The 237,270-nt window shown below is 36.9% G+C and overlaps 5 protein-coding genes and 1 long non-coding RNA gene across 23 annotated transcripts; 4 read left to right on the forward strand and 2 right to left on the reverse strand.

Annotated features, from left to right (window-relative positions):
- Nucleotides 1–295: 295 nt before the first annotated feature.
- On the reverse strand, nucleotides 296–1,734 carry LOC131438737 (protein farnesyltransferase/geranylgeranyltransferase type-1 subunit alpha). Its single transcript, XM_058608962.1, has 3 exons — nucleotides 1,412–1,734; nucleotides 1,004–1,358; nucleotides 296–896 (listed from the first exon to the last, which is right to left on the reverse strand). The coding sequence occupies exons 1-3, from the start codon at nucleotides 1,551–1,553 to the stop codon at nucleotides 395–397; spliced, it is 999 nt and encodes a 332-aa protein (XP_058464945.1). The 5' UTR covers nucleotides 1,554–1,734; the 3' UTR covers nucleotides 296–394.
- A 5,124-nt stretch (nucleotides 1,735–6,858) lies between these two features.
- On the forward strand, nucleotides 6,859–37,352 carry LOC131438736 (cholinephosphotransferase 1). Of its 10 annotated transcripts, XM_058608961.1 has the most exons (9): nucleotides 6,859–7,483; nucleotides 8,571–8,970; nucleotides 12,307–12,435; nucleotides 22,646–22,777; nucleotides 23,340–23,474; nucleotides 27,214–27,372; nucleotides 27,447–27,611; nucleotides 27,674–27,791; nucleotides 36,845–37,352. In XM_058608961.1, the coding sequence occupies exons 1-9, from the start codon at nucleotides 7,272–7,274 to the stop codon at nucleotides 37,018–37,020; spliced, it is 1,626 nt and encodes a 541-aa protein (XP_058464944.1). In that variant the 5' UTR covers nucleotides 6,859–7,271; the 3' UTR covers nucleotides 37,021–37,352. The 10 variants fall into 10 exon arrangements, with proteins under 10 accessions (XP_058464944.1, XP_058464935.1, XP_058464941.1 ...); XM_058608952.1 differs by lacking the exons at nucleotides 12,307–12,435; nucleotides 23,340–23,474; XM_058608958.1 differs by lacking the exons at nucleotides 12,307–12,435; nucleotides 22,646–22,777 and having other exon boundaries at nucleotides 27,674–27,903; nucleotides 36,845–36,983.
- A 26,494-nt stretch (nucleotides 37,353–63,846) lies between these two features.
- LOC131438929 (uncharacterized) lies at nucleotides 63,847–65,802 on the forward strand. Its single transcript, XM_058609329.1, has 2 exons — nucleotides 63,847–64,367; nucleotides 64,428–65,802. The coding sequence occupies exons 1-2, from the start codon at nucleotides 64,015–64,017 to the stop codon at nucleotides 65,800–65,802; spliced, it is 1,728 nt and encodes a 575-aa protein (XP_058465312.1). The 5' UTR covers nucleotides 63,847–64,014.
- A 20,025-nt stretch (nucleotides 65,803–85,827) lies between these two features.
- On the forward strand, nucleotides 85,828–224,000 carry LOC131434988 (cAMP-dependent protein kinase catalytic subunit PRKX). 5 transcript variants are annotated; one of them, XM_058602385.1, is made up of 9 exons: nucleotides 85,855–86,167; nucleotides 86,229–86,397; nucleotides 103,266–104,022; nucleotides 111,253–111,584; nucleotides 216,768–216,936; nucleotides 218,841–219,196; nucleotides 219,334–219,515; nucleotides 219,589–219,666; nucleotides 222,906–224,000. In XM_058602385.1, the coding sequence occupies exons 3-9, from the start codon at nucleotides 103,754–103,756 to the stop codon at nucleotides 223,029–223,031; spliced, it is 1,512 nt and encodes a 503-aa protein (XP_058458368.1). In that variant the 5' UTR covers nucleotides 85,855–86,167; nucleotides 86,229–86,397; nucleotides 103,266–103,753; the 3' UTR covers nucleotides 223,032–224,000. The 5 variants fall into 5 exon arrangements, with proteins under 5 accessions (XP_058458371.1, XP_058458368.1, XP_058458370.1 ...); XM_058602387.1 differs by having other exon boundaries at nucleotides 85,862–85,944; XM_058602386.1 differs by having other exon boundaries at nucleotides 85,923–85,944; nucleotides 86,097–86,397.
- Nucleotides 181,967–211,652, forward strand: LOC131434987 (uncharacterized). 5 transcript variants are annotated; one of them, XR_009230417.1, is made up of 2 exons: nucleotides 181,967–182,088; nucleotides 183,490–183,945. XR_009230417.1 is itself a non-coding variant. In XM_058602382.1 (2 exons), the coding sequence occupies exon 2, from the start codon at nucleotides 207,226–207,228 to the stop codon at nucleotides 211,498–211,500; it is 4,275 nt and encodes a 1,424-aa protein (XP_058458365.1). In that variant the 5' UTR covers nucleotides 181,990–182,088; nucleotides 207,145–207,225; the 3' UTR covers nucleotides 211,501–211,652. The 5 variants fall into 5 exon arrangements, 2 of the variants coding, with proteins under 2 accessions (XP_058458365.1, XP_058458366.1); XR_009230418.1 differs by having other exon boundaries at nucleotides 181,967–182,078; XR_009230419.1 differs by lacking the exon at nucleotides 183,490–183,945 and adding an exon at nucleotides 190,561–190,888 and having other exon boundaries at nucleotides 181,980–182,088.
- Nucleotides 224,001–224,019: 19 nt separating the features above from the next.
- LOC131434989 (uncharacterized) lies at nucleotides 224,020–224,714 on the reverse strand. Its single transcript, XR_009230420.1, has 3 exons — nucleotides 224,515–224,714; nucleotides 224,302–224,455; nucleotides 224,020–224,242 (listed from the first exon to the last, which is right to left on the reverse strand). It is a non-coding gene; the product is annotated as an uncharacterized LOC131434989 (long non-coding RNA).
- Nucleotides 224,715–237,270: the final 12,556 nt, after the last annotated feature.

Raw genomic sequence — 237,270 nt, forward strand, 5'->3', positions numbered from 1 at the left:
TTGTGTTCGAGTCAGATGATTAATATTTAATCGGGTACTGCTCGCGGTTGGATTTAAGAATTTATCTACACCATCATTTATGCTGCATAGCACTGCGTGTGGCTCCGATTTTCATCTATCGAGTAGTCGAACTATTTTTTTAATATCAGAAACTATTAGGACCACATTGAGGTTGTTAATTTTGTTTAAAATAATTCCTGTCAAATTTAATTGAAAGTAAGAAATCAGTAGAACTTTAGTCCTCAAATATACAATTATGGATGATTCGGCGTGTAAAAAACTACTACATTTGTCATTGGTGGCAGGCATATCATGGCTTTTAATTTGAAATAACTTTTACCGGCAATATAGAATTATATAGACTGTGCTGTTAAATACATCTTCGAAAAATCACTTACGATCCATTCTGATTGATTTGGCCTTCTATCTTTCTTGTAAAATCATCTGCAATATATCGCCAGTATTTGTAGCGGATGGTATCGTGATGGGTAGCCATTGATTCGCACAAATCATGCACCTTCGTTTGGTACAGCTCCGGGTCCTGACCAGCATTTTTGGCCTCGAAATATTTCTCCTCGTACAGATCGATTAAAAACGCTAATAGGTACGGCGTTCGTACTCCCGAGTTGTACAACTCTTCACAAAAATCTACAACCTCAGGATACTGTGCCAATTTTCCGTCACCCTGCTGAAGCAAACCTCGCAAAAAATTCCATGGGCTCTCATTGTTCTTGATCAGTCGAATGCGATTCATGACATAATTGATCTCGCGTTCCAAAATATCACCATTAAATCCAGTGTGTTTAAGCACAAAAAACCGCTCATTCCAGGCCGAGTTGTTGCGCATATCTTCCGAGATAAGACGATCGACGTACTGCAGCTCGTCTTCAAACAGGCTATAGTAAATAGAAGATAATAAACATTAGACAACTCCATTTACGATGTCACGATCTAGCAGAATATGTCGCAAGTGAGTAATCATTTACGTTATACGAATACTAACTTGTAAGTTTTAATGGCCCACTGACGATGTTGCCAAGCATGATAGTTCTTTGCATCCATATTCAAAATGCTTTCTGTTAGCTCCAGCTCCCGGGATGGATTATTCATCCACTCGACGATCACTCGTCGGTGATGCCATACCTGATAGTTTTTAGGATTATCTTCAATGACCCTTTCAATGTAGTCGAGCTCGTCGTGCAAATTGGAGCTAAGAGCTTGGAGAATATCTCGACGATACTGCCAAACCGTGTAGTTTGCAGCGTTGAGTTTCGCAGCATCCTGCGTCAGCTTCAGTGCACGAACAGACTTCTCCTGCTTTGACATGACGGCTCTCAAATAACTGAACACGTCGTTGACTAAGAAAAATTTGACCCATAAACTCATGACATAATATTCAACGATTACTTACATTTTTCGCTATACTGAATCATGACCACCGGATTGTCTCCATCGTCTTGCTTTAGTGGTACTACATCACTCCATTCAGGGCGGTTTGCATAAAGGACCCAATCCTCGGCGAAGTCCTCGTCTGAACTGTTACAATCCGTCATGGCAGGGTACTCGATGCAAACTGAGGAACCTGCTTCCAGTCGACACTCCTTTTTGATTGTAAGTAGGTACTATTATCTTAATTACCGACGAAATCTGAAAACCATCAGGATCGTAAAATTGGAAAAGAAAAACTCGCCGAAATACCAAAACGAATAAAAACAACAAAGGGAAAGGAACCGTCAATCAAATGCAGCGTTGCCAGGTCATTTTTCCAATATTCTGTGCACAACACTTCCCACATTATCAGATCCGAATGGATTCCGAATCGGCGAGAAATTTTCATTTGGAATTTCATGTGGAAATTATAATGGATTCCAAATCAATTCCAACTCCAGTGCAACAACCGATTCCGTATTAATTTCGCCTACAACCGGTTGATACAGGAAATCTGCCGGAATTTAGTGAGAAGATGCGGACTGAATTGTCAATTCGTCTTTTTTCTTTCCCGATTTTGCACGTTTTCGTGCTGATTTTCAATTTATTTTTAAATAAAAACATTATATAACTGAATATACAAATTTAAATCTTCAAGTTTTTTGGATATACAGAACTAGTAAATAACAAGTTCTTCTTAGAATCCCAGCAGTTGAAGTTCGCTGGAAATTAACAAAACGGCCTACCTTAGTCAGCATCATCCATTCTCCTAGCTGGAGTGTAGTGAAATGACTTAAGTCGCCTATATTTTACACTAACACATTCATAAAATGAGCGAATATTCAATGACATTTAAAATGTCACTGTCAATCGGGTTAATCGAGCAGCCAACTCAGGCGATAATTCTAGCACTGAACCGATCGACGACGGAAAAATCAAGCAGTCGAGTAAGAATTCATTGCTCATTCCGTCATTTCGATAATGTGGGTTTATTCGGACAACTGTGTTTCACTTGAAATCTATGTGGAAAACAATGTGACATTCGTATGAGAGTCATATAGCATCTAGAGGTAACGATATATCTTGTAGTTTTTATGTGCATTTCAGATAAATGTAGCACGATTTCCACTAAATATCAACAGTTTTTACACTAATACTATGAGTTAGGTGTACATTTCCATAAATTTCATGTGTTCTACATAAAGTGATAGTTCAAATCCTTTGCACGTGATGCTAGCGTGCAAATTATTTTCAGTGTACTCGGCGCAAAAATCTCAGCTCGACCTCTAAGAAAAAACGTTCAACGGTGGTCCTTCGTTGGTCCAATACGTTGGATCATTAGTCCAATGAACGTCCAATCAATCGTTCAACTGCAGGCCAACACGGGACCTTCGTTTGCCGATTTTGAAACAGACCGTTGAACCGAATGCCATTTTTTTCGTTCAACAAATCCGGCAGACAGAGGTCCATTGTTGAGTCATTTTTAATATCAGGAGTTGGAGTCCCGTCGGACTAGTTTTGCTGGAGGATTTTCGAAGTTTTTTCACTTATTTTTTCAAACTAAAACTACATACCAGTACAATACTTCTACTTCACTTAGAATAACAACAAATTTTCTTTCTATATGAAAGTATCACCTAATTTTCACACTATTGTTGCAAGAGACATAACAACAACAAACCGATCCAGCAAACTGAACGAATATTTCGTGCAGTATGTCGTTCAACAAGCGCTCAACGACCAACAAAATAGAACCGCTTGCTCAGAGGGGAGACACAATCACAATTCGCCCGAAGGATTCGCACAACGGGCAATCTTACTGGGTATTTATATAGGCGATCTAACGTTGTGTTCCAAAGCTAGAGGCGTACGCGTGCGAGGATGACGATTGCAATTTTAGCTGTCAAAATACAAGGGAAAATAAATTTTCACTTGTAAAATCATTTATAGCTTATTTGCAACGTCATTTGTTCAAGTGAAAAGTTAAGTTAATTTTAATATGAGAAAAATCATTTACTATCTCTGTTTTTGACAGTACCAAAGATTCTGCTTTAAACAATGATAATTTTCAGTTACGATTTTAGCGTGCGATAAAATGTAATGTTGATAATTTTGAAATGATTTTAATCGTCTCGTACATCATGAAATATTACTTGAAAGACCGTACATATGCGCAAACCTAACCGAATATGCGATATTATGATGAGAAATAGTTTTTTACCGCACGTTGGATTTATTCTACTAGCGTTCAAAATAACCTCAACCGAACCGAACTAATTCCGGATCTCGATATTGGTCAACATATTATTACACCAAACAAAAGTAAATAATTTTCCTTACATTTTAAAGTAAACAGTTCTTAAGACAGATCCTAAAACTACAAAATAATTGAAATTATGTGAGATCTCCATAGCAGCCTGTGTAAAATTCAATCGTCATCCTAACAAAGATATACTCAAGATTACGAAGTCCCATATAAATCAAAGAAAAAAACTTGTTCGGTAATCGTGAACCCGAGAACTCATTAATAGTATACTTTTAGTAGCCCCTTATTAAAAGAGTCGATAAACATAACAAAGCGTCACAAAAATACCATGGTTACGCAACAAAACCAAAAGAAAATAAACAATATTTTGAAAGTTTTGCGTAAAAATTTTTGGGTCTGAATGCTACTAAAGCAGATTAAACCAAATAGGCTAGTGTAATAAATTCATATATTAGGCTAGTGTAATAAATTCAAATACAAAGAACCGCAGAAAGTGTTGTGAGATTGTTCGATATTATGCATATTTGAACACAATTTGTTACTAATATGAAAACGAACATCATCTCAGTTACGACGCATAGAGCGACTGGGCGTTAGTTGTTTCGGTTCAACAAATCATTGAACTGCGACTGACGGTGAACCGATTTCATCGAGGGTCATATTTAAATGGTGTATGAAAAAATCATAAACTATCCATGAGTTTATCTTTTAGCCTAAGAAACTGAAAAGTAGTGTTTAAGCAGAATTTCACAAAGAATCTGTAAACGCAACTCAAATTATGGAAATTTAGCCAGAATAACCGAAATATGAAAAAATTTACATGAACTTTTCCGCATTTTTTATTGCTTGCGCGTTGCTGTTTCGTATTGAGGTGGTGTGAGAAATCGAGAGCCAAATAATGACGCGAATTTATACAGTATTGCGTTTTGTGTTAACATGAAAACGAGTTGAATACAACAAAATGGGTCCAATCCATGTAAGAAATCGTTTGTTTTCTAAGTGACTGTCATTTATAATACTAATAATGTCCAACTCTGTTGAGCTCAATGCATTGATGTTGCTGAAGCACTAATGTTTGGTTGTGTAATATCATAGAATAGGTATTATTTTAGATTGTCGCAATTTTTATAGCAAAACTAAAACTTCAACCTTGACAGCCTACTGAATGAAATTAATATAAGCCAAGTATTATCGTTCATCGTTCATCACCATTCTGGTGATCGACTGCCTCATCGCTGCCAGACATACATCTCAAACGATACAATCGTATCCACCAGGATTTTTCCACATCGACATTTTTTTAACATTTTTAGCGAAAGTGAAAAGATGAAAACGCTAACTAAGGCTGCAGACAGAGTGAGCGCGAGAAGCTGAGCTGGTGACTGACATTAGTTGGTCAAAAGCGGGAAACATACTTGCAGCATATCAAAGGGAGTACAAGCGAGAAATCTGCTCAGCTTTCACTCTGACAGGATCCCTTTGATTTACTGTAAGTACATTTCCCGCTTTGGTCAGCGCCAAGTTCGGTTCAGCTTCCGGCCTCCACTCTGTCTGCAGCCTAAGATACAGGCGACTATGTTTTATCAAATTGGATTTGACAGCCGTCACTGAATCAATTTTGGTAACCGTCTAGTGGCCATGACTGCACACGTAGCCAAAAGGCCGTAGAAGAGTGAGACAATGAGTGATTTCTTCTAAAAAATAGGTAAAAATAATTTCGGTGTAAAACAGAGATGCCAGGTAAAAAATTCAAATATCTTCAGACAGCGTTGCAAAAGTCTGCATATCCGAAAACGAATCTGCAGTTAGCAAGTATGTCTTGCTGGCAGCAACTTCTTTATGAAGTATGATACGCTAAACTGACTTGGCGAGCAAAAACAAAAAAAGGTCGCGACAATTTGAAAAGTCTGTAAATTTTGACGAAAATGCAAAAAACTCGATTTTCAAAAGTCTACACAACAAAAAAAGTCTGCAGCACTATGTTCGAAATCTGCAGATTTACAGCAGCGTTGCCAGGTTGCCAGATTTGTCTGGCAAATGCCAGATTTTCCTCGTTTCGCCAGACACTCGAACTAACCAGATCTTTTGCCAGATTTTCCAATTTTTTCCAGACTTTTCATTTTTTCCTAGAAATGTCAGATCTTACTCTAGATCTTTACGGTTTTGGCCTCTATACGATAGGTGGGGAGACCTTTTTTTTTTTTTGCTCACTGAAAATGAAGCTCGGCAAAAATTTCCTTGTATATAGTAGACCCAGACAAATCCAGATAAATTTTTGAGTTTTGGCAGATTTTTGAAAAAATAACCTGGCAACTCTGATTTACAGACAAATTTTCAGATCTGGCATCTCTGGTGTAAAACAGCTGTTTAACTCATGGCAGAGAGGCCAGTTAAATTGTTCGATTTTGCATACTAGAAATCCTCCGATGCAAGTGTTAAATTTTATAAGTATGACAAGAAAAAACAAACAAGAAGAGACCACTGTATATAAAAGTTTCAAAAACCTGTAAAAAGTCTGCAAAATTGAAGTCTGCTGGCAAAAAAATCGTCAAATTTACATGCAAATCTACAACCTGGCACCTGACGCTCATTATTTCGCTATTATGCGGCGATTCCGTCGAATTCAATATAAATCTTTTGTGCTGATGTTGGATGATGAACATTGAAACACATTTATATTATAATTTGAAACCAATTTGAACTGATATTCAAGGAAGTCATGGCATTATGAAACTTTGTCAGAAGGAATGTGTTATGAGTACTTGACGTTGTATATAGGGCGTTTGAAATTCCATGTTAAATTATGAAGTCAACTAGATAAGTATATGTTCAATTGTTGTGAGTTCAATTGATGTTATTAAAATAAAAACTATAATGTTTCGTCGTTGAACATTTTTGTGACCGTGGCAATCACTTACGAAGATACAAATAATTAATGATGATTGAATCTACCATTCTATTACCACAATCTATTAGAATAACACCATTCTATTTTAGAAATTTCATTTTATTACTGAAAACAGATAAATAAAGGTTTTTTATACAAAGGAATACACATTATCTATGAAAATATTTGGCAGCTCTGTAACTGACAGAGTGTCATGCGTCATTTTCAGTTCAGTGGAAAGTTGTAAAAATCATCATCAATAGAATCGCCTGATGTTCTGTCAAATCGGTTTCATGATTGCGCGATCCTCCAACCGAGCGAGTTTGTTGTAGAGGAAAAGAAAATTTGAACGTGGAAAACGCTTTACTTGCTCTTCATTTGTCGCCAGTGTTTTGTGTATAAATTTACGAACTCGAAAAAGGTTGTTATAATCTGTTTACGGGACAGGTTCCCTAGTTCTAACTAGTACTTCATTGAGAGTGTTTTCTCATTCCGAAAACGTGATTTTGTCTGAAGTGAAACTCTAGTGTCTGTGAGACGTTGAGCACAGAAAGTGGCTGAATCGGCTCACCCGAAGCTAGTTTGTGGTGAGGCATTGCATGCTATTAGATGTATTAGGCAAGTAATTAGTAACCAGGAAGTTCATTGTTCGAAACCGGAAGTAGAAACGCGTCAAAAGCTTAGAGTGAAATGCATTTCTACAAAAACAAATTGCTGCAAGCGGGGCAGCTGAAGAAGCTCGGCGATCACAAGTATTCCTGCACCAATGTGAGCATGTTGGACCCATTCCTTCAGCCGTGGTGGTGCTGGCTGGTCGGGAAAGTTCCACTCTGGTTGGCCCCAAACCTAATCACAACAGTCGGACTGATTGTTAATATCATTACCACACTTATTCTCATCTAGTAAGTTTTGTATAAATTATTTTTTTCTGTTTGATTAGATTTAACCAATATTTCCTACCAATACGTAATTGGCTTGTGAGGCTGTTGGAATTTGTTTGCGAAACCTGTCTGCTTAGAGAGATATTTCCAAGCTTGCAGATTGATGCAATTATGTAACTCGCGAAAGTAGTCCGTTTCTTGTGTGTACTCTTCTTTCGACGCATTGAGGCGTAATGTTACTTGCGGTGCTGGCTTTTGTTTGCATTAAGCAGCCCTTAAGCTGCCCTTACACGTGACAATATTATTGTCAATCCAAAGTATTGTCAATACCGTCAATCCAATTGACTTGGTAACTTGAGTCCGCATTTTTCGAAATAATTAAGCGTTTGAAGCTTCAAATATTGCAACTGAACATTGTAACATTGAGAGAAGAGTCCATTACACGAGACAATATTATTGTCAATACAAGGAGTATTGACAATACTTTTGATCGTGTAAAGGAAACTTCATTGGATTGACGAAAATATTGTCAAAAAATCAAAACTGCTCATCAATCCGACAATACTTTCTCTCCAGAGAAGAAACTATCAAATATGTGCAATGAACTCTCCTCTCAATGTTTCAATGTTCAGTTGCAATATTTGAAGCTTCAAACGCTTGATTTGTTCGAAAAATGCGGACTCAAGTTACCAAGTCAATTGGATTGACGGTATTGACAATACTTTGGATTGACAATAATATTGTCTCGTGTAAGGGCAGCTTTACACTTCACGACCATCTGTCTCTGTATCGAGTTGCCTGCGTAGTGGTCATTTGCTATGACTTGCAACTTGTTTTGGTGTCTCTCGTTTTATCATTTTGATTATAAGCTAATTTAGCCGTCATTGACTTGAATAGAAGCGAGATTTTTTTGTGTGTATTACAATTTTCTAATGATCCACCAGATGTTTGTTAAGCTAATATAATTAGTTTGATAGTTTGTCACTTCTGTTAATCACAACAGAGAGCTTTTTCTCATGAATCAATTTTGCTGTGATGGTACTTTTTTTTACTTAAACAATAGTTTGGTGCTTTAAATAAAAACTGTTGTTTTCTTGTTTGATTCCAGCTTCAGTCCAAATGCCCGCGAGGAACCTCCACGATGGGCCTGCGCTCTTTGTGCACTCGGTCTGTTCTTCTATCAGAGCCTGGATGCTATCGATGGGAAGCAGGCCCGACGGACCAACTCGTCAACGCCGCTGGGTGAACTGTTTGATCATGGGTGCGACTCGATATCGACCGTGTTTGTGGCTCTTTCTGCGTGCATATCCGTCCAGCTCGGTTACTATCCCCGGTGGATGTTCTTTCAGTGCTTCTGTGCGATGACATTATTTTATTGTGCCCACTGGCAGACATACGTTTCTGGTACGCTCCGATTTGGAAAGATAGACGTGACCGAGGCGCAGTGTACTATCATCGGGATTCATCTAATATCGGCAGTTTTTGGGCCGTCAATCTGGATGACGAAAGTAAGTCATTGTGAACTGATATCCATAGCAAACTTATTTGTCCTTGTAAAACAGAAATGTGTCTGTGGGAAACTGCTCTTCAACATGTAAACTCGAGTTCTCGATGGCCGGTGCTCTAATCGCACGACACCTGTATGATTTCAAACAAGAACAAGAACATTTGTTATAAATAAGATTACTAGTATGACTCAGTTTTGATCACTTGCGAAGTGTTCAAACACACGCGTCACGGAAGTGACAGTGAGTCGATAACCGTCTCACCATAATTATAAAACACGTTTCAACGCTTCGCAATCATTCTGACTGGACTCTGACCGCATTTAAGGCTCAAACAAAATAAACAAATGTCATCAAGCAACCGTTTCTTAGTGGTGGTGTAACGACAATTGATTGCAAGTATTCGTTCGGTTTAGTGGTCAGGAATTTCATTATTGATACGAAGCTATAAATTCTACTAGATATCAAACAGAAGTGGAAATGGTTATGCTTTGATAATTAACCAACGAATGCATGCGGTATCGTTTTACTAACTTGAGCCTTTCTTGGCCTTGCTCACGCAAAGATTAAATAAAACAGTGACATTGTTCTCAAGCAATGTTTACTTAAAATTATACTAACAAATTCTCTTCAGCAGAATTGTTACTGCAAATGGAATTGCAATCCCGTCGAATGCTTGTGCAGAAAACGGTTAAGGTATTTCTCGATGGTTATCCTTGGAAAATCCATTACACTTTTTCTGTGGAAATCCATGTATAGGACTATATATGCTGGACGTTAAATAATTCAAATGACAGTGGTTCAATATACTGTTCTTTAACTTCATAATGAACAATGAATTCATTAAAAAATACTCACACACACAAATTTTCAGTTTGACAGGTGACCTAATCCCATATATGATGTAATTCATTAAGACTTAATTTTTCAAATGACGGAAAATTCCATTTGTAATGACTTAATGCTGGATGAGCCTGAATTTTACTGGTTCCGAATGTTATTTCTATTCGGCTAGCAAGAGCAACTGCTTGAATTTATGTGTAAGAAAAGCTGATGCGTGCTTCCATGGCTCAATCGATTAATGGACGTACTTTGCGATACAATGATTCTCGGATCAAGTCACCGCTCTCACTGTCAGTAGTTTTCTTTTATTCCATTGAATTCATTACATGTTCTTGAACGTATATTTACGTGAAATGCGACGCTCCATTACAAGGTATTTTCGAAGTGTGTAAGGTTTTCGCGTCAATTAGTCAAACAACAACATCATTTTTCCGAATACTCACCCTACAATCAACGAGTCGCGAAGATAGACCAGAGAATCAATGTGCAAAGAGTGCAATACTTCTGTTACCGTGAAGCGAAAATAAGCAGTCAGTGTATCAGTACTCATATATCATTTGTGCCAAAACATCCTACTTTTTTTACACATTGCATGTGACCGAATTGAACTGGTAGCTTGTGGGTAATATAAATTGCTACTAATATTCACTACCTGTTAGTCGGACTTAGATAAAATTCAGCAAATCATTTATGGGATTATCAATGGTTTATTTGGTTACAGTCTCATGGTCTGCAAACTAGAGAAAATCACTAGCCAGTATAAAAAGGTAGCTTAAGAACAAAGTATTCCTGTAATTGACGTTGACATACTGAGCACCCTATCTCCGGAACCAGGGGTTTGATCTGAATGGAAATTGGGATATTCTTACGGCATCTTAAGGGATATTCTTACGGCATCTTAAGAATCTCCGAGAAAAGTGAATGACATTATTTTCACATTTTTAACGCATTATTTCCACATTTTTAGTGTATATCACCCTGTAAATTCCGGAACTTTCTTTGGAACCATGAGACCTTTAATTTGAATCTAAGTTTGTGAAACTCGGTTCAACCATCTTCGAGAAAATTAGAATTAATTTCACATTTTTGGTGCATATCATCATGCAATTCCGGAACCAGAATTTGGATCTAAATGATATTCAGGTACTTTGTATGGGTCCATAAGACCTTTCATTTGAATCTAAGTTTGAGAAAATCGGTTTAGCCATCTCTGAGAAAAGTGAGCTACATTTTTTCCACATTTTTCATGCATTATTTTCATTCTTTTGGTGTATATCATCCTGTAATTCCGGAAGCGGAAGTCGGATCCAAATGATATTCAGGAACTTTATATGGGACTATGAGACCTTACATTTGAATCTAAGTTTGTGAAACTCGGTTCAACCACCTTTGAGCAAATTAAATGATATAATTTCACATTTTTGGTGCATATCATCTTGTAATTCTTGAACCAGAATTTGGATCTAAATGCTATTCAGGAACTAAGTATGGGACCATAAGATTTTTCATTTGAATCTAAGTTTGAGAAAATCGGCTTAGCCATCTCTGAGAAATTTTCATATTTTCACATCTTTAATGAATTATTTTCACATTTTTGGTGCATTTCACCCTGTAATTCCTGATGCAGAAGTCGGATCCGAATACCGTGAGACCATTCATTTGAATCTAAATTTGTTGAAAATAAAGCGATCTCCGATGTAGGTGGAATATGACATTCGGCCCTCCGGTCCTCGGTTCAAAAGCCGGTTGTTGCAGTGATTGTATTGCCTTTCTATATGAGAAATGCAAAACTCAATTGTTTTATTACTGATAATTAAAGGGTTGAAGAGCAGTTTGTCATTTTATTTTTGTTTCTAGCAATTGCTAAACGATGGGGTCTCTTTTCGAATAGCACATCTCTGTACCTGCGACAAAAAACTTATTTATAATTCTAACATTTAGGGAACATATTCTAGCAGGGTAAGAGTCAAATCAATTCGATTGCAATCTGTAATTTCTTTGCGCATTGTGATTATAATAATGTACTGCAAAACCGCCGGAATCAGAGTAGTCACTGGGAACGACGACGACGTGACGATCGTCGATGTGGCGTGATTTGCTCGCACTAACTATGATTTACTCATTCTTGTATACTGATACCGACGCACACGATGACACACACCACATGTGAGAAATAATCTACTTTACGCTAGTGAGTGGGCAGGTCAAGGCTCTTCCTATTAAGTGACTATCAGTTGAAAAAATTTGCACAATTTGTACCGCAGCTTTACCGAACGATTATGACGTTTCAGAAGTTGAGTCAATAACCTTGCTTGACTTTAGAGTAGTGATACTGTTACTGAGGTACATAACCGAATGAATGAGTTTCAGCTAACATTCGACGCAGCCTCTCAACGCTTGCCTCTATACTATAATCGCTTGAAATCAGCCACTATCGAATCAAAACCCCCATCACTTGTCATCATATAGTTGTCCCTCTCGCCCGTTTCTATACAGATGTTCGGAAACTTTGAACTGTGGAACTTAATGTCTTTGATGACGATCATCTGCGGCACCTGGTCGTTGATGTACTTCTTCGCAGTAATAAGAGCCGGCGGAGTTGGGAAAAATGGATCCACCGTGGCTGTAAGTTTGAGTCCTCTGTCTCTAATTCTATCATTCTCTGTTCAATCCCATCACCTCCTACCAGGTGTCCTATCAGTGCTTCGGATAGAGGCATCCTAGTTTTTCCTTTCTATCCTGTTCGCGTATCAGTGTCTCCGGAACCCCGCAATGGATCTTCATTGATGTAACCGTAACGATTGTTTATTTTAAAAACCTGACCAATATGAAACTAACTAAACCATTCCGAATGATTCCATCTTTTCCGATCGTGATTGTGTGACTAATGATTATTGTTGAACTGCATGGAAATGTGAATGTTACGTGTTAAGTTAGTTTCAGGACTGAATGCACTAACGGAAATAGTTACAAGTGTTTTGCAAGAAACGATGACAGAGTGAAGCCCTTGATTGGGTAGTGGTAGGCAAATTATTTGAAGTTTGTGAAGTCACTGGTCTTACATGCCAGTTGTCGTATGTTCGAGCCCAGACCTGGAAGGATTTTAAATGTCAGTAGAATCGTAGCACGCTAAGAGCTAGTGTTGGCTGCGAAGTCTGTCGAAACAGAAGGTCAAATTCCACAAAAGTAATGTAATACCGAGGTTTGCCAAATTTGAAGCTGAAGTGAATGATTTATCGATATTTCTGAGTGGCTCCACCTAAAATTACGATGATTTTTTTAAATAAATTTAATTTTCATATTTTTTTAGTTGGCTCAAATTTTGCAAAAATATTCTTTATTACCAAAAGTACTATATGCATCATCAGTTTGCCATTTTAACTCCAGCCTCATTTTCGAGAATGCTTAAGAAAAAAAACCTTGAAAAAGTTTTATAAGCTGTTACAGTTTTTTCGACTGATTTAGTGTCTTGTCCAGTGGCGTCTCGTGACAAAATTGACTAGTTGTGCACTGTGCTTATGTGGCATGATAGCAGATGTTCTTGTTGTTGTTAGTTATAAGTGAAAACTATAGATTCGCTTGTGTTTTTCAATACAATGAGATAACGATATACATTCGGATGGAATTGTTTATTAAACAAACAAATCTCAGAGCTGAGCTGAGTCTTTTTGTCTCCTCTTGAATATGTGCAGTAACTCATGTGCACGGAAAAGACACTAACACAGCGACAACAGATACTTGAAATTATATGTTTGATGTATATGAGATGCGTGTAAATACACGCAATTTCGATGCGATCCAACCTGCTTTTATCAAATAAATAAAGATTCCAAAAAAAATAGTTCAATTTGGATGGATAAGGACGCAGTTCATTCCTTCAATTCGACCGGTTGTGCAGTGCATGAAGTGCACATGAGGACGAGACGCCACTGGTCTTGTTTTATATAACTAAATTTTACCAAATGATACCAATCTGCGAGATACAGCAAATTCAAACTAACGATTACTGTAAATTTATAACATTCGGTTGTTTTCGAATGTTTCCGGAGTCTTGCTAGCTTACAAGCAATTTTTTTTGAAAGTGTAGATAACTTTTTACTGCTATGATTGTAGTAACTCAGTAATATAGTAATTTTATATAGAAGTGGGCTATTTAAAATAACATACATTGTAAGAAATTTCAACAGTTTTTGTATTTTTCGAGAAGAATCTTCTCAGAAAATATAGTGGGTCTTAGAAAAATATTATAACTTTACGTAATATTCAAATCACGAATTAATACCAATCATCTAGCGAAATGTTTACGAGTCGAGCTCAGATAAAGAAATATGACATTTAGAGAAAATTCGGGGCCGCTCGTTTTTTCCATTTCAAATGGCACGAATGGCAATTTTTGAAATATTTGTTAAAATTACTTTTTTATCTTTCTTTCACAAAACAAAATGTCAATGGTTGATGTCACACAGCATTTTTTTTTTGCTTTTGATTTTGATCTTTTAACCGTTAAAACGATAGCAAATTAAGTAATCGATATATACGAACAGCACAACATCAAATTTGATCTCACACTCTACTCGGGTTTCCAATGCATATTTGGAATGGTCAATTACGGGACAAAATCCAGTTACCATTTTGAACTATAGTGCAATAAATTTCATCAGTTGTCAGTTACAACATATAAAAAAATCAAAAATTTCAGAACAAAATAAAATCTTAACATTTTTTCCCAGTGTCTACTTTTTCCATTCACTCCCAACCTGAAACATTCCAGAAAACACTACATCAATCAAACAAACTGCTTATAAGAGATAAGTTTTAGAAAATTTTCAAGGATTTGTACTTTTATCAAAAGTAAGGCTAGAGTCAATGTGACCGGATGATGATGCAAATTGTCTTTTTTTGGTAATGAGGAAAGCGTATGCATAATTTGAATCTTTTAAGAAAAATAAAAAATAAATCGACCTTTAATTTCATACGGAACTTCTCTTCTTCGAAATGGGTTTACTTTATTTTCATCAAAATAATGATTTCGGCGAATCGGATTTTGTTGAAATGATTTTCCATAAAAAAGTTTACTCGACAAAACAGGTTTCATGGCAAATTGTTGCTGAGAGATGCCAAAAGAGATTTTATAAAACGAGAAAATGATTTCGGTGAAACAGTTGTAAAATTAAATTAAAGTAACGGACAATGAATTAAGTACCATAGTCAATTTCCTGGTTCTTCCGAAAGATGGCATTCTATGTTCATTGTTGCTGTTGATAAAACAGCAATGTATTCTCATTTCGTTGTATTGATTTTCAGAATTTCGTTAATGGTTTTCAAAAAAGTTCTTTCAATCAGTTTTTATCGTGCATTAAAGATGTCGTCGTATGAACGAAATTTTGAATATTTGCGTGACGCATTACTTTTCATGTTTAATGAAGAACAAATGATGTCCTATAGCCATCGTGCACTCTTCAGTAGGTAACAATTTTTTTTATAAATACGTTAATTTCATAGGGCAATACACATTAGTTTTTTCTTCGCCGTAGCATCCATCATATCAAACCTAATATATTTCGAATACAGTCATAACTATTAAAACATATTGCTATTAGTTTCATTAAATATCATATTATTATTCCGTGATTCATTAGTTAATCTACTCAAAAATACTGCTTTTATCAAATGATTAGCTGCTATAAAATACATTAAAGAAAAAAATAACATTTGTTTCTGTATATACTGTTCATGATCTTATAACTATTTCAGGTTTGTTTGTATCAGTACATCATTTTTTTTTTCAAATCATGATAGCTAGCTGTTGGTTGAGCTCATGGAAGAGAAGGGAAAAATAAAATTTATATTTACACTCCAATGGTCTTAATGAAATGATAAAGTTTCATGTAAAGAAGGTCACGATAAGCAAGAATGCCGCAAACTGGGACATTGGATAGTCTACGCAATGAATTTATTAGTTGGAACCTGACATCACGATACTCCACGCATGTCCAAACGACATGAACAATATTCCGATAACCTTCGCCACAAGCACAATGATTAGTCTCGGAGAGTCCAATTTGAAGGAGATGTGCATCTAACGTGTAGTGATTGGACATGAGTCTGGACATCACACGAATGAAATTCCTACTCACATCCAGCCCCCTGAACCATGCCTTTGTCGATATTTTAGGAATAATTGAGTGCATCCACTGACCCAGATCATCTTTTTCCCAAGAAGCTGGCCAGCTGTCAAGTGTTCTTTGGTGACACGTGCTATAGAATTCGTTGAAAGCAATCGGTCTCTCATAAATTTCACCCTTAATAGCACCACATTTGGCTAACATATCGGCTCTTTCATTGCCTGAAATGGAACAATGAGCTGGGATCCAGACTATAGTGATTTGATAATAATTATTTATCGAGCATAGGTGTTCCGGGATTCCACGTACTTCGCGCATGGATGTGTCGAAAAATAAAGTTGAGTCAGGGACATTTAGGAGGCTGACACGGATAGGAATATATCTTGAAGGGTTGATTTCCTGTGACATATGATTAAAACATAATGTCATAAATCTTGTTTGAGATTGAAACTCGAAGGATTTCGAAGTTATTAATTAGAGTTGCACTATTCCATGTATTCTGCCAGCTGGCTAGAGTTTTTTGACGACAACCACTGAAAAATTAATTGAAGCAGATTGGTTTTTCATAGATATCACCTTCTAGGGCGCCCATCTTGGTTACTGAGTCCGGTCTCTCATTGCCCCGTATGACGCAATGTGAGGGGACCCAAGCCAAAGTCATCTGGTATGACTTTTCAGATAAAGCACTCAGTTGTTCTCGTATTTCCCTCAGGAAATATAATTAGTGCTTTCCAGGCTTCACTGAACGGAAGACCTGGATGAAGCTGAGACTGTCCGATACAATGATCTGTGGGCAGAGTGTCAAAGGTATACTGAATTCCAACTAGCTCTGTTCTTAATGTAAACAAAGCATTAAACACAATTTTTCTACGCGTAGGGGTATATATGTTGCGTGGAATTGCTAATGCTATTTGGTGACATCATTTGTCGTATGAATATAAATTTTTGATAAACAATCAACTCTGAAGAAAGGTTTGTGCGAAAATTTTGCGAACATTCATTGGGAGTTTCTTCTTAAGGATCAAGAGTAAACCAAGTTTACTTGTGTTAGTAATTTGTATATTACGTACATTTCATTTGGTACGTATGTCACAGATCTATGTATTCATATATGCAGTGCAACCAGTTTATCAAAGTGGCCTGAACGATTGAGTTTCAAACAATCTTTTTTAACAATAATTTATTCTCAAATGAATGTTTATCCCGATTTGTTGATGAAATATCAGTTTTGATCAATTTTTCATCAACGTTTGATGGTAAATTGCTTACATTTTATGAATGTAGATTTGAATTTTCTAATAAAAAAGTTAGCCACACTGCATCAATGCATTTGTGTTAGATTGCGCTATACAAAATAAAAATATTTTCTGTTACAAAAGCTTCCAGGAAAATAAATGGTTTTACGACAACATTTCATATCCATTGCCTTTCGCGTTTTAAATTACATTCCTATTTTGCGGGTTTACTTATAGAAGGTACGTAAATACGCAACAATTTCTGCAAGAGAAAATCCATATAGGAATGTGTTTGTTGCTAATCAAATGTGTTAGTGAAAGTAAGCTAAAACTGAAATTTTTATTCTCGAGCAGTTTTCAGAAAAACGGAAGAGTTTTAGACTAAGATTTTCACTTTTCTTGAATTGCAATTTTAAGCAGAGTGAACTGATTTCAACCATATGGTAGATTTATTGATTAAAATCGGAAAAGAAGCGCAGGAATTTGTTTTCAGGCACACATTGTTGACATTACTCATACGCTTGTAAAGTCTCTTGCTCCTTAAAATATTGTTATTTTTCACTCACTTCAACATTTCAACAGGTTTACATAACTCTGTGTATGAAACACCTATGGATTTTTGTTAACTGATAAACTTATCACCTGATCGCTAGATAAATCCTGTGGAAAACTCATATTTGTGGTTTTGAAACTTTCCAAAAATCCACGATATAAAGTTTGGCGGCGTGTTTTTATATTGGCAGTGATGCCATAAGTAATTTAAAAAATAACCTTCAAATGCGCTAAAAATGATTTAATTTTTTCTTTCTCGGACATTGATATAGTTAAATTTACGGATCTAAACTACTTTCGTTATCATTTGCACCTATTTTTTCTAAATAACAATAAAATTTCCATTATTTTTATTTCAAACATTGTTTGCCGTTCAAGTTATCTTTAACGCTGTTCTTTTGTTTATAAAAAAAAAGAATGGAAAAAAATAATGGTAATTGCAATCTTTTCAAAATGCCTTGTCCATTCAAGACATGGAAAGCAGCGCTAATTAGCGAAAATCAAAAGAAAAACAGATAGGATACGTTGTCTTTCCCTGTCAGACCTTGCTGCCATTTTCCCTGTCGGACCTTGCTTCCATTCGTTTGGATTTAACCTTTTTTCGTCTTCGACTCCTCAGTGGATTAGATGTTCGTATTGAACTATTCATGCAACTTATCAGTTCAACATAACGTTAAAAGCGTTTCATAACGTTAAAACCGGGGCGAAACAAACAAATAGTAATCCTTGGATATACTAGACAAAACATCAAAGAATTTTTATTAATCAGTTGTTTTTAGAACCAATGAATCGATCTTAAGAAGCTGTTTACGTTCATTTGGGGACTAATAAATTTTTGTTTATTCCAAAAACCTTATGTTTCAGGGGACGGGTATAGCGTGATAGGATAGTCGATGCGTTTCACGTAGCCCACCTGGGTTCAATTCCCAACCCCGCACATAGAGTTAGAAAGTTGTTCTGGTCCGAAGAGGCGAATGACCTTGAGGTTAAAACCTCTATAAATGAAACAAGCAAAAACACCTTATGTTTCGTCTTCGGCTCTTCATTTCATAACAGTTTATGTTGAACTGTTATGCCCCTCAGTAATTCTTGCGAGAAATTGATGTGATGATGATGTTTATTTCAGAAACTTATTCGAACTATCTGCACTAATTCCTCTGCACATTTCTTACGTTGTCAACGCTTGTAATTGTTTCCCTTTGCGCATACTAAACCGAAAGTGCTCAGTTGGTGCTGCTACTGCATGATTATTCTTGCTATACTACTTATGTTCTGTGATGGTTTGGCATGAGATGTTTGGCATGTTAATTGAATGAAGGTTTGTCGTGATTGATATGGCAATAATTTGTTGTAGAATAGAAAGACTCAAAAAAAACTGAAATATTGGAGGATCCCTAATCTCAGGCCATGACGGACTTGCGGGATAGCACTATTTGGGAATCCTTAGAGGTGAATTTTTTAAAGGATTAAATACACCGTTTCTTATTTTCTACTATCGAAAATGGTTAAATATTTGACTACATCACTAGATTCTTATTCTTGTTTAGCTTCAGATTTGGGTTTCGTGTCACACCCAAAAATGTTTTTAGACATAGAATTGTATGCGACTGAGATCGGTGAATATTTAAATGAAATGTTCAATTTACAAAAGACTCCTAACTGACGATGAAGTTCATTGAGAATAAATGGCATAATTCATCACAAGTAAATTTTATGTCTTCTACAATTTTCATAGAAAATTTTAAACTAGTTATGGAAAATAACATTCAATGTGAATTTGGTTAGTGTTTTTTTTTCAAAGAAGAAACTATAACTGAAACAATTTACAAGCGTTTACCAAATTTCAAATTATTAGATAGCAAAATAAACACCAACAGACGAATTATGCATGCTAACATTGTCAGAAAAGCCATCTTGCATACTTCGATTTTTCAAAATTGATCTAGACTGTTTTTCGAAAATGGCCAAACTATAAATAACCAATTTTTTCCGATAGCTGCAGTCGAAAAATGACAGATGCTACAAAATAGTGCTGTTCACAAAATTAGTCAAATTTTCGAATAAAATAAAAGTAATTCCAAAAATTACCAGCAGAAAATGCGGCAAAATGACGATCGACTAGTTCCGATTTAGATAAAACTCTGTACACATCTTCAGTATGACAAACCATTTGTTTTGCATGGGTGGAGAGATCAATTTGACACGGGAGAGGTTTAAAAAATTGGTATGTATTTTGGCATGAAAATTATCGTTAAATATTTCAGAAACTGTTATTAGTAGAAATATGGCGTCGAAGAGGAAGTTCTTAGAAATCGATTGAGCACTTTTAGAAAAATATACACTGAAATAAAAGGCGTACACCTTTTCAAGAACCGATAAAAAAAAATCAAATGAGGAAAACCGTTTCTTCCAATTTTTGTTTTATAATTTTATATTAAACCTGTTATAGAAACCAACACATTGGACCGTATGAATAAAACGTAGCATGCTTGAATTTCGGTAGTAAATGCTACATGTGGATCACGTTCCTGTCAAAACATGTTACAAACTGTAGTATTTACTATAAGTTTTCGGTAGTTAGCTCTAGAGGTTGCTACTCGTGTGTTTGCTGATAAAGTTAAGTACAGAAATTGAAAAAGTGGCATTTTTACAGATGTAAGTACGTTTCTTGCTTTGTGCATGCTTATGCCAACTTTTCCGGCTCTGTGTCGATACGGTATGCAGTAAATGCTTAAATTCGGAAGTAGCATTAACTACATGTTCGAACTTGTTTTTTATTCATACCAAACCGCGTTATACTCTGTGGACTTTGTTTTTGAGAAGATACTACAAACAACAGACTTTACTACCTTTTATTCATACGGCCCATTGGCAATAATGCAATTATTGTCTTCTGAACGTTAAACTAGTTATATATGAAATATAAATGAACTAGTTATATACAAAACATAAACATGTTTTATTTCTACTTTTTCATTCTCACTGTTCTGCACTTCTGCTACACCATATTTTTACAATCAAAAGCTTCCGAACTACAGTAATATAAAAAAATGGATTCAACAAAACATTCGTCCCTTTTAATAGTCACTTGAGTCGGGTTAGTCTCTTCATTCGGAAAAACTAAACAGTTTGTCACATTGAAGATGTGTGCAAAATTTCATTTTATTCGGAGTATGTGAAGTTTAATGACCTGCTACACATTTCTGGAATTATTCAATATTGAAAAATATCCCAATCGAGACTTTTGATTCTAAAAAATGAAAAAAACGCCATTTAAGATTTGGGTGGAATTTTATCCCAACATTAATATTTCCTACCAACCGTGCATACAATGGAAGATGGGCACTCAAAAAAAAGTCTCTTAACAATAAATTTTTCATGTTCAAACTGAATTTAGTCCAGAAAGTTCCATAAAAATCTGAGAGGGTGCTGCCAACATCTGTTCGAGTTGGCACAAGATTCGTCAATATAATGCTACAGTTTTAGAGCAATAAATTTCCACTGCACAAAGAGCACAAATACACGTGAATTACTGTACAGGTTCAAGAAGAGAAGGAATTACTTAGCCCAGGTCGTCCGCTCAGCTCTGAGATTTTTTGTTCTCTCTGTCACATTTGGCTCTTTAAATCTGTATTTTTCAGAAGAAAAATCAGTAAATCTGTATTGGGGGTAACAAATCTGTATATGACAACGATTAGAAATACAAGAAATTGAAGCACAATGAAATGAAAATGTCATTAGAACCCGAATTTAAAGTAATCAAATTTTTCTTCGTCTGACTCTTATAATGTTATAGTTGAAAATACGTTGGAAGTGATTTTTGCGTTTGAGAATGGTATGATGATTTGATGGAAACCATTAAAAATCCAATCTGAAAATGACAGCTTTTCTTTGTTTAATCGGCATTTTTTTCTTTTCACTTCCACTTATCTTAGAAATGTTAGGAAACAAACACTGTAATAATTGCAAGAAGAAATGAACGTAGGAAAACCTTCATTAGCGTATAGGACCATGCGTAGTATTTACCGTCCTAAAAATTCTCTTATGTAATTTTTATCGTCGTTTTGATTTAATATTTTTATTTCATTGTATTGAAAAACGCAAACGAAAATACATTTCTTAATCTTCAGTTTTTACTTGCAATGAACTATTATATACGCAATGCACAGCCCCTAAATTTAGTCACGAGACGCCACTGAATTTGCTCTTAGTGACCTTTCCCTCAGAAATAACCGTCCTTGGAGTATTTAGACATGACACTTCTTAGTAGAATCTAATTCGAATTGATTGATTTCTAAATTACTAATAAATTTATCTATAATTACAAAGGTTTAATACTATGGAATATTATTCTGACGCTGGTAGCTGTGGATTTTAGATTCACATCTCCCCTGTATATCAAGTTAGGAAACTCGGAAGTAATTAATCGATGTGAGGCATAATTTTGTCTTCATCGAACCATATGTTTTCGAATATTGTTTATTTTTGTCGCTTTCAAGGCTAAGCTTTTTAGTGTATGTATTATGTCCCCGGAATCGCCCCGAAGTTGTGTATCTATCGAAAAATCTTACCACTGATGTCAAACCTATGGATGTGCTTTTAATCTTTTCGTAATTCAAGTCTGTCTCGAATGTTAGAGCGCAGGTATTTCTTCGTGATGCATTGTGCGGTAATTTATTTTCCTTAGCGTATCCTGTAGTATTTTCATCATTACGAGTACTCAGGGGATATTTTGCAGACTCGCCGAAGCCATTCACTTATTCGATTTCAAACGCTGTACTCTATCTGTATCTTATTTTACGATTGGCATATATTTTCATGTACGGACAAATCAAAAACAATTGACGTTGATGATGATGATGATGATGATTATGATGATAATGATGATGATGATGGTGGTCACTATTCTACCCGACATTACAGATTCCTTTGATTGGCGGCTCGTGGAACTATACGGTGTGCACGATCTTCACACTCGGTTATCTGCAAGTATTCGTCACCTTTTGTCGGACGTTTCGTGACGGTGGCATCGGTAAAAATGGCTCGACAGTTGCTGTAGGAATTATTTGATTGGTGTAAACCTTCTTTTTTTTTACCAAACTGCCATCTCCCCTATTGCCGTATTGTTTTTTAAAGAATTAATTTCTGAAAGGGGGAGGCGCATAGTTACCCTGTACCGACTAATCATGGTATCCATTCAACCAGAACACGACACACGCTGTTATAATTTATCTAACTACCGGCCAATTTGCTGATCTGCCTTGCTATGAATAAAACGACTAACAGACGCGGGATTTCAGGGTGAAAGCAGCAGTTGTCCCAATCTAGTCCTTTGTGGACTAGATATTTCACTGTTTTTAAGCACTGAATTCAACGAAAACAAAAAATAATCACGGCGCATCGGAAAATGATTTGGGGGTTATGTTCCATTTCTAAGTTATATCAGCAACCTTGATTTTGGTGTTAATGCATTATTTTTATCCTCCACATCTCTAACCACGGTGTCATCTATATCAACTGCCACCACAATCAATACATTCACCGATAATGCCACTACTACTACAATTGCTTTTACTACTACTGCTATCACTACCACAACTACTATTACAACAAACAGCTTCCGATTATGGGTGGAGTCGACATTAGGATTGTGCCTCTTTACTTTGCCGTGTTTGTGTATGGGCTGTTAGCCTACGAAAACGCATCCGTGATCTTCACGGGTGGTGTCGGAAAAAATGGATCAACAGTAGCCGTAAGGATCCCCGTGGCGAATGTACTGCGAGTCACGGAATTAGTGTTGCTTTGTGTATGTGTGTGCGTATGTGCTTGTGCGCGTGTTGCTTTAATTGGGTAGTTGTACTGGTAACATGTGTCTAGTTTTGTTCACTAATCCTTAGTAGTTATCATGTACCGAGTGCCGGTAAGTTTATGAATTGCAAGAATGTCGTATCGCACCATGATCACTTCCAAATAAAACCTTCTTTTAGCAGATCTTGTTGCTGGTCAGTCGTACAGGCGGCGATTTTACATAAGAGATACTGTTGTTCGCTCTGATTGAATTATCGACTCACTCTGCTTGTATTCGGCAAAGGACGGGAGCCGCGCTCAATTGAATTGAACTTGATCAAATAATTAGCGAAAAGGGCGTGTGAACTTATCGGTGTTTATTGTACATATATCAAATTTATCTGAAAACAAATTGAACTGCGGTTTTCATAAGATGTCTGCATCACAGATCAAAGGCATGGTTTTATTCATCAATAATCAGTTCGCCGAATGGGTAATGCTGGTCCGAATGAGCATGCTGGTCTGTTCCGAAGCCGGTCACGACCGAATGCAGATCTACTTGGGTTGTTAGATCGTTAAATGTTCTCTGAATTCCTTTAAGCATCACATGACGCGGTAGTTGATTAACAAATGTAATAATGGTATCATGTGTTAATCACTCTGGGTAGCCGGCTACTGAGAATAATTGAAAAGTTTATGGTATTATGTGTTAGTATCTACACTCAAGTATTTTGTATACGGAGGATACGTATTTGCATAAAAAATCACATAAAACGGCATAGCCTTGAAATTTTGTATAAAAAACCGCTTTACTGTCAACATTTGCATGAAAAAATCGCTCTACTTAGAAAAACTGCAAATCCAAGAAAAAAAGTTCTCCCTAGATTTTTCAAACATTTATGACAAGTCGAGATTTGATTTCATCTCAAAAAAAATTAAAGTAGGACTACGTCTTTGTTTTCTCTATAATGGTGCTAATGCAACATACGGGAAATAAAATCGTACAAACAGTGGTTAGGTTTTGAACATCTACTGCTCAACCAATTTGAAACAGATTTTCGATATCATTACATCTTCTGCTTTTAAATATTCCTACGCATCGATTTGAGTAAATAAAACAATATATTTTAGATAATTGGTGGTCAAAACTTAAAATAACGAACAATGTCTTATTTTCCCAGTTTTCCAAGCCATGGTTTCCTCAACACAGACAATAGTTTCGTTTATTTAAGTTTCGGTTTTCAGAGAAATTTCACTCAATGTGTGCATTCGTATTTAAGAAAGTCTGTCTCACAAAACAAGAATCAGTATCGAATCGCCTCGCACTCTGTGCGATTCGTTAATACCGCAAAGGCGTTGTCTTTACTTTACTGGTCCATTATGAGCTTCGATGTAAGGAAGAATACGCTTCAGACACTTCTACTTGTACATTGTGGATCCCGAAAACCTGGGTTATTGCAACTGCAAATACCTAACCAGCTTTATTGCAAATTGATCGATAAAACCGAATTTAAACGCCGCAGACGGTATAGATGAGCTAAAATGTCAACAACATCCAAATGTGGGTATCTAAATGTACAGTCCTCAAATTACACCAAGTACAACATTTTTGAAACAAAATGAATTCTGTCGAAATATTCAGCACTGAAATAGGAAACATTCCCTCTGTTGCTCTGTGTCCGAACCATACTTTATTTGGCCTTCCAGACGTTTTTGTAAATATTTTGTGGTAAGTTCCCAAAAGCTTTAAGTTTTCTACCTTATGGTAGAAATAGGTATACAGTCTGTTACATAAGACCGTGGTCAAGATTACTCGCGATCGGTAAAGCGGAATGGTGTGATCTTTCTTAGCACAGAGGACAGTAGTGTCCTTGATGCAATGCGAGAATGAATCAGCTGACTATTATTTACAATTCGATTTCAGCATTTTTCCAAAATGAGTACCGCGTACGCTACGCGCTTCGAAGCAGTTTTTTTTGCGCTCGCACACGAAAGGTCCCAAAATGACCTAAGCTGCCTCGGCGAAATATATGAACAAGTCGAAACAGTTTGTGAGTAAGTGTGTGAATCATTTTAAAGAGGTGAAAAATGTCGACAACTGAATCCGACATTACCTTAACGCGAGGGTTCTTCAAAATTGACCAAAATTGTTTAAATATATCGTACGGAACTGTTCGCAGGCATTTGATCGCAAATAATTGTAACATGTGCAAAAACGTCTTGAATTAGCAAGGGAGCAAAATGCTGTCGTGACCTTGGATTGGCCCTATCAGTCGCCCGATGCCAATCCAATTGGAAAAGGTTGCGGTCAAATGAAGATGAAAAAACCGACCACACAATTTAAAACAGCTTGTTCACCGAATTCACAAATTTGGAAATCGTTTCCAGAAGAATACGCGCAAAATCTCGCTCAAAGTATGCCTCGAAGGTGTCAAGCCATTATTAACGCTGAAGGGGATTGGACTTGCTATTAATATATTTGCATTCAAGTTTTTGATCTAATAAAACAATACTCAAAAGTAATTTCATGTTGAGTCTTTTCATTTGATCACAATAGTGACCACGCTTTTATGTAACAGACTGTACCATTTGAAAATTTCTAAATCCAGGATGAGCTTTGGAAAAATGATATCAATGAATTATTTACATAACTATCATACGAAAAGTCTAAAAATTTCTTGTGGTGAAATTATTGAACTTAGTGAATTATGTTCGGTTAAAAATTAAAAGGTGTCTTTTGACACCTCCTGGTAGAAATAGAGTTGATTCTGATCTATGTCATAAAGTTATAAACTTTATTCTTATGTTCCAAGCATTCGATCATCAACATGTCCACACTTAAGATTCAAATGAGATGACAGTCGCACATGACATGTGACATGATACTTAATGTTTATGCGCTAAACTTCCAAAACAAGAATGAAGTGTACTTGATTTCTTAGTTCGCCCGGAAACATAAAAATTTTTTAGAGAAACACTTGTAAAAAAGTGTTGATTTTTTGCAGTGTAGGAGTATCAAGAAGTATCGTTTTTGTTCGTGAATATGCTAAATTGATAAATTTTTTGGCTCGTGTTCCGAGTTTATTACTAATTAGAATGAGTCGGTTACTGTAATTTTCAGGAGTGATTCTTTACGTATACATTGATGGTTACTGTTGTTAATTCGAACGATACCCGCGCATACATTCTTGCAAAAAAAAAAATGGGAACAGATTGGACAAATACTCACAACTAACCTTATTCTAATTTGTGTGCTTAATTGTTGTGTTTGGAATATTTGTGGTGATATCGCTTGTAAAGTAGTAGTCACGCTCGTGTTCCATGGGAAAAACACTTAACACCTAACTGAACAACACCTCGAAACACGGATAGTGTCCAATTTTCCTACTTTCATTATTATTTCATTGAATTTATTATTTATCCTCACCCGTAGTTTGTTTACCTTATCTCTCATTTTCATCTTGTATTAAACTCAGAACATTACAATCGTTTCATGAGTCTGTATTGACAAAAACGAATGCTTATCGGTTCGTGTAGTGGAAAATGGTGAACATTTTGTGATAGTTTTGAAACGAATAAGCGTTCGTTTTCTACGATCAGCTACGATCATCCACCTTAAGGTAATTTTGAAAAATTCTGTTATTAACCTCCTTGTTCTATATGCAACTGTTTCAATATCACCGAACCACCGAACGACTCCATAGGGAACCAGCGTGCTATCGCCCATCATACCGTTCCTGTTTGTGGTCGTGCCAGCGTACGTGATTTCGCAGAAGTCTATCGATCACATCTACGAAAACCACCCGTCTCTGTACATCATGGCATTCGGAATGATCACGGCCAAGGTGACCAACCGGTTAGTGGTAAGTTAATTCGAATGTTAATTCATTTTTCACAAACAAACTAAAATTATAATCGATATCTGACTTTGTTGCAGGTCGCTCACATGACCAAGAGTGAGATGGAGTACCTGGACTGGGGTTTGATTGGACCACTGTGTCTCTTTCTGAACCAGTACTTTAACAGTTTTCTACAAGAATACTACCTACTGTGGTTCGCGATGCTGTGGTGTTCCATCGATCTGGTACGGTACTGTGGACAGGTAAGTCGGTCGATTCGCAGTATTCGTAGCACTTCCGGGCTAAAATCATGTTTTTCTGGTAGGTGTGCCTGGAAATTTGCAACTACTTGAAGATCGATCTGTTTAGGATCCCGTACCCGCCGAGACCGCTAATGACGTCACAAGGTACGAATCCACCACACCATCAACATCACCACGAAGGTAAAAACGGTACACATAATACCCACCAACAGCAGCCACAGTCCCAGGCGGCAAATAGAAAGCATCAGACGCGCGCTAGCAGTAGGAAGCATAACTCCCATCAGTAACCAGGGTAGACCCGGTCTGTTTAAATTTAGTTTTCATTTGCATACAGCATCGTATCTTTAGCAGCTCACACCGTGCGAACGCGTCGTCCGTTGACGGAGTTTTGGCGTTGGTCAAAATGCGATTGTGTAATGTGAGGTGAACCGAAAAACATTTTTTGTAGATGGGGCATCATCTTTGTATAGAGCAAGTAGGAAGTCAGTCATACTAGTAGTCTATAACGAAAACCGAACATTAGGAAAGTATTTCCTAAGACTTTTGATGAAAACGAAATACGTATTTTCATCAGGTCAGTTATTTTTTCGACGAGTTTTATGCAGCCGTCAACGGTATTCAGAGATTAGCAGTCAGATGAACAAGATGGTAATACTGTAGAGTGTGATCTTCACGGTGCTGAAAATTTAAAGAGTTTAAGGGGCTTTCCGGGTGATGTAGTATAAGATTTTGGTTTGGTCGTCGTTGCTTTCAATTGCACACCATGACAAATGTTCGAAAAAATCCGCTTTGGGGTTTATGTGCGAAACATTCATCAATGAACTTTCTTGAATGAATTGATGGATAAAGTGAAAAGATTTGGATTGTGTTCCATTCATTCAGAATAATCAAAATGAAGGATTCCCTTAGTTTTGTTTTTATTATTTTAAACTCACGAATTCATGCCGATTGTGGAGGTATGCCAAACGACCAAAATAAAACAAACTATACTGGATCACTTTGGAGAAGAATCGCTAAACCATCGTGTTGACAAGTGACGATCAAACTCAATAAAACAAAAGTTTCCGTGCTAGCCAGTATACTTTAGCAACAGTTCGATTGTTCGGGCGTAATCAGTGTCGATATAGGAAATACTAGAATAGCTAAGTAACAGAACAGAATGTGTTGTGTGATTCGATGGAATTGTTTCAGGCATTCAAATTTGTAAACTCTTCGTCTGTAGCCAAAGTCTATGCCATTCGGAGTAAGGAGTAATTTTTAGTAATTTGTCTATGTTAAAATCAAAACGATTCTTTCAGTCTGGAGAGCGGCGTGTTTGGGTGTGGTTAGCGGGAACAGCAGAACAATTATTCCTGCTTTGTTTAATACGTTGGTATCGTTTCTAGTAGTGCGGACTGTCACTAAGGACTAACCCAAAGGTTGACTAAAACTAAATGGTACGCACAAAAATACCTTCAATTCATGATTCAATAAGTTTAAGAAGTCTATTAACGGTTGCTTCACAGTAAATTTATAAAAACTTAAAGTTACATCATTAGATGTCCAAACGAAAATCTCGAACCAAGTAGAAACGAACACGGAATCAGCATATCACTTCTATTTTACCCACATTTACTGGATGTCCCTGACTGCCCTACCGTTTCGCCGGGGTAACTGCTTTGAAATTGCGTAGTATTTTTCGATTGATCGCAATTCTGAGCAAATCAGAATAATTCATTAGCATAGGGACGGAATCGACCTTGTTAACAGTATTTCAGTACCACCTTGGAATAGTGGCAGCAGATTAAATCGAGCAAAAACGATGACTTTGCAGCTTACTGGTGCATCGCGATGTAAAACTTTTGACTGGGAAGCAACATAAAATCGAGTTTCACGTATGTTCCGTCATCGATCTTTGATCCTTGTGTTAAAACACGGTCGTACAAAAGCTTTACACGCTGATTTGGTCACGGAATTAGGTGAATAGCTTATACCTGGCCAAAATGTTTTGCATTATTTGAAAGTCAGGCCATATTTCGAATCGGAAAGCCGGAGTTGTACCAGTTGTGCTCTTTATAAAAATGTATGCGAACCATAGTCAAAGTTTTTCGATTCCAACACTACACAGTCCTCTATCCAGCCATGAATATGATTCGTAATTCAGTATGGTTTCCAAATGGAGTCTGAATTAGATGCTCGGATCCGTAGTTGCATATGATTTGGAAAATTGAGAATTCATACTGAATTCCATTGAGAATTCATACTGAATTCTGAAACAAATTTCAGTCAAATTCTAGGCTGTGTAGTAGCGTGCCAGCGGTGCGCGAGAAGCGTACTAATTTACCTTAGTCGGCCTTATGTGCCGAAATGAAAAGGCTTAGTGTTAAAATAAATATGTTCAATCAACTCAAATGTGCTGGGAAATGAGAAGTGCGATTCCAAACCAAACAATGAGAAATTTCAGATACATTTTTTACTCATAGTAATGGATTAAATTTAAAGGCCCAATTTCACGCTTTTAATTGATAACTCATTAAAAACGTAATTTTCGAGGTACAGTATCTTCAGCAAAGTTGCTCAGAATGATAGACGCCATCTTTTGAAAAATTTTATTTGAGTGAGATAAAAATATCATTTTTGCTCAGGGCCAACATAGGGGCTAAGTAACTTCGTTGTTCAGAAAGTCATTTCAAACAAATTTGCAAAGGTACTATTCCCGTAACTTGAGTGTAATTCATGATCTAATGTATTTTCTGAAAAGGGTGTCCTAAAATCAGTTTTTGTGAGAAAACATATATATTTTAAATTTATATGAGTTTTTCATATCGTACAAAGTTTTTCATCATTAAAAACTGCACAATTTTCTCAAACATACTATGTTGCTATCATTTCAGTTTAATGAAATAGAGCCATTTACATGTTTTTTTTACAAAATTTCAACTAGTTTATCATCAAAAGGCACAGAATGGTGCAGATTTATTATAATTATGAAATTTATCTGACAATAAAATGGTCTTAATGAATATGTATCAGTCAAGTCATAAAATTGTAGAACGTAGTACTTCCTGCGAAAATTTGTGAGTTGGTTCACCAAAATCGAAAAGATGTTCAACAGTTCCAAACGTCCTCAAACAAGATGTTATCGGTTCGTAATACTTGAACGTCGTTCGATGAAATCTCGGCTGCAGTAAACTGGTGGAGCGCTGCGATCGTTGTGAAGCACGGAAATCAAGTAGAGACAGAATCTTCGAAGAGTCGATATCACCGTTAATCAGTTTTGCCACGAAAACAGCTTGCTGAATTTTTCTGCGTCGTTCCAATGAGTCCGCGATCGGGATACGGTGGGAGCTCAAGCGGATTCCTCCAAGGAAGGTTTCTTAGAGCAAGACGAACAAATCTTTTCTGTACGCGTTCCAAACCAGCTGATACGGATTCCAAATTAGGCTAGCATTTTCCTGTATAGGACGAACCAAGGAGCAATATAACGCTTTCAAGCAATGCGGATCATTGAAGTCCCGCCCGATCTTCGCAATAAAACCCAATTGCCGTGTTGCCTTTGAAATTGTAGATGAACGATGTAGATTGAAAGTAAGCTTAGCATCTAACAGAACACCAAGATCATTAACATGATCAACTCTCTGGAGCCTTTGTCCATCAGTTTCATAGTCGAATCGAATTGAATTCAGTATTCGGTGGAACGTTATGACCTGGCATTTCGCAATGCTGACAATAAGCCAGTTTGTATGACACCAGGCGACGAATGTATCAAGAAGATTTTCAAGCCGGATCCAGTCATCGATAGAACGAACTTCAAGATACAATTTCAAATCATCGGCATATACTAATCTGCAGCGAAACAGCATCATTGAAGAACAGCAAAAACAAAAGTGGACCCATATTACTGCCTTGAGGTACTCCAGATAGATTTGAAAACATAGATGATACACAGGAGCCTAGCTTTATTCGCAAAACTCTACCACATAAGTAAGAGCAAAGCCATTTAATAAACTTTTGTGTTGCACCCAGCCGCGAAATCTTGCATAAAAGTATTCGGTGGTCAATTCGGTTGAAAGCTGCTTTCAGGTCAGTGTATACTGCATCAACTTGTACTATCTTGTTCAAACTCGGAATACAAGTGGAAGTGAAATCTAAGAGATTCGTGCTGACCGAACGACCTGACATAAATCAATGCTGATCAGAGGAGATGAAATTTTTTTTACGAAAAGTACCTCGGTGCTCACAATTATTTCAAATATCTTAGATGCAGCAGATAAATTCGTTATGCTTCTGTAATTCCTTACGTCAATACGATCGCCGCTCTTGTATACAGGAAACATAAAAGACTGCTTCCAAGTCACCGGAAAAATTCCTTGCTCAAATGATTTAAATATAGTGCACAAAGGATCAGCTAAAACAGAAGCACAATGACTATACACCACAGAAGGAATACCATCTGGTCCGGGCGAAAACGATCGTTTTAACTTTTTCAACAACATAACAATCATAACGGGAATAACCAAAAATGTGTCAATGTGCGCTATATTCTCAGGAACATCCACCGCGGCGGTCTCCGCTTCGATACCGGAGGCAGTATTTTCAGCAAACACAAGCAAAGAATTTTGCAAACAGATCACATGAGTCCAATGTTGACATGGATTTAACACCATCAAGACAAACTTTGAAGGAATCGATGAGAACTTGCGTTTCGAGTTTACAAAAGTCCAGAAATATTTAGGATTCCGACGAAGATCAGACTACTTACATAATAAACAACCTCCAAAGAGTTTTCATACTGTGGTTGAATTACTCGTCTGTGATCGTCGGCAGGCGAGATATGTTCTTTTAAAATATCCTTGCCCTTAACATTTGCAATGATAAGGTTCATTGTATGTCAGATCAAATTTCAGTATATATTCGTTACCATGGCATCAATCATTCTAAGCAACTTTGCTGAAGATACTGTACCTCAAAAACCACGTTTTATATGAGTTATCAATTAAGAGCGTGAAATTGGTCTTTTGAACCACTGTGCATTGGTGTTCAGTATTAGGATATTAGGTGTGAGCGTTTTTCCCCCCCAAATTTGAGGCTTTATTATCAAAAAAGATTTTTTTTTTTTCCATAAATACGTTTATTTCTTAAGGCAGTTTACATAAGTTTTTCTTCGCCGTAGCATCACTTTTACATAATATTCTTATCCTAATTTAATTCTAACAAAGTCACAACGTTTTGAATTTATTAAAACATATTCTCTTATAGCTTAAATATCATCTTAAGTAACTCGTCATTAATTATGAAATCTACTCGGAAATATTATTTGAACCAAACGATTAACTTCTATAAATTATAAAATAAGCTGTTATTTTCAGACATTTTGTTGATAATTTCATAAACTGTTTCGAGTTTGTTTGTATCATTACATAATTTTTATTCTAATTTAGCTATTGGTTGAACTCATGGACGCAGCTGGGATCAGAACTAAGTCTTAAAAGGGGCCTTTATTAAATTGAAACTCCAATTTTCTTTATGAAATGATAAATAAGTTTCATGTATGAAAGGTCACGACAAGCAAGAATGTCTCGAACTGGGATATTGGATAGTTTACCTTGGGTACGCAAAGAATTTATTAGTTGAGATCTGACATCACGATACTCCACGCATGTGCAAACGACATGATCAATATCCCGATAACCTTCTCCGCAAGCACAATGATTAGTCTCGGAGAGCCCAATTCGAAGGAGATGTGCATCTAACGTGTAGTGATTGGACATGAGTCTGGACATCACACGAATGAAATCCCTACTCACATCCAGTCCCCTGAACCATGCCTTTGTCGATATTTTCGGAATAATTGAGTGCATCCACCGACCCAGATCATCTCTATCCCAAGATGCTTGCCAGCTGGCAAGTGTTCGTTGGCGAGACGAACTATAGAATTCGTTGAAAGCAAAAAAAAAAAAAAAAGATTATATGGTTGATATACAAAATACTGGTCGTTGCTGGTTTCTTGTCCAGTTTTCAGGTAACATCCGGATTCCGTGATATAAAAGTTTCTCATCTTTCGAGTCGATTCAAATAACAATTGTAATATTTGTCTATTTCATAAACTTCGCAGTCCTCGTTAGATTTCCTTGTATTAGTCCCATTTTTATTACGGTGTTCGATCCAAACGCATCAATTGCAATCGGTAAGCATCCTCTCTGATGATTTCAACTGGCTAAAGCAGCTCATAGTATATCACACCTAGCTTGATAAACCTAATGCAGATGATGACTTTGGCAGCGTCGTGAATGTTCTGTGATGAGACATTGTAAAATAAACGCAAATCTTCCCAAAAACGACGAGAGCCCGATTCAAAAGCCGACGTTTTCCAGCTAGAATGAGTTTATGATGCAAACTACAGCCTCTCATTATAACCGAGCAGGTTTCTAAGGGAGCCAAACGAACTGACAAATTTTAAAATGAAAAAGTAGAGTTATGTATTGGGGCCAAATACCAAACTTTATAACAAATTCTTGAGTGGAGAGGAAGTTTTTGTAGCGGTTTATAATATGCAATGCTTTGTAGATGAAATTAGCAACCGATCGGTTCTTTCGTCTTACTTCCGTTAATTACTAGCAAACGATTCGCCCTTCTGCTTCGACTGTTACAATGCATTCAAGTGCTGAAGAAAAAGTTTCATATTATACGTAATCCGAAAAAAAGATTACATGAGCAGTCTTGGGAAAATCTTTTCAGTTAGTTATCTTTGAACATATTTACTGAATAAATTCGTAACTGAACCGGAACAGAGAAAAATAACTGCGATATTTTCGATGCACGTAAGGTGGTCAATATGAACAATAATATTTTTTCTACATTCCAAACAGTGATTTTTGCGACGAAAGGCTGCTTTAATTCCAGCTGGCTATTTAGATTAAACCCAATAAAACGCTATTCAACATGAAATTAACTTATAGAAGCAACAGGAGCGCAGCATTGTCAGCAAGTTACGAACACACAGTAGTGTTTGAATGGCGCGTTTGAATTGGCATAGCGGTAGTCTGCGCTCCTGTTACTTCAGCGTACGTTATTCAAGCTAAATTGGCTAATATTTTTTAATCAGCTGCATAACATGATTTGTGATTGTTGTTTTTATTATCATTTTAACAATTATTAAGGTAGTGTCGAATAAATTTTAAATACATCACCACTATTGATTCATTTATCAACCACCTTACGCGCACTGAACATTTTCAGAAAGCTCTAATTTTTGTTCATTGCGAATATATTCATCACGTTTTCTGCAAAGGGTTTACAATGGCTATGAAAATTCAGTTCACAAAAATCTTCTGTTCGAGAAACATTTTAGATATATTAAATTTTCCTAAATAACATCGAGCATAATGTTCGCTAGTGAACTTTTCACAACTGATTTTTTGTAGTATTGCGCGTTTTATACTCGATTGGACTCCTGCGAGTAGTGTTGGGAAAAAATCAAAATTTCCCATGCAGTTTCAGTGAGAATCGAGTTGTCAAAAAATCAATACTGAACTTTTCTGCAGTGAGTTTTCTGATCGATGATTTTTTTCTTCGTAAAATCACTTGTGAAAAATTTCAGTCGCGATTATCGAAATTTTGATTTTTTCCCAACACTACTTGCAGGAGTCCAATCGAGTATAACACGCGCAATACTTATCATTTTATTTCTAGTTCTAATAAGGCCAAAAAAATTTGTATGTTTCAACTTCTGAATTGTTTCGCAGTTTTATTCAAATTTGACTACTCGATAAAATATAACTATCGAAATGTTTGATTTTATTGAAAAGCATAAAACATTCGCAAAATGGATCACATTGTTTAATATGCTTCAAGAGCTCGTCAGCGTCAGTCGAGTAGATGATGAAATACCCATTAGGGATATTCCGATTATTTTACTTTCTACATGTCAATGAAAGTAAATGGGAGTCTGCTAACCAATTGTTGCGCCGCTGGTAGTATCAAGCTAATATTTGAACAGCTCATTATTTTGCTACACACGCTCGAGTTCAAACGTCTGTATCTAGCACCACACTCCAACACCCACTTCTGTTATATAGAAAGTTTTGATTTTTAATAGCCTAAGGCACTCAATCACCGCTTATTCTTACGTTCGCTATACTTGTTGTGTTTGTTAAAGTAATATTTAATTTGATTATTATTCGAGGTCATCAATTGCTTTCTCAGCTGGTGTTTGTTTTGTAAATCTAAGAAAAATAAAAAAAAAGAATACCGAAATTTCAGACAGACACACTGTTTGATAAAGTTTTATTTATCAATGAACTCTAGAATCAATAGATCTACTGTCTAACTGTTAAGCAGCGCTAAAAGATAACATTTGGGGTGATTCGGTAAAATAATACAACACAATGTTCGTTATACTATCCCCCTCGTTGATTTTTTATTTAATGTCAAGGTTTCTTTTTATTGAAAATCATCGATGTTTTTGACAAACCCCTTCATCTTGTTCCCAATAACCAATCATCGTGTCCAACCTAAGGTTTTAAGGTTTTCCTAAAGATAAATGAAATTTTTCTTTGTTGGTGATGACGGTAGAAATTAGTAGGCTCACTGTTGCAGCAGTATGTTATTTGTTACGATAAATAGAGTGATGTTCAAAATGAGATCGACATAAACAGCGTTTCATTGATTTTGTTACGATTACGAAAAGTTTGCGCAAAGCGTAGATCAATGGGATGAAAGTACTGATCATTGCTTTGCACAAACTTTTATGCAGATAATCCGATTCCCATGTGACTTAACACACGACAGCATTAACCTGCTTCACTAAATCAGCAATGTGCAAAGGTTAGTAATTTTGATTTGCTGCTCTTTAGGCAACTATTTTCGCAAAAAGGGTTTACTTGAGTTTTTGTTGATATCAGAAATATTTAGAATTTTGTTCAAGTGTTTCCTAAATTGTGATTGTGTTAAATTTTTTCCTTTGTCCTTTAATCGTGCGTACCATTGTGTTATATGTTTGTCGGCACCACCATCACTCGCTTTTTGCTCTTCAAGATTCAGTGCACTTTGTTCGGACGTCTTATGACTAAATCCAAAAGATAACTTCTCTGTAATTAAATATCATATACTCAAAGATTATTTCGCTTCATAGTAGATGTAGATGTTTGTTCACAAAATTTGACGGTAAGTCGAATCTAACACCTTCCTTTTTTCTATTACTTCCATCGGTTTCTGTGCACATTTCGACAACTTCGCAACCATTACCCTCTCAGATGTGGACGAACACCGGTCACCGAAGATTAACAACAACGATGGTACTAAACTTGCTCAAGTCAGTCCCACCGGCAACCTGAACGTGAGACCCCCGTTTGGACGGACACAGTCTGAAAGCAGTAGTGGGTCACCTCGGATCACACCAAGCTCATCACCCAGAAAGCGTGAACAGTAGAGTTAACACCAAACCGGAAGAACACTAGAAATGCGTTAATCAGACTACTGAAACGAATGTAGAATTTAGTCACTTAGTTCGTGCTGGTCGGAAACGTTGATAAATTTTTAGAGAGCCTTCGCGCTTGCCTTGAGTTGAAATTATCTTCGGTATAAGAAAAGTTTGTATGGGAAGTGTGTGGTAATATAACAGAGCTGAGCTCGTGAATAGCTGGTGCTCGTATTTTAAAAGTGTTGGTTATTCAGGTGAAGAACAAACAATTGTTTGAATAGCTTAAATTTCGATACAGTAAGAATATTTATTTATTGAATAAATCTGCCTAACGATGTCAATTACTTTTACTAATCCCAATGATTACAGAAAATCCAGAATACAATCACAAACGTCTGAAGCTTAAACAAATTCGGATATGGGTGTCTTTGGGATTCACGGAAATTTGATGAGTGTTGCTCGATTAGTTTTCAGATATTGACTCAGACTTCATACTTTTGTTGTGCTACGTGAAATCTGATATAAGTATCGTATAGTTGAGTGTTTCAAATGATATGCGTGCTCTGAACACTATGTCATTCGAGCAGTGCTGGAAACGATCCCTTCACGTGACAGTTTAAAATGAAAGCCTTATTACCGTACTTCACTCACATATAACTTCACTTGATTTTTCCTATTACCAGTATAACGCACTTCACTATGCGATCACTGTAGTGGAAAAAACTCATTTTTTCAACAAAATGTTGGTTGCGTTGATGTTCATAATGACATCACGTTCATCCAAGTAATTACTTTTGTCTCTGAAGCGACTTAGGTAATAAGGACCTACATTCACTTCACTCGATTTTCACCGTGAAGTGATAACGATAATAAGGGTAACTATCACTTCACTTGGTTTTCACCGTGTAGTGATACCGGTAATAAGGGCCAGTATTGAACCATCAAAAACGACATGGCCAGAGATGTCAGATCTGCAGATTTGTCTGTAAATAGTGCTGCAGACATTTTTTGTTGTGCAGACTTTTGAAAATCGAATTTTTCGCAGACTTTCGTCAAAATTTACATTTGTCGCGACCTTTTTTTTGCTCGCCAAGTCAGTTTAGCGTATCATACTTTATAGAGAAATTGCCAGTAAGACATACTTGCTAACTGCAGATTTTTTTTCGGATATACAGACTTTTGCAACCCTGTTTGAAGATATTTGAAATTTTTACCTGGCATCTCTGGGCATGGCACACACATATTCCAGAAAATATCCATCTACGTTACAGTTTATTCATTAAGAAATTTTCATAAAAAGGATTATGTTTATCATAAAGCTGATTTTAAATCATTCCGAAATAAATTTGACATAGGTTTGATGCTTCATTTTGCTTAAAACAACTTATGAAAAATGGTCTACTAGACTGGAATATACACCCCTATTCTGTATTTCGATCGAATCGGATTTTGTTGAACGAATGTAAAAAATTGCATTCTCTAATTCGATCGAGTGATGCTTTTGCATGAAAACTCAAATCGATCGAGCTACAGAATGCCAAATTTCGAATTCGATCGAAACAATCCGATTCGAACGGTTTTATTAGGATTTTGAGGAGTTTAAAGTTGTTATGCTATATTTATGAAGTAACACTGAAAACAACTACAAGTATTTCTTAAATTGAATATGTTACTTGGTACGTGTTATGCTTTTGAAAGACGCGATTCGCTGTTCTGTATTCATTCTCAAAATGAAACTCTTTCTAAACAATTTAAAAACAAGTTATCTTTCCATCCACTGGCATTCAACCCGATGATACAAGACAAAGTAATAAGAAGATTTAGAGTTTCCAGAAGTGAATATAGGGGACCAATGTTATAAATGGAGTTTCGATAGGTCATCAATAAATATGGTGATTACACAATTCGGTACTAACATGTGATTAGGGCATATCGTGCGATAGGCCCTTTTGAAAGTTACGAAAAATAATGCTCATTACTCAAATTTTAAACATGGAATTCAAGCATATTGTGCAAAATTTCGTAGATTGGGCTTTTATCTACGAGATTAACGCCGTCTTTCAACTTGTTCATTAAATATCTCGCCTTCAAAAGCATGGATCAAAAATCTATCCTGACAATGTCTAGATAATTTAATGCGATTAGTGCATAAAACATATATGTTGTCGCGATAAAAGTGGAGGGAAAGTTATTTTTGTAAAGGTAAGTCGATTTCTATGGCGGCACCGTTTTTTTTGCTCTAGTATCCTGGTAACGTAACGAAACATGAGAGAGGAATAAAATCGGCTCAAAAAGACTGCCAAACAAACGGTAGCTTTCTTGGATTTTATGTGATGTAGTCAAACTTGTAACCGAAAATATCAAAACTTTCTTGGCTACCCGGCCACATCGAGAGTCATTTTACACATTTGCGAGAGAGCATGGAGAGAAATGGAATACGCATAGCGAGCCACGTGGTTTAACGCGACCTAGTGGCCTCAGCCCTAATACCGTGCGTGACTTGATTTCGAGGGACTGGCATTTGACTCATCTTGGGATTCAGGCATGCCTGGCCATTAATCCCACTACATGAAGGAAAGTCAACAATAAAAATGGGCTCTGGTCGAGTGGTGTATGGATAGTTAGACTATACGATCGTGACGGGCAACGAATCATGCATATGAACCCGAACAGAAACGCCAGAAGACTGCAACGCAATGCCAACGAAAGTTGATAGGTACAATCATTTGTTTGTCAGAAGTTCTCTACAAAAACAAGGAAAATGAATATCAAAGGAAAATACTTCTTCATCACGACGATGCGAGCTCTAACACATCGTATCAACAAATGACTTTTCGAACTTGCAAAACACCGAATTAACGTTCAAAATACCGAATGTTATTCGACCCCAATGATTTTTATTCTATTTTGCTACACAGATTCTGTGTCAAAGATTGTGTGTCACAGATTTTATCAAAATTCACAAACTTCTGAAATTTTCATAAATATTTATTCAAAATGGCAGATTTTCAAAAGCTTTTCACAGACTATGATCGAAAATATGCAACACAAATGGAACACGGATTTTTAGAGTTGAAACGCAAATTTTAATACGGCAACTCTTGTCACAATTATCATAATTGAATTTATAATTGTTTCAAGTGATAAAACTTTCAAAAAACTGTTTTTTTTGTCATGATTAAGGTGGTATTTGCCCACAAAGTAATATTTTTACTCAAAGCAATATTGTAAATTATGATGTATAATATCACGTAAGTGGAAATGCAAAAAAAAACGTTTATTTAAAACGAAATTGTTTTTTATACTTGACGCAATACACTCACTATGTTTTTTTTTAAATTGGGTGGTATCAACTCAATTTTTGCAAAACCAGTGATACTTCCATCAGACGTCGAAACAATCAATTCGATAGGATTCTACCCAATTTTGGATAAAACACCATTTTGTACAACTGAGTAGTCACAAGTAAGCAGGCTGTGTTTTAAGGTAATACTATTTTGCTTGATCTATATTTACTCAGATTTTGAAGCAAACTTTCAACACGAATCTAAGTTCTGAGTATGTGTACAAGAAATTTATCACGACTGTAATGCGTTTAATTCAGCGTTGAAAAAATATTTTCGCTATTAGAACCAAACAAATAAAACTGAAGCGAATCTGAGCTAGCGGTGATTTCAATGTCTATATAAAGTGTGACTGTTAGATATTTTATATCGAAGCAAAATGAAGACATTTCTACCTTTACTTGTAATTGTATTTACCATCTGTGTTAATGATGCTAATGTAAGTTATTTTTCAATGATCGGTACTTGTTTAGTACATAAAATAAAAAGTCCAATATATGAACTGAAATACGATTTATTTTGTTTGCAGATTCTACAAAAAAGATATACGTATCCAGCTGAACTCGAGGTAAATAATACGACTCCAATTCATCATATTTTTATTTATATTTCGAATATTGTGGTTTTAACTTCATGGTCATTTGTCTTTCGGATCAGAAAAACATCCTGACCCTATGTGCGGCTATGTGGAAGGCGATGGTTTTACCCATCATGCCTCACTGAATTTAACTTTTTTTTATCCTCCGTCAAAAAGGTTTCATATTGCTTCCACCCTACTGGGACAATTGTCATTTTGCATACAACTGACTTGAATCCGAAATTTTTGTTTCTTCGGTTCTATGTTTTCGATTATAATAGTTCACAGTGACTCCCGATGATAGTTTCGCGGCATCGTAACACTGACACTCCAGGACGAGAAAAATCTTTCTTCCTCGAACAAGAAATACACAAATTTGCGTCGCACTTGTGCAAACCCACATGCTCACACGTTGAGAGCTTCACTGGAACAATAGTGCTCGAATATTGAAAATACAACGAACGTCAACGATCGTCGTTCGCTTTCCTTCTCCTTTGTTCGATAATCGCTCTGGAATTCGGACTTAACGGCTATCCGCATTATGCCGATCCGACAGATCCGAGCTCTCCGGCATTTACGTTTTCTCTGCTTCGTCTATGGCTGAGCTGCACATGCACACAGCTGCATGTGCAGCTCAGCCATAGCCGAAGCAGAGAAAAAGTAAACGCCGGAGAGCTCGGATCGGCCTAATGCGGACAGCCTTTTACTCGTATATTCGGGAGCGAACGAAGTCGATTATGCATTGCTGCTGGCATTATTAGGTTTTTTACAGTCACTGCTAACATCAATCGGATGAACACATTTTGACAGTTCAGCAGTACTGTTTGTAAGCAGAAATTTCTTTTGTTTGTTTATTGACAAATTATATCAGACTATTTCCGGTCCGTATCGCCTAAATAAAGTTTTGAAACATTTGTTCACGATTGAATACGGTACGTTTTTGATATTTATTAAATAAAAGTGACTAGTTGCAAAGTGTAAAGATGATTGTTTTAGATGTGCTCTTCGATTTTTGTTTAAGCTTGTTTGTAAACAGTACCGCTGAACTGTCAAGGATGAATACTTGTTCATTCGTGTCGTCACGATAAAAAAACCTAAATACAGTTGTTATTCGTATAAAACAAACCCCCAAATGAGCGATATTCGTCGGAACTCAATTCGCGATGATCTTTGGTGCAGTCTTTGAAACAAGCAAATTAAGACGTTTTCCTCTGTATTAGTATCATAGTCTTATGTGTGTGATGAACCATATCTCAGCACTCTCCCAGTGCTGCTACCCAACGAGATATGATGAATTCATTAGATGAAGATCGCTTCGCGAAAAATGGAATCCAACGATCATTGCAGTGACGCTACGAGGAGTAAAGTAAATGAACAAATGACAAACGAATGTATAAAACGAACATGCACGATGTATACCAGAAGCGAAGAATGTTTTTAGTAGATTCGGGTTCTCAGCTCTTATTGATTATTCATTTTCAACCTTCTGCCTTTTGTCCGGTGAATAGTTCAATGTTTTTCGAGACGGATGTCAGCAATATAAGAAAATTGGCACTGAATGAATTCTCGGTTGATTTTTCATTAGGGCGTATAAGCAAGTGACAGTTTCTCTTTAATCACTCTCTCTTTCGATTATTGTGATGTGACTAAAAAGATTTTCTTTGATATCACTATTCTGTTTGAATGTCGAAAGTTTCGGGTATCATATCATGCAAAGAGTTGAGTGATATACGTGCAAACCGCTTGGTAATTAATAGAAGAAAAAGTAAACAAAGAGAAACTATCACTTACTTATACGCTCTTTTGAAAAATTAACCGAGAATTAGTAACACAAGAATATGTGAATATCGTATTTAATGCATGCGTTTCCTGATGAAAACAAACCAATCTCATTTGCATTTGTGGTTGTAAGTGAGCTGTCAGAGAGCCTAATACGACCATTTGAAAAATCAACCGAGAATTGGCATAATATGTTGAATGTGATGCCGTGCGATCTCGTTGCTGCACTGAATATTGATAACACTCCAACTTGACAGGGTCTGTGTGATCGTAGCTTAACATCACGATGGTAAATAGACAGATGGTGAGATTTTTCTATGTGTGAGTGCGGTTGTCATGAAATTTACAAAATCCAAAAAAAAATTCATGATGTTAAAAGTCTTGCATGAAACGTCGATGTCGAAAGTCTTGCATGAAACGTCGAGATTTAGTGTCTTCTCGATTTTTTTTGAATCGACTTTTTGGAACTCGATCTAAAAATTTTTCTAAGTCGATTTTTTCAAAAAATTTTTGTTTGAGATGACACTAAATCTCATGTAAAATTTCAAACTTTCACCTTCGCACTCCTTACCCAAATTTAGCCCAAATTTTGCATGGGGACTTTTTTCGGGGTACTTACACTTTTGAGCACTACCGCTTTACGGTATCAGAGGTGATCCCAAAATATTGGCGCCCTAAAAACAACGTGTTTTGTCGGTTATGTTACTTATACTATCATATCTCCGGAACCAGAAGTCGCAGTCATTCGATCTTCGAACTTGATCAATGGCCCAATAGTACTACCAAACGAGCTTAAGCTGGTTAAAATCGGTTCAGCCTTCTCCGAGAAACTTGCGCGGTAAAAAAACAACGCATTTCGTCGGTTATGTCACTTATACCATCATATCTCCGGAACCAGAAGTCACAGCCATTTGATCATTTAAACGAGCCTAAGTTTGTTAAAATCGGTTCAGCCATCTGAGAAAATTGAGCGTTAAACGTGTCTTCATACACACAGACATTTTCCGATCTCGACGAGCAGAGTCGATTGGTATATAACACTATGGGTCTCCGAGGCTCCGTTCGATAGTCGGTTTTTCCAGCAATTGTAATACCTTTTTATAGAGAAAGGCAAAAGGAAAAGGTGAATTATTTGAAACATGTAAGCCAGATTTTGTTCCGTCATAAGACTTAAAAAATAATTTCAATTTTTATTTTGTTCGCGATCATCGATTGTGTTTTTTTCAATTCCTTTTCTTGTGTAATTTCAGTCCCCAGAGTACAGTTTTATCGATGATGATTTTTCTAATTTGGTGAAGGTAAGTTGTGATTATTAAAAAATATTGTTGGATTATTCATATTCAGTAGCTGATATTTCATTTGATATGTTTAAAAACAGTATCTGTTCAGCAACTAATTCGGAGCGAGTTAAAATCAGTAATTTTTTATTTCTACTTCTAAATAGATCCTTTATTATTATTTCGTGCATTTTCATAATTTTTTCTATGATTTTTCAGTTTGCTGCATGATATTTATTTGTCAATTATATTTACTATATTGTGCCGTTTGAGTGTTGAACTAATGTATTTGGATTAATTGTTTTTGAGTTTATATAGCTAACAGTATTTTTTATATCTTTGCAGCGTGAAACTGCTTGGGAAGCATATAAGGTATGTTTTATTATTTATTCTTCATGTTTTGTCTTCGACCCAATAACTATTTTAGCCAATAACTCCGGAACCGGAAGTCGGATCCAAATAATATTCAGGAATTTTGTATGGGACCACAAGACTTTTCATTTGAATCAAAGTTTGTGAAAATCGGTTCAGCCATCTCCGAGAAAAGTTCGTGCAATTATTTTTTAATTAAAATTTGAGTCAAATAAAACTCTTTTTGAATCAAATTTAGTGTGCCAATGTATATGTATTAGATTCAAATATATTGAAATATGGATTCAAATTTCAAAAGTTTATTTAAACAAATCAAAAATTTATATTATTCAAATGCCTTTTACACTACATTAAAAGTATTTGAATCAAATAGGTTGTTGGACAGATTCAAATAAAAAATATGTTGACTCTTGCATTAAACTGGAGCAAATATACTGAGTCTTAGCTTCAAATTCATGGGTGTTGATTTAAATTGTTCGTCCTTGAATCAAATGCCAGATATTATTGATTCTAAAACATTTTCATTGGATCAAACATTGAAACTAGTTGATTTCGTGATATTTAACACAACTTTTGCTTGTTACATCATTCAAACGGAAAATGTACGGAAGTAATAACTTTTGAAGCAGCTGACGAATTTCAACTATCTGCACTATTGAAATCGTTATAATTGTGCGATACTATAGTGAGTGCTTTCATAGGATAGGTAGGCTATGAATTATGTATGTAAAGCGAAATTACATTCGTATCCATTCCAGAGAACGGTTCCACAGCAGAGCTTTTGGAAATTATTGAACGAAAGGAAGGAGAGGAGTCAATACCGCCACCGTACTTCCTTAAACCGTAATTTAATTAACAATATTTAACGAAGAATTCTTTTTAAATAACAATTTATTGAATTTAAAAAAAAACCATCATTGAATCTATACACAGTCGCACGGAAGCCTGATTTTAGAAACAAAACTAATTTGCTTGGAATCAAATAACAATTGTATTTGATTCCAAGTGAAATGAAATTCAGATGGAAATGAAAAATATCTGAATTCAAAGCACAATATATTTGAATTTAATGTTTCTTCTATTTATTTTCAATATTAATTGGCTTTGATGTAAATATCAAATGTATTTGGATCAAAGAAAAATAAAAATAAGCGCTGATTCAAAATAAAATATCTTTGAATTCAAAGTGTAATATATTAAAATTTAAAATAAATTTTTCTGCGTGCATGAAGACATCATCCGCAATTCTGAGATTTTTGTGTAGGGAAAATTCTAAACCTACTTATTGTATTGTGTAATAATACGATTTATAATTTTCTATAGAACTATGAGGGCAATTTAACGTATTCAGTAGTTTTTTAGCACAGTCGTTTCTAATAAATATTATTTTTACTACTATTTCACAGGCAAGAGTGATTGCATTACGCCAACAACGGGTAAGATCTATGTTTTACTCCTAATTCATTTTTACTTCTAATTCTGCAATCGTTTATTTTTCTTATTGCAGACAAATCAAGGATTAGGAAACGTTGAGCCTGGATCAGGCGATTTCAGTAAGTTAAAAACTATCAAAATATGCTGGGATTGAGCTATTAAAATGGTTGTTGATTATTTAAATTAAAATACGACATTGTACTATGCTCGGCATAAAAAAGCAGTAGCGAATAAATTTTTTAATTGACAACTAAATGAGAATGTTATCTATAAACCTTTTTTCAACTATCTGAACGCTTACCCAGTTAAATCGTGTGGAATTTGATTCGGAATTCAGTATAATATCTAAATGGACTCCGAATCAGATGCTACAACCGATTCCGAACAGATCCGAGTCGGAATCGGTTGTTGCATCTGATTCGGAGTCCATTTAGATATTATACTAAATTCAGAATCAAATTTCGATCATTGGATATGCTATTTGCATATGATAAAGGCGATGCTCAATTGCTTGAATTTTATTTGACGAGGAAATAAATTTCATCATTATCACATAATAGTGTTTTACAGATGATAAGTTTCTATTTTTTATGCAAACAGTTATTTAATTTTTATTCTTTTGCATGAAATTATTTTCCATTTAGTAAAGAAAATTGGAATATTCGTAAAACAATTTGTTCACACAAAAATAACGTTGGATAATTGAGGAAGATCGTTGGTAATTTTTAGAGCTTTCGTTGGTTTAAAAGCATTAAAAAACTTTAGTTTGAAAGTATTTATGAATCTGCATTGAGTGTGAACTGCTATTCTTTTAAATTGGGAGCATGTTTTTGTTATACCGTTTTCGTTTATTGATCAGAGCAGCCCGAGAGCTGACCCAGAGTCGCCAAAACAACTTTTGATGAGTTTGTTTTAGCAACCTGGTGTCGATCTAGATCGGACTCCAATCGCGTAGTTCCGATCTGAAAATTTTCTCGGGTCGCACCACGCATCCATGCAAGTTTGTTTATTTTTTCTTTTTTGTATGAGTTGTTGTCTAGGGCGCGTAACACGTGTTCGTTTTATTCGGATTCAGAGTTGCCCGCGAGTTGGTTCTCAAACGAAAACGGTATTAGAATGATGGTGTGCTGATAATAATACAAAAGCTATCTGCATTTGATGCAAATAGTAGAAGCATTTGAAATAACAGGCCTTTCTATCAAAATAAATACAAAATACTAATAATAAATGGTAAACATCTTTGCAGTATACATGCGCTACACATTGCAAACCATTTCAGTAATTTTCCGAGACGCGATATCACCACCCGCTTGTGAGGAATTCTGGCAACTGTCTGGCAGAATTCCGGCAAAAGTGGCTGGCAGACATAGCCAGCCGTCTGGGGGGAAATCTATCCGCCGCGTGCAAGTGGGCATGTTCACATCAAAACTAGAGTGCCTAGAATCAGAGGGACGACAGCTGTTCGTTTGGAATGACAGCTTCCAATTCCAAACGAGCTAACGACCTGTCAATTACAATGTTCAGTTAACGACGCTGCCAACATTTCGGATTGAATGCTTTGAATTGTTACCAACATTACGAATGAGAAAATGTCACTCTGGTTATCACTGAAGAAAAACGCCAGCCGTATTTTGAATGAAACTGTAATTGACCTCAATCCTCCAGCCAATTAATGTTTCTTGTGGCTCTAATGCTATTTAATTTTAATACAACAGACAGCGAAGGGGTTAAAAAAACTGTCCAATATTCTGGCAGAGATGCAAGGTGAAATTTTGGGCGTCTACAGTAATAGCAAAAGTCATTTAGTTGGACGGTTGTTTATAAAAACTTTGAAAATCTGCAAAAAAAATTCCGCTTAATTGCAAAGTCTGCTAACAAACGAAATTGCAAATTTACATACCAATCTGCTAACCTGGCATCTGTGCTTCTGACGCTCATTATTTAACTATTCTGCGACGATTCCGTCGCATTCTAGATCCAGCTAAAAATCACTATGAATAACTGAGAATTTACTTCTTATATGTGTGATTACCATTCATATATTATATGGCTGTCAGTTACGTTTGAAATGTTAGTGAACTGTGTGTCAATCGTCATGAAGCAGACTGAATGTATGTTACCCATTGTCATTTTAATCACTGAGAAGAGTTTATTCCTAATAATGAATTATTGAACAGTTCGAATAATTTTATGATGAGCGAAAAGTGAGTTTTGTACACATTTCTTCCGATTTTCTTCTATCATTTATATGATTCGCATAAATATATGTAATAGTATTACAATTGTATGTAAATCTTTCCATGCATGTATTATTTTCATTTTGCTGTGTTTCATACAATCGAACACAGAAGAATTTCTTCTTCCAAAATTTGAAAGAAACTTTGATGATTCGCAATGTTGAAGGAAAAATAACATTGCATGATTTTATTATTAATTATCAGTACGTTTCCTCCAAATGTTAAAATATTTTGGGATAACTTGTCAGAAGACGATTTATTAATTTTAGTTGTTTGACATAAAGCCGCCATAACTAAGTTCAGTTTTTTGCAATGACTGAGCGGAAACATATATTGGAGAAGCCAAATGAAAGAAAAGCTAAAAGGAAAGATGAATTTTTGGAAAAAGATACGCTCAGAGACAGGACTCGAACCTGCGTTCTTATGCATTCCGTGCATACGCGCTACCATTCCGCCACTCTCCTACTCAATGCTTGATCGGAGAAATAGGTATAAAGCGAGAGAACTAGTGTTTGATGGACAGAGAAGATGTTTGGATAGAAAGTATCGGTCGGGTGACGGCCAGGATGTAGACCATGTTCGATGTACGTTCTACTATGTCTGTCTGGCGTTTTAGAGTGACTAAAACAAGATTCAGAGTGGCGAAATGGTAGCGCGTATGCACGGAATGCATAAGAACGCAGGTTCGAGTCATGTCTCTGAGCGTATCTTTTTCCAAAAATTCATCTTTTCTGTTAGTTTTTCTTTCATTTGGCTTCTCCAATATATGTTTCCGCTCAGTCATTGCAAAAAATTGTCAGAAGAGCCAATGATAGAATGTAAACAAAGCGAGTTTTTCAACCGAAGTTATACGTGTAAGGTTTTTATTTGATACGTATTGTATGATTGGAAATATTGGAAAACCTGGTGGCAGAGTACTTTGGTGAGTATTCAGTGAAGTGAGAGTCTGTAGTAGACTTAGAATTCGCGTAATGAAAGGACAATTTCTACTTTAAAAATTATTGTATATTGCTCCTTGATTTAATGAATTCAAAATTTTTCTGAATCCGTATATCGCATCAATGATATTTTATTTGTATCTAGTATCTTAAACAATCAATTCGATAAGAGGACATTCGTCGACCCCTATGTTTAATAGAAAATCGAACCAAAGAACTAAATTAAAATTAATAACGACGCTTTTATAAAGAAAAAAATCTCAGATTTGACCAGTAGATCCAGTGGCGTATCTAGGAGGGCGAAGGGGACACTCACCCCGGGCGCAACGTTTTTAGGGGAGCGGCAAATCAATTCTTGAGATCTTTTTTTTTGTTTCTCGCCCAAGTCATTTTTCCGGAAATGGAATTCAGTTTAATTTGCTCACTAAACCAACGATGGGGACGTTCAAATCTTGTTTTGTCTCGGGAGCCAAATTTCCTTGGTACGCCACTAAGTAGATCCTAGTAGAATGAAAAATGGTCAAAATTTGACAAGGTTTTCATTCTACCATGGATCTACTGCATACTCTTGGAATAAGGTAAACCATCAACGGATGAAATCTGAGTTTTTTTCTTCTTGAAAGCGTCTTTTTTCAGGATTGCTATGGAGATGAAAACCAACAAAGTTCTGAAACTATATTCCAATGCAGAACTTAATCATCTGCATACTTTGCTGCAGATTTTTAGTGTACAAGACAATCATGTTCTTACTATCTATCAATTTGATTGTAAATGAAAATGTTATTTTAAATAATCGTGAAAATTTATTTTAAAAACATTACTTCTACAGACAATAAATAACAAAAAAAATTGAAACACTGGAGGTTTTAACTTTATCCATCTTATTAACTTTTCTTAGTTTGCTTAGTTGAATTTATTGTGAAATCGTTTAAAAAAGTTATAACGTTATTTAAAAAAGTTATATAGTTATTTTTCATAAGTAAAATAATTTGCATTTGAATGGAAACGGAAAAGTCGTGTATCTCACAGCAAACGATATCTAATAGAAAAGTGATATTTTCAACATTAAAGTTTTCTTACATTTTCTTATATTAATAAACCATTGTAATTTTTATTTGACCAATTAATTCCACCACGGAAACAATTAATTCTTAGTCGGAACTATTGGGTTCAATACAATGTATTGTAATTTGATGACAAAATATATTTTCCACTGTGCAATATGTTTTTCTTATGTTTGTTTCTGCTGATAAATGATAAATATATTCAAAATGTAAACTTGATTGTTTTCGCAAAGTTGCTGAGGGGAATATTAAGCTTTTAATTGTTACAATACTTTACAACCTCATCGTAAAAAGTGTGTGTACAATTCTTTGAATACACTGATGACAATTAGCACGCTAACTCAACCGTCTCCAGCGTACTTTTACTTATGTTCTATGGAAAAGTTTCAATGAATATGTAACAATAATTCTCGAGAAAAAACTGTCGAAATTACAACGGTTAGAAGCAAAGCCGCCCCGATGAATCGGGTGATAGTGCTGATCGGTTTGTAATATATTAATTGTAATTATAATAACACGTATGCGAAAAAAACCAAATTAAAATTTGAACAAATGTATTTTCAGTTTAGTTAAATGAATGATTTTTACCTTTAGTGTTATTTTGTATCTTCTTCTTTCAATGTTATTTTTATGTATAAAATACTAGTTAATTCAATGAAAATATCTGTTCAAAATCTAAATCCATTAAACAAAAACAAATTGCAGATTCAACCAATTCTATTCATTAAATTCACTGGTTTATGATTTTGTTACTATTTCAATAAAATAAATCGAAATTGTCCAGACTTAATTATTCGAACAATATTTTATAGTTTTATTAGGCATCCTGCGGTTCCATACGGACTCCGTAATACAAAAACTCAATGAGAATCTTCTTAATATCATCCGACGATTGGTGTAGATTAAATAAATTCGGTTTATGGCATGCGATTATATATACGAACATCATACACACTACAAAATTACTAGTATTTCTTATATGGCTACTGTGATGACTAGTTTTGAAACGAGAATCATCTACATTTTGAAATATTTCAATTTACAGTGTATGCTGACTTATTAAAACCATCTGAAAACCAAGGGGAAGCAAAAACCGTTCAGTTTGTGGCTTGTAATTTCTTTCAGTGTATAGGCACTCTAATCACACGATGTAAAATCTCGGTTGATTTTCCAGAAGGCCGTAACAGCAAGTGACAGTTTCTCTTTGTTCACTCTCTCTTTTGATTATTGTGATGTGATCTAAAAAGATTTTCTTGGATTTCACAGTTCTGTTTGGAAGTCGAACGTTTCGAGCATCATTCTATGCAAAGAATTAAGTGATAAACGTGTAAACCGCTTGGTAATTAATATAAGAGAAAGTAAACAAAGAGAAACTGTCACTTGCTGTTACGGCCTTCTGGAAAATCAACCGAGAAATATCCTGATGATCACGGTTTTCTATGTGTTAGTGCGGTTGTCATTTTATTTCAGAATAACAGAGAGACGTGAAGAACAAAAAACATAAACAAGTGACGTTGCGGGAGTTGGTTTCATGAAAATATTTAGAGTTGATTATTTTTTTTTTTCATAAATACGTTTATTTCTTAAGGCAGTTTACATAAGTTTTTCTTCGCCGTAGCATCACTTTTACATAATATTCTTATCCTAATTTAATTCTAACATAGTCACAACGTTTTGCATTTATTAAAACATATTCTCTTATTACTTAAATATCATCTTAGGTAATTCGTCATTAATTATGAAATCTACTCGGAAATATTATTTGAACCAAACGATTAACTTCTATAAATTATAAAATAAGCTGTTATTTTCAGACATTTTGTTAATAATTTCATAAACTGTTTCGAGTTTGTTTGTATCATTACATTATTTTTATTCTAATTTAGCTATTGATTGAACTCATGGACGCAGCTGGGATCAGAACTAAGTCTTGAAAGGGGCCTTTATTAAATTGAAACTCCAGTTTTCTTTATGAAATGATAAATAAGTTTCATGTATGAAAGGTCACGACAAGCAAGAATGTCTCGAACTGGGATATTGGATAGTCTACCTTGGGTACGCAAAGAATTTATTAGTTGAGATCTGACATCACGATACTCCACGCATGTCCAAACGACATGATCAATATCTCGATAACCTTCGCCACAAGCACAATGATTAGTCTCGGAGAGCCCAATTCGAAGGAGATGTGAATCTAACATGTAGTGATTGGACATGAGTCTGGACATCACACGAATGAAATCTCTACTCACATCCAGTCCCCTGAACCATGCCTTTGTCGATATTTTCGGAATAATTGAGTGCATCCACCGACCCAGATCATCTTTATCCCAAGAAGCTTGCCAGCTGGCAAGTGTTCTTTGGCGAGACGAGCTATAGAATTCGTTGAAAGCAATTGGTCTCTCATAAATTTCACCCTCAATAGCACCACGTTTGGCTAAAATATCGGCTCTTTCATTGCCAGGAATGGAGCAATGAGCCGGGACCCAGACTATAGTGATTAGATAATTATTGTTCGATATGTCGTTCAGGCACTGTTTTATTTTGCCCAGGAAAAACGGTTCAGTCTTGCCAGTCATGTTCGAGCGAATGGCTTCAATTGCACTCAGACTATCTGTGAAGAGGAAATAATGGTTTGGAATTAATGTGACGATTACACTCAAACTATAATGAACTGCTGCTAGCTCTGCTATATAAACAGATGCAGGTTCTTGAAGCCTAAATGAGGCCGAAACATTATTGTTGAACATACCAAACCCTGTCGCTTCTTCAATTCGCGATCCGTCCGTGTAAAACATTTTCTCAGAGTCAATATGCCTGAACTTACTTGAAAATATTTTTGGGATTTCCGTCGAACGTAGATGATCCGGGATTCCACGCACTTCGCGCTGCATGGATGTATCGAAAAATAAAGTTGAGTCAGGGACATTTAGGAGGCTGACACGGATAGGAATATATCTTGAAGGGTTGATTTCCTGTGACATATGGTTAAAATATACTGTCATGAATTTTGTTTGAGATCGAAGCTCGACTAGTCGTTCGAAATTATTAATTACCATGGGATTCAGCACCTCACATCTTATTAGCAGGCGTGATGAAAGCTCCCAAAATCGATCTTTTAATGGAAGAACTCCCGCCAGAACTTCAAGACTCATTGTATGTGTCGAGTGCATGCACCCTAAAGCAATTCGCAAACAACGATACTGAATTCGCTCCAGTTTGATAATATGAGAGTTTGCAGCGGAACGAAAGCAAACGCATCCATATTCCATCACTGAAAGTATCGTTGTCTGATACAATTTTATTAGATCTTCCGGATGAGCACCCCACCAAGATCCTGTTATTGTTCGAAGAAAATTTACTCTTTGTTGGCATTTTGTTATCAGAAACCTAATGTGTCCTCCCCACGTGCATTTGGAATCGAACCACACCCCGAGGTATTTAAAAGTTAAAACCTGTTGGATCATTCTTCCCATCATATGGAGCTGAAGCTGCGCGGGATCATGCTTTCTTGAAAAGACGACTAACTCTGTTTTCTCCGCAGAGAATTCGATACCAAGATGAACAGCCCAATCGGACAAGTTATCTAAGGTATCTTGCAATGGTTTATGCAGATCAATAGCTTTGGGTCCAGTAACTGAAACCACGCCATCATCTGCCAATTGTCTTAGTGTACATGGGGTTACTAGACAGCTGTCAATGTCATTCAAGTAAAAATTATAGAGGAGCGGACTGAGGCATGAGCCTTGCGGGAGACCCATGTAACTATTTCTGAGTGTTGCCAAATCGCCATGTGAAAAATGCATGTGTTTCTCTGACAAAAGGTTGTGCAAATAATTATTTATAACCGCTGGGAGTCCATTTTGGTGAAGCTTGTCTGAAAGAACATCAATGGAAACTGAATCAAATGCTCCTTTAATGTCTAAAAATACAGATGCCATTTGTTGCTTTTGAGCGAAGGCAATTTGGATGTCAGACGAAAGTAATGCAAGGCAATCATTCGTCCCTTTATTTCTACGGAAGCCAAACTGAGTATCTGACAACAAACCGTTCGTCTCGACCCAAGTGTCGAGACGTCGTAGAATAATTTTTTCGAACAATTTTCTGATGCAGGACAACATCGCAATGGGTCTATATGAGTTGTGATTGGAAGCTGGTTTCCCCGGTTTTTGAATGGCGATAACTTTCACTTGTCTCCAGTCAGGTGGAACAATATTTTGCTCAAGAAACTTGTTGAACAATTCCAACAAACGTCTTTTTGCGAGGTCGGGCAGATTCTTCACCAAGTTGAATTTAATTCTGTCCAACCCAGGAGCGTTATTGTTACAAGACAAGAGTGCTATAGAAAATTCCATCATTGAAAATGGGTTATTAATAAAACCATTATTTGGAGGAGATTCCCTTATAATGCTCTGCGTAGGAACAGAATCTGGGCAAACTTTCCTAGCAAAGTCAAATATCCATCGGTTCGAGTATTCATCACTCTCATTGCCCACGTTACGATTCCTCATTCGTCTGGCCGTATTCCAAAGAGTGCTCATTGAGGTATCTCTTGACAAACCTTCGACAAAATGTCTCCAATAGCTACATTTTTTGGCTCGAAGTATGCTCTTGTACTTGGTTTCTAAAACCATAAGTTTTTCAAAATTCTGAGGAGTTCCTCCTCCCCGTTTTAGAAACGTCTTGCAAGCATTTTGTTTTGCGAGTTTAGCCTCTGAGCACTCTTTGTCCCACCAGGGGTTGGGAGGCCTTCTGTTAGTCGTTGGCCCAGGAAAGCGTTTAGTTTGGGATTGTTCTGCTGCCTCCAGAATCGAACAAATGAGGAAGTCATATTCTTCAAGTGGAGGGAGCTCTTCCATTGAATTCAAAATACTAGAGATACTACTTTGGTATTTAATCCAGTCGATATTTTTTGTCAAATCATATGGAATACTAGCGGAAGTAGCAATGCAATTGCTACTGCTAATTGAGATGATGATTGGTAAATGATCGCTACCGTGTAAATCAGGCAGTATTTTCCAGGTGCAATCTAGTCGAATTGATGTTGAGCAAAGAGATAGATCTAATGCACTTGGGCGTGCCGGAGGTCTTGGGATCCGTGTCATGCTACCCATATTTAATACCGTCATGCTAAAATTGTCACAAATGTTTTGTATTAAAGATGATCTGCTATCATTGTAAACGGAACCCCACATAATACCGTGCGAATTTAAATCCCCCAGAATCAATCGTGGTGCAGGAAGGGCTTCAACCATTTCATTAAGCTGTTGCTGTCCAACTTGTGCTTTTGGAGGAATATAAACCGAAGCTATGCAAATATCTTTGCTTTTAATGTTTATTTGGCAAGCAACAACTTCTATACTAGAAGTTGAAGGGATGTTTAATCTATAAAAGGAATAGCATTTCTTAATTCCCAAAAGCACTCCACCATACGGAGAGTCTCTATCGAGACGTATAATGTTAAAATCATTAAAATTAAAAGCTATGTTTGAAGTAAGCCATGTTTCGCATAAAGCAAATACATCACATTTTTGACTATGCAATAATATTTTAAATGAATCAAGTTTTGGCATGATGCTTCGACAATTCCACTGCAGGACAGTGATTGTATCATTTGCGACGGGTGATAAATTATCCATCAAAAGATACAAAACATGAGACAATTGGCCATTGAGCTGATAACTGCTTCAAAAAGGTTCTAGCTATTGGAAGGAATGCCATTATGAGGGTCTTTAAGGGTTCAGATATATTGAATGCTGAGAAAATCCATTCAACAATTTCCGAAAACTTCAGTAATCCTGTTGGTGGCTGTGAAATGGAGCCCACTGGATTATTATCTTTTTCTGTACTAGATCCTGGATTGGTTTGTGAATTTGACAAACCAGGAGGCACAGTCTTTGGTTTTGACTTTTTTTGTTTAACACGGGGATCTTTTTTTGAAGATGAAATTTTAGGTGTCTGGAGGAAGACTTCTTTCTCTTAACTGACCCTTGGGTAGTGATAAACGAATTACCTTCACTATTTTCGTCAGAGTCAGAGTCCTCTGGTTCCTCTAGATTTGAAAACCCGTTTTCGGTTTCCAAAGGGGGGACATCAATGACCGTTTTAAGCATTTCTGCATATGTGCGCTTAGACCGTGCTTTTAAAGAAAGCTTAATTTTGTCTTTGTGCACTTTAAATGCAGTGCATACTGAAATATCATCATGAGGACTATTCCCACAATAAATACATTTTTCAATTTCCTTGTTGCAATCATTATCTTTATGAGGCCCTTCACACTTAATACATTTTGGTTTATTACTACAGTAAGTAGCTGTGTGGCCGAATTTTTTGCAGTTCGTACAATTCATTACATTTGGAACAAAAAGCCGAACAGGGAGGCGAATTTTATCGACATGGGACGGCAACGCAGACCCGGCAAATGTCACTCGAAACGAGTCTGATGGGCGATAAACTTTTTTTTCCTCTTCATGAACTACTGAGTACAGTTGTTTGCACTCCAGTATTTTCACACCCTCAAGCATAGAGTTCTTGAAACGACCAACACCATGCTTGAGTAAATCATCTACCGAAAGACTCGCTTCGGTAACAACACCGTCAATTTCGACATCTTTGGAGGGTATGTAAACTTTATACTCTTTATTGAAATGTTCCGAAGAGACAATATCATTCGCGTGTTTCAAATTATTTGCCACAACACGAATTTTATCGTTATTTACTTCTATGATCTCTTTGATTGAAGAGTATCGTGATGTCAAACCTTTATTAATTTGAAAAATGTTTAATGGCTTTGATATACGTCTAAAAAAGACTATCCAAGGCCCAGAAGAGCTCTCCTGATATTTTTTCGTTCGTGGGGGTATCGGATTCATGCTAGGATTTACGTCCATGGATTCATCCATTACATTAAAATTTTTAACTAAACTTTAAATAAAATTTGAAACCAACACTACACAGTACTCAATCAAAAGGAAAAGAAAAAACTTCTACCTTGAAATTGTTGTCTATCTCCGTTGCACTGCCGTGTAGATCCTCGTTGCTCTAGATGTTCTTGTTGGATGTATCTGGACGTTGATACAATGCTGAAGCTCACTGTAGCGATAGAATATGATGTGGTGCTACTGCTACCTGACATCCAGCACCACTCGAATTCCGATTTGCTTTCGTCTTCGCCAGCTGTAACCAGCGCAGGTCACCGGTGTATACCTGCGTGTTGTATGGCAGTGGAAAGACCGAGTTGTCTTGTCTCCTTCTTCCTAGTGCTCCGCACCGATATGCTTCTGCACCGAAGTGTCTTCGCACCGGTGTGCCTTTGCACTCTCCTGCTTCTATGTGCCTTTGCACTCTTCCTCTTCGATGTGCCTTTGCACTCTCCTGCTCAGCACTTGTGGCTGTATATTGCGGCCTGGGTAGAGTTTGGGAAACGCCCTTTGTTGTTTCCTTCACCAGCTTGGCCCAGCACTAGGGCTCTCTTATGCAGCACGACTATACGTTTTAACGGCTGCTGCCAACAGGTCTCTACCTGTTGTTCAACCGTTGTCGTATTTAACGCGTGTAAACCAACCAGCGTTATTAAACTGTACGCTTCTATACACAACCTTCTCGGTTGAACGGCTATTACTGAATGAGAGAGTTGATTCTGTTTGCGAAAATATTGACAGTAAAATACGGTGTTTTGTTCCGGGATGTTTCATATTACTAATATTTTCAGAAATAGCATCAAAAGATTGGTAAAAAAATTTTTTTTTTCAATCTTGAATAAAATAAGAAACTTTCTTAGGGTATAAACTAACATAACCTTTTCAAATTGTAAACAGTTATGTCAAGTTGATAAGAATTTTTTCTTTTTTTTTTGCATCGTTGCACTAAATGATTAAACACAATTTACCCTAACAGATCGGCTGAAAAGCTCGTATCGTTTCTATGAGAGGGCGCCACTAAAATTAAACCCATACCATTTTCAGTTAGTACCAACCTTCAAAAGATACGTGTATAAATTTGACAGCTGTCTGATTATTAGTTTGTGAGATATTGCATTTTGAGTGAAGCTACTTTTGTTATTGTGAAAAAATGGAAAAAAAAGGAATTTCGTGTGTTGATGAAACACTACTTTTTGATGAAAAAAAGTGCCGCCGATACCAAAAAATGGCTTGATGAGTGTTATCCAGACTCTGCACCGGGCGAAGCAACAATTCGTAAGTGGTTTGCAAAATTTCGTACTGGTCATATGAGCACCGAAGACGATGAACGCAGTGGACGTCCAAAAGAGGCTGTTACCGATGAAAATGTGAAAAAAATCCATAAAATGATTTTCAATGACCGTAAAGTGAAGTTGATCGAGATAGCTGACACCCTAAAGATATCAAAGGAACATGTTGGACATATTATTCACGAATATTTGAATATGAGAAAGCTTTGTGCAAAATGGGTGCCGTGTGAGCTCACAATCACGACACACAAGTCGTGTCACAAGTCGATGAAAACCATGCTGAAATTGAACGAATTGGGCTTCGAATTGCTCCCTCATCCACCGTATTCTCCAGATTTGGCCCCCAGTGACTTTTCCTGTTCTCAGACCTCAAGAGAATGCTCGCTGGTAAAAAATTTAGAAGCAATGAAGAGGTAATCGCTGAAACTGAGGCCTATTTTGAGGCAAAGGACAAATCGTACTACAAAGATGGTATCGAAAAGTTGGAAGATCGCTATAATCGCTGTATCGCCTCTGATGGCAATTATGTTGAATAATAAAAACGAATTTTGGCAAAAAAATGTGTGTTTCTATTAAACGATACGAACTTTTCAGCCGAACTGTTATAGTTCTGAAACCGGAAATCGGACAATGATGAAATTAAACAGCAACCTATAAGACTGTAGGAACCTTTATTTCAGCCTGTTTGTGAAAATCGATCAAATCATCTCTGTGAAAATTAAGTGAGTCTCGTTTTAAACTTTTTGACTACTACTTCTGGTACTTCTGGAACCAGGATCATGGAGCCAGTATAGTAGAAGTCGGTTCTTTTAGTAAGTATCTAATATAGCCTACAAATTGAATCAGTTTTAAGCCAAATCTAGAAGAATTTTACCCTTCGTCGCTCTAAATGACGGTGTGAAATTCAATAGCAACCTACAGGGCTTCGAGATTTTTTTATGAGTGACATTATTTGACACACACCCACATAAATTGCTCAGCTCGATGAGCTGTGTCGAATTATATAGAACACTTAGCCCTTCGGGTCAATTGCCACTGGTAAATTTTTCAAGTGATTGTATAAACTTTCTTTATGAGAAAGGCAATAAGTGCACTTTTATTGAAAAGCATCTTTATCATGATCTTGTAATAACATTAACAAGTAAGTACATAATTAGAAAGGATTAGAAATTAACATATTTTTCACCTGAAAAATATAAATTTTAATGTGGCAACCCTGCACGCTATACGAAATTGAACAAAGCACACTGTGAATGGAGCAAAGCCGCACGTACCGTCGCGTACCAGTTTTGCATCGTCATTTTTTCTATTATAGAGGTTTTAACATTGTTGTCATTCACCTCTTCGGGTTAGAAAACTTTTCTGACCCTATGTGCGGGGTTGGGAATCGAACCCAGGTGGGCAGCGTGAAAGCAGACCCTGTCAGCTTGTAGCGAAATTAATCTTCAGTTCAGCAACGCCATCGCACTACATCACATTTAACATATCATGTCAATTGTATGGGTGCGCGACATTTCTCTTCCCTACTTCTATGTATGAGATACGATGCGGACTCGCCTGAGGGCGCCATGTTCACAAAAAAGGATGTTGCCAATGATTTGTTCGTGAAATGTGAGAGCTGGATATCTTGTTAATATGATGTCTTTGATGGAAGTTACTTTGGTAATTACACTGCTAAAAATCGACACGTTGGACCGACCCGCTTGTGAGGAGTTTTGGCAACCGTCAGAAGGCTGACTGCTTTCCGGCTGCTGTCAAAATTGTCCAGGCGAAATTGCGTCATTATTTCGCCGTACGTGTCATGTTTATTCTCTCTCTTTCTCGTTCTTTTTTTTATTCGACTTTCATTCGTCAATCCCGCATGTACATACAAAAAGCGAATCATGCGACGAGGTAAATGAGATTGAAATATGAGTATGTTTGGAAGTGAGAAAGCAATGTTATTGACAATAACGTTTTATATAATTAGTATATATGCAGTGCAATAACTTATTGCCTTTCACATGTACTTTGTATTGAAAAAAATAAAACCAAGATGCTAAAAATGTAGAACCGATTCGAATCGGTTCTGCCAATCTTGTATGGCAAGAATCCGACAGAAACAAACCGTTAATAACCGCTAGGCGAAACTATCTGCCAGAAACGGTTGTCTGGCAGAATTCCGGCAAAAATGACTGGCAGACATAGCCATCCGTCTGGGGGGGAATCTGCCCGCCGCGTACACTCAGAAAAATAAGATGGTAACTGCTACCATATGGGAGGTTAGTTTAACCATACGAGTATAGTGGTTTTCAGCACACAATAAAATCAGATGATGTTAACAATATGCAAGCTCATTTTTACTATGAATGGTTTTGGCTCTAGAATAGTAGTATTGAACTGTATATCGTATGAATAACTACTACAGTTGGAATGTTCAGCATAACCGTGATAGCATCTTATTTTTAGATTGTACTTATTGTTTTAACTAGTGCTATGGTATTTTTGATACTTCACTTCTGGTTCGTTCGAAACACAGAATTATGGTTAATTTGACAATGGTGAAGATCATTCGAACATGCGAAAATGTTCAAAAGTTATATTAATTGAAATTTTAATGCAAGAATAAAAAGAGTACATTAAAACCTGCTTTATTTTCCTTATACATTTTTACACTGATTTAACATTATATAAAGAATTATTCAAAAAATTTTAAGAATTTATTTATACAATCAGAAAAATATTATGGTAACAGTTACTATATAGAGGGCCAACTTGACCATGTGGGTATAGTGGTTTTCAACCGACTATTAAATCAGATGATTTCAACAATAATCAAGTTCATGTTTACTATAAATGGTATCGGCTCTAGAATAACAAATACGATTGAGATGGTCAGCTTAACCATGACCGAATCTTATTTACATTGTAGCTTTTGCTATAACCAGATCCATGATATTTTCGATATTTCACTTCTAGTTATTTCGAAACTAAAAGCAATGGTTGATTCAACAATTTTGAATGCGGGAATCGAATGATATTCGTCGTTTTTTACATCAATCACTTGATGTTGTTTCTACAGCGACCGATAATAAAGAATGAACCGTATACGAGACGTCAATTTCACTGGTAAACATAGCCATTGCCAGCAAAATTGTTGAAAAATTTAAAAAAAGGCTACAAACTTTACTCACCTGCAAGATCTACCAAACTACACAATATATGTCACAATATAAAATATTGTTTTCAAATCAATCACTGATGTGTTATCCACGTACTAAATTTTCTGCTACACTGAGAAAAATATCATAGTAACTGCAACCTTTTTTTCATAGTTATTTCAACTATACGCTTAAATAGTATCGACGACCTTGATATCAAATTACTCACTATTTGTGTTGTATGAAGTACTAGATAACAAAGACTACAACTTGACAAAACTATTTCTATTTATGACTTATCTGGCATGGTCATTTTGACAATGGTTGTCAATTCTAATATGAGAACAAATAGTTAAAATTACAATTACAAGTAAGGTGAATTTGCTCTCGAACATGATAAATTTAAAAAGCGAAATAGTTATTGCTACTATGTGTGTATGTTTTTCTTTCCAATATTCGAATGTTACCATGAATACAGTTGGCTAGACAATTGGAATGTTTGAGAAAACTATTCGTATTGTTCACATCAACATAGTTTTTGTAATAAGCACATTAATGTATAGTGCTGACTATACACATTGTAAATAAATGCATTCATTTTTTTTATTGTCACGTAAAGTTTCAGTATAGCAAAAAAAAATCGTTCGTGGACAACATAACAGTGGATGATTAGCGAAATTATTTGGTATTGCGACTGTTTATCACAGATGAGTAAAGTATTTTGTATCCCTACTCGTTTCATCGCTGAATTTGAACTTTCATCGGCAGGAATTTATTTTTCAGTGAAGTCACGTCATTAATGAATATTTCATACTAGATTATTATCTGATGCGTGGGAACAACAACTAACGCATTATGGAAGAAACGGCGAACTTCATCCACTTTCCGGATGAAAATTGCTTGAATCCGATGAACGGCGAGATGGACCAAACCTGGTCTTAGCCGAGAAAAGCTGAAAACAAAAAAAAAGAATTCGATGAAAAATATAGGAAAATATCGCTAGGCAATTTTGCAGATGTCGAGCATCTTGACTCGACAAGACTTTTGGAACCGGAGAGCTTAAGTAAACAAACAGTAGTGGACACAGCAGCTATGCGGTAGGTAAAATAAACGAAAGCGATTCATACCATAACTTGATTACCACTGATCGATGTGACTGTGTAAAATTTGAAAAATAAAAAACATTATGACAAAACTTTTTCTGTTATTCTTGTTCTGAAATAGAAATTCATACAACTTTTCTGTATGTTTGAAATAACTAGAAGTTAAATGCCAAAACTTTCATGGCTCTGGTTACAACAAGAGAACAATGTGAAACTAAGATGCGGTCATGGTTACGCTAATCATCCCAATTGCAATAGTTATTCATACGATATGCTGTTCAATATTACTATTCTAGAGCCAAAATCATGAATAGTAAAAATGAACTTGACTGTTGTTGAAACCATCCGAATTAATAGTCGGTTGAAAACCACTATACTCTCATGGTCGAATTGACCGCCCATATAGTAATTGTAACCATACTATTTTTCTGAGTGTATATTGTAACTTTATGTGACAATAGCAAAGTACACCCGTTTATTGACAATTTGTATAGTCAGCACAAATGAAATACATAGTCGGTTAAAAAACACTATACGATAAAGTGCTTACTACATAAATTATGTTGATATGGACTACATTAGTGTTTTCAAATTTCGTAATTGTCTTTTAAACCATGTTTCTATTTATGGTAACATTATTATACTGTGAACATGTTTACATGATAGCAATAACTATTTCGCTTCTCATATATATCAAGGCTCGAGAGCAATTTCATCTTACTAAAAATTGTGATTTTAACTATTTGTTCTTATGTTTGAGATGACTACCATTGTCAGAATGACCATGCCAGAAAAGTCATAAATACAAATAGTTTAGTCAAGTCGTAGTCTTTGTTGTCTTGTAATTTCTACAATTCAGATGGTGAATATTCATATATCATGATTGTTGCTACTATTTAAGCGTATAGTTGAAATGACAATGAAGAACAGGTTACGCTTACTATGGTTTTTTTCTCAGTGTACAATCGGGTTGAGGTTTAGAGTCAAAGATGCCAGATCTGCAGATTTGTCTGTAAATCTGGAGATTTCGTACATAGTGGTGCAGACATTTTTTGTTGTGCATACTTCTGAATATCGAGAGTTTTTCAGACTTTCGGAAAAATTTACATACTTTTGAAAGACCTTTTTTTTGCTCGTCACGTCAGTTTTGCGTATTATACTTTATAGAGAAACTGCTGCCAGCAAGAGATACTTACTGACTGATGATTTTTTTTCGTCTTTACAGACTTCTTCCACCCAGTCTGCAGATATTTGAATTTTTTACCTGGCATCTCTGTTTAGAGTAGTAATAAATTACTGCATGCATCAGCCGCGATGAATTTAAGCACCCTTCGTTTTGTTTATGATCTCCAGCGCGCAAAACGGTTATTGTTTTTTTTTAAAGAAATGCGAGTTTTGTTAGCACGAGACCAGGCGAACCTCACCACTTGAGCATACGTATAGTAAAGCCAGTTGGATATATTGGATTGTTTTGCGAAAGATACCTACTCAAAAAACGTATACTATTGTTCCTAAGAAAAAGTATTAAAATGAACACCCTACTTCAGAATCTGCTAGAAGGGCTGAAAGATAGTGACTACCAGAAGCACATGGAACGGGTTAATCGAAAACCAATGACTAGTTATACGATGAAATTTCTCAATGAGGCTGTTCATCTCAAGAATGCGGATGTGACCGCGATTCGAAATTATGTACTTAAGAAGGGGCCATTTATTGATGTTCCAGATTTGCCCAAGTGCAATGCGAACGCTGTTAAGGTACGTGCAATTGGTAATCGACACTATCTTAAGAAGGAATATAGGGAAGCCTTGGAGAAATACAATGAAAGTATTTGCTGGGCTAAGACTGGTTCGGAAGAACTGGGAATTGGTTATGCTAATCGGTATTGTATATTGAATCGTATTTTGTATCTTCTGTTACATAGTTCGTTGCCGTATTTCAGATCAGCTGTCTATTTTGAGCAGGAGGAGTATCAGTACGCGCTTGTCAATGTATCACTCGCAAAGAAAAATAACTACCCGCAGCGTCTAATGCCGAAACTGACGACTAGAGAGCTCAATTGCATGGAAAAAATTAAAGGCGGTCATTCGAAGTACACGGTTCCTCCAATTCGAATGTCGATTAATGTTGAGGTAAACCCGAAAATCCCTCATCTCGCCAAAGGGATTCGTATGCAACAGCTTCCTGAGTACGGCAGGAGTATGATAACCGACCGTAGTTTCAAAACTGGCGATGTAATTTTACATGAAACGTCAATGATGACCTCTATCAGTCCTGAGTTGAAGTATCTAAATTGCAACTACTGTTCAATTGAAAATTTTCACAGTTTGATTCCTTGCCCGAATTGCGTCTCAGTCATGTACTGCAATGAGGAATGCTTGGAAAAAGCAAGTAAAAGCTTTCATCGTTATGAGTGCGGCATTAGCGAAAAATTGCACCATATTTCCTACGGCAGCAGTAGAATTTATTTGGGATCAAGAATGTTTTTCTACGGATTGTCATTGTTCGATGATAATATCGAAGAAATGATGAAGTTTTGCCTCAAACACGGTAGAACTGGTGCAGATCCGTTCACATTGGATTATTCTAATCATAACCCTTTGGAAGAGTTCAAGGTGTTTCATCAGGTAAAACTAGCAACTTCAGAATTTCTTTACGAAGATTCGTTTCGATTTTATGCCGCTGTATACTACTCAGTATATCTCAATCATCCAGTCGTAAAATCGAAGTTCACAACTCAACAAACGAGAGTATTCATGCTTCGAACAATTCTAGACTATATGAGAGTAATTGGTTTTCTTATAATCGGGAGCTTGGAAAAATTTACTAACCAACTGTACTCAATTGCATCAGTTTGCAATCATTCTTGCGATCCCAACACAGTGGCGTCCTGCCGTTCTGGTCAACTAAAATTTATTGCTCTGCGACCTATTTCCCAAGGAGAACAAATTTTTATATCATACGGACCGCTGTATGATGACCACAGCGATTTTGAACGTAAACAAATGATGGCCATGTTTCATTTTGATTGCGTCTGTCACATCTGTGATCCAAAAAAGTTCGAATCTTTTATCGCATTGTCTAAACAAAATTTGCCAATACCTCGGAAGCACATGAACGTTCTGCAAAAGGTAGTCGAGGGAGACAATGATGCGGCCAAGATGAACGCAATGAAACAGTTTGTACAGCGATACGCATGTCGCCATCCAGCAGAGGACATCGATAGTGCTCTGTCCATGTATAGGCAACTGTTGAACATCACAGTTATGGTAGAGACGGATGCTCTACTGCGAGCCAAAGCAGTTAAAAACTTGTAATTTTCTTGTTTCATATTGGTTATTGTTTTACATGTTTTAAAACATTTTTGCTCTATTCATATGAATTCAATAAATATGCTTTTAAGTTTTGTTATATTTCGTTTAGTTTATTGTCAAAGTTTGATACAATTTGAATACAAGCTAGTCTCGAAGCAGATTTAGCTTTAGATTTTAGTTGAAAACCCACCCTCCCCCTCGTAGACTAACTTTGAGTTTCGTGAGACTCGTGAATTTCGAGCGTAAGCTGGGTTTCGTATTCTAAGACGAAAAAGAAGACATGCATTGCGAGCATATAAATTCGTGCGTGATTCGCAGGCAGCTTATTCTTGCGACTATTTTCGAGATGGACGGATCGGATCAAACCGAGGACACTGCAAGCAAGCAGCCTCAACGGATGCGGCTAGCCAAGAATGGCTATTCGAAGGGTGCAACGAAGTGCATGAGACTGACTAAGGATAATCTCCGGAGGGTTGCGAGCGAGCAACCTCATCGAGTGCGGCCACTTAAGGATGTCGGCAGTGAGATTATCACAGCGACTACTGTTCCAACCGATCAGCAAACGGCCCCTACAACATCGATTCTCGACATTATCCATAATCAGTTTTTACCTAAGTTTCATCATATTTGGTCAGAACTCATTCGAATAGTTTTTGGGCAACAAGGTTTTGTTTAAGCAACCTGTTTGTACATTGAGAAGAATATTATAGCAACTGCAACCTATTTTTCATGGTCAGTTCAATTATACGCTTAAATAGTAGCAGCGACCATGATGTCAAATTACTCACCATCTGTATTGTATGAAGTACCAGATAAAAAAGACTACAACTTGACTATTTGTATTTATGACTTATCTGGCATGGTCATTCCCCCCCGACCCCACCTTTTGTTTTAGTTGGTAAACGACTGGACAATGCGCAATTCAGGCCCCAATGTGGTTCTTAGCCACTTGTCCAGTAACTCCTATCACTACCTCCCCGCGGTGCCGGCTGGGGTACGAGTAACCATAGGAAAGAACGGGTAATCAACCTCGGTGGGACCTTGGTCGTATGCTGACAGGAAAAAAAGGGGGGGGGGGGGCTTGCCTTTTCTTTACAGAGAGCGAGCCTACCCGAGCATCTGTTCCCCATGTTGGGGCGGCTCGAAACAGTATCTGTTCACCATGTTAGGAGCGGCTGATTTCCGTCCTTGTGCCAGTGTGGGATTCTAAACAGTGCTGACACGATGGCCCTCCGGCGAGACAGGAGGTTAGTGCAGGCCTAACAAACCGCCCGGAAAAAGGAAGTTACGAATAATCAAGGAAGAAATACGACTCGAAATAATCGGCAAAGACTTACGCGACGAACTAAGTACTACGATTGGAAGCTTGGCACATAGAACTGCAAACCGCTTGGCTTCCCAGGATACGACCGAATGCTGTATGATGAGTTTGAAATCCGCGGCTTCGATGTCGTAGCACTGCAGGAACTTTGTTGGTCGGGAGGCAATGTACAGGCCTGTGATCTGGCTGGAGAGCCGGCACGCGGTAACAAACGACAACGGTCAACGATGCGTAAACTTTGCAGCCTCCCGAGGAATGGTAGTTCGAAGCACCTTCTTCCCTCGCAAAGATATCCACAAAGCTACCTGGAACACACGGAAAATCAAATCGACCACGTTCTCATCAACTCTTCTCCGACGTCATCAATGTCCGCACTTACCGCAGTGCCAACATTGATTTTGACCATTACCTTGTCGCGGTTTGTATGCGCTCAAAACTATCGACGGTGCACAACACTCGTCGCACAGGAACGCCGGGATTCAATCTCGAGGTCCGCCGTGAGTAGCACTGTTTCAACCGTACTAGGTACGAGGTTATCGAATCGAGGAAATGACTAGTTTGACGGTAAATGTTCAAGATTGCGAAGCGATGGAACAGCTGTACCACGCAAATGACACACGGAAGTTCTATAAGAAGGTGAACCGCTCACGTAGAGGCTACACATCACAGGCCGAAATGTGCAGAGATACCAGTGGTAACCTTCTCACGAACGAATGTGAGTTGATCGACAGGTGGAAGCAGTACTATGACGAGCATCTGAATGGCGAAGCACAAGATATAGAGAACGGCACAGGTATCAATCTGGGTGCACGCTCAGCCGACGACAGATTCCCAGCATCTGATCTGTCGGAGACAAGTGAGGAGATCGGCAAGCTGAGAAACAACGAAACAAAGCCGCGGGCAAGGACCAGTTACCAGGCGAGCTGCTCAAACATGGAGGAGAGGCACTGGCTAGAGCGCTGCACTGGATGATTTCCATGATTTGGGATGAGGAGATTCTACCGCAGGAATGGATGGATGGAGTGGTATGTCCCGTCTACAAAAAGGGCGATAAGCTAGATTGTTGCAATTATCGCTCAATCACATTGCTGAACGCCACCTACAAAATACTCTTCCAAATCCTTTGCCGTCGTCTATCACCAATAGCTAAGGAATTCGTAGGGCCGTACCAAGCGGGATTTACTGGAGCCCGCGCCGCTACGGATCACATATTCGCGATAAGATAAGTACTCCAGAAGTGTCGTGAATACAACGTACATCACCTACCTACCTATACAACCCACGCATCACCTATTCATTGACTTCAAAGCGGCATACGACACTATCGATCGAGAACAGCTATGGCAGATAATGCACGAATACGGTTTCCTGGATAAACTGACGCGATTGGTCAAAGCAACGATGGATAGAGTGATGTGCTACGTCCGAGTATCTGGGACGCTCTCGAGTCCCTTCGAATCTCGGAGAGGGCTACGGCAAAGTGATGGACTCTCTTGTATCTTGTTCAATATTGCCTTGGAAGGTGTGATTCGAAGAGCGAGGATCGACACGAGTGGCACGATCTTCCGAAAGTGCGTACAACTTTTTGGCTTCGCTGACGATATTGATATTGTGGCACGTAACTTTGAGAAGATGACGGAAACCTACATCGGACTGAAAGTTGAGGCTAGGCGTATCGGACTGGCCACAAATGCGTCAAAAACAAAATACATTAGAGGAAGTGGCTCTAGAGAAGAAATACTACGCTTCCCACCACAAATATTGATATACGGTGACGATACCAAGGTGGTTGAAGAGTTTGTGTATTTGGGCTCACTGGTGACCGCCGATAATGACACCAGCAGAGAAATTCAGAGACAGGGAATCGTGCGTACTTTGGACTCAGAAAAACCCTTTGATTGAGAAAAGTAAGCCACCGCACGAAATTGACCATCTACAAATCGCTCATTAGACCGGTTGTTCTCTATGGCCACGAGACCTGGACTATGCTGGCAGAGGACCAACGCGCCCAGTGTTTTCGAAAGAAAGGTACTGAGGACCATCTATGGCGGAGTGCAGATGGAAGACGGAACGTGGGCCGCGAATTGCAACAGCTGCTAAGAGAACCACCACTGTCGGACGACAGCCCAGTGAAAATGGTTCTTGAATGTAATCCGACTGGTACAAGAAGAAGAGGAAAGCAGCGAACAAGGTGGATCGATCAAGTGAATGGTGATTTCAGAAGCATCCGTGCCTTGAGTGGCTGGCGACGAGCAGACATGGACCAAGTTATGTGGAGACGTATGCTTGATACAGCAAAGGACACCCCAGGACTATAGCTGTTAGGTAAGGTAAGTAACATACAGGTGAATGTACCGGCGAACCCTGAAGCAGTCCTCGACTCGGTAGCTGGAAACATAAAAGAGTTCCGATATGACGTCGAAAACAACATAACCTTCAACGCATGGTTTTTACGATATAGAGATTTGTTCTCGAGAGACGCAGAGAGGTTAGATGAACCTGCAAGAGTGAGGTTATTAATGCGAAAGCTTGGAATTTCGGAACATGAGCGCTATCACAACTTTATTTTGCCGAAAACTGCTAGTGATTTTACTTTCGATGAAACAATCAGCAAGGTCGGAAATTTATTTGGTACAACAGGATCTACAGTCAGTAAGCTCTAGCGTTGTCTAGAGCTTGTTAAAGGTCCCACCGAGGATTACGTTTCGTATGGTTGCCAAATCAATGAAAGTTGCGTTGAATTCGAGTTAAGCAAAATGACGGAAGAGCAGTTTAAATGTTCAGTCTTTGTATGCGGTTTGAAAGACGAGGCTGACACCGAAATCCGTACAAGCTTGCTCACTTGAATCGGTGTCATATCAACCAGCTCCGGAATCGAACACATTCCGCTAATGCATCCGGAACAAGCCTACAGACTACGACACGACAGTTACCATTGAGTATCCTGCTCGATGCCTGGCAATTACCAACAACAACAACAACAACGAGTACCACTCGATCTGAAGTAACACCAGAAACAGCTTTAACCAATGACACTGTCAGAACCCCGTCGTTGTCGTTCCCTGAGACAGTCAACAGCAATTACCAGTATGTCGTCAACCGCTACAAACACATCTACTTCTGAACTGCCGAGTTTTACATCAGATAGTTCAATTTGAACTGTTCTCCACTGATGAGTCTAAGACGAAACGTAAAGAAATTTCAAAAGTATTTGGTTTTGTGACTGTTTATTGCAGATAAGTAAAATAAGTTTTGTATCCTTACTCGTTTCCATCGCTGAAATTGAACTTTCGCAAGCAAGGATTTGTTTTTCAGTGAAGTCACGTCATTAAGAAAATGGACATTTCGTATTAGATTATTATCTGGTGCGGGGGGACAACATCTAGCGCAATGTGAAATAAACGGCGAACTTCATCCACTTTCCGGATTAAAATCGCTTGAATCCGATGGAAAATATAGTAAGATATCGCTGTGCGATTTGGCAGATGTCGAGCATCTTGACTCGACAAGACTCTTGAAATTGGAGGGCTAAAGTGAACAAACAGTAGTGGAAATAGCAGCTATGCGATGGAGGTACAATGAACAGAAGCGATTCATACCTTAACTTGATTACAACCGAACGATGTCGCTGTGTAAAATTTGAAAAATAAAATAAATTATTACAAAACTTGTTCTGTTATTCTTGTTCTGAAACAGAAATTTATACAACTTTTATGTATATTTGAAATAACTAGAAGTAAAATGCCACAACTTTCATGGTCCTGGTTATAACAAGAAGTACAATGTGAAACTAAGATGCGGTCATGATTACGCTAATCATCCCAATTGAAAAAGTTATTCATACAATATGCTGTTCAATATTACTGTTCTGGAGCCAAAATCATGGATAGTAAAAATGAACTTGACTATTGTTGAAGCCATCCGATTTAATAGTCGGTTGAAAACCACTATACTCTCATGGTCGAATTGACCGCTCTATATAATAATTGTAACCACAATATTTTTCTGAATGTAGGTAAGGTACGACTTGAATCCTTCTCACTTACAAGTTCACCGAGCTGAACTTTTTCGTTACATCACGGTCGGAGATCCCAGGATTCTGTTGTATTGTCCTAGCAACCTTCACTTCCGGTTAAAAGTTCCACTGCTACGGTTATGAAGTTTTGTTCGGTCCAACGTTAATTATTCCCGGTAATGTTCGAGCACTGGGTTTACGGGTAGTTTCGGAAATTTCGAAACGTTTGCGATCATTCCTCCTGATCATGTTGGATTTCTAATAACTTTTGACTGTATGCATGAAATCTAACGAAATAATATTACCGTCCGTGCACGGCTGTGAATCGGACCGGATTGGTTTGAATAGACTTTTATCGTTAAGGGCTGAGGCCAGTGTGTTTTAGGGCGTTTTAGAGGGCTATTTTCACGCTTCAAAGTTGGTTTTCTCAGAAACGGTGACGAATATAAAAAAAACCCAACTGACAATCTCTTAGAAAATTAGTTTAGATGATTCTGTGAAAATTTCAGCATGATTCATTGACTTTAGCGGTCGGGAAAGTCTTTTTTCTGAAGGTAGAATTGCATAGCTGGAAACGCCGTCTTTCAACTTGTTCATTGAATATCTCGCCTTCAAAAGCATGGATCAAAAATCTATCCTGACAATGTCTAGATAATTTAATTTAGATGCGATTATGGCATAAAAACATTTATGTTGTCGCGATGAAAATGAAGTGTAAGTTATTTTGTAAATGTAAGTCGATTTCTATGTCGGCACCATTTTTTTCTGCTCTTGTATCCTGGTAACGTAACGAAACATAAGAGAGAAATAAAATCGGCTCAGCAAGGCAGGCAAACAAGCGGTAGCTTTATTGAATTTTATGTGATGTAGTCAAACTTGTAATCGAAAATATCAAAACTTTCTTGGCCACCCGGCCACATCGAGAGTCGTTTTACACATTTGCGAGAGAGCATGGAGATAATTGTAATACGCACAGTGAGTTACGTGGTTTTACGCGTTCTACTGACCTCAGCCAAAGACATCATATTAACAAGATATCCAGCTCTCACATTTCCCGAACAAATCATTGGCAACATCCTTTTTTGCGAGCATGTCGCCCTCAGGTGAGTTCGCATCGAATCTCATACATAGAAGTAGGGGAGAGAAATGTCAAATTCGTGCGCGCCAAAATAGCAGGGCTGCGCACCCATACAATTGACATGATATGTTGAATGTGATGCCGTGCGATGGCGTTGCTGAACTGAAGATTGATGTCGCTCCAAGCTGACAGGGTCTGCCTCAGCCCTTAATGTCAATAATTTTGGTGTTGTTTTCTTAAAGATTCGTTTGCTGGCAAGATGGACCGTGAGCGGTCTTAGCCGTCGTTATAGTTACACTACAAAGAAAAAAAAAAGATTCGTTTGCGATGTGAAACGATATCAGTATTTTGATTTTTCTGAGTAATACACAATGAGTTATATGTTTATATTCATTTATTTATAACCGGTTTGAACCAATTTACAGTCGGGTAATACACAATGAGATGTGTTTATGATTTTTTATTTGAATTTGTAGTATGATTTGAAAGAAAATTATTTTTGAGCAATACTAATAAATTCATTTTATGTACAAAATCTTAGACTTTTAAGTTTACTAAAGTTTCCAATTCCTGGTTCAACGTTCCCCAATCCTTGTTGTTCCTGAAATGAAACAAATGGCTTAAATTTTTTTGGTGTCTTATTGGGACCGCTATAAAATTAGAGCAAAAGATTCAGCCACATTTTTTATCGACTGGAAACATTAGACTTCCAGCGGGTTAAGCCATGTTTAGCAGAAAGTCTCCTCTAAGAATTGAAATCTATGGAACTCACCCGTTGGCGACGTAACTCGATAACCCTAGCCTGCAAGTAGAGAAGTAGTCAATACTATACATTGTTTTTTTATGTATTCATGCTCGAAAACAAGAATGCAAGAAAGTGAATGTTTTAAGTAATTGTAGAACTTCTGGTTGCTTGGGAGTGTAGTGTTCTTAAACTTTAAATCAATAACCAGATCTGAGCCTTGAATCGACATCAGTGGCGTACCGAGGAAATTTGGCGCCCGGGGCGCAATAAGAGATTTGCTGCCCCATCGTTGGTTTAGTTAGTAAAAAAATCAAAGCTGAACTCCATCTCCGGACTTGGGTGACTTGGGCGAGCAAAAAAAGGTCCCAAGGATTACTTTGCCGCCCCCCTAAAATTATTGCGCCCAGGGGGAATGCCCCCTTCACCCCTCCTAGATACGCCACTGATCGACATTAAAATTGAAACGAATAACTTACTCGATAATTTTGCCAAGCAGATTGACGCTGAAAAAGATATATAAAAATACATATTATTGTATGTTCGTTTTAATTTCTCATGGGCATGGGATATTTTGGAAATGGATTTTAGCTACTAGTTATGACGATTGGCTGGTGTTAAACTGATAACCAATGCACAAAATGGCGTCGATTTACGATTTTCCAATTGGTTATCAGGGATGCGAGGGCACACTTAAATTTATTTTCTGGTAGATGCTGTCTTCTGGTAGTACTTTTTCGAATTACCAATTCACCAAGATTATTATTAAATTAAAATAATCGTGACTTTAAAGTTCACCATGAATATCTGACGGTAGTATTTATTATTTTTTGCTATTAAACGAACGATGTAGATATGCAAAAAATAACTAATATAACAATGCACAAGTGGTTCACCCTATCACAATTATACAATCATATGTTAGAAAGCATATCAAAAGGGATTAAATTTACCATGGACTACATTTAAAATAACTACCAAGTAAGGTGACTTAAATACCACAACCATAGTGAAAAACACTATTAGCACAGAGATTTGGATATACACTGGTCTCTTTTTACGCGGATTTCCGAAGTTACGCGGTTTTTTTTTCGGCATCAGAAAAAAAATTTCGATTTGGGAAGTCTCAAAGTTTTTCTGTCTAAAAGTCGATTTTCACAAAAAAAACTCTTTGAGGTTACATCAGATCTGGACGTTTTATGCATTTCTAAGATATTTGGCATCAACAATTTTTTTTTCTTTAGTTTGGAGGTTTTTTTACGCGGATTTTTGAGTAATGATTGGTAATCTTACCTTGACTACTTTCGCATAGCTATCGATATTTGGAATCTGAAAATCAATACAAAATTAGTTAGCAAAATGATCAACTGTTGAAGTATGTGGTAAGTGATTCATTATGGGATAGTATTGAGATCCGAATTTGTTCTCGGTTTAGATGAGCTAATTTTGAATGCTAGAGGAATGAATGAACAGGCGACTATATGCTGTTATTCATTACTATTATGTTTACGTTTGGATTCGATCGTTTGAGCGATATGTTATAATGTACGCAACGAATGATATTATTTAAAAATGATTAACAACACATATAACATATGTACAGGTCCGAACCAAAATTTGTTTGTGTATGTTATAAAATACGTTTGAGGAGTACACTATTGTCTCATATTCGACTGTTCGCTGCAATCCTGCCTATTACAGAAGTACAACGATTCGTACACTTCTCACGCGATTTTCACAAGTGTAAGGTCGCGAATTAGTCTGATATTTGTGCCTAATAGCAGAACTACAAACCAAGATGTTAACATATTTGGAAATTCACTTACAGTGGCTTGAATAACCCAGATGACACAAAAAATAACTAATATCGTGAAAGCTGTCTTCATTTTTATTATTAGCAGACTTCCGAAAAAGCCGCGTTTTATATAAAAGCATATCAATCACAACCGATGTATCAAGACTGTTTATTCTTAGTTCTAATACCATGTCAATTTTTTGCTATGCTAAATTTAACGCATTAAGTTTTGATAAACAAACCTCGAAAGCATTTTTCGTTACTGTACACGCAGAGAAAAATATTGTAAATGTAACTAAATCTGGGTTTCACGTAATGATTTATTTTGTTGAAATAGTGACAAAAGAAAAATTGGTTTAATATAGAAAATATTGTTGCTTGAAACAACAAAACTAGGTATTTGATTTTGCTCAGTGGATTAGTTTGTTTCTATAAATATTTTGTTAATACCAACAAATATTTTACTTGTGCGTTCCTGTCAATTTCTTGACAAACAATTTCATAGTAAATTCAACTTGCAAAATCAGTTTAAAATGAACTAATTTTGGATAAAGGTAATATGTATAGTGTTTTGAATTTATAAACTTTTTTTTTTTTTTTTTTTTTTTCAAATAAAATTTTTATTAGGCTCATTTGCTTTAGCTTAACGTGGCCGATTGTCTTGTTGTTAGGGAGAGAGAAAGGGATGCCGTATTACGGGGCGGCATACTCCCCAGTTAGTAAGGGGACATAGGGAGGGTGGGACCTACACAGTATTGAATTGAAATTTGAATACATCATTGGTTTGTGGCATACATCTTTTAGACACATTTTGCGTTCGATGAATCTTCATGTTTTTCAGCTTGTAGCAATGAAGAGATTATTCTGGATTGGGATGCTTCGTTGGTGTGTTCTGACGTTGATGTGACGTTTTTGGGTAGCTTCCAGCAACTCAGTCAGTTCAAGGCAGGTGCATGCTCCGAAGCATCGTTTACACAGGCCATACTTCCAGCAACGTAAAGAAGAGTGCGGTAGAGCTGTAGACGAGAAAGAGATAGGGAGAGCACTAAATTTGAGCATTGATAGTTTTCAAGAAGTTATAGATGAGAGTCATATAAGGAAGATTTCGAGTTGCCAAGACGTCGCGGACTGGTACGAAGGGTGGTATACCTCGGGCCCGAAGGGAACCTATGAGTTGGGACCTGGCATCACAATACTCGACACATGTCCAAACAACATGTTCGATGTCATGATAACCCTCACCGCAAACGCAGACACCACTCTCAGCGAGCCCCACACGACGGAGATGCGCGCTGAACATATAATGATTAGACATGAGCCTTGACATTACACGAATAAAGTCTCGGCTCACGTCCAACCCCCGGAACCAAGCTTTCGTCGATACCTGTGGGATTATTGAGTGTAACCATCGTCCCAGAGTTCCACTATTCCATGTATTCTGCCAGCTAGCTAGAGTTTTCTGACGACAGCAACTGAAAAATTCATTGAAGCAGATTGGTCTTTCATAGATATCACCTTCTAGTGCGCCCACCTTGGCTAACGAGTCCGCCCTCTCATTGCCCCGTATGGAACAATGTGAGGGGACCCAAACCAAGGTAATCTGGTATGATTTTGCAGATAAAGCACTCAATTGTTCCCGTATTTTCCCCAGGAAATACGGTGAGTGCTTTCCAGGCTTCACTGAACGGAGAGCCTCAATGGAACTGAGACTGTCCGATACAATGAAGTAGTGATCTGTGGGCAGAGTGTCAATGATCTCAAGGGTATACTGAATTGCAGCTAGTTCTGCGACGTAAACTGAAGCTGGATCACTGAGTTTATAGGAAGCGGTGAAATTTACATTGAATATACCGAAGCCAGTGGACCCGTCTAGATATGATCCGTCAGTGTAAAACATTTTATTACAGTCGACTTCTTTAAATTTATTATTAAAAATTTTTGGGATCTCTTGAGGGCGTACAGGATCCGGGATTCCACGAATTTCTTCTTTCATGGATGTGTCGAAGAACACAGTAGAATTAGAAGTATCCACAAAATGAACAAGATTGGGAACAAACGAAGAAGGATTTATATTCTGAGCCATGTAGTCAAAATACAAGGACATAAAACGGGTTTGTGAATTAAGCTCGACGAGCTTTTCAAAGTTTTCTATCACCATCGGATTCAAAATGTCGCATCGGATTAGCAGTCGATATGAGAGATCCCAGAACCTGTTTTTCAACGGTAAGACGCCCGCCAGCACTTCAAGACTCATCGTATGGGTTGATTGCATGCAACCCAAGGCAATACGTAAACAACGATACTGAATTCTTTCCAGTTTAATGAAATGAATATTCGTAGCGGAGCGGAAACAGAAACATCCATATTCCATTACTGACAATATCGTCGTTTTGTACAACCTGATCAGGTCTCCTGGGTGAGAGCCCCACCAAGTTCCGGTTATTGTACGAAGGAAATTGATTCTCTGTAGGCATTTTCGTTTCAAATACCTAATGTGACATCCCCAGGTACCTTTGGAATCGAACCAGACCCCGAGATATTTAAATGTGAAAACCTGAGCTATGGTTTCACCCCCTAGTTGAAGCTGTAATTGCGCAGGTTCTCGCTTCCTTGAAAATACAACCAGCTCAGTTTTCTCCGTAGAGAACTCGATACCCATTTGAAAAGCCCATGTCGACAAGTTGTCGAGGGTATCTTGCAATGGTCCTTGGAGATCGGCAGCTTTGGGTCCTATAATAGACACAACACTGTCGTCGGCAAGTTGTCTTAGCGTGCAAGATGTGTTGATACATTCATCAATGTTATTTACGTAAAAGTTGTATAAAAGGGGGCTTAAGCATGAGCCCTGAGGAAGACCCATGTAACTGAATCGCTTTGTCGTCAAATCACCATGCTCAAAATGCATGTGTTTCTCGGACAATAGATTATATAAAAAGTTGTTCAAAACTGGTGAAAGACCATGCTGATGCAACTTCTCAGATAGAACGTTAATGGAAACTGAATCGAATGCCCCCTTGATGTCGAGGAAAACTGATGCCATTTGTTCTTTACGAGCAAATGCCATTTGAATTTCTGTTGAGAGCAACGCTAGACAATCGTTCGTTCCTTTGCCCCTGCGGAACCCAAATTGTGTACCTGAAAGCAATCCATTTGTTTCGACCCAATTGTCTAGACGGAAGAGAATCATTTTCTCCAACAATTTCCGAATACAGGAAAGCATAGCAATCGGCCGATACGAATTGTGATCGGAGGCTGGTTTTCCAGGTTTTTGAATAGTAATAACTCTCACTTCTCTCCATTCGTGTGGGACAATATTACCCTCGAGGAACTTGTTGAATAAATTCAACAAGCGCCTTTTGGCAGAGTCGGGCAGATTTTTCAACAAGTTGAATTTAATTCTGTCTAACCCCGGGGCTCTATTGTTACACGACAAGAGCGCAAGTGAGAACTCTACCATCGAAAACGGTGTTTCGTTTGTATTCAATGTCGCGACGCGGGATATCTTCTGTTCCGGAACAGAATCAGGACATACTTTCTTAGCGAAATCAAATATCCAGCGGTTAGAATATTCCTCGCTTTCGTTCGCGTGATTTCGATTGCGCATGCGACGGGCCGTATTCCAAAGAGTGCTCATTGCTGTTTCTCTTGTTAATCCGTCAACAAACCTTCGCCAGTAACCGCGTTTCTTAGCTTTAATCAGACTTTTCATTTGAAATTCTAACGCCGCGTATTTCCGATAATTATCTGGAGTTCCGTTCCTTCTAAACGAGATGAAGGCTGAAGCTTTTTTCGTTTTCAGCTCTGAGCACTCTTTGTCCCACCATGGGTTGGGAGAACGCATAATAGTTTGCGCGCTAGGTACTCGTTTCGTCTGAGCTTGAATTGCGGTGTCAAGAATCAAGCCAGCCAAAAATGTATACTCTTCCTCCGGAGGAAGCTCCTGTGATGTTTCCAGTTTCTCAGACATCGAGCTCGCGTAACGTTTCCAATCAATGTTTCGTGTGAAATCGTACGAAACATTGATTGTTTCCGATGGTCTTCCACGGTTGGTGATAGAAACTATGATCGGCAAGTGATCGCTACCGTGAGGATCACAGATTACCTTCCACTTGCAATCTAACTGTAGCGAAGTCGAGCAAAGGGATAAATCCAGCGCACTTGGTTGTGCTGGTGGTCTAGGGTTCCGTGTCATTTCTCCCGTGTTTAGAATTGTCAAATTGAAGTTGTCACACAGATCTTGAATTAACGAAGAACGATTATCATCATATAAGCAGCCCCATCCTGTACCATGCGAGTTAAAGTCCCCTAAAACCAGCCGCGGTGAAGGAAGAAGTTCTATGATGTCTGCAAGCCGACGATGCCCTATCGAGACTCTGGGAGGAATGTAGATAGAAGCTATACATAGATCTTTGCCTTTAATATTAATTTGGCAAGCAACAACTTCAATTCCCGGTGTCGAGGGGAGGTTAATACGATAAAATGAATAGCACTTTTTAATCCCTAAAAGTACCCCTCCATAAGAGTCTTCTCGGTCCAGGCGGATTATGTTAAAATTATGGAAGTCGAGGTTGATGTTAGAAGTAAGCCAAGTTTCACTCAAGGAGAATACATCGCAATTATGAGTATGTATTAAGTGTTTGAAAGAATCAAGTTTTGGGATGATACTTCTGCAATTCCACTGAAGCACAATGATCATATCTTCGATTCTCAGTGGTAAATTATCCATCAAAAGATACGATCGCTGCAAGGAGGGGCCATTGTTCAGTCAACTGTTTTAAAAATGTCCTTACTGTTGGCAGTAGAGCAGTTAGGAAGCTTTTCAGAGGATCAGTAATATTGAAGGCTGTTAATATCCAGTCCACGATATCAGAAAATTTCAATAATCCAGCGTTTGTTGGATTTTCTGGTTGTGCTTTGGGGTCATTCGGGGTTTTTGATGCCCCAGGAAGTGCTGGGTACTCCTTATCATCCCTAAGTTTTTTGAACCCAGGAGGTGTTTGCTTCGGTTTTGAGTCAGCACTTTTTGTTTCCGTTTGGTTCTTTTGTGACGAAGAGGACAGTCTGAGGCCTTTACGAGGAAGCTTGGGAGAAGCCAGATTTTGTCTTTTCCTGCTTCCTTCAACCTGTGTGTAGGAAGGTCCTTCGCCTGGGTCGTCAGAGGTATCCTCTTCAACTGGCAAGATTGCAAACGGGTTCTCAGGGGTCGATGGAGTGGTTCTTTTTAAGATTTCCGCATAAGAACGTTTGGAACGTTCTTTCACGGATCGCTTCAATTTCTCCGCACGCTGTATGTACGTAGGGCACACCGAAAGATCATGAGGATTCTCCCCGCAGTAGCAACACTTTTCCACTGCTCTTCTGCAGAGATCGTCCTCATGGGCCTCTCCGCATTTGCCGCATCGCAGTTTGTTGCAACAATAGGTTGCCGTATGACCTAGCTGTTTGCAGCTTGTACAATGCATTACCCGCGGTACATACAGCCGAACAGGTAGACGAACTCCACTCACTACCAAATAATTTGGAAGTGCAGATCCGGCAAAAGTCACGCGAAATGAGTCCGATTGGTAAAATTTACCATCTATCGATTTGGAGTGCAATTGCTTGCACTCCAAAATTTTCACTGGTTGAAGGTCGGGGTTTTTGAAACGGCCTACCCCGTCCTTCATCAGATCTTCGATTGTCAGACTTTCGTCACGGACCACACCGTCGATCTCCACCACATGAGACGGGACGTACACGCGGTACTCCTTCGTGAACAACTCGTTGGTAGCAATCCCGTTTGCTTGCTTCAGGTCGGACACAACAACGCGTAACTTGTTTGGCGAAACCTTATCTATTGTTTTTATTGCCGAGTAATGTTTTTCCAGGTCCCGAGCAATATTTAAAACTCTGAGAGACTTTAATTTGGGCCGGAAGTATACCACCCACGGACCCCCCGAGCCATCGTCTTGGTAAACTTTTTGGCGAGCAGGCAATATCTTAAAGGGAGATGGAGGCATCGGAGAGGGAAATGGCATCGGAGAGGGAGATGGTATCGGAGGGGGAGATGGTATCGGAGGGGGAGATGGTATAGGAGGGGTAGATGGCATCTCGGAAGCAAACTCAGCCTCTAAATGTTCTTCGTTCATTCGTTCAGCTTCGCCCTCCTCCGAGACACCCCCACTGTCATCAATATTCATATTTAAAGTGCGGGAGTAAAGAAGTCTCCCGCACTTGAAATGAAAAAGAAAGAAATAAAATGAAAAGAAAATATATGAATAGTAAAAGTTGAAAGAAAAAGTTTGAGAAAATACTTAACAGTATGTCACGGTAAGCTGTTAGGTGAGTTGCTCCTTCACTCCTTCGTTGTGCTTCAGCGTGACCTTGACTCAGGATTTGGCTGCTGCGATGCGGGTAGCAAACAATAGAAATAACTGCTGCCCGAGGATAGCACAATAGCGTCTACTGTCGATACCGATACAAAACCGGTGCACAGACAGAACTCACTTGCGGGGATGCTACTTTTTATCACTTTTATTTAATGCCTATACTACAGCCTCTGCTGTGATAGGCACCTTCGTCTTACCGATGTCGATTGTTAAAAAACGCGTGTGCTCACTTCGAACATTCGGTTACGAATGAATTTATAAACTTGGCAGTTGAAATAAATGATAAGATATCAACTTGAAATGATTAGTATTTCAACTTACGTATTTGTTTGTAAAAATTATTCATTTTGTTTTGTTTTTACGAGTAAAATGATTTCTTTCGAAATAATTTGAAGGCTTGTTTTTTTGTATATTTTTCTTCAATTTATATATTTGTAAGGAATTCCAATTATATTTATATTCCATACATTTATAATATTTATCTACATACCACAATCAATCCAATATTACTTTTTATAGTAGTCAATGATTCGGTACCCTTTCCCGGTGCCCTTCCGGTGAAGGTAGAGATAACCTGCATCAAATATATGTTGTTAAGAAAACGTGTTATTGCAGTTTCTAATATTATTAACTATCAATACTTACGCTTGGATTGATGAAAAGATAAAATTTTACTTTTGAAACATGTAAAAAACTTTTCTGTTCATTCACGATTGAAAAAACAACTCTGGTTTATAAGAAATAGGACTGATACGGTTCTTTTGAACAATAAACTTTGTTGTATCATTACACAAATAAGACAACAGATAAAATGAATAAATTTTGTTCTTAACATAAAGATAAAGCAGACTTGAATCAACATAGATATTGCGAATAAAATCAACTCTGCTTTTGTTGATACGCAATACACTGATGAAATATCTCAACAATAAAATCAGCTGGAACAATAATTTTTTTCGTTTGGCAAGACCAAAATATTTATTCACATTGAACAGAGATCTTTGTTGATGTTGAAGGGAGAAAATGGTTTAAAACAATCATATTCTAGCTTGAAATTAACATGAATCAGATTTAAAAATCTACTAACCGATTTGTTATTTTAAACTAGCTCCATTTCTCTGCGTGTAGATTGAGTAAATCGCGCCCAAAGCTCGATTCATACTTGTCCGTGCACGGATACTACACGGAATCCCTCGCGATCGTGAAACAACCAAAATATTAGTTGTTTTTCTGAATTTGATTGGTTAAAATTTGGTACAACTAATCGATTGTTGTTTTTTCTCTAAACTGTCATTTTTGTTTTTCGATCAACAGAAACGTTGAAATAACAAAATGTTTGGTTGAAAAAAAAGTCAAGACACACACCTTTCAATTTCAATAAAGATTTTAGTTACAACAACCGACCTTGTTTTTGATTTAACAGTTATGTGAGTTGAAAAACAAATCGGTTTTAGTTGTTTTAGATATTACGATTAGTTATCTCAACTTGAGCAAAATTATTGATTTTGAATGACAATAAAATATCCCTAATTGATATACGTTCTGATTTTTAAATGAAAATTCGGTATGTTAAGATACACTGAAGTCTTTCTTTATGCGAGTTTACGTACCGCATAACTCTGAAAATTTGCATAAAAAAACGCATAACTCTTAAACTTTGCAAAACAAAAACGCATAACTCTGAAACTTCGCATAAAAAAACCGCAGAAAGGAAGCCGTATAACTCTGAAAATTTGCATAAAAAAGTCGCATAAAGAAACCGCATAAAAAACGACCTTAGTGTATATAAAAAATATGTAATATCTAATATAAATAATATTTTTTTTATTTTGTGTGCCATTGCAGTTTGAACAGATTATATGAATGAGTATTAAACATTTTCAATTTAATCACTTTGTTCATACAATTTTTGTACATGACTTGAAGATAACATTATGCTCATTCATTAAGATGCATTTCACGATGGAGAATCAAGTTGATTTAAGACCAAAATTCAAACGCATACACGGGTTCTAGTTTTGGTTAAACACGTTTTGTTAATTGCAATATCTCCAACGGCTATCAGTTCTGTGCATAGCACTACTTTATATCAATCGTTTTTTCTTTTAACACCAGAGCAGTAAAGATGTAGATAATTTATCATCACATTAATATTCTGACAACTAGTGTTATGATAAACATTAATTTACTATCATTCAAGAGTTACTCTTCACGAGTTCTACAAACGTGTAATAAGCGATTTTCGTTTGCATGAAAATGTTTAAGAAACGCGTTTGAATTTCAACTAAAGTAATGGTTGATTTTCCATTGCGATTTTTGTTTTGCTTTGTGCTGTTTTTGACATTTGACAGCATTAAAAACAACATATGTTTCAACTACTTCAATTTTCAACTAATTATTAGTTAAAACAGCAACTACAAAAAAAATGTGAGATCGTAGTTGCAAATCAAAATTTTAGGTTAACCTATACCAAATTCAAGATGAAATGATTAAAAGACGTCATGATGATTCGATACAATACATAAAGTCAAAGTCTTGGCATTACATTCCTTTTGTGGAATTTGGCCTTTCTGTTTCAACAGACTTCGCAGCCGATTCTTAGTGTACAGAATCATTGCATGACTAGTACTATGGATCCTACTGACACTGACACATACGACATACGATAACTGACTTGTGAGACCAGCGTCCTATGCATTGAACCGCCAACCCGGGACCGATACAATACATATATAAAACAAATATCAGTTTGGAATCAGTCAGGATTGAATGAAATCAGTTCAACTTGCACAACTCCTCTCAAAACACGCCATATCAACTTTAGTAATTTGGAAAGTGTGTTTCAAATGCTGTAGTGAAAGGGATTTACGATCAAACAAGAATGTGTGTGAATCTATCAAACGTATTATTGAAATAACAAATAATGTTCTTTTTTATGTTTAATTCATACAAAGTAAATAAAAAAAATCATTCAACAATTTTACAATGATTTTCGAGATTCCGTTGATTAAAGTTCTCAACAGGTTCTTGACCATCTGAATGTTGTTCGCCGCAATGACAAGATGCTAAACTCCATTAAAACAGAACGAAACAGTTGTGTTACTGGTGGAAATGTGACAGAGTTTTTTCAAGCACCCTTGCAAATGAATTTCGTGGTTTATGGTCCAGGTTGCGATGCAAATGTCGTTCGTCAAGCCACAGGAACAGATGCCTGCCACACGAGATATTCTCTGCGCTTCGACAACTCAATGGATTTGAGAATCTCCTCCACCTTCTGTTTCACAGTTCCATGAAACATTCCTCCATATGTTTAAAAAATAAACCAATCAGTTCATTCTGCTTAAAATTGCAATTCAAGAAAAGCGAGATCCTAGTCTAAAATTCTTCCGTTTTCCTTAAAACTGCTCGAGAAAAATTATTTCAGTTTCAACTTACTTCCACTGACACATTTGATTAGCAACAAACACATTCCTATATGGATTCTCTCTTGCAGAAATCATTGCGATATAAAGATTTACATACCTCCTATAAGTAAACCCGCAAAATAGGAACCTTTAATTTAACACGCGAAAGGCAATTAATATGAAATGTTGCCGTAAAACTATTTATTTTTCCGGAAAACTGCTTTTGCAACAGAAAATATTTAGTTTTGTTTATTTTGTGTAGCGCAATCTAATACAAATGCATTGAAGAAGTGTTGCTAACATTTTTATTTAAAAAGTTGTCTACGGCTAAATTGCTTATGTAGTTGACGCAAATTTTATTGTCCAATATATTTTTCAGTGTGATGATATGATAATTTAAGGTTAACGGCTGAACTTGCATAGAAGAGTTCCTACGGAAAGATCAAACTAACGATTGAATTCATATTTAAAGGTACACAGAAGTTCTCAAAAAGGATTTACCTGACTCAGGTAAGACACACATTACTACTTTATCCTACTTTAATCCATTCTGACCAGTACAACCGATTTTTCCCTAGTCCGGTAACAAGATTTTACATCGACCCACTCGTACGCGGTGGGCTGATTTCTCCCCAGATGCCTTGCTAAGTCTACCAAGATTTTTGGCAGCATTCTGCCAGAGTTTCATCAAAAGTCTGGCAACAATGTAACAAATGTTTCAAAGAGGAAATTTCGCCTTGCTTTTATTAACGGCTCTGTTTCTGTTGGATTATTTCTATACAAATTTGCCAGAACCGTTTTGAATCGGTACAACATTGTTTTTGCTTTTCTGTTTAATTTTTTTTCCATGAAAATATTTATAAAGGTTAATTACACTACTTTTGCACTACCAAACAGTAAATACAAACTTTTATCATTCATCAAAAAAATTAAATCTAGCGGTCATTAAAAAAATAGTACAACCCTGGATGTAAAAACTCTTCTTATTCACCCACGCTGTCCATTGAGAGAAAACTCCATGGCAGCACAAAAGCCCTCTCCGTCCGCTCTCTTCCATTTCACAAGGCGCATGATGTTTTACCGGTCTCTGTATAATTCCTCTCTGTTTACAACTGCGTACAAATGTAAACAAACTTTCCATCAGATACGTACAATACGGTCTCACATAGCGTCGGCAACGGAAGGGCAGCGCTCCGCTCTTGAGCTGATAACTCTCTCCTGAAGCTGGTCCTAGCGTTTTTTTTTTATTGATGACCGCGGTTCACGACTCACGCTCACATCCGTCGTTTGCGATCAGCTGCCGTACTGTTCGCCTGCCGGTCACTTGCTCCGAGCTATTCAGCTTCACTACACAGCACCGCCAGTTGGCAGTTTGGATTGAACGTTCGCGTAGTTCGCTTCTCGTCATACGGATTGCCTTTGGTAAAGTTGAATGCGTTTCTTTGCTTCAGAGGAAATTGTCATTTTTCATGCCAGAGTTTATCGAGAGTGGATTGAAAAAGAAGTAGAAAATTTCGCAAAATTTTCATTTTTTAGTTTGAGTGATCATTATCATTACTTTCGTGATTGATTAGGTGGCAGCCGTGCGAATTGTGGTAGTGATTAGTGAAGTTTCAAGTTTAACGTCGAGGGATCCGGTGTTGCGGTGGGTGTTGAGAGCACCTGACTATGTATATAAAAATTAAAACCTAATTTCGTAAATCTAGGTGATTATACAGGGGAACATTGTGTTTGGGAAACAAGACAAAATCAGTTCGAAGTCAATATTTTTTATTATAGAAAGTGAGTTTTTTGTTTTTATATGGAATTCAGGGACTAAAAGTCACTAAATTACAATTTTTTCTCTTCGCAATCGCATCCAATCTAATCGAGTTGGTGAGTAATTTTTTAGTTTATTATTGTAGTATTTGTAGATTTGTGGTTTTAAGAAAGTCATTCCAAAATTCAGATAACTTGCTGCTGTGAACCATTTCGATAATATTTGGTTAAAATCTGACAGTTGAGTAGTTACTAATTCCATTGTCAGATATAACCCTGGTCGAGTGCATGGTTGTTTTTTACATCTGGATAGTTATTTTCAGAAAACGATAGAAATCTGTCAGCGAAATGCATTATTCATTACTATTTTTGGGATGATACTTCCATAATTCCACTGTATAACAGTGATTGTATCCGTGACCTCGGTGGGTGACTTAACCATCGAAGGACACGATCGCTGAAAGAAGGGGTCATTTTACAGTCAACTGCTTCAAAAATTCGGAATAAAAGCCATTATCAGGCTTTTAAGAGGTTCAAAAATATTGTAAGTAGACATGATTCAGTCCACAATATCAGAGAATTTAACAAACCCAGCATCTGGTGAATTTTTTGACTGATCGGGGGTTTTGAAATCCCAGGTAGTGATGGAAACTCTCAGTTGACAAACAAGCGAAAAGATTTACTGGAGGCGTAGCACTCTTCAACATTTCAGCAAAAGAACGCTTGGAATGTTGCTTAAGTGAACGCCTTATCTTGTCTTTGCGCAGTTTGTACGCGGGGCATGCCGAGAGGTCATGCGGCCCCTCCTTACAGTAGAGACACTTTCCAATGTCTCCACCGCAGGAGTTATCCGCATGACTCCCTCCACACTTGACACAACGAGATTTATTGCAACAATGGGATGCTGTATGTCCCAATTGTTTGCAATTGGTACAGTTCATGACCCACGGCACAAAAAGGCGAACAGGCAAACGAACTCGGTCCAGGAGGACGTAATTAGGAAAAGCCGAGCCAGCGAAAGTCACCCGATACTAGTCTGATGGGATATAGGATACAGGGAGCGCAATTGCTTGCAATCCAGTACCATAACATTATTGAGTAGGGTTTTTTTTTAAACTGCCTGCCCCATGTTCAAGAACGTCCACGCATATTAGACTCAGATCGATGATCAGCTGGAATGTACACGCGATACTCCCGCGTGAAGAGCTCACATTGAACAATTTCGTTAGCCTGTTTTACACTGGCTAACAAGACCTAAAGCTTGTCTGGGTGTACTTTTTCATTTTTTTGTATTGTAGAATATCGCAAGGTTAGGTCTTTCGATAATCTAAGGATGTTCAATTTGGTCCGGATGTAAACCGCGTACGGTCCGGCCGGAAGTGCAAGTCCGTCTGGGTATTTTTTAACGCGAGATTTATTGCCATCAGATGATTCCATTTCGTAATCTGGAGGGAGATCAGGCAAATTTGAACCTTTTGTCATGGCACGGAAAAGTGTCCGTGCGGGTAAAGATTAGAGGACAAATATAGTGGTATTGAACAACAGGGAAAAAGTACTGGTGTGTAATGTCAGAGACATAACTGGATTTCGTGAATACGAATAAAACTGACACTCTTTCTTTATACTTCCGAATATCAATTAGTTGATCGAATGTGTGAATTGTGCAAGTTTTGCCCTTTTACACTACTAGAATTTAAACTACCGTACAGAATATGGATGGAATGGAATATGGATGCGATTGCTTTCATTTTCTCTTCACAGATAGTCTGAGTGCCATTGAAGCCATTCGCTCAAACGCTGCTGGCAAACATGAACCGTTTTTCTTGGGCAAAATAAAACAGTGCCTGAACGACATATTGAATCATAATTATCAAATCACAATAGTTTGGGTCCCGGCTCATCGCTCCATTCCAGGCAATGAAAGAGCCGATATTTTTGCCAAACGTGGTGCTATTGAGGGTGAAATTTATGAGAGACCGATTGCTTTCAACGAATTCTATAGCGCGTTTCGCCAAAGAACACTTGCCAGCCGGCAAGCTTCTTGGTATAAAGATGATCTGGTCGGTGGATACACTCAATTATGCCTAAAATATCGACAAAGGCATGGTTCAGGGGACTGGATGTGTGTAGGGATTTCATTCGTGTGATGTCCAGACTCATGTCCAATCACTACACATTAGATGCACATCTCCTTCGAATTGGACTTTTCGAGACTAATCATTGTGCTTGTGGCGAAGGTCATCGCGATATGATCCAATGTCCCAGTTCGCGACATTCTTGCTTTTCGTGACCATACATACATGAAACTTCTTTATCATTTCATTAAGTCCATTGGAGTTCCAATTTAAATTTTATTTTATGTTTCTTTCTCTTCAATGAGTTCAACCAATATTAAATGAATAGAAGTGATGAACTGATACAAACAAACCTGAAATAGTTTTAAGATCATGTACAAAATAAATGTATTTTATTTAATGTGATTTATAATAGCGTTTAATATGATATTCGGAATGTATTCGGTTTAAAATACTATGTATTGTGGATGCCACGGCGAAGAAAAACTTATGTATATTGCCTATGAAATAAACGTATTTATGGAAAAAAAAGAATATTTTGTCATCTGATGAAAGTTTTTTTTCGAAATTTTTGAACATTTTCTTCATTGTAACGATTATACTATTTGTTATCATTTTAGTTTAGGTGCAATAAAATCCTTTCCATATGTCAAATTCTGAATGTGGTCGCAGTTTTAGTGAAATGTTACTAACTATCGAAATGTCAAATCATAACCAATTCGTTTTATCACGGTAAACGTACAGATACAAATATTTTATGTGAGTTGTACCGAATTTCTAATAAAAAATCTGACATCTCTAAGTCGTCATTGCCGTTTCAACCTTCCGAGTGAACGGACGTGCTTTGTGTTTACTGCGAAAGCGTTGAAAACCAGTGCCGTGTGTGATAAAGTGACCGGACGATCAAAACTAGATTGCTATTGTGTAATAGACAATAGTGCTTTTTCCTGTGAGAGGTTTTATGCACATTATATACTGAAGCAGTGTATTGTTGTGAGCGGACGATCGAAACAGTACCGTTAGCCGGTGATTGTTCGATCGATCAAAACAGGCCCAGCGGTGTACGTGATATCACTGTGCGGATTAAAAAAGAGTGTGCTTTTTCCTCTCGGAGGTTTTTTGCACACCATCGCAGCGGCGATACGCCGATCGACGAGGGCTAGGCCTTGGTGGCCCCCGTTGGATTTAAGTTAAGTATCATTATTTAGTTTTTTTTTTTCCTTCCTGCATTCGACTGTTCTATTTCTCCCCGATTCACTTATTTCTGTGCGGAGGTAGCTCCGCAACATGTCTAGTGTAAATTCTGACCCCCCCGTTCCCGATGATCAAATGGAGACTTCCCTTGACTATAAAAAGTCTCGCATAAAGAGCTATCCGGATGGGCTCGCACTACCGGCCGGTCCTTATGCGGTCTATTTCCGGACCAAATCGAAAGAAAAAAAATTAAATATTTTAAAAATATCGCGGGACCTGTCCTCGCGATACAATACTATAAAAAGTTTTGATAAGATACGTCCAGACAAGCTCAGGGTCCTGTTTACCAGTTCAAAACAGGCTAATGAGCTCGTTCAAAATGATCCTTTTACGCGGGAGTACCGCGTATACGTGCCAGCTCGTGAAGTCGAAATCGACGGTGTGGTCACCGATTCGAGTTTGACTTGCGAGGACGTTCTTAAGTACGGGGCGGGTTGTTTTAAAGACCCCTCACTTAAGAATGTCAAGATACTGGATTGCAAGCGATTGCATTCAGTATCGATCGCCGGGGATGGAACAAAGTCCTATCCCCAATCAGACTCTTATCGTGTGACCTTCGCCGGTTCTGCTTTGCCCAACTACATCCTCTTGGACCGGGTTCGTTTGCCTGTTCGCCTATTCGTACCCCGAGTAATGAACTGTACTAATTGCAAACAACTGGGGCATACAGCTACCCATTGCAGCAATAAGCCACGTTGTGCTAACTGTGGGGAAGCTCATGCGGACGGCTCTTGCGGTAAGGATGCTGAAAAGTGTCTCTACTGTAAGGAGGGTCCGCATGACCTCTCTGATTGTCCCGCTTACAAACTGCGAGGTGATCGAATGAAGCGTTCCCTAAAGGAGCACTCCAAGCGTTCTTTCGCAGAGATGCTTAAAAGTGCCACCCCTCCTAAACAGACAACGAACCCATATGCCTGCTTGTCAACTGACGAGAGCGATTCTGACGACCCTTTGGAAGGTCCATCTTCGGCGGTCCCTCATAGCTGTAGGAAAAGAATAAATAAATCCTCTCATAAGCTACCTAGTAAGGGTTCGAAGGTGTCTTCCGAAGGGCTTCGAAAAGTTACAGCTAACGGGAATCGGGACACAACACCGAAGCAAAAAGCTCCTGGTCTCGAAAAACTCAATTCCGAGATGGAATTCCCACGACTTCCCGGGACTACAAAATCCCCAAGCGTCCCAGAAAATCTACCAGAGAACCAACTAGGTGCTGGACTTATCAAGTTCTCTGATGTTGTGGACTGGATTTTTACAACTTTCAATATTTCAGACCCTCTTAGAAGCATTTTAATTGCTTTCATGCCAACAGTAAAAACATATTTGAAGCAGTTGACTGCAAATTGGCCCCTTCTCTCAGCGATTGTATCCTTCGATGGCTAAATCATCCACCGAGGTCACGGATCTAATCACTGTTTTACAGTGGAATTGCAGAAGTATCATCCCAAAAATAGATTCTTTTAAATTTCTAGTAAATAATCTGAAATGTGACGCATTTGCATTGTGCGAAACTTGGCTAACTTCTGAAATATCCTTAAACTTCCACGATTTTAACATTATTCGCCTGGATCGAGATGTTCCCTATGGAGGAGTACTTTTAGGGATCAAAAAGTGCTATTCTTTTTATCGAATTAACCTCCCCTCGATACCAGGTATTGAAGTTGTCGCATGTCATGTTACAATCAAAGGTAAGGACCTTTGTATTGCTTCCATCTACATTCCCCCTAGAGCCTTGGTTGGGCATCGGCGGCTCAGTAATATCATAGAGCTCCTTCCCGCACCGACGTTGGTTTTAGGAGACTTTAACTCACACGGTACGGGATGGGGCTGTCTTCACGACGATAACAGATCAGCTATGATCCATGATATTTGCGACAACTTCAATATGACAATCTTGAATACGGGAGAAATGACACGGATTCCTGCACCACCAGCAAGACCAAGTGCGCTGGATTTATCCCTTTGCTCGACATCGCTACGGTTGGATTGCACGTGGGAGGTAATTCCTGATCCCCACGGTAGTGATCATCTACCGATCGTAATATCAATCACCAGCGGCTTAAAACCATCGAAGACAATCAATGTTTCGTATGACCTCACACGAAATATTGATTGGAATAGCTATGCGACCTCGATATCTGAGAAACTTGAAAGAACTCTACAACTTCCTCCGGAGGAAGAGTACACGTTTTTGGCTGGCTTGATTCTCGATACTGCGATTCAAGCTCAGACGAAACGTGTACCCGGCGCAAAAACTAACATCCGTCCTCCCAACCCGTGGTGGGACAAAGAGTGCACAAATTTAAACGCGGAGAGAGCCTCCGCGTATAAAAAATTCAGAAAAAATGGAACACCTGATAATTACCGGAATTACGCGGCGTTAGACGTTAAAACTAAGAACTTGATTAGAGCCAAGAAACGCGGTTACTGGCGTCGGTTTATAGACGGCTTAACGAAAGAAACATCTATGAGCACTCTTTGGAACACAGCCCGACGAATGCGCAACCATAACACCACGAATGAAAGCGAGGAATACTCCAACCGCTGGATATTCGATTTCGCTAAAAAAGTATGCCCAGACTCTGTTCCGGAACAGAAGATCACCCGCGCCGCGACACCAAATACAAACGAATCACCGTTTTCGATGGTAGAGCTTTCACTTGCACTTTTGTCATGTAACAATAAAGCCCCGGGATTAGACAGAATAAAATTCAACTTGTTGAAAAATCTGCCTGACCCCGCCAAAAGGCGCTTGCTGAAGTTATTCAACAAGTTCCTCACGGGTAATATTGTCCCACACGACTGGAGACAAGTCAGAGTTATCGCCATCCAAAAACCAGGGAAACCAGCCTCCGATCACAATTCGTATCGGCCGATTGCTATGCTTTACTGTATCCGGAAATTGTTCGAAAAAATGATTCTGTTTCGTCTAGACAATTGGGTCGAAACTAATGGTTTACTTTCAGATACACAATTTGGTTTCCGCAGGGGCAAAGGAACGAACGATTGTCTTGCGTTGCTCTCAACAGAAATTCAAATGGCATTTGCTCGTAAAGAACAAATGGCGTCAGTTTTCCTAGACATTAAGGGGGCTTTTGACTCAGTTTCTATAAATATCCTATCTGAGAAGTTGCATCAGCATGGTCTTTCGCCAGTTTTGAACAACTTTTTACATAATCTATTGTCTGAGAAACACATGTACTTTGCGCATGGTGATTTGTCGACAATACGATTCAGCTACATGGGTCTTCCTCAGGGCTCATGCTTAAGCCCCCTTTTATACAATTTTTACGTAAGTAATATCGATGAATGTATCAACACATCTTGCACGCTAAGACAACTTGCCGACGACAGCGTTGTGTCTATTATAGGACCCAAAGCTGCCGATCTCCAAGGACCATTACAAGATACCCTCGACAACTTATAATCATGGGCTCTTCAAATGGGTATCGAGTTCTCTACGGAGAAAACTGAGCTGGTTGTATTTTCGAGGAAGCGAGAACCAGCACAATTACAGCTTCAACTAGGGGGTGAAACCATAGCTCAGGCCTTCACATTTAAATATCTCGGGGTCTGGTTCGACTCCAAAGGCACCTGGGGATGTCACATTAGGTATCTGAAACAAAAATGCCAGCAGAGAATCAACTTTCTTCGTACAATAACCGGATCATGGTGGGGTGCCCACCCAGGAGACCTGATCAGGTTGTATCAAACAACGATATTGTCCGTGATGGAATACGGATGCTTCTGCTTCCGATCAGTGGCGAACACTCATTTCATCAAGCTGGAAAGAATTCAGTATCGTTGTTTGCGTATTGCCTTGGGTTGCATGCAATCGACTCATACGATGAGCCTCGAAGTGCTGGCAGGCGTTCTTCCACTGAAAAACCGGTTCTGGGATCTCTCATATCGTTTGCTCATTCGATGCGACATTTTGAATCCTCTGGTAATTGAAAACTTCGAAAGGTTAGTTGAGCTTAACTCTCAAACCCGTTTTATGTCCTTGTATTTTGATTACATGGCTCAGAATATTAATCCTTCTTCGTTTGTTTCCAACCGTGCTCATTTCTTGGATACTTCTGATTCTACTGTGTTTTTCGACACATCCATGAGAGAAGAAATTCGTGGAATTCCGGATCACGTGCGCCCTCAAGTGGCCCCAAATATTTTTTATAATAAATTTAGAACAGTCAACTGTGAAAAGGTGTTTTACACTGACGGATCAAACATCAACGAGTCCACAGGCTTCGGCATCTTCAATCAAAACATCACCGCTTCTTACAAACTCAGTGATCCGGCTTCAGTTTACGTCGCAGAATTAGCTGCTATTCAGTACACCCTCGAGATCATTGAAACCATGCCCAAAGACCATTACTTCATTGTCACGGACAGTCTAAGTTCAATAGAAGCTCTCCGGGCAATGAAGCCAGGAAAGTATCCCCCATATTTCCTGGGGAAAATACGGGAACATTTGAGAACTTTATCTGAACGGTCTTATTTAATATCGTTAGTCTGGGTCCCTTCGCATTGTTCCATTCCGGGCAATGAAAAGGCAGACTTATTGGCTAAAGTGGGCGCATTGGAAGGTGATATTTATGAAAGACCAATCTGCTTCAATGAATTTTTCAGTATTTCTCGTCAGAAAACTCTCGAAAGTTGGCAAACTTCATGGACGAATGACGAACTGGGACGATGGCTACACTCCATTATCCCTAAGGTATCGACGAAACCTTGGTTCAAGGGGATGAACATGAGTCGTGATTTCATTCGCGTTATGTCACGGCTCATGTCAAATCACTATACATTCAACGCACATCTCCGGCGTATCGGGATCGTGGAGAACGGGCTCTGCACCTGTGGCGACGGTTATCAGGACATCGAGCATGTCGTGTGGTCGTGCGTAGAGTATCGTGACGCCAGGTCGAAGCTACTGGAATCCCTCAGGGCCCGAGGTAGACCGCCTGAGGTGCCGGTTCGGGATGTGTTGGCGAGTCGGGATAGTTAATATATGCTTCTCATATACCAGTACCTCAAACACATTGATATACAAGTGTAATGTGTTATTCCTCGCTCAGAAAATATAATCTCCACCTACAGGTTCGACACTAACATCCGCCCGATTCTCTCGATCCCCGTCCCTGTTCACCATCTTCATTGGAATTAACAAGATCTTTTTTTTTGTCACTAACTTTTTCGTTCCCCTTTCCCTGTTTTTTCACCATCTCGATGGCAACTAATTAGATCTCTGTCGTTTTCAAACATTTTGTTCCCACACCCCTTTTTTACCCCGTTTCCCACAATATTTACTTCTTTTTTTCATTCTCTTCCGTAACATCACCATCACCGGAAGACCGCTCCAGTCAATGACCAGCATGCGGGCCACCCGCCGGGCCTTCGTAGCCTGGGGGTGTTTCCCGCGGACCCTCACGGACCGAAGAATGCGGCCAACATAGAAAATTACCATCGCCATCTGGAATCATCTCATCCTAAATTCAATTCACCGGCCACTACCGATCGCCAGATACTATATTACATAATGATACTACTCTAGTTTTAAGTTAGACGATAATTAAGATTAGTAAATACCCTTGGCATCTTAGAGCTTAAGCAGTGTGCCTTAATATTATATTATATTATTGAATAAAAAAAAAAAATCTCTAAGTCGAGCACTGTTATTTTGTTAATTTCAACCAACCTAGCTAGAAAATGCGGAAACTTGATATTTTTACTTTATTTTTGATATTGTAATGGGAAATGTTCAGAAACCAAACATACAAATCATCAACTTGAATTTTCACAGCCTCCGAACATTGCCACCACCTCCAACGTGACAATTTGTTACAAAAAGATTATTGTATGATTTATATTTAATGTGTAAAGAATGTGTAAACTATCTGAGCAATTTTAATAGTTAATTTTTGAGGTTTGTATTTAAAAAAATCATTTTCATATAATGGAACTTCCCTGAAATTGAAAGAAGTAGCTGAGCAATCTTTACACATGAGCTAGCGACTCATCAAAACTGTAAACAGTTACCCTCGGATTGTTAATCTCTTGACAGTACGAAACGAGCCTTCATCATTTCCCATTATCATCAATCATACAGTTCCAGGTAAATGACGACACACACACAAACACTCATCATCATTATCATCATCATGATCTTTTACATCGCAATTTAATACATACATATAGTAAACCAATATCCATGGTACCCGTTATTGCCTTGCTTTGTTAACAGGATCAACCCCCGATTTCGCCACTGTGGCGTAGCGTGATTTGAAGGCGCCAACCGAACAAACAACGAATTTCCTCCATAGTAGCAATGGAAAAGCCTCCATCATTTTAACGTACTCGCGCTAATGATCTGTTTTCGGTGTTTGTGTGTCTGTTTGGTAATGTACAATCTTTACTTAAGTGATTAAAAAATATTCCTAGCTCGGCTTTGTCGTGTAGTCTTGGCCCTGCTTGGTTGGATTTTGGTGCCTTTTTGTTTATCGAGTTATATTGATGCGGTAAAATTCATCGTAAATAATCCCATTAGTGGTAATGTGTAAATTTGCTGTACGTGAAATGATAATTTTAAAATGGTCCTTCAATCGCTCACCGATGTACCGAGTACATGAAATGAGTTGATTAATAATAATGAAGTTTATTACAACTAGGCACATCAATCTATCCAACAGAAACAGCAGAACTCACTCTAACTAATGAGCTATCATCATGAGATGACTACTGGAGCTGAGATGAATGACGGTACCGTTACCCTATTAACGAGTCGTCTAAAACCTTTCAATCTTGAAAAAATCGGGGCACTACATGTTGATGCGAACTTAACCTCCTGATTCAGCAGATTCAGACACAATGTACGTCCGATATTCGGAGCTACTGGAAACATGCGTTGAACCGACGATTAAACCTGCAACATCTTTTCTGTGAGTTTTCATTTATTTGACTATTCAATTTCCGTCATTTGGGGGTTTGGTACCTCGTGGGTAGCCAGTTTGTGCAAAGTGCACATGACTTATTTCTAGTTTTTACGTTTCGTCTTCGACTTATCAGTACATCAGCAGATTATGTTGAACTGCTGATGCAAAACCCCCGGTTAAACATAATCCGCTGAGCAGACGTAAAGTTAATGCATTTTGCAAAACACTTGTTTGCGTCGAAGCGCTATGTCTAACCTGACGTGCCGAAAGAACGAAACCAATTTGACGGCATACTGACCGCTAACAGATTTTCGTCATTTGGGGGTTTGGTACCTCGTGGGTAGTCAGTTTGCACAAATTTCCTGAATTTCATCTGGATTCGGCTTCCGGTTCCGGAACTACTTGGTTACGCGTTGAAAAATGTATACCGCCACCGTTTATTGTTTTTAAAACAACGGAGAGTACAGAATGACATGCATTATTTATCACATGTAACATATTATGGCGTATGTTGTTTCGACAGATCTCTCTTAGCACGTGGCAACAAATTTACCACTTGTTCTATTGTTAACTGGGTACCAAAGAAAAAAACGAACAGATAGAATTGCTGGAGGGATGTGGTGTTTCTATATCTTCACATTTTGATAAAAATAAAGTGAATTGAACACTATCCTTTTATAACGTGCGTAAGTTTTAAAATGTCGTTTTGCTGTCAATACATGGAGCCCTATTTTCATTTTAGTATACCTTATGATTAACAAAAACCGGAATTTTCATTTTAAAATTCCCGCGCTTGTCCAATCGGTAAACTTTTATTCTCTCAACGTTGGCAACACTTTTATACACATTCTGTCAAATTTTGACGCATGTCTTATGATTAGTTTTTGTTTGGCGTCTATAAAAGAAGTTGAAAAATTTTCGTGTGGCGATTTTTATAATGGATGAAAATTTAGAACAACGTGCGTGCATCAAATTTTGTGTTGCAAATGGATTTAAGTGTTCCGAAACGTTGAAAATGTTAGAAAAGGCCTTTGGTGAATCGTGTCTAGGTAAAACACAGGCATACGAGTGGTATAAACGCTTCAAAGGTGGTCGTACAAGCTTGGATCATGATGAGATCCCTGGCCGCCCAACAACATCTGTTACTGAAGAAAACATTGAATCGGCGAAGCAAATCGTGTTGCAAAATCGTTCTGTAACGATTAGAGAGATTGCTGTGTTGTTGGGCATCTCATCTGCCGAACACATTTTAACTGATATTTTGGGTTTGAAACGCGTCGCTTCTCGGCTGGTGCCAAAAAAGCTGAACTTCATTCAAAAACAGCGTCGTGTTGATGTGGCCAAAGAGATGATTTCCAACGCAGATAGTGACCCCACATTCATCGAATGCATCATAACTGGTGATGAGGTGTGAATCTATGAATATGACGTCGAAACCGCACAACAATCGACCGGATGGCGCTTCGAAGGCGAGCCGTTGTCCTAAATTTTCATCCATTATAAAAATCGCCACACGAAAATTTTTCAACTTCTTTGTATAGACCCCAAACAAAAACTAATCGTACGATATGCGTCAAAATTTGACAGAATGTGTATAAAAGTGTTGCCAACGTTGAGTGAATAAAAGTTTACCGATTGGACAAGCGCGGGAATTTTAAAATGAAAATTCCGGTTCTTTTTGATCATAAGGTATATCGAACCTAATACACTATTTGGTTGGTTGGACTGCCCTTCTCCAAAACGTCATATTTGTTTACTTGGTTTTAAGTGAGCAACATACTTTACCAGTATCACGCACAGTGAAGTGATCACAATAGTGAAAAAGAAACCAATTTCCCATCCAAATTTTGTTGACGTGATGTTCTTAATAACATCGAGCTTATCCAAGTAATCACTTTTTCCTCTGAAGCGAATACAGTAATAAGGGCCTGCATTCACTCTACTTGATTTTCATTGTGAGGTTATATCGGTGATAAGGACCTTAATAAGAACTGTCAAAGAACGCGAAAGTAGACCAAACAGGTTTAAAGATGACGAACTATAATCATTATTGGACGGAAATGATACATAAATACGACAAAGCTGTTGAATGGTGAAGCTGTTGAATATCACTCGGCGAACGATTTCTGATCATGCGGGAGTCATGGGCAAAATTAAAAAGGTTGGTAAATGGGTTCCACACAGACAAAACGAACGACAAAAGGAAAAATGAAAAACTCGTGTTTTCAACGCCACCTGACGACGGAAAAATGGTTATATTATGCTAATTATAAACGCATCAGATCATGGACAACCTTTCATATCGAGTGCAAGACCGAATCTTTTTGGTGGGATCAAAAGGGAGTAATGGGCTTCGCAAACTCGGCGAAAAAATTAAAAAAAAAAATTTGACCAACGCAACTATCTACAAACGGTTAAAATGGGCACGCGGACACGGTAAAGTGATTCTGCAGCATGACAACGCTCCCCCACATTCAGATAAAGTGGTATAAAAAAAATTCTATGCTTGATTGGGAACTTCTACCGCACTCGGTTTATTCACCAGATCTGACACCTTCTTATTATCACCTCTTTTCGTAGAAGTGACGCGCACAGGCTGAGCAATACTTTTAGGGGAACATTTCTTTTGAGATCGTATTATTGCTAAAGAGACGAAAAATGCTGGAAGAGAGAGTCAATACTTTGAATACAAAATATTTCGCCATCGTTATTTAACACTCGATTATTTTATATGTAAAAGCGACATTTTAAACTTGCGCACCTGGTAAACACGGTGTTAAACTCACAAATCTTGCAGGCTAAGCAAACGCTGTTTGGCAGTTGATAGCGGTTCGTTTAGTAAATGATTATGATAGCTCACGAAGTTCTATGTTTTTTAACTGTGAGATTCGACGTACGATTCGAAATGGTTAGCCTCACTGTTTTTTTTAATATGATTGCTCTAATAGTAGGAAACATCATCCCGGGTCGGTTGAGTAATCGACAAACGCTACTGGCATGCGAATTTGGTTTAATTTCAATCGAATCAATCAATTTCGCTCGACCGGTTCATCGGTGCATAACGGCTTTCGTAGCATATGTTAAACCGGGAGATCATTGCTCGTGATCTCGGGTTCTTCCAGAGTAGTTTGCTTTTGCACACCGTTGAATCAGTATGTTGGTATGTGCAGTACAATTTGAACATGTATTCGGAAACTTTTTTAATTAAATCTCGCTCTTCTTCGCTGATATGTTGTTTGTAGATACATTGCATTTTTTTCTAACTACCTGTTGGTAGGTTTATTGTAACATGGCTTGCACCTGACTCATTCTCACTAACGTTATTTCATTACTGATGTACAAACATTTGCAGAGCTGATTCATCATTTCCCGGCAGCCAGGTGTGCTCAGTGAGGATCTGGACCATGTCTGAAGGAAAAAACATACTTTTTATTTACTTCAGTGATGATTACCACGAGTGGGTTAAGCTATGTCTGACCGCAGTAGTTGGTCTAGACGAAGTATGGTTTTCTTCAAGCTGGGAAATCCGCCGTGACGAAGCATACCATCGTGCGCAGGGGTTGTTTGTTTTTCTCCCGTTCCAATGAAAACCGGATCGATTTTTTTTGCTTGAAAACCAAATTCGATGCTATTGGTAGTTCCATTCCAGTGTGGATTTATGGTAGTTACTCCTGTGAATTCCAATTGGTTGGAGATTTTACTATTTTATATTTTCATTCTCATTTCCAACTCAATCTGTTTTAGTGTAGAGAGCTAAAAATATATACTCGGGATATATGATGGAGCATTCGTGCACGGCAAAGAATGCCGAGTTTAAGGTATCTGCTGATAAAAACGGCATTCAATAGTTAGAGATATTGTGTGAGTTTTGCACACTTGCATCTAATGCAATACACACAAATTGGAAAATGACTACTAAATCAAAACAACGTTTGAAATAGCTGCACGAGTAGTGCACGTACAAATATGCACAAGTTCATGGGTGTTACGACATGGTCGTAAGCAAACCACATTCTTTCTATCTATAATACGCACTAAACTTCTGTTGCTGGATAGTTTTTCTCTTTTTCCGTGGCTTTACCGTTTATGATTAAATGTGTTAGTAAGCCAACATATTTCAAGTATTCTTGTTGTGTGCCGGAGATGGAATTAACATTACTCTGATATGAGCCTTTAGAAAAAATCATGATTTTGTATTTAATTTTATTTCATATGCAATGAGAATGCTTGATAAAAAGAATCAGACATCATTTTATTTCATATGCAATGAGAATGCTTGATAAAAAGAAACAGACATCTTCCAGGTACTCCTGCACATAAATTTTCTAAACGAAGTGCCCGTCGATATTGCCATTTCTGTGTGCGAATAGAATAGGTCGGGTTCACGTTATGAGCGAGCATAATTTTGACTTCTCTAGATTTGATATAATTTTCTCAACTAAAAATAAAGGCCATATTCAATATAGGCTTGATGCTACACTTATCAAAAAAGGGGTTTCAGGTTTTGCAAATGTACAATGAATAAAAAAGATGAAGTGAAGTTGACCAGTTTTTGAACCAGGCTAAAATAGCTAGATAATTCTTGCTTAATGTGGGGAAACTCTAAAACCAGAAAGATTCATCATTATAATTGAAGTGATTATTTATTTTATTGCAACAAATCGTTTCTAATATTATGATATATAACACATCGGTCAATAAGTCCCCGGTCTGACAGAGATATAGATTCTCTTTTGCGAAATTAGCAACAATGGGGGAAATAAAACTTTGATAAGCATTATTTGGGGTATCAAAAGTAAGCGTATTCGCAATTTTTGTTGAGCATTTGAAGATTAAAAGTGGGTGAAACCGGTTTGCGATGGCGTTGTGTGAAGTGTTCTCCTAAGGGTGGGTTTTAAAGGAACAAGACTGATAATTGAACTGCGTAGCGAACATCTGATCTTTAATTTAGTTTTTCAATGAGTGGTATATAAATGCTTGAGAACTTGAAAAAGTACCCATAAAAATTTGAGTTTATTGTGACACATGGTGGTCAAAGATGAAAGGTTTTCAATCAAAATTTTGTGTTTTACTAAAATGATATTTTTCGAATTAATTTGAATTCATTTCACTTAACTGAATTCGTTCTCCTTTTTACCAACAACTTATACGCGAGTATTTTTACAATTTATTTGACTAATTGAATAAAAAAACCATCCCTAACAGCACTCCATCTACCCTACCACGATCTAGAGAACCGCATGTTTGAGCTGCTGGAAGCCAAACTGACGGCTGCATTGGGAAAGGTCATTACAATACGATGCGACTGGTCGAGAAAGTGCAGGATGTGAAGTTCGTGATTAAAAGATGAAACTGACGGCCGTAGCTTATAGTTGAATCACGTTCAAATAAGTTCAAAACAAGCTACCCACGCCTCCCAGTTAGGCTAGTGTTGAATTGCATTCTTTACATGCTTTTTAAAAAAATTGTATTTATAGCTGAACATTCATGTAAAAAATAATTTGAACAATTTATACATGAATGTGGGAGCTCCAAAAAAGGCACTGTCGTGAGGAAATCGATTTTCTTGTGCTTAGAATATTATTGTAAACAAACTCTCTAACATTGGTCGACCTAGATATAAAAAAAATCTGATCAGCGCCAGCAGATGTAATGTTTATAGATCTCGGGCGAATAATCGCGCTTTTCCCCGAGAGGGTTTTGTTTTTCACCGCGAATGGTTCTTCAATTTATATTTCGTAAAAGGTGACTGATTGAAATCAATTCAGTCTTTTTCTTTTTCTATGGTAACCAATCAAGCTGATCTACTGCCCTAGGAGTAACGTTCGCAGCGTCGATTTCTGTGCCCGTGAACGAGAAACTGAGTGTTCTATTATTGATGTCAGTATGTGGGAAGAGGGCCAAACAACTCCCACTTGTTGCTGTGACTGCGCCCGCGAATATCGTCAATGTCGCCGTTTGCGAAGTGATGTCGTTTGATGTTTACATGCTTATTTCTGGTAGCAGATGAATTGAGCAGATTAGATTTGAGCTGTTTGGATGTGTTGACATTCGTAAGAAATCAACGACAGGCAACTGTTCTGGAAAATTAGACCGGATTATTTACGTTACCTGCTTTGGTGTGAAGGGACTTTAACACAACTGTTGGAAAATATTTGCAACGATCCGTTAATAAAAAGTGTTCAAGTTTTATATTTTAATACGAAAAAAACTATCGCGAATGGAGTCCATTTGTTTCTGTTTTGATAATATTCCTTCGCATTATAATATCAGAAATAATAATCAGACACTACAAGTACGACAAAGAAGCAAACATTTCATTATAAGCAATAAATTAATCAGGTTAACATCGTTTATCTCGGATTGTATTTTTTTCGGAAATGTGACTCCACGTGCGATCGTGTTTCGAGTATCGCAGCCACAGCTGATCCATTTGTATTACGCAGCGTGACAATCACACAACGTTCGAAGGGAAGGACAGCATCAAAAGTATATCGAAGCGAAAATAACAATCACCCAGTTTCGTTTCGTTGCCGGTAAGAAGAAAGTGTGAGCATCCGAAACCACTGTGATTCAACAAAATTATCGAATGTAATTAGAGTCTTAATTTAAGTGATTTATTGATTTTCTGCTTCTTTCGTTTGGCTTTTTTTGCCTCCTCACTGAACCTGCGAAACCGATAATTGTATACTGAATTTTCTTCATTCCTCTCTCTTTCTCTCTTTGGCAGCTGTGCTTTTCTCCACATTGCTGGTTACTGGCGTCCGTTGGTGAAGATTACGCGTATTTTTTCTTCTCTACTACACACTCCAACGGCAGTCGGTGGCATCATCAGCAGAGCAACCCAGTCAGTAGTGGTCATCGGTTGAGTAGTTGATGTGCCGAAATTGGTTCGAAGAGGAAGAAAGAAAAACGATTCGAGCGTTAAAAAAAGATTTCCTTCCACTCCGTGCCGTGCCGGACTACTCCTTGTCAGGGCGGGCAGCAGTAGTAGTCATAGTGGTGTTATTGAGTGAGCCGACAGTAGCAAAAGTGGTGGAAAATTGCAAACGAAAGTGACCTCAGCCAAGGGGGAGGGGGGACGAGACGAATATAAGTGGAACAGTGCAAGCCAGGAGCGGGAGCGAAAATTCAGTGAAAAGTGCAAGTATCAATAAATCGCAGAGTGCGACGGTTTCCGATCTAAGCGAAGCCAACTTGGCAGAACGGTGTGGGAAAATGTCTTCCTCGCCCATGCTGACCAGCTACACCCTGCGCATCCGTAGTGACACCAGTCCGGTTACGGCCACGGCGACCATTTCGTCCGGTACCGGTAATTGCACCGGTATGCTCAAGAAGCTGAATCTTAACGATAATTCATCAGCTAGTACCAACTCGGGGGAATATACGGATCCGCTAGAGTCGGATTTCAGTGGTGAGGAAGAAGAAGAAGAAGAAGAAGAAGAGGATGAGGAGGTGGAGGTTAACGACGAGAAGGGAAGGTTCAGGTGAGTTGGTTCATAATCGATTTGGTGTTTGCGCCTATTATGATAGTAGATAGTTTTTTTTATTATATTTGAAATCTCTTACCCCATTCTCGAAATCAGATTTTTTATACGCTTATTGCTGGGCAATATGAAGCTTAATTATAACATCATAGTACAAAACAATTTCAAAAACGATGACATTTTTTATAATAACTATTTATTGGAATATGAGTTAAAATTAAATTAATAAGATTACAATTGGGTGTTCAGCAACAAGTGGTGACTTTTCAGCCCTATTATACCTTATGATCAAAAAAGAACCGGAATTTTCCTTTTCAAATTCCCGCGCTTGTCCAATCGGTAAACTTTTATTCTCTCAACGTTGGCAACACTTTTATACACATTCTGTCAAATTTTGACGCATATCGTACGATTAGTTTTTGTTTGGCGTCTAAACAAAGAAGTTGAAAAATTTTCTTGTGGCGATTTTTATAATAGATGAAAATTTAGAACAACGTGCGTGCATCAAATTTTGTGTTGCAAATGGATTTAAGTGTTCCGAAACGTTGAAAATGTTAGAAAAGGCCTTTGGTGAATCGTGTCTAGGAAAAACACAGGCATACGAGTGGTAGAAACGCTATAAACTAATCGTACGATATGAGTCAAAATTAGACAGAATGTGTATAAAAGTGTTACCAACGTTGAGAGAATAAAAGTTTACCGATTGGACAAGCGCGGGAATTTTAAAATGAAAATTCCGGTTCTTTTTCGATATCTGCTCTTGTAACCTTGACCGAAAATTGAGTTTCCCAATTTTTTCTTGCGTTGGCCATGTTTTGAAAATGCTGTTTCAAACCTTCTCATGTAAATATGCTATTTTTTATTCTTGAGCTTTAGCCCTACGACATACAAAACATCACATTGGATGAAACGTCTTTCAGTCGTTTACACTTAAGCCTATAGCTTGTGAAAATAGGTTCAGCCGTTTTAAAGAAAAGGAAATGAATAAAAAAAGCCTTCCTCATATAGAAAGATATGCAATCATTTGAAAAATGTATGTGTGTTCGTGTGTATGTGTAAAATAATCTCACTCTTTTTTCTCAGGAATGGCTTGACCGATTTTTACAAACTTAAGCTAAAATGAAAGGTCTTATGTCCCATATGTTGCCATTGAATTTCACATGTTGCATATATGAATATGTACATATATACATATATGAAGCGCGTAAATTGAGAGTTAGGTGTATATACCATTTTTAACACACTTTACCCTATAATTCCGGTACCGGAAGTAAAATTAGTAAGATCGATTTGGGAAAATATGACCACTATTTTCGGTGCCTCCGGAACCGGGAACCAGGATAGCTTTTTATTCAAATAGAAGTTTGTGAAAATCGGTCAAACCGTATCTGAGAATCTGAGTGAGTGAGATCCATTTGGGAAAATATGAAACTATCTCCGGTGCCTTCGGAATACGAAACCGGGAACCAGACTAAATCAATTTGTTTGGCTGTTTGCTGATAATGACTATCGAACGGAGTAGTTTTGAAGTCAGTTTAGAAATTTTTTTAAGTTTTCTGTTTCGCCAATTTAAGTGATGGTATAACATTTTTAACACACATTACCCTATAATTCCGTAACCGCAAGTCGGATCCAGATGAAATTCAGAAGTTTTATATAGAAACATAAGGCCATCCATTTGAATCTAAGCTTGAAAGAATCGGTCACGCCATCTCTGAGAAAATCTAGTACGCATACTTTCATTATTTGATCATTTATCCCATAGCTCTGGAACCGGAAGTCAGATTCAAACAAAATTCAGGAATTTTGTATGGGTCCGTAAGACCTTTCATTTGAATCTAAGTTTGTAAAAATTGGTCCAGCCATCGCAAAGAAAAGTTAGTGCAAAAAAACGTTGCATACATACAGACAATTTTCATACTCGACGAACTAAGTCGAATCGTATATGACACTTGGCTCAAAAGTCAGTTTTCACAGTGATTACATAAACTTTCTATCAGGCAAAAAGGGAAAAATTCATCCAGATTTCGCTCAAAAGTGTTCTAATTTGCAGGCTATATTAACACGTTTTCGTTCGGCACGTCAGAAAAGACATTGCACTTGGTTGCAAAACAAAAAGTGTTCTGTAAGTAGCAGAAACTTTACGTCTGCTTAGCGGTTCAAATTGAACTGCCGAGTTTAGCACTAAGCAGTTCAATTTGAACTGCTCTGCACTGATGAGTCAAAGACGAAACGTAAAAATAATGAAAAAGGCTATATTAGTTAATTACTAAACGAACTGACTTCGGTTATACCGGTTCCCAGTTCCGGAAGTACCGGATGTAGTGGTCAGTAACTTCAAAACGGAATTTACTCAATTTTCTCAAAGATTGCTTGGCCAATTTTTACAAATTTAGGATTAATTGAAAAGTCGTGTAGCCCCATAGGTTGCTATTGAATTTCATCCGAATCCGTCTTCCTAAACACGTTCTTTGAACATGGTTTGAGTTGCGATTACTCAAATTCATAAACTGGAACAATATGTCAAAATTTGAGTATGGATTCAAACATACATTAGACTCAGGCCATGGGTTCTCTCGTATTTATTCATACATTAGAGTAAGCATTGAGTTGTCAAACATTTGAGTGAAAAAAATACTTCTTCCAGTGCAGTACGTTTTCATTCTCGGAATATTCTTATCGAATTTAAGAATACATCTTTTTTAATTGCCACTTCTAGATCCAGTTTTTGAAACCATGAATCATCATTTATAGATGTCTTCAATAGAAATTTTGTGGTTTCAATTATAATAAGTGAGAAGTCCAACATAAGGATATCAATATTGTTCAATTTTGACTCCAAACCAGTCAAAGGAAAACGGGTTTGAATCACTTTTTTGTGATTTCGATTTAATATTTTGAGTGCAAGGAATTCAAATTTTGGGTAAAACAAATTTTGAAAAAAGTATTTTTCCTTATTTTGAGTAAAAAATTCTCAAATTTTGACAACTTCGTCCCTTAACTCGAAATTGAGTATATAGATGATAACTCAAGTATAGAGTACGTGCACTTTTTATGAATTTGAGTGGTGTATCACTCAATGTTGAGTTTTGTTCAATGAGGGTGTGTGTAAAGTGTGTTTAAAATTGCACACCGTCATTTAGAGCGACGATGCAAAATCTGGAATTTTTTTTCTAGATCTGACCCAAAACTGATATAATTTGTTGGCTATATTAGTTACATACTAAACGAATCGACTTCGGTTATACCGGTTCCGGAAGTACCGGAAATAGTGGTCAAAAACTCTGAAACGGAACTTATTACATATTACATTTCTGTCTGTTTCAACAGACTCCGAAGTAGGGATGGTACTTGGAAGGCAAAGTATCGATACCTAGGGTATCGGGATACCGAAATTTTGATTATCGATACATGGTATCAAAAGGCAATAAAGTATCGATATCTGTTAGTATCAATTGATACTTGCGCAGCAATCATTTCAAAATATTTGGCGTTATTTAATGATGTACAGAAAGGTGTTTTTACACAACAAAAAAAGAATTGTAACAATCTCAATGTAATTATCAATCGATGTGAAAAATACTGAACATTAAATGCAATAACTTTCTGGTTTCAAGAAATATTGCAGATAAATTACACGTTATTACATCGAAACAACGTATTGAGTTGATTACATAAGCTTGACTGAATACTTAGACGATTCTGATAGTAAATTATGCATCTTTTCGTGTAATATTACAACCAACACATTTGTGATATTACATAAAAATTGCTGCACACTACTACTACTACTACTACTCACCACTGATGTGCTGCGATTCGATGTAATATCACAACAATCTCGGTGTCGTTCTAAAGGTTGATATATTAAACGAAAATATGCATAATTTCATATCAAAATCATATACAGTATCCAGTTAAGATGATGTCATAATGTACTTGTTTTGCTATGCATAAATTTGTTGTGCCACCAGCCACATTTCACTTATTTTCTCAACAATTTTCATGCCATAACCTTTATGTCGATACACGAATACTACACTAAAAGTCAATTCCTAATGCTAATATTGCATCGATATTAGGCGTACTGAAAGAGAGTGCAATGAGTGATAAAATTGAAATGATTGAATCCTTTGAGAGTATGACATATATGTGCGTGTTTTGTTGATGGTTTTCTCTCATTGCACTCTCTTTCAGCGCACCTGTGGGACGAAGCGAGATTAACGAGAACGAATTCCAACGACGGTTAGTTAACGTCATACCAATACATGCGCGAGCTTGGCGCTTCGTCGAAGCAAAACAAAAAAGAATGTTTCACTAGGGACGGGAATGGCGTGATGCCCACTTGCGTTCGGTTCCCAATTCCGCACATAGGGTTAGAAAGTTTTTCTGACCCGAAGAGGTGAATTGCCTTAAGGTTAAAGCCTTTATAATTGAAACAAAAAAATGTTCCGTCGTAGTGGAAATTGATTTTAATCTGTAAGTATCGAGACCAAAAGTATCAATACTAACAGTATCGCTCTGATGCGATATCGATACTAAAAATACCCGATTCTTGAAAGAAAGTATCGATACCTAAAATTATCGACTCGGTATCGGACATCTCTACTTCAAACCGATTCTTAGCGAACAGAACCATTGCTTGGCTGGTGCTACGATCCTACTGACACTAAGAATCCTTCCAGGCCGGGACTCGAACATACGACAACTGGCTTGTAAGACCAGCATTGAACTACCAACCCGGGCCGCACTTGCTATAACTGCTAACAAATTGAAAAGTACAGTTCGGGTTTACATCTCATCCAAGTTAGTCGACAAACAAAATCGCTTACGTTGGAGACAGAAGAAACCAAGTACAGTATTGTTTAGTGAACAATAGACCTCGAAAATGAGTGCACCAAACGAACAAAAGCTACCGCCGACACGAAAGAATACAATTGTTGTTGACTTCAGGCAGTGCAAAATTCGACCTTCGATACGAGAACATGAAGGTTTGTTTAAGGAGCAAATGCAGCTGGACATTAAACGTGTGCATTTACTTCAATGCAATAAGACGAATAATGTTGTTTACATCCAGTTTTATAAAGAGTTGGATGCAATTCAATTCGCAAAAGACAATAACAATGTGCACTATGTGGAACACGAGAACATTAGGTACAACATTCCAGTATATATGGATGATAGTGCTATAGAAGTGCGTGTGCATGATCTTCACTCAAGCGTCACCGATTATTATATTCGCAAAACTATGTCCCAATACCGAGAGATTCTCTCTATCGAAAAAGAAAAGTGGAAGAATTTTTCCCCGGTATTCTAAATGGCGTACGTGTATTACGCATACACTTGAAGAAGCCTATACCTTCTTATGTGATTTTCGGTCAAGATACAAGAATTCCGTGCAAATCACTTGTTACCTATGACAATCAGATGGCCACATGTCAGTATTGTCAAAAAGCTGTTCACTACGATAAGCCATGTGATGAACTGGACAAGGAGACAACTACACCAAAGGACAACAGTGCTTCCGTCACACCAACCCAAAGCAACCCCAGTACACCTGTAACAGTCAGCAACATCAGTGAAGCATCCCCTTCAACGAAACCATCCAACGCATCCCCTATAGAACAAAGTGCATTAGCTGCAGTGAACAACTTACCATCCAACCAACCAGCAACTGCAAACAATATACAACAAGGCTCATCTCCAGCAACTAGCAATGAAACCAACAACAATACCATCGATGTGGCAATGGATGACGAGACGAACCACGAACGAAGTGCCCCTCAATCATCGCAGGAGGGAAATGGAAGCTCCTCTCCCCCTAGAAAACGGGTGACAACGAGATCCAACTCAAAAAAAAAAATTATTTAAAAAATCGGCTCAATCGGCCACGTAAAGCTTGTACGCAAATAGGCCTGAATAAAAAAATATCTTTTAAATAAAAAAAAAAACATTGAAAAGTTGTGTTAGTTTATATCCCAAGAAACATTCTAATTTTATTCAAGATTTAAATAAAATCGTGGCGACAGAATACTCTAGTTATATTTGTTAAAGTATTAGAAACATGAGAAAAGTATCATTACACCACTAGGTGGATTAAAACAGGTTTTGGGCCAGGGTCCTTTAAGCTTTGCTTTAGTTAGAACAGGACGAGTGTTAACAGGGTCGGACAGCACACGAACAAAAACGATGAGGCTTAGCCGCATTAGATATTTTATCATTTACACTCAGTGAACGAAAAATACCGCAAACATTTACCTGGTAGATACACCAAAGCAAATGCTTTGATGCTTAGTAGCTAATGAAGTCAACAAGTTTTTTGTGGAAAATGCATTCTGAGGATTAGGAATCTATCTAAAAAAATAATCATGAGAGTAGTATAGGTAAAGGTAAAAAAACGGGCGTAAACACTATCATCTTTCATATGTTTTTATTTTAGATCAATTTCAATTACGGTATTAGGACAATTCGACGTGAATATTTCAAAAGGGCCTAAAACAATTGATAGATTATATTTGTTTACGTCGTCTTTCGACTATTTCTGTGTTATTATGCAAACGTTCGTTACATATTTGGTACTGTTAGAAACATGGGAATATTATATTTCATTCAACACGAATATTTTGTAAGTACAAATGAAAATTAAGGAGATGTTAACAAAAAAGAAAGTAAACAAAGAGAAACTCTCATTGGTTTAAGTGACCTTATGAAATGTTGACGACGAATTGTACGATTCGACGAAATTGCATTTGGTGAAATAGCGTTCGGCGAAATGACCCTTTTGGCTGAATGTCATTCGACGAAATGACCCTTTCGGCGAAATGACATTCGACGAAAAGACTTTCGGCGAAATGATCCTTGCGACGAAATGTTTTCCAGCGAAATAGCTTTCGGCGAAATGGCTTTCAGCAATATGACCCTGACCCATGTTAGTGAGATGCAGTTCAAATAAACCTATGTGTTATGTAGAAAGGAATGTAACCAATGAGACAGAACAAATCAAAACCCCGATATTCGAATTTGCTTTTAGAGCTTTTGTCTTGGGTATTTGTTCTGTTTGAATAGAACTCAAAAATGAAAAATATTTTGATAGTTTGGTAACATAGTTTTAGTTTTTGATCGCAGCATTCTTTGCATCCTTCATCCATGATTTCAATTCAAGGACTTTTGAGAAAAAAAAATGCATTTGAATAATCAAAAGCTCAAACTATTCTTTTCTCCGTGTTTCAGAGTGATTAAGCCCGAGGAAGACGAAGAAGAGGAAGAGGAAGGAGAAGATGACGACGACGACAACGACGAAATTGAACTAGACGACGGTGACGAGAACGAAGATCGGGAAGACGCCACCAAGGCTAGTAGACGCCGCCGTGGACAGACTAAAGACTGCCGCACAAAAAATGGTCGACACAGGAACGCTTCCTCTGATGATGATGCTCACGATAGTGGTGATAGTGATGATGAGTCTGACGATGCTTCTGATAAGAACAATAATATCGGCGGAATTCGTTGCAAACAACCGAGGGAGTACGATCTGGATGATTTCCAGATACTGAAAACGATAGGTAAGTGATTTTCTAGTGTTTTACTGTATTATATATCAATTTAGCAATTATCTGGCGATCCAACTTTAATGAAATTAACGTAGCTACCAACCAGAATGGCTAGTGTTTATTGAAACCTAATAAAGTACATTTACATCCGATGCAACTGGGAAAACCAAAGTCGTCCCATAAACTATCGACGTTATGCATGAAATATTCCCATTGGTTGCACTATTACTGATCAGTGTACACTACAATTCCTAGAAGCACCACATCTGGTGTAGGCACATGATCCCCACCACTGTCAGATCTTGCACCGATGCCAACGCAAAATTTATGATTGCAATTTTTTTCTGGAAAATATTGCTACTTAATTAGTTTACTTAGGGCACGTCAGAACGCAAGATGTTGTACGATGATTTCTCTTGTCGTGTTGTGAGAGCTAGAAGTTTGACTACTCTCAGATCACCGCCCGCATGGAGGTCGACGCAGAGTGCTGACTCGATTGCAGACTGATCAGCGTCATAATAAACAGATGAAAGGATATACAATAAATGGATTACCAAACCCACCTTCCATGAACACGTGCGGAGTTTCCGCGGAACGTTTTCCGTGCGTTTCGCGTTCTTATTCAATGTGAGAATCAGGGTGGAGAGACTTTCTAGAAGGAAAAAAATAGTTTGGTGTTGTAGTCTTTCGGAAAGTAACGTTCATTAAAAGCTGTACTTGATATCATTTATTCTTGAACCAACTGAGGGTTTTGAAAATTTAGCTGACATTTTAGAAAAGTAACGTTTCATTGTATCACACAGATAAAATTTTTTTGTGAATTTACATTTATTTTCATGCACATATTTGGAGCAGGTAATTACATGGAATGTTACATTACAAAACTAAGCGATTTGTAAATATACAGCCTTGTTCGATGAAAAAGTAAGTGCATTTCAATGTAATTTTACATCAAGCATGGTTTTAAATCAGATTTTCGTTTCAACTGATATCTGTTTAATAGAACGATTGGTTTACATGTCGTGTAAGTTTCATCTTTTCTTTCTGTGCAGCAGGAATACGGTTTTCTGCTTACATCCATGGTCGTCGAATAGTATCTGTTGGAGGGCACCGGGAAAGTCTTAATTTACTGGGGCAATTTGCATCTGTTTTTGCTTTTTCGTTTTCATTCATACTTGGCAGTTTTCTCCTTGCTGCCTGTATGCGGGTAATCTCTGAAGATGAAACTGTGCGTGACCTAGTTTTAGTTCACGGAATCTATATAATCCATGCTTAATCCTCTTAACTATATCACAGACTAATCCACTGAGGTTTGTAGGGCCCAACCTTCATCAGATTGTCGTGCTTCGGTTGGTATCAGCGATACGGGCGGAATCTCCGCTTAGCAAATCACCACTTCATCAGAAGATCTTCTTCTCGTGTAGCTAAAAAAACCGTCCCTCGAACCACCCACCCGATTCGAGACATAAACTTACATAGTCTGTAATGTCTCATCATCATCCTTCCAAAAATACTGTGCACAATTTCTCAATGTTGCCACTGCTGATGATCATGGTTTTTGCCTTGAAGTTGTCGGAGCAATCGCACGGAATCGGACACGACATGTTATATTTTTATCGCCGTTGTTGGTTGTTGCCGCCAACCAAATCAAATATCACACACCGCGTGTTGCTTCACTAATCAAAACATGCTACTGAGCCGATGTGAAGAAACTAGGAACGCGTCCAGTGAGTGTTTTTCCGTCGCATGAAGAACTGAAGGGGACACGTCCTTCCAAGTGAAGTAATAGGTTGTACAGAGTGGATTTGGGTTGGACGATCAACTAGACTCTTTGTTGAACACAGAAGTTGAATTGGTATGCATAGACAAACAGATCTAGTAAACCTTTTGATTAGACTTATATTTTACGTTTCGTCTTAGACTCAGTCTGTTCAGCCTGTTATCAGTTTATGTTGAACCGCTAATGCCACCTAACGGTTCAACGTAAACCGCTAAGCAGACGTAAAGTTAATGCCATTTGCAAAACACCCTACACGTTTTTTTTAACTGATGTTACGGACAACACAACTGCTATATAACACACTGATGAGTCGAAGACGAAAAATAAAAACAAGTGAAACTGCACCTAGCACACACCGTAGAGATTTTTTGCAACTCCGTAATAACCTTTTGATTAGAGTTCGGCGATATGGGCTGTAAACCTTTCCGATTCTATTCCACTGAAAATCTCTCATTTTAAGATCTTATGTTTTGAAGAGGAATAATACGACAAAATATCTCTAAAATCTTAAATGTCTTTTCTCGGAAAATAGGTAACGGAAAATAGGAAAACGTAGTCGACAACTGTGTATTTATTTTTTTTAAAGTTCCATCGAATATAAAGTCTAAATATATGAAAGGCCGGAAGAAGCCCATTTAAAGGACTGCTCTCGACAAAAACCTCACAAAGAAAAACAATCTCCAAAAAATTCATTTTAATTCGGATATTTTCGGAACTCTTAAGGAATAAATAAACACAATTTAGTTATGCTTTTGCGAATTTGTTTTATTCAACCTCCTCACCTAGACAAATCATTGCCTGATCATTGGACTAAACGCTACCCATCAAATATTGTGCAACACTAGCGCCATCTTTCTTACACACTCGAATCCTTCTCGTTTTTGACGACGTTTTCTGTTTTTCGGAGATTGGTTTTCATAATCTTTCAAAATTTTTCGATTCTGCGAAGTTCTGGCGACCTAGTCTCATTCAGTACAAAAACAACATCGTTGTTTCCTTCACCGAATTTGCGTAAAGGAAGAGGCCAGATGTAATAAAATAAAATGTTTTTTTTGGTAAGACCGGAAGACGAATAGCAGATGCTCCTGGAGGCATTCTTATTCATATGGTCGGTTTGTACGGCTTGCTGAAATTTGCCGCACTAATAGAACGATATAGATCGTCGATCTACTTTATCAGGAATTTCTCCGGATCATTCAGGCAAGACTTACCGATGGAGAAGTCCTGGCCGGACATCTGCTTAGCGTCCGCTTCAAGGTATTTCTCATGTTCAATACGATGCATTCTGACTGCCCGACTCTTACTTTAGTTTCCTGGTGCAAGGCTTGGCCACCGTGTTCTGTATATCGGTTCGGTTAGTCACCTTCATTGCCTAGAAGACATGAAGTCCGGTCCGCTTCATTATCTGTTGGACGAATCAGATGGAAGAAATGACCTTCTTGACTACATTCCGAATCGAAATCTTCTTCCTCTTCATTTTTCTTCGGATTGGCGTCACCTCACTTGAAATGACGCCGATTGATGGCACAGCAACTTAGGCTATATTGTCAGTCAATTTTCGTTTATAGTCCAATGAGCTTTCTTTTCACTGGACTACAAGCGAAAATCTCGCTGTGTGGCTACGTCGAGTCACCAAAGTACGGAAAAAACTACAAGGATCAGCCCCATAGCGTTGTTCGAGTCATTGATGTGGAACAAGGCAACCAAAATTTCTAATGATCGACATTTTTAATCAATCGTCACACTTTTGAATCCGCGATTGCACAAGAGTTTGCTTAGATTGATCTTTACTAGGAACACCGAACACGTGAACTCAGAATATAGACTCCGTTTGTTTAGATTTGTATTTGTTTTGTAGCCGACGAAATTACATCAATATCCCAAATGTATGCAATCATATCTTTGTACATACTTGCGATACTTGGATTTCGATTGTTAAGCTTCTCTTCTCCAAGCTTGTGTTCAAGTTTTGTATGCAAGCAGTTATTTTTATAGCGTTAAGTTTCTCTACAATTCTGCGATTTCGGTTGAAGCGATAAACGTTTTCTCATTATCAATCGAGTTCATCTTATATCAATTAGAAATTAATATTAAGCAATCAAAATGTACCCTGGGGTAGTTGTCAATTTCTCAGGCGAAACGACATAACATGGAATTTCATCCGAGCTTGCATGACACAAAATCAAAGCATACCAATTAAATCGTTTATAGCCCTTTTTTTCTTGCTGTCTAGCAACGACCTACCTCTAGCACGCTACGCGTAGTACCAGAGATGCCAGGTAAAAATTTTAAATATCTTCAGACAGGGTTGCAAATGTCTGTATATCCGAATAAAAATCTGCAGTTAGCAAGTATTTCTTGCTGACTTGGCGAAATCTGCAGATTTACAGACAAATCTGCAGATCTGGCATCTCTGCGTAGGACTGAAACGTTAGCTATAATTTCACTTCTATTTATAGATTCGCGTGCTTCCAACAGCTTGGCTTTTCCATCGATTGACCGATGCGATGCTTCCCTTTGATATATCGCTTACTCCTTCAAACTCGTCGTCTGTGGCAGGGAAATTCGGTATTCCGGATACATTCAAATCAAAACTTATAAATATTTCCAATCAAATGATGAAATAATATTAATAATTGATACAAAATATATTGAGCTGTAAGTGTTTGAAACCTGATCACATTTCTACGTGTGTTTTTCCTTGAGTTTCTGATTTGCACCCTATATAGAAATTAAAGATGTTCCACATAAAAAAATCCTTTTTTCACGCGGAATACTCGAATTTTCACCGCACTAATACGATACAACGTGCTCACCCGTTGAGAGATTTACCGGAAATGGAATCGAAATCATAAACTTTCACCCATGCAATGAAAAGTCATACACAAAAGTAGGTGTTGTCAATACTGTCTTTATTCCAGCTGACAATCGATTAAGTTTATTGCACTGTGGGCCAAGAAAAAGAAATAATGGAAAATAATTTGTTTTTAATTATTTTTAGTTGAAATATTGTCAAAGTTTATCTGAGAATTGTTAGAAGCAACAAACAAACGTTTCACTTTAGTTTGAAGTCATTTCAAAATTTCGTAGTGGAAGAATTTAATCGTGTAAATCTTCTGTTGTACTTAACGAAATATCATAATTGTTACTTATGTCGTTTTCGCTTGATGCCAAACATAACCCAGTTTCCACCCTAACTCCTGTCATATCGTTTGTTTGAAGCTAGTTCCGAACCTAGTTTCAACGTTATTGAACTGAAAATCAAACCTCAGTTTCAAACCTGGTTTTCATATCTAGTTTGCTCAAACCTCCATTACTAAGTGCGAACCCAACACAGTTTAGTGAGAAGTATTTGTTTGATGAAACTGGGTCCTGGGTCAGTTCCAGGTTTCTCAAACGAAAACGACATTAAGCTGAGCTTTTGTAGACGAACAAGTTACATTGCTCAGCATATTTCCAACTATGATGGTGTTCACTGGAATATATGTAAACTGTTTGCTTTGGTATAGGTAACGTTGGAACGAGTGCGTGAGAAGCGTGCCTGCTCTTTTCGTATTTACATTAATCCGGTTATGACATTACTAACATACCGTTTCCGCGTTCGGTAATTTGAAATGTTGAACTATCAAACAATTACCGAATAGTTCTGTAAATTGTCCATATCAAAGGTTTTTCGTTGCAGAGGTCCCTATTGTTCTACGTTTTTTCATATATTGTAAAATAGAATGAATTAATGAAATTTTTTTTAGCTTTTCTTAAATCGATAAACTAATAGTAAAAAATACAAGGTGGTTGATTCAGTAAAAAGCATTAGAGTGTTTCGACCATACTGGCTCGTGAGTTAACGGTTGCTACCGAGATAACTCTACTGTCATAAACATGTGACACTGTCATACAAAATGATGCAAAATCTAATCAAAAGTTAATTTTATCGTGCGAATGGTCTGGTTTTGCCTTTCTCACTGTGAAAACATACTTTTGAACCGAGGCCCGGAGTGGCAAATGTCATATGCCATTCGAATCAGTTCGTTGAGTATGCAAAATGTGTAACATTTTTTGTGCACTCACTTTTCTCGGAGATAGCTTAATCGATTTTCACAAACTTAGATTCAAATGAAAGGTTTTTAAAGACCATGGAAAATCCTGACTCTTCATATATTTCAAAATGGAACTAACTCTTCTCTCGGAAATAGCTTGACCGGCTTTAAAAAACTTGGGTTGAAAGGAAACGACTCGTGGTCCTATACGAAAATTCTGAGCTTCACCCGGATCCTACTTCTGGTTTTGGCATTTTAATAAGCAGTTTTCTTCATTTACCATCGTCGCAATAAATGACGGCTTGAAATTTTTAACACACTTTACCCTATAGCTCCGGAATCGTAAGTTGACTCGATGAAATTCAACAGCATCCTATGAGACTATAGGACATTTCATTTGAGCCAAAGTTTGTGAAAATCGGTCAAGCCATTAATTAATAACTTTTTCATTTCGTTGCGCTTTAATTTTTTATCATTTTCATAAACAGAGTTTTAATACAGAATTTTGATTCCCCGATACAGATTTATAGATTTTTCTCCTGAGCAATATAGATTTGAATGTGGCACGCTATATGAAATTGAACAAAGCACACTGCGAACTGACCAAAGGCGGTGGTTTTTTCTTCTTACCAGCACGCAGCGGTTTTGTATCGTTATTTTTTATGACGGTTTGCAAGTTTTGACACTCATCGCCATATAATTTCGGAGTAGGAATCTGGATGAAATTGCACAGTATCTTTTAGGACAATGAAAGCTTAAATTTGGATCATGAATTGTGAAAATCGGTTTAACCGTTGCTGAGAAATCGAAGCGAGTTCCATTTTTGGAACTTTTCTTCACTATAATCGCTGCTTTCGGAAACAGAAACCGGAGACTAGTAGTCCCGAAGTAGGTTGATATATCCATTAACTAACATGATCGTAGAACTAGATGAATTTACCAGCAAGTTTTATAAAAATCTCCAGCAAGTTTTATAAATTATTTCGCCGAATGACATTTCGCCGAATGGGTCACTTCGCCGAATGCCATTTCGTCGAAAGGGTCATTTCGCCGAATCCTGAAATCGTCCTGAAATCGTAATTAGAATTGATTTAAATTAAAGACGAACGAAAGATGATAGCGTTAACGCCCGTTTTGTTAACCTACCATTGTACTTCTGAATAATGATTGATTGTTGTACTCTTGAATAAAGATTGATTCATGAACCTCAGAAAGTAGTTCCCAAGAAAACTTGTTGTCTATTAGCTAGTAAGCATCAAAGAAATTGCATAGGTGTATCTAATAGGCAAATGTAGGTGGTATTTTCCGTTTATTAGGTGAAAATGAAAAAATACTAATGCGGCTACGCCACATCGTTTTGGTTCATGTGCTGTCCGACCTCGCTACCGCTCGTTCGGACCTAACTAAAGCAAAGAAACCTAGCTTTGAGTAGACCGGGCAAACGAGGCGGTTACAGGTTTCTTGCAAGAGGCCGACGCTTCCGACGGCGGGTCGGCGGCCGACTCAGCTGGCGTCGGCTCGGCGGCTTTGTGCCGCCGAGCCAACTTGGCTTTGTGCCGCCGAGCCATCTTGGCTTCGGTTATATGGCTGCGCCACATCAGTTATACAGGAGACATAACATGCAGAAGATATGACCCTTACGGCGAAATGACCCTTTCGGCGAGATGACCCTTTCGGCGAAATTACCCTTTCGGCGAAACGACTTTCGGCGAAATGACCCTTTCGGCGAAACGACTTTCGGCGAAATGGCATTCGGCGAAACGACTTTCGGCGAAATGGCTTTCGGCGATATGACCCGTTCCCGTGTTTATGAACTCAAACCCCGAATAGTAAATTTAAATCTTAGTGTGTGTGATTTAATTCTACCATTTGCAGGAGTTTTGGTTCTATAACGCTATTCCATATTTTTTACGTTAGCAACATAATGATCTGTCTGATTCGAATAAGATTGACATGAACATCCCGCGTGAAATACTTCGAGCATGCATACGCACAACCAGCCTGTTTAGCAAATTTCGTCAAACTAATTTTTATAACACATTCAAAAATGACTAATTGCTAAAAGTCTTGAAAATTTCGCTTGAGTTTCAAGGAATTCAATTATATGAAAAAAATGTCTGTTCAAATGTTACTGGAGCTAATTTTTAATTCGTATACCCTTTTACCTTAGCGGTTTTCTATGCGCTGGAGAAGATCATAATCGCCGTTATATTGCACTGTTGGCATTCTCCATTTGTCTGTGAGACTCCTCGCTAACCCAAACAAATTGGTCCTAGCATCACACATCGGTTGGATTCGTTAACGATTTTGAGCCAAACTTTTTGACCCGGCTAGTGCAACAGATGAAAAATATGTAACAAACTTTTGTGACACATTTCGAAATCCACCAAGAGTGGATTATATATTTTCGACGTTCAAAAAAATCTCCATCGCCGAAGAATTGGCAGTTCGCCACTACACTAATGCACGGTTCCCTCTCGTAGTCAAAGGGAAGATGGCACATTTCGTCATCAAAGTTAACAACAATCTCGAGTGACTATTCACGTAGATAAAGTTGACTCGATCCATAAAAATTGGCTGTCGTTTTGAATTTTCGTCTTTAGAATATTGGCTGACCGTTCGCACCTGAGTGAGTAAATGTATCTATCAACGACTCGCTCAACAGCGGTGACATCAAGTCTGGTCTGAAACCGCCACGAGTCGGGTCGAGTTAGTCTTGGGCACGGTTATGTTTCATCAATTACTTAAATTTCAATTTAGTACTGCGGGATTACTCGAAAGAAATACAGCTGTTGTGGATGTTGTAAAACTTTTCACTGTGAGTTTGGTGCGATATAGGACAAGAATAGAGTGAACAGTTAAATATTGTTACGTTACGTCAATTGGGTCTAAGTTTTTTAGTCAGGCTGTAATGGAATGCATCATATTTTTGCAATGCCTTTGGACCTCCAGGGTTTTAGGAAACATCTATATAATCTTTTAATCTTTTTTTAAACCATTTCTGTTAGGCTTTCAAATTCCGACCAACTAAAAATTTACGTAATCATGATCGTGTGTTTAGACCGTCATGATCCCCTCCGGGAATAATTGGAAAACCGGTTCAAAAAGAGTGTCCACACGCACTTATTGGCAACTTCAGATGCTTTCACAATGCATCGAGTGTGTTTCTTTTGCTCTGTTCCCTGAATTAATGAACCCGAAGCCGAGCCTGGCTTCCGAACAATACGGAACCCGCTTAAACAACGTAAAAGAATCATGTGCAATGCTTATTATATAAGCGAATATCACGTCTCAATCCGCTGGTGCTGAACAATAAACGAAACCGAAAGTAGCTGGCTGGTGGTCTGGAAAGTTATCCTGTAGGGACTTCACCCGACTGGATTGAATCATAATCATTGTTTTGCATAATTAACAAGTAAGTACATGGATTGGCGTAACCCACTGTCGTTGCTTATTAAATATATATGTATTCGATAGATGAATTGATCTCATCATTTTCTAACTTTCAATTATGAATGATCAATTATGATTTTAGCTATGAATGATTTGTCAACAATTTTTCCTAAGCTGTTCCCCTTGTTCAACAAGCATTTAATAAATCAACATAACTAACAGAAAATTCAGTTTGACTGCTACATGAACAATAATTCGTTTCTATTAAATAAATGAAACTTGTACAACTTTTTTTTTTCCATAAATACGTTTATTTCTTAGGGCAATTTACATAAATTTTTCTTCGCCGTAGCATCACTTTTACATAGAATTCTTATCCTAATATAATCTTGTACAACTTTACTTTTTTTTACGTTTCATCTTAGACTCGTCAGTGCAGAGCAGTTCAAATTGAACTGCTTAATGCAAACAAACAGACGTAAAGTTAATGCTATTTGCAAAACTCTTATTAATTGGCACCGAAGTGGCATGTCTTTGCTGACGTGCCGAACGAAAACGTTATTTTCGGCTAATACTGGCCGATTCAGGTATGGTCATTTAGGGGTAAACCTAGGTTTATGCTTAGGGCACATAACCGTTTTTACTTTTTAAAAAGCTCATTAAAACGAAAAGGTTTACTATTCGATAATCTGTTGTGTTGTTGTCTTGTGTTATCACATGGCAAATGTAATTCTCGAAGCGATCTAAGTGACGTTTGAATAAGATTGGAGGCTACTATTCCGAAATTTTATCAAAAGCTGCTACTACTGTGGACAAAACATAAACAAAACAAAATAAAACATTTGTTCATATTTTCAAAAATGTGCACTCGATTCTCTCGGAGATGGCTGGACCAATTTTTACAAACTTGTTTTCAAACGAAAGGTATCATGATACGATAGCCTGTTATTGAATTTTATCAGGATCGACCTTCCGGTTCCAGTGTGGCGGGGTAAAATATGCGAAAAATGTAAAAAGTACACTCGATTTGCTCTGAAACAAGTCAATTTGTACAACCTTAGGTTCAAATGAAAGGTCTCACGATTTCATCGAACGCCATTGAATATTATCTACAAAGTATAGATACGACTACCGAAGTGTTAAACAATCATTTTAAAGATTTTCTAGGTTCTTCCTTTTCCAATAAGCGTATAAATGTGCTGGTCTGAGTAGTGCCAAAAAGTTTACTTTTGGGTATACTGGATCTCACTTCCCGGTTTCGGAACTACTGGAAATAGTGGTCAAAAACACTTAAAAAGGAACTTACTTCACATTCTCAGATATGCTTTAGCCGATTTCCATAAACAATGCTTATTATATAAACGTGATTTCATGATCTAATAGGTTGCATGCTATTCAAGTTATTCCGACTTCCGGAATTATAAGGTGATAAATGTTTAATAGTGTGAACCGTCATTTGAAAAGTTGATCTGAATTTTCAAATTAGACTCAAAACTGTTCCAATGTTCAAAAATTGGTCAAAGGTAATGACCAATATAACCGACTATTGATCCTGATTTCCAGTTCCGGAAGAACCGGAAACAGTGTCGCAAAAGTTCCATTTAGAGTTTGGATCGATATCTCATATAAATGATAATATACTGTCGTTTTTCATTTATTCCACACGCTCGGTGCGCTGAAATTTGATCAAAGAAACGCTTTAATAAAGTTTGCTCTGCTTTTTGTTCATTTCTACTGCTATCCCGAAATTGCATTTTTTGTGCGGTACAAATCGATAGAACACAGTACACCTATTTTGAATGCTACACGAGTGTTTTTTTTTAATGAAAAACGACATAGAAATCTTTACACTACAAGATAGATTTGAACTTTTTATCGTTCTCTAGGTAACAGAGTTGCTGTAAAAACCGACTTTCGAATGGAACCTCGGAGATGAACAATACCATACGAAATCGATGATCGATTTTTTAATCTGGCTCAAATTTTGCATATGATCAAAAGAGACAATTTGCATCATCAGTTTGCCATTTTTACTCTAGCCTTACTTTTGAGAAGGGACGAAGCAAAAATCCCTTGAAAATTTTCAATAATATATATATATATATATATATATATATATATATATATATATATATATATATATATATATATATATATATATATATATATATATATATATATATATATATATATATATATATATATATATATATATATATATATATATATATATATATATATATATATATATATATATATATATATTGTTTTGGAAGGTGTGATTCGAAGAGCGAGGATCGACACGAGTGGTAAGAAAGTCTGAAAGTCTGTACAGCTTTCTGGCTTCGCTGACGATGTTGATATTGTGTCACGTAACCTTGTGAAGATGATGGAAGCATACAACGGACTGAAAGCTGAAGCTAGGCCATGAATGCGTCAAAAACAAAACAGATTAGAGGAAGAGGCTCTAGAGTAGAAACACTACGCCTTCCACCACGAATATTGATAGACGGTAACGATATCGAGGTGGTTGACGAGTTCGTGTATTTGGACTTACTGGTGACCGCAAATAATGATACCAGCAGAGAAATTCAGAGGTGTATTTTGGCGGGAAAATCGTTAGATCAAAACCAAACGCTCGTTAGACCGGTTGTTCTCTATGATCACGAGACCTGGACTATGTTGGCATGTTTTCGTAAGAAAGGTACTGAGAACCATATATGGTGGCGTGCAGATGGAAATGATTGTATTGATTTCCGGAAGACTTTTCATTTGCAACTATAGTTTGGTCAAAACCGTGTCAGCCTTCTCTGAACATTTGCTCAGCTCGTTTTCCAGAATTTGAACGAACTCGAAACCTAATTTTTACATTAATAAAGAAGTTAAAAAGGTGAAAAAGGTAAAACTACATTTTGGAGCCTCCGATAAACAATACCTCATATCTCGACACCAATCCATTTTAAAGATTACATGTGTTCGGCGTGTTTTTTTGTTATAATATGGTCTACAACTTCTCCGAAAGAATAAACTCTCTATGACGCAATATAGGAAAATTATAACAATCTTAAAAACGTGCTTAATCTACCTGGCAGTGAGATTTGAGATTTTAAACACTCATTACTCTGTAATGTCTAAACTGAAAATCGGATCGAATTTGAATCTAAACGTATGATAATCGTTTGAACATTCCATGATATTTCGAAGTAAGTTCCGGTTATGTAAGGTTCTTCCAGAGCCGGTATTCAGGAACAAGCGAAACCTAAACCGATTCGAATGACCATATGACGAATAAATAGCAGTAGTTTTCAGTCCAAATTTAAAGCTTTTCGGGATTGTCATCTTCTATATCGGTTTTAATATTAAAAATTCATCATCCTATGATTCCAGAATCGGAAGTCAGAGTTAGATAAAATTAATTTTGTCTTAGTCGATTTGGCTTTTTTGTGAAAACGATTCGATAATGGAACCGGAATTCAAAAATCGATGTAGCCAAAGTCAGATGAATTCGCCTGAGTTGCTGTATAGTTCACATTCGTTTCAAAATCTTTGAAAATCAGTGTAGATCTTTGAGAAATCGTAGTAAGAATTAAATCTACGAGAAAAATGAGTTACACAATTTTAATTACGTTTCACATATCATCTTATAGTTCCGGAACCAGAAGTCGGATCCAAACATAATTCAGGAACCTTGTTTGGGAGTATACTACTTTTCATAAGAATCTGAGTTTCTAAAAAAAACGGTTGAGTCATCTCCGAGAAATTCAGTGCAATTATTTGTCACACACGCATTTCCTGATCTCGACGAACTGATTCGAATGGTATATGGGTGTTATGTTCTTCCAGCATTTATTGCTGTAAGTAGTTCAAATCAATATAATTATGGAATTGCTATCAACTCGAAAATGCTGCCATCATCTAGTTCACATATGTCATATTCGAACGATTATGTTACAAATACCGTGCTAAAATTGGTCCGAGGTAAAATGTCATGAAAAAAAAATGCTGTACACAGTCTTTTTGGTACTTAGAAACAGTTGTATGTAACAGTATAAAAAATTGTGCTTCACGTTACTCCCAAGCATTGCTTTGTCATACAATGCTCAAAACTCCTATTGCTGGTATAGGGGGAAAAGTTGGGACCACTTTGCACTTCAATAAGGGGAAAAGTCACTTATACAAAAATATCGATATTTACGTTAACGGATTTTAACAATTGTTCGATAGCTGTTTCCGTGCGGAATCTAAATCTAAGATCGTATTCTGTTTTCAAAGTCAACTGTGACAGATATTGTCAAAAAAAAACTGAAAATTTTGACTTAAAACTTCGTATAACTCAAAAAGTAAACATCCGATCTCGAAAACATTGAATAGCGATCAGGATGACGGGGAGACCTGCTATTGGCGACTAGATTGATCAAAATCGGTCTAGTCACATCTGAGATCTCGACCTCTTTGTTGAAAACACACATACAGACGCTCACACGTACATTTGCTCAGTTCGTCGAGCTGAATCGTTTGGTATATGACACTCGGCCCTCCGGGACTCGGAAATTTTTACTAAAGTTTGAGCGAAATCTATACCTATTTTTAATATTTATAAAGAAAAGATAAAACATATTGTATGAATACTTTTTTTTTGTATAACAATTTATATACTGTTTCAAGAAAATTTGCTTCTATGTTAACAAGATTTAAAGATCATCCAAAATCGTCACACCGCTGTATCTCGAGAACTGCAAAATTTGTTGATGTTGTTTTTAAAATAAAAAAAAAACAAACAAGATTTGTTTAACAGCACTACCTGTTTTTAGATAGTCCTTATAATTACCTTAAACATTGCAGAAGATACAAAATCGATCAAACTCACCGTTTCTGGGATATATATTATTGAAAATTTTCCAAGGATTTTTTCTTAGTCCCTTCTCAAAAGTAAGGCTAGAGTAAAAATGGCAAACTGATGTTGCAAGTTGTTTTGTTTGGCAATTAATAACGCATATCCAACATTAGAGCCAAATAAATAAAAAAACAAAAATAAAATTTCGAAAAAAAACTGTCCTTTGCGGTGGGATTGTTCAGATTACTGAACCGATTTCAACCAACTTAGACTCGTCTGAAAGCTTCTGTTGAGCAAGTTCGAAAATTAAATGGCTGTGATTTCTGGCTCCAAATGTATACTTTGTATTTCAACGCTCAATTTTCTTAAAGATGAATGAGTCTATTTTCATAAACTTAAGTTTGTTCGAAAACTTTCAATTAATTTTTGATCGAGTTCAATGACCAAACTGCGATCACTACTGGTTTCGGAGATGTAATGGTATAAGTGACGTAAACAAGAAAACGATTTAAACAAGCTTCGGCTGGTTTGAGAGATACTATTGAGTCGTGGATCATGGCTGTCACATTTCCGGTATGGTATAAGTGACAAAAACGACCAATCTCATTACCGCACATTTTTTTCGGATAGGGATGAATCGATTTCAATAATTTTAGTCTCGTTCGAGTTCGAGTTGCAGGTCGTGTTCGAATATCGTATGGCTGACACTTCAAGTTTTGGAGATGTAATCGTACAAATTACGTAATCGACAAACCATTTTTGTTATCTGACCACGTTCAAATGGTGATACACTTGGTTACAGAAATGTTGCCGAATATGTGATGTAAGCGCTGATGCAAGGTTTTGTAAACTACCCGAATCTATGTGAATGTAACCAAAATGATCTCAAAATAGTGTCAGAAATTATCTCAATAAATATGTTTTAATGAGACTGTGTCGGTGACAAGAAAAAGACATTATCAAATTACTAGGAATAGGTTTTTTGGGAGTGTTTAGATAATGAAGATAATGAAATAATAACATTACAAAATATGTGGAACAGAAGTACTGATAAAATATAGGAAACTCCATATCAAAACCATTCTAGATAAATTCCATAAATTAACAGCAGGAAAAGTGGCAAAATCTGGATCGGCTTGCTCCGATTTGGATTAAATTTTGTACGCATCTTCAGCATGGAAAACTATTTATTTTGAATACATGTAGATTCTAATTTGATTCAAGACTGATATAAAAAAGGTTGAACATATTTTTGCATGCTCTTTCTTCAAATCATTGTTACCACTAATTGTACAAAAATGGTTTCTAAGATAAAGTTTTACGAAATTGATGGAGCACTCCAAATACTTACCCTGAAAAAAGACGCATTCTTATTTAAAAATTAGAAAATTGAACCAAAAAATAAAATTTATTTATTTAAAACTAAAATTATTCTTGTACTGTCCTGTCTTTTTTGATTGGAAACATGAAATGTTGCAAATTAAATTGTTAAAAAGGCACTATATGCTCAAGTCAACAAAAAGGCACTAAACGAATTCACACCAAAATCAACAGGGTATATACTTGGTTCTTTCATTTAAAACTAGTTTGGTCAAAATCAGCCGTATTTTGCACACACATACACACACACACACACACACACACACACACACACACACACACACACACACACACAGAGACATTTGCTCAATTCGTCGAGCTGAATCGATTGGTATATGACACTCGGCCCTCCTGGCTTCGGAAAATTTATCTAAAGTTTGAATTAATTCTATTCCTATTTTTCATATTTATAAAAGAAAACAATAAAACTATTGATTAAAAAATTTAGACGTGATTTTATTTAAATTCTTTTTTTTTCAGTGTATAATATGGCCATATTTTCAAGAGTACTATTTTTGTATAATATACAGTTTCTGAATAACAACAATTTTAAGGAAGTGCATGCGAAAATATAACGCCCTTTCTAAAAATCTTGAGTCAAGATCGTCTCTCGATCCGCAAAAAAAATGTATTCAAAGTTTCATCCAAATGGAAGTATTGGAACCTGCTGTTGACCTGTCACCGATTTCTAGAATTGTCCTCTAGTAAATGTCCAAATTACTCTACATTTCATCGATGCCATTGTCATTCCGAAGGTGGCATTAGATCAGCAGTTTACTTTCGATGCAAAGTTGCTCTTCATGTTTCTGTCAATAAACTCCGTGGCCGAAGTGGATTTCGTGTGATTCACGATGTGCCGCAGTCAGTCATCTGTCCACGAGTTCATGGGAAAACGATTCAAAATCTCTTCGGAAACTTGATCATAAACCAGTTTATGATGCGCTGTCTCATGAATTTATTGGTATTAATTTTTATGAGTTTATTGTTTGTGGTCTTGCAGCCGATTCTGCCTCTCGCGCTCTCTTTCTCCGGAGAAAGCGTTCATATTTTAATGTTCATCCGAAAAAAAAAACGAAACGCGATCAGCCGGTACCATTTGTTAACCAAGGCTTTCCTTTCTTATCTCAATTTCCACAAGAAATTTTTTTCATCTGCGTCGATTTATGACGTCGCATCTGCGCCGTACCGCACGGGAAGACGTCAATCAACAATTGCATGAAAATAACAGCGAGACGAGATGGTTATTTGACTAATGAGACCTTGTTTTCCAGTCACCGAAAGGGAAAACAACTCATGTCCGGTTAAACGGTTCATCTGCAGCAAGAAACAATCGATCGGATTGCCAATTTTGGCACGTCTGATTTGATTAATCGATTTGTCTGTTCACTGAGTGTCGGTTCGATGATGTTGTATGCTATCGCGGTGACAGGTTGAATTGGTTCATTTCGGCATATGACGCATCTGTCGGCTTACCGTAAATTGGAAAGTGCATTTGCATTACACGGAAGCATTGCACTCCGTTTGCTTTCAAATTACATGCGAATTAAGCTCCATGATAGCCAGTCCAGTGCACAAACTAACGTCACTAGCGCGCCATTCCCGGAGAACTTCTTCGGGAACTGCACACACACTTTAATTGGATTATCGATCTCAGTGTTGATATATCAGTAGAATGAAAATGTTCGAAAGTTCGGCTGTTCAAAACTCGTCAAAAGAAGAAGAAATTACCGAATGAAGTTTAGTGTGCAGGAAGCGAAATTTCCAAAATGACAATTTGATCAGTGGCTGAAGTCGGTGCTTTTCGCGTGGCTTAAAAGGGTGCCAACTATTTATATATGCATTTGGGGATATTGCGATTGGAACATATGCATCTAATTTAAGCACTATTCGTAATTTTGGAGCGGAGAACTATTCGTAATTTTGGAACGTTAGAGATGACACCAGATTTATTTTTAATTGCTGGTATGACTATATTTGGTAGACTGATTTAACCGTCGATTTGTTCAATGTCTAATTGCATTTACTATCAGACTCGATGTAGTGATGTAAGAAAGTTCAAGCAGTGTTTATATTCATATTCATCTGTTACGGCTTGTAGAAATTTCCAGATTTACTGGAGTCCAATAGGAAATGGAATACATGTTCATTTTCCTCTCGATAGATTCAAATTACATAGTTACATAAATTTCGGCAGAGGAAGAACGACGGAATCTGCGTCAGGACGCCGGTTAACGACCGTAACTAGATTAAAACCGGGTATAAATAAACGATATAAATGCTTCAGGATGGATTTTAGACTACACTGAAATGAAAATCTTATTTATAATCATTAGATTTGTCATATGAAACATATGCAGAATATAATTTATAGAATTTATATGGGAACTTATATTCTTTATTTAAAGTCTTTAATCTTTATTTAAAGTGATTTATCTTTTACGTTAAATCTAAATAGACATTACCATAATGAAAGTTATAAGAATATAATGTATATGGAAATCCGATGAAACCTAACTCGTTACATAATTTATATTTATTGGACATGTCTTATGAATCGTACGCAGATGGTATTTCACAAAAGACATATGACAACTTATGACCTTTAATGGAACTCTACATACAATCTAAATAATGTTCAATAAATTTTATAACTTCATAATATTTATGATATTGATGAAAATATCATATACAAGTTATGTGAAAAGTCGATAAAACTTAAGCCAATATAATTTTAATATTCATTACATTTTTCTATTAATCGCATGCGATTATGTTGAATAAAAGTCATGTGAAAACTTATAATTTTCATTGGAAGCGTACATCAAATCTGCAACAAGGAAGAAAGCGAGACACTGTTTTCTTAAGCTGAAGAAAATAACAAGAAATAATTGCTTAATTACGATATATAACGGAGTTTGTTTTTACGAAAGAATAGTTGTGAATCGTACTGCTTGAAGCTGGAGAAGAAGTTGTGTCTTCGATATGCATCAACTGTTTCAGACAGTTTTTTTAGGAAGTTCCGTTATTTTAAATCGCTGACAAGACAGCTCATTTAATTTCGTTCAAGGATATGCCCTAACGGATTATGAAACAAATACCTGGTACGTCTCATCACTCTGTCTGTCTAATAAGAGGATTTAAATTTATTATTTATAGTTACAAAACTAACGACTAGTATAGCTCAAATCCTCGATAAAAGGAGTAGTTTCCGATTCGTAGTGCATTTGATTCGTCTGGTAACAGTAAATATCTGATGAAATCAGCCAGTTCCAAAGAAGTTAGTGTAGTTGAAATATTAAAATAAATTTTCATTATAAAACTCTTTACATACGAAAAATATAACAAGTTTTTGATAAGACAATTATTTTTATTGTTTTTGATTCCCTTATATGTATCACTTATTCAATCAAATAGCAATCATTTGATCTATATATAACTGCTATATAGAACTGGGATGACCTCCATCAGAACTTATATAAAAATTTTATGAAACTACTCATATGGTATAGATAAACCTATCTATATTAATTCGAAGTGAATATAATATGCGCTTCATAAATTGTTTCAATGTATGTTGTGTGGATATCTAGTAATGGTTATAGGGCGCGCCAATAAATTCGACTCAGACTGGAAATTTCATTCGTTATATGAAAATCTTGTAAAAATAACGTTACGAAGAGTTTTATGTTTCATAAGATTATTTTATATATTTGACATGATGTTGAATACACTTTGTAGCTATCAATGAAAATGCTAATAGTGAAATATCATTAGAATATCATATAATGTGAAAATGAGAATTCAGCTCAGTGTAGGTTCTAGAACAACGAAATTGTTTGATCGTAGTAAGAAGTTATGTTCCTTCCATTGATAAATTTATCATGAAAATTATGGTTTTCCAAAAAATTTCAATCAGTCGAATAAAAACTGGAAGTTCAATTCAACTGTTGGTCGATCTTATATGTAAGTGCTAAATTTTATCTGTTTTGCTCGAATATTTTTCATTTTCACTGTTTCGAGTTTTGTCTCTATCGTTGTGTTTGTCCAGTTTGAAAATATAATCATTTCGATTGACGTGTTGATTGATGTATCTTCTGTATTCTGTATTAAGTTATGTTTTTCTTTCACATAAACTTGCGGACGGAGTGTACTTCCGCAGAAACCGGTGCTTCTAGTGCACATTGGAAGGGACGTATGTTGTTAGGCAGATCGTTCAAGAGCCAAGATTGTTTACGCAGTTTTCGTTCCGAATTGATCACGAATTCTGTTTTACGGATTACTTACCTATCCGTTACGAAACGAACTACGTCAACCATCCGTCTAAATATTTGGTTTCGATTGACACACGCCTGGGGTGGGTTGATTCGTGTTTAAGATTATAAACAATGTGAACCCATTCACGTTCGGCACCGCGGTTAACTGACGCAAAAGTTTAATGTTTTTAATCACAACAAGAGCAACTCGTTGAAAAACGATTAAAAAGTATGATTCGCATCAGTTGTAAATTTGTATGGTCGAAACCGTTAATAATTAGATATCAAAAAGAAAAGATCGATCAAAGCTAAGAACTGTGGTTACTTGCATCGGTGCGTAGACGGATTACCGAGAAAATCGTCAATGAGCACTATTGGGAATATGACTGACAAATGCGCATCCAATACTACACAGAAATAGTGAGGAATTTTCAAACCGTTAGATACGAAGAAGGTATTCCTTAATCTGTTATGCAACAAAAAATCCTCCGAGACGCGATATCGAACATGAACAAAAAACAGTTATCCATGGTGAAATTTCCACCTGCGCTCTTGTCATGTAACAATGAAGCCCCGTGGTCATCGTCTACCTGATTATACCCAAATGCACTTACTGCATTTTTTCAATGTGTTCTATGAAACCTTTGCTGCCCCACATGATTAAACACAAGTCCGGGCTATTGCCTGTCAAATACTAAACCTACGATGGATGGTATTCAAAACATTCAAAGTATGCCGACGAGACGAATTCTGTTTGTAAATTCATTTAGTGTGAAGAAGCGTATCATACAATTCCAGCGATTTAACCAAACACAGGATGAAACACTTGCTGTCCACATTTTTCGCGTTTACGTTTTCTCATTTGGACAATAGAGTTTGGGTTTCATTACGAAATGTGTCAAATTTTAATGTGCCTGTTGAAAAACTTTCAATACGAACATGTATGCCGTACATGCTTTGTTACCCCGCTCTACTCCACCGCCAACAAGCAGGCGTAGAACAGCTGCTTTAGTACCCTGGTCTTCACAGAATCTTCGGACGGCCGACTTCAACGTTGGTCTATAACTTTCTAGCGTTGTGTTATTCTCTGTGTTGTATCATTTTAATTGGGTATTAATTAAATTATTTTCATCCAACGTTAGCTTCTTGCGATGCTGCAGGCGGCTCTCTCTCTAACCATATTCATAATTCAACCACCTCCCTGGTATTTTCGGATACGAAGAATTTTTGTACTCACATAAGAGCGCATTTCGCATCCACGCAAAACTGGATCCATCTGTTCGACCTTATCATGCGGTTTTATGACAACACTCGACAGTCCGTGAGGTGAAATATTTGTCTTTGGTTATTATTTTTAAACCGAGTGTTTGTTCGCGATTTCGGATTCTGTTTAAAAATACGACACTGTTGGAGATTGTGGAAGACAGCTGAGGGTTCTGGAGCATTCAATCAGCCGATTCGAGTGTTGATTTGTAGATTTTTTCTCTCTCTTTGTTTTTATTGTTCCCTGTAAACAAATTTAAATATTAACTGTCTCCAGAGTGGTTTGTAACGCTCACATTGATACATTGAAATCTCTCATAACGTGCAAGTGTGGAATAGGAATTCGAGAATGAAGTTACACAAATTTAAAATTTGAGATTAATTAAAATGCAATAAACTGACAAGTACACAAAAAAACATGTTTTGTGATTTTACATTTTTTGTTGTACATTTTGGAGCATGAAGTTAAATGTAGATTTATTATTAATGTTATTGTATTTCACCCCGGTTTTAATCACTAATGGTCATTCGCAGGGGGGTTAAATATAGATTTATATAATAGGGTAACGGCTGCAGTAGTCGTCTCACTTCCAGTAGTCATCTCATATATGAAAACCATTAGTTAGAGTTAGGTGTGCTGTTTCTGTTCGACAGATTGACCTTAAGATATGAGGTGTGCGATGGACCTTAAGGTTACGATGAAAATAGATGCATTCGCTTCGAGTTTTCGTGTCGCTATAATAGCGCTATTGCACAATTTTCGCACTATTTTTTCTGCGGTATTGCTTCTTAGAACCGAAAAAAGATATTGTATCCAATTTTATCCCAATTCGTTGATTGAGAGTCGAGTAATCGGCAAAATAATATTGCGACTCTACTAATGAGATGACTATTGGTGCAATTCTTTATTTTTGAATATACTTTGAAAAAATATTAAACGTCGATTTAAAATCTTAGTCTTTTTAATTGACAAATCGAAATGGATCTCAATTAAATTCTCCACCGATGATGATTTTCAACCAAACTCTCGATTCCAGAGATAACAGCTTCAATTCTGTTATCAGTTCCGAACGTCTTCTCGGTTGACTTAATACGAATTTCTTTATAGATTTCGAGTAGTTACGCTGCATTCAGATTCTGTCGGATAAACTTCAAGCAGCCAAAGCCCCACTTAAGGAAGTCATACAGTCACTTTTACCGGATATTTGACATCGTGCTGTACGAAACCGGTACTGTTTCTTAACTAGGAACGCTTCTCGTAGAGCAACACCAAAAATGTAGCTTTATCTGAGATGATAAACGATTTTTCCCTTTGAAGTTTCGAGTAACGTTGAGTTCAATTAGAAAATTCTATTTCCTATAGGGTATGTGTCATTAAATTTGGTTAAATTTTTTCTTTCATAAGTGTGACAATTTTTGTTTTCAGACCCAAACATTTCTTGTCAAATCCTGCGTGAAATTCCCCAAGCAATTAAATCCCCGTTTTGGAAAGCATCTTCAAATTTTCGCATCCTCCGAATGTGTGCTGAACCAAAAACGAACCAAAAACCAGAAGTAACCTAATGATATGAAACATGAAGAAGCCTCTTTGTATTTCATTATTTTAATAAGTCCTCGATTCCTGTATTTACAAATGTTTAATTGTTGTTATCTTAAGACGCAGAACTTCAGTAGTAAAATATAATAGAATGATTCAACTTGAAAAGTTTTCATATCTATTTTGCAAAATCTATTACAGACATCAAAAGTAAGCTCAGGTCGCCTTTCGTTTTCGTTCGATATAGTCGTAAATCGTTAACGGTTCGAACAAAAAAATCAAAAACACAAAGCAGAGTCGAATGATATATAACACTAGGGGTCTCCGAAGCTCCAATCAAAAGACAGTTTCTTGTTGTCGAGAATAATATCTGAACGTAAGAAAACAACTTTATGTCGGTAGTTATATCAACGAAAAAAAAAGTTGATCAGCTAAATAAAACGGTTTTTATTGCATTTTATAAAATATCAGTCCCAATCCATTTTGTTTGAGATGATAGGGCCAATTCTTCTCGCATCATCTTTAGGGAACTCTGTTCATGAATTCAAAAGCAAAGCATTTCGATGTGAAATTCGACCATCTGTTTCAATAGACCGTAAGTGTATAGCCAGTGCTTCAATCCTACGGATGTTAGTTTCAATCTTTTGAATGAAGTGTTGCTTGTCTTCAGTAATAGCTAGTCATATTTGACCAAGCCTTTGTGCTTTTTCGTGAATAGTGAAACGGATCTTTTTCTAACAATATTCCTTAAAAAGCTTCGAATTTATGGAATCATTTGTAACACTAAATTAAGTTTACAGGTAGCAGCTTCAAATTTCTTGCCAAATCATGTGTTATTTGTCTCTCGCAAGACTTGGCATAGTAAAGCGATCTACATGACCACTTTCCTTCGTGAACGAAGGTCACATTAGAAGAGAAATGAATTTACTAGGTACATGCCTACGACAGACACAACATTCAGGAAATAGGGAAATTTTTGGTCCAACATTCGCCTTTGTTGGAGAGTGTTCACGAATTTGGATAATAAAACACATTCGTCGTCAACTTAGCTTTCAATTGTAAACAAAGAGCAGCTGGGTATGTCTGTTATGCGGAATTTAAAAAAAAACTAACATGTTTACGTTTCGTTTTTGACTCATCGGTGCATAGCAGTTCAAATTGCAATGCGTAATGCAAAACTCGGTAGTTCAATTTGAATCACTAAGCAGACATAAATTTTCTGCTATTTGGAGAACACTTTTTTGATTTACATCGAAACACAATGTCTATAACAGATCGGCTGAAAAGTTCGTATCGTTTCTATGAGAGGGCGCCACTAGAATTAAATCCATACCATTTTCTGTTAGTACCAACTTTCAAAAGATACGTGTATAAATTTGACAGCTGTCTGATTATTAGTTCGTGAGATATTGCATTTTGAGTGAAGCTACTTTTGTTATTGTGAAAAAAAATGGAAAAAAAGGAATTTCGTGTGTTGATGAAACACTACTTTTTGATGAAAAAAAGTGCCGCAGATACCAAAAAATGGCTTGATGAGTGTTATCCAGTCTCTGCACCGGGCGAAGCAACAATTCGTAAGTGGTTTGCAAAATTTCGTACTGGTCATATGAGCACCGAAGACGATGAACGCAGTGGACGTCCAAAAGAGGCTTTTACCGATGAAAACGTGAAAAAAATCCACAAAATGATTTTCAATGACCGTAAAGTGAAGTTGATCGAGATAGCTGACACCCTAAAGATATCAAAGGAACGTGTTGGACATATTATGCACGAATATTTGGATATAAGAAAGCTTTGTGCAAAATGGGTGCCGCGTGAGCTCACTATCGATCAAAACGAATCAACGAATTGAATTGCTGAAATTGAACGAATTTGGCTTCGAATTGCTCCCTCATCCACCGTATTCTCCAGATTTGGCCCCCAGTGACTTTTTCCTGTTCTCAGACCTCAAGAGAATGCTCGCTGGTAAAAAATTTAGAAACAATGAAGAGGTAATCGCTGAAACTGAGGCCTATTTTGAGGCAAAGGACAAATCGTACTACAAAAATGGTATCGAAAAGTTGGAAGATCGCTATAATCGCTGTATCGCCTCTGATGGCAATTATGTTGAATAATAAAAACGAATTTTGGCAGAAAATGTGTGTTTCTATTAAACGATACGAACTTTTCAGTCGAACTGTTACTGACGTGCCGAACGAAAACGTGGATTTTTTACAATCGGTGAATAATGACCAAATGGTGCGTTTCACATTCAATGAATAAGGTGAATTGTAGTATGATTAAGTACTTAAATTAGTCTATGACTGCAATAATTTATCTTCTCTATTTTTGCCTTTCTCATATAGAAAGGTTATGCCACTGTGAAGACCGACTTTTGAACCGAGGCCTGGAGGGCCGAGTGTTATATACCATTCGACTCAGTTCGTCGAGTACGCAAAATGTCTGTGTGTATGTGCGTATGTGTGTATGTAACGTTTTTTCGCACTAACTTTTCTCGGAGGTGGCTGAACCGATTTTCGCAAACTTAGATTCAAATTAAAGGTCTTGTGGTCCCATACCAAATTCCTGAATATTACTTGGATCCGACTTCCGGCTTCGGAGTTATGGGGAATGCGCCAAAAAATGAAAATATGTATTCTAACTTTTCTCATAGATGGAGCGACCGATTTTCACAAACTTAGTTTAAAATGAAAGGTCCTGTGGTCTCATACGTAATTCCTGAATTCAATCCGGATCCGAAAATATAGGGTAAAGTGTGTTAAATTTTTTTTACCATCACTGAAAAGGGCGAAAAACCGAAAAAAAGTTTTCTAGATCAACCTCAAATCTTCTCCAATTAGTAGTTTTCATCAGTAGACGGTCAAACAAACCGATTTTGGTTATTCTTTTATGAGTCGAAGAAAATTATTTTCAAGAATGCCACAGTATTATGATAGTATGATTAATATGAGAAACACATCATTACACCACAAAAAAAAACAGATTAAAACAGGTTTTATTTTTATTATTATTTTAAAACAATCCCAACAAAATTTCACCGAGAAAAAGAGAAAGACAGAAAAAGAGAAGGTAGGTCATTCATCATAACACCATAACCCGTTGCGAAATTTTCCATCGCATGTCTCATGATCATGACATTGCAGAAAATGTAAAATCATATAAAGCAACGGGCACAACTTGTTTTCAAGTGTTATGCTGCATTGTGCTACCAAATGTCCAAAAACGGCGGACCTCCACCATTGTGATTGCATGAAATTGAGTGGCAAGGGGTTCAATGAGCTACGGCCGTGAAGGAATTGTCTCATTTTGAAAATTCTTCTTTTTAGCTTTTTTTTTCAATTGACCATCAATTCGCAAATCAACATCCAGGAACACGTGAATACACTTCTTATACCGCACTCCTCAAGCTTCGTCAACATAACCGGCGCAGCATCACATATCTGGTTAGGATCGACGTATCGAAAGTGAAATTGGTTTTCGCGCACGTCAACTGGCCGGCAAGGTGGCGGAGCAACAAGTAGGGGTTCACAGTCGCAGCAAATATTGCGTCGCGTTAAGTAATTTCTCTTTATTTCCTTACCTTTTCTGGAATACCGCTTGTTTTGCTTTGCACGTGGGGCAAGTATTTTGCCGTCAATAAACGGCGGGTAGCTGAGGCAGTGGCTGCCTCGTTGACGGTGATCCACGCCGCGGTAGTTGAGACCCAGGATGCTTACGACGAAGGGAGCGAAATGGTGGTTTGGACGGCTTAACCGGTTCCCACTAGACGTCTCCATGATCGAGTCTGCGTATTTGTCGGAACTGGTAGCGGAAGATCGAGTATATCTTCCCGCGATGGGGTTAGACTTTTGAGAAAGGAGAAGTTGAAACGAACATGTGCAAGGTATGATTGACAGTCGTACATTATCACCGTTTGTGAACGTAACCGTCATGACGAATTAATTTCAATGCTAGTTTATAAATGAATGATCTGATCATAGATATGAGATTATTGGCTCGATTATTTTGAGAGTTTTGCTAAACAGATAATTCAATAGTTTCTCGCCGTACTTGTTATGAACAACAACATCCAGAAATAATTTCCTATCTATGACTGCTATTATCCGTATGATATCTGCTCATATCAAAACGAATGCTAATCGCTAATACATCAGCAATACTGGATTGAAACACTTCAACTTGTTACTAGCATAATAATTACGTCGGTGAGACTGAACAACAAACTTAAGTCTTCTGTGTCGCAATATTCGAATTGTTTTGAACGACGGGTGTGCAATAGGACAAGGTTGCATGAGAAAAAGATGAAAAAGTTTATTTTCTCGCTCCACCAAACTTTTCGTGTTTCTTTTGGGTTCCATAAGTACCATGCAAAATTTTAGATTGATCTGAGAAACTATAAATTCGCGCCCGAGGTTTTAAGTTTGAATGGAATTTAGTATGGAGAAATTTACTTTTTACAAAAAAATCGACTGGAGATCAACCTATAAACTCTAAAAATCAGTGCATGTTTGATTTTCGTAGGAAATTTATCGAGGAGGAAAATCTTCGAAGACCGCAAAACAATCCGACATTTGTAGAAAAAGTTATTAAAGGAAAACCGACACAAAGTCCGAACAATAGCTCAATCCCTTACAGAGCCGGTGGAACATGTTAAGCCCAGGTGGGTTTTTTTGTACACCGGAGAAAACGTCCTACTATTTCGAGGTATCCTCCAATTCTACAGCCAAGGTTTTAAATTTGACATAATAATTTTGGAACGATTCAATTTAGTATAGAAATAAGGCAGAAAAAAATTATTTTCATCAATGTTAATGATATTACTTTTGTTTTCCAACCGAATTTCAGGTGGGTAATTACTCTCCTTTAAAATTTTCGGCTGGGTAGTACTACGGACCGTACCCACCTCTTTCACCGGCCATGATCGAAACAAAATATGAAACCTTACGCCTATGGATATCCGTAAGAGATATTCAAAGATCCAAGAACTACTTGAAATATAGTTCTTAGGGACAGTGGCGTACCGAGGAAATTTAGCACCCGGGGCAAAATAGCAAAATAAGAGATTTTGCCGCCCCCATCGTTGGTTTTGTGACAGCTGAACTCCATTTCCGGAAAGAGGCTTGGGCGAGTAAAAAAAAAGGTCCCAAGGATTGATTTGCCGCCCCTTTGAAAACGTTGCGCCCGGGGCGAGCGCCAAGTGCTCCTTCGCCAAGTTGTATGTTTGATTCCTTTTGCTAGGAACATTTAAAACGCCTTTCTCTTTATAAATAGACTCTTATAACGTTTTCGTTTTTGATGTTACACGCGAGCGACTCTCTAGAGGAACGCCAACTTCTCCATCCGGAATGTCGCGATCAAGTTTGGCGTTTCGTCTACAACCGTGAATCAAGCTAAAATACAAACCAGGATCTCGACTTACAAGAAGGTGGGAATTTCAAATAATTGCAATTAGTAAAACAGAGTCACTGTGCATGTAGACAAGGGTGGCAAAAACTCGCTCATGAGGCTCGATTTTTTCTATTCATCAGCTCATCTCACGATTTACGATGCAATCCGTAAAATGATGGTAAAGACGAAACTCATCGCTGATCTAAACAAACACACTCACCTATACAGAGCACCGCTGACATCAAATTATGATGGTAATGATGGTTCTCAGTTTTGATTTCATAGCATCTAACTCTCATTCCTAGTTCTGAAAAGTAGTACTGAGTTTGCCATCATCGTACCGAGCTACACCGGTGAGTGTATGCTTAAACCACAGAGCTGCCAACACAACCCAGATTTTCGGTTTTTTTGCTGGTACTCAAAACGAGCACGAGCATTAATGTACGAAAACAAATCTCGAACCGTAGCGTGATGTATACCATAAACGATTGAATTTTATGTTTTGAACTAAACGCAACTGACTACTGAACCGAATGCGTTTTCCAGCATACGAGAACATGTGTTGAGAATTGGATTGAAATGGCATTGATTCGAACGTTGGCCGCCCATGGAAACTCTGGTTACCCAGTTACTCAACTTGCTCAGTGATGCTTTTGAAACCGATTTGCAGGTGAGCTGTACTCAGTGATGATGAAGTACGTAGTTGATTATTGCCAGCCCTGCATGAAGATACTGAAGGAGTTTGATTGCGTAGTATGGAATGATGAAACCAACGTCAAAACAGAATTTCAACTGCAGGTATATTAACAGATCGGCTGGAAAGTTCGTATCGTTTCTATGAGAGGGCGCCACTAGAATTAAATCCATACCATTTTCAGTTAGTACCAACCTTCAAAAGATACGTGTATAAATTTGACAGCTGTCTGATTATTAGTTTGTGAGATATTGCATTTTGAGTGAAGCTACTTTTGTTATTGTGAAAAAAAATGGAAAAAAAGGAATTTCGTGTGTTGATGAAACACTACTTTTTGATGAAAAAAAGTGCCGCCGATACCAAAAAATGGCTTGATGAGTGTTATCCAGACTCTGCACCGGGCGAAGCAACAATTCGTAAGTGGTTTGCAAAATTTCGTACTGGTCATATGAGCACCGAAGACGATGAACGCAGTGGACGTCCAAAAGAGGCTTTTACCGATGAAAACGTGAAAAAAATCCACAAAATGATTTTCAATGACCGTAAAGTGAAGTTGATCGAGATAGCTGACACACTGAAGATATCAAAGGAACGTGTTGGACATATTATTCACGAATATTTGGATATGAGAAAGCTTTGTGCAAAATGGGTGCCGCGTGAGCTCACAATCGATCAAAAACAACAACGAATTGATGATTCTGAGCAGTGTTTGGAGATGTTATATCGAAATAAAACCGATTTTTTTCGTCGATATATAACAATGGACGAAACATGGCTCCATCACTTCACTCCGGAGTCCAATCGACAGTCAGCTGAGTGGACTGCACGCGATGAACCGAACCCAAAGCGTGGAAAGACTCAACAATCGGCCGGTAAGGTTATGGCGTCTGTATTTTGGGATTCGCATGGTATAATTTTCATCGACTACCTTGAAAAGGGAAAAACCATCAACAGTAACTATTATATAGCGTTATTAGAGCGTTTGAAGGACGAAATTTAAAAAAAACGGCCTCATTTGAAGAAGAAAAAAGTTGATGAGAAATTACTGTCACTCTCAGCTTCGCTTGCAAACTAAGAGAACGAAATTCATGTCCAATCAATGACATAAGCGAGAGAGTAGTTTCAAAATTGTGTTATTTCTTTCATTTGCTCTTTCAGTCATTTACAGTCATTCAGTGAAAATCCCATAGTATGCAGTGTCGAAATTCAACCGAAGCTGTGAGGATCGAATATGGCAGAAAAGGTTTCACAATAACTTTTACCTGTTGGTGCTCGAATCTGTAGTAGTTTTGGTTTCCAAAAAGGTTCTGGGATGTAATTATTTCGATTTGTCATATTTTAGTCACTATTTATAACCAAGCGTCACAGATTTTCAATACATCGATGAAAGAATGAGAATTGAAATTCTGCTGATGCTCCCTGAAGACGTTAGTTTGGTTTCGTCTTGTCATAGAGGAAAGTGTGACGTTGGCAATTATTCTCTCTTTTTTTTCAATGAAAAACAAAAAAGCTTCGTATCTCTTCGTTTGTTCTGGTGTCGATCATTTACGAATGAGACAGTAAAATATTGAAAATTAGGCTGTTGCACGGAACGACCGAAATTAGCTCTGCGCCTAATTCGTATTACTGTTTTTGAATTAGTTGATTTTAACAACAAAATTTTCAAAATAACTACAAAATTAGTTGAAATTGAGAATTTACTTTGCTGAAAAAACTCTTATTTTTAGAGAATGAGTTTGGTTGGCGAATATCCTAGACAAAAACCAGCAATATTTCAATCCAACACGAAATTCTCGTTGACAACTAATTTTGTTATTAAAATCAGAAAATGTGTTTCTATTTATCTATCATCATCATTACTGAAGGACAGCACAAAGAAAACAAAAATGAAATTGATTTTATTAACAAGTTTATTAGCCAAAAACTCATGAGACGTGTCAAAGCAAAACAATCCATTGAAAAGCTAAAAAGGAAAGTCTTGTTGAAACTGCTTGCAAATTGTTCTGATGCTTTTCGCATGTGTTACGATATATCCATATAGAAATTTCCAAACCGATATGTAAAAATGACGTAAACTCTTAGTGAAAAGTGTATTTATTCAGAATTTGTGCGCATTTGAAGCGATTGTGCGTAATAATGTTTTTACGCGGAACAGTGAAGTGAGTTTCGAATATTGCACTCTAATTGTAGATGATGTGATGGCTACGCCGTCCGGTGTGCTACTTGAATTAGGTTTTTGTTTTCCGAGTGCTCAAAGTTTTCAGTGAGAGAGTCGATTTCGCGAAGTCGAATGAAGAAAACAGCGATTTAGAAGAAAAATTCTCAAAAAGAAGTTTATGTTTAGCTTATGTCTTTTTCTCCAATACAACATCGTATTTATACCTGCCAATAGAAAAGACAACCGCGACTGACATTTTTTTCGGTAGTAGTGTGCCATCTAGTTACTAGTAGTCATTACGGTGTTAACGTTTTTTCGGCGACAGAGCGCCATACAGCTGAAAATTGCATAAACCAATTCAACCATTTATGTTGGTTGAAAACAACGTGTAATTTCTCTAATTCAATTAAAAAATTAGTTGAATGGAAATGAAGTGTGCCTTAGCTAAGAAATGACAGCACGTTTAGTTGGTGAATTCAACTGAAAAAATAGCCATATTTTATTATTATTAAGGGAATTAGAATTAAATAATCTAAATTAGCAAAAGTAAGATTTTTTAGTTGTCTTAAAAAATAAATAACTAAAATCAGAAAATCAACTAATTTTTTCTCCAAAATGCTGATTTCGGTCTTTCCGTGTGGATTGGATTCTTTCATTGAGAATGCGTGACAATTTTAAGCTCTGATCAGGCGGTGTCTTAAAAATACAAATGTTTGCGAATGGATTGAGCATGAAACAGAAATGGTTTTTAATTAAAAGTTTGACTGATTTTCATAAATGAGCAGTTCCAGAAATTAATAGCAAAAAGAAATTCGGCTCAATGTTATTAGAACCAATGTTGCTCGAATATCAAAGATGCAAAGAACGCCAATGATCATCGTTCGCTTCCGCAGTGTGTCTTAAGATTATATTAAAATCGCTCTGATATTCGGACTTGTCCGTATATTCGGGTGCGAACGAAGCCGACGTTGCTTCGTTATTCGCATGAAGATCTATTTTTTGCAGTTGTTATTCGTATTGTACATACCCCCGAATGACTTACCGCGAATGTGGAACGAATATTCGTGCAGCGATCATCGTCAAAACCTAATTCGCGATGATCGTTCGAGCTGTCTTTGAAACAAGTAAATTAAGACGTTTAGCCCTGCATTAGTACCATAGTCTTAAGCGTATGTGATGAACCATATCCCAGCACTCTCCCATTGCTGCTACCTCACGATCATCGCAGTGACGCTATTCGAACCAATTCGAAGAGTAAATTAAATGAACGAATGACAAACGAATGTATAGAACGAACATGCACGATGTATACCAGCAGTGCAGAATATATTAGTATATTCGTTGTCGTAGGACGATAGAAGTGCTCTGAGTATTTCAGGAATACTCACAATACATCGCAAATTCCAAGATCTTTTGAAATATCAAAAGACTTTTTTTGTTTTCAATCGTAAATCGGAAATCATTACCCTTTCAACAATTGAAAGAATTAAGATTTTCTGAAATTGCTTGAAATCATTTGAAATCTATTGAAATCCATTAAACTTTTAGGTAAGCTTATAATACTACCGAAATGGAATTTACAACGAAGAAGACAACAACAACCAGCTTCCAAATTATTACAGAAGAGCTTCTTGATTTAAATGAACTAAATTTGAAGTGCTTTCCATACTTTTGCCGTTTAGTTGAAATCTACAGAATTGACATTGTGATATTTATACAAGTGCATATAACGCTTTTTTTTAGAACGGCCAATAAGCCATCCATCAACATTCACTTTGAAGAGTAATATCGAATGACTCGGCACTCGCTGAGAGTAAGTCATAATAGTAAACGCCAGAGAAAGTTTTTCGCTTTCGTCTGGTGTTAAAATTAATACTCTATCTTTCATAGCTCGCTTGCAATTTCTTTCGAAAGTGGAAGTTGACAGGTGGCTTATTGGCCGTTTAAAAAAAAACGCGTGATATTACCTGTCAAATCAGACACTTTTAAGATGCCAGATCTGAAGATTTGTCTGTCTGATTTCGTACAGAGTGCTGCAGACATTTTTTGACACAGACTTTGGAAATTGCGCGACGTTTTTATTTTGCTCGCCAAGTCAATTTTGCGTATCATACTTTATAGAGAAATTGCTACCAGCAAGAAATACTTGCTGACTGTAGATTTTTTTTCGGATATACAGACTTTTGCAACCCTGTCTGAAGATATTTGAAATTTTTACCTGGCATCTCTGCTTTGAAGTGATTTTCGATTGTTTTTTACTTTTGAACCGATCATCCACAACAAACTCGTAAACTCAGAAGAAAAAATTGTCAAAATTCGATAAGCTTGAGTAAAATTACGCAAGTTTTAAAGTGTGATGTGAAAATTATGCAAGTTGAGTATTGGCTTATCACAAAAAGCAAATTTCTATTCGATTAAATGTTACTTAGTCGCTATGGACTTTTACAAAAAAAGTCACTTATATTTGTCATAAATTTCAGAAGAGGCTCGGCGTTGATTTAAACGTTGTTAACTTTAAGTAAAACTGCTATAGGTGCTACAAAAATTTAATCTAGAATTACGCGAAAACCAGGAAAAAATGGAGGATGAAAATTTTAAACAATTTAAACTTCAGCATTTTATTAGATGAAAATTTTCATTTGTACGGGTCCTTCACACATAATTCAAGAAGAGACCCAATTTAAGCAAACAAAATTAAATGTTACCCAACACGTTCAACCGGGAAACTGCCCCTCCTGCTAAATTAACCGAAACCAATAAATCCGATCGGCAAGGTTGTGCAGTCGTAAAAACCTCGATTCGCTCAGACAGCGGGGAACCAGATGCGTGTGGCCGCAATACACGCTACACCCAGTCCTATTCAATTTAATTTTATTTTCTCGTCGCGAATTGCCCCGGGGCGACAAAACAAGCCGGACGTCTTCCGCGTAATACCCGGGTTGGCCGAGTGTCTGTGCGACAGTCTTTTGCGTCGGACCGCCGAACGTCACGTCACTGTGCTGGACCTGTTCGAGTTTGTCGCGCCGCACGTACGAGTGTATGGTAATAATGTAACAAAAAAAAAAGACGAAGCAAGTGCAAATGAAAGGGGTGAAAGAAACAATCGTTAATTAACTTGCATCACACTGTCGAGTATTCTCCAGTCGATGATGTAGCCCCGGTAAGAGATTTCACATGTAATTTTCGATAATAGTCAATATGATTAGTAAGGTGTCCCGTAAATTAAGGGGCTAACTTTTTTGAAAAATCTTCTAACTTGAATCTAACCATCACTGAGAAAAGTGAGTGAGATATATTTTGGAATATATGAACACTCTTTCCGGTGCTTCTAGAACCGGAAACCGGGGACCAGGATAGCCGAAATCGGTTTATTTAGTTGCCACCTGATAATGGCTATCGATTTGTGTAGTCTTGAATCGAGTTTAGAAAATTTCTTTATGGTTTTTGTTTCGCCGCTCTAAGTGACGGTTTTTTTATTTTTACTTTACCCTACAACTCCGGAACCGGTAGTCGGATCCAAATGAAATTCACGAATTCCGTATGGGACCGTAAGACCTTTCATTAGAATCTAAGTTTGTGGAAATCGGACAAACCATCGCTGAGAAAACCTAGTGAGATTATTTGACACATACACACTCACATACACACACATACACACATATAAATGCATACATACTTACCATACACACACATAGTCATTTCTCAGCTCGATGAACTGAGTCGAATGGTATATGACACTTGACCTTCCGGGCCAATTTTTACTAGTTGGTTTTTCAAGTGATTGCATAACCTTTCTATATAAGAAAGGCAAAAATACACAGAAAAAGTATGGTTTTTCTAAAGTGTTAGACCCTACCCGCCTGCTAGAAAAAAAAAACAATTATTTCCTTCGATTTTACTTTTCAAATGTTCGTGTCCATCGTCATTTAAAAACTTTTTAATCAATTATTTTCAAATTTTGCACACACTTTTTACATATGAAAAACCGAACCCCAACGTTTTCTATTTCGTTTTATGTTACTTTGGTGAGGTTCTACAGCTAACAAATGGCGCGATGCGCTTTTCGATGTCGGGAATTCCGCTCTCTGATAACCATGACATTCAGGATAAAAACATGACATACAGGATAATGAACCGTTCATTGGAAATCAAGTGGAAAAGTTTCATTCTATCGTTCCAAGAAGCGCATTGGCAGAGACTCAACTAAAAACTTCTGTTAATTAGATTGCAATTCTATAGTGAACAGGTTCATACCGAGCCCGAGAAACTCGTTTCAATTAGTTATCTTCCTCTTGTTTACTTCTGATGGGTAATTCACTTACCCAAGGCATGGAACGTGATTCGCGCATTGATGCGTAAGAAGCGGTAAACAACAGTTTGAAATAAAAACATGGCGACAAACATTGCTGATAAACACACCCAAATAAAGTATTTATCAATTATCAATAATTACACATAAGCGGATATGTGCCTGGATGTCACTGTTTGATGACTGTTGGAACCTATACAGTCGGGGTAATTATCGATTTTGTCATTATTTTTCTTCTTATACCTGCTATGTTTTGAACAAAAGTGGCATCGTACTATCTAATGGGGCGTAGCTGTTTTACTGAGAACTGGTTGATGAGCTATAGACGAAATAAAAGTGTAGTCTGCCCTCGGCACCTTAGAGCTGAAGCAGTGTGCCATATTAAATATATTGTTAAATAACAAAAAAAGTGTAGTCAGGGCGTATTTTTGGCGGCGATTATTGTCTACGTTTGGTGAGACATATTGTCAGAATGGTCGCACCAGAATATGCATTGAGGGCAACAAAATTGGAACATTCGATAAGGCTAGCAAATATGTAGTTAAGTAAATCAGCGTGCATTGATAGCCTACACTACTACAGCGCTCACGTTACAGAGTTAAAACGTGTCAAAGTCGCTCGGTGGATTTATGTCCGTGGGGTCAAAATGCCATTGCAGAAGATCCTTACCCAAGTAGCAAATGTAACTTATTGAAACTTCAAGATGTTCTACAATTGTTTTAGAATTGTTATTTATGTTAGATATCTTCAGAAAGATTTTTTTTTTAAATTTATTAAAATTGGTTGTGCACCTTATACCTGTTAGGTTTTACAATACTACCGAAAAAAATCATTGTAGAACAACTTTAAGTACATCTAAAACAATTGTGCAGCAAATCGCCAACTTGTTCATGTTTGAAAAAAAAATGTTGCAAAAATGTTCACATCGTCATGTAAAACGGGAGTAACTGTAATCTCTTGTGGAAGAAAAATTAGCGATAGCTCTCCGCAAGACAAAAAATGATAAGCCGAATTGAGAATCTTGCTGTAAAAAATATTTTCCTGGTGAGTCCGCATAGTTTTGGCTGCCTCATGAATTTTTAGGTCAGTGTGTGCAGTTTTCTTCAGTTTTAGAAAAACAATGATATAAAATTCAAAACTTGCATAAAAGTCTGTTTGAAATGAACGCAAAATTTACAATATGTAATCAATTCAATTCAATTAATTCTCCAATATGTAGCATTATCATTTTTCATGTGCAGATTATTTTGCAAGATTCATGTTAGTGTTAAGAGCAGTTGTATTGAAAATCAAATGTGAAACTTATTCATTACAAATTAAGTTTGTTATGTTTTTGTGAACGTCATTCCATTTCTTGTTTACATTGCGTAGTAGTTTTCACGAGTTTCACAATTGTTTTTTCGCTGATTCTATTACTGCCTTTGTACAGAGATAGATTCATGAGTTTTTGTATCAGTTGCACAATCGTTGTGAATAAATATATTTGTAATAACGGAAGAAGTTAAAGATATGTTGCACAACACAGAAAAATTGCGCTTTTTCTATAACTCAACAGTTTCTAGAATAGTAATATAAACTAACTTGACAAATTGCACAATCAGTGGAAAATACAGGACAGCTTAACATGCTACTTGAGTAGTACAGGGTCCACCATCTAACATATTTTTTGAACTAGCGGTTATTTCGACATTGGTAACCTTAATGTCACTTCTGATTTGACAGAAACTTAGTTTTATCCTTCCGCTGAACGAAAATGGTTGTGTATACGCTTAAGGAACGCGTGAAAATAGTGCAGTTTTACTTTGAAAATCAGCTTGAAAAAAAAATCATCTTCTCGAATGAGGCACATTTTCATCTCGGCGGGTATGTTAATAAGCAAAATTGTCGCATCTGGGGGACGGAAAACCCACACGTTATCATGGAGAATTCATGGTTTGATGTGCAATTTATTATTAACATAAAGTGGTGTCTGTGGAAAAGATTTCCTTTTAAGGGATCCACAATTTAATTACTACCCTATGTTGGAAAGAAAGTACAAATATATTAGGAAATTTGGTATTAATATGAAATACTGTGGACGATAAATAGGGTAACGGCTCCCTATTTCATCTGAGCTCCTATTTCCATCTCATTCCTTCACCTCATTACTATGAACATGAATAATACTTTACAACCTACCTGAAGCAAACCGTGAAATATTTTAAAATGATTATAAAAGCTATTGTCACACTTTCCTATTGGAAGAAATGGTTTTAAATTCTTCGGTGATCGTTTTTTTCATTTAAAATAAACTCACTTTTCAATTTAGGACACGTTTTCGTCTCAAGATTTACAGTTCGTCATATTTCTGAATAGCTACTAATCGGTTCGTTTCAAAACATTATATACATATATCGCTTAATTACACTACCATTGAATGCTGGATGACTTCATAATTAGTAATGTTTACTTGCACTTGTTTAATTAACGATTTAAAACTTTAAAAATTACCCGACAAGCAATAAAAGTCTTTAAAAATATGAGATGAAAGTTTTTCACTTAGTTCACTTGATTGCGCTTCGTTTTCATCTCATTTGGTTTCGCAAAGTTGCCAAGTTATCTCAAAATATTACAAAACAAAAATTGTTTTTCTTCTTCAAATTATCATCAAAAAGTATGTTTTTGGTATCCGTACATTAGTTTAATTATAATATTGATATCAATATTCCAAAAAAAACTATTACAGCTTCGAATATTACCAGAAAGAGCGTGGTAAATACTAATGAAATAACCATTGTGACAAATCTAGTAGCACTGGTTTCTTTCCGCTATATGTCAACATAACGCTGTGAAGTGTGTGTGTTTCATCGGCTGTGCACAGAGATGCCAGATATTTTCATAGAAAATATGTATTACTTTGCATAGAAAGTCTATATTTGCTCTATCTGTTTTCACTAATAAAATGGTGTTAAAAGATAGTTCTTTATATCTCCGTAAGTGACATCTGCGTGATCATTTCAGCATAGCATAGCACTTTCTTTGAAGTATTTTATGAAATTGTTGGTTAAACTTGTTTAGAGTGTAATTATTTGAGCAAAATTCCGTCGCAATCTGTCAAGTTATTATCGAGATGGCCTCGAAGCAAAAAGTGTTTCGACCAAAAATTTTTAAAATTGAGAAAAATTGTGGTTGTGAATTCCTCAGGTGGATCGCGAAACTCTTGGGAATCGATCCGTCCGTCCGATTGGTGCAGCCGAAATGCATCATGTCTGAAGTTTTTCGACGATAAGTGCCGCCTGCTTGAAGAAAAAAGCCGATATTTTTTGCCAAAAATGACTCAATATATAAAGAAGAATGCCCCTAGAAGTGCCTGCTGTCCTTAATTCGTTCCTACGAAAGTGATACTCTGTATTGGCCGGATCAGTTATCGCGCAATTGCGCGAAACTGCCCATGGAAACAACGATGTTGTTTTATGCTAAAGGAGCTAAACTCGCCAGAACTTAGCCAAATAGAAAAATTCTAGGCTCCGGAAAGTAAGGAAGGATTTGAAAAGAGTTTACGAAAGTGTGTAAGAAAAATGGCGCAAGCTTTGGGTAGAATTTGATAGGTTAAATCTATGGTGTTATCATTTAGTCTAGGAAAGGAGGTCCATTTTACAAAAAAATAGCATATATGTGTTTATTTTCTCCCTATATCCGACTTATAATGAACTTTTGATGATCATTTTGGTCTGTCACATTTTTTCGAGTACAGTCTTCACTGTCATGGTTCTTAGCTTTGCTATCGATATTTCGTTTATTCGTAACCAATTATTGGCTTATAAATCATTCATGCATATAACAATGCAAAAGAAAAAAAGTGCACGGTTCACGTGAAATCAGTGGTGATGGGCCAACAAAAAACTTCAACTTGTAAGACGTGACTTCATAAAAATTTAACACCGTTCAGCCGTTCAGCGGTCATCTGCCATTGGCGTACTGAGCAGTTGCAGAATATGCAACAGAAAGTTTCACGCGTCCGGATAAAACATGTGCAATTCTGCAGTAGACACCAGTAATCGTTATAAGGCAGGTTTCCACCAACCACGACTCACATTCCAAGTGGACCTTTTTTTCACTAATAGCTGATGATTGAGTGTAGCTTCAGAGAAGAGAGCCGGTGCGGTTGAAATCGAAAGCCGCTGATTGATACCGCATGACTTTACTTGCCGCTGGCATCAGTCGACTGGTTGACTGACTGCGGCTCGCGATGGGAATTCCATCATACCAGAGGGCATTTTGCGAGTAATTGGTGGTGGTCCTGTCGGCGTGAGCCCATCGACGAAACAACTGGAAAAGTGTGAACTTCACTGCCCGCCGAATGATTTTTCCGTTGAAAATCATATTTTCGTACAATGGCAGTTTTCGTGAACAGCGGATATGAAGATGCGTACGAGAAGACATAAGAAAAATTGCTGAAATTACGGTGAGAAAATTCGCCTCGACATATTTTGCATTTCATCGCACATAGAAAGCGACATCATTTTAGTATAATTTTCCGCCACGACAAGCGTCTGTAGCGTAAATGTTCGTGACAATCATTCATCACCATCATCGTCTGCCATGCGCATCCAACGTTGAACTCCTGCCGGCTGTACTAAATACACCGACTAGGCGCGATACCGGGTGAATTCCACCTCTGTCAATTGAACGAGTAAACTGTGCAGTTCATTTAAGTGAAAAAATGAAATTAACCTTCTTCCAGTTCGAGTTCCATGTATGTAAATCGCGTGCCGATAAGTTTAAATTGCGAATTTCGTTCGCTTTCGTTTTGTGTTTTGTGTGAATATTAGGAGTTGGAATTAATCTCTTTTTTTTTTGTTTCGAGCAATTTGAGTTGAAGGTAATGGAATTGTTTGTAATACAATAATATTTCTGCGAATCGCTTTATTAATTCACTGAGTTGGTTTTTTTAAGGTTTGTCTCTTTCGATCTGATTACACTTTTGCGTGTACAAGACGTTTTGAACTGTCATTTCCATTAAGAAATCGACAGCAATCAATTTTGATTAAATTTGATTTAACCTAAAATCATATTTGAGATCCTGATATATGATCGATAAATTTGTTTAGAAAAGAGTTATCTATGAATTCTATTTTCAGGAATCACTATGTTTTTGCACTTACTTCTTGGATCTGTTTACTGTTTACTATAAAGGCAAGTATATCGAAAATTCGTTAAAAACTTTGTCACAATACTCAGTTTTGATAATCAGAAAAATGTTTCCATAAGTAAAAAATACGTTATGACACATCATCTAGCGATTGATAACTGACATCCCGTTCAGAGAGCTACGGACTCTTGCTGTAAGCGACATTTCCAGTGTTTATTTTCCGAAACTTTCGATTCTATTGCGCAAAAAATATTACACATTTCTTATTAGATGTATTGCCCAATCATAAGCTACAACTTGTTTACCCTTTTCTGGTAATTCCAGATTAAAACATTTTCTTGTATCGAGTATGTACAGGTATAGAGTTATGTTTTCATTATCTCGGTTGAGTGAGAGCGTTCAATATCGATCGAAACAAGAAATATACAAATAATTTTGGCTGAAACCGCAACAAGTGGATATCGTGAATATCTTAATCAAAAAAGTTACGGTCTCGTGCCTTGTGTGTAATATTCTAGCCACTTTCCTTGCAATCCCCGCTCGTTTCGTTTAGTTGGATTTGATACAATTATCTTTGAGGGGTTTGACCACTTGGAAGCAGTTCACAGTATTCGAAACCAATGTAATTTAACCATATGTACATAGATATTTGGGAATCATTTTTTGTTATTAATGATAAAGAGCGTTACGCTCTAAAATTGATCAACTTTACGCATTATTTTCTCAACGGATGTCAAAAAACACAGCACGATTCTCGCTTTAAAGATTTGTGTACGCTTACCGTTTGATTTCCATATTTGCTTTTGCTCGCTCATTGCGAAAATCCGAATTCTCACACCAAATTGGCGAAATTGTTGATGAGAATAAATCAACTGTAATAGAATATTCGTCGACAGCCAGACTGGCTAGATCTGAGCATACAATTCTGTGCTGGGTTTAATTTGGCATCTTGCCATTAGTGATCAAAGAGGTTGTGCAGAACTTTATGGAATATAATTGAACCTCGGCAATTCACCCCCACTTGGAAGGAAGCTTGAGTAAATAATAAGTCTTTATTTTACGTGAGTTGAACTTGAATAGAATGCTGATATGATCGAAGCGAATCTAATAATCAAAACTAAAAAAAATATTATGCCTGTCAAGTTCTAGTGCTTGTCTCCCTGGAGAAGAACGCTCATTACCGTGGGAAATATCAACAAACGAAAAAAAATACTCTCAATAAGAACTACAAATTTTGGACAATGCATAATTAGATGGATTGTAAAATAAACTCCACTGAAAGCATGATAAACATAAATGTAGATTAGAATAATTTGCTTGCTTTCTTTAACACGTTGTTGAACCTTCTATCGGGCTTATGCAATTTGAATAGTTGTGTGACTTCATTTTGTTTCTACTGTTTTATTGCATACTGCATTTTCTTGTCTTTAACGAAAAAAATGCAAAAAGTAAACTGGTAAAAATATTTAACTAAAGGCTTTGTTTGTAATGCCTTGTTGTGTTTCTGATTGAACTCCGACTAGGATGTACCAACTGACCAGAACTCGAATACATTTGATTTGATGTTCAGTGTATTGAGATCAGTATTGAGATGCATAGCGAATTTCAATCGTGGTGCTTGTAGTAGACGATTGATCGTGTTGTGGTTTCAGGTTAGCAGCCGGATTTAATTTCTATTTTGAAGTTACCTAATGATTATCTGAAATAGGAGCAAATGGGAGGTAATTAACACAGATATAGATTTTACTTGCTGACATTTGCTTGCTGTGGAACATATAACTTTTAACTGAAATTATTGAAGAAATTAAAATGATTCCAGCTATCGAAATTTTTCTTTATCTGTATAGTAAAGTGATCATCAAGTTTTTGAACATTTTCAAAAAAGGTGTTCGAATACCAGCACCTCAGAAAAATTTGTTAGAAATAGAAAAAAATTCAGTGAAAACAGCCATGATTGAAAGAAATAAAAAGGAATTTATTCATTTCGGAAGCATTTTGGTCAAAAGTCTTGGTTGTTTGATGGTTTTGGAATCATCATGCCTGACAGTGAAGAATGTTTTTATTTATATGACGAATGTATGGAAGCTATCTAGTTGTTCACGTGTTGCATATCACCAAAGATGCCAGGTGATACTATCACTGCTGACAAAAAAGGAGCTAAACTAAGAAATCTGCCAATTTACAGATGAATTTGCAGACCTGGCATCTCTGCATCTCACGATTTGTCGGCAGAAAAGGGGGTTCCGGTAACCGAATTCTGTAGGCATTTTGGAAGTAACGAAAAAAACTTTGGTTGTGAATAATTTGATAGCAACTGGTCTCGAAATAGATTGAATTCACTTTATAAATATTTAATGCATCCACCATATCGATTTATGTTCTTCAATTAATGGCACTATAAAAAAGGAGAGCAAAAATTTTGTGTTGGTACTCACATCATTAAAAATAATTTTGATCGCAGCAAAAAGTAGATATGCATCTACTTGCTTTGGTATTCGACACAAAAATAACGGGTTGCTATTACACATATATGGCATTTGTTGGAATGACACTATTTGTTTTCTGGCAAAAGTCATGGTGGGATTCCGGCAACCGAACACTCTCCCATACATTTGTATTAATGAACATACCACTTTGATGGAATCATGTGAGTAACATGGAAGCCCCCACTTTCAACCGTAGTAATTCAAAATAGGATGAAAAATAGCACATGAGCTGGAAAGTCCAGGGCCTAACACACATATGTCGTTTTCGTTTGATGCCAAACCTAACCCAGTTTCCACCCTAACCGCTGTCAAACCGTTTGTTTGAAGCTAGTTTCGAACCTAGTTTTAACGTTGTTGAACTGAATATCATGTCAGTTTCGAATCTGGTTGTTATATTCGGTTTGCTCAAACACCCGTTGCTAAGTACGAAATCAACACAGTTTCGTGAAAATGTTTGTTTGATGAAACTACCCTGGGTCAGTTTCAGTTTTCTCAAATGAAAACGACAATAGTCACCTTTTTTTTAAAAGACAGTTGTTAAAATTTTACGATATTCTATTCATTTTTCTGTGGGTTATTGTGCTTAAAGTAACGCTACTTTTGTTATTTTCAGAACAATGGATCAAAAAGAAATTTCTGGTTTACATTTTACACTGCTTCATGATGGGAAAAAATACCGTTCAAGCGAAGCAATGACCGTGGTCGTCGTAGAGACACCGAGGATGTAGAAGGCGGTGGACGTCCAAATGAGGCGGTAACACCAGAAAACAAACAAAAAAAATCACAAAATCGTTTTGAATGATCGAAGTTGCGTGAGTTAGGTGACATCGTGAAGATATCAAAAGAATGTGTTGGCTTTATATTGCATGAGCGTTTGACTATGAGAAAACTCTGTTCAAAGTGGACGCCGCGTTTGCTCACTGTTGACCAATGGCAAAACTACATGAATTGAACTTCGAATCGCTCCCATATCCACCGTATTCGCCAGATTTGGCTCCCAGCGACTACTGGCTGTTCCGCAGACCAGAAGAAAAAATGTTCGCCGCAAAGAAATTTCGCACGAATGAAGAGGTTATCGCTGAAAATGAGGCCTATTTTGAGGCAAAAGATAAATCGTTCTACAAAAGTGGTATTGAAATGTCAGAGATTCCAGTGCCAATGATTGCGTTTCTCTTGATGAAGATTACGTTGATGAATAGTTTATTTTGAACCAAAAAATCGTGTTCTCTTTGTTAGGCCCAGAACTTTTCAGCTCATGTGTTAGCAAGAGTACTTCTCTTAGCTGATAATTGAAAGCAAAGTCCTGGCATTACATTCCTTTTATGGAATTTGGCCTTTCTGTTTCAACAGACTTCGTAGCCGATTCTTAGTGTACAGAATCATTGCATGGCTAGTACTATGGATCCTACTGATGCTAAGAATCCTTCCAGGTCGGGGCTCGAACATACGACAACTGGCTTGTAAGACCAGCGCCCTATGCATTGAACCACCATCCCGGGTGATTGAAAGACAGATGTTATTTTAATTAAAATAACATGAAATATCAGCATTGCTAAAAAATATTGATTTCTGAAAAGCTTTTTTGTTTTAAATTTTCTTCGTGTTTCCTCTTCGACTCATCAATCGAACAGCAGAAACTTCACGTCTGCTAAGCGGCTTATGTTGAACTGTTAGGTGGCATAACTGTTATGTATTGACAAGTCGAAGACGAAACGGAAAGAAAATTTAAAACAAGACTTCAAAATCTCAATGTATTCAACTTTTTCTTTTTGTTCTTGTCCTTTGTTAATCTCGAGGTGTTAAGTGCGTATAAAGATGTTTCCAGTTTTAAAACTGGATAGTTAAAGTTTCCCTTTCTCCTTCATCTCTAAAAATACAAGGTAAATAAAACGCACATGGACGAAGCTCAGTAATTTACAATGTACAATGTTTGCTCTTTTATTACATTGAAGTGTAATTATCGACGCTGTAGAAGCGTTACTATTTTTCATTTTGACCTGGTTTTCAGCGATGTGCAATAATCAGTAAGTGATAAATGTTTCGTGGGATTCATAAATTGATGGACAATTCGATGTACTTCAATCATAGTACACAGTGGAATCATTTTTAGAATGATTTTTAGCATCAGAGCATAAATCAAGTAGACCTAGATTTCTCACTGTACGGAGACACTGACAGCACCTCTAGTGAAAAACGGGTGTACATTTTTTCCGTTAGCTACTGTGGTTAGCCTTTCAAACAGTCTACACTTACACATTTCAACAGATAAAAATTAACCTCAGAAGACTTAAATTTAAACGATGTTTTTATGCGTACTGGTAATGGAGTAAGATATCATCCTTGACATGAATTGGATTGGAATTAAACGGCTACACTAACGACCGATTCCAATTTTCTAACATATCCTTCAAAGATCCTTTTAATAAACCAAAAATAGTCGTTTTAGTAAATGTTTTTGCTAAGAAAATGGTCAAGAAAGCTCTCTATATTTTGTTGTCTCATTCACACAATTTAAAAAGGCCACCATACACACTTCGTAACTTTATATTACTTGATTTAAGCTTTCCAAAAAGTATATGTATGTGCATTTTGGTCTGCGACCCGCTTCCTATTAGTAGTTAAAGTTAGTGTATATAAAAGTTTAAATGTTAAATAACTTTTTAGGGAAAAGGTCAAACCGTACACAGTCTACAACGAAAATGTGTATTTTTACGTTTTTAGTAATTGTCTCGAACATAGCAGATACTGAAAATAATTGCGAAAAAAGTTATGTACAAAAATTGATTTCAAGTGGTTTTAAACGAAAATGCTTCATATATCCGAAACTTTTTGCGTTAGACCTATAGCTTCTACGGCAAAGCTTTTTCTTTTGCACATTTTTTATTGTGATGAAATCACGAGGTATATTTTTGTGAATGAGTTCTCCAAAGGAACTATGTAGGTATATCGGATCAACGGTTTAACAGCTAGAGAATTAAGTTCACGTTTTTGTCGATTCAAAGCACTGTGTTTTGGTGTCACAGATTGCTCAACTATATTACTGTTACACTAGGGAATCTAGATGTATTTTATTTATGACCAGAGTCAATCATTATTAAAATAGGTTAGGCATTTGAAGTAGATATTTTTCATATAAACAAATTTTCCGGTTTAAAACGCCAAAGTTCAAGGAACGCTTGCTATGCAATCTGTTACTAAACGAACAATTGTCAGACAAATGATAAGGTCTAGCAATGTGAATATAAGTCAACCACAACTATACAAATCAATCTTGCACTACACCCTATACCGACTGCTTTTGCACAATCAGTATACCTTAAAACACTAGGCAGATCTGTGGTAAAACATAAAACTAATAGGATTAAATCGATAAATTCACTCTCGATTTCTTAGAGCGTTGGAAATCCGCACAAAAATGGCAAAAATATACCACTTTCGTCACATGGTCGGAGAAGACGCGCCAATGCGTTTGTTTACTCGTGTCCAACATAAGCACCGCACATTTTTCCCACATAAATTTTCATCATTATAGTGAAAATCGCAATCATCTAAGCAAAGAAATGAACCAGTCAGGTAGCTGCTCTCTTGTAGCCAAAGTGTCTGAAGCGGTTAATAAGCCGCCCATTTAGATAACACATGAATTTTGATTAGGTTTTAACACTGATTATTCTATTTCTTTTTCTCCGGTATTCTCTAGGTAAGTTCCGCAGCATCACTGCATCCCATGGATTGGGGAAGCTTATTATTCCAGATGTTGTTCAAGTAGGTATAATTTTTGACGTTTATTTAGGATAATGTATTTTGGATTTCCCGTATAGTTAAACTTAAGAAAACTGAAAATTACTCATTTAAATAAAATGTTACAAAATAAGGGAAAATAATTCATTATATAACATTTCTTTTGAGTCAAATTTAGCCCAACTAACGTTTCGTCGTTTCGTCTTTGGTCGGATCATTCACTAATTGACCACGAGTTGATTTTTCGCTTTCAATCGAAATTGAAAATAAATAGTTCTTGTTGGTTGCGTGGGGTATTGGAAATTTATTATCATACAACTGACGTTTTCCCATAGCTTTTCATATTTTACCATGAGGAACACAAGCGGTGTTAAGCTTGAATTTGGTTATCTGCACTGCCGAGTAGAGCACCTAAAGGCGTTCATTTCGTTGTATGTAGGTCCGTTCTCACAGCAGAAAGCGAAGCCGAATCTTCCAAAGCAGCTCTGTCTGCCGTCTTGATTTAGATATGGATGTAAAATTTCTCAGCGATCTCACCCACTGCCAGCGGCAGGAGGCTACAACAGGGTCCGAACAGCAGCAATAGATTTTTGAGAATAGGCTGTTGCGGAGTATCTAAAATGCTATGCGAGCTCTAGAAAATATTGGTGGACCAGTTCAAAGGGAAAACTTGTGCGATTTCCATTGTTCCCAGGCGTGCACGTTCTCACCATTTCGGAATGGTTGGGTAGCGCTGGAAACGGATGAATGGAAATGTTCAAATGTGATAATGAGGTAAATTTATATAGCTGAAAAACGGGTATCATTTGTTCAATTGATGTTAGTAATGTAAACATTATTTCTATCAGATGAACTGCAGTTTTATGAATTTGATGACGATCGGGAATAATTTTCATTAACTAAACCACACTAATCTGTCAAATATATGACAATTTGCCCTTAATAATCACCATTCATTTCTAGATTTAATAATCAATCTGATCTTGTGGAATGATGACACAGTTTCTCAGTCTTATACCATTGGGTACTTTTGGAATCATTATGAATTATTATCCTATCATGATCTATTTTCCAAATGAACACATTTTTGTTTCCTTTAATGAATTAGGAATTACAGAGGCGTAATTACAGCTATCAGTTTTTTGAAAAGCATGCATAACTATTTTTTGTCGTGAATACGACTTACTTTACTATGGGGCGCCTTTTCAAAATTTACCCTCTGAGAGAGTGATAAGTTTTTGATCGTGAATATCTCATGTTATATCTAATGAATCAACATAATTCTTGCTACACGCCATCGGAAATATGATCACAATTTTATAATAAAATTTTCAGTTCTGTGACATATTCTCAAATAGTTCAAAATTTAACTTTTCTTAAATGTTTGGTATATACAAGTATCAAAGAAGATAATTCATAAGGCGTGTTTGCCTTTCTCGTATTTTGAAAGCTCATAGCTCAGTGATCTGTAGAAGGATTTATATAATCTAACTACCAATAGAATAGAAATTTTTTAACTTGAATGTGTATTGCAACAACATTGAAGTTTTTCAATAGTACACTATTGAAAAACCTATTTGATTTAACCCATGAAAGCACCAGCCAATCAGAACGCGAGATGTCTGAGGCTATACAAGAGCATTCATATAAAAGTTGAGTGGTTCATTTTCCTACCATTTGCTGAGCAACTGTTCCCGAAACAAGACACACGAGAGCAACATCGAGGACCTGTCGTCTCACTGTTTCCCGATCTGAATGCACGAGACACAATGACGCACAATGACACCGAAAATCCGTAGAAAGGCAGCCAAAAAGTCCAGCAAGGCCCATTGCTGAAACAAGACACACACGAGAACCATATCAGATCTCCATATTTCCTACCAAAAGATTCATCAAGATGGAAACTAAAGCAATTTGCACCGTCACTAACACATTCAATTACGAACGGCAATGCGAAAGCGAAAGTGATGATTTTGAACACATCTTTATACTAGTATACAAATATGCCGTGCGAAACAGAGTTGAACAAATGAAAGAGATGAATAAATGTTTCCACTTGATTTGCGCATTCTACTTTCCAGGCGTATTAGAACTGGCTAAACTTAAAGCAATCCTAAATATTTTTTTATCACAGTGATGTGGTCGTCCTGAAAAGGACGGGGTTTTCAACTCCTCATCGTTACGGATGGCCAGCTGCAGATGGCGAGGGATGATTTTTGTTTTCTTGTTGTCACGGGCAGCATTACCGGCCACTTCCAACACTTCGGCAGCCAAGTACTCCATCACTGCCGCCAGATAGACCGATGCACCGGCACCGACACGCTCTGCGTAGTTTCCCTTCCGGAGCAGACGATGGATTTTGCCAACTGGGAACTGTAGACCAGCACGGTTCGAGCGGGACTTTGCCTTGCCCTTAACTCTTCCTCCTGTGTGCGTGTTTCTGCGTAAAAATTGCACAAGATGCTGTTAACAGCTCGACAGCCAATTCAGTATTACTGGCTGCCGCTCTGCTAACTCTCTCTTTTATATCGTTTCACTGTTTCCCGTTCTGCGTATAGGAAAGGAATTCTAACAAAGGGGACGTCCGTCCACCGCTACCACTAGCAGGTATAAAAGGAAATGTGATGTGAGAAATAGCGTCATTTTAGTTAAAGCAGCTACTCTGAACGTACGAGACACCATCAGCACGATTGCACCGAAAAGATGGCAGATTTGTACCGTCACTAGAGATGTGCGAAACAGCTCATACCGGTGAGCAGCTCCGAACCGATCAGCTCACTAAAGTGAATCGATTCAATGCATCAGCTCATCAGCTCATTTAGAATGAACTGAAGGTTAGTTTTGATCGCCGTTTTTCTTGCACCGTATTTCTTGCGCCGTTTCTCTTACTCCGTTTTTCTTTCATATGCATGATCAAAATCATTAATGCTTAAAGAACAATGCTATGCGAACTAATTTGTGTCATTATTATGTTACATTTGTTGGCATCCCTGAATGTACCTTAGCCTACTGAGTGAGAGGTAAGATTTCTTATTGACAATGGCTCATTCAATCTGTTAAAGAAGGATAGATGCACATTTGGTAGAACGTATGAAAGCACACATTTCTTCTCATTTAGAACTCGCTCTTCAAGAGCCGAAGATCCGTTCAGCTCGTATAACTTGTTTCCACCTTACCAGTGCGGTGAACTGGTGAGCTGCGGTTCTTTTAAAAAGAGCTGTGAGCTGCCAGCTCACTTTAAAGATTCGATTCACTGGAACAGCTCAGGAGCGAATTGCCCATCTCTAACCGTCACTAACACATTCAAGTACGAACGGCAATGCGAAAGCGAATGTTGAACACATCTTTATACTAGTATGGGGTCGTGTGAAAATATGCCATGCGAAACAGGGTTGCCATATATACAGGTTAATCTGTATTATTATTATTATTATTACTATCATTATTATTAACATATTAGAATCACTCTTGCACACCGACGATCGTAGATACATTTCAGACCAGACCATTGCAATTGTCTCGTACTGAAATTTCGAGAAGAATCAGATATTTTCGAACTTCATAGCTTCAATAAAAATAAACTACAAATTTGTCTTACCTAGCTTCCTATATTAGCAAATTAAAAAGGAATTGTTTCAAGTTTGAAATGTATAGTTGTAGAATAGTAGCTGTTTAATGTAACTAATCTGTACTTTAATGTAGGTGTATCGCTTCAAATTCTATTAGTGAAAAAGAGGAAAGCTTACACAATTCATACAATCAATCAACTAACTGATATTCGGAAAAGTGATGGGAGCGTGTCAGTTTTTTCGTATTCACGACATCCAGTTATGTCTCTGACATTACTCACCCGCCTTTTTTACGCTTATTTAGGGTCATGTATCTTTCCTGTATAGTTAAAAAAAGATAAATATAAATTACACATTTAAACAAAATTTACAAAATAAGGGATCTATCTTACAACATTTGATTTGAGACAAATTTAGCCCAACTAACGTTTCGTCGTTTCATGCTTTGTCGGACTTTCGTATCATTCACTAATTGACCACGAGTTAATATTTCGGTTTCAATCGAAATAGAAAATAAATAGTTCTCGTTGGTTGCATGGTTGAATCACTTATACTACCAAGGAATTCTTTGAACGAATTGCCTATATTCAAGAGAAACGAGAATACTGGATATTCTCCTTCAGACAAATTAAATACCATTAAACGTAACTGGGAACGTTCGTCGGCAAGTATGTATGGTTCGTTCTTGAATCTGTTTGCTCGTGTTTATTTTCAGTATCGAAGGCTGTTGGTATGAGTGCTGTAGCTGCGTTTTTGCGGCTCGTCCCTAGTGCTAAAAACTGATATAATTTGTAGGCTACATTAGTGACTTACTAAACCAACCGACTTCAGCTATACTGATTCAAAGTTCCCAGAAGTACCGGAGATAGCGGTCAAAAACTCAAAAATGAGACTCATCCAATTTTATCAGAGATAATTTGATCGAGTTCCATAAACTTAGTCTTAAATAAAAGTTCCTATAGTCTCATAGGTTGCAATTTAATTTCATCTGGGTTCGACTTCCGGTTCAGAACTATAGGATAAGGTGTGTTTAATCATTTAGTGCGACGATGCAATTTGTATGCTGCGTAGGATCGAAAGAGATGACATGGGGACGGGTATAGCGTGATGGGTAAGTCGATGCCTTTCACGCAGCTCACCTGGGTTCGATTCCCAACCCCCGCACATAGGGTTAGAAAATTTTTCTGGCCCGAAGAGGCAAATGATCTTAAGGTTAAAACCTCTATAATCGAAACAAAATAAAAAGAGATGACATATATTGCGAGGTGCTACACTGCAAGCATCACATTTGATCGCCACCAAGAGCAATGTACCTGTGGTCAGATACAGGCAGCACACCAAGTTCAGTGGTGACCACAACGACGGCAGAGCAACTGAGATAGCAGAAAACGATACCAAAAGACCAATGCCAACTGGAAATCGTTGGATGAGCTTCACGTCGTTCTTTACGACAGAGGAACAGAGACAACAGCAACAAGGTAGATTTAATTTATTTTTTTTATTTCTCTTATAACTGAAATTTTACTATACATAAGTTTTCATACTGAAGATCATCCGAATCCGATTCCGGATACTAGTAAGTATTATTTGCGACAATTTTAGCATGACGGTATCAAATATAGGTAGCATGACACGGATTTTTTAATAACTATTTATTGGAATATGAGTTAAAATTAAATTATTAAGATTTAAATTGGGTGTTCAGCCACAAGTGGTGACTTTTCAGCCCTGTTATATATATATATATATATATATATATATATATATGATTTGGTTATTACCATGAAGACATCATTTGCTTCCGCAATTCTGAGATTTTTGTGTAGGGAAAATTCTAAACCTACTTGTATTGTGTAATAGGGAAAAGGAACTTATATACTAACTTACTAACTAATACAGAGAGCGAATCGATTCAATTGAAGATTGCATCGATTTTTGTCGGAATTTGCTTATAATATTATGTGACATTACATCTAATGGTTCTATATTTGTGAGTCTGTGTAACTCATTTGTACTAAACCAGGGAGGACGCTTCAGAATCATTTTCAGAATTTTATTCTGAATCCTTTGAAGCGTTTTCTTCCTGGTGGAACAACAGCTTGACCAAATTGGTACCGCATAAAGCATGGCTGGTCTGAAAATTTGTTTATAAATTAACAATTTGTTTTTTAGACAGAGCTTAGAATTTCTGTTTATAAGAGGATATAAACATTTAATATATTTATTACACTTTGCCTGGATTCCTTCAATGTGATCCTTGAAAGTGAGTTTTTTGTCATACGTTAAACCTAAGTATTTAGCTTGATCAGACCATGTCAATTCCAAGCCATTCAATTTGAGAATGTGATTATTGTTTGGTTTTAGAAAAGAAGCTCTTGGCTTGTGAGGAAAGATAATTAATTGCGTTTTTGCTGCATTTGGTTTAATTTTCCATTTTGACAGATAATCACTGAAAATATTTAAACTTCTTTGTAGGCGACTGCAGATCACTCTTAGATTTCTACCTGTGGCTAACAGACTTGTGTCGTCACAGAATAGCGATTTCTGACAACCAACGGGTAGATTTGGAAGATCAGAAGTGAAAATATTATACAAGATTGGAGCTACACTCGAACCCTGCGGAACACCGGCTCGTACGGGTAGCAATTCAGATTTACAATTCTGATAGCTAACCTGAAGAGTACGATCAGTTAAATAATTTTGAATCATTTTGATCAAATAAATAGGAAACTGGAAATCAGACATTTTTGCTATTAAACCTTTGTGCCAAACACTGTCGAATGCTTTTTCTATGTCTAGAAAAGCAACTCCAGTGGATAACCCAGAAGATTTATTTGATTTTATCATGTTCGTTACTCTGACAAGTTGATGAGTAGTTGAATGTTCATGACGAAATCCAAACTGCTCTGGTAAAAAAATTGAATTCTCATTTATATGAGTCATCATTCTTAACAAGATAATTTTTTCAAAAAGTTTACTGATAGAAGAAAGTAAACTAATTGGGCGATAACTTGATGTTTCTGCTGGGTTTTTATCAGGTTTTAGGATAGGAATTACTTTAGCGTTTTTCCATCTTTTTGGGAAGTAAGCTAATGAAAAACACTTGTTGAAAATTTTAACCAGGAGTCTCAAGGCAACATCGAGAAGATTTTTAATAAGAATATTAAAAATTCCATCATTACCAGGAGCCTTCATGTTTTTGAGTTTCCTAATAATTGATTTAATTTCATCAAAATTGGTCTCAAGAATGTCATTTGGTAATAACACTTGGGTTGAAATATGATCATACTTCAGTGAGACTTCATTTTCAATAGGACTCACAACGTTTAAATTAAAATTGTGGACACTCTCGAACTGCTGAGCAAGTTTTTGAGCTTTTTCACCATTTGTAAGAAGTATTTGATTTCCTTCCTTGAGAGCAGGAATTGGTTTCTGAGGTTTCTTAAGAACCTTAGAAAGTTTCCAGAAAGGTTTAGAATATGGTTTAATTTGTTCAACTTCTTTAGCGAAATTTTCATTTCGCAAAAGAGTAAATCTATGTTTAATTTCTTTTTGTAAATCCTTAACTATGTTTTTCATAGCAGGATCACGAGAACGTTGATATTGTCGTCGACGAACATTCTTCAACCGAATGAGCAGTTGAAGATTGTCATCGATGATAGGAGAATTTAATTTAGTTTGAGCTTTGGGAACTGAAAGATTTCTAGCTTCGATAATATAATGATTCAAATTATCAATTGCTGTGTCGATGTCCGCAGAATTTTCTAAAATAGTTTCATGATCCACATGATTTTCAATGTGAGATCTGTAATCCAACCAATTAGCTCTATGATAGTTGAAAATAGAACTAATTGGATTAATTATAGCTTCGTTGGAAAGTCTGAATGTTACAGGAAGATGATCTGAGTCAAAATCAGCATGAGTAATCGGTTCACTACAAATGTGACTTTGATCTGTTAGAACCAGATCAATTGTAGACGGGTTTTTCACGGAAGAGAAACAAGTAGGATTACTGGGATGAAGAACTGTAAAGTAACCAGCTGAGAGTTGATTATGCAGTATTTTACCATTACTGTTATTTTGCCTACAATTCCACTGGACATGCTTAGCATTTAAGTCCCCTATTACGAAAAATTTCGATCGATATCTTGTAAGTTTTTGCAAATCGCCTTTAAAGAAATTTAAATTGTTCGCCGGTGCATTGGAATGGCAAATATGCTCCAGCGATGAAATAAATTCCATGAATGGTTTCAACTTCGATTCCCAAGCTTTCAATAACTTTAGTATTGAAAGAAGGTAAAATTCGATGTTTAATTTGCCGTTGGACAAAAATGGCAACTCCACCACCAATTCCAGTAAACCTGTCAAATCGATGAACCACATAATGTGGATTACTTTTCAATTTTACATTTGGTTTAAGAAAAGTTTCTGTCACAATGGCAATATGAATTTTGTGAACTTTGAGAAAATTATAAAATTCATCTTCACTCGATTTCAAAGATCGAGCATTCCAATTTAAAATATTCAAATAATTATTTAACATCACTGTTAAATTTTAAATTCATTATAATATTATTTGCAAATTTCCATCCGATTTGAAATGCTTCAAAAAGTGATGAAGTCGAATTCATTTGGATGATCATTTGAAAAAGTTGATCTTGTAGGTAGATCATTTTATTTTCAGTTATATCGCCTAAATCGACTTCATTTAAAGAAGCGAATGGCATTGAAGGAATATTTGTAGGTAGACTGCCATTAGAAGAAGATGATTTGGCCGGTCTACCTATTAATAAATTGTTTTCGTTAGAAGAAGAACTGCAAGGCGGTCCTGTGTTTTGATTATTTACATTAGAAGAAATAGGAGATAGATTTCTACCTAATATACCAGCATAACTGACATTAGAAGAAGATGATGACGAGGTCGATCTACCTGTCAATAAATTGTTTTCGTTAGAAGACGAATTGGCAGGTGCCTTAGAAGAATTTTCAGGTATATTCTGTAAATTTAAGGTCGTTGATTTGACTTGTTGTCTAAGCGAACGAGCGTTTAAAATTTTTTCCCTGACAGGACATTTCAAATAATTGGATTTATGATTTCCATTGCAATTTGAACATGAAAATTTATCAGTGGTTTCATTCATTGGACAAACGTCTTTCGAATGCGATTTACCACAATTCAAACACCGTATATCCATATGACAATTTTTGGTTCCATGACCGAAGCCTTGGCAACGACGACATTGCGTTAAGTTAGCAATACGATTATGCCGTTTATAATGTTCCCAATGAATTTTAATGTGGGAAATGAAACGTACTTTTTCTAAAGTTTTCAAATTGTTTACATCACTTCGATTGAAGTGTATTAGGTAAAGTTCATGGGAAATTCCAGAGCGTGGTTTAGAAGTACCATTCGCTCTTTTTTTCATAAGTATTACTTGGGAAGGGGCAAAACCAAGCAATTCTTTTAGTTCATTTTTAATTTCATCAATACTTTGATCATTTGATAATCCTTTCAAGACAGCCTTGAAGGGTCTGTCTGATTTTATATCATATGAATAAAATTTATGAAGTTTTTCGGACAAATATCGAATAAGACGTTCGTAATCTTCCAATCCATCCACCAAGACTCGACATTCTCCTCTTCGTCCGATTTGAAATGAGACTTTTACTTCCGGGAGAAAAGTAGAAAGCTCAGTACGGAATGCTTTGAAGTCGGAAATCATCACCGTCACTGGTGGCATAGATTGATGTTTCTTCCCAGAACGACAAGCGTCCATTTTGGGAATTTTTGAAGAATTTTCTTCTATGTCGCTACAATCGGATTCAGGTAGAATCTCGTAAATATTGTTAGACGGCATAGGATCAACGGAAGGGAAATCCGTCCGTTGTCTTTTATTTTTACATTCAGATTCTATAAGATCGTGAATGTTATTAGAAAAATGTTGAATAACGGATTGTGATTTATTCCGTATTGAATTATTTTTAGCCTTAGGCTTGTTGCCTTTCCGGTTGGACGCAGGCATTTTTGAAATTAATGAAATTTTAAATTAAATTAACTAGGCTAAATTAGTCTTCGATTAGACTCCTAGCTAGCCTTAAAAAAGGCTGATTAATTTCTTAGTCACTCTAATATCACTCTCTGTATCACTTAGTCACTCTAATATCACTCTTTGTATCACTTAGTCACTTAGTTAGTGATTCAGGTAGCCTTGAAAAAGACTGAAGCCTTGAATCAATGAAACTCTAGGTAGCCAGAAAAAAAATTCCAGGAGCCTAGAGCTATACGCGTGCGGTGCGAACGACTGTTCAACACCGACTGAGCATGACACGGATCTTAATACCTCCTGCACGTCCAAGTGCATTAGGTTTATCTCTTTGCTCGCCTTCAATTCGACTAGATTGCATCTAGAAAATATTTCCTGATTTGCACGGTAGCGATCATTTACCAATTATAATCTCAATTAGCAGTAACAAAGGCCTTGCTAGTTCAGTTAATTTTCCATATGATTTGACAACAAATATTGACTGGATTAAATACCAAAGTAGTATCTCTAGTACCTTGAACTCAATGGAAGAGCTCCCCCCACTTAAAAAATATGACTTCTTAGTTTGTTCGAATCTGGAGGCCGCAGAACAAGCCCAGCTCAAACGATTTCTTGGTCCATCGTCTAACAGAAGGCCTCCAAACCCACGGTGGGACAATGAGTGCTCAGATACTAAACACGCGAAACAAAATGCTTTCAAGACGTTTTTAAATCGATAAGGAGGAATTCCACACAATTTTGAAAAATTATTGATTTTAGAAATCAAGTACAAGCGCATATTTCGGGCCAAGAAATGTAGCTATTGGAAACATTTTGTCGAAGGTTTGTCAAGAGAAAACTCAATGAGCACTCTTTGAAATACGGCCAGACGAATGAGGAATCGTAACGTAGGAAATGAGAGTGAGGAATACTCGAACCGATGGATATTTGATTTTGCGAGGAAAGTTTGTCCAGATTCTGTTCCTACGCATAGCATTATTAGGGAGTCTTCTCCAAATAATGGTTCCATTGATAGCCCCTCTTCAATGAGGCAATTTTCCATAGCACTCATGTCTTGTAGCAATAACGCTCCTGGGTTGGACAGAATTAAATTCAACTTGGTGAACCTTGCAAAAAGACGTTTGTTGGAGTTGTTCAACAAGTTTCTTGAGCAAAATATTGTTTCACCTGACTGGAGGCAAGTGAAAGTTATCGCCATTCAAAAGCCGGAGAAACCAGCTTCCAATCACAACTCATATAGATCCATTGTAATGTTGTCCTGTCAGAAAATTGTTCGAAAAAAATATTCTTCGACGAACGTCGAGACAAACGGTTTGTTGTCAGATACTCAGTTTTAGCTTCCGTAGAAATAAAGGGACGAATGATGATTGCCTTGCATTACTTTCGTCTGACATTCAAATTACCTTCGCTCGAAAACAACAAACGGCACCTGTATTTTTAGACATTAAAGGAGCATTTGATTCAGTTTCCATTGATGTTCTTTCAGACGAGCTTCATCAACATGGACTTCCAGCGATTATAAATAATTATTTGCACAACCTTTTGTCAGAGAAATGCATGTATTCACATGGCGATTTGGCAATATTCAGAATTAACTACATGGGTCTCTCGCAGGGCTTATGCCTCAGTCCGCTCCTGTATAATTTCTATGTAAACGACATTGACAGCTGTCTAGTAACCCCATGAACACTAAGACAATTGGCAGATGATGGCGTGGTTTCAGTTACTGGACCTAAAGCTATTGATCTGCAAAAACCATTGCAAGATACTTTAGATAACTTGTCCGTTTGGGCTGTTCATCTGGGTATCGAATTCTCTACAGAGAAAACAGAGTCGTCTTTTCAAGAAAGCATGATCCGCGCAGCTTCTGTTTCCTATGATGGGAAGAATGATCCAACAGGTTTTGATTTTTAAATACCTCGGGGTGTGGTTTGATTCCAAATGCACGTGGGGAGGACACATTAGGTATCTGATAACAAAATGCCAACAAAGAGTAAAATTTCTTCGAACAATAACAGGATCTTGGTGGGGTGCTCATCCGGAAGATCTAATAAAATTGTACCAGACAACAATACTATCACTGATGGAATATGGATGCTTTCGTCCGCTCCAAACTCTCATATTATCAAACTCGAGCGAATTCAGTATCGTTGTTTGCGAATTGCTTTAGGCTGCATGGATTCGACACATACAATGAGTCTTGAAGTTCTGGCGGGAGTTCTTCCATTGAAAGATCGTTTTTGGAAGCTTTCATCGCGACTGCTAATAAGATGTGAGGTACTGAATCCCCTGGTTATTCATAACTTCGAAAGGCTAGTTGAGCTTCAATCTCAAACAAGATTCATGACAGTATATTTTAACCATGTGTCAAAGGAAATCGGCCCTTCAAGATATATTGCTATCCGTGACAGCCTTTTAAATGTCCCTGACTCAACTTTAGTTTTCGACACATCTATGCAGGGCGAAGTGCGTGGAATCCCGGACACCTACGCTCGATGGAAATCCCAAAAATATTTACAAGTAAGTTCAGGCATATTGACTCTGAGAAAATATTCTACACGGACGGATCACGAATTGAAGAGGCTACTAGGATTGGTATATTCAACAATAATTTTTCGGCTTCATTTAGGCTTCAAGAACCTGCATCTGTTTACATAGCAGCGTTAGCAGCAGTTCATTATAGTTTGAGTATAATCGTCACATTACTCTCCAAACCATTATTTTCTCTTCACAGATAGCATGATACAATTGAAGCCATTCGCTCAAACGCTCAAACGGCAATGAAAGAGCCGATAGTTTAGCAAAACGTGAGCTATTGAGAATGAAATTTATAAGAGATCGATTGCTTTCAACGAATTCTATAGCGCGTCTCGCTAAAGAACACTTGCCAGCTGGCAAAGGCATGCTTCAGGGGACTGGATGTAAGTAGGGATTTCATTCGTGTGATGTCCAGACTCATGTTCAATCACTACACGTTAGATGCACATCTCCTTCGAATTGGACTTTCCGAGACTAAGAGCAAATTCAGCAGCTAGAAGTTCTATATGGAAGATCTATAATAGAGCAGAAACTGGAACAAATGTATCCCCAGCAAGCCGTTCTAGTTTTATTTATTCGACCAGTTCTTCTGTCAAATTTAAAGCTGGTCTACGATGCCGTTCTTTTTTTTTTGGTATATTTGAAACACGAGTAAAACACTGCTGGGGCTGCCAGTTTTTCTTGTTATAAAATTCAGATTTAAATTTTGTAACTGACATAAATTATGCATCTAGAACTAAAACATTCCTGAATATGCCCTAACCATTGTGCTTGTGGCGAAGGTTATCGCGATATTGATCATGTCGGTTGGACATGCGTGGAGTATCGTGATGTTAGATCTCAACTAATAAATTCGTGGCGTACCCAAGATAGACTATCCAATGCTTCGCGACATTCTTGCTTGTCGGGACCTTCCATTAGAGTTCCAATTTAAATTTGGGTTATATTTATTTTGTGTTATACTCCTTTGTCTTCCATGAATTCAACCAATAGCCAGCTATATTATATGAATAGCAGTGATTAACTGATACAAACAAACCTGAAATAGGTATAAGATCATGTACAAAATAAATAAATTCAATGTAATTTATAATAGCAAATCACTTGATAAAAACTGTATTTAGATTAACTAATGAATACCAACCTACTAATATGATATTCGAAATGTATTAGGTGTAAATTGCTATGTATTATGGATGCCACGGCGAAGAAAAACTTATGTATATTGCCTATGAAATAAACGTATTTATGGGAAAAAATCCACTACGTGGATTAAAAAAGGTTTTTCTTACAGGGTTGACAATATATGTGACATTGACGTACAGTTAACACAATTAGGCGTTGTGATAATGCCTTTCTCTTGTGGTTCAGTCTCATTTAACAACAAGTTTTTCATTACGATAATTCCTGGCACGAATTGAGTTCGTCAAATGGTGAGATAACTAAGTCCTCACAAATTCCTATCTCATGCCTCCCCGTGTGTCTATGATGACATTTGGTCAATAGAACGGTGTCGACTGGGTGCTATCGCCTTATGCGTTAGTAGATTATTGAGAAGGTGTGAAAGAGATACAAGCTAAACTTTCAGAGATACAAGCACAAGTTTTCAAGTACATAGTATTTTACTGCCGTGTTTGATGTAAACGTGAACTGCAACTGTAACCATGAAATTTCAAGTGCACGCTGAACGAAATCGGTTTCCCAACTAGGTTTGTTTCATTCAAGAAAACAAACCTAGTTGGGAAACCGTTGTTTTCAATCTATTGAGATTCTCATGCTTCCTGCTCACCTAACAAGCTTGTAGACTGATATTTCAGCGAGCTCAAACGAAAAGATTAAGTTATTGATGTAATTCATGCTTGATAATATTTTCTATATTGTAAATGAGAAGCGGGGTGTTTTTTTCAGGTGGGTTCTCCGAGATGGTTAAGGGGGGCTTTCTATTAACCGATTAACATCGTTGTTGTATTTGCTTTCATCGATAAATATATTATCAGAGAATGTAATTGTGAAGTTTCAAATACATTCGAAAGTATATTTATTTAAATTAAATCGCGTTAAAACACGCCATTGAAGCGCGTTCTTTCGAATAAACTCGATTTAAGTAAATTACTATTCATTGTCTTGAAATTATGCTTATTTTGTGTAATGATTAACTTGAACCTCGAATATGTATGAAACTATTCATTTTTTAAGAAAAAAATCCAAGAAAAACTAAGAATACTTGGTTATATGTTGATGCAACGCTGAATTTTGAAAAGTCATATAGTTGTTGAGGTTAACGCACTTGAGACAAGCCTAATGATTCATTTGATATAACATTAGTACATATTTTTTACTTATTCAACTTTCGGATGACAATGAATTTTTTACATTCACCCTATGGAGATGCTCAATGTGTCTTCAATTTTCATTTTTTTTGCATTTATGTTTTTTCCTTTTATTACCCTCAGACTTGCATCTGAAAATATTTCAAACGGAATTGTCATTTTGCCTAGCGTTTCAGCATTCTTCCTAAGTTAGAAAGACCTCAACTTACTTGATAAGAAAAGCAACCTCATTCCTTAAATAATGGAAATTTTCTAGAAATAGCACATAGAGCTTCCGCAGTCGTCATAATGTTATCGTGTGACCAATGTACGAACTGTAAAACAGTGACCAGTCATTTTCTAATCAGAGATGAACCAGTTTGATAAACCGTTCGGGCTCGGCTTTTTACTTGTCTTCACAAAGAAAAGACCATCCGCTTCCTACATGGCACACATTCGCTTAGGACAATTAACAAATTAAGGCATATTGTTCTTTAACCTTCGTAATTAATTAGCATCGCATGTTTATTTCAAAGGCAGAACAACCAAATTTGACGTCGTCGGAAAATAATTAAGTCCATTTATCATCGCGTTCTCACTTTTTGACGCACAAAGATTCTTGACAAGACAATGTTAGTAAAGTTTGGTCCCTTTAGAGATAGAACAAATTTGTGTGAACAACGGTGTTAGTAAACAGTTTCTTTTAATAGTAATGTGTGAAAATAATTCGTATGTGCCAGCCAAAATCAAATCGGTCTCTCTTAGTAATACAGCCTGAATTCATACTGGAAAGTTTTCGAAAAAATTACCGAGTGATGAAACCTATGAGAAGGTAAATTTAGGGTATTTGAAATTGGTAATTAGAAATCCGTTTCAAGGTACTGTGATTGTATGATAAATTCTTAGGCAAGTACGTGATTTTTAGGGCGTTCGTATCTGTGCGCAAAAAACTAAGAATATTATCATCGATAAACGAAAAAAAAGTCATCGTACATTTTCTCTAAGAGTGTTACCAAACGGGCTACACTTTATAATTCTTCTCTACTTAAATGTTAATTTGCTTTATGTCTGGATTGGCATTAATATGTAGCGAATTATAGATTTGGGACACTGCCAACACAACTTTCCCGTCGGAAGCCAGAAGCCCGACATTGTAGCATTCAATTTTCAACAGACACTACCGTTGTGGTAAATGCCATCTTTATTAAGATTGTGATCTCAGACAAAACATTATATTTTCAACGATTTGGCGCCGATTAATGGCATGTACTGTCATCATGTTTGCTGAATTGTCATGCAAAAAGTCATACATTTGCTGCGGCCGGTATTGTACTTACTGTAACAGAATTGAAATTTAAACGCAACACACAATCGTGAAATGGCTAGGACAATTTGTTTCCTCCTTCAGTTCAGTTGTACATACGGTCTATGTGTTCTTCGACTTGTATGCTAATTCGACGATGGCGTTTTTATTGGTCATATTTTTACTGGAATTTGAATCCCTGCATATGTACCGCAAAGCAACCAAGTTGAACAGTTAAATACTAGTGGGGCACTCGTATACTAGAAATAAGTGTCCTGTCATTTTGCGTTGACTGGTGCATGTTTTTTCTCCGGTACTGTATGCGGTATAGTATTAGATAAGGGTCATTGCTCGAAGTTTCACTATGGATTTTCTGTCGCACAAGAGCAGGATAAAACCATTAGAAAATAAATGAAACTGTGTGTTTGTTAATGTCGAGCAACTGAATCATATTTTTATGATAATGTGAGTGTGCTCCACTGTCTGAATGCAATTTTCAGAAAAAAAGATGTTCCACATGCAAGTAATTTTAATCCCAGACTCGAGTATGTGTATGTGTATTTTAAATATTCCAAAAATCCATTTCGTATATAGATCAAATCGTCTTCCAATGTAATCATCCCACCCCACTGCAATGTTTGCGGCAAATAAATTCAAATATTTCAGGTAGATTAAATGCAATTCAATCTCTCATGAATGGCAAGTAAGCGACGTGTATTCAGTTCATTTTTTTAGTTTTATTTCTAACATCTGCATTTATGAATCTACTTATGAATCCTGATAATACAGAAGATATCAGGAATCCGAACTAATTGGCTCATGTGACACGTTCCCCTAGTTATTTGGAATTTGGATTTGTGTCTTGTCGTAGCTTCTCATCATTTTTCTGATGAGAAGGGAAGGATAAAAGGGAATCGAAGGGAATTGGGAAGTAAATTCGGTACCCCATAAGTGATGCCAAACAAAAAATAAATTCATTTAGCACAGATTTTCTGGTGCAATGCTGATTGCATTCCACAGAGCATCGCGTAGATTTCTGCTTGGAACACAGTACCGTATCTGAATGAGATTGCTCTAGCCTCATTACACAACAGTAGACACCAGCACCAGCACGCCATCCAACAGAGAACCGTCCCTATAACAAACTATGTGTTCATCATGTTGTCGTTCCAAATAACCAGACAACCATACCTTACGAATAGAATATCTCACATTGAATGTTTGAAAGGAAAACTGCATGTGGGAGTTAGGTCACTAGGGGCGAGTAAATACTCATCCCAGGTAACCATTGAAGACCACAAGCGAGTGTGGCTAGTAGCAGAGTCTATAGGGTTACTGTTCCAAAGCCCTGTAATCTTAAGACGGTATGCACAAGATAATTCTTCTTGTTTTAGGAACACATGTAGTGGTTTAATGCACAGTAGCGCCTCTAGAGCAGCAGTAGAAATTATCGTGAATGCTCCTGTCATCGCCATTAGGACCATCCTTTGGAGATGATTTAGCTTTGACTGAACTGTCGTAACTTCTCCTTTCTGCCACCATACAAGACATCCATATGCTAAAATTGGTCTAACTATAGTTGTGTAGATCCAATGAATGTCCCCATGATTTTCCAAAAGCTCGTCTACATTGACCGAAAGCCATGCAAGCTCTTTTAATCCTGAAGCCAATGTGAGCAGACCAATTCAGTTTTGAATCAAGAATAACCCCGACGTATTTAACTTGATCAACCACAGTGACCTCTGAACCGAAGAACTATAGCAGACGAGCTCCTGTGATTTTCCTACGATGAGTGAAAAGCACCATTGATGTTTGGCCCGAATTTACAGATAATCCAACCTGACAACACCATTGCTCAACAGATCGCGGGGCTTGCTGCATTATATCAAAGAGAGTGTTAATGCTTATACCGGTCATCAATATATGATAATCGTCGGCTAAACCATAAGTCGGAAATCCAAGGTTATTAAGTTTCCTTAACAAACCATCAGCGACTAGGTTCCATAAAAGTGGGGATAGTACACCACCTTGAGGACACCCACAGACACTCAGCTTTCTAATCTCTGCTTGCCGAAGCGATGAACAAAGAAGTCGATTACTAAGAATTGCGTGTATCCAATTTGTGATACTTGAAGGTATGCCATGACCACGGGCTGCTTCCAGAATTGAATTGAAAGACACGTTATCAAAGGCACTTTCAATATCTAGGAAAACTCCCAAGCAAGATTGCTTTTGTGAGAAAGCTTTTTCAATGTTGTACACAACATCATGTAACAGGGTTGTAGTGGACTTTTCACACTGGTAAGCATGTTGCGATTTCGGTTGAAGCGATAAACTTTTTCTCGTTATCAATCGAGTTCATCTTATATAAATTATCAACATATTTTTAAATACGAACTGAATTTTCTTTTCATTTAAAGAATACGCTTTTTAACTTCTCTTACAAAAACTAAAAAAAACTACAGTGTGTCTACTTTAAAGAATAATATAAATTTAAAAATGATAAGATTGGTACTTTTACTTAACCTATCAGTGCACTGAAACAATGATCGATGTATAGTCGCTTGAATGTGTTAGTAGTGAGATTATTATTTTACGAATCATGATCTGATTTAAAGACTTGTCTAACAATGGTGAGAACAATATTTTTTTGCACCATTCGTTTTCCTACGTCACATGAAAACCCTTCTAAAAGTGAAACTGAATATATTTTTTTCATTTCTATTTATTCTACTCATTCAACCTTTAATCTAGCGTAATGTTCATTAAAATAAACATTTCATATCAAGGCACAAAAACAAAAAAAAAACAATCAACGCTAGAGTAAATAAATTCGTCGATTCGAAATGTATACAAATTGAGCATGGTTTCAATGTAAACTTTTCCATCAGTGGACATAGCAACAGTGAGCAATGGCTTCGTCAGGCTGACATTATCTCCTGCCAGAACATTTTTTCCAAAGATCGAATAAGATTCAACAACGGAATGCTGTTGTGACCGACTTTCGAGTAGACGATGTACCTTATGATCAAAAAAGAACCGGAATTTTCATTTTAAAATTCCCGTGCTTGTCCAATCGGTAAACTTTTATTCTCTCAACGTTGGCAACACTTTTATACACAATCTGTCAAATTTTGACGCATATCGTAAGATAAGTTTTTGTTTGGCGTCTATACAAAAAAGTTGAAAAATTTTCGTGTGGGATTTTTATAATGGATGAAAATTTAGAACAACGTGCGTGCATCAAATTTTGTGTTGCAAATGGATTTAAGTGTTCCGAAATGTTGAAAATGTTAGAAAAGGCCTTTGGTGAATCGTGTCTAGGAAAAACACAGGCATACGAGTGGTATAAACGCTTCAAAGGTGGTCGTACAAGCTTGGATCATGATGAGATCCCTGGCCGCCCAACAACATCTGTTACTGAAGAAAACATTGAATCGGTGAAGCAAATCGTGTTGCAAAATCGTTCTGTACCGATTAGAGAGATTGCTGTGTTGTTGGCAATCATCGCAGAAAATCGAACCGATGATTCGAACAGATGATTCTCATACTAGGTTACAATATTTCAAAACCCTGCTGTGGAGTTTTCACAGACATTTTCATAGCCACAACTTATACAAAAGTTATATGCAGTTAGAATAAGCGGCAATAGTAAAATGATTTTATCGCAATTATTCACTGCCCATATAGAATCGGATTGCAAAACGAGAATAAGCGACCGTTTGTTGCTTTAGAGAGAATCCCCACAGCAGCATGCTAACCCGTGATGCTTAGACAGGTCATCGAGAGAAATTCGCTCTCGCATTCTCTGTTAAATGAACCATGCCGGTTGTTTGTTGCCGAGATGATATCCGTCTCCCTTTGATGGCCTGATTGAATCGTGTGAAGAGTTGGTAGAGAGCGTTCTTTGATACCGTCAAACAGTTATTAAAATTTTCAGTGTCTTATTACCCAAACGAAAAAAAACCTTGAAGGGCTCGTCTAATGGATTGAGGTACAGGTGCACAAGTCCTTAAAACATTAGAACTGGCGTTTTGTTTACATATAGGCAAGAAAAAACTTCGTATCATTTCTCTACTTGCTACCAACACATTTGGTTCGAGAATAATTCATGGTGGACTCGACGGATTGTGCAGTGTTCTGGAAGGCGCTCATAATTCCGGTCAACTAGAACATTTTTTTTCATCATTTTTGTCGTTAATACGACTTACTTTACTATGGGGCGCCTTTTCAAAATTTACCCTCTGAGAGAGTGATAAGTTTTTGATCGTGGATATCTCCTGTTGTATCTAATGAACCAACATAATTCTTGCGACATGCCATCGGAAATATGATCACAATTTTATGATAAAATTTTCAGTTGTGTGACATAATCTCAAATAGTTCAAAATTAATGTTTTCTTAAATGTTTGGGTTAAACGAGTGTCAAAGAGGATAATTCATAAGGCGCGTTTTCCTTTCTCGTATTTTGAAAGCTCATAGCTCAGTGATCTGTAAAAGGATTTATATAATCTAACTTCCAATAGAATCGAAAATTTTCAACTTGAACGTGTATTGCAACAACATCGAAGTTTTTCAATAGTACACTATTGAAAAACCTGTTTGATTTAACCCATGACAGCACCAGCCAATCAGAACGCGAGATGTCTGCATCTATACAAGAGCATTAATAAAAAAGTTGAGTGGTTCATTTTTCCTACCATTTGCTGAGCATCTGTTCCCGAAACAAGACACACGAGAGCAACATCGAGGACCTGTCGTCTCACTGTTTCCCGTTCTGCGTACAAGAAAAGGAATTTTGGCAAAGGGCTTTCCGTGCACCGCTGCCAGTAGCAGGTATAAAATGAAATGTGATGTGAGAAATAGCGTCATTTAAGTTACAGCTGCTACTCTGAACGCACGAGACACCGTCAGCACGATGGCACCGAAAACCGGTAGAAAGGCAGCAAGGCCCATTCAAAAGCACTTTTTAGTGCTAAAGATAATCATAAAGAACTAGTTGAATTTTGTGGCTTTCCTACCATTTTCCGAGCAACTGTTGCCGAAACAAGACACACACGAAAAGTTTAAATAATTTACACCGTCATCAACACATTCAATTACGAACGGCAATGCGAAAGCGAAAGTGATGATGTTGAACACATCTTTATACTAGTATAGGGTCTTGTGAAAATATGCCATTCGAAACAGGGTTGCCATATATACAGATTAATCTGTATTTTATTTGAAGTGAGTTTTGAAGATAAACAAAAGGAATAAATATTGGTTACATAATGTATTCATTGAACACATTGTATGTATTGTACGGGGACCGAAGAACATTTCGCCGAATGGGTCATCTCTCCGGAAGAGTTATTTCGCCGATATATATATATATATATATATATATATATATATATATATATATATATATATATATATATATATATATATATATATATATATATATATATATATATATATATATATATATATATATATATATATATATATATATATATATATATATATATATTATATATATATATATATATATAATATATATATATATATATATATATATATATATATATATATATATATATATATATATATATATATATATATATATATATATATATATATATATATATATATATATATATATGGCGCGTACCCAGAAAAAAATTTCGGTGGGTGTTTCAGAACATGTTGATCAATTTCCATACAAATGGAACTTTTTATATAATTATTTGAAATTTTTTTATTGTGGAGTCGTTTGTTGAAAATTATTCATTTTATTTTTTACTTATTTGAAAAAAAGAGTTTACATAATATCATACGTTTTTGAATTTCGGAGGGGGTTTGAACCCCTAAAACACCCCCCTGTATACGCGCCTGATATAAATATATATATATATATATATATATATATATATATATATATATATATATATATATATATATATATATATATATATATATATATATATATATATATATATATATATATTTTATATATATATATATATATATATATATATATATATATATATATATATATATATATATATATATATATATATATATATATATATATATATATATATATTATATTTTTATAGATTTTTCTGTATTATTGTTATTATTATTATCATTATTAGTATTAAAATTACTCTTGCATACCGAAGATCGTCGATACATTTCAGACCAGGTCATTGCAATTGTCTCGTACTGAAATTTCGAGAAGAATCTGATATCTTCAAACTTCATAGCTTTAATAAAAATAAACTACAGCAAATTAAAAAGGAATTGTTTCAAGTTTGGAATATACAGTTGTAGAATAGTAGCCGTTTAATGTACCTAACCTGTACTTTAATGTAGGGGCATCGCTTCAAACTCTATCAGTGAAAAAGGAGAAAGCTTGCACAATTCATACAATCAATCAACTAACTGATATTCGGAAAAGTGATGGGAGCGTGATGAAGTTATGATTATGATGGTTATGATTATGATGGTTTCAAATCAAACTACTCCTAAGTGTCTTTTTCACGAAAAATGATACATGAAAAACTGCAACCGGAACAGAGATATTTTGTTTATCAATTTATTACCAAAAAGATTGATTCGATGTTAGATACCACAAAAGAAATTCACAATCAGAAACTTATCACTCTACCATGGAGTAAATTTTTAAATACCGATAGTCAAGTAAAACATATGCTAATCGGAAAACTACTAGTTTTGCATTTTATTTTGCCTATCAGCATATGGTACTTTCAATGATTGTGCCTTTTACTTAAACTTCGCTGATGTAATAATGATTTTAAATCATCTAGTGCTGTGATAATATCTTTCTCATTATTGTTAATGTAAGAAAAGGATACATTTCGTTGGGAATCGAACCCAGGTGGGTAGCGTGAAAGGCTATGACTTACCCATCACGCTATACCCGTTCCCCTAAGAGGATACATGTTCCATTGTCCATGTCAGTTTTTTCGTATTCACGACATCCAGTTATGTCTCTGACATTATCCACCCGCCTTTTTATTTTTTCGTGGATATACAGTGCAATAAAACCATAGACACGTCTGATAATTCAGCGATAACCGAACGATCGGTAATCAGTTCAATTACCGAAAGTTCAGATGATGAAAATTCGGTAAAATTACCGAATTCTGCGAAATGTTCTAAATGTGTAAGGTTGAAATTTACTATCGCATAAAGCGCAAAGACAAGACCTGACAATTGGCTTCTTATTATTGCTATGTTATTCTTGTTTTCGTCACCTTAACCATGCTTTAAATATTCCAAATGCTGGATTACATTTTGGTTACAGTGATGTCAGATTTATTGCTCATATGCATTCATTTATTTCTAAAAAATTCAGCACCACGAGAATTATTATATATTAATGAATTCCGTTCTGAGTTAGATAACCGAAAAATAATAATTCATAACTCCTCCCAGGCATTCCACGATAAGTAAGCAATTTTTGCATTGAAAATCGTTGACCTAAAATTTTGTGTTAATCATCTTCACATGAGACAAAAGCAATTAGAATGTAGAAGAAAACTCGTTCGATAGAGGCATACTTTATATTTAGTAATAGTATTTATAATAAAAATATAAGAAATTAAATTGAAATTATTGATGGAAAAGTATCTTTACCTTAATTGTCACGCTTTGTTCACACGAATCTTTACGAGTATGTATCGTGAATTGATCGAATGATCGGCACTAGCCATTGTAGCTGTAAACATTGGTAAGATTGCTTCCGTGTTCTGATCCGTTCAAATTATACATAGTCAATCGAATTCGGTATATTTTATGCGGTTTGTTAGAATCGTAATGCGTTTTTATTGCGGTAATGTTTCTCGAGCAGTATTTTTGTATAGTTTCATCCACTGTTTTTGTTATTATTTTACGTAAAAAAATAAAACCCCTCAATGACATGTATCCGTATACGAAGATTGTAGTGTGTAGCCAATACGAATTCAGAATTTATGGTCACACCGATTATGCCAGCTTGAATATAATGTGAATATTGTTTCGTTTGCTTGATACGATAATTCGATGTTTATTTTGGCATTTTGCGTTTTGTTGATAATGGTTTCGGAACTTGAACAAAATTGAACCTGTTTAGTTCTATAAATATTTCGAGCAACAGCTGACACACCATGTCGACATTGCATCTTGCTTTCATTCAATTCTTTTTTGGTGGCCATTGGCGGTCGACACAAATGATTTAACCATTAGTATCATCCGACTCAGAGTCAGTATCTAACCTCACGCGGATTAGTTCGGTTACGGAACATTACCTTTACTGCTGATATCGTGATGAATAACCACACTGAGAGCGAGAGAAAGATAACCGCCACTGGTTCGTCCCGGTACATCTTGAATTTATAAAATGTTTTTATTGTTGACATCTGCTTTGCTAATTCTTGCTACTACATTTCACCGTGCTGCTAAAATCGTAACCATAACCAATTAAATTTCACAAATCACTCGTTTCGGTTGTTGCAAAAACTATAAACAGTTGAGTTAACAGAACTGTCTCTTTGACTTTGCCGTTCTTGATCTTCTATTCGTGAACCTTTCGTCGGCATGTTACTTTGTCGGTGGTTGTGATTGCGACTTCGAGGAGGTATTACGGAAGAAAACATCCGTAATTTTTTCTTCATTGGATCAAGGCCAAACTGTGTTGCACTCATGCGTGTGCACTTGCATTTAGCTGTCAATCGGTTGTATAGAGGACTTCATGGCCGCCCACGACCGAGGCATCGTGTGTACGCTGTCAAGATGGATGTCGTTAGTTCATTCGATTACAGGAAAAATAACATGTTCGAAGGCAGTGATTTATTCGCTGAGATGTGAACGATTTTGTATTTTAATTTTTCAGAGCAGAGTTGGAGTTAAAACGAAGCTGTCCCAAAATTGATGCATTCAAAATTTAGCTTGTGCTAAAAACGATAATTGCTTTGCTAAATAAAATGACTGATTCCTCTGAGTTCCTAGGGTAAATAATGACGTTTTTTGCTTGATGGCAAACCTAACCCAGTTTCCACCCTAACTGCAGTCAAACCGTTTGTTTGAAGTCAGTTTCGAAGTGAAAAGTGTTTGATGAAACTAGCCAGGGTCAGTTACAGTTTTCTCAAGTGAAAACGACATAAGTGTCTTCGACTTGATCCCGCATCAGTCCTCCAGAATCAATAACAGGAACTACTAAGATAATAGTGAAATAACCTTACCATAACCCCGAATATCTTCAGAGTTAAAGTCTATTCGCACTATTCCGGGACGATCCGGGACGTTGTTTTCCTCATCAGCGATGACTGAGCTGCCGGCGTGTTCATGTAGTAGAATACCGGATCCGGCATAAAATCTATTTGGTTGCCACCGATATTCCTCGCCGAGTTTTTCGCACCATCGGCACCGGGAAAAACTCGGCGAGGAATATCGGTGCGGCGTGGTTGCCCTCTGTTTTGATTTTACAAGCAGAGTAGTTCTAAAATTAGCCTGCACTCTGCAAACATCGGTCGCATAACAATCGGGACACCCGTCCGAAAGCAACTTATCTTAATCCACTTAACGGTGTCAAAATGCCTTTCCTTATGTATACCAACTTTGTGTATTTGAACGAATTTTGAAATCCGCTATCATTAAACTGTTCTGTAGACGACTTAGAATATGCATTAGGAAAATAATTAAACCATAATTTTAGATAGTAAAAGGGAAAACAAATCAGGAAAACTACTCACATTATCCTATCCGAATATTTTCAATTGTAGCATTGCAGACGAATCGTCGAATAAAAATTTACGATAAGAGACGCGGAACGGCACATAAAGCAAATCCTTTAACTGCTTTCCTGCAGAGCAACACAGGGTGTGAATTAAAGTAATACGGACGCTATCGGAATAATAAGATTCTCTTTAAATACAGCGTCATTGCACGTTTAAGGCAGCATGAGGCATCACTAGCGAAATAGAAAAAAAACGCCCGATCGTTGAACTGCATAAAAACGTTTTCCCCGAATTAAGTAATCGAGTTTTGTACCTGGCGTAACTTTCCGCAGATTTTAATTCCATAACTGTATTCGTCAGTCTTTTTCACAGAAAAAACGGCTCTACGTCTTAACGAGACTAAAACAAATTCCTAATAAATTTTCCTCTTTCTAACATAATTTGTTCTAGTTATTACCATTACATAAAATTATAAACAAGTCATGCCGCCGAAATCTTCAATTGCCATGTTATAGCATTGAAATTATTTTCAAATAAAGAAAAATTTATAAATGATAGTGTTGATGCCCATTTAGTTTATCCAAAGCTACATCTGAAACATTGTCTATTTTAAACGAAGTTATTTCTCTTTTGATTCAACTCTCCAGATGGATTTGTATTCTTTAGAATGTAAGTTACAGGTAAGCTAGGTGTCTTTACCAATTACAAGGATTCAATTTTTGGAGCATCGAGATAAATACAAAACTAGTATTTGAAACGTCATTTTGTCATATTTAAAAATGAGGGGATATTTTGTACAATATTTTCAGTTGAATAATCCATCCGGCGAAATCACTCTTTCGGCAAAATAACTCTTTCGGTGAAATAACTCTTTCGGAGAGATGACCCATTCGGCAAAATGTCCTACGGTCCCCGTACAATACATACAATGTGTTCAATGAATACATTATGTAACCAATATTTATTCCTTTTGTTTATCTTCAAAACTCACTTAGAAATCAAATTTGTATTGAAATTGAAAGTTTGGTAAAATCACGAAAAATCACCATCATTATCACGTTTGTTAGTATCTATAGTGTTTCGAGTGTTTGCTTCCTAATAATTTCCCCGGAGAAAGCTTGTTACTAATTATTGATATAATTACGGAACGACAGTTGAATTGTTTTGCGATCATTGAGAAATTTGCGGTTATCAATCAATGAAAGTAACCATTTTCGATCAGGAAGATTTTTTTTCAAGAAATGTACTCTTTGTATCATTGGTTGAAATCCAGTAACCAATATACCCCACTTTTAGCTTTTAACTCCTGCAGAATCCAAAAAAGGAAATAATAGTGATTACATTGATTTTCCTACTACAATGAAAGCATAGTAGTTGTTTGCACCCGCTGTTGTCGTCAACATGTGAGTTGTTGTATCAGAAAATCAACAAAACCCTGCCGTGTCGGCTGTATTACGGATTGAAACGGATTTTGACAACGAGCGAAGTAGTCGTTCAAGAAACCTTGCGCCAATCACAATCGTAACATTTAGCTTATCTTGTAACTACAGGCGTATCGTAATTACTTTAGGGTTTGAGGTTAAACATTTGATCTAATTTAACTACCTATAGATAAGATATTTTTTCTTGAAAGTTTGTATCCGATAGCAGTATGCATGCAATTTGATACAATACTATAATTATACTGTTTTTAATGAGTATTTGAGAAATGCAATGAATAAATTGTTAAGAAGAAGAATAATTACAAATAATGTAAACATTGCCATACTGTATTACCTGGAAACGGGTATATTACATGCATTGAAATGAAAAACATTTTTTTCCGATTTGAAATGAGGCCCGGAGGATCGAATGTCTAATACCATTTGACTCAGTTCGTCGGGTAGCATCAGCTTTTCTCGGAGATGGTCGGACCGATTTTCATGAACTTAGATTCTAATGAAAGGTTCTATACAAAACTCCTGAATTTTGTTTGAATCTGACTTCCGGTTCCGAAATTATGGGGTAAAATATGCAAAAATCAGTACTAGCTTTTCTCGAAGATGACTGAACCTATTTCTATAGAAAATTTCTGAAGTTGGCGTACCGATTTTTACAAACTTGGATTCAAATAAATGGTATTATGGTCCTATACAAAACTTCTGAATTTCATTTGGATCCAACTTTGGGTTCCACATTTATAGGGTAAAGTGTATTAAAAATTTTATACCATCACTTAAAGGGGCGAAACAAACAACGTATATTTTTTCAACTGGCCTCTATGTCGAGCTTGTTAGACATTGCCCATGCTAGAACAAATACTACGCTTTGATATATGTAAGAGAAGCGATCTACTAATCAAATTTTATATTGTTTTCAGTATGCAGTTGACCATATGATGACCGAATCATGTCCTCTTGTCTACCTTTGGGAACTGCAAACGGTGTGAACAATATCGTCCAAAATCTGAACACCTAGCAGTTTAGTTGCATGTTAAATGTAGCTCTCCCTTAGATTGCATTGTAGAATGCTTGGTACTTTCTAAGACATTCGTTACTTTCACTCAGTTTCATACTAATCCCGATCAGATGCACATAACACAATCACAACACAAGTATATCAACAGTTGATATCTATAAAAATTTGTGTTATTTTGAGATATTTCACAAATGAAAACAGATGAAAGTTAAAACTTATGGTAACAATATATTAACAAAATCAGTTATGATGTTTTATTTTCATTTGCAAGACTAAAGTTCATTAATTGGAAAATGAGTTCTTCCGTTACTTTGTATCGAAATATAACGATCAGGATTTCAAAAAACTAAAACAAGAAACCAGATCACTAAATAAATTATTCATTTAATAAAAAAAATCATTCAACAATTTTGGATTGAAACGATGCTAAAAGTTGACTGTGATATAGTTTTTCTGTTTAAAATTTGCTATCTAATTTATTACAACTATTGATATAAATTTCTGCTTTAGGACTTCTGTATTTTTATCAAATTCAATAATAATTGTGATACGAACGCTTCAAAATCTGTTATGATTTTGTTCCCGCTAGAGTCTTTTTTGTTTTGATTTTTGTTATTTTAACAGCTTATAAGCCAAAAATATATCAAAATTGGTTACAAAATATTTCTGAAATAAATTACTCCAGTTGCTATAATTCTGTTATTACCATCTGATCGGGATGCTCCACTCACTCACCAATCATCATTCATTTTCTTCTTTGCGGATGCTAAAAATACATACATTTTTTTGTACCTTCAATATTGTAGATGGAGAGCATTTTTTATCTTGTTTATAAATTTTCTGATATATTCTCATGTGTAACATCGACGAAGATAGAAACAATCAGAGCAGATTACAAAAGTTAGTGTTAGTAGACCAATCATTTCGATATAATTTCTAGGTAATTAAAGAAATAATCGTATGTACCGCTTCAGAGATAAAAGACTATATAAGAAAGGCCAAGTTCGAAGCGACGAAGACATTGAAATTGACACATAAGCTGGTAGGATGACAAAATACCGATACGATAAAGGCGCACGACCCAATGATTGACTGCTTACCTGGTGAGGCACATTTCCTGCCTAAGTGGAAAGTTCTCTGGCGAACTTGCAATAGAAGATACTAATAGGGGAGAGTATTCGGTTACCGGCACCCTTTTATTTTAAGTTCATAACAGTGCACATTATGTGTACATCTATACATCAATGGAAAGCTAAAGTCCCTGGCTAACAACTGATTAAGAAACTAAGTTGATTTATTTGATTGAAAAAAAATTATTATCAATTTAGTAAAGCGATAATTTTTGCCATTTCAGAAAAGGTTTTTCGGTTACCGGCACCCCAAAAAAATTCACTAAAAATGAAACAATATAAGTAAAGTCTGCAGTTATTCAATTCTTCATTGTCTCATGGTGACTTCAGCTTGGCTCTCTTAATCGATGATTTGGATAGTGGCGCCTTTGGCCGGTTTTCCACGTTTTTTCTGCTGTATGAGCAGCTAGATGTTTGGCCAAAACTTTGGTTTGCTTTGTCGCAACAGCAGCCTGCATATCACTAACAATTTTTCACGATTTGTCGAAAAAATGGGGTGCCGGTAACCGAACACCTTGGGGTGCCGGTAACCGAAATCGGTAGACATTTTGAAAATGACAAAACAAATTTTGGTTGCGAAAATTTTGATAGCATTCGGTATTAAATTCACGAAATAGATCGATTTCGCCTCATTAATATTAAATCCTCTCATCTTTCCGATTGATGCTCTTCAATTTATGATACTATAAAAAAGTCAGAAAAAGCTTTTGGGTTGATTTTCACGTAATTAAAATTTGTTTTGAACGATGGTAAAAGTACAAGCGTCTGTTTGCTTCGGTATTCGGCACAAAAAGAACGTGCTGCTATTACACATACATGACATTTGTCGGAATGACGCTATCTACTTTCTGTCAAAAGTTACGGTAGCGTACCGGCAACCGAACACTTTCCCCTATCTTTCGTTGCAAATTTGTTACCGTAAAGGAATCTGTCACTTTATCTCGATGATTCATACAACGTTGCAAGTGTTTATTTGGACACCATAGCCTAGTTCGTCCGGTATGGAAAGTGTGGAGCCTTGTAACACCCACCCTTGGCCAGAGTAGCCCATAAAGGGATAAAAAAATTCTGCTATTTTATTTATAAGTTATTTACTAATGCGTTTTTTGTTAGATTCCTTATACAAATAAGCAATTAATAATTGCGTGGCGGTTAGACGAAAGATGCACAATAAAAATGTCACCTATCAGTATACAGCAGGGGCAGGAGATAATTTAGATTGTTGAATTTTTTGGAGTGCTATCTCGGGGAATGATGTCACCGGCAAAGCAAAGTTTAAACATGTACGATGTTTTGCACATACGGGTAATTTTCTAAGATGTCTTACGTCACAATAAGTGTTGTTCAATTGATGAAAATTGTGCAATTTTCCGGTATAATAAAAAATAGCAAGGTAATCAAACTTTAGCAAGGTAATATGCTTAGGTTTTACAAAGAGTTGGGAGACCGATTACCAAGCGTGTGAATTTAAATTATTTCAAGCCCATATAACTGGCACCGATTTGAAGAACAACATGTGTTCCATGTGTTCTAAATATACCAGCAAATGATTTTATACTAAGACTCAGTTGTTAACTTAATAAATTTCTGATTACTTATTCTGCATACGAGACCAATAGCGTTTTAAGACATCTTTTATTGTTGGGCGGTTCCATTGGAATTGATGATTTTCCGTTAAACTTAAGAAAAGTTTTGCATTAACATTCTTTATGGCAAAAAAAAGTTTCGAGAAGTACCTGGACAAATATCTCAGAAACTGTTGATTCGATTTATTTGGTGTCTCCGGCAATCGGGGCTTCGTGAAAAACTGTACACTGCGAAATAATATTGTTTTGAAAATAAAATTAAAAAATAAACAAGTTTTGTTTAGCTGAGACACTCATAAACAAATATCGTGAAAGTTAATAGCTTCCGGATAATTCTAACGATTTTTTTTTGTTCATATATAACAATTCTGGTTCCAATGTGTTTGCGAAACAACCAGCATTTGTTTGGAGCAACCATATTCTAGTTTAAAACACACATTTTGTTTAACTATACGATATATCGCTTTAAAACAACTTTTTTTTGGTGTGATGAACAATTAATCGCTTTGTTGTTTTAAACAACCGGGATTTTTCTACGTGTAAATAGTATTGCACTGTGGGTTAGACATTCTATTCCCGGATATGAACAAATATAAGTTTAGTGTCTGGGTCGGGCATAGCAGTAAGGTTATGCCAAAACTGTGAAACCAAAGTTTGGAACTTATGGCTCGGAGGATCGAGTGTCACATACTTTTCAGGTCAGCTCATCGAGATAGGCGAATACCAGTATGTAACATTTTCATGTGCTCACTCATCTTAGAGATGGCTTGGCCTATTTCAACGAGCTTAGATTCAAATGAATGGTCTTGCGATCGCATTCAAAGTTCCTTAAGTTTTTTCGAATGTGACTTGCGGCTCCGAAATTATAAGTCGATATGGAATACATGGAAATATGTACACCCTCTTTTCTCTGAGATCAGTCACAAATAAAGATGCTGAGCCGATAGAGACAAATTAAGATTTAAATGAAAGGTCCTCAGACGCCATACACAATTCCTGAATTTTTATTGGATTTTATCGGAGTAAAAACTTCGATTTCAAAAGTATTTTTTCATAAATTACCATGAAAAAGCAGCAAATTCCTTAAAAATTATAAGTTACTTTAATTTGTCGATATTGTTAGCAGATGACCAAAAAATCTTACATCATTTAGGGGTTAGCCTATGTTTGTGCTTAGGGCACATAACCGTTTTTACTTTTCTTTACGTTTCGTCTTAGACTCGCCAGTGCAGAGCCGTTCAAATTGAACTGCTTATTGCAAACTTAAACAGTTCAACTTGAACCGCTAAGCAGACGTAAAGTTAATGCTACTTGCAAAACACTTATTCATTTGGTACCGAAGTACCACGTCTTTCCTGACGTGCCGAACGAAAACGTTGTTTTCGGCATATACTGGCCGATTCAGGTATGGTCATTTAGGGGTTAGCCTATGTTTGTGCTTAGGGCACATAACCGTTTTTACTTTTCTTTACGTTTCGTCTTAGACTCGTCAATTTGAACTGCTCTGCACTGGCGAGTCTAAACGTAATGCTAGTTTATTCGCAAATAGTTGGAGACACTCAAAAGTTGGAGCAATGACGATATCTTGATCAGAAAGTTCCTTCCATTCCTCGACTATGTCTACTATGTCTACTATGACTATGTCTACTATGACTAAGAATAATCTTCACTAGAAGGTTCGACACTAATATTCGCCCGTTACTCCCGAGCCACTGTCTCTGTCCACCATCTTATTGGAACTAACAAGATCTGTTTTGTTTGTTACAAACTTTTTAGTCCCCCTCCCCCCGTCTCTTCACCATCTCGATGTCAACTAATTAGATCTCTGTCGTTTTTAGTCATTTCGTTCCCATACCCCCCTTTTTTACTCCGTTTTCTACAATATTTACGCCTATATATTTTTTCATGCTTTTCCGTAACATCACCATCATCGCCCACGGAAGGCCGCTTCAGTCGATGACCAGCATGCGGGCTACCCGCCGGACCTTCGTGGTTTGGGGGTGTTTTCCGCGGACCCATAAATACATACCAACGTCACCTGGAGAACTCACGGGTTTTATACAATCCACCGGCCACTGCCGATCGCCAGCTAAAGGCTGGATCTGCCAAAATCGACCATTGCGACCCCAATACGACATCACCTAATGATACTATCCTAGTTTTAAGTTAGTCGTTAAATTAAATTAGAAACTGCCCTTGGCATCGTACAGCTTAGCAGTATGCCTGAAAAATTATGTTATTGAATAAAAAAAAATTTATTGTTGAATAAAATTGAATTGCTTTTTAGGAATCAATGGTCAAATTGAAATGAAACACTCTAGTGAAACACCAAACTAGATTGCTACAATAATTTCATTATGAAAACAACTATTGAAGCCAGGATAATTTAAAGGCATTTTTAGAATTCTGCTAGATACAAGAATTACTATTCAATTCAAGTCTTACCGTAGTTTTCCATTTCGGTTTTTTGACGATTGAAAGTATAGTTCTTCTGACGGTGACCAGTTCATCAGAACTCGAGAAAAACAAATGTATCCAGTGGCGAATTATACACGAATCCCAACAAAGCGGAAATTAATCCGCACTTAACCATTCTTCGTCACGAAAGGAAGCGGGCGATTAAGACATCTTTTGGGTGTTAATAATTTCCTACCGAGACGCGTACGGTCACAGAGAAAAGAAAGAAAAAAAACTTCAACAGATATCGCGGATTGTGGGTCTTTGCGGCGAAAAATTCGCCAGATATAAGCGGATTAAATGTGGCAAAGCTGCCGGTCACAGTTCTATCTTTCCGCAGTAAACATACCATGCCAGTGCCTGTCCGAGGCGACCAGCTGTCGACTGACGGTTGGTCGTTGGTTTGCCTTGGCAGTGGTTAATGAGGAACAACATTATCTGGGTGACGTTGGAACCATAAGCCGCGCATCCGAGACCCATTCATTTGTATACAATATTGACGAGGCGTCGCGCCATCGAGGCAAGTGCTAAACGCCGCTTGTGAGCAGTGTTGATTTTATTCTGGTTCATTTGAAAACAGAATTTGTTTCACCTGATGCAATAGCTTCAAAATTAATATAATTTTTAATTGAGAATAATTGTCTGCTTGTACTCGATGAAATTAGAACTCGGTTTTTTGGATCGATCGAAATCGGTTTCTGACCAAAAAACAAATTTTCTGCCACATCGAATAAACATTAATAATAATTAATGATTTGGCAAAAATATTAACCTTCTACTTTTCTTTACGTTCCGTTACGGGATTAACCGCTTTCTGTCTGTGTGGTGAATTACGACGCGACAGTGTGGAATATAGTAAATGACACGCGAGAAACGAAAGTTGTCCGAAGTACGTGATTTTTTTCGCGTTCGTACCGTCGGTAGTATTTTCTAATCTATCTGAGAGATGATTCAGGTGAGCTATAGTACACCAAAGTCAATTCCAAATAGACAAATATCAAAAAGTTTTTAAAAATACTAGTTTTTGTAACGAACTTGATTTTAATGCACTCAGCGAAACTTCAAAGTTTCGATTATTTATTTCTTATGCACGCTGCTATGGTTTTTTCTGGTGTTTCTCTTACTTTTCACCCACAATAGCTAAAATATTGTGTTGTACTATATTTCGTCCTGGACATCTTATGGTCGTGAAAGGGTTAACTGGCAATATAGCCTAAGTTACTGTGCCATCTATCAGCGCCATCTCAAGTGAGGTGACGCCAACCAAAAAGAAGAAGAAGTAACCTTTGCTAGGTTCTGATCAATATTTATATGTGATATCTTCACCTGCTTCACATCACAAAGGGGTGACAATTTACTCTTTGCAGCATTAATTGAGACGGACATGGCCCAGTTGAGCGGCATTCCATTATATTAGAAGGGATTTATTGACTAAAGTGACGACGGAGGCATACTTTACTTTACTCGGATGTCAGAAAAGTTTCGGATACATAATAGTTAGTTAAGTGAGAACAAATAGAAATGATTTCTTCAAACAGTGACCATTTCAATATTGCCATATTTTGATCTGTCAAATAGAGCTGCTGCTTGGCTAAAGCATTTCATTCGCTAATGGATCTGCAAACAGATTCAATATTGCTTGTGAGAACCGCGGATATCTCCAAGAGGGTCACTCTATGAAACGCTAGAAAAAATGGTCAATATTCTTTGCCTCATTGTACAGAAACCGTAAGTGGTACGAAAGACTCCGTTTCAAATACCCTTAGATGTAAGCTTGAAGTTAAAATAAAACAATTGCTTGAAAAAAAATCAAAATGGCGGACGTATTCAGCACCCAGTTCAAAATCATATTCTCGTTCACACGATGTCGTCCGAAACTGAGCTCTTACAAAATATTCAGGAGACTGGTAACATAAAGCAAGAAAAAAAAAGTTTTTGTTACTGCTTCACCTTTTTATAAATTTAAAAATAGGTATAGAATTTGCTCAAACTTTGGGAAATTTTTACGGAAAGTGAAAATACCAACCGATTTAGCTCGACAAACTGAGAAAATGTCTGTGTAGGTGTATGTATGTATTTGTCTTTATATGTGTGCAAAATAAAGTGGCGTGGGTCTCAGACTGGGCTGGCGGCTCAATGCATAGGGCGCTTACAAGCCAGTTGTTGTATGTTCGAGACCCGACCTGGAATGATTCTTAGTGGAAGAATGATCGTAGTACTAGCTATGAGATGGTGCTGTACTTTCATGTCAAAATTTGCAGTTTTTTGACAATATTCGTCACAATCGACCTTGAAAACCAAATATGATTTCAAATTTAGATACCTTGTCGTAATACCATTAAATCTGGGTTTCTAAAATCAAGTGTAAGCAAGAATGTAAAAATAAATTCGTTCTATACGGAGACACTTAAATTATACAGTAACGGTATTTATAATAAAATCACAAAAAATTAAACACAATTAATATTTTACCTCGGAACGCAAGCATCTTAATTGCCACTAGGAACTTTTATTTTCCTTATTGCATTGACGGAGTTATCAAAACCATCCCCCAGTTATCAGGTCTTAGATACTATAGAGGTAACGAGACTGCCAACATTTCGGATTGAATGTTTTGAATTATTGCCAACATTACGAATGAGATGTAGTCACTCTGATTTTAAGCACTCTAGTCGGCATTATTTTTGCGTTGACTGAAGATGTGGGTAACGTATCACTTCTTCTCGGATATGAAGTCTCTTTCAAGACAAATCAGAGACAATTGTTTGTTGATTTATGGCTTGTATATCCGTCGGTAACGTTGATGCGTGATTTTGTTTTTATGAGATCGTTATTGTTTAGCACACTTCAGTAATGTAAATTCCATCACGTGCTATTGTTTCCAACGAACTTGATTCATGAGTGAAGCTCAATTGCTTGCAGATATAATAAGAATTGTAGAAATGAAAACACTACTCTTAGTGTCCGAAATAGATCAAGCGTCCATGTAACTAAACTTTATTTATAACAAATGTTTGTTTTGTTTGTCGGTTGTGTTATAGAGTTCATCATAGATTCATTGAACTATCAAACAAAACACTCATGGGCGATAGCATGATTTCTTAATTCTGTATTATTTTTTTTTTTACTTTTCTGTTTCGACTGATCAGTGCATAGCAGTTCATGTTGAGCTGCCAGACCACTCAGCAGTTCAACATAAACCGCTAAGCAGACGGAAATTATCTCGACCCTTTAAAGCCTCCTGTGCCTTATAAAGACTTTATGGCGTTTTGTCTGATATTAGGGAATAATTCTCGAAAACTAAAAAGTCATCAACCCAATGCCGGAAGTTTAACTTTTTTAAAGAAAACAAATCAATGGAATTGAAATTTGAATTAAACTTTAAATATCGAGAATAATCAACTTGAAAATATCGAGAAGTCCGAATTACCACCAGATTAGGTTATATAAAACAAGTGGGACATTTGACTTTACATGGTGAATTGTAGTTGTAGTGCCCATAGAGTAGACAATTTTCAACTATATTGAATTCGGATCCGTAACCAGCACCCCGTAACCGTTGAAGTATCTATCCAAACAGAACGTAAGGTTATTATCTAAGTACTCTACAGCGGGCACAAGCGAATGCTTAAAAACAGATTCATCTATAAATCACTTCACCGTGTGTTGAAATTCTACGGTGGCAATTCAATGTATATCAAAGTTAATGCTCTACGTCAGTTGTCGTATTCTGCTGGTGATGAAGGCAATAAAAATCACCGGACCAAAAAAATGTTTTTGACTTCAGCAGTCTCAGTGAGAATCCGCCGTATGAAACGTTTTGGAAACAATCCGTGAAAGTGTAAACCACAGATGACATTGATCCAGAACGCTATCGCATTTTGAAGAAGTAATTTATGTGACAGGTATGCTGATATCCAGTTTACAAAACAATGTTTATTGGACACCAAATTGTTCCATCGGTTTTCCACTAGTAAAATAATGTACTCTCACAAATTCACTATTTTCACAGTCGCTATTTTCACAAAGGTGTATCAAACGTTACAATACAGATAGTAGAATTAAACGGTATAACAACAGTACTATTAGTGACAATATTCTACTAAAAGCTCAAACGGAAATCTAGTGAAAATAATGTAATTTTGATGCGTTCGGTCAAGGAAAAAGTGCGTGCAGCGGAAATGCGGAGCGAAGAGAATGTGACGGCCTAAGATCGAGTGTCCTGGCAATCTACAATTCGTTCGGTCAGGTTTCGGAGATTCCATATGCACCATTATAGTAAAATAAAAAAGATTGAAACAGGAGGCTCCATCGTGCAAATTTAAAAATAGAATTTAAACCAGAATAAGTATATCCGTACCATTTAAGAACGCATTGCATTTCTTTCGTGGAATATGACCTTTCTGTTTTAACACACTTCGCAGCCAATTCATTGCATGACTGGTACTATGATCTCAATGACAGAATCATTTTTGATGGAACACGATTGACGGCTTCGAAATATTATTTTTTTTGTTGATGCATATCGAAAAAATGACTTAATGAAATGAAACTAGGACCATAATTAGGTTAATGCTGGTTAAATTGTGAAACAATAACAAACCAAGCTATTATAATTATTTGAAACATTATTTCGCCATTTCAATAATCAAGTAATGCCTGAGTGATGATAGCAAAATGAACTGTTACTATTATATCAATTTTATATTGCTTTTATTCAGGAATATATGTCGAGTTTTTCATTTACTTTTACTAACGCTATCGATTCTGTTATTTTATTATTGATTTTTTTTAAATTCCGCTGTTTCCTATTTCCAAGGGAACCGTAAATGTTATTTTATTCGAAATATTTTCCATCGCTTTCTGTATACTATCACTTTCTTTCTGGTAATTAGTGAAAACCTTGCCAGTAGTATTGCCTGCCTTTTGTGTTGAACCACAAGATGAGAGATTTTCATTTTGAAGCCCCGTTCCGAAAGTGCATAGCGTAACGAGGCAAAGAGATGGTAGTCAGATGTGGTCATTTGCAGATGTGGAATTCTACACTAAACATATTTCAGGTGTGAAGTCCAGTATGCTCTTGATAGGGTGACCCCTGATTCCTGTTGTTTCCTGCAGAGCATGATAACCCTATCCACTCTCACCATCCTCTGCACGATGAGATCGCTGACTTCAATATTCAATTAGTGCTTCAAGAAAGTTGTAGTGTTTTCCACTTTAGTAACTGATGAGTGCTATCGATACACACTGCACAAGAGAGCATCAATCAGCACAAGTTTCGGTTCCGGGAACTTCTCTGTTCCATGTTATGGCGTCGATGATTAGGTTGATACTTGATTCAATTATTTTCTTGCTTGTAAAACAACTCTTCGTCGACAGCCTATACTGATTGGAGTTTGATGGTGCTTGCACGACTGGAATTTGATTGTGATAATTGTTTTATTCTTGATATAAATTGGCAAAGTTTTAGTTTTCAGCATGTACAATATCAATGCTGTATGGTGGGACTATTCAAAATATTCTCATTACTCATTGTTACTTTGACCTCGTTGGTTTGTGATCCTCTTACAATGAAACAAGTTTAAAATAATGTTTTCGTTCGGCCCGTCAGCAAAGACATGGCCCTCCCGATCAGATGATAATAACAGAATTATAACAACTGGAGTAATTTATTTCAGAAATATTTTGTAGCAAATTTTGAAATATTTTTGGCTGGTATGCTGTTAAAATAACAAAAATCATAACAAAAACGACTCTAGCGGGAATAAAATCGTAACAGATTTTGAAACGTTTGTATCACAATTATTATTGAATTTGATATAACTACAGAAGTCTGAAAGCAGAAATTTATAACAATAGTTGTAATAAATTAGATAGAAAATATAACACAGAAAAACTGTATTACAGTCAACTTTTAGCATCGTTCCTATCCAAAATTGTGGAATGATATTTTTTATTAAATGAATTATTTAGTGATCTGGTTTCTTCTTTTAGGTTTTTGAAATTCTGATCATTATATTTCGATATAAAGGAGAACTCATTTTTCCAATTAATGAACGTTATCACGAGTATTACAAATGGAAATAAAACATCATAACCGATTTTGTTATTATATTGTTATCATAAGTTTTAACTTGCAACTGTTTTCATTTGCTAAATATCTCAAAATAACTCGGTTCAAATTGAACTATTTAAGTTTGCAATAAGCAGTTCAATTTGAACTGCTCTGCACTGACAAGTCTAAGACGAAAGTAAAGAAATGTAAGTTTTACTAAATAAAAATAAATCTTCAATAAGTTCAATAATTTCAGAGGAAATTAAACGTATAAGACATATTCCACATTAACACTCAGAAGTTTTTTGGTTTGTGCAAAAAGCACATATTTAATTGTACTGCTAGGCGGAGATAGCAGTTCAATTTGAACTGTTTTAAGCACGGTGAAACGTTAGAAATAAAATATGTGTTTTTTGCACAAACCAAAATTTTTTACATAAATAATAATTTATAAATTCTTAGGACCCATGTTTTTGAGTTTGCCAATGATCTTGAGACAAAACTTGTGTTATTCTCATATTTGTGTGAGATTACAATAGGACTTACAAAAATGGAAAAGTTGTCGACTTTGATCTTATTCTTTGAGAGCTGAAACTGGTTTCTGAGGATCAGTGTAGAATCTTAAAAAGATTTAGAATATAATTTGATTTGTTCAGTGATCTATGTTTAATTTCTTTTTTTCTCAACTATTAATAGAATCACAAGAACGTTGATATTTAGTAGATAAAACGTGCTTAATCCACCTAGCAGTGAGATGATACCTTTTTTATCAATCCGCATGTGTTTTTTGCAAGAATATTCATCGATGTTTCAGTTTTTATGACATTCTAATGTCCGTCGTTTTAAGTGGCAAATTGAGATTTTAATCACTCATTGCTCTGTAATGTCGAAACTGCAAATCGGATCGAATTTGAATCTAAAACTGTAACAATCGATTAAACATTCCATGATATGTCGAAGTAATTTCCACTTTAGAGCTTAGGGTCATTTAAGGTACTTCCAGAGCCGGTATTCAGGAACCAGCATAACCCAAACCGATTCGTATGGCCATATGACGAATAAATTGCAATATTTTTGAGTCCAACTTCTAAATCGGATTGAATTTTAAAAATTCATCATCCTACAATTCCAGAATCGGAAGTCAGAATTGGATAAAATTGGATTTATTTTAATTTGAACTTTTGTTTCTGAAATTCGATTTGGCTTTTTTTTTGAGAAAACGATTGAGCATTGAGAAACGATTCGATACTGGAAACGGAATTCGAAATTCGGTGTAGCCGAAGTCAGACAAATTCACCTGAGTAGCTGTATAGTTTACATTTGTTTCAAAATGTTTGAAAATCAATGCAGACATCTTTGAGGAATCGCAGTGCGAATTAAATTTTTTGGTGCCTTCCGAAACGAAAACTGAATACAACCTAAAACGAAATAAGTTTATTTGGTTATCGACTATCCAAATCTGCTAACCCGATAAACCTGATTAATTTATGTGAAATAGACATTTTTATACTAATCATCCTGTATCTCCGAAACCGGAGTTGGATCTGACTGAAAAACAAAATGTTTTATAGAATCTTAAAACTTTTCATTTGAATTTTAGATCGGTTCAGCCATCTACGAGAAAAATGAGTTACACAGTTTTAATTTCGTTTCACATATCATCCTGTAGTTCCGGAACCAAAGGTCGGAACCAAACATAATTCAGGAACCTTGTTTGAGAGTATACGACTTTTCATATGAATCTGAGTTCGTAGAAAACGGTTGAGTCATCTCCGAAAAAAATTAAGTGAAATTATTTGTCACACACGCATTTGCTGATCTCGACAAACTGATTCGAATGGTATATGGAAGTTATGTTCTTCCTGCATTTATTGCTGTAAGTATTTTAAATCAATATAATTATGGAATTGCTTTCAACTCGAAAATTCTGCCATCATCTGTTTGGCATATGGCATATTCGAACAATTATGTTGCCAAAAATGAACCGGGCTAAAATCGGTCCGTGGCAAAATACCATGCTGTACACAGTCTTTTGGGTACTTAGAAACAAATGTATGTAACAGAATAAAAAATCGTGTTTTATGTTGCTCTTAAGCATTTCTTTGCCAGACAGCGCTCAAAACTTCTACTGCTGGAATAGGGGAAAAAGTCGCTTACATAAAAATTTCGATATCTCCGTTAAAAATGGACGGATTTTAACAATCTATGGCTTGTTGGATAGGTATTACCGTGCGGAATCTAAGTCTGGAAAAAAGGTCTGTTTTCAAGGGCAAATGTGATAGATACTGTCAAAAAACTGAAAATTTTAACATAAAACTTCGTATAACTCAAAAAGTAAACATCCGGTCTCGAATCCATTCAATAGCGTTCAGGGTGACGGGGAGACCTTTCATTTGCGACTAGTTTGATCAAAATCGGTCCAGCCATCTCTGAGACCTCGACCTCTTAGTTGACAACACACATACAGCCGCACACACACACACGGACATTTGCTCAGTTCGTCGAGCTGAATCGATTGGTATATGACATTCGGCCCTCCGGGCCTCGGAAAATTTTTCTAAAGTTCGAGCGAATTCTATATCTATTTTTTATATATTTGAATTTAGTTAGAGCTTTTAGAACTGATAGCCGATAGTCGATAACTAGTCGGTGGTAATCGTAAACACAATTTAAACATTTCGAAAAACATCCGAAATTATGAAAAAGAAATAGTTTCGTTTCATGATACCCATCATGATCTGAAAACTGTTTGAAGTTTTGTATCCCAAGGTTCCTGGATAACTAGAACTAATAAGGATCAATGAATAGTTAAAATATTATGATAGATTCCACCCTACATTCCTAATATTAAGCAATTATGAAACACAATCAATTTCCAGCCTAGTAAGCATCATAAAACTCCAATCAGTAGGGGCTATTGATTAAGTGTTGTTTTTACCTTTTTTTATATATATAAAAAATAGGTATAGAATTCGCTCAAACTTTCGAAAAATTTTCCGAGGCCCGGAGGGCCGAATGTCATATACCAATCGATTCAGCTCGACGAACTGAGCAAATGTCTGTGTGTGTGTGTATGTGTGTGTGTCTGTATGTGTGTTGTCAACTAAGAGGTCGAGATCTCAGAGATGGCAGGACCGATTTTGATCAAACTAGTCCCCCGCAAATGAAAGGTCTCCCCGTCACCCAAAACGCTTTTGAATGGTTTTGAGATCGGATGTTTACTTTTTGAGTTATACGAAGTTTTATGTCAAAATTTTCAGTTTTTTGACAGCATCTGTCACAATTGACCTTGAAAACAGAATATGTTTTTAGACTTAGATTCCGCACGGTAATAGCTATCCAACAAGCCATGGATTGTTGAAATCCGTCCATTTTTAACGGAGATATCGAAATTTTTGTGTAAATGACTTTTCCCCCCTATTCCAGTAGTAGGAGTTTTGAGCGCTGTATGACAAAGAAATGCTTGGGAGCAACGGAAAACACGATTTTTTATACTGTTACATACAATTGTTTCTAAGTACCAAAAAGACTGTGTACATGATCCTTTTTCACGACATTTAGCCTCGGACCAATTTTAGCACGGCTCGTTTTTGGCAACATAATCGTTCGAATATGACAAATATAAACCAGATGATGGCAGAATTGTTTTTAATTATATTGTTTTAAACTACTTACAGCAATAAATGCTGGAAGAACATAACACCCATATACCATTCGAATCAGTTCGTCGAGATCAGCAAATGCGTGTTTGACAAATAATTTCACTCAATTTTCTCGGAAAATTTCTTTTCTTCAAATTCAGATTCATACGAAAAGTCGTATGCTCCCAAACAAAATTCCTGAATTATGTTTGGTTCCGACCTCTGGTTCCGGAACTACAGGATGATATGTGAAACGAAATCAAAATTGTGTAACTCATTCTTCTCGTAGATGGCTGACCCTATCTAAGATTTAAATGAAATCTAAGAATCATCTAAGATTCAAATGAAAAGTTTCAAGATTTTATAAAACATCTTGCTCTTTAGTCAGATCCAACTTCCGGTTTCGGGGATACAGGGTGATTGGTATAAAAATGTATATTCCACATAAATTAATCAGGTTTATCGGGTTAGCAGATTTGGATAGTCGATGAAAAAATATTAACTTTTTCAGTTTTAGTGGTATTTAGTTTTCGATTCAGAAGGCACCTAAAAATTTAATTCGTGCTATGATTTCTCAAAGATGTCTTCACTGATTTTCAAATATTTTGAAACAAATGTAAACTATACAGCTATTCAGGTGAATTTATCTAACTTCGGCCATACCGATTTTAGAATTCCGGTTCCAGTATAAAATCGTTTCTCAAAGCTCAATCGTTTTCTCAAAAAAAGCCTAATCAAAAGAAACAAAAATTCAAACTAAAATAAACTTATATACAAAATTAATTCATTTCATCCAATTATGACTTCCGGTTCTCGAATTACATGATGATGAATTTTTAAAATTCAAACCGATATAGAAGATGACAATCCCGAAAAGCTTCAAAGTTGAACTCAAAACTGTTGTAATTTATTTGTCATATGGCCATACGAATCGGTTTGGGTTATGCTGGTTCCTGAACACCGGCTCTGGAAGTACCTTAAATTACCGTAAACTCTAAAGTGGAACTTACATATCATGGCATGTTTAATCGATTATCACACTTTTAGATTCAAATTCGATCCGATTTGCAGTTTCGACATTACAGAGTAATGAGTGATTAAAATCTCAAATTGTCGCTTAAAACGACGGTCATTAAAATAATGTCATGAAAACTTAAGCACCGAAGAATATTCATGCAAAAAACACATGCGGATTGATAAAAAAAAGTATCATCTCACTGCTAGGTGGATTAAACACGTTTTTTTTAGTATAACCTACAGTGTGAAACAATAATCATCGAGTACGCAATGTGTATGTGTGTGTATGTAACGTTTTTTTGCACTAACTTTTCTCGGGAATGGCTGAACCGATTTTCACAATCTTAGATTCAAATGAGACGTCTTGTTGTCACATACAAAATTCCTGAATATTTTTGGATCCGACTTCCGGTTCCGGAATTATAGGGCGATTAGTGTAAACATAAAAATTACTCATTTTGCTCAGAGATGGCCTGACCAATTTTTACAAACTTCAGTTCAAATGAAATGACTTATAGTCCAATACAAAACTTCTGAATTTCATCTGGATCCGACTTCCGATTCCGGACTGATAGAGTAAAGTATGTCAAAAACTGTATACCGTCACTTAGAGTAGATGACCAAATAAACCGATTCCGGAGGCACCGGAAATAGTGATCATATTTTCCCAAATGGTTTTCATTTATCTTTGACGATGGTTTGACCGATCTTCACAAACTTACGTTCAAATGAAAAATGCGGGGGCCCACACGGAATTCCTGAATTTCGGATCACTTAAAACGGCTAAAAAACAAAAAAAAGTCTAAATCGGTCTCAAAACTACTTCAATATCAAGATTTTATCGGAAAACGGTCAAACAAACCGGTTTCGGTTATTCTTCCAAGAATCGAAGAAAATTATTCTGAAGAATACGACAGTGTCGAAGTCGGTTCGTGAAAAATTACTGGGACCGTTTTGAGTCTATGGCTACAATCTTCGGTCGTTAATCGAAAACCGGGAACTGCTATGATAGTATGATTGATATATTAGGCATCATTACACCAGGTGGATTAAAACAGGTTTTTTAATCTATATTTAGGTTTTCATCATCGGCTGCCAATCTTTAATCATAACTGTGGAATGGATAAACATTCACAAATTATAACTTGATACAAACGTATATTTTCCGTTTCATTATGACTGATGTGCACCGGATCAAATCAAATATTCGTTACTGAGAACTTGTTTGAAAACCATCGGTAAGTCGCACAAGCTTCGTCTCTTACGCCTTTTAAGTTACATAGCAGTTATAAAGTACATTGCTATACCTTTAACTTGTTCCATGAATATGTTTCATATAAGTTACTGTCATTGCAGTGTGATAACGTGTGCTATTTAGTCAACCTGAAATTGAGTGAACACGATTCAACCGGTGAATATATATAACTTATAAGTACTTCCCACACCCCCTTTTCCAAAATATTTACTTGTCTTTCATTCTCTTCCGTAACATCACCATCACCGCCCACGGAAGATCGCTACAGTCGATGACCAGCATGCGGGCCACTCGTTGGGTCTTCGTAGTCTAGGGGTGTTTCCCGCGGACCCACACGGACCGAATGATGCACCCAACACAGATATTTACCAACGTCATCTGGAAGACTCTCATGCTATATTCAATTAACTGGCCACTGCCGATCGCCAGCTGAAAGCTGGATTTTCGGAGTGCGCGACCCCAAAACGACATTACTTAATGATACTATTCTAATTTTCTAGTCAGAAAATACCCTTGGCATCTTGGCATCTTAGAGCTTAAGCAGTGTGCCTTAAAATTATATTATATTAAAATTATATTATATTATAAAAACTCACGCGTGAGTAGATATAACTCACGTTTTGCTATGTGTTTGCATACAATGCATGCATCGTTGTAGCCGTCGGTTCTGTAAAATTTTGTAAAATATCGATTTTGGGACTTTTCCGTTCCATTGCCACAAAGTCGACAACAATTTTACCTTCTCTTATATATATATATATATATATATATATATATATATATATATATATATATATATATATATATATATATATATATATATATATATATATATATATATATATATATATATATATATATATAGATATATAGATATAAAAAAGGTATAGAATTCGCTCAAACTTTAGAAAAATTTTCCGAGGCCCGGAGGGCCGAGTGTCATATACCAATCAATTCAGCTCGACGAACTGAGCAAATGTCCGTGTGTGTGTCTGTATGTGTGTCATCAACTAAGAGGTCGAGATCTCAGAGATGGCTGGACCGATTTTGATCAAACGCAAATGAAAGGTCTCCCCGTCACCCAGAACGCTATTGAATGGTTTTGAGATCGGATGTTTACTTTTCGAGTTATACGAAGTTTTATGTCAAAATTTTCAGTTTTTTGACAATGTCTGTCACAATTGACCTTGAAAACAGAATATTATTTTAGACTTAGATTTCGCAATAGCTATCTAACAAGCCATAGATTGTCAAAATCCGTCCATTTTTAACGAAGATATCGATATTATTGTGTAAGCGACTTTTCACCATATTCCAGTAGTAAGAGTTTTGAGCGCTGAATGACAAAGTAATGTCTGGAACCAACGTGGAACACGATTTTTTATACAATTGTTTCTAATGACCAAAAAGACTGTGTACAGCACATTTTTTCATGAAAATTTAACTTGGACCGATTTTAGCACGGTTTGTTTTTGGCAACATAATTGTTCGAATGTGACATATGTAAACTAGATAATGGCAGCTTTTTCGAGTTGAAAGCAATTCCATAATTATATGGATTTAAACTACTTACAGTAATAAATGGTGGAAGAACATAACTCTCATATATCATTCGACTCAGTTCGTCGAGATCAGCAAATGCATGTGTGATAAATAATTTCACTCAATTTTCTCGGAGATGACTCAACCGTGTTCTACAAACTCTGATTCATATGAAAAGTCGTATCCTCCCAAGCAAGGTTCCTGAATTACGTTTGGATCCGAATTCTGGTTCCGGAACTACAGGGTAACATGTGAAACGAAATTGAAATAGTATTACTCATTTTTCTCGTAGATGGCTTAACCGATGTAAGATTCAAATGAAAACTAGGAACCATAAAAGATTAAAATGAAAGGTCTTAAGTCTATAAAAGTCAGATCCAACTACACTGATGTCTACACTGAATTTCAAACAGTTTGAATCAAATGTAAACTATACAGCTCCTGAGGTGGATTTAACTGACTTCGGCTACACCGATTTTAAAATTCCGGTTCCAGTATAGAATCGTTTCTCAAAGCTCAATCGTTTTCTCAAAAAAGGCCAAATCGAATTTCAAAAACATAAATTCAAATTAAAGGATTTATGGTCCCATACAAAATTAATAAATTTTATTCTATTCTGGAATTACAGGGTGATGAGTTTTTAAAATTCATAGCGATATATTAGATGACAATCCAAAAAAGCTTCAAAGTTGGACTTCAAAACTACTGCAAATTTTCGTCATGGCCATACGAATCGTTTTCGGTTATGCTGGTTCCGGTTCTGGTAGTATCGTAAATAACCGTAAACTCTAAAGTGGAACTTACCACATCTCATGGAATGTTAAATCGATTGTCACACGTTTAGAATCAAATTCGATCCGATGCGCAGTTTCGACATTACAGAGTAATGAGTGATAAAAATATTAAATTGCCGCTTGAAATGACGGTCATTAAAATAATGACATAAGAGCTAAAACACCGAAGAATATTCATGCAAAAAACATGCGGATGATAAAAAAAGGTATCATCTCACTTCTAGGTAGATTAAGTTCTTTTTTTTTCGAGATAACACTAGATCTAGACGTTTCGTGCATTTCTAAGATAAAAAAAGAAAATCGCATAACATTGAAAATTCGCATATAAAAATCGTATAACTTTGAAAAATTGCATAAATAGTCGCATAAAAACCGTATGAACCGGATTGATTGCATTGATATGTGAATGAACATTCGGAAATTTAAGTTGCATTGAATAGAAAATTATAACTTACTAGCTGACCCGTCGAACTTCATCTCTCCCAAAAATTATTTGATTAAAGGCTATAGCAAGATAAGCATGTGAAATCTGCCCCCAAAGGGAATTCATATTGTTATACCACATTCGAAAGGTCATAGACTGGAAACAATTTTCTCAAAGTTTCAACCCTTTAACTGCCATATTGACGGAGCTAGGGTGGTTCTATTGATTTTTATTTTATTTGATTTTTGAAGAAACTGCTTCTCCGAAAAATTTGAAAAAAATCAGGCATGTTTAAGGCATTATGGGGAAGCTTCACAATTTTTTTCAAAATTTTTGAAGATGTATTTCTTTCATTAAAAAATACTAGAAAATTTTTAAACATATTTTTTCCCTCTTCCAATTTTTGCACCACCCTGGATTTTTTAGTGATAAATAAAGAATTTTTGGACATGTTAAAATGGTATGTTTTCATATTTTTTAAAAATGTGGACGACCAAAATATTTAATTTTTTCTAAAAAATCAATAACAGTCGACCATGCGTTCCCATCAAATTCTGAGAGAAGGAAACGCATGGTGCTTTATCTTAGCAGTTTCTAGTAGTAGTCGACCATGCGTTCCCATAAAGTTCTCTTTAAAGGGAAACGCAAGGTGCTTTGTTCTAGTAGTTCATGATGCAACTCAAGCGCAGGGCTTAGAAATCAAAGTAACGAAAAGAAGGAAATGAGTATCAACCTTTGCATAATACATACACGATCATACTTCGGGTACAACCTAGAAAGCTACAAAGTAAGAACTTACTGGTATGTGGTTTATATATGAATGGTAGTAATATATGAACGTTGCGAGTATCACACATATGCAGTTCGGTTACGGCAGTCAAGAACTAGAGCGGGTGACTGTATAAAATTCGATGATTCGATAGTGTTTCATGAAATGGTCAAATCGTTTTGCACTGTTGGGTCTCGTACAACGCGGTTTTCTTTTTGCCAGCTCTGTACATTTCACTAAATACATAGCGAGTTGAAACAGCAGTGAATTTAATGTTTTCTTTTTTATATTGGTGTCAATCAAATGTGGCCACTGATGAAGGTTGGAATCGATTTCTTAGAATTGTTTTTCCATAAATACGTTTATTTCTTAAGGCAATTTACATAAGTTGTTCTTCGCCGTAGCATCAGTTTTACATAGAATTCTTATCCTAATATAATACTAATATAGTCACATCAATTTGAGTGTAATAAAGCATATTCCTCTTATTTTTTAAATATCATATTTGTTGATTCTAGCAACACACCGTTTTCATTTGGCAACTGATACACCTATACGTTGAATTTGTTACAGATTACCACTACCCGTGTAAAATAAGAGGAATAAAGTTTTAGTTTGAGTTGATACCTTCACCAGAAGACACGCCTTTGAGTTATGTTCTTCGACGGAGCATATTTTAGCATACGAATCTGTTCCGGCAGTCATGAATTGTGGAGATGTGAGGACTACAAGAAAGCTAATCTTTCAGATCGCTACACAACGTTACGACGAACAGGAGCCTGTTTCAATTGTCTCCAAAAGGGACATAGAACAACAGAATGTACATCTGAGCATTCGTGCAAAAGATGCGGTAAGCGTCATCACACTACATTGCATAATGATGAAGATCGATCGAAGAATCACGAAGAACGCCCTACTACATCATCAAACAAGGCAACACAGCAAATGACTATAGTCGAAGAAACCGTCGTTGCTCCAACCCATGAAGAATCAAAGAAACCTGATAGTTCATCGACATTCTGTACACAAATCCAAGCAACTAATCAGCAAATGTTGTTGTCTACCGCCGTAATATTAGTCCAAGGTAAGGAAGGTAACACGTATCCTTGTCGCGTGTTGCTAGATTCTGGATCACAAACGAATTTCATATCAGAGCAATTTACTCAACTGCTGTCCTTGAAGAAAGAATCAGCTAATGTGTCAGTTAGTGGACTTAATGATATTCGTACTCGGATTCGATTCAAAATTCAGACCACGATAAGATCACGAATCAGCAATTACGCTGTTTGTCTTGAATTGCTTGTGGTACCTAAAATTACTGGAAATTTACCGCTTACGAAAGTAGATGTCTTATCACTCACGCTGCCTGCTGGCGCTGAGCTGGCTGATCCATACTACAATGTACCTGGAAGAGTAGACATGTTGTTAGGAGCTGAAATCTTCTATGATATGCTGATGTTGGGGCGTTTGCGACTGCCCAATAGTACGGCGCTTCTTCAAGAAACCCAGTTCGGTTGGGTACTAAGCGGACCTGTCCCAAATGAAAACCGGAAGTCAGTCAGCTCATTTTGCACTACCATAGATGAGGACATCGGGGAAATAGTGAATCGTTTCTGGCAAATTGAATCGTACTGTGAATCACAAAACGAAATCAGTTCGACGGAAGCAGAATGTATTCAGCATTTTCAAGAAACACACGAACGTACAGTCGAAGGACGGTATGTGGTTCGTTTACCATTCAACGAGTTAAAACCGCAACTTGGTGATTCTAGAAACATGGCGATTAAACGCTTTCAGGGCCTTGAGCAAAGGCTTGACAAGAATCCAGAAATGAAACATCAATATACAGAATTTCTACGCGAATATGAGTCCCTAGGCCACATGAAAGAAATTACATTGGACGTAACCGAAGATCCACGAACAGTGTATTATTTACCTCATCACTACGTGCTGAAACCGAGTAGTTCAACCACGAAACTACGTGTGGTTTTCGATGGTTCTGCCGCATCCGATTCCGGTGTTTCTATTAATCAAACACAGATGATAGGTCCTTGCGTTCAAAACGATTTAGTATCGATTTTACTGAACTTCCGGTCATACAAATATGCCTTCACCGCCGATATCCCAAAAATGTATCGGCAAGTCGGAGTAAACAAAGATGACGTACGATATCAGAGGATTGTTTGGAGAGAAAACTTGAATCAGTCACTTCGAACATTCGATCTACAAACCGTTACATACGGTTTAAAATCATCACCGTTTTTAGCCACTATGGTGCTTTGCCAGCTGGCCGACGACGAAGAAGAAAATTTTCCCATGGCAGCAAATGTTGTTAAACGATCCTCCTATATGGATGATGTGCTAACCGGCGCGAATACGTTGGAAGGTGCTATCGAGCTGAAGAACCAAGTAGCTGGTTTATTAGCAAAGGGATGTTTTGATATACACAAATTCTGTTCAAATTCGGAAGAATTATTGTCTGAAATACCTGAAGAAAAGCGGGAAGACGGCGTGAACATCGGAAATTCGAATTTTAACGTGTTGATGAAGACTCTAGGAGTTGCTTGGGATCCCCAGGACGATATGTTTACATTTCTTGTGCCAGTCGACATACCTTGGACAAGTTATCTAACGAAAAGAAAAATACTTAGCCAGATTGCGAAAATATTTGATCCACTGGGATTTCTGGGCCCTGTAATCACTTCCGCCAAAATAATCATGCGTGAGTTGTGGTCTCTTGACTTGCAGTGGGACCAACCGGTACCCACAGAGATGGAACAGTTGTGGGGTGAGTTCCACAGACAGCTATGCAGCTTGAACGACGTGAGAATTCCAAGGTGGATTTTCTGCGAAGAAGTCTGCGAATACGAATTGCACGGTTTCGCAGACGCATCTGACTTGGCATATGGTGCATGCATCTATTCCAGGTTGTTGCGCAGGGATGGAACAGTGAATATGAGGCTGTTGTGTAGTAAATCCAGAATACTACCTAAGAAAAAGGAGAAACAAAAACAGATAACCACACCGCGAGCGGAGCTGTTGGCTGCAGTTTTAGTGTCTAAACTGGCGGTGAAATTATTGGCAGCTCTAGATACGAAATTTCAGCATGTAGTACTTTGGAGTGATTCTCAGATAGTTCTGTGTTGGATTAGCAAATCACTTGACGCTCTCCCAGTGTATGTGGGGAATCGTGTTCGAGAGATCCAGCAGCTTACTGGTAGTTTCATTTGGCGGTATATCCCATCGAAGGAAAATCCTGCCGATTTGATATCACGAGGGGTGCCACCACAGGACTTAGCGCAGTGTCAGATTTGGTGGTATGGACCCCCAGCTCTTCAATCAACTCATCCAGCGATTCAACCACCTGAACCAATTGCTGACGAAGATGTACCGGAAATAAAGCGTATTGTTTTGCTAACTTCACCAATTCAACCCAGGTTAGCAATTTTCAACAGAGTTAGCCGATTGCTAGTCATACAACGGGCAATGGCTTATGTGATACGTTTTTGTGACTATATACGAGCTGGGAGGAAGCAGCTAACTAAGGGACTTCCCAATTGCGATGAGATGATGCGAGCTTCTAAATTGATCGTTCGTCTTGTTCAAAAGGAGTCATTCGAGCTAGAATTGAAGGCGATAAAGTCAAATAAGGAGATACCTAACACGATTCGAAATTTAAACCCCATCATTGAGGATGGTGTAATGCGCGTTGGAGGTCGATTGAAGCATGCAGCTATACCTTATGAACAAAAACATCAGGTCTTACTTCCAGAAAAGCATCCCTACACGATTTGTTTGATCAGACATCTTCATCGCAGCAACTTGCACGTGGGACAACGAGGTCTTTTGGCGCTTGTTCGACAGCAGTATTGGCCACTCAGGGTGAAAAATACAATCCGAAAGTTGATCCATAGCTGTATACCTTGTTTCCGGATGAAGCCGTCCAAATCTACCCAGTTGATGGGTAACTTGCCAGATTACCGTGTACAACCCTCACCAGTTTTTCATCATACCGGGGTTGACTTCGCAGGACCATTTCAAATTCGTTCCAATTTGAAGCTGAGGAACGCAGCGGTCACGAAAGGTTATGTTTGTGTTTTCGTTTGCATGGCCACTCGTGCTCTTCATTTGGAAGCCGTGTCTGATTTGACGTCGGAAGCCTTTATGGGTGCGTTGCAGCGATTCGTGAGTCGTCGTGGCCTCGTTCGAAGATTATACTCAGACAACGCAACTAATTTCGAAGGCGCATTTAATGAAATGAGACGACTTGCTCAATTATTCCAAGATGAACAGCACCAACGACTTCTGAACGAGTATTGTACGCAAAATAACATTGACTGGTCTTTTATTCCACCCCGCAGTCCGCATTTCGGGGGGATTTGGGAGGCGGGTGTCAAATCCACGAAATTCCACTTGAAGTCGGTGTTAGCTGAACACAAACTTTCGTATGAAGAATTATCTACCGTCCTAGCTCAAATAGAAGCTATTTTAAATTCTCGACCTCTTACTCCAGTATCGAACGATCCCAACGACTACAGTGCAATAACTCCTGCTCACTTCCTCATTGGTCGAGAACTACACGCCATTCCCGAGCCATCCTATAGCCATATACCTGCAGGAAGACTGTCACGCTGGCAGTTTGTACAAGATTTGAAACAAAAATTTTGGAAACGATGGGTTAATGATTATTTACACGAACTGCAAACACGACAGAAGGACTTCAAGGTGACAAAGTTTCGGGTCGGCGCTTTGGTTTTACTTGTGGACGAAAATACTTCATCTCTTCGATGGGCACTTGGCCGCATCACAGAACTATGCCCAGGACCAGATGGCCACACTCGCGTAGTTCGATTGAAAACGCAGAATGGTACGACGACAAGAGCTGTTAAAAAAGTTTGTTTGTTGCCACTGGATAACGAAGAACCTTGAAATCAACCATTTCAACCCCCCGGAAGATGTTGATTCTAGCAACACACCGTTTTCATTTGGCAACTGATACACCTATACGTTGAATTTGTTACAGATTACCACTACCCGTGTAAAATAAGAGGAATAAAGTTTTAGTTTGAGTTGATACCTTCACCAGAAGACACGCCTTTGAGTTATGTTCTTCGACGGAGCATATTTTAGCATACAGTCCATTAAGATTCGCTAGACAATATTATTTAAACCAAACGATGAACTGCTATAAATTTTAAAATAAGCTGAAATTTTTATACATTTTGTGGTTGATTTCATAACCCACTTGGAGTTTTTTTTCATCAGCACATCATTTTTAATAAAATTTTGCTATTGGATGAACTAATGGATGCAGTAGGAGTCAGAACTAAGACTCAAAAGGGTCAATTATTAAATTGAAACTTCAATTGTCTTTATGAAATGATTAAGAAGTTTCCTTTCTTACATGAAACGAAAAAATTTCTGAAAATTATTTAAATTTAAATTTTTATTTAAAAGGAAATGGGATAAAAATGTTATAAAAATACATTGCTGTTTCAATGCACACATTTTCTCTCTGATTCTTTTCGTTTATTCTATAGAATTATCATCGTCACTTGGTAGCTGTTCTGATTTAAGCATTTCTGACAATATTTTCGCCGGTCTCACAATTCTGGATAAAAACCTAGCATAAGGAAAGGTAGTGAATAATGGCGGCCTCGTGTGAACAGCAACCAACAGTTCTATTGCCAATAACGCATTCACAGCAACGACGCTGGATTCCCAAATATCCAGTCGAATTTGTAGTGTACTCGATATAGTACTTGTAAGCTTTTAAAAATGAGACTTATTACCGGCCCGAATAGCTTTTTTGTGATCTGTGTGTCTCAATTGGGTCATCTCGTGATAAAGCTTTAAATCCAAAATTACTTGGCAGAACATCCTTTTCAAAAGCTTCTATTCCAGAGCTACGATATTCCGATACTTGTTGCTCTCGTTCTCGGATTGATAATATTATCTTATTAGAACTTCCCGTTCGCAATTTGAACAAAATTATTAAACCTGTAAAAACCTGGAAGCGTTCCTCTGAGAGTGAAAATCACTTACTGAGTTATTTATGTATTCTCAGATATTTTCTGGAAAATATGGAGCTTTCAACACAATATACCCAAAAATTAAAGAGATCGATTCAGCGAATCAAGTTTTTAATAGACATGATCGATAAATGCTTGATTTGAAATTATGCAAAGGTTATAACTCAAAAACGAAAAATAACGCATCACTATTTTTTTTATACCTGTTGTTGTTTCAAATTTTAGAATAAATATAAAAATATATAGCGCTATCAGTCTTCAAACCATGAAAACCATCATGAAGATATTCGATTGACGTTTTCAAACACAAAATTCCAACTTTATCTTTATCACACATTTTTCCAGAAAACTATAGACATCCCTCGATAACATATCTTTATGATAACTTTTGACGCTGTAATGAAATCTTCATTCTTTCTTTCACTATTCTTTCATTACATCCATCAGCAACACATAAAAAACTGACACCCGCTCTAGTTCTTGACTGCCGTAACCGAACTGCATATGTGTGATACTCGCAACGTTCATATATTACTACCATTCATATATAAACCACATACCAGTAAGTTCTTGCTTTGTAGCTTTCTAGGTTGTACCCGAAGTATGATCGTGTATGTATTATGCAAAGGTTGATACTCATTTCCTTCTTTTCGTTACTTTGATTTCTAAGCCCTGCGCTTGAGTTGCATCATGAACTACTAGAACAAAGCACCATGCGTTTCCCTTTTAAGAGAACTTTATGGGAACGCATGGTCGACTACTACTAGAAACTGCTAAGATAAAGCACCATGCGTTTCCTTCTCTCAGAATTTGATGGGAACGCATGGTCGACTGTTATTGATTTTTTAGAAAAAATTAAATATTTTGGTCGTCCACATTTTTAAAAAATATGAAAACATACCATTTTAACATGTCCAAAAATTCTTTATTTATCACTAAAAAATCCAGGGTGGTGCAAAATTTGGAAGAGGGAAAAAATATGTTTAAAAATTTTCTAGTATTTTTTAATGAAAGAAATACATCTTCAAAAATTTTGAAAAAAATTGTGAAGCTTTCCTATAATGCCTTAAACATGCCTGATTTTTTTCAAATTTTTCGGAGAAGCAGTTTCTTCAAAAATCAAATAAAATAAAAATCAATAGAACCACCCTAGCTCCGTCAATATGGCAGTTAAAGGGTTGAAACTTTGAGAAAATTGTTTCCAGTCTATGACCTTTCGAATGTGGTATAACAATATGAATTCCCTTTGGGGGCAGATTTCACATGCTTATCTTGCTATAGCCTTTGTGTTTTCGGACAGCAGAATTGTCAAACGACTAAGTAGTTAACGTTTATCTCCATATTTTTTCTGATTACTCATCCTACAATCAACGGAATTCGACACACATTCGCTTTAGCTCAAAAAAGCAATGTCACCAAAAATTAATGTGAAAATGTGTAATGCTTCTGCTAAGAAAAAATTGAGCAAACGCACAGATTGTCATCCCATCCTTTGAGTAAATAAAGAATCTCTCTCTAATAGCTTCGTCATAATGGATATAAGGTGCCACGCTTTCTCTTCCAGATGTGATTTTTGCTTTCGGTAATGGATTTTTATCCACTAACCTAAAGCTCACTAACCAGAATTTTGTATTGATAAACTTAACACATACATACAAAGCATTCCGAACAGTCCGTTTTAAAGAATTACTCATACTTGAATGTTCACCCGACGCAACAGAATAAACTTTGAAGCAGTTCCTTGTACAGTTTTTAAGCAGCGAGAAAGTTTTCTCAGAACTTGTCCTGTATATTCAAGTTGCCAAAAAGTGCCACGCGTACTTTAAGGCTCTAATAAAGTGGTAATGCTTCTGCTTCTTTGAACCGAGGCCCGGAGTGTCATATACCATTGGACTCAGTTCGTCGAGTACGCAAAATGTCAGTGTGTGTGTGTGTGTGTGTGTGTGTGTGTGTGTATGTGCGTATGTGTGTATGTAACGTTTTTTCTCGGAGGTGGCTGAACCGATTTTCACAAATTTAGAATTAAATGAAAGGTCTTGTAATCCCATAAAAAATTTCCTGAATATTATTTGGATTCGACTTCTGGTTCCGGAATTATGGGGAAAAATGTGCAAAAATAAGAAAATATGTGTTCTAACTTTTCTCATAGATGGCGCGACTGATTTTCACAAACTTAGGTTCAAATGAAAAGTCCTGTGGTCCCATGCGTAATTCCTGAATTTCATGCGGATCCGACTTCCGGATCCAGAAATATAGGGTAAAGTGGGTTAAAAATTGTATACCATCACTGAAAATGGGGAAAAACCTTAAAAAATTTTCTAAATCGACCTCAAATCTTTTCCAATTGATAGTTTTTATCAGTAGACGGTCAAACAAACCGATTTCGGTTATTCTTTTAAGGATCGAAGAAAATAATTTTGAAGTTACCTCAGGCATCATTACACCACTAGGTGGATCAAAACAGGTTTTCATCCTTAAATTTACTGTATTTTCCCATTAGAAAGTACTGTATTTTTCGTATTAAAACTACTACAAAGATTTATACCTTTAACGCATCGAATTTCGACTTGCCACAATACAAAACATCAGAAAGAAAAGTACCAACACGTAGTGAATATAGATATATGCAAACTATAAATGGATTTGTCTTTGTCTCTTTTTCATCATGTTTTTCATAATTCAGTCTTATTCAGAGTGCGTCAAAGCAATTTTGCTGAAATTTGTTGATTTAAAATAAAAGAAAATGCCTCTACCAAGAAGTTTAAAATTTCCGTGTTTTAAAAAATAACGGAATTTTTGTGTAAAAAATGTTTGATGATTATTTCCTGCATTCATATTTTCACTAAAAAATGCCTTAAAAAGGGGAATAAAAAGAAAACTTTTTAGATTATGGAAATAAATTATCTGATATTTCTTTTGTTTTTTATTCACTATTGTTAGAATAAATGCGTACTGCAAAATGCACTGTTTTTTCAAAGTCGATGTACTGTTTTTTTTATTTTTACGCAAAACGATCTGCTTTTTGTTTAAAAAACATATACGAGCGTTAGGTATGTAGGTAGATAGCCTGTACAACAAAAGGGAAATATTGACGTAGAAATAGTACTGCTTGCTGCAGATAATTGCACTTCGATTGAATTGATTGACTGGATTGACACATTGATAAAGTTTTATTGGTCGTTATGTGCACAAACAATGAAGACTCAAAAAAACAACTTGTCATGCCGTTCGTTCTAGCTATCTTTTGTATGTAGAAATTTCCCTGACTATACTATTAGTCAATTCAATCGTGTGGCTGGTGACTTTATGACACGTCTGTGAAAGTAAGACTAAATTCCAACCTTTCTACTTGATTGACCTTCGTTCTGTCACTAGTGACTCGAACTTTCTTTATACCAAACATCTACCAGCGGCAGTTCGTTCAAGTAACGAACCACGTCACGCGAGGTCGCGTTCTTATCGTTGTCAATTAATCGAGAATACATCGGTCAATTGTTTTAGAATAGAGATTGATTACTTTTGTGCGAAACAAAACCTGTTCACAGCGTTCTCTCTGATATGCAGTGAGTAACTGACTGTTAATCGGTATTCTGTAATAACATGGAAGCTTGTCGCACGTGTCGAATTTCGAATTTAACTGCGGATGGTATATTGCTATGCATCCTAACCTATTTCTAATAGAAAATAGAATTACTCCCCTGGAACCATACGCACTTCTTATGACAAAGGAGAAGGAAATAGCTAGGAATGATTTTCCGTTCGAGTCTTGCGTTGTCTCCGGACAATGGCTGAGTAAGTACCCGACCAACCTAGTTCATGTTATATTCCGTGACACGGGCAGCGATGTTGGAAAATTCAAAAATAGACTAGCTCCACTCTGTGACTCAATCCAACCTGTCCAGTGTGAATAGCGTGCTATAAGTCGAGAAAAGGGGCCTGATCGGTCCCTAATCAATTTTAAAAATTGATACCGGCGGTAAATTGATTCGCACTCAATTAAATGACAGACACTCACCTTGGTTACTGAGTACGCAGTTTGATCGAAAGGGGGACCACAACAAATTAATTGCCCATTCATGTTTTCGATAGTAATCAAGAATATGAAGCTGTCATTAGTTCTGAAACGTTTTAACACTTCCTTCCTCCCTTATCGTTTATTTGCAGGTACGGGCACCTTCGGACGTGTTTGTCTTTGTCGGGACCGGCATACGGATAAATACTGGGCGATGAAAATCCTTGCCATGGCTGACGTAATACGGTTGAAGCAGATCGAACATGTTAAAAATGAGAAGAATATCCTGCAGGAAATCGATCATCCCTTCATTGTTAATATGTAAGTATCAATGCTAATGAATAATGTTCTAAATCTGAATCAGGGCCTAGAAGATGCCAACTCCCGAGAATGTATACCATTTCATACGTTACGACGTACCCGGTCTAAACCCGTACCCGGCCCCAACCCGAAAATAGTTTTTCTTCCAAACCCGAACCGTATCAGATAAAAAATAAAAATCTGTACCCGTACCCGAACCCGAAAAAGTCGAGTATTCGGTTTCGATTACCCGAAACCCGGATCCGACAAATACCCAAAATCCGACCATCTCTACTAGTCGCGGGGTAAAACTTTTGACCAGGAAGAGCCTTGTTCACTTTTCGGCCACGGAAAACTGCTTCATTTGCCGGTTCGTGTGTTTACTGTCTTGGTACGACTTGTACGCTTCTCAGGCAAGGATATTCTCCACCGTTCGAAAGTAGGAGTTTTACCTTCTGGTCACATCTCTGATCGAAAGACCCTGGTTGGCTTGAACACACATCAACGCCTTGCTATATAGTTTTTGTATTGGTTAGTTGATTCCTTTCCACACCCAAAGCTTCCTTGTAAGCTTTGAGCACTCGACAAATTTTTGTTTTCGGCATCTTCACAATTTTAGCCAATTTGGGATTGGACTATTGGGGAGTTTCCAGGGCTACTTTTACATAGGGACAGTAGGGGCAAGTGCCCCGGGCCCACGGTCATAGGGGGCTCCGGACAGGACCAAACGAGCAAAAAAACATTCAGTTAGCTAGGGGCACACAAAAAAATCTTGCCCCCAGGCCCATTAATACGTAATAGCGGCGCTGGTTTGTACTCGTTATTTACTGTTTCCTCGAGTTCCATTTGACCAGACCCTGTCAGCTTGGAGCGAAATCAATCTTCAGTTCAGCAACACCATCGCACGGCATCACATTAAACATATTATGTCAATTGTATGGGTGCGCAGTGCTGCTATTTTGGCGCGCACGAATTTTACATTTCTCTTCCCTAGTTCTATGTACGATATTCGATGCGGACTCGCCTGAGGACGCCATGCTCGCAAAAAAGGATGTTGCCAATGTCTTGTTCGGGACATGTGAGAGCTGGATATCTTGTTAATATGGTGTCTTTGATTTGACGTTATTTCAGAATGCGATCGACTGCTTTAATCAAATTTGCACCAGTTGTTCTCTATAGAAGTGTTAACGAAACGACTGTCAAAGAGCAAAAGAGTTAAAGAGTCAAAAGCGTAATAACATAATAGCGTCGTGCAAGGGGCGTACCAACTTATTTTTAGTCAGCCTGCCCTCTTAGAAAAAAAGTTCAACGGTGGTCCTTCGTTGGTCCAATACGTTGGATCATTGGTCCAATGAACGTCCAATCAACGGGAGGCCAACACGGGACCTTCGTTTGCCGATTTTGAAACAGACCGTTGAACCGAATGCCATTTTTTTCGTTCAACAAACCCGGCAGACAGAGGTCCATTGTTGAGCCATTTTTAATATGAGGAGTTGGAGCCCCGTTGAACTCGTTTTACTGGACAATTTCCGAAGTTTTTTTCACTTATTTTTTAAACTAACACTGCATACCTGGACAATACTTCTACTTCACGTAGAATAACAACAAATCTTCTTGAATATGAAGGTTTTTTTCACACTATTTTTTAAAGAGAAAAAACAACAAACTGAACAAATATTTCGTGCAGTATGTCGTTCAACAAGCGCTCAACGACCAACAAAATAGTACGACCTGCTAAGAGGGTGTGTTCCAACTTGATCATTTCGACAACCTCGTATCGTCTGCCATCCGTAAAGTCTCTTGATAATAGTTAGAAGCAGCATCTGCCATCATAAAGTTTTGATAGAAATCGTGCTTCACAAAATCATTTAGCTTTCAGTTCAAGACAAGTCTATTAAAAGTCTTGGGATTCTTCTTTATTCCAGGCGATGGCACAACAAGGACGACTGCTGCTTGTACATGCTGTTTGAGTACGTCAGTGGGGGTGAACTATTCTCCTATCTGCGGAACGCCGGACGATTTGACAATACCACGGCCAACTTTTACGCGTGTGAAATCGTTCTAGCGTTGGAGTACCTGCACACACTTTCGGTCGTTTACCGAGATCTCAAGCCGGAAAACCTGTTGCTAGATCGCGATGGGCACCTTAAAATTACCGACTTTGGATTTGCCAAGAAACTCAAGGATCGCACCTGGACTCTCTGTGGAACTCCGGAATATTTGGCTCCAGAGATCATTCAATCTAAAGGCCATAACAAAGCAGTTGACTGGTGGGCATTAGGTGAGTATCGTGCGAATTAATTATTGTTACCTATAAATGTCAAACCCTGCAGGACGATGATCGTAAATCACAGACTTGATAACGTGTTGGATGTTTTGATTGATGGCCTGAAATAATAGCTTTTATATTCGTTTTAGGTATTTTGATTCACGAGATGTTAGTCGGCTACCCACCATTCTATGACGACAATCCGTTTGGAATATATGAAAAAATTCTCAGTGGTAAGATTGAGTGGTCTCGCCATATCGAGCCGGTAGCAAAAGATTTAATAAAAAAGCTACTAGTACAGGATAGGACAAAAAGATTGGGAAACATGAAGGTGATTCATAAATTTAATCAACAAAATCAATTAAATCATGACACACTTAACACTCGATTTTATTTTTTCGTAGAATGGTGCAGAAGATGTCAAACGTCACCGATGGTTCAAGCATCTAGATTGGGACGTCGTAATAAAGAGACAACTTAAGGTAATTTTTGAGTGTATTATGTTTGGTTTTTTTTTCAAGAATACGTTAACGTGTTACTAATCCCTAAATAATTATGCTTATATACGTCGGTCAAATTTGAGTATTAATTTAAGTAAAATGCTCGACATTTGTATTTGACGCACTTCATCAAAGCTCACATCTGTAATATTGTTCTTCTCGTATATATCCACTTCAATGTCTAGTCCAATTTCTAGTGCTCACAACTACACACTTATTTTTTTCTGTGAAGAGAAAATAATGGTTTAAAGATAATGTGACGATTACCCTCAAACTATAATGAACTGCTGCTAATTCTGCTATAGAAACAGATGCAGGTTCTTGAAGCCTAAATGAGACCGAAACATTATTGTTGAATATATATATTAAAATATTTACTCAGAGTCAATATGCCTGAACTTACTTGTAAATATTTTTGGGATTTCCATCGAGCGTAGGTGTTTCGGGATTCCACGCAGTTCGCGCTGCATGGATGTGTCGAAAAATAAAGTTGAGTCAGGAACGGATAGAGATGTATCTTGAAGGGTTCATTTCCTGTGACATATGGTTAAAATATACTGCCATGAATCTTGTTTGAGATTGGAGCTCAACTAGCTTTTCGAAGTTATTATTAACCAGAAGATTCAGTACCTCATTAGCAGTCGCGATGAAAGCTCCCAAAAACTATCTTTCAATGGAAGAACTCCTGCCAGAACTTCAAGACTCATTGTATGTGTCGAATGCATGCAGCCTAAGGCAATTCGCAAACAACGATACTGAATTCACTCTTATTTGATAATATGGGAGTTTGTAGCGGAACGAAAACAAACGTATTCATATTCCATCACTGGAAGTATCGTTGTCTGATACTATTTTATTAGATCTTCCGGATGAGCACCCCACCAAGATCCCGTTATTGTTCGAAGGAAATTTACTCTTTGTTGGCATTTTGTTATCAGATACCTAATGTGTCCTCTCCACGTGCACTTGGAATCAAACCACACCCCGAGGTATTTAAAAATCAAAACCTGTTGGATCATTCTTTCCATCATAGGAAACAGAAGCTGCGCGGATCATGCTTTCTTGAAAAGACGACCAGCTCTGTTTTCTCCGTAGAGAATTCGATACCCAGATGAACAGCCCAAACGGACAAGTTATCTAAGGTATCTTGCAATGGTTTTTGCAGATCAATAGCTTTGGGTCCAGTAACTGAAACCACGCCATCATCTGCCAATTGTCTTAGTGTACATGGGGTTACTAGACAGCTGTCAATGTCGTTTACATAGAAATTATACAGAAGCGGACTGAGGCATAAGCCCTGCGAGAGACCCATGTAGTTAATTCTGAATATTGCCAAAGCGCCATGTGAAAAATACATGCATTTCTATGACAAAAGGTTGTGCAAAACAATATTTATAACCGCTGGAAGTCCATGTTGGTGGAGCTTATTCAAGAAATTGTTGAACAATTCCAACAAACGTCTCGGGTAGATTCTTCACCAAGTTGAATTTAATTCTGTCCAACCCAGGAGCGTTATTGTTCAAAGGCAAGAGTGATATACAATATTCCATTATTGAAAAGGGGCTATCAATGGAACCATTATTTGGGGTAGACTCCCGAATAATGCTCTGCGTAAGAACAGAATCTGGACAAACTTTCCTAGCAAAGTCAAATATCCATCGTTTCGAGTATTCCTCACTTTAATTTCCTTCCTACGTTACGATTCCTTATTCGTATGGCCGTGTTCCAAAGAGTGCTCATTGAGGTTTCTCTTGACAAACCTTTGACAAAATGTCTCCGATAGCTACATTTCTTGGCCCGAAGTATGCTCTTGTACTTGGTTTCTAAAACCACGAATTTTTGCATTTTGTTTCGCGTGATTAGCATCTGAGCACTCTCTGTCTCACCAAGGGTTTGGAGGCCTCGTTTGGTTTGGGCTTGTTCTGCAGCCTTCAGAATCGAACAAACGAGAAAGTCATATTCTTACAGCAGGGGGAGCTCTTCCATTGAATTTAAGACACTTGAAATATTACTTCGGTATTTAATCCAGTCAATATTTTATATATTTTGGAACATTAACTAAATTAGCAATACATTGGTTACTGCTAATTGAGATGATGATTGGTAAATGATCGCTACCGTGTAAATCAGGAAATGTTTTCCAGGTGCCATCCAGTCGAATTGAAGTCGAGCAAAGAGATAAATCTAATGCACTTTGACGTGCAGGAGGTCTTGGAGAAAAAAGATCCTTAAAAATCCTTCCAAACAAACTTTTTTGTTCTTATTCAATATTTAAAGAAATTTTTTTGAATGATCCTTTAGTAATATTAATGAAAACAAGAGTTAGTCATATTTTCATCAATATTACTAAGTTGATAAAGGCAACATAACACCACTAGGTGGGTTAAACGTCGTTGCCTTCCAATGTTTACGTTTCATCATGGTCCACTATTAGTTCCATGATAGTACGACCCGTACCCGATCGAAAATAAAAAAAACTCTCACCCGAACCCGACTCGTACCCGATAAAAAAATTTGTACACGTACCCGACACGAACCCGAAAAAAGTCCCGAAACCCGAACTCGACCCGTTGAAAATCGGCATCCGTACCCTACCCGACCCGAACAAACATATTTTTTCTGTACCCGAACCTGACCAACCAGTCGGGTTCAGGTGCTGGAGATGGTCGGGTTTCGGATATTTGTAACCGAAACCCGACCATCTCTAGTTCCGTATCTACAACATGACAAGGTCAATAGGTATTTCAAGACCAAAAAGTTTTCGAACTTCTCAACAATGTACATGGTTTGGCAAGCTATTTGTAGTTGATCTGAACAGCAGAATCTTCATAACTACAGGTATTAAACGTACCAACCAATAGGTGTATGAAAAAATGGTTAATGTCATTAATCCAAAAGCACACTATTTCATTGTTGTTTTGGACTGATTTGACGGTTTGTCATTATGGTAAAGCGGATCAGGAGTGATATACAGAAAACAACATCAACATTGACCCAACATTGAATACACTGTGTAGAAGCTAATGGATTGAATCAGACGTGAAGTAAGAGCATACAGATAAAACAAGTCCGAATAATATTTAAATGCGAATGAGTTGCTAATTAACCCTTTCTTTAAAAAAATAAAAGTAATGCTATACTGTGACTCTTGATTTTTTCTTTTAAATATACATGTTTGATAATTTGTTCAAAAAGTTCATTTTCATTCTCCTGTTTTCCAGCCTCCAATAGTCCCAAAGTTTGTAAATGAAGGCGACACCGGGAACTTTGATGACTATCCAGAAACCGACTGGAAATCGGCCCGATCTTTGGACAAGTTAGAAATGCAACTGTTTGAAGATTTCTAAGAACAGCCTATACCTAATTGTTAAATCATTAAATAATTTGTAGAGCATAGTAAAAATACCAGAGATGGATATATAAGCAGTAGATATACACGCGATGCCCTTGAAGTGCATACCAATAGCTTTAATATTTAAGAAATAATCTTCTATAAGTAGTACATATTTTCTGTAGAATTGTAATGTACTTAAATTTTTACCAGCCGCAAAGAATTTGGCGAGGTTCGCGTAGTCATTGACTAATATCAGTGTCCTGTAGCGTTGCTACACTCCCCTCACATTGAGAACAATAAGATTCACAAAAGTGTTGATTAAAAAATAAAAATGGCTGTAAATGTTTAGCTGCTCGTTTCTCTTAGAGTAGATGAATGTATATGTTATTGTAATAGACACTTATGCACCATAGTAGCAGAGAAAAATCTAGTAACAAAAAACAATTTTAGTAATCTATTACTTGGTTTAATGGAGCAAAACTGGTTGGATAGTTTTGATTTCGCAACATTTATCGAGAATATGATTCAGAAAGTTCTGCATATTCTTAACAACTCGTCATACTATTTAATCAACCACATACACTGTGATAGTCAAAATGAAGTATCTTTACTAAAAATACAGTAATTGATAGGGTGATTGTTCTTTATGTATACTGAAAGAAATTGTCTTATGCTACTTGCAAACATACACTAGGCTAATGGAACACTAGTTTAATAAATTTTGATGATAGAAATGTAAATGTGTTAGGAAATTAAAATATTTCACAAAAAAATAATAGTAACCCAACGGACGCCATATTGTTTAAATCAGCAGAAACTCCATCGTCCATTTTACGTAACTGTACTGTTTCATGTGCTCCAATTTTGTCTGCCCAAAGACGAATTGATCGTAAAACTACATAGAAACCCGTGCGTTGAGCACACAGTCGTGTCTTAAGTGATAATGTTTGAAATAAAGTTGTATATGCAAAATTAAAACAAATATATCGGAGTACCATTTCTTTGCACTAAAAACATTTAAATCTATTCTTACAATGCAAGAAACTGTTGTATTCTCCTATAAGATTCTTCCGTTACCTGACGGACGTTATTTTCAGAACGAAAAACCCACGAAATACCACTGTTGTCGGAATCAATGCTAACTTGAGGATTCGATCGTCGCTTTTCGCAAGTACATACGCAAATCCGGGGCCGATTATCCGGACATCTCGTACCACGTTCTTTCTTCAAAATAAGGTCAATTTTAGCAAACATGCAATGACGAAGTTAGTAAGAGAACTTACCATTAAGTCACTTTCTTTGAACCAATAGCTTTCAAGTTCTTGGCGTACCTCACGAATATCTTCGACGAAACGTGTATACTCAGAATTCACCTTCACTTTGAAACCGCAGCTTATTTTACACCTTACTTCATAAGATCTGAATCTTTCTAAAATTCTTTCAATATTTAAAAACATTGAAAAATTATTAATATTGCTGATAGAAGCAGTACTTACGAAACTCTCCTTTTGGCATATGTTTTTGACGATGTTCCATTTTTTTCGGTAAGGATACATTTCGGGTCTTCGTTCTGTTTCTTAAAAACTGGTCTTGAGAAGCAACCTATCATTAACTGACGCAACCAACGATTCATTTTGCAATAATTTAAAATTGAGTTTTACTTTTTAGTAGTTCAAAGAGCGTGTATTAAACTTTTTTTTCAGCATTCGCGTGCAGAGATGCCAGGTAAAAATTTCAAAAATCTTCAGACAGGGTTGTAAATGTCTGTATATCTTATCTGTATCTTCTGGCAGGCATGATTAGGCGAGCAAAAAAAAATGTCGCGACAATTTCAAAAGTCTGTAAATTTTGACGAAACCTCGATTTTCAGAAGTCTGCAAAAATATGTATCGACCGTCCCACGTAGAGATGTCGTAATATCGATCGATTAATCGAATAATCGAGTAAAGGCACAGTTAATCGAATGAAATTTAATCGATTGAATTCTTTCAGATAATCGCAGTAATCGAATAATTTCCTACGATTATTGGTTCGATTAGTATTGCGAATTTCAGCTTAGCATAGAATGCGACGGAATCGTCGCAGAATTGCGAAATAATGAGCGTCAGAATCACAGATACCAAGTTGCAGATTTTATGTGAATTTGATGAATTTTCTTTTTTAGCAAACTATGCAGTTTTGCAGACTTTTTAGAGGTTTTCGAAGTTTTTTCAGACAGTAATCTTACCACCAGTGAAAATTACAATACAATAAAATGAAAGAAATGACTCCAGTTTCACTTATGTTCATTATAATCTTCTCAATTGTATTCCTCAAATTTGGTTTCGTTTCATTCTGTCAATGAGTTGAGAAGTTTCAATGTTATCAAAAACTGCACAAAATTCTGTTGATTTTGTCGTGAATACGACTTACTTTACTTGGGGTGCCTTTTCAATATTTACCCTCTGAGAGAGTGATAAGTTTTTGATCGTGAATATCTCTTGTTGTATCTAACGAATCAACATAATTTTTGCTACATGCCATCGGAAATATAATCACAATTTTATGATAAAATTTTCAGTTGTGTGGCATAATGTTTGGTATAGACGAGTATCAAAGAGGATAATTCATAAGGCGCGTTTGCCTTTCCCGTATTTTGAAAGCTCATAGCTCAGTGATCTATGGAAGGATTTATATAATCTAACTACCAATAGAATCGAAATTTTTCAACTTAAACGTGTATAGCAAAAGCATTGAAGTATTTCAATAGTACACTATTGAAAAACCTATCTCATTTGACCTATGTCAACACCAGCCAATCAGAACGCGTTCTGAGGAAGAGAACAAAATATCTGCTGCTGTACAACAAATCGTTCTAAAAAAAGGTTCCAAAAAGTTGTGAATATCGTAGTGAGTTCCTCAATTTGGTCCTTCTGAATGCTAGAAACGAATCCCTACAGCATATTGATAGTTTCTTTCAATAAATTATGCAAATCCGAAATGAAATAATCGACATTAAAATTCTGTATGCGGCTATTTTTATAGCCGTTAGGACCGCCCATTATTGAAAAAGCTACAAACGAAATAACAAAAAAGGGAATCTCTTAACAAAATTTGAATCAGTTTGGTTTCTATCGCCACTGCGAGCAGATGTATTTTTTGTCGTCTGCACAGCTAGTTTCGCTTTCGACAATAGCGATTACGTCACAGCTGCCAGTCATTAGCATTGGAAAAAAACAACGGTGGAGAGCATTACACAATATCAGCCGTTCTAATGGCTCTAAAAGTTTTCTAAAGAACTATTAGGATTTGTTTTTCGCAAATCGAAGGTAATTATCCTCAGTTTAGTGCAAATCAAGAACAATTTGGTTAGATTTGTGCACTTTTCGCTGTGTGAAATTCACAGTAATCGAGATCAAGTAAAGCCTTCTTTGTTTTTGCGAAAAATTTGAAAAAGGGGAATACTTGCATAATTCATACAATTGATATTCGGAAGTGTAAAGGAACATGTCAGTTGTTCTCGTATTCACGACATCCAGTTATGTCGCTGACATTACCCACCCGCCTTTTTTTTATTCTAATAGATAATCTCTGGTTCATCAAAAATATTTACACTGCTTTTCTATCAAAAATATTGACATTTCTTTATTTATATTACTAATCGCACAATATTTTTAATAAAATTAAACCAAAATTGTTTTGAATCTTTTACCTATAAATCGTCTGCTTAAAAATTTTAAACCTGAGATAATTCAAGTTTCCTGAATTGACATTCTGAAAGCTTTAGTTCCATGCTCTCACATTCACCTTTTCGAAGGCTATGATTTGTCACATAAACCTTTGCGTTACTATGATTTCAACAGTATTTTACTATTCAAACGATGAGAATAGTAAATTAGGTTTGCTACATAGGATATCATTCGCAACAAACAAACAAATGTATATTGTTTCGCGTGATTTTTTGTTTTTCTTAGTTTGTTCTTGTTTGAAAGAGACATATTTTGATTAAAAGCTATTATACACATATTTACTAGTTTATATTACTAGTTTTTGAGTTTATATACCTCAAATTGATTTATTGATTTCTAGTAATCTTAGTGTGCGAGGACCAAGAGCTTAATTAAGTAATTTAAACTTCATTCAGAAAAAACAGTATAATGAAAACGATGAAACGGTTAGTTGCTCATCAAACATCAAATCAATAGATTCAAACTCGAATGTTATTACTTCATGGTGGCTCCAAACAAATTGTGATTATTACAAAAATATGTCGTGTTTGTTTTAAAGTCACTAAGCACCCTGCCACTTACTTGAAGATCTGTTATGTACTGGCTGAGTGTATATCATAACAGTAATCGAAGAAGAAAATTTTTTTTGGTTGTTAAAAATATGCTCTATTTTGAATAATTCGCCTGCATTTCTTCAAAGAAAATTTTGCCATGTGACTTAATGGTGTTTATAAAAACGAGACCAATATTTGATTCAAATTAGAATATCTATTCATTCTAATTACTAGACATTTGTTTAATTTTTGTGCGTGAAATAAGTAAGTTGTTTCGAAAACAATCTGTCATCACTTGAAACAACAAATCGACTTAAACAAAATTGACAATCGAACGTAGAACTAATTTCACCTGACCCGCCATCTATGTTTCATTATTTGAACCTTTCTTAAGATTGATTTTTTCTTATATAATTTCAATTATTTTGTAGAATTCTAGAACTTGTTATAAGAACTGTTTATTTTAAAATGTAAGAAAATTTATTTTCTTTCGTTTCGTGTAATCATTTTTGTTTTTATAAGATGATATGTTGATCAATATCGAGATCCGGAATTAGTTCTTAGTAAAAAACTATTCCTCATCATAATATCGCATATTCGCTTAGGTTTGCGCATCTGTGCGGTCTTTCAAGTAATATTTTATAATGTACGCAACGAATAAAATCATTCCAAGTTATCAACATAACCTTTTCTCGCATGCTAAGATCAGATCTGAAAATATGCCTGGTTTAAAACAGAATCTTGGGTGCTGCTACAATAACATAGGTAGAAATTGATTTTTCTCACACTAAAATTAACTTTTCGCTTGAAAAAATGACGTTGTATGTAAGTTATAAAGGATTTTACAAGTGAAAATTCGGTTTTCCCTTGTATTTTGACAGCTAATATTGCAATCATTATCCTCGCACACGTACGCATCTAGCAGTGAAACACAACGTTAGATCGCCCATCAAATTTAGTCATGCTTAATCGCAAGCTAATCGATTAATCGAGTAATTCTGTACGATTAATCAAGCAAATCGATTAGTTTGAAAAGTTGTATTCGATTATTTACTAATCGAGTATTTCAAAAAACGCGACATCCCTAGTCCCACGACAAAAGGGCCTGTGGTAGATACATCTATAAGCGGGTCATACTGTAATACTCTATCTGATCTTATTGAAGTCCTCACACACACCGACAAGCACATGGGTGATTGTACAATTGCAACTAACAGTCAGACTCACGTATGAGCAGGGTTGCCACATATGCAGATTAATCTGCATTTTACAGATTTTTCAGATAAATTTGTGACCAAGATTCTGTATATGCAGATTACAGATTTTTGGCAAAAAATACAGATTTGTACAGATTTTTGATAGCGTGGATTAAAAATTGCTTATGCTTTCAAAAATTGCTTCTGATAAGATGAAAAGATGGCCATAACGTAAGATAATAAAGAAGAAAGATTACCAATTGATCAATCAGATTAAGTTTCACTTTCAGATTGGATTTTGAAAGTTGTTCGTCAAATCATTATTACGAAAGGCTCCAAAGCAAAAACAACTTCCAGCGTTTTTTCAACTACAAAATCATAAAATTCAGACTAAGAAAAGTTTTGGTTTCTTTAAATTTGGGTTCTAAAGACTTTTTCATTCCGTTGTGCTTCGATTTCTTATCACTTCTATATATATAGATTTCCAATACAGGTTTTTGAGATCCCGATACAGATTTACAGATTTTTCTTCTGAAAAATGCAGATTTAAATGTGGCAACCCTGCGTATGAGTAGTGTAGTAAGTACCAGCAACCAGGTAAGACGCGTCTAGGCTAATGTCATGATAATACTTGTGTTACCACAAACCATGGCGACGAGGATAAAACTAATAATTGAAATTCGCGTGTGAGAGTTGTAAATCTGAGGTGAACAGGAAATCAAATTGAACCGTGTGAAACTTTGTTAAAATATTACAATCTGGTGATAAAAGCTCGGTGGAAAAGACAGTAAAAAGCATGGCAGAGAGGCCATTTTGAAAATAGTGAGGGATCGAAATTTTAGTGCATGGCAGTGTGTAATACAGAAAATCTAGGGTTTCTATTTCGAAGTGTGCGTGAATTGAACGAAATAGGCTCACTTGACGACAAACAAATTGGATCACTATTGGTGTTCCAAATGAGATGTGTATTTCTGAAACTGATTCGATGGAAACGATTTGAATAGATGAGATCGTTCCGATTAAATTACGGATAGTATCTAACAGCAGGTTAACCGATTAAATTACGGATAAAATATAAAAAGTCGATGCTAATGATGGCTGCCGATTCAATTCCGGCCAGTATTCGTGAATATGTAAGATGTGTTGGTGAACAGAAACGGAAGAAGGCCGATTCAATTCCGGCAGATAAAGATAAATTCGTAACGTGTTCACTAATGTGTTGGTAAACGAAAACAGAGTTGCCGATTTAATTCCGGCCAGTTCAATAATGGAGCAAATTCGGTAGTTCGGAAGTTATATATATATATATATATATATATATATATATATATATATATATATATATATATATATATATATATATATATATATATATATATATATATATATATATATATATATATATATATATAATTTTTTTATTACAGCGGTAAAAAAAAAAAATCTTGTTTCAAAGTGAAAAATTGTATATCGTGTTCAGTGACATAAAACCGATAAAAAGCTAAATGATGAACGAAGAAAGCAACGGCGTAGATAGTGAAAGCCCGTCAAATCCGGCGGTAATCCAAAATGTAGCATTCTTTAGTCCGGCTTCATATAACCTCCCACATTTCAAGTACAAACATCTTTCTCAATCTGAAGTACGTAATGCGTGGAACTCTTGGATAAGATGGTTCGAGAGTGTGATGGCTGCCGCAAATGTGGTGGATAGTATGGGAAGAAAAATGCAACTTTTGGCAATGGGTGGATTGGAATTGCAGAGCGCATTCTACGGACTTCCAGTAATCGACGAAGAATCCGATTTGGATGAACCAGTTCAATTGAGAGCAGAAAAGTGCTTATTTGGCAAAACGGAAACAGAAAGTCGACATCTCGCAATCATTGACAAAATCATTCAATACACTGCAGATGATTTGCGTCAAAAATTGCTAGAGAAAGAAGTTTTGACACTGGATGAAACCACCAAAATAAGCAATGCTCATCAGTCTGTGCGATACCAGTCCTCGAAGATGACCCATAGAAGTTCAAGCAGTTTAGTAAACAAAGTATACCGTGATTCGAAACAAAATTTCGAAAAAGGAGTTCGATGCGGCTTCAACCTTCACCGAGGCGGAGAGCGTTGCCCTGCTGCGAATAAAACCTGCTTACGCTGCGGAAAAGTTGGACACTTCCGATCTGTGTGTCATACTAAATTGTCTTTTGGTGCGACTGGAGCCGATCCGAAGCGTAGATTGAATTTTACTCAGGATGCAAATTCTTACCCACCAACAAAACGAACCAAAAGGGTTTTTAACATTAACGAAATGTCCGAGTCGGATAATTTGGAAGATTTACCTGTGTACAATGTGGGGGGAGAAGATGATGAGCTGATAACATGTCGCATCGGAGGAGTAGATGTTGTGATGTTAATCGATTCTGGATCGAAACACAATTTAATCGACGACACAACATGGGAGTTGATGAAACTAAGGGATGTAAAAATATCTAACGAACATTTCGACAACAGTAAAAGATTCTTAGCGTATGGAAGAATCCCTTTGAAACTGATCACAGCTTTCGATGCCGATTTAGAAGTTAACGATAATGGAAAACTTCTGACAACAAAAACAAGGTTTTTCGTCATTGATAAAGGACAACAACCTCTTTTAGGAAAATTAACTGCGCAAAAGTTGGGTGTGTTAAGGATTGGGTTACCCAGCAGTCAACCTTCGTTGGTAAGACGAGTTGATAAAACAAACAGATCTTTCCCAAACATAAAAGGGGTCAAATTGAGTCTACCAGTTGACAGAAATGTACCACCGATTATACAGCCTTTGCGCCGATGCCCGATTCCACTGTTAACAAAAGTAAAACAAAAGATTGACGAACTCCTTGAGTTAGACATAATAGAAAAAGTAACTACTCCAACATCGTGGGTATCTCCCCTTGTGCCTATATTGAAAGAAAACGGCGATTTGAGATTGTGCATCGATATGCGGAGGGCTAATCTAGCCATTCAAAGACTTAATCATCCCTTGCCTATTTTTGACGATCTTGTTTGAAATTTCCGCAATGCCAAACTGTTTACAACGCTAGACATAAAACAAGCATTTCATCAAGTAGAGCTTTCAGAAGATTGTCGTGACGTAACAACTTTCATTACAAACTGGGGACTGTTTCGATATAAAAGGCTTCTGTTTGGAGTAAATTGTGCTCCTGAACTGTTTCAAAATTTGATGGAGAGTATTTTGACTGGATGTAAAAACACTGTTGTGTTTATCGACGATATATTGATCTACGGTGAGAATGAAATTGACCATGACAATGCTGTAAAACATACATTAAAAGTTTTAAAACATTACAACATTCTGTTGAATGACCATAAATGTAAATTTAAACAAAAAGAAGTTGATTTCGTAGGACACAAACTTTCGGCGGAAGGGATATCACCAAGTGAAGAAAAAGTCCGATCTATTTTAGAGTGTAGAGCTCCGCGTACTAAGGAAGAACAGAAGTTTTTTGGGTTTAGTTACCTACGTTTCCATGTTTATTCCTAACTTGACCACATTAAACTATCCCTTAAGACTCTTGATAAGACAAGACACTCCATTCCAATGGAAAACGGAACATCAAAAGTCTTTTGACCAAGTAAAAGCTCTTATAGGATCAGCTGGCAGCCTCGGTTACTACGATCCGAAAGACCGAACATTGGTCGTTACGGACGCTTCAGGTGTTGGATTGGGAGCCGTACTGATCCAGTTTAACGCTAACCAACCACGAATCATCAGCTACGCCTCAAAAAGCCTTTCAAATACCGAAAAAACCTATCCCCCTATCGAAAAAGAAGCTCTTGGCATAGTTTGGGCAGTCGAAAGGTTCAAAATTTATTTATTAGGGATATCTTTTGAACTCGAAACCGATCATCGACCGTTAGAGACGTTGTTCTCTACTTCTTCTGGACCCACCGCCAGAATCGAGCGATGGATGCTGCGAATCCAAGGTTTCAAATTCAAGGTGATTTATCGCAAGGGATCGGCTAATTTGGCTGATTGCTTATCAAGGCTAGCAGCACATGTTAAAGATCATGCGTGGATGGACGAATCAGAAGTTTTCATAAGGCGTACTATAGTGGAGTCCCTATCGACGATGATTGACAATCCAGCGTATTCAGAATTCGATCCCGAAACCGAAAGCATAATTAGAGCGGTTCAAGAATGTGCGGCAATTGATATTTCGGAAGTCATAGCAGCCACATCATCAGATCGAGAGCTACAAAAGCTTATTGCTTGTATAACACAGGAAAAATGGAACAGTGAAGACCTGAAACAATATACCGCATTTCGCCTCGAATTATCATACGTAAACAACCTTGTAATGCGTGGCACAAAACTTGTCATACCAAGCTCTTTACGGGGTAGAATGTGTCAACTCGCTCATGAAGGACATCCCGGTCAGTCTATGATGAAAAGACGGCTTCGAGAAAGATGCTGGTGGCCGGGAATTGATTCGGACGCGGTAAAAATGTGTGAATCGTGTGAAGGGTGTCAGTTGGTGCAAATTTCAGACCCCCCGGAACCTATGATACGCCGTATGTTGCCGGAGAAACCATGGATTGACATAGCCATGGATTTCCTAGGTCCCATGCCCACAGGGGAGTACGTTTTAGTAATAATAGATTATTACAGTCGTTATATGAGTTTGTAAATCATGCAACGTATTACCGCACAAGAAACCATCAAACGTTTGAAAAATATTTTTCGGTTATGGGGTCCGCCCAGAACGATTACACTCGACAACGCGAAACAGTTTATTTCCAAAGAATTTGAGGAATTCTGCAAGGAGAACGGGGTTTGCCTTAATCACACGTCGCCCTACTGGCCTCAAGCAAATGGAGAAGTAGAACGACAAAATCGTTCACTTCTTAAACGAATGAAGATAGCACATGCATTGTATAATGATTGGAAACAAGAACTGGATAACTATCTGGAGTTATATAACAACACACCACATACCGTAACCGGAAAAGCACCTAGTGAGCTGTTGCAAAACAGAAAACTGCGCTCAAAACTGCCTCACATTGACGACATAGAAACCATTCCTCCCAGCTCAGATTTTAGGGATCGCGACTTAGAAAAGAAAATGTTACAAAAAGAACGAGAAGACAGAAGGCGTAGGACTAAACCAAGTAATATTTCCGTTGGCGATACTGTTCTTATGAAGAACATGACTCCTACAAACAAACTATCAACCAACTTCTTAAATGAGAAGTTCACTGTGTTAGATAGAAATGGTACAAATGTCACAGTTCAATCGCACGTCACGGGACGAAAGTATGATAGAAATACATCACATTTAAAGCGAACACCACAAACATCAACTGACATCAATGAGGCAGATGATAGCGTTGATACAAGCGAGGAAACGCAACAACTAGAAAATCCTCCTAGTTCGTCATCACCCGAGAAAAAAGGAACTGATATGAGTACAGAATCACCATTGCCAACGAATCGAAGATCTGGTCGTCTAATTAAGCCGTTGAATAGATACAGTCCTTCATTATAAATATTCATCATGTGTACATTAAGTAGCTTTCACAAAAATACGAAAACAATAAAATATCGAAAGAAAAGGGGATGTGGTAGATACATCTATAAGCGGGTCATACTGTAATACTCTATCTGATCTTATTGAAGTCCTCACACACACCGACAAGCACATGGGTGATTGTACAATTGCAACTAACAGACAGGGTTGCCACATATACAGGTTAATCTGCATTTTACAGATTTTTCAGATAAATTTGTGGCCAAGATTCTGTATATGCAGATTACAGATTTTTGGCAAAAAATACAGATTTGTACAGATTTTTGATAGCGTGGTTTAAAAATTGAATAAAGATCAAGTTAAAATATATTAAATAATGATATTGATCATTTTTTCAAAGTGAAAACATTATCCTCATTGTGTGTTAATTCTAAAAAGAGGATGTAACTAAATATAAAAGAGTATGTTAAGGACAGTAAACACAGATATTCTATCTGCTAATAAAGATTTGTTCAAGCTTACTTTTTTTTACAACTAGTGTAGCGTAATTGTTTATGCTTTCAAAAATGCCTTCTGATAAGATGAAAAGATGATGGCCTCGGCCATAACGTAAGGTAGTAAAGAAGAACGATTGCCAATTGATCAATCAGATTAAGTTTCACTTTCAGATTGGATTTTGAAAGTTTTTCGTCAAATCATTATTTCGAGAGGCTCCAACGCAAAAACAACTTCCAGCGTTTTTTCAACTACAAAATCATAAAACTCAGACTAACAAAAGTTTTGGCTTCTTCAAATTTGTGTTCTAAAGACTTTTTCATTCCGTTGTGCTTCAATTTCTTATCACTCCTATATACAGATTTTCAATACAGGTTTCTGAGCTCCCGATACAGATTTACAGATTTTTCTTCTGAAAAATGCAGATTTAAATGTGGCAACCCTGCTAACAGACAGACTCACGTATGAGTAGTGTAGTAAGTACCAGCAACCAGGTAAGACGCGTCTAGGCTAATGTCATGATAATACTTGTGTTACCACAGGGCCTAACTGCAAATGACAGTTTTTCTTCAAGGGCTTGCAAGGTAACGTCGAAATATAGAAAATTGTACACACATCCGATTCTGTTCATTTCGTTGGAGGAAGGATTTGGCGGATCGCACTGTGGTATCTATTACAGTTATTATTGAGCAATTTGACGTCTCTGTTACTCACACCGATGCAGAGTGCGCAGATCTATTCATATACGAAATTAGAATGTGTGCGAGCCGAAGTCAAAGTTTGTTGTGGGCAGAGATGCCAGATATTTTCATAGAAAATCTGTATTGATTCGTATAAAATATCTGTATTTATCTGTATTCGCTAATAAAATGAAATTTCTACAATACAATTATGTTAAAAGGTGTTATTCCAATAGATTATGGTTATAGAGTGGTAGATTAAATTTCATATTTTATATTATATTCATCGACGAAATTTTATAGTTTTTTCTTATCAACAACAATTGAATTATGGTGCCATATACTTTTCTAATTTGAAAATGTTCACTTCATAAGTTGAGATGGATTTCCAAAACCCAATATGCAACGTCGAGTCAGGTAATACAACTGTCAGTCTGGCAATAATGTTTCATGATGCCAAGACTTGTCTAACTTTTAAGTTCAATTTAGTTACAAATTTTAATATAAATGGATTTCAGTGTTCTTCCTTAAATATCTGCACAAAAATATATATTTAAAAAAATGATTTGTACGTTGATTCCTAAACGCTTATCTAGTCATTGCAATCAAATACTTATAGATAGCTCAAATACTAATAGATAGTTTAATTTTTTCCTTAATACTTTTGGTGTAATCTGTATAAATCTGTATTAAATTTAAGAAATCTGTAAGAAATTTGTACTCTGTATTAAATTTGTATGCGCATGTAAAAATCTATATAATACAGATAAATCTGTATAAATGGCATCTCTGGTTGTGGGTTCAATTTTACACTGAGGTAAAACATTTTTGACTCATAATCATACACTGCGAAAAATGTATATAGAATTTCGTAAGCTATGAACTAATAAACCAAGTAGAAGACAGTTCCATTGTGTGATATAGAGTTTCATGAACGATTTTATGTCTTTCTCAACTGTTCTCTTGGCATTGCAGTGTTTTTTATTGCATATATGTCTTCAATAATTGGCACGATGCGGCTCGACAAAATTCACTGGGTTATTTCGACATACTCACACTAGCATTAACCTTTCAACAGCTAAGAATAGCCACACCAACACATTCGCACGTGGATTGGACTATAATTTACCAGCTTGTGTTGCCAGTTCCAACATTTTTCCAAGCGATTCAATTTTGACATTACCAGTTACTGAGGGGTAGCTCGATTTACGATACAGTTTTAAAAGCGAGTGGCAGGTCGTGTCGTCGGTGTGGCTATTCTCAGCATTTGAAAGGTTAATGCTAGTGTGAGTATGTCGAAATAGCCCAGTGAATTTTGTCGAGCCGCATCGTGCCAATTATTGAAGACATATTTGCAATAAAAAACACTACAATGCCAAGAGAGCAGTTGAGAAAGACATAAAATCGTTCATGAAACTCTATATCACGTAATGGAACTGTCTTCTACTTGGTTCATTAGTTCATAGCTTACGAAATTCTATATGCATTTTTCGCAGTGTATGATTATGAGTCAAAAATGTTTTACCTCAGTGTAAAATTGAACCCACAACAACCCGCATGGCGTTTTGGCTACCTGGGTAGCCACGGGCACCAAAAGCGACGACACGACCAGGCACTCCGTACGAAAATCTTGATAAAAAGTGATCGTTGTCGATTTACCACCAGTTACCATAATATGAAGTGACCCCTTGTAATTATAGAAATAATCTTTGCGAACAACACTGTTCTGGTTGCTACGAGCCAAAAAAAACACAGGAACATAAACAAACAAACTGTTTTTCCGTTAAAAGTTTGTAAAAAAAATAGAAACCAATATTATTATTATAATTAGATATTTACGAGAGAGAACGATATTATAGTGAAAAAAGCGTGGTTAGATGGTTCGGTTTGAAATCTACGATTGCAATCCGCAGCTTATGTATATGCTGTTCATAGGCTTGGTTCAAATAATATTTCGAGCTACAGAAGCAATACTTTTCTTATAGCTGACATTGCATCTAGAGATTTTGAACGATGAGCAAGAATATTTATATATTGCAAAACGCTAAACCTAGAATAGTTTCACTACAAAATTAATCTTCGCTTTATTTAGCTGAA

The sequence above is a fragment of the Malaya genurostris genome, chromosome 3 (genome assembly GCF_030247185.1).
Source record: "Malaya genurostris strain Urasoe2022 chromosome 3, Malgen_1.1, whole genome shotgun sequence".
Lineage (NCBI taxonomy): Eukaryota > Metazoa > Arthropoda > Insecta > Diptera > Culicidae > Malaya > Malaya genurostris.

Excerpts from the sequence above, each read along its gene's own strand:
- LOC131438737 (XM_058608962.1), bottom strand. The coding sequence starts at position 1,553 with ATGACGGATTGTAACAGTTCAGACGAGGACTTCGCCGAGGATTGGGTC. Across the intron at positions 1,359-1,411 it reads GATTCAGTATAGCGAAAAAT|TCAACGACGTGTTCAGTTAT; the intron begins GTAAGTAATCGT and ends AATTTTTCTTAG. Across the intron at positions 897-1,003 it reads TGGGCCATTAAAACTTACAA|CCTGTTTGAAGACGAGCTGC; the intron begins GTTAGTATTCGT and ends TATTTACTATAG.
- LOC131438736 (XM_058608961.1), top strand. The coding sequence starts at position 7,272 with ATGCATTTCTACAAAAACAAATTGCTGCAAGCGGGGCAGCTGAAGAAG. Across the intron at positions 27,373-27,446 it reads AGGTGACCAACCGGTTAGTG|GTCGCTCACATGACCAAGAG; the intron begins GTAAGTTAATTC and ends ACTTTGTTGCAG. Across the intron at positions 27,612-27,673 it reads TGGTACGGTACTGTGGACAG|GTGTGCCTGGAAATTTGCAA; the intron begins GTAAGTCGGTCG and ends TTTTTCTGGTAG.
- LOC131438929 (XM_058609329.1), top strand. The coding sequence starts at position 64,015 with ATGAACACCCTACTTCAGAATCTGCTAGAAGGGCTGAAAGATAGTGAC. Across the intron at positions 64,368-64,427 it reads GGAATTGGTTATGCTAATCG|ATCAGCTGTCTATTTTGAGC; the intron begins GTATTGTATATT and ends GCCGTATTTCAG.
- LOC131434988 (XM_058602388.1), top strand. The coding sequence starts at position 103,754 with ATGTCTTCCTCGCCCATGCTGACCAGCTACACCCTGCGCATCCGTAGT. Across the intron at positions 104,023-111,252 it reads GACGAGAAGGGAAGGTTCAG|AGTGATTAAGCCCGAGGAAG; the intron begins GTGAGTTGGTTC and ends TCCGTGTTTCAG. Across the intron at positions 219,667-222,905 it reads TAATAAAGAGACAACTTAAG|CCTCCAATAGTCCCAAAGTT; the intron begins GTAATTTTTGAG and ends CCTGTTTTCCAG.
- LOC131434987 (XM_058602382.1), top strand. The coding sequence starts at position 207,226 with ATGTTCTTCGACGGAGCATATTTTAGCATACGAATCTGTTCCGGCAGT.